The sequence below is a fragment of the Diabrotica undecimpunctata genome, chromosome 6 (genome assembly GCF_040954645.1).
Source record: "Diabrotica undecimpunctata isolate CICGRU chromosome 6, icDiaUnde3, whole genome shotgun sequence".
Lineage (NCBI taxonomy): Eukaryota > Metazoa > Arthropoda > Insecta > Coleoptera > Chrysomelidae > Diabrotica > Diabrotica undecimpunctata.
Window position 1 is genome coordinate 99,926,062 of NC_092808.1, and position 288,358 is coordinate 100,214,419.

The 288,358-nt window shown below is 32.2% G+C and overlaps 8 protein-coding genes across 9 annotated transcripts; 4 read left to right on the forward strand and 4 right to left on the reverse strand.

Moving 5' to 3' along the window:
* The first annotated feature begins 7,035 nt into the window (after positions 1-7,035).
* On the forward strand, positions 7,036-27,452 carry LOC140442750 (gamma-interferon-inducible lysosomal thiol reductase-like). Its single transcript, XM_072533723.1, has 4 exons — positions 7,036-7,121; positions 13,493-13,630; positions 17,917-18,114; positions 27,112-27,452. Exons 1-4 carry the CDS (start codon positions 7,065-7,067, stop codon positions 27,154-27,156), a joined length of 438 nt encoding a protein of 145 aa, XP_072389824.1. The 5' UTR covers positions 7,036-7,064; the 3' UTR covers positions 27,157-27,452.
* A 17,705-nt stretch (positions 27,453-45,157) lies between these two features.
* On the forward strand, positions 45,158-77,855 carry LOC140443637 (hydroxylysine kinase). Its single transcript, XM_072534992.1, has 4 exons — positions 45,158-45,499; positions 59,747-59,946; positions 70,626-71,042; positions 76,322-77,855. Exons 1-4 carry the CDS (start codon positions 45,244-45,246, stop codon positions 76,508-76,510), a joined length of 1,062 nt encoding a protein of 353 aa, XP_072391093.1. The 5' UTR covers positions 45,158-45,243; the 3' UTR covers positions 76,511-77,855.
* Positions 77,856-79,184: 1,329 nt separating this feature from the next.
* LOC140442751 (uncharacterized) lies at positions 79,185-93,515 on the reverse strand. Its single transcript, XM_072533724.1, has 2 exons — positions 93,062-93,515; positions 79,185-79,485 (listed from the first exon to the last, which is right to left on the reverse strand). Exons 1-2 carry the CDS (start codon positions 93,340-93,342, stop codon positions 79,257-79,259), a joined length of 510 nt encoding a protein of 169 aa, XP_072389825.1. The 5' UTR covers positions 93,343-93,515; the 3' UTR covers positions 79,185-79,256.
* Positions 93,516-102,713: 9,198 nt separating this feature from the next.
* Positions 102,714-172,499, forward strand: Gnpat (dihydroxyacetone phosphate acyltransferase). Its single transcript, XM_072534993.1, has 11 exons — positions 102,714-103,143; positions 106,178-106,354; positions 137,507-137,636; positions 142,700-142,903; positions 145,975-146,126; positions 152,340-152,970; positions 157,564-157,643; positions 162,654-162,812; positions 163,921-164,090; positions 171,385-171,446; positions 172,334-172,499. The coding sequence occupies exons 1-11, from the start codon at positions 102,958-102,960 to the stop codon at positions 172,405-172,407; spliced, it is 2,025 nt and encodes a 674-aa protein (XP_072391094.1). The 5' UTR covers positions 102,714-102,957; the 3' UTR covers positions 172,408-172,499.
* LOC140443639 (uncharacterized) lies at positions 172,319-187,737 on the reverse strand. The gene is made up of 5 exons (XM_072534994.1): positions 187,527-187,737; positions 184,923-185,351; positions 182,537-182,868; positions 175,232-175,491; positions 172,319-172,608 (listed from the first exon to the last, which is right to left on the reverse strand). Exons 1-4 carry the CDS (start codon positions 187,710-187,712, stop codon positions 175,272-175,274), a joined length of 1,167 nt encoding a protein of 388 aa, XP_072391095.1. The 5' UTR covers positions 187,713-187,737; the 3' UTR covers positions 172,319-172,608; positions 175,232-175,271.
* A 304-nt stretch (positions 187,738-188,041) lies between these two features.
* Positions 188,042-203,319, forward strand: LOC140443640 (lactosylceramide 4-alpha-galactosyltransferase-like). 2 transcript variants are annotated; one of them, XM_072534995.1, is made up of 4 exons: positions 188,042-188,199; positions 188,284-188,865; positions 192,573-192,815; positions 200,623-203,319. In XM_072534995.1, the coding sequence occupies exons 2-4, from the start codon at positions 188,339-188,341 to the stop codon at positions 200,921-200,923; spliced, it is 1,071 nt and encodes a 356-aa protein (XP_072391096.1). In that variant the 5' UTR covers positions 188,042-188,199; positions 188,284-188,338; the 3' UTR covers positions 200,924-203,319. The 2 variants fall into 2 exon arrangements, with proteins under 2 accessions (XP_072391096.1, XP_072391097.1); XM_072534996.1 differs by lacking the exon at positions 188,042-188,199 and having other exon boundaries at positions 188,206-188,865.
* Positions 203,320-225,553: 22,234 nt separating this feature from the next.
* LOC140444539 (uncharacterized) lies at positions 225,554-228,331 on the reverse strand. The gene has a single exon (XM_072536300.1). It carries the CDS (start codon positions 228,329-228,331, stop codon positions 225,554-225,556), a length of 2,778 nt encoding a protein of 925 aa, XP_072392401.1.
* Positions 228,332-247,095: 18,764 nt separating this feature from the next.
* LOC140444541 (zinc finger BED domain-containing protein 5-like) lies at positions 247,096-250,394 on the reverse strand. Its single transcript, XM_072536301.1, has 2 exons — positions 250,178-250,394; positions 247,096-248,000 (listed from the first exon to the last, which is right to left on the reverse strand). Exons 1-2 carry the CDS (start codon positions 250,392-250,394, stop codon positions 247,096-247,098), a joined length of 1,122 nt encoding a protein of 373 aa, XP_072392402.1.
* Positions 250,395-288,358: the final 37,964 nt, after the last annotated feature.

Here is a 288,358-nt window from a genome sequence, read left to right on the forward strand (position 1 = left end):
TCCAAAAGGAATATGTAAATTTACCTTCAGTTATAGGAATTGATATCCTCGCAGAAACGGACATAGACGACATTATGTAAAACTTTGCTTTAGATATTTAATTTTTGTTTTCATTTCACATCAGTTAGCCATATATGTTTAATACCCAAACTTATTTATACAAGATTTATCTTATATAACGAACGAGTTTTTGTTTTTATCTTCTTCTTCCTAGCCTTCTCTGTCGTCCATGTTTGGACATATGCCTCTCCCAACTCCTTCCATCGGTCTCTATCCTGAGCAACATATTTCCAATTTGTTCCGGCAATTTTTTTAATGTCATCAACCCATCTCATCTGTGGTCTTCCTCTTGGTCGTTTACTTTCGTAAGGTCTCCAATGTTGTATTGTAGTATTCCAACGTTGGTCTTTTTGTCTAGCAGTGTGGCCCGCGAAGCTCTATTTAAGTTTGGCAATTTTTGTTGTTATGTCCTCGACTTTTGTTTTGGATCTTACCCAGTCGTTCCTCTTTTTTATCTGACAGTCGTATACCTAACATTGCTCTTTCCATTGTTCTTTCTGTTGTGGCTAGTTTATTCATGTTTGCCTTGGTTAGGGTCCTTTTGTTTTTATACTTTATTATAATATATTATTTTCTAAACGTTATTTTATTTCTGATAACCGTCACCCTAGATATAGGTAAGTGTCAAATTAGAACTAGAGTGCAATAATTATATTTAATAAGGTATTAGATGACTCGTAATATTGTGCCTTTGTCGTTACAATTACTTCTTTAGTGTATTGTATTTTAGTTATAATAATATTGTTTTCAATTAAACTTCTTTTAAAAATCTTAGTTTTTTTTTATTTTTTCCTTTATTTATTTAGTACAAGAGTAGGTAGGTACTTAATTTATTCATTGCCTAATTTTTATTACTTGTTAAAATACTTAAGTTGTTTTTCTCGAGGCATTTTAAAGAGTATTGCGTCATATATTTGTTCTGCCTAGTTTACCAATGCAGTTGAATTGTTTTTATGCATCTCATAATTTGGTAAGAGTGGTGGTTAATGCGTTTTTCCTTACCCAAATAAAGTGTCTGTGTGTACATTAAATTGTTTTGCCTTATTTTATATTTTGATCAAAATCATTAAACGGCACTTATTTTTATTTATATCTATCATTCTAGTTTCTAAACTGACCGTAGATAAAGAGTTTAAAAATTTTGACACACCGTTATTTTTAATATCGAGATAAGAGTAAAATTGAATTGTTAATGAATTTATTTTCGTGAAATTATAACTTTAATTGGCTCTCCTGTAAAGTTTAAAAAACGGCGCTTCAAGTGTTGTGCTTTTCCACCGTCGATATACATACATTTTAGATTTAAGGTGTAGTTATTAAATATGAATTTTAAAATATTTTAAATATTATCAAATGATGCTCAATTTATTTAAAAGTTCTGCATCAATCTAGCCTTTCTATTTTTTAATTTTAACGAATTCTTTATTTCACATTTCTCGGTAAATCCAATGTTGATATTGAGTATAGAACCATAGTTGGACAAAAAAAAAATTAAATCTGCTGTAATAAAAAAGTGTAAGTTTTCAAAAAAAGAGTTGTTTGTTAAATTTTTTAGTATCTGAATAAATATTATTTCATAAAAAAGACTGATTATATATTAGCTTATCTTCAATATCGGGTATCCAAATCTAAACGTAAGTAGTGCATGGAAATATTCTCTCGCGAAGAAGTTTCAGTGAATCGATTATAATATTATTGATAACTTATTTAAGAGAATAAGCTATCAATGCGATTATAATATTAATAAGAAAATGATTACCACTAAAAGTGGTTAAATATTATTAACTTGTAAATTTTCTGTAAAGATTTTATAAAACATTTGAAAACCAAGCATTATATTTTTCTCCCTTCGGCTATTACTCGGGACATTTATCAAAATGTTATAGGTAAAAATTCTATTTGTATTTTCATTTAAAAAACAAATTATTGTGTTAAATAATAAATTCAAAAATACTTAAGAAATATTAAATACAGTAAAGTATAATACCAATTTTTATAAAATGGGAGGTTTACTTTTGTGTGAATGTTATCGTATATTAAATAAATAGAGTTATTATTAGTATATATATATATATATATATATATATATATATATATATATATATATATATATATATATAGTAATTACTTAATAATTACCTTAGAATCGACATGTAATAAACTGCGTGGTTTGGCTGGATGGCTTCGTAATATCATGTAATATCATCCTATTGCTAGGAATTAAGATATTTTTAAGTTTGATTGTTGATTCAGGTTTGTTTTAATGTCAAATAGTAAAGAGAAAATTTTTAAACATCCTCACATAAAGATGTCTACGTTTATTCATTTTACCAATTAAATTTAAAGGTGAATCCTTACAATTAAGAAAATGTTTGCACTGCAGAACGTGTTTTAAGAACACCCAATACATCAGTCGTTAAGTATTACGTACTTGTTGTCCTTGTTAATACCTCGTCTGACCTGAGGAGAGACGACGTGAGAGAGATGGCAGCCTTGCTAAGACAGGGGGTTTAAAGTCGTTAATAGTTCGTAGGGAGTGGTTTTCCCAATGAATGTGTGGGAAGAAGAATGGGAATCGGGTGAGAGCAGGGCACCAGGATAAATGTAATGTCTTAACTGGCGGTTCCATTTGTTGAAGTCTGTAGTGACTGGAGAGGTTTTTAGTTGGATGTCGACCGTCCCAGAGTGGCGACAAGACGAAGCATCAAAGGTCTAACTCCCGTCGGGCATATTGTTCTGGCAGAACTTGGTTAGGGTAATAGAAACCCAACAATACCCACGGCACAGATGTCTATAGGCATACTTTTCTTCTTCTCTGTAAAAATATAAAGCAAATCATGCCAATCTAACAAGGTTCATTAATGTCATTTATTGAACCGGAACATATAGAACTTCTTCTTCTTACTTCGGAAGTGTCCAGGCCTCGACTCCGTATAATAACGTAGAAAATACATAGCATCTAATGAGAGAGATTTTGGTAGCAAGTGGTAAATCGTGACTTCTGAAAAGAGACTTCATCATTATGAACGCCGATCTCGCTTTTCCTATGCGTTGTTTTATTTCACTGGAGTGATCCCATTGGCTGTTAATGTTGGTACCAAGGTATGTGTAGCTGTCCACTCTGTCAATTGGATGTTGGTTAACCAAAAGCTGTGTATTTAATAATTCGCGCTTACTGACTACCATGTACTTTGTTTTCTTCGTATTAAGATCAAGTCCGTGTTCTCTACTTATATCTGATATACGCGACATTATTCTTTGCAAACCGTCCAGACTGTCTGCAAAAACTACTGCGTCGTCGGCATATCTAATGTTGTTTAGACGTATTCCGTTGACTAATACGCCTTCTTGTAGTTCGCCTAGCGCTTGCTACATATAGAACACTCGCACCAAAACAAAGACAGGAAAAATGTCAGAACCATAGTAGGTCTGCTAACAGAGTACTGTAAGCTCAATTGGCAGTTAAAGCTGATGATATTGGCAGTTGATGACCTATGCAGATTCTGTCACCTAGAAGAAGAAACAGCAGAGCACACTTTTTCAGTTTGACAGCCTGGAAATGTGCGGTTTTTTACATTGAACGAAGAAAAACCACCGGCAAAGAGATTTTCCACCTGGAAGATTTTCTATAAATTATTAAACCTTATAAAAAGAATTAGGCTAGATTATTATAATCTAGGACTGAAAGACCACAATAAATCTGAGAAGGTCGCAATAGAATAGACTTGCTTCGTACCTGATCTTCGTCAAACAAAACCATTAGAAATAAACTTATTGACGTAATAACCATCAAATAAGTACATTATATTCCAAATTTTTGAATTTGGATGTACAATATAAAGTGACACAAAATTAGAGTGAATATATAATAGTACCTACAAAAATTACTTCAGAGCAATAAAATCTCAGTCGTATTTATACTGTTCTTTGTAATTTGAAGTCTTAGTCTGTAATATAAAAATGAATCGCAAAATGTGTTGGTAAGCGCATATCTCAACAACGCATCTACCAATCTTAACAATTATTTTTTTAAAATGGTCCTTGAAGTCTATGGATGGTTTTTATGGCAAGAAAAATTCGAGTAATTTCCGGAAAAACTCTAAAACAGCCCTTTTCTTTTTCCCATACAAATATTTTCTAACTAAATTTAGAGTCAATTTGTTATTCAATAAAGTTTATATTAAATTACAAGTACTCACTTTTGTCTAAACAATGTAGGTGTGTTCCTTTTAATAAATTCCACAGGGGGTTGCAAAATATGACGAAAAAACAACTTTATTTTTACACTCCGTATATGGGTAAAACATTGACATTTACCAGAAAACATTAATACAGTTATTAGTTAAAAATAAATCTGCAATGATCTTTTTTCCATAAATAAATAAAATCTTTTATAAATAAATACTTAAATAAATAAAAATGAAATTTTTCCATAAATCTTTTTCCCATACAAAAATATTTTCTAACTAAATGTAGAGTCAATTTGAACTTTATTGCTATTCAATAAAGTTTATATTAAATTACTAGCGGACCCGACAGACTTCGTTCTGTCAAATAGATTTGGAATGTGGCAGTTTATTTCTTTAATTCTCCTTAACAGAACCGTCACCATGATGATAGGGTGGTGTGTGAGGGTCAGCTCGGGTGACCTAAGTATCTTCGCTTCTACGAATTTTGGCCACCCTTTTGGAAACACTGTCGACTCTTCGTCTTCTTTGATGGCTCTACCTCTCTTTGTGTGCCGTACATTTTCTTTCCAGGCAACTGAAGGCCTTCCCTTTCTTCTTCGTTGTTGTGGTATGTAATTTAAAGCTTTCTTTGGCCATCTGTCTTAATTTATATTCTTCAGGTGACCATACCACACTAGTTGTCTCGTTTCAATTCTGTCTACACTGGAATATACAGTATTTGTCCTCCTTCTAATATCTTCATTCCTGATATGATCTTCTTTAGATACACCACATGTTCTCCTTAGAAAATCCATTTCTACTACTTCTATTCTTTTTTTATCTTTTTTCGTGATCTGCCCCATAAGTCATAATAGGCTCTATAGGTTCGATAGATTGTCAATTTCGTTTCTTGTCTAATATCTTTAGACCATAGTAGAGAGTTTAGAATGTTTACGGCTTTTTTTTTCTCTGCTGCGTTCTGTTTTCGATATTATAGATCTGAGATATTTATATCGATTGCATGTTTTTGTGTTTTTAATTTCTAACTCTGGATCTTCTTCATCATCTTTTATTTCAAGATACTCTGTCTTTGACATATTCATATTGAGGCCCCATTTTCCATATTATTCTTTCTTTAGTTTTCTAATCATGTAGTCCATTTCTTCCTCATCCTTCGCTACAACTACCGGATCATCTGCGAAAAATAAAGTTGTTAGACATTTACTACCGCCTATGTCAATTCCCATTCCGGATACTTGTTTCCTCCACTGCTCTAGCGATGATTGAATATTTATTTTAAATAAGGTTGGAGATAGACAACATCCTTTTTTACGCCCCTTTGTTATTGGAAATGATTTAGATATAAAGTTTCCTTCTTTAACGACACTTCTTGCATTTTTGTATACATTTGCGATAGCATTCACATACTCTCTTCTGAGACCCACTTTCGTCAATGTTTAAAACAGTTTTTCCAAAGGTACCGTATCGTATGCCTTCTCTAAATCTACAAACAATAGGTGAGTAGATAGATTCCTTGCCTTCCGTTTTTCTATTACCTGCTGCAGAACGAATATACCATGAGTACACGATCTTCCTTCACCAAATCCATTTTGTTCTTCTATGTCTTCGTATTCTGATTCTATTCTTTTTTTATTATTTGACCCTACAACCTCCCCACTGAGCTGATAACAGTTATTTCCCTATAATTAAAGCATTTGCGTTTATTCCCTTGCTTGAATATTGAGCTGATGTATCCAACATTCCAATCATCAGGGATATTTTGTCCTTTTAAGCATTTTTTAAATAGTTGAACCAACATCTCATGTAATATTTTTGGTCCATACTTTACCAACTCAATTAGGATGTCTCCAAGTCCTGCTGCATTACAGTTTTTCGATCTTTTGGGGGCATCACTTAACTCTCCGGTTGTTATCTCAATTATTTGTGTATGTTCGGATATTTCTTTCATTTTGATCTCTTGGAATGTACATCTATCCTCTGTCAATAAGACCTCATAATGGTGTTTCCACTGTTTCAGATCTATTAACTGCAAGTTATATTTTTCCTTTCCTTCTCTCCGGAGAGACTTTATCACCTTCCACGCTTGGCCAACTCTTGTTCCACCCAAATACCTATCCACCTCTGCACATCTTCGATCCCACATCTCATTTTTACTTTTCACTACTTATCTTTTTACATCTCGATTTAATTTTTTATATATCTTGTAATCTTCCTCCTTTCTCGTTGACATTCATTTCTGATAAGCAGTTTTCTTCTTGTTTACTAACGTTTGCATATTCTCCGACCACCATTCTTAATTTTTTGTTTCATGTTTTTCTTTATAACCCAAAACTTCACTTGCAGCCTCATGAATGCATTTTTTAAGTTTCTAGTATAATTGTTGTATAAATGTTGATTTTTCAATTTTTCAAGATTTTCAATAATATTTTTTCATGTACGTAGCGAGTTTCTGATATTAATTAGTCATTTGTAGGATGCTTCTAATTAATTTATTTGCCTTAAGCTCATTTAGAAATTCCTTTGAAGCTTTCGAAAATAGTTTATCATATTCACCTATCTAATTCGTCTGCTATTTTCTATATTCTATTCGCTGATTACGCACTTAAAATAAATTTTAGAATTGCCTTCTTCAACATTTCTTTTTATAGCTATATTAAAGTACCCAAAAATGCAAATAGATTCCGAATAAGAAAAATAATTTATACTATGAATTGTTTATTATCTTAAATTAAATTTTCAGAGGTACTTCAATTTTATAATAGGAACAGTATAAAAGCTAATTTTTTTTTCAATGTTTACCATAACACTTTAAAAATGTTCTCAAAGATAATATTATTTGTAGCTTCTTTGTGCGTTTCGTGCAGTACGCAGGTAGGTTTTATTAATTTTTTGTAGTCTAAGATCTACATTTTATATACGTTTATTTTATTTTTAGAAATAATAACAAGTATAATAATTAAATCGTAATTTTAGGACAACACTAACAACACTAATTTTCCGTAGGTCTTCTTATTGTTATCCCAACGTTATTTAATTATGTTCTATTATCTAAAAATAATTTCAATAAATAATATTAAATATTTCCTTGTAAGTTATGATATTGTCCTAAAAATAAATAAGGCATTGGTAGTTTCGAAAAAACTTGTGCTATTCCAAGCTGTAGAGATAAAAATGAATGATGTTGAGCATTAATTAGTGAATTTTTGAAACCAGCACACCTTTAAGAAGTAACCTCCAAGTGCGCCCAACTCTAAACTGTTGATTATATTTTTTTATAATTAGCACTTTTAACGTACACGTTAATTAAAGCACATTTTTATTGTTTCAAATCAATATTTTGGGTCAAAATAAGTTCAATATTATAAAGTACATAAAAAATCGTTTCATTTAATAATTTATAAAATAACTTTTGTAAAATTTTTATGCAAAATAATTATATATGAAAAACCGCTATTTATAGTAAAAAAATTGGTAAATCTGAACGTTTTCTTCTCTTTTTGGCTCGTAGAGAAAAAAACTTAGTTCAACTTTGTAAGATATTTTGTCTTTTTTAGCAGCTCTTGATAAGAATTGTAAACACAATTGAAAGCTCGAGATATTAAATAGTTAACCAATAGCCCCTTTTATTGACTCCAACCCATCAAAAACATTTATATATTTTTTCCAAACGAGTCACAATACTTCTTTTTTCTTACTCATATATATATATATATATATATATATATATATATATATATATATATATATATATATATATATATATATATATATAAATATATATATATATATATATATATATATTATATATATATATATATATTATATATATATATATATTATATATATTATATATATATATATATATATATTATATATATATATATATATATATATATATATATATATATATAATGAATCAACAACAAGTGTGCAAAATAATTGTACATTGTTTAAATAAAATTAATAGTCAAAAACATGTACCTGTCATCGTGTTGTAAGAAAAATTATACATTGATATATTTCTTTTGCAAAATATTAAAAAATAATTTAAAATATTTTGAAGTTTATTGCACGTAAAATTTGTTAAATATAAACGATTAATTTAATAATAATAAACCTTGTGACTGCCACTAGATCCAGACATAGAAATAAAACGTAGAATAGTATTGACTAAAACTACTTTTATGAAAATGAAGTCTTTTTTTTTTGTTTTTTTTTGGCATTAGGCTCAAGACCTATTTAGCCAGACAATTGGTTTAATACGTAAAAACAATCTCCTACACTTCCTTTAAATTCATGACTATTTCCTAACCGTTAGTTCATTCACTCAATTTCCTAACCTTCCCGTTGAAAACACTATTGGGTGACTATACGAAAAGGATTGAACAGGAACACACGCTGCACGCTAAGGTGTCCTTCGTAGCGATTTTTTTTAACACAAACAATACAGGCAACGGTTAAAGGTAAAGACATAAAAGGAAAGACAATGGAAAATACAACAACTAAAAAGTACGTTTGAAAAATTCCCATAAAATCGATCTTATAGTTGAATTTCGACTACCTAAATAGAGAATAGAAGTAACTTTCTGCGGCAGTATGATTTTTTTTGGGAGATGGCTTAAAATAAAAATTTTATGGCTTCTTGATTATATCGACATTGAAAGATCCAGTGGTTAAGGTCGTCATAATTGCCATTACATTCCTTAATATCAGTTTCAGAAAGTTATATTTTATATAGGTAAGCGTTTACTGTAGCATGTCCAAAAAGGCATCTAACGTACATAGTATAAATTTTCCGAGAGATGGGGCGTCTGTCATTTGGGGGAGTAGATGGAAGAGTTGGATATATACTGTAGTATGTATTTTTGCTACTATTAGTAAAGGATTGCCACTCAATTTCCCAATTAAGTCTAACATATTTCTTCCTAGCTGAAACTATATCCCATTTTGGCAACTCGTTGTACTCTATAACCACTAAAGTAGCGTCTTTAGCCAAATGGTCTACTTTTTCATTGCCTGGAATATTGGAGTGACCTTTCACCCACACAAAGTTAACAATCCATTTTAAAGAAGTTAAGGTTCTTAGCTTTTCAAGCCCATCTACAATTAGTCTGTTGGTATATATATATATATATATATATATCTGTTTAGAGAAGTGTCTTAATGCGAGAAGGACGGAGTGTGAGTCAGATAAAATTATATATGGTTCGAAATATAAAGTGCTATTAATTATCTAATCCAACGCCTTGACAATGGCTACCAATTCAGCTGTGAATATCGAGCAATCTGATTTTAATTTGTACTGAAAATAATCTTGAATATTGTCTATGTAAATGGCACAGCCAACACCAGCAGGCGATTTTGAGCCATCGGTATAAATTTTACAAGAATGGTTACAGTCGGACAGTTAGAGTTGGAGAGTTTTTGTTAACCCACCATTTGTTTGTTAGATTTTCAACAAAAAGACAAGATATTTTTTGTAATAAGCTATTTTGATTATTAAACTAGCGTTTAAGAATAAATTTTTTTGTCAAAAATACACGTGTTAAATATAAAGGTGGCTCGTTACATTCTGCCAAAAGGGCTGGTGTGGGAGTAGAATTGAGAGCTCCTAGGACTAACCTTAAAGCTTTGTATTGTATTCGATCCAATTTAATCAAACGAGGTTTTATCGCTGATCAATAGAAAAAGCTTCCATAGTCCAAAATTGATCTGGTATATGCTCTGAAAAATAAGTTTATTTTCGGTTCTGCTCCCCAATCGTATCGATTAACGGCCTTAAAGATATTAAGGCTTTTTTCACATTTGGTAATGCAATTAATAATATGCTGGTTCCAGGTTAATTTTGAATCCAAGGTAACACCTAGGTATGTAAAACTGTTATATACAGGAATTTGCAGCTGGGAGAATTTTAACGTACTAACTTTTGGTAACCTGTGTCTAGAAAAAAATACTACACCTGATTTCTTAGGTGAGATGTCAAGCCCATGACTATCAAAATACTTTTTGCAATAAGACATATTTACTTTAAGGGCATTAACACATTGTTGAAAAGTTTTTTTCTCAACATAGAAACAGAAGTCATCAGCATATTGTAAAATGTTACTGCATTCCCATAGTATGTTAGTTTAATGAATACAAGTTAAATAATAAGGGACTAAAAACTGAGCCCTGAGGTAACCCTTTGTTAACTATCCTTTGACCAATCAGTGAATTATTTAAACGAATATGGACTTGTCTATGTGTAAATAGATTGACTATAAGCACATATACTAGGCACTCCTAATTTAACAAGTTGATCGAGCAGAAGGTCGAGAATAACGTTATCATATGCACCAGAAATGTCCACAAATAAAGCAGCTGTGTATTGGTTTTTAGAATAAGTTAATTGAACATCGGTTGCTAAGTGTGAAATGCAATCCATAGTTCCTTTTCCTCTACGAAACCCAAGCTGACCGTCTGAGTAAAGGTTGTTACTTTCCATCCACCATTCTAATCGATTTTTCATTATTCGTTCAAATGTTTTTAATATACATGACATAAGAGATATCGGTCTTAGGACATTAGGATCATTAGCTTTTGGGATAGGTATTGGAAGACACTGCTTCTAAGAATCACAGTTATCGCCTTTAATTAGAATATTGTTAAAAATATCACGGAGAAATTGAAGTGCTATTGTAGGCAAATTATATATCAAAAGATAATTAATACCATCAATCTCAGACGAGGATCTCTTAGAATTCTTGATATTAGCAGTTAGTTTATTGATACTAATAGGCTTAATTGATACTAAAAAATGTGATTTAAATGTATCTTCAGCGGGATATATTGAAGAACGAATATAGCGAGGAGCTATTTTATGAAACAAATTTTCAACGATATTTTCGTCGTGCACATAACAGATTTTTATTTATTTTTTTTTAATTTTCTTAATTCTATCCCATATTTCAGTTGGATGAGTTTGTCTGTTGAGATTGAGACAGAAGTTGGCCCAACTATTTTTACATTTCTGTTTAAAGGTTCGTTTACATTTAGCATTTATTTTTTGATATTCAACAAAGTTTGCCAGACACATATTTTGTTTGTACCTTTTGCATTCAATTTTTCTCTTATTCTATATCTCACGGCACTCCTCGTCCCACCATTTGGGTGATTTGAATGATATATTTGAGAATGGTCCTAGAATTTTGCACGCTTTGTTCGCAGCATTCGTGATCTGTTCCATTAAAAATATACCCATACGGTTGGTATCGATGCAGTTTGGTGGCGTGAAAAATGATTTCTCTATTTCAGCTGTAAAAAAGGTCCAATTTGTTTCATTCATAGACCATCTATATAATGGGGACGTGATTGCATCATTGTGATAATAGTTATTAAGCGTAATACTAATTGGGTAATGATCTGATCCCTATGTATCCTGATTAACAGACCAACCAAGCGTAGGACATTCCTTAGATGAAGCAATTGTGAGATCTACTGCAGATTTAGCCCGGCCAGGAGGGAAAATCTTTGTGGCAGATCCATCGTTTATAACAATCAAGTTTGTAAAATGATTTAAAGCATTCACCAAAACTCTGCCATCATGTGAGCATGCAGGTGATCCCCACATGCCGTGATGGGTATGAAAGTCGCCTACTATTATGCAGTCACATTTTATTTAAATAAATAAACTTATGTAGTCTATATATGTATATATATATATATACATATATATATATATATATATATATATATATATATATACATATATATATATATATATATATATATATATATATATGTATATATATATATATATATATATATATATATATATATATATATATATATATATATATATATATATATACTCTAAGGAACACTCGAAGAGTGGTGGGTTTTTCGGTCAAAGTGGAGAAGTAAAAGACAAAGAAGATGGCTACTTCATCTATTTATTGAAGACGTTTCGCTTCTTAATCAAAAAGCATCATCAGTTCATCTAAAAAGAACAATATGAAAAACCAAACATATATGGAAAAGTTATTATAAGCGGGTTACCTTAAAAAGATATGTAGCAGTCAAAGATATAAAATGTGTAAAGAAGCTTATGATAATGGACATTAAATATTATGTTGTACAGACAACTAAATTGAACTGAATACAATTTACAAATTAACTCAACTTAGCACAGCAAAAGACATGTGGTAATGGTACATGTATATAAAAAAATATGTGAAAAAACTTAATAGTAAAAAACATTAATTTATAGAGAACCAAAAAGATCATATGATGCACTTCCAACAGAATATAATTATTTAAATTTGATCTTAACTTTAGGTAACATTATTAAAATTGAATTATAGATATTTAAAAAAATATATAATGAAGTTACCACTCTTAAGCTTCTCAGTCGCTGTCGGTGAAATGCGACAGGAATTTAGGTACCACGCCGAACAAGAAAAGACAGTAACCTTGAGGTCAAAAATTTGACAGAACAGCAAGGCATTTTTTATTCTTATGGCAGAATAGCCAGCAACAGGTGAAGATTGATTCAACCTCCATCAGTCCAAGGTTAATACATTTGGAACTGAGAATAATATAGATTCTATGAATCTATTTTATTATAAAATTTTATTAAATTATTTGAGCAGAAACAATTATTTAAATATGTAAACGTAACATTGACAAAATAATCAATAAAATGTAAGTTGAATAAATCTAAGTAAAGTAAGAAATGATTTTATTTTATATGAAAATATGATAGAAACTACACCTTAGGGGACAATTCTTAAAGTAAACAACATATTAGGCCTAATTCTGCAATATTAATGCATAATAAATTTAGCTCAAGTTAATAATATCCGTTCTTTTATTGAGAGCGTTAGGATGTTTAAGTATTGAACACATTTCCAAAAACTGTCTTTTAAATATATTGCGTTTATTGCCAAGTATCTTAACTTCATTATTAAAGTCCACTTTGTGTTTAGTGTTAATAGCATGCTGTGCAAGAGCACAAGTATGCTTAGATAAGTTGATATCATCGCGGTGAGTCGTAAGACGCCCTCTCCGTGATCTCCCTGTCTGTCCGATGTAGCATGAGTCACACTCAGCACAAGGTGCTGACTGGGACTGAGCAAATATATATATATATATATATATATATATATATATATATATATATATATATATATATATATATATATATATATATATTTATATATTATCAACTGTGCAACATATATTTTGTTTTATTTTTTTTTTAGGATTCAGATTTAACGATGACTTTTATTTACGAAGGCTTGAGTCCATATGCAACTGATTTTGTTTTGGATCAACTATACCCTGGATCCCAACAATTGGGAGACAGCTTTAAATTGGATTTAATACCGTATGGATGGGAGGTGAGTTAAAATAGTGGGTGATACATTAAATCAAAAATCAATAAATGTATACCTCTGTTATAGACTTACAAAGCTTATTACCATATATTTACATAATAAAATAAAATAATCCAGCAACAATATATCTTCCGGAACTGTAAAAAGATTTTGTTATACTTTAATGGTGACACCGTCGCAGGTCATTCTTCTATCTGCGTCATTTGACATACATTCATTGAAACTCGGTGGGTTACTATCCACGTTTTAATATTACGTGGCTTCTGCTTCTTGTGTATCATTTGAACCAGCATTTGAGAAAAGACTATTTATGTGGACGACTTTTAGTGTGCGTCTAGGCAATTGCTTAGTTCGGTGTATCACACAGTTACTTTTTAAATTGGTATTAACCTTCCCATTATCTTTAGTTAATAGATAATTACATTAATCTTGTATTAGGTAATTAATAGTTATATTTCGATCTATCTTTCATTTCATCACTGTAAATCTGGATATGTTTTCTGGCAAGGTCATGTATTTTGTCACGTTCTCTTGTCGACGTATTCTTGACCTGCCAAGTTTTCTTTGGACAGTTGGTAAGCAGGCTAGAAGTCAATATTGTAAAAAAGTTTCCCTATTCTTAGTTATGTAACTAACGCAACATTTGTTACAGTTTACTTTTCAGTACAATTAACTGTAACTTAATTGTTATTTTTAAAACTTCTATACTGTTTTAAGGTTTAAAAGGAGTTAAAAAGTTTTAACAGCTATACTACATGTTCACCATTACGTTTTCAATCGAAAATATGTTTCTGATATAGATCATTTGCTTGGGAGGGCATTGGCATTTGCATTGGTTTTTCCTGGCATGTGCTCGATGTCATAATAATATTATTGTACATTCAAAATATCTAGTTGTTTGACCTCCTGGATTTCAAAATTGTAAAAGCCTCTTCAGTGCTGCGTAATCAGTTCGCAGATTCAAATTTTGGATAATACAGATATTTGTAAAAAAGTTAATAGGCATTCTTAGTATTTTGATACTATTTTGGATTTATTTTAAATGAGCTAAATGTTATTATTAAAGAACTTTGCTCAGATTCTTAAAATGGTTATCAAATATCTTTTAAACTACAATTATATCATTCAAATAAATCAAATATATGTGCCATGTTAGTCCCCTCAAAAATATCTCTTAAATTTCGCGGAAGCAATAGATAAAAGTAATAATTACTAAGTGCCAAAAGCCTGAACCTATCTTTTATGCGACTTTTTCTTGCTCAGCTGGCGTGATTCCTACTTGCTGATATAAGCTTTTTTAAGATCAAGTGTAGAGAATCAATCTGACCCAAAAAGATTATCCAATGTATCGTCTATTTTTGACAAGAAGTATCTATATTTTTTGTCTGTATTGAGCTACTAGTAGTCAAAATAAAAACATGCAATAAATTTTTATTATTTACCAGGACGTTAGGTGAGGTTGACAGACAATTGGATGGTTCAATGATCCCTTATTTGTCTATATCTCCAAAAAATTGTTTAGCTTCTTCCCGTTTCGCAAACGGCAGTTTTTGTATTATAGAGCATCTCAGTTATTAATTTTATTGGTTACTATGCTTGTTTTACCTTTATCCCTTTTATATGTGGCAATAACGTTTTGAAATTCTACCGACATAACTTCTTCTTTTTCTTCCTCTTTATAAGCAATTCTGCTTGTTCATTGGCGGATTAATGAACAATATGGAAGGTTGTCACTCCATCTTTTGCGAGGTCGTCCTATACTTCTTCTGCCGATTGGTGCCTTATCTCTTGCTATTTTGACGACACGGGTGTCCTACATTCTGCTTATATGGTTATTCCATTATTTTTTTTTTATTTTGTGTCCATTCATTTATACACTGTACGTTACATTTTCTTTTAATGTATTCACTTCTCTTTCGATCTCTAAGCGTATTTCCTGTAATTCCTTGCAGTACTCTCATCTCTGCCGTTTCCAGTAGCCTTTGCGTTGTGGCTGTGTCGGGTCTTGTTTCTGAGGCATATGTCATTATTGGTCTTACACTGGCTTTATAAATTCTTAATTTCATCTCAGTGTTAATGTGTCTGTTTCGCCATATAGTGTTATTAAGGCATCCTGCCAGTCTATTTGATTTTTGTACTTAGTCTATTACTTCTTTGTCCAGGTTTTTATAGCTAGACAGTGTAATTCCCAGGTATTTCATTTCCATTACTTGTTTAATACTGATGCTATCAATTTCTATTTTACATCTGGTTGGTTCTTTGCTGACTAGTATTGTTTCAGTTTTCTGAGATGAGATTGTCATATTAATTTTTTGCTTTTATTTTAAATCTGTGGATCAGTCTTTGCAGACTATCTTCATCTTGGGCTATCAATATTTCGTCGTCTGCGAAACAGTGTATTTTGATTTCTTGGTTTCCCATTCTGTATCCCTTTCCTTTGTTAACGCTTTTAATGATTTCATTTATGATCAAATTGTAAGTTATCCATCTATCCATCCATCTGTTCTGACTTCCATTTTGTTGTTTTGGTAGATGTTTTCGATAGTTTACATAATTTTTAGGGAAGCTTCTCTAGTATACAGAGGATGGATTACATCTTTAAGTCTTACTCTGTCAAACGCTTCCTTAAACTTAATCAGATACAGAAATGCTGGTCTATTATACTCTAGTGATTTCTCAGTAATTTGCTTTATAACGAATATTGCATCCGTACATGATCTTCCACTAAAAAAACCCTGTTGTTCATCGCGTTATTTCAGTTGTAAGTTTTAGGGTAGTATTTAACAAGTTTATACCTCTGTAGTTTTCTGGGTGTTTTTTATCTCCTTTTTTGAATATTAGAATTATGTCGCTCGTTCTTCATTCTTCCGGTATTTTATTGTGTTTTATAATTTTATTAATTATTGTTGTTAATTGTTTTGTCATTGCTGCTCCACAATATTTTAGTAACTCGTTTGGATCCCGTCTTTACCTACTGCTTTTCTGTTCTTCAGGTTTTCAAGTATTTTCCGAACTTCCTGTACATTTATATTAAGTTCTTCATTTGTGGTCATTTCTGGTGTTCCCGGTTCTAGCATAATTTGTTCTTCACCTGCATATAGCTTTTTTAGGTAGTCAATCCACGTATTCTTTTCTATGTGTTTTGGTTCCATTAGTTCCTTTACCTCCGTTCTTTGACCTCTTACGAAGCGCTATATTTCCTTTTGCAGACCGTAAAAATCATGTTCTATTACTTTCTAAAAGCGTTTCCAGTGATCATGTGCATGTGTTTTGTTTCTAATTATCTTGTAATTATGGTATGCCTTTGGTGTTTTGATTGAAATGTATTTCAGGTAAGCTTTTTTCTTTTCTTCATATTTTTCCTTCAGTTTTGTACAAACCATGGAGTTCTTCGCCTTGGGAACGATTTATTTTTATTTATATTTCTTTCACCAAGAACTTCCTTAACCGAGGCTAAGATATTAGGCTTAATTTTTGCCCAGCTTTCTTCGACTCCATCACCGACATAACATACATTTATTTTTGTGTTTCTACATTATCAAAATCTGGTCATATATGAACAACTATATCAAGTCTTTAAGGTTCTAAAAGTTTGTCAGTCTTAGTTAAAGAGCAAATCGTCGCTACAAGAACACACTAGTCTACCAAAGTTCTTTTACCTAATTTGACAGAAGTTTTCTTTATGTTCTTGACTCTTACAGGAACCAAGAGACTAGAACACTTACAAGAGCTTCTAACGTTTAAAATCACTTAATATTCACGTCTTTGATCATCTTTAGGCTTCCCTTTTTATAGTATCTGTTAAGTCTGGTAGTTAGAATTTTCTCAATATGATCGGGTATAGTAACATTAGAGAGTGTTGGTATCAGAAAAAATTGTTTTTTCCTTTTTTTTCATGACAAGAAATATTTGTACCTACTATGCTTTAGTTTTAGCTCTTACTGGTGTCTTAGTGGTGGAGTACCTACCTCCATTAAATATGTTGCTTTGACTTTGCTGCCCAGGAAAATTTGGAAATATTCAAGTTAAACCATTTTCGTAGGTTATGAAGCTAGGATATTCTACTTTATCCTAGACCTCCTTTTCCATGTACCTTAACTTGGAGTATAATCCGTATGAAGTACATCGTATCGTTGTTCATTACGCATTATATGGCCCCTATATTCCAGTTTGCGACGTTTTATGTTTATAATTTGTTAACGTCTTTTACCCATTATGTTAAGAACTTCTTCGTTTGTCCTACTATAACCAATTTTCTTTATATATAATATGTATATTTTCATTTGCAGAATTATGAAAAACTAGCCGATGGAACAATAAAATATACTTGTCAACATGGAGAGAACGAATGCTATATTAATAGAATACACGCTTGTGTTATTGACCAAAATCCAATTCAATCTGATCTTATAAGCTTTTTGCAGTGCCATTTATATCAGGCTACCGCATATAATATTTTAGAGGAGTTGTTGGATATGGCAAAGGATGTAAGTTTTTATCAACGTGATGTATTATTATCAAAAATATTTAGATTATTTTAATAGAGTACTTACTATTTAATTATAAAATATAAACATTAGTAATATATATATATATATATATATATATATATATATATATATATATATATAAATATATAACTGTTTTGGATGGGTTGGAGTCAATAATATATATATATATATATATATATATATATATATATATATATATATATATATATATATATAATATATATATATATATATATATATATATATATATATATGTAAATATATATATATATATATATATATATATATATATATATATATAATAATAAAACAAAATAAAAAAAAGAAATGTATACATAACCCAATTCGATTGGCAACAAAGAAAGAGCAAGAAATATACGAGGAAACGATGGAAAGAGAACTAAAAAAGATACAAATAGAAGAGCAAACTGAGAACAAATGGGAAAACATAAAGCAAATAATGAACAAAGCAGCAAAAGAATGTAATAAACAAGAGAATAAAAAGAGGAAAGACTGGTTCGACATAGAGTGCCAAAAAGAAATAGAACTAAGAAAATCATTAAGGATGGAAATGATCACGAAAGAAACAACAGAGATAAAGAATAGATATAGGGAGCAAAGACAAAAAGTAAAGAGGGTGCTGAGAGAAAAGAAGAGAAAACACATAGAAAATAAGCTAAAAGAAATAGAAGAGAATTACAGAAATAAAAAAATAAAAACCTATATCAAGGTGCTAGAAATGAAAAAAAAGGTTTCCAACAAAAACCCATATTCGTTAAAAACAAAACAGGAAATAATATAAGCGGGGAAGCAGAAATAGCCGAAAGATGGAAAGAGTATTTTGATGAATTACTAAATGGCAATAATAAGTCAAACCAAAGAGAATGTATGGAAGCAGAAGCAAGAATCGAACACTTAGAAGACATAGAAGATAATTCACCCAGCAAAGAACAAATCGAGGAAATCGTAAAAAATCTGAAAAACAACAAATCCCCTGGAAGCGATAACATAACAGCAGAGATGATGAAATATGGTGGAAAACTGCTAAATAATTGGATATACAAGATCATAAAGGAGATATGGATAAAAGAACGAATACCAGAAGATTGAAAGGAAGCCATTATTTTTGCCCATTACACAAAAAAGGAGATAAAACAGAATGCAGTAATTACAGAGGAGTAGCGTTACTAAATACCGTATATAAAATCCTATCAAAATCCATAAAAGATAAGCTAGAAAAAGAAGTTGAAAATATAATAGGCGAATATCAGTGCCGATTTAGACGAGGGAGAAGCACAACGGACCAAGTATTCATAATCAGAGAATTACAAGCAGAAAGCTATGAACACAACTTACCAACGATAGCGCTATTCATCGACTTCCAGCAAGCATACGATAGAATAAAAAGGAAGGAATTAAAAGAGACCCTTGAGGAACTGGGAGTTAGCAGAAAGTTGCGTAACATGATACATCTTACTTTTAGAGAACACAGAAAACAGAGTCAAAGTAAACAATCATGTATCGGACAAATTTATAGTAAACGAAGGATTAAGGCAGGGCGATCCTTTGTCATCATTACTCTTCAATTTATGCCTAGAAAAAATAATGCGAGAAGCGAAAATCAATAGAGAAGGACTCCTATATTATAAAAGACACCAAGTTTTGGCATTTGCGGATGATATAGTGTTGCTGGCAAGAGGAAAAAAAGAGCTACAGGAGATAGTACAGAGAATAGTAAAAGTAGAAAATGGGACTTTACATAAATGAAACTAAAACAAAATGTATGCAGTAGACAGATGATCAGTTCAGGGATGGACAAAAGTTTAAAGTAGAAGTAGAAGAAAGATTATCATACGAATTCGAAATGGTAGAAAGATTTACATACCTAGGTACAATAATATCACGTAAACCTAACATTAAAGAAGAAATACAAGCTAGAATAATGGCAGGTAATAGAAGTGTACACGCTCTTAGTGGAATGTTGAAAAGCAAGTTTTTATCAAGAAAGGCAAAGATACAGTTATACAAAACAACTATACAACCAATAGTAACGTACTGCAGTGAGACATGGACAATGACAAAAAATGAACAAAATTTACTGGAGAGATGGGAAAGGAAAATCCTGAGGAAGATATATGGAGGAATAATAAGGGACGATTTATGGATAAGAAGATCAAATAATGAGTTAAAGAAATTATATAATCAACCTAACATAATAGGAGTCATAAAGGCACAGAGACTAAGATGGCGAGGTCACCTATAAAGGATGCCGAACACGAGGACTCCAAAAAGGGTACTAAACTACACTATAACTTTAAAAAATAGAAAAGGAAGGCCAAAAAATAGATGGAATCAGGAGGTAGAAAAAGATATGAAAGAAATTGGACTAGAAGGCCAGAATAGAAAAATAAATAACAAGAAGGAATGGAGAAAAATCACATATCGAGCCAGAGAAGATCTCAGTACATAAAGGAAAGCGAAAATGAAGAAAGAACAAACTTTTTAAGCCATGGCCTCTAAGGCCTTTAGTGCTATTGTATATAATATATATATATATATATATATATATATATATATATATATATATATATATATACATTTATATATACAGTGCTAGTCAAAAGCCTGCCCCCCCCCCGTATATTTTGAACAGTTATACTTATAATAGTGAAATTTAAAGGGGGGTAATAAGCAGACGTAGGCTTCTTAACTAGTCATAACAAGTGATGTAATAGTGACAGATAATGTTACAGCTCCACTGTGACAGATAATTTTAAATAGGACCTTATGGTAAGTGATACCCCGTTTGCAAGCTATTAAAATACCTATTCAACCATACTAATTTTATTTGAGTTTAAGCTCATTTTGATAAATAAATTAAATAAATACTAAAATTGTAGTTTCGCATTTAATTAAAAAATATTAAAACCTCCGCCTCTGGTTACTTGTCAAAAAGTTGACGTTTTTCAATTCCCTAATTGTTTTTACATCAACTTTTTTGACAATTAACGAGGGGCAAACGTTAGAATATTTATTAATTAAATTCGAAACCACAATTATTTTAGTATACCTATTCAATCATAATAATTTTATTTGGATTTAAGATGATTTTGACGAATAAATTAAAAAAATACTAAAATTCTAGTTTAGCATTTAATTAATAAAATTTCTAATGTCCGCCTTTGGTTATTTGTCAAAAAGTTGACGTTTTTCAATTCTCTAGTTGTTTTTAGTTTTGCAAAAACGTTTGTAGCTCAATATTTAGTTTCTGTTTCTGCTAAGTTTAGTCAATTCTCTAGTTATTTTTAGTTTGAAAACGCGTTTATCCATCCATCCAATGGCGCTACAGCCCAAATCGGGCCTTGGCCTCCTTCAACAGGCTTCTCCAATCATCTCAATTTACCGCTGTTCTTTTCCATGAACGCGTTCCCAGGTAGTTCCTGGCATCCTCATCGACTTCGTCTTTCCATCTCTTTTTAGGTCTTTCAACAGGTCTTTTTCCCTGCATTCTTGCATTTAATAATTTTCTGGGGATTCTATTCTCATGCATGCGGACCACGTGCCCTGCCCACCGTAATCTCTGCAGTTTAGTATGTTGTGCTAGAGTTGGTTCGCTATCTTGCTCGTATATTTCTCTATTATGCCTAATTCGCCAGTTGTTGTTTTCACTTATTGGGCCCAGGATCCTACGTAATATTTTTCTTTCAAACACATCTAATGCATTGGCAGATTTCTGTGTCACCACCCATGTTTCACAACCATAACTTACTATGGGCCTGATTATTGTTTTATAGACCCGGAGTTTTATTGCTAGTCCTACTGCTTCTGCACTCTGTTTCAACTCAACGTAGGTTTCTTCCGCTGCATTCACTGTTCTGCTCATTATGTTTATATCATCTGCGTATGCTGCTTATTGGGTAGACTTGTTTGTAAGTATGTTATTTCCGCTCACCGTCAACCGTCTAATTACATATTCAAGAACAAGGTTAAAGAGCGTTGGAGCTAGTCCATCGCCTTGTTTCAGTCCTTGCGTTATCGTAAACGCATCAGTGATCTGTCCCTGAATACATACCTGTGCTTCTGTTTCGATCATTGTCATTTGCACTAGTCGTATTAATTTTGATGGTATGCCAAATTCTTCCAATATATTAGGTAGAATTGTTCTATCTATTGAATCATAGGCTTGTTTAAAATCTACAAAGAGATTGTAAACGGCCATGTCATATTCCCATGCTTTGGCTAGTATTTGTTTAACTGTAAATAGTTGGTCAATGGTAGATCTATTTTGCCTAAACCCTGCTTGATATTCCCCGATGGTTTTTTCCGTGAGAGGTTGTAGTCTTCGATTAATGATGTTTGTGAGTATTTTGTATCCCGAACAAAGTAAAGAGATGCCTCTATAATTCTGACACAACAGTTTGTCTCCTTTTTATGAATAGGGCAGATTATACTTTTCTTCCATTGTTGGGGAATTTCTTCTTCTATCCATATCTCTCGTATTAGCTGGTACATCTGTTGTGTCAAATTCCTTCCTCCTTGCTTGAGTAGTTCTGCCGGTATTTTATCTATTCCCGGTGCTTTATGGCTTATAGCGTTGGTGGTCTAGTTAATTCATTGTCTTCCCCATTTTTCTCCAGTTCTTGAAACTATAAATACAATACTTTTTTTAATCAAAATGTTATGAATTTATTTTTTTTAAACTTAAAGTCACTAATCACGAGTGTATGCAAACTTTGAACAACAATATCTTTGTAAACAACAATAAACCATTTTTTATCATACAGAAAACCGAAAAAAATGAATTGTTCAGAAAATAAAAACCTATATGTTTGTACTCTTTAAGATTTTTCGATGAATAAAATCGAGGCGTTTGTGATGTGGTTGTATCGAAGGATACTAAAAATTCCATGGAGTAGCAGAACCAGAAACGAAGAAGTTCTTTGAAGAATGGGACATCAACGAACCCTATTAAATATTATTAAGAGGCGTAAACTAGAATATCTTGGACATATAATCAGAGGACCAAGATATGAGTTCCTTCGGCTAATTCTCAACGGTAAAATCGAAGAAAAGAAATGGATAGGACGAAAGAAACTCTCTTGGTTGAGGAATTTGCGGCAGTGGACAGGTTTGACAGCGGACCAATTGCTACACGTAGCGCAAAACCGAGATCAGTATAACAATATTAAAAGCATGCTAGTCGCCGACGTTCCGTAGGGATATGGCACTCTAAGAAGAAGAAGATTTTTTGTATTACTAATTATTTTAAGTTATTTTTTATCTTTTCATAAACAAAGTAAATTAGAAATCGGTAACGCTTAATTTTATTTGGGGTGCTAATTAGGGGGAATTTTTTTACAATTACCAAAAAAAGGTCTTGCTTTATTTTATAAATTAAAACACTTTTAAAAAACTTTAAAGTTTCCTTTAAAATGTGTTTCATTTTTTTTGTTATTTTACGTTGAAATATTCGATTTGAAATTTGACAAATAAGAACCCACTTTTCATGAGCTAAAACTGTGCTTCGACTGAGTCTACAGACTTTATAAGTACACCATTCTTTTTGTTTTCTTATAGGCCATATTTTTGTTAATATTTTTTTTTTCGACAAATACTTCATTTTTAAGTTATTTGTAAAAAACCATCTGAAAACGTGGTTTTTATTTAAAAAATGAACATTTTCACTCGAAAATAACTCGATAACTTTACGAAGTAAAGAACGAAACTTTATAAAGTAAAAGTGGCTTAGAATTAGTCAATTAATCAATTTCCGGACTTATTTTTATCGTAAGTATATTTTTTTGTCACCGAGAAGGGGTAGCTTTCACAACCCAAGTAAAAGCAAATCTGGATTCAAGTCAGAAAGTAAAGTAGAGAGCAAGAAAAAACTAAATCCAAAACTTTTAAATTGAGGTAATTGATTTTGGTCGTCTGTCTTGTTTGGTCACTTAAAGTGAACATTTATATTGACCACACACCACGATTGACCATATTTTTTTTTAAATTATAATCTGGATTCTGTTGAGAATACTTTTATGTTTACGGATATTTGGGATTTAGTTATTATAATATATATATATATATATATATATATATATATATATATATATATATATATATATATATATATATATATATATATATATATTTATATATATATATATATTTATATATATATATATATATATATATATATATATATATATATATATATATATATATATATATATATATATATCTATATACGAGGCATGTTTTTTTTGCGATTCCGCTGCCGCAGCGCTACGGTCGGCGTTACGCGCATGAGCGCTGGTTACCTACATCTCTTGTCTACGCACTGACGCCATTACAGTCTGATTCTTCAGTGTATACTTGTTTACTCCAGTGTTTAAGATGCCTCCTGTTATACGATTTCTTAGTGCTAAAGGCGTAAAACCGATCGATATTCATCGTGAGATCGTTGAAGTTTACGGACAAAACATTATGAGTGATGGAATGGTAAGGAAATGGGTGAGAGCATTTAAAGATGGCCGCACAAATGTGCATGATAAAGAACGGAGTGGGCGTCCTTCGGTCGTTAATAAAAATTTGGTGCAGAAAGTTGACGAAAAGGTGAGAGAAAACAGACGCTTTACAATTTCATCATTGTCCGACTGCTTTCCTCAGTATTCTCGTAGTGTTTTGTATCGCATTGTTACCGAGAACTTGAATTACCGGAAATTGTGTTCACGTTGGGTTCCAAAAATGTTGACGGATTTGCACAAAACCCAACGTTTAGGCAGTGCATTGACTTTCCTTGAGCGGTACCACAGTGAAGGTGAAGATTTTTTAGACCAAATTGTGACCGGTGACGAAACGTGGGTAGCCTACGTCACACCAGTATCGAAACAACAATCCATGGAATGGCGACATTCATCATCACCACCAAAAGAGTGAAGTTTAGGCAAACAATTTCTGCCGGAAAATCATATGCACAGTTTTTTGGGACAGAAAAGGAGTATTGCTAGTGGAGTTTCTGCCTCGTAATGAGACAATCAATGCAGCGTCTTATTGTGAGACATTGAAAAATCTGCGTCGTGCAATCCAGAATAAAAGATGTGGCAAGTTGAGTAAGGGTATCGTTTTGTTGCATGACAATGCCCGTCCACATGTGGCTAATTAGACCAAAGATCTCATCAAATCATTTAAATGGGAAACTCTAGATCATCCTCCATACAGCCCTGATCTGGCGCCCAGCGACTACCATTTGTTCCAGCACTTGAAGAAACACCTCGGCGGTCAGCGCCTTCAAGACGATAACGAAGTCAAAACATTTGTGATGCAGTGGTTAACAAGTCAGGCGGCAGAATTTTATCAGGAGGGTATTCAAAAACTGGTGCCACGTTATGACAAGTGCCTTAATATTCACGGAAATTATGTAGAAAAGTAGATTAAGGTACAGGCTTTCATGTAAAAATAAAATTATTGCCATATCTTTGCACGTCTTTTTTTAATTCCAAAACGGTACTTACTTAAAAAACACGCCTCGTATATATATATATATATATATATATATATATATATATATATATATATATATATATATATATATATGTTGAAGTCTTTGTTAGCTGTGTTTTTTTTTTTTCGTATGGAACTGGGTTGGCGACATATTAACATGAAACTATAGGTTGGAATATGAAACAAGCTCAATTTTTTATTTAACTTCTGAAAGTCATTTTTATTAATTTTCCTTCTTATCTGCTCTTATAAAACAATTACTGTTTAGTTTTATCTAGATCATGTAATTTTAACCTCTTCAAAATTATTTTTATATTGTTGTTTTTGTAGTATAAAACCATAGTGATAATTACAATATTATATTTATTTTGTACCATATACGACTACATTTTTTTATTTTCGTACAAATTAACAATGTATGGTTCTCGTTTTTAATTTTTAATGATTTATTTATAAATTTCACATATTCTGTATGATACCCATTTTATTCCTAAAATCTAATGGGAATACACCATTATGACTACACTACAATATCGGCGATGATCTCTGAGTGTGTGGTCGTCTATAATCTGCACAATCAACCCGCAAGCGTCCACACAATCGTCCGTAATAGTACGTTAAATGCAAACATCAAGCTCGCTCTTACTTGTCTGTAATCGCCGATTATGAAGAGAGTTCATTATAGGCAAGGTTATGATGATTCCTCTGTTTGCGTTCTAACCCACCACAGAGACGCCTCAAATCTCTATTTAGTATCTAGATCTAGATACAAAATATAAATTTGATGGTAATATGATCTCCGCAGATAACATCGCCGTTGTTTTTAGATAACATGAATCATTTTTAAACAAAATTAAACAAAAATCAATAAAACGTGCTTGTTAATAAATTCACTGTATAAGTACCTACGATAATATTATATTTCGTACCATTCTGAAAATTTGTCGAGCATCGCTGATTGACACAGAGCAGTAAAATGTAATAAATATAAATGTATAAATATAGTTACTATTTTATTGTGAATAAGCCACAATTGATAGTTAAAATAAGTTTATTGACGTTTTAATCTCCACTTAGAAAATCGTTCTCAAAACACAAACATTAATAAATTAAACAATTTTTGTTTTTTATTACTTGTTTGTCACCAAAAAATAACAATTTTTTATATGAACATTTATTATATTCAGTTATTGAGTGATTTTTACTTGAGGCGCAGCAATGCTGGAACATGGAAAAAAATCACATTATTCGATATAATTCGATATTTTTTTATTTATATCATTTAAAATACTGTACTTTGACTAAAAAATAATTTCAAATACATCTAGATATTATGTAATGGTTTTGTAAAAATAAAAATAACTTGAAATTAAATGTTTGAGGTGATTAATTTAATATTGTACTTCCAATTAAGTACTGCACTTTTATTACGTTCTATCTATAATAATAATTTTTTTAATATCCATTTTTCAGTGCTCTGGAGGTACTATTTCTTTGATGAACTTCAAGTTTGTGTAGAAGGATCCCGTGCAGACGAACTTTTGCTATCCTACTCCGAGAGACAATCAAAATTGAATCCTCCACTATCATTCGTACCAGATATACGATTTAATGGTGTTTATGATGCGATTGCAAAATGATGCCACCGCCGATTTTGTTGCTACTATTTGCGAATTATTAAAAGATAATAAACCAATGTTTGTGAAGCTAAGAGTAGAAACTTCTAATCCAGAAATGATTATCCCCAAAACGTATTTCGTATAATTAAAAATCACATTTTATATAACAATGGTTTTAAATAAAATAATGTGTATATTTGATTAAATTAATAATGAATTTATTTAATATTAATATCCTATATTAAGGGGTAGAATGCGAATACATGGAGTTGATTTCAGCTTACTCCAACTAGCCTCTTTTACTCAAATCCGACTCTCACCTTCACGCTGGTGTTCCCTGTTAACCAAGCAACCCGGCTAGAGATCCGGTATCCAACCCGGGTGGAAAGTTGGGTCAAGATCGAGAACTGACGAGAGCGGGTGAAATGGCCCTCCAAAAAGAGGGTTTGGCGTTGGGTTGCCTACCCAACCCGGTAAAACTGGGTAAAAGTTTACCGGTATATGTCGGTAAAGTAGAATTTAACAGAATATCTAACACAGATATAAAATCATATTTTCAGCGAATAGACAAAGAAAGATAACAATCATATTTCCCCTTAGTCTCCCCAGTTTCCTCCACATTCCTCATGCACGCCCATTAGTGAACGTCAGACGATTATTTCCGTTCCAGCTTATACGTAAGAAACAGGGTTGCCTTATTACATATTTGAATTAAAACATCGAATTTATTCAATAAATTGGCAACCAGTGGCGCGGTTATATTGCCATTCAAAACAGAATAATGATATTAAAAATGAAACACTAACTGACACAAATACTGGTACAAAATTTCTTAAATCGGTAAGAAATTTACAGATTCGCATTTTTATCTGACGAAATTGTAACCTAATTTCCAATAAAACAAGATAATTTTGGCAACATCGCCATTCGTCCGTTCTCTTCAATGGTAAACTACATACGAGACAGACCAAACGCTATGCTATGTATTACTTTTTGGAGGTAACCGCGTAAGTGTGAAGATAAAAATTTGATATGCCGACTGTTTATACATCAGAAGGACAAGTACAAATAATAAAATGGTACTTTCGGGGCAATTCAGTACAAGAAACTATTAATTTATTTATTGTGGCTTTTAAAAATACGCCAATACCTATGAAACTGTACTGGCCATTATTCATCAATTTGAAAAGTTTGGCTCTACTAATAGCAGATCTAAAAAATGCTTCCCATTAGATCAGCCTCGCGAAAAGAAAATTTCTCAAGAATGAGAAATTAGAGAAATTTAAGTTTGTGAATTGACTAAAGCGACGCTATGTTCAAGTAAACAATTTGCCGATGAAGTTGATTTGAATGCAAAAACAGTGAGGAATATGTTTAAAAGAAACAACTACCATTGTTATAAAGTGCAGAAATATTTCCTGATGATCAATTTAAACGGATGCAATTTTGTGAAATTATGATGGAGAGATGCCAAGCAAATAATAATTATTTGAAAAATATTTTGTTTACACATGAGTCCTCGTTCACAATTCACAATAAGCATTATCCATCCGTTGTATATTATTGGTCTAAGGAGAATAAGCATTTGAGTGTATCTGTGCGTACACAGTATCCACAAAAGTTGAATGTTTGGACTGTAATTTTGAAAGACCATGTTATTGGTCCTTTTTTCATTGAAGACAATTTAAGCGCATTCAAATATCTCCAATTACTGCAAAATTAAATTATTCCTGCACTTAAACGTCTTTAAATTAACTTCAACGAAATTTGGTTTCAACAAGACGGCTGTCCTGCACATAATGCAAAAGCCGTTAGAGAATATTTAGCGTTAATTTTTGCTGAACGTGTCATTAGTACAGACGGTACAATAAAATGCCCCCCTCTGTCTTGGCTCATATAGATTTTTATTTCTGGGGGTTGATAAAAACGAAATTGTACAGGCATGAGTTCGATCCAGCCACAACTTGGAAGAAATGAAGGAAATGATAATCCAACTTAGCCAAAACATATCGTCAGATGAACTCAACGCCATGAGAAATGCGCTGTATAATATATTTGATTACTGTTCGGTACAATTTGGTGGTCTGTTTAAACATTTAATTACCTAAGAATTTTTTTTTGTTTAGAATTTCTAATTGTTTGGAATTATTTTTAATTTAAACAGTAGTGTTGGAATTATTTTTTATTTGATTTCATTTTTATAGAACAAATTTATACTTTTATACTAATTTTATCTTTTTTTGTTTCATTTTTATAGAACTAATTTTTATTTTCACACCTACTACCTCCAAAAAATTTTAACGACGAGAATATGGTTTCAAAGATATTATTTGTAAAATACCAAATATTATCTTATTTTTAATTATAACACGTAATTTCTCGTCCGGTTTAAATTAACATAATACACCTACTCCTTCCTAATGATTCACTAGTACTGTCTTTATTTATTATGCTTTACGAAATACCAACCCACGAACCCATGCCATACACATGAGCAGACCAACTAGTTTTGTTCTGCTCATTACCACAGTATCAAAATCAAGTGCTAGTTACTTTGACGACTCGACGTTGCCAAATATTTTGTATGAAGCTTTTTTATTGTGGCGGTATAATGCAGTTTATTATTTTTATTGGGAATAAGGCACAATGTGACCTTTAAAATAAGCTTATTTAGATGTTTAGATTTCCGATTCGGAAATCGTACTTAAATACAAAACATTAATAAATTAATTTTATTTAAATTAAACAATTTCCGAAGTGAAAATCAAAATGTTAAATTAAACTTATTGTAAAGTAAAATTGTGGCATATTCCAAATCAAAAACAGTAAGCTGACATTTAAATCAATTCGCCAAATTGATTATCTTTGAACATTGTTCAAATGTCAGAGACAACAGTTCAAATAAAACCAATAACTTTGACAACTTTGATCTTTCCCCCTTCTGTTAAATTTATTATTTCCACTAATGCATTTTCGACGATATATCTCTCTCTTTCTAAACAGGTGTTTCTCATTCCATCTCACGTAAGGTCCATACTGACGATAAATTATTACGCAGGCTGTATATATTGTAACAATGTGTATTTTGCTTATAGGGGGTTAAAAGGGAGGACTGAACAATCACTGGGCTTGCATATAGTGTAATCGAATAAATTGAAACCTTTGCGAACTGCTATTTTTGTTTTGGTTGGAGAGCTAGATCGTGGATAACAAATACTTTTTTTGGGAGAACTGGGAGAACTAACTACGAAAAAGAAATTAAAAAATACTTACAGACATATCCTGGGCAACACTATACAAGAAGATTCCTAAACTATTTAAAATTAGGACGCCGTTTAAAAAAATGCTCTTGTTGCTTAGTAAGAAAGGTTTTTCTGTCCAAGAAAATTTTAAGGGTGAATATCTTTTAAAAGAAATAATTTTAAACTTAAAGAAAAAAATTATATTTTTATTTTTATTTCACATAAACAGTTATTACAAAAAAATATATTTAAATCTATCAACAAACAATACATTTAGTTGGATATTCTTACAAAACAGAATTAAAACTATGGTTATATAGCAAATGGCAGAAAAGGATGTACTAACTGTCATAATATGTTGAAATGAAACTACACAACTTTCCTGAATTAATAATTAATTATCAAAGGTTAATTTTATTAATTTATTTATAAAGTTTTAAAATTGAAATAAGAGCAAATCTTACTGTATTAACGATGAATGTTTATTTAGAAAAATTTAACAAAACTTCTTGTTTCACTGGCTAATTATTCATTTTCAAATTATTAAAAAAAGTTTGTTACCTTAGATTTGGATACAAAAAAACTGTCTCACAAACTTTAAAACAATCTAGATCGGACCCATGGGAGGCAAAAAATTGAGGCTGGACAAATCCTGGGAGAAATCAAATCATACCAAAATTGTTATAGGAAACAGCTTAACACAAATGGCGATTGACTCACATTACAAAGATTGTCACATAGCATTTTGAGCTCAAATCAACTTCTAACCAAATCTCATGGATTTAAACGAAACTTCCCTTTTTTAAAACTCGAAGGATGTTTCTCCGTTCAGACCTTGAATTGTTCTCTTGACTGCTACACTATCGAATTTTCGATGACAAAATTTGGACGGGCTAAAACGACAATGCTACAATACCCCCCACGTAAGAGCGAAAACTGGACAAACAGGAACAGTTTTCATTTAGGGCAAACTTAATGTCTGTAAATAAATATTTTTATAATTATTGTACTATAACGGGAGAGATTTAATTTCGATTCAGAACCTTCACACCATCGTTGCAAAGACGACAACTAAACTAAAAATTTGTAAGACCAGTCTCTTTAAAGATAAGCACTTGCTGGTATTTTAACAATCGCATTAGTCATTTCAGAACTTAAAAAAACATTTGCATATTAGTATTTAAGCTTAAAAGTTTCGATGGTAGGTTGTATTTTGTGTAGTTTCGAGGTTGACCTCTTCCATTGATTTTGCAAGGACATTTTGATTTGGTACCTAAAAAGTGGTTTTAGATCTGATGCTAGTTGAACAGATTTGATGTCTGATTTAGTTGTAATTGCTTCCTTTGTAGCAGTATCAGCAGTCTCATTAGGCGCTATACCTAAACGACATCCAAAGTCAACACAACAACCAAAAAGTTCTGGTGTACATTCAACCACATACAGCAACTCAAGAAGTACCTCTCTGCCTATAAAGAGTGATTGTTTAATGATGACCGAAGTTTGTTCTAAGCCCTCGCCTAGAGTTAATTATTTTATTTTGTATCAGACATACTCTACGTCTAATCCAAATGGAGAGGATTTAACACAATTAATATCTGGCATCACTGCCACCCAATGACGTAGGATGGTGTGACCAGATGCTGTTAATTTATATTTAGCTTAGCCATTAGATTGCAAGCTATGGACATGATGTTTGTGTAGCGTCTTTGTAGGATGCAGTTTATCGTTGTTTTCGGCAATTATACCGCTAACAGTGATGTGCATTTTATTTATTTCAGTTGCTACTAGTTATATTTACAGTGTAGTTAAAGTACTCGACACAAACAAATACTAAAATAATGTTATCCCTGTCGTGTACCTCACACCCTATAACTTACAACCCTTATAATTTTATTTTTCCAGGATAATATATTATATACCCAAAGAGAAAGCGAGAAACCAACTAGTTCTATATTGACCATATATATTCATTCTCTCTTTTTGATGTCCTCGTATGTTATTCAGAGGTCATCGTATGTGCATAAAGCAACAGACACTGCTAAGCGGCAGTGTCTAAGTGAAAAAGAATTAGAAAATTTTTTTGACATACCTAATTGTCATAAGAAAAACTGTTTCTACTTGATATAATGATGGACATAAATAAAGTAAATCCACACAAGAAGAAATTTTAGGTACAAGGCGCTTTCTTATGAAATTCTAGACATTTTGCGACAGGGGTGTATTTTGTCTCCTATGCTGTTCAACCTCTATGTGGAGAATGTTTTTGCAGAGGCACTTGAAGGCACTGATTGTGGTATAAAGGTCAACGGGTACCCGATAAATAACATTCGTTACGCTGACGACACCGCAATAATCACAGATAACGAACATGATATGCAGTTGATACGAAATAAAATAAACACCACAGGAAAAACATATGGCCTGAAGATAAATGCTGGAAAAACAAAATGCATGACAATAAGAAAGGGCGCATTTTCAGAATACAACTGCACGTAGATAATGCTCCAATCGAGCAAGTGAAAACATTCAAATACTTGGGAATGATGGTGAATGACCAATGGGATCCTCAACAAGAAATAAAATGCCGTACCGAACAAGCAAGACAAGCTTTTCTTAAATTTAAACCGCTACTTTGTAACCGCAATCTTTCCTTCAATCTCCGTTACAGAATGGTTAAGTGCTATGTATGGTCCATATTGTTATACGGCATGAAGACATGGACGTTGAAAATATCTTCCATTAACAAGTTGGAAGCCTTCGAAATGTGGACCTTGCGAAGAATGTTCCGCATACCATAGACAGATAGGGTGAGAAACGAGGAAGTCCTAAGAAGAGCAAATACTGAGAGAGAATTGCTCAGCTTGATCAAGGCACGAAAGATTGGATACCTGGGCCACATCCTGAGAGGGAAAAAATTATCTCAACTAATTATCCAAGGAAAGATTGAGGGCAAGAGAAGAGTAGGTCGCAAACAAATGTCGTGGCTGCGAAATATAAAGAACTGGACAGGCGTAACTAACACTGGCGAACTTTTGCATGCCGCAAAAGACAGACGTCTGACCTTAAGATAATTCGCCAACGCACTATAGGTGCACGGCACCATAAGAAGAAGAAGAAGACATTTTGAACCAACAAGTAACCATATGTTACGTAAAGTTCCGAGAATACACCAAAGAATTCTCTACGGATACAGTTAACAATTTGAAAATGTGCTATCCGTATTTGTTTACTGATTTTCAACGACTGAAGAATTAATTACAGCTAATATACAACGACGACCAATATAGAGGAATGAAATCAAAACATCTTCTACAACCATGCGATGAAACTAGTTATATTTTCAAAGAACCTTATAAATCGATATTCTTGATTGTGACCATTCCATCGCAAGTGTCTCGATAGACAGGAGTTTATCGTTCTTCAAGAGAATAAAAATGTACCTGCGCAACACAATAGCCAAAGATAGACTTTCGAACTTATCAAAAGTTTCCATAGAAAAGGATCTAAAAAACGACCTAATAAATACATACCCCTTTTATGAAGATCATCGAATAAGTTGCAAGTCTAAAGGAAAATCGACCTCATATTTAAAAAGTAATCGGTTGGTAAATCAAGCTATTTTCGTAAAGCATGTATTCTGTATTTCGTGCTAATTTAATTTTAATATTTATTGTTTCAAAAAGGTTTCTTCCCTACTGACTTTTTTTGATTGCTTAAATATTAGAATTAGATGAGGGATTGTAGTTTGGTAAGTTAGAAACAGAATGGAAAATATGGGAAAGTGAGGTAGGAATTAATCATGTTAGCATAGCTTACATAAGGTTAGGTTATGTTATGTCAGGTTAGGTCAGATAGCATTTACTTCATATTTTTCGAGACTTGCGAGCCGCCACTGCCTCGTATGTAATGTATTTATGAATGATTTCGTAGTCACATTCTCGTCTGAATCAAATAGCTCGTGTTAATACTCTCAAGAAAAAGATAATTAATCGAGGTCAAAATATTTTGTCCAATAAATATTGGTAATTGTAATCTTTAAAACACAATAACTAAATAAATACTTTATCACAGGGTGAATATATTAATATGGCTGTTATCTTTAATAACTTAATTTTTTTTAAGTAAAAAAGTAGTAAAAGCACATATTTATATAGTCACCGGAACGCGCAAATAAACACAAACAGATTGTCAAGATTTAATATAAAGAGAGTAAAAAAAACAGAAAAAGAGGACAGCCTTAGATAAGTACTATTTATACTGCTAATGAATATAATAATATATATCACGAAAATAAACTTAATGTATACTTCATCTAATTTACATACCGTTGCACGTCATCCGCGTCATAGCCCCTGAGGTCACATGATACCAACACAAAATATTTAGGTGGTAGGTGTGTTCTTTTTTAGAATCACTTTGTCGAGTACACTGGCATTACAGCCACTAGACCTATTTTATTATATACGCGTAGAAATGATATTTAAAGATTTGTAATAATGTTAACTTAAAGAAGTACACAATAATATGTTTCATTTAATTTGTATAAATGCATTATAAAGCGTTTTTATGAAGAACATTTGTTCAGAACACACTGTAACTGTAATCGAATGAAGGTGATATTTTGGCATAAATGGGTAACACTTATTCGACAGTTGTTGTGTTGACACTTTAGTTTTGTTTTTATTATTTACTACTAATTAAACTATGCTGTTTTTTAAACAAGGGGCTCAAATTGTTTTTAACAAGATTATTTTTTAACTCTTATTTTGTTTCTATTTATTTACATTAAATATTAATTTGTTCTATTATATAATCCACTTTTGCAATAATTATGTGACCTATTTGATTTAAAATGGATTCACGATTTTTTTATACTTTGGCAACTATGTCAACTTTGATCTCTGTCAATGATAATGACGTGCAACGGTAAGTATATTAGATGGACTGTATCTACATACTACAATGAGTAATAAGAGGAAACTTGTTGCCAGTGAGATTGGAGAAATTATTTTAAGCAGGTAATTTAGTATTAATAGATAATAAAAACAAATTTTAAGACTTAAAAGGTAGGTACCTATAGGGGAGAGGTATATAAGAGAAGACATTGTCGACGTTCGGATATTTAGGAATAATTAAAACAAAGATGAAGCGATAGATGTACGGTCCACGCCCCACTCTACCCATCGAACAAGATAGACTACACGTAGCATTTTTAAAAAATCTGAGCACAGTTTTTGTGAGGCTGAGGTCGCTTAGTAAAATCTCAAGAAAAGATTCTTTTGCCATTTATATTTTTGTTCCTATTTCTAGGTGTAGGTCTAGGTCTATTAAAAAAAATGGAGAAAAATTTTTTTTCTTTAAAAAGAGAAATATTTAAAAATAATTTGAATATCGTCAAATATAATTTACATAAAAAAGATGTTACTGATGCAAAGATTTATGGAAAAAAAATCGTTGATGGCCATCAGTAGTTAACTATAAATACTAGCTTAATTTTCTGTAAATGGAACAAAAAGTCTAATATAATTTTATTTATTTATTTGTTTGTATTTTGAGAACGATCTCCGAAGTGGTAATTGAAGCGTCAACAAACGTACTTTAACCTTTAATTGTGGCTTATTCCCATTTAAATAGTAATTACTTTTAAATGCCACAAGAAAATAGCTTCAGAACAATTTATTTATTTATTTATTTATTTATTTATTTATTTATTTATTTATTTATTTATTTATTTATTTATTTATTTATTTATTTATTTATTTATTTATTTATTTATTTATTTATTTATTTATTTATTTATTTATTTATTTATTTATTTATTTATTTATTTATTTATTTATTTATTTATTTATTTATTTATTTATTAATTAATTAATTAATTAATTAATTTATTTATTTATTTATTTGTTTATTTATTTATTTATTTATTTATTTATTTATTTATTTATTTATTTATTTATTTATTTATTTATTTATTTATTTAATTATTTATTTATTTATTTATTTATTTATTTATTTATTTATTTATTTATTTATTTATTTATTTATTTATTTATTTATTTCACAACAAACACATTTTACAGAAAAAAATGTTATTACAAGTATAAATTTTACATGCACACATATAGAAATGTATAAACAAACACATATATATTTGAAGTACATATAGATAAAGACATTCATATCTCGGTGTATCTATGCCAGATATACCCACTAAGATATTGTGGTTGAAGTAGATAGAAAGCTAAATTTAGATTTATATTGCTCTGCCTCATCATGCTGTTTATGGGCGAGCAATCTATATCACAAATACAAAACAGCCCTCTAAGACTTAACCTTAAGTTAATCTCACAAAGAGCTTTATGTAGTTGATGAAGAATAAATCTTTATATCTTAAGTTATTTACAACATATACAAACAGGATTGCTTGCATTCTCCGTCTCTGTTCCAACGTTAAAAATGTAAAAGTTTCAAGCATACTTCTGTAAGACACCAAGTAAGGATAAGAGTTATATTTTCTAACATTAGGTATCTTAAAAAATTTTTTTTTTACCTTTTCAACTAAATCTATATTTACTTCTGCATGAGGTGCAAAAACTATAGAAGCTTACTCGTGGTGTGGTCTAACCAAGAAGTTGTATAATTTGATTATGCTATCTGTTATCTTAAAATGTTTTATTTTTCTAATTACAAATCCTAATATCCTAAAAGCCTTCTTAGTAGTGATGTGATAATGTTCATTGAAGTGCAAGTTTTGTTGAAAATTTTTACCAAGATCTTTACAAAGTGATTTTCTCGGCAATTCTCTATGATTTATATCGTAAGTCATTCTTATAAAGTTTTTGTTAAGTGTGAAGGTCATCACTGAACACTTGTCAACATTTAGATCCATTCCATTTATCTGAAACCAATTAGATACTGCATTTAAGTGTAATTGTAATAAATCACATTGATTTTCTACAACTCTAAACATCTTAAAATCATCTACAATCTACAATCTCAAAACATTAAGCAAGACGAAAATTTGAGACATCTAGAAATATCCTTTATAAAGCAAGCAAATAAGAGTAGTCCTAGGTTGTTGCCCTGAGGAACTTCTGACGTTACCAAATTTTCCTCTGAGAAAGAATTACCAACTCTAACTTGTTGGCTTCTATCTGTTAAACATGTATTCAGAAACATTACTGCATTATTTGAAAGGCCGAATAAGCCCAGTTTTTCTAATATCAAACCATGATCAACCCTATTAAATGCTTTTCCAAAATCAGTGAAGATTACATCCATTTGCCTTTTAGTGTTTATAGCATCTGCAGCAGATTTTGTGAATATACATAAGTTTATAATTGTTGATCTATATGGAGGACATCCATATTAATATTGAATAAAAGAATTGATAAAATGTAATAAGTTGTTATATACGATAGATTTAAATATTTTTCCAAAAGAATTTAAAATACTAATAGGTCTGTAATTTTTTACATCATTTACATTACCCGATTTAAAAATAGGAACTGTAATGTTAATGTATGTTAAATATTAAAAAGATATATTGCATCACCATTAGACTAAAATTAGCCGTACTGATTTTTAAATTCCAAAAAATATTTAAAGGGTGACCTATTCTTAATACTAATTTTTGTCACTAATTCTTCTTTAAATGTCTTACCAAATCCTCTCACGTTGGCGAATAAAATGACAAAATCGACTTTGTCCTAAGCTAATCTAAACAGTTGTAAAATCGTAGACTAATTTTCGAAACCAAATTCAGAATTTCGCTTTAATCTGTGCCTTCTAAGAAATTCAAGGCAAAACAGACGTTTATAAGGATGTTATGAGAGATATGGGGAATCTAAAAATTGCATTCCACAACATATCTCCTCAACTAAGCAAAATTCCTAGCGAATTAGTTTCTAGTACTCGTACAGAGTATATCGAAATAAAAAGGAAAAGACAGTTAAGATTTGATTTCACGTACAGGGCGCTTGCTCATCCGCTTATACGTATTTCCGCCTAATAGGCCTCAGAACGGCTTTATTTAAGATTTATTTCACGTTCAGAGCGATTGCGAAAGCCGTTCTGATGAGGCCTATTAGGCCGAAATACGTATAAGCGGATGCGCAAGCGCCCTGTACGTGAAATAAAATCTTAATTGTCTTTTCATTTCTAAACAGCTGTGTTGCTCTCCTTATCCATCATCCTCCGTCCATCATCTAATATTTTTAACCGAGAAGCTTGTTTTCTTCCAAGCAGGATTGCTCTCTACCACTTCTCCATTGTCCGTCGATTTTGTCCAAGATATGCTACTTTTCTACACTTGACGTCATCAGCCAACTCACCAGCTGCGTTGTCATCAGTCAACTACATCCCAAAAGCAGCTAAGCGATAAATACCGGATATTTTCTGAATATTAACTGGATAAAATTATCGTTACAGAAACGTAAAGTACATCATTTTTAAACTTTTTGCATTCGACTCCGGAAAGTGTTAGGAAAGTTTATGAACAAAGTTCATCGTGGTAAAATGAAAATTGCATTTTGTGCATAAGGAAAATGTATTTCCAAATTGCATAGAAAATGAAAAAATTGCAGCTAAGAAAATAGACAAGAATGAGTTTAATTTTGTTACTCGGGGTTTTCGAGGTCTCTGAATACGAATATGGTAATGACAATGGTCCTCGAGCAACCTAGTGCTCAAAGTGGACCTTGTCTTCTGGAGTATGGTAATTTTATTCTTAATCAGTCGACAATTATTACTTGTAGATTTTAGAGTTCGCTCAATACAAATAGGATAAAAATGATTGTCATCGACTCACCTGTGCCCCAAGTGGACCTCATCTCCTGGAGTTTTATGTTATTTTTATTCGAAACCAATCAAAAGTCATTACTCGGGAGTTTTTGAGGTCAATGAACACAAATATTATGACAGCGATGATCCTTGAGCTACCTGGTGCCCAGGGTGAACCTCGTCTTCTAAAGTTTTATGTTATTTCTATTCGAAGTTAGTCAAAAGTCATTACTTGGGTGGTTTTTGGGGTTGCTAAACACGAATAATATAACGGCGATTATCTCCAAGGTATCTGGTGCGTAGCCTGGACCTCGTCCCCTGAAGTTTTTTGTTAGTTTCTTATTTAGGATTTTTATGAAAGTGTGATATAAAATAAGAGTTAAAATATGATTTGTTGAATATAAATACAAACATTTTTTACTAGGTAAGTAAAAAATGATGATTAACAAATAATCGTATCATTCAAATGTATTTCTTTCTCATCTTCTTCTGTCATCTATCAAATAAATAATTTTTACACAATTTTTACGTGTCAAATTAAAAACCAAGTCATTCTTTTTACATCCACATTTTTATATATAAAAAGTGATTTTTATAACAGTTTGAAATATAGCGGGAAGAAAAAACACTTGGAGGTTATATCTGTATAGTAGCTACCAGCTGCTTAAAAGCGCCAAATTTATAAAATAATGTTTTGGAGGAAGTTTTATATAAAGTTGCATGAGTTATTCTGAGGTCATTTATAAACGAAATATTTGTATTCAGCGACCTCAAAAACCTCGGGTAATGACTTCGGCTGATTAGCATTAAATTAGTATCAAACTCCGGGAGACGACGTCACCCTGAACACCAGATTCCTTGGAAACTATCGATGTCGTAATATTCGTGTTTGACAACCACAAAAACTTCGAATAATGACTTTTGACTCATTTATAATGAAAATAACATGAAACTCCAGGAAACAACAATAGGAAACAGCCACCTCAACAATACATTCATTGGACTTTCCGAGTTTGAATTTGTATCAGCCCGAGTGTTTGATAAAGCAGGGACGCTGAAATAAGTCATAACACTCTATTGAGTGTTTTTGCTAAAAGATTTAATCTTTTACACATTTCGTATAACTCAGAAAACAGAAAACTTCATTATTATATCTTTTTCGTTTATGGCCTCCAAAGTAAATGGCACATCTATTTAGGAGACATTCGTTGGACTTTCGGAGTTTGAATTTGTATCAACCGAGTATCTGATGAGGCAGTGATGTTAAAATGAGTCATAACACTCTATTGACACCGATTCGAGCACGGGAAGTTTAACGAATGTGTCCTCCTGGGCCATATATTTGGCCATTTAATTCAACTTAAAGATTTAATCCAGCTAAAAGATATATAATACCTGCAACTGTGTATAAAAGTACGATGAATTTTCTCTTTTTTAAAAGCTTCCATAACTTTTAAAGAACTATCTATCTATCTATATTTTGTTTTATAGAAGTTAATATTTAATCCAACTGTCTCTACAGCGTTTAAGAGACCTTGCAATACATTTAAGTTTTAAATCAATAGAACTGTATCATTTGCATTTCTGATTGTATTTATGTTTTCCAATCATTTTTACGCCATATTCCAAGTTATGTAGAGCTTGTTTAAAGATTCTACCAGATTATAGAAAAAGGAACCATGGAGATAGTAGACAACCCCACTTCAGGATGATGGTATTACCATCCGAAGCTTGAGTTAGTGACTCGTGACACTCCATTACTAACCCTGATGTGACACGTGGTCTATTCAAGGTTAGTAGCGCTTGTCTGCTATCTGTACAGATCATTATAGTTTTCCCTGCTATACCTTTTTGGGTTATCTCTTTTGCGGCTATGGAGATATCAGCCAGTTCTGTCTGAACTACGCTGGCATTCTTGCCCATAGCCCACTTTATTCTTAAGTTCAGTGATCTAGAGTATATCCCTCATCCTGAACCTGCTTTTATTTTGAAGCCATCGGTGTATATGCAATAGGCATTTGCCACGTTTGTTTCCCTACACTGTTTCGATTTTGTAGGGTTTGTTAAAGACAAACTTTGGTTCAATTGAGTCGCAGCCTGCCTGTAGCAGTGGTAGCGCTTCCAGCTCTCCCCGTCAGAAACTAGTTCTCAATTGTCCCATTCCCACATCAAGGTTTGCACCAGCTGAGCAAGGGGTGAAGTACAATATGGCCCATTTTACCTTTTTCTCATTAATCATTGTTCTGGCGAGGTGTCAGTCGTTTGTTGAGGGTATGATTACTTATTCCATCCAGTTTGGTGCTGTTGAGACACTAGAACCAGGAAAGTGTGTTTTCATCAGGACCTCAACACTTTCGCAAAGGTTGAAGTTTTTTTTCCATCTTCCTTCGTTAATATGCCGACATGCCGATGTGGGTCCTTTGAGAGCGCTTTTTGTAGCCTGGAAGCCTGCGGGAAATCTTCGATTTCCTCACAGAAGGTTCTCCAAGCAGCTCTTTGTCTTTGTCTGCAGACTTTTTAAACTCTCTGAGATTTGATTGATAAGAATCCCAATCCTCTTTAAGTTTGGTGCGTTTTGCTTCATTAAAAGCTGGTCTTGCTATCTTCCTAAGGTGTTCCAATTCAGTGCACCACCAAGAGTTGATTTTGCGACTTTCCTGGACCATATTTATTGGACATGATTTTTTATAAGCATAAATTTTTTTGGATAGATACCGTATACCTCTCCAATTCTGTATTAGTTCCTGAAGTTAAAGACTTTTCATTCTGCAGAGCATCTTCTAAAAGGTGGGTTAAAAGACACAATAGGAATAAAGGCAACCGCATTGCTGACCAATTGACAAGGAAGGCGGCAGGCTTAAGACTCTTAGGACCTGGGGATCTTTTTGGTTGGTCAACTACAACAATCGCGGAAATTGTGAAATGTCACTCCCATACGCAAACCGTAAAAAGATGGAAAGAAGGACAAGGATGTAAACTTGCCAGGGTAACACTAAGTAACCTTGAAGAGTCAGCATCAAAGAAGTACTTGGGAATGACCAGGAAAAACCTACGTTTGACAGTTGGTTTTTTAACTGGTCATTGTCAACCAAGCAAACACCTCCACACACTGGGGCTAGCAGACATACCTCTATGTAGGTGAACGAGAAGACGAAACTGTAGAGCGTGTCCTATGTAAATGCCCGGAGTTATCGTTAATACAAGATTATGCGTTCGGGGAGTCCTGACCCACACCTGCCCACATAAAAGAGATGTCGCCTGGTGACTTGTCCACCTTCCTAGAAATGGCAGGTTGGACAATGAGCTAAAGGCGACAGCTCCCTGGGAGGATGCACAATGGGTCAATTGTGACCTAAGTGCTGTGAAACTTAACTCGCCCTCCCTACTCTGCAGATACAGATACAGATAGTAGACAACCATGTCTAACTACCTTTGTATACATTTCTCTATCAATATTTAGTGCAAATAGTGCTTCTTGAGTTTTCCGTTTATGAAATTACACTGTTTTTTATCTTAAACTGTAGAATATAAGTAGAAATATCTGCAAGGTGTGTCTCGTAAGACCTTTTATACTGCAGTCGCTACAGTGTTTCGGGCGTTGGGATTTTTTCATAAAAATATGAATTCAGATTTTAATTAATAATAATTAAATTAATGATTGAAAAGCATAACCAATATTTCAATGGTTTTTTTGTTTAGATGTACATATATTAAATATTATCATAGCCAACAGCTTTCTTGTCATTTGCCAATTTTGTACCGTGTAATCGAATACCTAAGCTATGACGTCACAATGGGCGGGGATTTTAAAAATCTTTCCAAACATTTCTAATTTGTGTGTATTTGTCTCCTAAAAAGTTAGAAATGTTGATTTTTTAAATTGTTTAAAGAATAAATAAGGACTTTTGATTATAAACATTCATTTTGTGAGATTGGTATTATTTTTGCGCGTGAATATTTGAGGTGAGAATATTAAAGTTTTAATATGTTTACTATTAATGTTCATGTTTTAAAGTTATCTTATTGTTTGCTTAAAACTTTTATTATTTTCTTATGTATTTTCAGGTATTTGTTGTTGTTTTTATCGGGGTTTATTGTTTTATTCTTTTTTAAGTGCTAGTGATTATATCCTCTAAAAGACTAAATATATTCGTTTCTTAGTAGTTTATATAGGTAATTATAGTTTTGTTTTCATTACTGAAAAATTCAGTAACACTGGATACCTTTCACACATGTTTAGTAGCCATTATAGGCAAAGATCTAAAAAATAATAAACTTAAAAACTATTACAACATTCAAAAACATTTTTCTAAAACTCATTATGGCATTTTAATGAAAAGGTTTCCACCGAATGTCAAATTAGAAATTAAACTACGAGAAAATGAATATCTTTAGTCTTTTACAGGATAAAATTCCTGACAATGAAAAAAGAATAAAACAATAATTTAAATATTTTTTAACTTCGTAAATAAATTCAATAATTTATTGATTTATTTTAAAATAACTCTGATAAAACAACTAAAAAAATATCTTAAAATACACTAAAAAAATAATTAAAGTTTTAATCATTCAATGACATGACCGTAAAACATGAACATTAAAAGTAAATATCTTAATAATTTGATATTCTTACCCACAAATTCACGAATAACAAAATACCAATCACACAGAATGAATGTACATTTTCAAAAGTCCCTATTTACTCTTGAAACAATTAAAAAACCAATATTTCTAACTTCTTGGAAACTTCATAAAACAAATACACACAAAATAGAATTATTTGGAAAGGTTTTCTAAGCACCGCCCATTGTGACGTCACACTTAAGTAGTCCATACTCTAACTTTAAGAATTCTGGTCCTTCGTCTTCATCTAATACTTATTGGACTTCTCGCTTATGATCTTTATATAGTTCATGTATGTACATGTACCAAATTATCCGAATTTCTTCTTCATCTATTATTATTTTCCCTGTCGAGCTAATTATTAGATGAGTAGTTTTCTTAAGATACAGGCCGTCTTTTTGTTTAGCTTTTTTAAACATATTAAACATATCCTGTTTGTCTTCTAGCTCTTCCATTTTAATGCATATATCCTGCATCCATTTTTCTTTGGCCGCTTTTATTTTTTGTTTTGTTGATTTCTATTTCTTTCTGTATTCTTTCCTGTTGTTTTTTAATTATGTTCCATACTGCATAAATTCTAGGATTTCGTCATTCAGGTTTTTTAAAATATGTTTGTACATTATTTTTGAAACAATATGTTTAAAGAGTGTTCCAGATTTATACGCCACTGTTTTCATTTATTATTTTTATCACTTACTACATTAAGGAACCGATTTAGTTTGTGTTACCTTATCAAGTTCTAAGAGATTTCCGTTGATTATAATTTTTTAAGTAATAATGAACACCTGTATTCTTTTGATTATATAATAGACTGGTCAAGCACTGGTCTAGCAGTCTGTTTAAATAAAGTTTTCTTAGGGTTTTCCTGTTCCTATTGTCTTCCTGGATTTTTCTTTCAGTAGGTAATTTGTTTTCTAATTACTTTCTGTTTTCTGGGTGTTCACTTAATCTCTAGTTATTTCCTTAGTGTTACCTTAGTTTCTTTATTAATTTATTAAACTGCACTATCTATAAAAATATATTCAAGCACTATCTACAAAAATATCAGACATTTACTTAACAATCACATTGTTCTTAACGTTTTCTAAATTATCAGTTTGAATAATGATGTTACCTAAGATTTTGGATAAAATAATAAAAGTTAAAATGATATAATGTTAATAGTTAAATTACATATGTACTCTCTTATCTACAAGATAATTTTTTTACTTCAATTGTTTAAAAAATAAACATCTATTCTTTAAACTGATTTTAAAAAGGAATTCACCTTGTACAGCATCTTGTTATTACTGTATACAATGATAAAAAGATTTGTTTGTACTTTTATTGAGTGAGAAATGGAACAACTATCGGGTATTCAACAGCCTGGCTTGCCAATTAGAGTCAATTTAAATTTTGAAGATATTAAGAAAATTGTATTGGAATTATACAGCTTAAATATAACATCAGCTAAAGAATTAAATGGCTATGACGATAAAAACTACCATTTAATAGACAATCGTGGTGAAGAAATTATTTTAAAAATTATAAATTCCTTCGATTCTCAAAAGCCAGAAATTTTTGAAGCACAATCACTTCTTTTAGAACATTTAGGTAAGTTAAATATTATACGAGTATATTAACTAACAGTTCTGTGTTTCCCTGTATTAACTGACATCCCTTATCTTCTTTTTCCTTTTCATCCTACGTTCGTCCACTACTAGACACACTTCTATTTGTTTTCATTGATATCTACTCTTAGCGATTCCCATCCATTGCTTTTCTACAATATATTCGATATCATCTGTACGCCTTTTTTGCGATCTGCCTACTCCTATCCTGTTCTCTCTTGGCCTTCAGTTTGTAATTTTCTACGTCTATTTTTCAGAGTTATCTCTAGCAACATTCTTCTTCTTGTAGTGACTATCCGTTTTGGATGTTGGCGACCATCATGGTAATCTGTATTTTGCAAACTGCTGCTCTGTCAAGATTTGTGGTTGCTGTGTTGAACCATGTACGTAGATTTTTATGCCAGAATATCCTTCGCCTTTCTGGTCCTAGTTTTCCTTCTACTTTTCCTAGGTAGAATTAATTACAGCAACCCATATCTTTCGCTGTTCATCATAATGTGACCGAGGTATTCGATTTTGTCTGTTTTTATTGTGGTTAACAGCTCTTTTCCTTTTTGAATTTTTATTAAAACGTCCTGATTAGTAACGTGATTGGTATAGGATATCTTTAGGATTCGACGATAAAGCCACATTTCAAAAACCTTAATTTTCTTGCAGGTAGCGTCTTTGAGAGTCCACGACTCAACTCCGTACAACAGTATAGGAAGAATGTGATATCGTAGTAATCTGATTTTTATGGGTACTTATAAATCACGGTATTTGAATAGATTGGCCATTTTTTGAAATACAAATCTTGCTTTCTCTATCCAACATTTTATTTTTAGGAAATGATCCCAATTTTCATTGATGTTCGTACCAAGGTAGGTATATGTTTTTACTCTTTCTGTTGGTTGTCCATTCACACCAATTCTTCCAATTTGCTGTTCTTTTTTAAAGATCAGCATATATTTTGTGGTCTTAATGTTTAGCGGAAGTCCATATATCTATATATTGTTCTGAAGCTATTTTCTTGTGACATGTTAGAGTAATTACTATTTAAATGAGAATAAGCCACAATTAAAGGTTAAAGTACGTGTATTGACATGGTGAAAAATTCTTCCAATAATTTAATTTTATCTGGCTCATTTATATTGATAATTTAGACATACATTATACATTTTAAAATAGACGACTTCAAAATGATATTGTCAATATTGTTGAGTTGCGTTCCTGGGACGACTTTACTTGTAAGATAGTTCATTCGATTACATGTAATTAACTTTAACTTGAGAATATCCGTCAGAAAAAATCATAGCGTGTAATTAGTCTTTAAAAAGACAAACACATGCCATGATGATAGTAAAAAATCTCCTGTTAGTGATTTCATAGTAAATTATGAGGGAAAAACCAGGAAAAAAACCTTATAATACTATCCCGACACGGTAAGTATTTGGTAGTGCATTTAGTTTATTTTCAATAAACACCAAATTCTGATTTTATAAGTTTGTTATTTAAAAAACATAAATGATGTATCCTCTATATGTTACCGACTTACTAATACTGGTATTTTCCTTTTAATAACTTCCTCTTTTAATATGGGTAACCAGATCCTACTACATTCTACCGAGGAATTTGCGACACAATTGGTCTCATTTAGCATAATTAGAGCCGCTTCTTTGATTTTTCTCTTTTTACCATCCGTTTCTTTTAGGACTATATTTGAATCATTCCATTGTTCCTTATGTTCATTATCCCATGCGTGTTTACATATTTGGGATCTATCAAATTCTTTATTTTTAATATAAGATTTATGTTCACTTATTCTAACATTTAATGGTCTTGATGTTGCACCTAAATAAAACTGATCGCATTCACAAGGTGTTTTAAAAATACAATTCTTTGTCCTCATTGTTAGGTTTGGTTCTAGGCAAAATAGATCTCAATGTGTTTGTTGTTTTGAATGTTGTTAAAATGTTGAATTTAGTTAAATAAATTTAATTTTAATTTCATAATAAATTTCAAATCAAATCACAATATTAATATTAAAAATGGAATGATTAAATCCTTAAATGATAGAGCCAAAGTTACTTGTTCTAACGAAAATTCTTTCTTGGAGGAAAAAGATTTCTTAACATCTGTTTTATTAAAAAATGATTATCCTTTATCGTTTATAAATAAGGCATTTTCAACAATCGACCGAATAGAACAGAACAACTTAGAAAGAGATCCTACAGCATACACAAGGAATAATACGAGGAAAATAACAATATCATACATAAAAGGATTATCAGAAAAACTTGAAAGGATAGGAAACAAATTCAACATTTCAACAACATTCAAAACAACAAACACATTGAGATCTATTTTATCTAAAACCAAACCTAACAGTGAACAAGAAAGGACAAATAATTGCATTTATAAAATACCTTGTGAATGCTATCAGTTTTATTTAGGTGAAACATCAAGACCATTAAATGTTAGAATAAGTGAACATTAATCTTATATTAAACATAGAGAATTTGATAGATCTCAAATATGTAAATACACATGGGATAATGAACATAGGGTTCAATGGAATGATTCAAATATAGTCCTAAAAGAAACGGATGGTAAAAAGAGAAAAATCAAAGAAGCGGCTCTACTTATGCTAAATGAGACCAATTGTATCGCAAATTCCTCGGCAGAATGTAGTAGGATCTGGTTACTTATTATAAAAGAGGAAGTTATTAAAATGAAAATGCCAGTATTAGTAAGTCGGTAGCATATAGAGAATACATCATTTATGTTTTTTAAATAACAAACATATAAAATCAGAATTTGGAGTTTATTGAAAGTAAACTAAACTTACTATGTTGGGATAGTATTATGAAGTTTTTTTTCCTGGTTTTTCCCTCATAATTTACTATGGAATCACTAACAGGAGATTTTCTACTGTCATCATGGCATGTGTTTGTCTTTTTAAAGACGAATAAATGCTATGATTTTTTCTGACGGATATTCTCAAGTTAATGTTGATTTCATGTAATCGAATGAACTATCTTACAAGTAAAGTCGTTCCAGGAACGCTACTCAACAATATTGGCAATATCATTTTAAAGTCGTCTACTTTAAAATGTATAATGTATGTCTGAATTGTCAATATAAATGAGTCAGATAAAATTAAATTATTAGAAGAATTTTTCACCAAGTAACAAAAAAAAACAAAATTTGTTTAATTTACTAATGTTTGTATTTTGAGAACGATTTCCGAAGTGAAAATGGAAACGTCAATAAATTCACGTTCACCTTTAATTGTGGTTTATTTCCATTTAAATAGTAGTTACTTCATATATCTGACTTAGTTCTGTGAGTCTATTCATTTACTTCTGAAGGGCTTCATAACTGTCAGCGAATACGGTGTCATCCGCGTATCTTATGTTATTGATACATTCTCCGTTAATTTGAATTCTGGCTTTAACATCCTCAGAGTATGTGTTGAATAGCAGGGGTGATAGTATACATCCCTATCCAACTCCACGTTTGATATTGATATTATTGGATGCTCCTGTCTCTGTACGGATAGACGATATTTAGTTCCAGTAATGATTGCTAATAATTATTAGATCACAGGTGTTTATTCCAATATTTCTTAATATATCCATCAGCTTGTCGTATTTCACTGTATCAAACACTTTATGATAATCAATAAAGCATGCATAAATATAGCAATTCACATCTCTACGTCGTTGAAATAGCACTTGTATGCTAAAGAGTATCTCTCTCGTAACCACTGTGTTCCCAAAACCGAACTGTGTACAGCTGACTTTTCTTCGCATAGTCTTTATAACTTTTGATGTATGATTTTTAGAAATAACTTTAAAATGTTCCTCATTAACACGTTCAGCTCCGTCTCTTTTTTTAAGGGAAAACAGTGGGCCACTGAGATGTATTTGTGTAAACTAATTAATTTTTAAGGTACACTTTAAAAAGTCATTTATAATAAATATGGGTACAAAAAAAATTAATTTGGTCACAAAAAAAAACTCACCGCGTGAGTCGCGTTAGTGGCCACAGGGCAGAAAATGTGTCGGTTGAACTTAAAAAAATAATAATAATCTGATTGAGAAAAGATATAATTATGAACCTAGATAACTAACATAAATAATTATTAAATGGCAACAACATCAAGAAAACAAATTAATTATCTAATTTTCAATTTCTTCATGAAAACCTCTAAAACAATTTTCTAAGCACAATGCCGGATGTTCAGGGCACTCCTCACAATGAAAGAATGAGTCCTTTCTTTCTTTTTTAGTTTGCCAGCAATATTTACACCGTCGTCGTTTTGTAATACCATTAGCTGATTTAGGGCAATGGGATGGCAAATGAAACGTCAAATTTTTCTTGACTTGAGGGATTTTTGGGTTTGGTCCCAAAGACTATCAATCACCGACAATCGAAAGTCATGCAATGACATTTTTGTATTAGAATTATTATAGAAATAGTATGCGTTGATTAGCATAATTTGAAAAATATGTATGCCTATTTTTTTGTACCACCTCATAGTTTTGTGTTCGCAACTATAATAATTTAACATCTGGTCGCCTAAGTCAATACCACCTTTAGTTTTGTTATATTCAGCGACTAAACGGGGCTTTTCTTTATCAATTTCTTTCCTAGATATTGTTGGAATAATTTCATGACCAAATTCGGAAGAGATCATTAAAATATCTCGCTGATCTTTCCATTTACACACACATATCCCTTTATTATTGTAAGCACTCACCAGTTCATTTTGTTTTAATTTTTGAGAAACAACTTCGTGTGGATTATCCGCTCTTCCTGTTCTTAATGTTCCTGTAAGATAAGTTTTAACCGAAAGTAGTTTTTTACACAATGGAACACTATTATAAAAATTATCCGTATATAAGGAGTGACCAACATTTAGTTTCGAATCCATCAAATTTAGCACTACTGTTTCCGTATGATTACGTCCTCCAACTACAGGGTCACTAGCTCCACTATAAACTAATATGCGTTGAATCATCCCGGTACATTCTGCCAAAGTATACAGTTTGACACCATATTTGTGTCGTTTGCCCTTGAGAAATTGACGAAAACTAAGTCTTCCTCTCCATAAAATCATAGATTCATCCAGGGCTAATTTTCTTTCTGGATAATAAAGATTCTCCATTTTAATATTAAAAAAATCTAATAATGGAGATATCTTGGCAAGTCTGGACTGGTTATTGTCACTATTATTGTTAAAATGTAAGGCACGCAAAATCAACATAAAACGATTTCGGCTCATGTATTGTCTAAACACTGGAATACTAAATAAATGATTTTTCTTCCAATAATCATTCATACGATTAATTTTTATGGTTCCCATGTGAAACAACAAACCAAGAAAAATTTTAAATTCCTCTACAGTTATATCCTTCCAAGCTGCAATTCTACTTTTCTCAGATTTACTTAGAGAAAGAATATCAACGGCATATAAATTGCTATTTTGAATAATCAGGTCATAGAATAATTCACATGCCAATAAATTGAAGTAATTAATAGGATTGCTGCCACCCACATTAATTTTTAATCCTGGTATTGCTGTAAATGGTAGCACTGTAGGATGTTGAACCTCTGAAGACCATTCAATAATATTTTGAGACTCATCATCAACATCATGATCTTCGGATTCTTCTTGTAAATTAGGATCGTCTGTCCGATCATCTTGATCACAATATAAATCTTCATCACTTGCGTCACTAGCGTCATGTGAATCTTCTAATATGTGTAATAATTCATCATCTGAGATTGGCTAAGAAGTTTCCCACCTACCTCGTTTAGAAGTCGAAGGTTGGCAATATTCATCACTCATTTTAAAAATAATTTAAAATTGAAGTATTTAGCAAAACACGTGCAATGACTAACAATAAAACCAAAAAACATCTAACACCGAAGGCGTAGAAAATATTACTGAATGCATAGCAAAATAAACCGACGGGATTAGATTATGATAATACAACAAATTATTGCAAATGCAATATAATCTAAATAGATCTGGTGATTGTTTCAAAGCTTACCGATGCTTTTAATTTTATTACTTTACAACCTTTTATTACAGCTAATTTTGTCTTTTCGAGCACGTCTAGCTTGAATATTTAAAAAGTATGCAATGAAACTGAGGGTTTCATATTTTATCATCCAATTTATCAATGGGACAGAAGATATTTGTTATAATTTTTGAAAAATCCGCCTAGATAGCATTCATACATTGTCATATACTCAGAATAAAGTTTAACATCAGAATTCGAAAACCAAACACAAACTCCAGTATATGCCAGTGTTTCGAAGGGGCCAGCAGATATTTGTTGTAATTCGTGAAAAATCCGTTGATATAACGTTCATATATTGTCATATAGTCAAAGACCGCGCGACTCGCGTTGCTGGCCTCTGAGGCTATATTCACTGAACGCGACAGTCGCGTTGTCGGACTTGAACGTGTTCCGCTGATGATCCGGAAATCATTGCAGGATACGAATTTTGTTTTCTTGGATAGAGCAATAAACGTTGACTTCAGACATGATCTTGGTATTACTCCGTTTAATTGTATGCCATTATTTTTGTTAGTCTTTAACTACCGTCGGTGTTAAATGGCTTTATGAGTTCAGCATATGCATTGTTAAATCCAGGAGCTTTGCCGTCTTTTATTTGTGATATTGCTTTTCCCACTTCATCTGACATGATTAAATTTGCAGTTTGGTAGCTGTGTTGAACTTTTGAAGACCAGCTGGTTGTTTTATCTTTTTATGCATAATAAATGTATTGTATTTTTGTTGCAATACCTCTATCTCTTCACATCGTATTTTTAACCAACTTTCTTTGACCTTTCATATTTCGGTTCTTATTTATCTCGGAATATTTGTGTACGATATTTTTTTTTCTTTGATTTTAGTCTTCCTTCCATGAGTTGCAGTATATTGTCATTTATTTAACTTTTCCTCTTCTCTTTCTTTCCTATTAAATGTTTTTCTCTGATCTTGTTAAAGGTTTCACATTTATTCTGGAGTGATTCTTCTGGATTATATGTTTGCTCCATGTTAGTTTTCATTGGTACCTTCAATTGGTGTTATAAGTTTTAGAACAGTTTGAGTTTGAATTAATAAAGTTCTCTCAGTTGTATCATCCCTGCCTGCATACACAAACGCGTTATATAAATAGAAAGTTCTGGAATCGCACAAGCACAATATTTTTAAACCGTAATTTGCAGGCCTATTAGGCATTTAGATTCGAAACCTGCATTTACTGCGAACAGAAACCAACATCTCTTCTATGTTAAGATTAACATCGGATGTGTAATAATACTTTTATACGTTGGATATAAAAAGATTTAATATCTCCCTCACGGCAGCTAAACGGTCGTTGGATTTTCTAGATTCTCTGGCAGTAATACAATCACACCTTAAAGAAGACAATATAAACATAAATCAACGAGCACTCATAGTGGCACGAAAAATGTCACAACCTGTGCCATCCTCAGCAGAAAGTCCCAAAATATTTTCGTGTTTGGACTTTATTACACCATATAAATACAGTAATCCAACAAAAGCTCTTAATTCGATCATATTCAGGGATTTGGTAAACGTTGATTGAGGAGAATAATACTAAAGTCTTCAAAGATCTATTTTATTGTTGGTATGCATCAAATATATTTGTAAAAATTCGTTTGTGAGAAATAACTACCATAATGAGAGTACATGGATCAATAGTTTTTGCCTCATTTTTGTACCAGGTAATAACATAACTATATTATTTTACTTTAGATGATTATTTTGACCACATACATAATACATAACAGTTTTTGTTACTAAAATAATATTTATGAGCTGAATACATATCTACACTCCTGTTCATCATCATTTTTTGTCGGTCTATCTTCAGCTTCATATTTTGAATTATTACTTTCCAGCGAAGCTGCCGACGAAGTGTCGTGGTCTACGCACGAGTTATAAAATTCTGGATCTTCTACTATAGCGCGCAACTCATCATCATCTTTATTGCCTTCGATAAAGCCATCCTCAAATAAATGTCCTAACCTAAAATGCACGATTCAACTATTATTTGCTTATTCAAAATAATTAGTCATAAACTTATTAAAAAAAAAACATAAAATTTAAGTGGATATAATACTTCATTAACGGTATAGTGGGGTCTTGTATGATTTTTCGGTACTGTTTCTCTAAATTAGAGTTTATTTTAACACGTGTTGCATAATAAACCACAGAAATACTAGTCATGAAAGATTACATAAAGTCACAATGCCATTTTTTAATTAGTAGCAAAACTACAAAGCATATTCTTTGTCCTGAGGTCCACTGGGACCCTGCAGTACCAATTAAGGGTTAAATGTTGGTAACAATAAATACAAATAAATAAAGTGTTTACAAGTTTTTTGCTTCTTCTTGGCAGCGTGGCCATAAATACTAATAATGTATTGTGCTACTGTTTGCATTTGTTTGGTTTAAATCATCAATTCATTTTAGAATAGCGTACCTATAAGATCAAAATTATATAAAAAATAAAAACAAATATTTTTATTTGATTATATTCTGGGTACAAATTAATATTATTCTAAAACATTTTTATTCGTACATAAGAAAGTTCTCACTTGCAATAAAAATTCAACCTAATAAAAGTAATATTTTTGAAAGAAGCATTCAAAAAGTTGTTTGTATAATATAATGAATAAGAGGAAAACATTGCTATCGATAACGCACTGACATGGAAAAGAAGGAAAACTAAAAGTAATAAATGTATCAAATCTTATAAATAACCATATCAGGTATCATTGAACTTGTTTATTTTTGTTAGTTAAGATAAACTCAACTGTAGTTTTCAATTCATATCAGTTTGAATAACTGTCAGATACTTCATCAAGCTAAAAAAATATAACTTAATTTTTTAGTTAATTTAAGTACTGAATACTGCTCTCTCGGAACTAAAAATCTGGCGAAAAATCGAAAATATTTTTTCTCAAATTGATTTTTGAAACTCATCAGGTGTGGAAACGATAATCACCATACGATTAAATATATTTCAGACTTTAAATGATATTACAATGCCAAAAGAAATGGCAAAACCTTTTTATTTATTAAATTATCAATTTTGATTTATATTGCTTAGCAAAGTGGTTTACGTCACAGGGTCAAATTTAAGGTTCAACTTAAGGTCCTGATTTCAGTTTTTAAAAAAAGTTAGTTGAATAATATTTGGCGAAATATTCGGAAAAAAGAAGATTCTAACAAGATTTTCGTCTTTTAAATCATCCTAAGTCCTGTTCTAAGAGTCCAAAATGGTTCATTCGGAGTCCACTGTGAGCTAATTATACAGTTTCACGAAGAACATGATAATATGAACAATGCTATGATAATATGATAATACTTAACTGGAATAAAAAAGTAAATTACGTAGACGATATATGTTAAGCCACTTAGTCGTAAATTAAGAAATATATTAATAAAACTCGGTGGTACTCCACTTCCTGTATCCTCTGTTAAACCTGAACCGGTTAAAAAATTAAGATACCACCTTTGTCCATGACAAGCTGGCAAAAAACCTAAACAAGTGTGTAAAAATTAATTTGAACTTCCCGCCAACCCTCCTTAAAAAAAACAGAAATCTATTTTTGTAAAAAATTAAGCGAGTTATGGTCAAAAAGCAATTTTTGACGTTTCATGGAATTTTGAGGATATGTGTCAATATTTTGTGTTAAAATTTGGTGAATATTAATCTTTTCTGATGCCGAACAATACCCCAAAATTTGAGGTGAAGTTTTCCCTGGGACAATTTCGACATTCTTATCCGGCTATGCCATTTAAGTGTAATAAACTTATAATAAACTTAATACATATAAAAACCGTCAAAATGGCGGTTTTTAAATGTTTTTATCCTTAATTGTTGCTTAAAAAGTTGCAAAACAAGTTAGGAATGTCAGTTTTTTATAAATATTATTAATAACTTTCATATTACAGAAAATGTTGGGTCTTCTAGTGTTTAAAATAAGATCAACATTTCAAAGCGATGGATCAAATTTTTTAAAAGTTATTATTTGTTCATCCCACTATTATTATTTTTTTTGCAACAATAGAAGTCAGAAAATGAAGAATTAAAATAATTTTTTACTACTGCCTGCACAAATATTAATTTTTCATGTTTTTATGCTGCTGTCAATTTGGGACAAAATTGACAGCAGTTAGATTTCGACGTTCCTTATTTTAATTTTTATTTATGTATTTGCGTAAATTACTAATATCTATTATTTAAATAAATAAATTGTTAAATAAACCTTCTAATTTGTTTAAACAATTTTTATTAAATTTTTTATTTTTTTTTAATAATATTTGAAGTAATTTTTAACTTTGAAACGATGCCAGCGTGCGTAGCGGCGAAATATGACACAATTGGACCTACCCTTTTTACTCATAAATTTTATCAATAATGTGTGCAAATACATATTGCGTGTGTAATTGTGCTAATAATAGCAAAAATAGTAAGTGTAGTTTTAACAGGTTCCCAAAGATTACATATAAATTAGAGAAAAGAAAAAGATGGATCCGTGCTATTAATATGAAAAAGTAAATATCACATAACTTCATTTTTATGCAATTGAAATAGGAAAATTTAAATAATTTACCTTAAATGATATTTTATAAGGCTTCAAGGCTGCAGAGTGCCTGATGACTTTAGCTTTTATATCGTAACTTTTACTATTACTGTTTTTAAATATATGCTCTTTCACGTGAAAAACTTGATTTGCCAGTACTAGATTTTTCCCTTTCTTTTCCGTTTGTGGTCGAAAATATATATTATGATGAATTTTGAGAAACCCAGTTTTTAATACTACATTTATTTTGTAAATAAACTGAAAAAGTATAATTAAAAAGTTAATTATTAATAATTATCAATTTCGCATGAATTTAACAATGTCAAAATTGGTAGGTCCAAAACTGTCAGATGAAGCGAATATACTTCTTTAATAAATGTCGTAAATAAATTGTTATTGATTTATTTTAATAGATTAAAAAAACACAAAAATTATCCTATTTAATGATTTCTACGTATTGCTTTAGAAATAAAAAATCTTAAATAAAAATTTGAGTGTTTTTTAATGGAAAAACTTTCTCAGTGGACAATTTTCGGTGGCAACCTATTTATTTATTCATTTAATTATTATTTATTATTATTTGTCTATTTACCAATTTTTAAACAAATTATATAAAAAAAAATTTTTGCTAAAAAATTATTGAAATAATTTGAGTTATTCTAAGACGAAAGTTACTCCTGTGTTTTTTTTTTATAAAATATTTACTTTGAAAATAATAACTACTTAATTAAAATGCTGAAAAAAGCCGATTTTAACCTTTTTAAAGGCCATTTTTCAATAGGTTGGACATTGAATTTAAAAAACAGAAAATATGAGGTGAAGTCCAAAATGCGCAAGTCCATTTTGATTTTTTATGGCATAAGTCAGTTTAAAATATCCATAAACGTAATATATGAACTTCATAAACAAAATATATGAACTTGACGAAACGTCTAAACGTTTACGTTTGAAGTACATTTTTTATTTTTACTCACAAGCTGAATCTTACTTTAATCGAAAGAATATGATGCTACATTATAGTAAAAATTGTACCCAAAGTTTACCATGGGAATCTGTTTATTTGTAACAAGTTTTCATCAAATAATTTTTTTTAAATAACCAAGTTATTCTTTCGTTTATAATAATCAGGATCCCGAGGTGAACTTTGGATAAAATTTTTACTGAAATATTTCAGAATCATATATTCTTTCGATTAAAACAAGATTCAGCTTGTGGGTAAAAAATAAACAACGTGTTTTGAACGTTAGTTTGGACGTTCGTCAAGTCTATAATATAATCTAAGTTGATTTTAGAAAAAAAGTTCTTTTGCTTTAATTTGTTATTAACCAATGAAGTCCAAAAATCGACTAAAATAAACATATAAGTCCTTAGGGTATTGCCTCTTCAAGAAAGGGGTACTCCTTTTTTTTTCTTTTTTTCTTAACAAGGGGGGTGTGGTAAACGTAATGACGAATACTTGTGTAGATGTAGAGATGGATTTTTTTTTAATTTTTGTAGAGGTGGATTTTAAAAGGTTTTTATAAAGGTTTTGTAGGTGTGCAATAATGTTTTAGATGGCGTCCTGCCCATTTTATCGGACAGCGCTGCCAGAAGTTTAAACCTCTTTCTTACCCTGTCTAGGGTATCTTGTATGTCGGTTTTCCAGTTGAGAGTCCTGCTAAAATGAACTCCTAAATAGAAAACCAAATTTCTGAGAATAAGTTTTTTTTCCTAACAAGGTTATCCGGCCATGAACATCACGACAATTGGAAGATTTAAATTATATAAGTTGTGTTTTGGAGGTGTTTATAGTCAATTTCCATTTATTGCACCATCCAATGACTCGATCTAGATAGTTTTGTCTTTCGAATACAGACATTTGTCCACGCTCTCTATGTGGCCCTTACCTGAGGAGAGCAGTGTCATCCGCATACAGAAGAAGGGTTTTCGATCTACACTGAGAGCGGGGATATCACTATTGTAGACTGTGTATAATATTGGAGCAAGAATGAGCACTGGGGTACTCCAGCTTGTGGAGTAAAAGGTGTGGATAAGATGTCGTCAACTTTGATTCTAAACGTCCGATTGGAGAGATAGGAATTTATTAGTTTAACGAAAGGAGTGGGCAGTCCAGCAAGGTGGAGTTTTTTTACCAAGCCTGTGTGCCAGACCTGATCGAATACCTTCTGAACGTCCAGGAATATTCCTATGACGTGTTTCCTTTCGTTAATTGATTGTAAAATAAAAGTGGTTGCTTCAACCAAAGCATTTTGCTTGAAATGTTCAGCCCTGAATCCGAATTGGCAATTAGGAATGGCAAAGTGAGCGTCTAGGAATTCTACGAGTCTTTTCTTAAGGATCCTCTCGTAGACTTTACCTAGGGTGCTCAGTAGAGAAATGGGTCTATACGATTCAGAGTTGGTTAGAGGTTTCTCTTGTTTGGGAATCATAACTGTGCTGGCAACTTTCCATGGAATTGGAAAATAGCTCAGCCTAAGACATGCATTAATTATGATGGTGAGCAACGGAACTATATTCTCTGGAAGATTTTTGAGGCATCTTCTGTGAATGTCATCTGGGCCAGGAGATGTGTATTTACCAATGTTACACATCTGCCTGATGGTGTCCTCAGTCACAGGGGCCATCATCGGTTGAGGATGAGGCCCTATATAATATAATATATCTTCCACTCTTCGTTCGGCCTCCCTTTTGGATCTTTCGTTGAAATTGGGATTATTTAGGGAAACGAGTGCGGCTTGAAGTGTATTTCTGCAAGCTTGGGCCTTGTCTTGTACATTACTAAGAATGACGTTATTGAATGTGAGATGTGAACGTGGTTGAACGTTTTTAGCTTCATTAGCACTTTGAATTGGTTCCAGAATTTAGCACCCTCTTGGTAGTTCAGGTTGGCCGTAACTCGCATCCACTGTATTTGTTTCAGTCTGTTTATTTCCAACCTTATCGACGCCGAGAGCCTGTTATACTCTGCTTTGGTGAGGGGGTCTCGGAAAATTTTATACTCCCAGATCATTTTACGTTTTGTTTTGACTTGTGCGATGATTTTGGGTGGGAAAGCTGGAGTATATAGACTAGAGAGTTATTGAAATAACAAGGGATGAGGCTTATTGAAGAAGCTTTTTAATTTTGAAAATCACCATACAACTCAAAACAACTGTCGTTGGACTGGCCGGTTCAGTGCCACAACAGGGTACTGTTTTGCTTATTTGCCTGGCCTATATTATTTATTAAAGAGTCTGTTCCTAATTTGACAATCTTCTTTGAAAATGATACTGCATAAATAGTGGAATATATTAAAACTTCTACTTTCAGGTCAAATGCCTCTTAAACACATTTATTTAATTCGTTGTAATATTTTGAGCAGGATTTGGTGAAGTGTTAAAAACATGCTTATATTCCGCTTCCTTTTTTTTATAAAAACTTAACTTTGTATGAGATATTGTTAAATATTTTTTTTATATATAACCTCCATGAAAATATTCAAACCTACTCTAGGTTGATTTTATATGCTCCGCTACCTGAACTAAAATTAAATGGGGGTAATACATTTATAACTTTATTTTATAGCTTTAAGTTTTTCAAACGCAATTTTAGATATTTACTGTTTTATAGGTAAAAATGGTATTAAATGTTCTTTGCCCATTAAAACCAAGGACAACCAATACTTTGTATTACACAACTTTGGAAGTGGAAGTCACATAGTAAGAGCACTAAAATTTATAAAAGGAACAGTAATAGCAAAAGTACCATGGACATCAGAATTATTTTATGAAGTCGGACAAAGTGCTGCACAAATGGATATGGCTTTGAAGGTACTAATCTTCTAAATTAAAATCACACGTTATAAACATTATTCCATGACCATATTTAAATCGCTTATTTGAAAAATTCTCATCATCATCATCATTCTGGCTTTACAATCCTGCCTGGGTCCTAGACTTCTCAAGAATTTCTCTCCAGTCATCCCTATTCATCGCCTTTCTCCGCCAAGCACGTATTCCCATATTCCTTATGTCTTCATCGATGTTATCAAGGAACCTTTTTCTAGGTCTTTCTCTTCTTCTCTGACTAATGGGTCTATTAAAGAGCGTTTTTCTAGCTGGATTATTTTGTTTCATCCGCATTACATGTACTATCCACCTCAGACGTCCTATCTTAATATGTTTTACGATATCAGGTTCCTGGTATATTCTATAAAGTTCGAAGTTGTATCATCTCCACACTCCATTATCATTCACTGCTCCATAGATTTGCATTAGTACTTTTCTTTCGAAACATCCTAACATGTTTTCATTACTTTATATTAGAGTCCAGGTCTCTGAACCATATGTTAGGACTGGGCGTATTATTGTTTTGTAGAGTTTCATTTTTGTATTTCTCGATATAATTGTGGATTTAAGGAGGAGATTGAGCCCAAAATAGCATCTGTTGGCCGTGAAAATTCTGTGGTTTATCTCTGCGGTAGTATTATTTTCAGTGTAAAGGAGTGCTCCCAGGTATACAAATTTGTTCGCTGCTTCGAATACGTCGTTTTCTATAACGAGTGGTCGTAGGATTTGTGGTTGCGTGCCTATTTTTATTCACTTTGTTTTGTTGGTATTTATTAATAAACAACTCATTTCTGTAGCTGATTCTTATAATACTATATACGCCTCTCGTACAACGTTTTTCGTTTTCCCAACAATATTGGTATCATTAGCATAGGCCAGGATTTGCACTGATTTATTATATATTGAACCAGTAGTTGTGATTTGTGACATACGTATTACTTTTTCCAGAGACAGATTAAACAGTATACAGGAGAGAGGGTCTCCCTGGCGCAGCCCATTATTTGTTTTAAAACGTTCAGACAGTTCCCCTGAATTCGTACTCTACATTCAACTTTTTTAAGAGTTAGTTTTGTTAAATCTACCAACTGATTTGGTATTCCTAGCTCTTTTATTGCTTTGAACATTTCTCTTCTATTCACAGAGTCGTAGGCTCCTTTTTAGTCTATAAATATGTAATGAGTATCAATGCCATATCCCAGTGTTTTTTCCAAAATTTGTTTTAGGGTTGCAATCAGCTGATGAATTATAGATTTACCACCTCTGAAACCAGCCTGGTATTTTCCTACTATCCGTTCTGCATATGATGCCATACAGTGACATAGTACTGTGGAAAATATTTTCTACGCTGCATTTAAAAGCGTAATTCATCTGTGGTTAAAGCATTCAATGATATCTCCTTTTTTGTGTATGGTGCAAAGTATTTCAATATTCCAATCGTTGGAGAGGGATTTCTGTGTCCATATTCCTTTTATAAGCTGCTGTAATGCCATAATGGTATCATGGCCATCTCCTTTATATAGCTCAGCTGGGAGATTATCTATTCAGGGTGATTTGTTTCTGGCTAGTTTTTTAACTGCATCTTTAACTTCACGAATCGTTGGTGGTTCATCTTCCCCCTCGTCTGCTCCCCTTACCTCATCTCTTTCGTCTTTAAGGTTTTCTTCTTCTTTCTCCATATTAAGTGCCTGGTTAAAGTATTCCACCCATCTACTCAATACATCTTTTCTTGTTGTTAATATGTCGCAAATCTGACTTCTGCATTGTCTTTTGGTTGCCTTAAATTCTTTTCTGTTGATGTTAACTTTCTTATAGAATGCTCATGAATTATTTCTCTCTGTTAAGGTTTTCTATATATCTAAGTTCCGTATCTAGGTGGTTTCATTTTTTTTGTATCCTCTTTTTTCTCTTCTCTTTGTCTGGTAATTCTCTACAGTTGTTCTAGTTTGTCGGGAAAGCATCTTCGGTTTACAAGATATCCCACACGATCTATGTGTTGGCTTTGGTTGCAGATATAATATATGGAATGGGTTCTTTTGTCGAGAGTGCCAGTTCCCGCCCAACCCCCAACCTGCTGGGCCAGGGACTCTTCTGTTAGGGTTAACATATCTTAGTCTGTTTTGGATTGTGGTTGGTATTTTTATTTCCCAACTACCCACTGGTCCTATGACCGGTTAGGGCGTTCCCCTGTCCACCACCTGGGGACACGTCCGATGGGAGATAGACAACTCCCCACGGATTAAGAAATTCTACATGTCCATAAATATGGCACTTCGAATCTTTTAACTTAACAATATATAGATGCATAGTTTAAAGAGAAATAAAAAATGTCCAACCCATATAACACTTTTAACGCTAGTGTAAAATATATATTTATTTAAGAAACCCCACGAGTCCTGGACATGTGGTGTTTCTCGATTATACGGCTTTTAACTTCTACGTGACAAGTGACATGTGTTGCATAAGTGTTGCCACTGGTAACGACTTACCGCAAAAATAGTGGCTTTTTATGTGCTTTGCGACGTAGCAGCGATTTACAAAAAAAAAAGCCATTTCGTAGTGACTTTCTCGAGCATAAAATAAAATATATCATATTTATTTTAAAAAATACAATACACTACAAAAAGCAATTATTGTATTTTTCGAAAAATCCAATTATTTAAAGCGGCCACTATACTACTCGCGAAGTTGATTGAAGTTAAGCGAGTACGAGAGTGTTCAGCGAGTACGAGTACTTCCGTTCTGTGTCGGTTTTTCGCGTTTGAGTCAAAGGGCCCGAAGTTCGAATACGAAGTGTCACACTACATTACTCGACTTCACGAGTATGTAGAGAGTTGCCCCGCATTGATTAACTTCACTTCGGCACTTCGTCCAAAGAACTTCGATTGAGAGTGTAGACGGAGTTTAAGAACATGGTGCTACTGATTATCAGTTGCTTTGTAATCTGACAGTTGTTTTGCGCTTCTCTTTATTCGGGACTTCCCCGGAATACATCGTTTTCACATGCACGCAACTTTCGCTCTCGTGCCGGCAGGGTATTTCGTTTCTCTTCTCGCTGGTTCTTGGTCTGTTGGGATATATGGATTATTTATTTGTGACGCAATAATCGCTTGGTATTTGTTTATTGTTTCATCATACAATGATTGATAATACCATAAAGAAATACTTTGAAGCGTCAACTTCAACAGCAAAAAGAGATAAGTCTATATTAAATTATTCAATACGGTAACAACATATTGCTTTATTGTCAAGTGAATTAGAATTGCATTAGAATCAGATAATAGTGACTCTGAGGAAACTCATGACACTGGAAATCAAGAGCTGGATAAGAAAAGGACAAAGACATCAGAAAAGGGCAAATCACGAAAACAGATTTTTTCTATCAAGTGGTTAGAAGATTAATTCTTCAATTCTTCAATTCTTCAACTCGTTATGCAGGGTAAAGTATTTGGCAGGAGAGGACCGGGACGCCGTCGTATCTCGTGGTTATAAAACCTCTGACAATGGTTTGGAATGACCTCCACGGAGCTGTTTCGCAGAGTAGACAACAAAACGATGATAACCTTGATGATGGCCAACATCCGGACCGGGGTTAGAAGATCCTCTTTTCTCTGGATGGTTATTTCAAACTACAGACGGTAGAGCTAAGTGCATTTGCTGTAATATTAATTTGTCAACCGAAAAGGTCCGATTTACTAAAAACATGCCAAAACAATAAAGTATAAATTAAACCCTGATAAGGTTTCCAATACCAAAACAATAAATATTTTATTTGAACAGAAAAAAGTTACTAAAGGCGTGATGATTGCTGATCTATGATATTCCTTATTGGTTTTTCACATAATTATAGTGTTAATTCTATAAAACATATTGTGGACATCTCAAAATTGATCTTTATTGGTTCTTAATTATGTGAAAAAATTAAGTAAAATAAGTAGAACGAAATGTAGTTTAATTGTAAAAAATGTTCTTTCGCCTGTAATTTGCGAGAATTTAAAATGCCAGCTAAAAAATATTTTTTTTCTGTTCTGGTTGATAAAAGTACAGACATTTTAAATAAGATAGTAATATGCATTTTATTAAGATTTGTAGACTTTAAAAAAATTAACAACGATTTTTAGCAGATACCTAACTCATTTTTTTTAAACAAAGGCACCAAAACCGTTTTCTTTTAAACAATTTTAACGAGTTTTGGGTAAAAATTGGGCGTAGCACCCTCAAAATTTTCCGCCTTCCACGGTTGGGCCTCCGGCGGACTACCCCCTCCCCTTAAATTGGCTTTTCAGCAATGATAGAGATAGTGCAAGCACTCCTGACCACGGCGCAGTAGACGAAATTTGGTTTAGTCCCCACTTCCATGCGAAACGCATTGTACTATGCACTGTATAATTCCACTTACAATAGAACCTTTCTGCCTTTACGTGAATTTAACTCCGCCTTCGCGCAGCTCCATGGTCAGGAGTGTTTGAACTATCTCTACGTAGCGACAATATAGCGACTTTTTTACCGTCATATTATGGGGATTTTCATTCTTCTCTAGGCACCAAAGTAAATTAACGAACAATGGGTGAACCATGGTGGTAAGATAAATAATTTTGTTTTGTCGATCAAAATGTCACTTAGCTTTTTTACTTTTAGTTGTAGGTCACGCTGTTTTCTTGAATTGATAAATTTTTATCCTATATAACACAATGAAGAAGATTGATAGGTATATAATATTATGCAAGCCAATTGAGTGTTCCGAAATTACAAGGAAACAACCTAGAGTAGATAAAAATAATTCAAACTCAAAAAGCAAATCATATAAATACTCTGTGTCCTCTAGGCCAGGAAATGCTAAACTTGGAGGTCTGGTCACTCAAGTTTCATTCATTCAAGGGCTGGTCATTTTTTATGAAAAAATCCCGAATCATCTGTGAAGTACAGCTTTTTCCCCAAGATATTAAAGAAGCGTTTTAGCTTGTCTTTTGGTAGACCACAGGTCGAGACCGGCTGCACCTGTAAGGAACTTTCAAACAAAATTAAGTCCAAGGCCAAGACTCCGTTCCTAAATTTGTAGCTAGGGCGGGGATAATTGTTTACCAAAGAAGATACCAAAAAATGTTATAGCCAGATGAATTCGATTTATGAGTTAAGCCAAACAGATGCTACTGTAGAAGCAATTTGGGTAGACTACATTCAAAATCTTGCCCTTCCTCTAATTTCGGTTTAAGACAAATTTTACCTTCATCTACTAACTGCAAATATTTTTAATATTCACGACCTAAAAACTAGGAAAACCATGTTTTATGTATATCATGAAGGTATAAACAAAAAATACCAAATGAGCTCCTTTATTAATGAATTTATAAACAGAGAGATTCCACCAAACGAAACATTTCCATTTAATTTATAATAACTTTAGTTACTAATAACACCATATTGTGAAATTAATCCTAACTTAAATATTGTACTACAATACTACCAACTTAATTGTAATGTACAACTGTACAAATCCTGACTGTTTGTAATTTAATTAATTGTATATTATGTTCTCCCGCTAATAACTCCAAGTAGATGATGTGGTTAATAAAGAAAAAAAAAACATTTCCATATTTTTCTGATAGATGTGGTAGTCAGAATAAGAAATATAGAGTTCTTAGAGTGTGTGCTTAGCCCTTACAGACCTCGGAGGATTTCAAAGTGTGAACCAGTATTTTTCCATAAGGGGACATTCCTACATGCCATGTAACAGGAATTTTGCTACGGTGAAGACAAAACTTATGGGTTACTGGCTATTTCCAGTAAAAGATTATGTTTCGTTGATTGTTAGTTCAAGCACAAAAAAAATTTTTCGCATACGTAATAGATGAATAGAACCCATTGATAAAAGATTATAAAAAATGGTGGCCTGTTTACTACAAAAAAATTCTTTGTCTACAGAAAGGTGTTAGAAAGGAAGATAAAGTTTCTTTTCTAATTTCTAATTTTATACACTTTAGCTACAGCAAGGAGGACAAAGGTGTTGCAACTGCTCGCGACTTAATTGATCGCCTAATAAAGCATGAATGTAGGTTAGAAACATCCTTTCCCAAAGTAATTGCGTACCTTAATGCAAAAGTCCCAATAAGTGCAAGAAAGATGTTGAGTATCAAAAAGTTCTAGAGATTTATCGTAGAAAAAGATGAAAACATTGAAAAATTTTATCGGCAAATATTTGAATGGCCAACTGTTGATAGCGGCGAAGACGATGTTAATAAAGATTGAGCGGATTAGTTTTTAATGTATTTCATCTTATTTTAATCTAATAAATATTTTTAAAAACAGTTTTGTCTTTATTCTAGAAACTCCACATATAAAGAAAAAACGCCATTTTATTCTTTTTCTCTCACAAGATCATAAGATTTTTTTTGTTTGGCTAAAAACGGTACAGAAAGTTCTCATACTTTATATTGGAATACTTGCTTTTATGAATTTTTAAACTATTTTTAAATACAGTTTTTTTTTAATTTTTCATGAAATGATAATTTTTGAACATGTGGGTTTTCTCAAATAAGTTGATATCAATATCAAATGTTATCGTTTCAATAACATTCTTGTTTTATCCATTTCTTTATCCTTTAATTCTTTTATCAAGAGTTTCTCAATCACATTCACAAAAGAAATAAAAATAGTTTCGTGATAACTTCCATAATGATAGTTTACTTATCCTTCTTCTCAAATAGGTCGGGAATATTAATAACAACATAAAAAATAATTTAAAAATTATTAAAAACATCGTTTTTAAAGCGATGCTTCTATACTGGCGTTGTATTACTTTTTTTCTCTACAGTAAAATGTTAAGGCGAGCGTGACTGAACTAGAATTACAAGATGGCGTCGTCAAGGGTAATTGAACTAGCGCCACAAGATGGCGACCTCACAGATAGCGTCACAAAATAGCGATTCATTACATCGATTTATTTTCTCTAAGCGGCTTTCAATTTAACACAGCATAAAAAATAACTAATTATATATAGACATTAAATGAGAAGTAAAAAATTATAAGAATATCTGTGACTAAAAGATTCGATTCGTAACGACTGTTTTCGGAATTTTTAAATCGAACAAAGTAATTTTATTATTTATTTTTTATATTTTAAACACATTCATTATAATATTATGTTTGGTCCAAATGCCACCTGTTAACGTATTAACAAACCATACGTTGTTTACTGCTGACATACCTGTTAAGTTCAGACTAAATACTAAATTAATTATAAAATATAAATAAATATTATTTGATAGTAAGTTTATTTATTATATAAACTAAATAGTATAAATAAAAATAATAATTGTATTTATATGAAATTATTCTAAAACAAGAAATATAAAAATTTTAACAGATGATTCAATGTTGTTATTAATCGGATGACATGTATTTATTATTTTTTTATAACACCTGTACGGTGTTTGTATATTGCTATCTGGTCACAAGTTTTATTATCTATTAACTAATGCACTACAACTAACATGCACTAACATCACATCACTATACTCTGCTTGTTACACTAAACTTTTACACATTTACACTAACTCAAATGGTTTTATCCTTATGAGTCTTCTCTTTAGTTCAGCGACATTCACATATGACTATGCAGCCTCTGCTCGTAACTTGCTGCTTCTCTTGATTACTTCGGTCACAGTTTCCATACCCGAGTCCTGATGGAGGTTGCTGTTACTGACATACTAAGGAGCATCAACAATGTTCCTCAGTACTTTGTTTTGAAATCTCTGGATAATATGTAGATTACTAACTTTGGTACAGCCCTAGAATTGGCACCCATGTGCCCATACTAACCTCAGTACTTGCTTGTAAATGGATAACTTATTATGAATGGATAATGTTGAATTTTTTCCGATCAGCCAATATAATTTCTTATATCTAATATCAAGCTCCCCTCTTTTCTTTTTGACATGGACACTCCAGCGCAGCCTCGCGTCTAGGGCGATGCCCAAGTATTTTGCTGATGTGGCATAAGGAACTTGGGTATCATTTATTCTAACTGGGAAATTTTCTATTTTTTTTTTTTATTTGTAAAGTTAATGTGTGCAGATTTAGTCTTATTTAATTTTATTCGCAATTTTCTGGTCTAGGTATGTATTTTATTTACTGATAATTGCAACTTATCAGTACACATTCAGTCGACATTCTAGCTCTGGAATGTCACACGAATACAATGTGTACAGGTACAGGACTGGACCTAATACACTCCCTTATGGCACGTCAGCTGTGATCTCCCTTAAGTCGGTGTACACTTCTTGTTTTACTCTGAAATATCTATTCGCAATGTATGATTCTAAGATTTCTGAATACTGGTTAGGCATGACCATTCTTGGTTTATAGTTTAAACCCTCATGCCAGACTTTATCGAACGCCTGTGTTACGTCCAAGAAGATGGTAGAGCAGGCTTTTTTTTTCTTTTCTTCTAATGTTTTTTTTATTATATTTGTTATTCTGTGAACTTGATCTATAGTGGAATGTTTATTTCTGAAGCCAAATTGAGGATTTGGTATAAGATTTTTTCTAAGTTTTTCAAATAGTTTTGACATCACCGGAAGGAGTGATACTGGTCGATAGGATATCACTTCATTAGGAGGTGTACCTGGTTTGGCGATCATAATGACTTTGGCTACATTCTTTCCTCGGTTTGGAATGGTTTTTACCATCTCAATTCTTCACCATCATTGTCGTTGGGTTTGAACGTGCTTTCTAAATGATCTGCAAATCGTTCTGCTTTCTGTTCGTTACTTCTAGCCCAGTTGCCGTTTTTCAACTTGATAGGAGGAGAATGAATATTGGTCTCTTCATTCGTTTTGTTGCCTTCCATAACGAATAATCTGTGTTCTAGTCAGCTGTTAAATTACCTAAAAAAGAATTAATTATTGAATTTTTTATATTCTCTATCTCCCTTTTTGGTTTTTGTGTAGCATTATTTAGACTAGTTTTGTCTCGTGGAGCTCTCTAAATAGTTGTTTCCTTTTGTTCTAGAAGTTGTTGTGTGAGTATTTTCCCAACCTACCTGTTGGATATTTTTTATAAAAACTTCTAATTCGTCATCAAGTTTCCTCGTGTTTCTCAATGGCACAGCAAGATTAATTTTGTCTTCAAGGTTTATTTTAAGCTCTCCCAGTCCGTTTTTTTATTAATCAATATTGTATTGAACTTTTTTTTGATCACTGTATCACTCATAGTAAAAATTATTGGTGAGTGATCAGACCTCATGTTCAAATCCTGATAGTTAGCTGAGATATTTTTGTAAATAAAGAAATCTCTCAGGTCTGGAATTTTGTTCCTATCGGTAGGCCAGTATATTGGTCTACCAGTAGATATTATTTCATCCTTTTGTTCTTTAACAGCTGACAATAGTTCTTTTCCTTTGGTTGTAGTTAGCCTAGAGCCCCAGCGGGTATTCTTTGCATTAAAGTTGCCACCGGTATCGTTTTCCTAAAGTGTTCATAAACTCTTTATATTGTTCTCTTTTAATATGTCTAGTGTCTAGGAGGACAATATAATATACTTATATTTACGGTATGTGTTTTCATCTTCACACATACTGTAGCTTGTGTGTGATCAGTTGCATATTTTAATTCCTTATGATGCAAGATGTTATCTTAAATTATAATAGCCCATCCACCTTTAGCTGCATTATCTGGATGTACAGTAGAATATACTCTATACCCTCTAAATTTTACATATGACTGTTTAGTGAAGTGTGTTTCAGAAACGAAACACAGATCAATTTTCTCAATGTCTAATACTGCTTGCAACTAGATTTGATAATATAACAGTCCATTTGCGTTCCACGCCATTATTAGGAGGTCTTTAGCCATTTCTGATTTTCGGAATAGCTCCCTTAGCGCTATGCTCTGGTCGGGTAACTCTGATATCGATTTGAGTTATTTTGTCATCAATCTTGGTGAGCTTTTCCAATATCATTTTTAATGTAATATCAGTTTCTTTTTCTTGTTGCGATGATGCATGTCTCCTTACATTCTTTGTTACATCGCTGTAACTTCTATTTTCACTGACCTCTACCGTTTTAGTTTTTTGCTTTCAATAACTCTCTGGGGCACTGTTATAACATTATCTTGGTTATCTCGTTTCTCATTGTTTATAATTTTTTAGGTACATAACATCCGCGGTAGTCTGCAGGGTGGTTTTCTCCACAATTTGATGATATTTATGACTTTTAAATTATGACAATTTACGAATCGAATGATTTAGTGACAGATATTCTTTTAATTTTTTAATTCTCATTTAATGTCTATATTTTATTAGATATTTTTCATGCAGTTTTTGATTTAAACGTACTTAGAGTAAATATATGATGACGCGAATTGATCGAGAGTAGTAATTCGATGTAAAGAACCGCTATTGATTTAATAGCAAATTGAAAATGGAAAGACAGAAAATATAAATATTTTCTGTTTAGACAGTTTAGACTAGTAGTATTTTGCGTTTCGAAGTTTATAGTTGTCGGTCTGTTAAAGTATTGTAAACAAGTTTGTATTCAATAAAGTTAATTTTCAAGAAGTGTTAACAATATTGCTTCTTTATCGTTTAAATTGTATTAATAATAAAATATGTAAATTTCCAGTCAATATTTTTGTTATTTCTAATTTTAAATGTCATATTTGTTTCAGACTTTTACTCATGTCGCTTACAAAAATTATAAATCACTTTGGCTACTTGAGTCAGTACCACAAATACTAAATTTCTTACACGCAGTTTCCGATGTAGAACGACGGGAACTAGTTAAAATAATTGTTAAGAAGTTTGAGGACAAAGTACTACCATTTTCCAAATCGTTTAGTAGAGGACTGATTCATGGAGATTTTAATGAACACAATATTATAGTCGATAAGAACGATAAAGGTTTATACGAAATTACGGCAATTATTGATTATGGTGATTGTCATATCGGATGTTATTTATACGAAATATCAATAACCATGACGTATATGATGTTGTTGGCGAAGAATATTGAAGTTGGAGGAGCTGTTCTCGCAGGTTACTCTTCAATTATGCCACTAAGTAATGAAGAATATCGGCTTATAAAGGTAGGATCATTTAATTTTATTAAGTAAATATAGAACAAAAATTGCTTGTAATGCATACAAATTTTCAATTGTCTTTTTTTCCACTTTCAATGTATATTTAGAGCATGTCTTGTCTTCAAAGTTTTTCACTGTTTTAAGATCTTTTAATACTTCTTCCGCCGTATGGTTTGTAGTATAAAACTGTTCTTGTTTATTATTTTGAGTAATTAACATTCTCTAGATGAAATTTCGATTTACATCTACGAGTTCTTACATTTTATTTCATACATTTATTTATAATTTCTTCATTTCTCAATTTGTCAAGTTTTTCGCAATCTTTAACTCTTCTTTTAAAGTTCAGCAGTATAACTGTAAAAACTAGCACTATGGAAATGTTATTTCACGTATCGTTGACAGTAACGAGAATCTACAACCATGACGATGATTGTAAAGTTTTTATTTCCCCAGATCACTTATACTGTCCACTATAGTCCCTGCTCAATTCATTAGACTCACCATAAAAATATCAGTTTTTTTATTTCAATAGCACTGAAAGTATGTGCACTTGAATACTAAGGCATTGAATGGATTGCATAACTATTGGGTACACAGTTACGTAGAAAAGGGTATGTTTCTTAGAATTGTCAAAAATTTACAGATGAGAGTAGAAGGTGCTCAAAGTGAAGAGTAACTCATTGTTTTATATATTGAGTTTTTTTTTTACTTAAAACATAGATTTGTAGTCAGTTTATTTAAAATTTCCACTAGTAAGTCTTGACATTATTACGTAATAGTGTTACTTTTGATTCTGGTTAATTCTTAATCATCAAACAAGAAGATTAATCTTGGATTGGAATCTTTACATGGGTAAATCCAAAGATCTTTGTGTTGAGAAAATCTCGTCCACTACTGCTTTATTAGAGAATACAGCACTTCGTCAGAAAGAGGTAGCACGAAATTGTGGTGTATCCCAGTAATCAGTAAGAATATTAAGTCAAAAACTTAAAGAGAACAGACCTGTAAGGTCAGTTCGAAAGGGCCGGTGTGGCAAAATAACCTTCATCCACTCCCAGAGCGCAACAAATTTTTAGAAATTTGGCTGTAGCATACAGAAGGGCCACCCATAGGGATTAAAAAAATAAGTTGAAAGCTCAGTTATGGTGGCCACCGTACGCCAAATTTGTATGGCATGGGCTTCGCAGGCATGTTAATAAGGCAAAACTAACACCACACATGTTTAAAAAACGGTTAGTCTGGGCCAAGATCCATAAAGACTGGTCTGTTGACGATTGGCGTAAGGTAGATTGTTACAAATCATTTTATTTTCGCACTTCATAATTGTTATTCACATTCACAGGTTTGCTTCAGCGAAGAAGCCAAATTTAAAATTATGGATGACAAGGCCCAGTTTGGCCGAAGACGTCCAGGGGAAAATATGAAAAAATGTATAAATAATACAAATAAACATCCAACCTCAGTAATGATATGGTCGGTGATTAGTGGCAAAGGTATGGGACGCTTATATGTGGTAGAAGAAACCATGCTACAAGACCAATATAAAAGGGTTGTGCAGACAAGATTCGTTCCCCAAGTGAACGAATGATTTAGTAACAGCCATGAGATATTTACGCAGGATAGAGCACGTTGCTATATGGCTAAAAGTGTTAAAAAAATCTTGTTAGAGCAAAACATTCCGCTCTTACCATGGCCCGGCAACTCACCAGACATGAACCCTATTGAAAATGTCTGGGAGTGTCTAAAAAGAGAGTTAGCTAAGGAAAAAATTATCAAGGTTCAGTTGATAGAAAGAATTATTTTCCATTGGAATCACACCTAATATTTAAAAGAAATAGCAGGAAAATGCATAAATAGTATACCTAGTAAAGTGGCTTCACTGCTTAAAGTCAAGGGTGGCTAAACAAAACATTAATGTTAAAGAAAAATATTGTAATAATTTAAGTTATTGTTGTTCAATAAATATGCAAAAAGGTTACTACTATCATTTGTGTTATGTTTCTTACTTATAGCTTACTTACTTATAGTTATAATAATTATAATAATTGATTATAAAACACAAAAAACTAGAATTTGCTAAGTGAGTCTAATTAATTGAGCTGGGAGTATATAATTTCACTATGACAGAAAAATCTAGACAATTGGCCCTTAGTCCCGGAGCAGGTGTTAAATCACCAGAGGGTGCTAAAAATCTTCCGGCTTGACACAGTGAAATTAATGAATAGGATATTGGCATGGAATGTAAGAACGTTATTTGCTGGAAGAAATTAGCTCGTTATCACAGGAGTGGACCTAGGTGGCCTAATAACGGAGTATGTCAGTACGATGAATGCAATTTCTACTATTCTAGAACTGACACACATCCTTAACCTAGACATGGAGTAGATATCATCTTAAAGAATTCTCTAACGAAATACCTCAAAATCGTGGTGTCTATAATAATATATACTTTAAATATTCGCTCCTACAGCCAGCAAACCAAACACAGAAGCTGAACAGTAGAGCTCATCGAAACAGGCGAAAAAAATTGTTTTTGCGATGGAAAAGTAATACCTCACAAAAGTTGCCCAATCCACTGTTAAGTAAGTATTTTGGTAAAATCTGGTCCAAATTGGAAAATATCTTCTGCCCCCTGCCTCCAGGACAATTAAAAATTTAAAAAATATATATGTACAGACAAAAAAAAATTATTTTTAAATGAAAATGTAATACCTCAGAAAAGTTGCATAACAGACTATTTAGTATTTGAGTAAAATTTGGTTAAAATAAAAAAAATATATTTTCTGCACCCTCACGGCAACTAACCATTAAAAAAAATATTAAGAACCAAATTTTTTTGTAACGGGAATGTAGTACATCATAAAAGTTAAATAAATAAATTCGGTTTAAACTGGAAAACATTTTCTACTTCCGGAAATGTAAATTTTAATAATAGTCTCCCGTTTTATACCGCGTCGCGGCTTTGGGAGTATAGCAGGGTAGTGTGCTATATCTAGGGCCTACGGTATACAAGGAAGGTAACATGGCCAGTGCTACGCTTCAACCGCCTATTATTACCCCTGGTTTTACCCAAGGTACTCATTTTATTCAGGCTGAGTCGACCTGGGGCCTATAGACATTCTTAAAAATGTCTAGTTGTTCGTGCCGGCGGTAGGATTCGAACTCCGGACCACCGGCGTGCGAGGCAAGAATCCTACCGCTTGCGCTACGCAGGCCCATAAATGTAAATTTTACTCATGTAAAATGAAAAAACATGCTCCATTATTTTTGTTTATAACGAAATAGCCTAACTTATCTTTCTGACTCCCTAAGGTCACCAAAGTATTTTTAATACTAAAATAAAAATAAAACAAAATAAAAAAAATAATATAATTTTAAAATGGTGTATTATAGAAATATTACAAAAAATATTGTAAAAACATTCTATTTGAAGATGTATTCTGATTTAGTATTAAAATGAGACATTGTTTTTCCATCCTTTTATAAATCCATCGCTCGAATCGGCTCCACAAACTGCTAGAGAAGCTTCTGTCGCAAGCTTGACACATCGTTCTACACATTGTATGTGGCAGTGGTATATCTAAATCTCAATGTTAAAAGAGTCCAGGTTAAGATTTTTAATAAAATCTCGTATATTGCTATTCGAAACTCTAGAGAAGATAGATGGTTCTGTAAGGTTACATTCTTACTCTCAGAGTAATCGTTTGCATCATTTAGAGGAGGAATTTTAAAGTTTTTTGAATCTAACGTTTTTTGATTTTGTCACTGGCAATATTGTTGCTTTTAAGATGCGGTGCAATCCAAGTTGCCGAATATGGAATCGTTCATGCGATATCATGCTTAAAAGTATATTTTCACAATGAGCGAAATATGCATTTATTTAAATTACAGCGTCGACTGCAGCTCTTAATTCCCTATTTAAGTACCGAGATAATTAAATGGTTTTAAAAAAATGTTTTGCACCGTATTTACATGTCGGTTGAGATTTGATGATAAACCACATTGGAGCGTATTCTGTGCGATTGGCAGTTGCTATCCACCTTGAATGTGCCAGGGTTCCGGGTTTTCGATCTGTTACACTGGTAGTACACTGGCCACTGGATACTATGCGGCACATTTCAAACAGATACATACTTTTGATCTGTACTAAGCTCCTTCAAAATATTTTCGGGAATCGTGGGTGAATTGCCTTTAATTGGTTTGAAGGCAACGATTGGTAGTTGGTCGCATTGTAATAACTGCTTAACAATAGGACCTGAAAATCCTCTAGGTCCAGAAGTATCTTCATCAAGAAAGTGAAAAAGATGTTCAAGAGGTAGCTCATTTAAATGTAATAGACATGCAAACCACTGAAGCGATTTTTTTAATATGTTCTTTTATAAGTGGTATTATACCACCTTTAACGCCAGTATTTACGACTATTATGTCACATCTCGTAGCTTCAATTTCTTGTAATTCAATTGAACTTTCTATTAGGAATTGAATAATGCTAGAGTTGATACTTTCTGATGTACTGGACAGCGAAAAATGTTATACCCTGGCCCTTGCACAAGTTTTATGTGTTCTTCTACGATTGTTTGACGATAAACCTCTGTACCTTATTTTACTTGAGCTAAAGTTTTGTCTTTGAGTCAATCAAAGTAGAGCCCATGTAGGTCAATAGTCGAAAGTTCTTGTAGCCTCTGGATATATGAACGAGATTTAAGCCTTACTCTTTTAATTCTATTTTTGTCGATAACGTTAGAAGCGTCCGCTGATATTGTTATTCCCATGTCGGTTAAAATAGCAGATGCAAAATCAGCTGTAGACCTATCAGAAATGCCGTATCTGTCACATGTTTTTGCAAAATTTTTCAACTAAATTGGTTTTTTCTAACTGATCTGATAACTAATACGATTTTTCTTAAAAGCTTTAGAGGTTGAAGGTACAAAAACGTTTTCTTGAAACGTAACATTATCAACATCAACATCACAAACAAAATTATTTTATTCTGAACTTAAAAAGGAATCGCATCCAGGTATTTTATACTGGATTAATAACGCTGTCAATTACTACGGTACCTTTCTTCTTTTGCCGTTTGTACTACTACTTTGTACAATTTAAAATAGTAATACATTAATATTGTAATTAAGGTTGAGATTAAGATAATTATTTGTTATACTAATTATGCAATCGCAATACACTGCAACCTTTTACAACATGTTTTATTATAATATATGATTATAAAATAAATTTATCATATAATTACCTATAACTTTTTCTTATAATGAATTTTGTTATTTCAGCTTTGCGTAGCAGCTCGTTTATGCCAGTCTTTAGTTTTGGGTGCCTACGCTAACCAACAAGATCCATCAAACACTTACGTTTTAGTAACTGCTGCGTACGGATGGCAATTATTGCAAGAACTTTGGAATGAAGATGATGATCTACTTCTCGAGAAATGGGATAATTATGTTGTAAATAATAATTTATAATAATAATCATTAAAATAATTAATAATAGGTATATTATGATTCATGATCTGATATATGAAGTAATCTCCATAATATTGTAAGTTAAGAACTAATACGAACAACATTCTAAGAAAATATATGTGAGTTTTCAGAAAACTTTGCTCAATGATCTAGACAAATATAAAAATCTAGGTACTACGTAGCATGTTTTCAAGGCCATGTCGTTTTTGATCATGTTATTGTTGGTTTATGTAGAAAGTTTGAAGCCAAAAGTACCTGCCTGTTGTTAGTTATCAGTTGCTAAGTGATAAGCAATTCACTTGCTACCATGTTAAAACTTGAAGTTTTTTACAAATTTTCTCCATCCATATACATCCAGTTCAAGATTTTATTTACTTGGTACCATTTTAAAACTTGAAGTTTTTTACGAATTTTCCTCTTCTATATACATTATATATCTCGCGTTAGCGGTGACGGTCGTAAAAATCTGTCGCGAGTTCAATGTTTTTCCCCATCCAAAAGTACATAAGGCCGCTAAAGAAGTTTTCACTTAAAAAAATCAGTTTACTTAAAATTATAATTAGTGAGGTTATGTAGGACTTCTTCATCAGCAGAATGTTCCATTCTCAAAAAAACTGTAATACTTACATCCCTAGTGCCCCATGTTTTCTATGTGTTTGGAAGCCCATTTTTGTATCTAACCTAATTCCCTAAAAATTGTCACTTACACCCCTTTTGCCCTAGAAGCCTCAATTGGACTAAAAACCATAAAATAATAATTATATCCCCAGAAAAATCGAACAAAGACATAAGATACGTACGCTTGCTGGTCTTAACCTGTCAGGATATGTTATACCTGTTGTTAGTGAGTATAAAAAGATGTAAGAAAGGTATCAATCTCCTTCAACGTGTCTCTTGCAGAAGATGACGTGCTGATCCCAAAGTTACATTGATATTTTACAGGACCTACGTGGATCAATTTTGGATTACGGATGTATGTTATATGGATCAACAAGCAATACACATTTATTAAAATAGATTGTATTCAGTTTAAAAGTTTGAGATTAATTCTGGGTGCTATGAAATCAACGCCATACCCACTGTTACTTGCTAAAAGTAATGAAATGCCATTAGAAATTTCTAGAAATGTATTGGCAACAAAATGTGTAATAAAATTTAGAGTCAGAATAAGTGGCTTACTGAGTATGCTGTATGAATTCTCGGGTCTGCGTATTACAGCACATAAGTCAAAATAGGGTACTTTTCAGGATACACAAAAAAGTAATTTGTAATTTTTTAGCAATTAGATAATTTTTTATGTTGTAAGATACTTTCTTGACTTCAAACTATTACTACAATAAAACATAATACAAAACATTTAGTTTTTTATTTGACTTATGTTCATTGGTTCAAAATAACAGAATGAAGTTTATTACAGAATTATACATAATTTATAACACAGTTACTTCAAAATTGGGGTTCTTGATCATCCTCCACAATATCTGGATCTGTGTTACGCAAATTTTCTGTTGAATATAAACCTTTATAAAATTGGTGAAAAATATCTGGTATCAAGGTAAGCAGTGACAACAAGTTGTTTCGTTTCTCATTAGAAATTGGCAATGGCTGATTAGAAATTAGAGTTATTGTATAAGGGATCGCAGCAGATCCCCTGCGTTTCAGATTTAAGAATTTAAACGGCACATCTGTATGTAAGTAATCTTTGAATAAGATAACAGCAAAATCTTTTTCGTACCTTAACCACTTTGTCTGTGGCCATTTAAACTGTTCATTATTTACATCATTATGTCATACCTTTAAGAAGAGAGGAAAAATCTAAAAAGTCTGTCATCTTCATTTAAATTACTTCAAATTTGGAAATGACAGATTTTTTTAGCTGCATCCAGTCATGTAGATGGTCTTGCTGTAATTTTATCTTGAATTCCCATTGGTGATCCCATAAATTCTGCACGTTTGGAATACGATCCCAGTTTCCAGTACTCTGTAATGTAGCTTCCCGTATCTCACCTGATAATCGTTCTTTCCATTTCATTCGACATATTGTTAATTCTTTAGCTTGTCTCTCAGGTATTACTTTCCCTTTGAACTTTTTATATTCCAGACCTAAGTTACGTTTAATTTTTTTATCTTTTTTTAATAAATGTGATTGTGTAGGCCTAGTGCTAAGTGGTGGTAGGTGCAACGGCTGTTTTACAGTTTCTTCATCTGAAGACATTGAATCATCGGCCGACGGTTGATACTGAGGATCTTTTATCGGATCATCACTAGAATAGTCAGTTTCTTCAACACATTTGGTAAAAATACCTGCTGAGGCAAATGATTCTTGACCCATTGACATTTATAAAATACTTACGTTTTTCGGTAGTGGTTGGTTCTTGTCTTACTGGAATTACATTTGTAGAGACATTTTACAATAATTGTACAATAATTAATTATTGATGGTTATATATTTTTTTGAAAACTGTCCAATTGTGGCTTAATCCCATATAAACATAATATTTATAGAGCAAAATTACAGCAACATTGCATAATAAAAAGATTGAAACGTATTAGATAATATGACGAGATAAGAGAAGAATGGTACTGGAATAAAAAATGCCTAATTACATAAAAGACAAATACTAGAGATATAAACAAATTATAGTTAAAAAACATAATTAAAAACTCCCGAAGAATTCATTACTTTTTAATTTTGCTAAGCCAAATATTATTAACAATACGGTACAGAAATTTTATAGCAACTTTATTAATGACAGGATGCTTCTTCAGGAATTTTACGAAACTGATCGATAAGGACTTGCCAAGATTCTGTCACTTCTTCATGATAATCTACATTGTCGGAAAATTTCTTAATTTTGGCGGATATTTGTTCTACGTGAACCGATTCTTTCTTATGCAAATTATAGCATGCTTCGTATAAATCTTGACGTTTTAGCAATTCTTCTTCTAGATTATTTAACTTTTGTTCCAGAGTCCTAAAAAAGTCACAACATTATTTAGAGCATGTTTTTAAAAACAATAATTTATATTCTGTTGGTATTAGGTATGTAAATTAATTACAAAAAGAAGTCTCACATCTATACAAATGTTCACTAGCATTCGTAAGCATCTTATTAGTAGAACATGAAAATTAAAATTGTATTACTTTAACCCTTTCGCTAATTCATTTTTGTCTTTTAATTCCCTGTTATCCCTTTTAAGGGATGTGAATTTTACATTGTGGGCAAACGGAATATTATACCGTTAACGGTATATTTTAGAACAGGTCAATAGATTTAAGTACCTGGGATGTTGGATCGATAGCAGCCTAAATCCTGATCTAGAAATAAGATCGAGAATAGAATAGGCCAGAAAATCTTTCGAAAAAATAAAAAAAACTGCTTTGTGATTCTCGAATAAAACTCGAGTCTGGTCGACTCTTCTATATGTAGTTGAAACGTGGACCCTTAAAACATCAACCGTAAATAAATTGGAGGCCTTTGAAATGTGGATCTACCGGAGAATACTCAAAATTTCATGGACATCGCATACCTCAAACGAAGAAGTGCTGCATAGAATAGGCAAGGAAAGAGAACTTTTTAACACAGTAAAAGTTAGAAAAACATCATACCTAGGCCACATACTGAGAAATAATAAGTACCAATATGCCCAACTTATAGTGAAAGGAAAAATCGAGGGAAAGAGCGGCCTAGGAAGGAAAAGACTATCGTGGCTCAGAAACATCCGACAATGGACAGGTCTAAATTTTGAACAGCTAATAAAACAGCTGAAGATAGAGAAGAGTTTAAAATTGTAGTAGCCAACCTCCATTGAGGAGAGGGCACTTTAAGAAAAAGAAGGTATATTATACGGCCTGTACAATATATATTACACATTGTGAGTAAATTGTAGTGGCTCTTGTGACTGACTTTGTAAAATAAAATACAATTAAAAATCATATATCTGCAACTAATTATTTATTTTTATAATATAACATAAACAATTTGGTTTTTTTAAAATTCATAAGTGTATACTGCATTTTTTACAGATGAAATTGTTTCTAGAACCACATTTAGGAAATTTGCACCTATTAGAAAAGAATTTGTCATCTATAATTGGCAAATATCCAGCTTTACTTCTGCTGCTGGTCTAGATTATGTTTTTTGTTTCTTCTGTGATGGAGATGACGTCGATTCTCTTGTATCCAAAAGACGTCCCCGTTTTCTGGAGGATACTGTGTCTGATTTTATTAAAACTTTAGCGACGAATGCCCTGAAATATACCAAATCGAATATTTTTTTCCGGAATACCTAAAGTAATCGCCTTTTGCCTGTATTCCAGCCAGGCATTAGAACGAGCGATATCTATACTATGTGTAATCAAAAAGTCGCATTTATTAACGCCGCCCATATGTTGGTTATATTTTCTAATTAGTTTAGATCGTTTCACATTAATATTATTGTTCCTTATTTTTGTCCCACCGTTTACATCCATCTTCTTTTACTATACCCATGAAATTAGATGCCATGAGAACATTTATATTGTCAAACCACTGAGTGAGGACAAATTCTCATTATATATTGTTCAGCGAATCTACGACCTTTCTTTGAAATCTCATTTTCAAGCAGCAAAGTCGGTTTGCTAAATATATATATATATATATATATATTTGATGTGCTTCTTCTTCTTAAAGTGCCTATCCGTTGATGGCATATTTTACTTCTTCGACTGTAAATGGTGGTCCAGATTCGCAATTGGTGTTTGTTGTAATACCAGTGTTACTTCGTATATCTTCAAAAGTTTTTTCCACGTATTTGATCCAAATATCTCTTTAATGCTCTATTTCCAGTACTATGTTTCCCTGATTATCTGTCAGGAATCCAGTGTTCTTGTGTTTATATAAGCCTGCCGCTTCTTTAATCTTTTTATGGAGGTTAAATGAATCATGTTTTTGTTGTAATGACTCTATCTCTGTACACTTCGAGCTAAACCAATTTTCTTTTGCTATTTTAATAGCCCTTTTTATTTCGTTATTTATGTTGTTGTAGTAATTCTTATTATCTTTAGCGTTTATTCTGTCTTCCATCATACATAGAATCTCCTCCGTCATCCATTCCTTTTTATTTGTTCTTTCAGGTTTTAAGTATTTTTCTGTTATTTCATTTTATTTATTTATTTTATTTTTATGTTATTTTATTATTATTATTATTTTATTTTGATGTGCAAGTAACATAAATATTTTTATGTAGCAACAATTGCAATAAATTATAATTGGAAGAGTAGTTATCGAAAAAAAGTTGAACATTTGGTACTGCAATACTTTCAGATAATTTCAAATTTACTGACGCTGCTAATCCAACAACTTTTAATTGATTTTTGTCCAGTTTCGTTGTAGTCTCTTGATAAATAAGAAAAGGTTAAATTAAACCACTGGAACCACACAAGGTCAAAATTTTAATACCTCAACGTTTTGACTTTTTGCCACATACTGCTTAATATTCAAATGTCCTTTGAAGGATACCATTTGCTCGTATATGCATAGTTCAGTTTCTATTTGGATCTAATTATGTCATACAAAGATTGTACCTTCCAAAAGCGATCCTGATCAGTTTCACCAACATTTATTCTTTGGGTATCTACAAAATGTAAATAAGTCCTTAGCGAATAAAACCGATTTATTGGCATACTTTCAGAAATTTGTGGCACTTGTAATTGTGAGCTCCAATAAAATTTTATACGTGGATAATGTAAATTCCCCATCAGTATGTGAATTCCAATAAATTTTTTTGGTCCGCCCACATTTGTTGGAGCATACTTTCTCATATTTTGAACTGCAAACAAGTTTGTATTTTCTGCCATTATTTCAAATATAGCATCTGTGAAATATTGTCTAAAATAAAAATATGGACTTTCAAGCTCTACGATATCATCTTGCTGTTAAGTATGCCAATTGTACTTTGGGGTCTTATAGTGGTCAATTTTGCGCCAAATAATATCTTTATTTTTACTCAAATCATTGTTTTCCAAGAATATACCAATAATTGTCTTTTTTAATTCTACTCTTCCTTTACTTTCTGATGTAGTTGCTCCAGCATCTTCAAGATGAGGTGATCTTTTCTGATTTTTAACTAATTCGCCTAAAAAGTATATCAATTTATTTTTATTTCACACCAGTTATAAATCATAAATACCTTCTGTATGCTCTAAACTTCTTCCAATGGAGAGCCCTTGTCATCAACAGCAGAACGAATAACTTCTCTGTTGTCTGTACTGCTTTCCTTCAACGCATTATTATCATCACTGCAAACTTCTTCCTCCCTATCCCCCAAGTATAATTGTCATTATCGACGTCACTAAGCCTGTCAATGTCTGATACGCCCGCCTCAATTAGCTCTGTTATTTGTTTTTCATTTAACGGTTTTCTTTTACTTATTTTTATATTTAATAATGCAAAATAAAAGAAGTGTAAACAACTGTAAATAACGTGTGGTTTTGTACCATACCTGTAAACCTCCATATTTTCACACTGTACAATATACTGTCCACTAATGTTTACTCAAATTTAGAAAAAACAAACTAACTGGACGGAAACTATTAAACGCCATCTTACGTCGAGACACTGATTTAACCATTACAACAACCTAGTTCCTTGAATTTAATTGTTTTACTTAAAACTAATTAACCCAAGATGAAAGCAATTGTTTGAAATTAAAACTAATATGTGTAGGTAAACTATAATGTACATTGTGAATAAAGCGGATAGAAACATCTGGCCACGTCGTTTCGATATCAGTAAGTAAAGTGATGTACAATATTGTATTGCACACCGTGAACGAAAGGGATAATAAAAGAATTATTTTTGTTTTAACTCACGTACAGTTTACTTTACCTTTTTTTTTATTTTATTAGAGCACTACAAGAAATAAAGAAAAAGTAAGACGATGATATCTAGAGAAGTGAAAGCAATATGAGGGACTGAGTGACAGGAATAAGTTAACTAATGAGATTATTTAATGAAATTATGGAAGTGGGACAAATTCCAGATGTATAAAGAAGCAGTATTTTAGTACCAGTGTATGCAACTAAAGGCAGTTTTCAACCAAGTACAAATTAAAAAGTCATAAAAACATAATTACAGCATGATAATATGGAAGGGATGATAATCTACATGAGAAAACTGAAATACACGATTATCAGTTTGGATTTATGCTAGCGTTTCTCAATTGGTGGGGCGCACCCGCCTAGGGGGACTGCATTCTGCCGAGGAATTTCCGACGCAATTTCATTTAACATAATAAGAGCCGATTTTTTTTATTTTACTCTTTTCGGCGTCTTTTTCTTTCATAACTATACTTGAATCTTTTCACTGAACTCTATGTTCGTTTTCCAATGCGTGTTGATTTATTTGATAATTTACCCACATACCTAATCGAATGAATTATCTTCCAATAAAGTCGTCCCAGAAAGCAACTCAAAAATATTGTTAATATCATTTTAAAGTCATCTACTTTAAAATGTGTAATATATGTCTGAATTGACAATATAAATGAATCAGATAAAATTAAATTATTAGAAGATTTTTTTAATAAGTAACAAAACAAAATTTGTTTAATTTATATTGTTTTGTATTTTGAGAACGATTTCCGAAGTGGAAATCGAAACGTCAAATAAACTTACATATTTTAAAGTCCATCCATCCAATGGCGCTACAGCCCAAATCGGGCCTTGGCCTCCTTCAACAGGCTTCTCCAACCATCTCTATTTACCGCTGTTCTTTTCCATGAACGCGTTCCCAGGCAGTTCCTGGCATCCTCATCGACTTCATCTTCCCATCTCTTTTTAGGTCTTCCAACAGGTCTTTTTCCCTGCATTCTTGCATTTAATAATTTTCTGGGGATTCTATTCTCATGCATGCGGACCACGTGCCCTGCCCATCGTAATCTCTGCAGTTTAGTATGTTGTGCTAGAGGTGGTTCGCTATATTGCTCGTATATTTCTCTATTGTACCTAATTCGCCAGTTGTTGTTTTCACTTATTGGGCCCAGGATCCTACGTAATATTTTTCTTTCAAACACATCTAATGCATTGGCAGATTTCTGTGTCACCACCCATGTTTCGCAACCATAACTTACTATGGGCCTGATTATTGTTTTATAGACCCGGAGTTTTGTTTTCCGGTGTACGTCTCGCGATTTGAATATGTGGCCCATCGCGAAATAGGCTTTATTTGCCAGCACAAGCCTTCTATTTATTTCCGGTTCTTCTTCATTATTCATATTCATTATGCATATTTTAAAGTGCTTCACCTTTAAATAGCCATTTCAGATATTCTGTTTTTGTCCTGCTTTTAATAAACCTTTTTCTTCGAAAGCTTGTCTTCACTGTTTTTGTTTTGGTACTAAATCTCTTTCAGTGTTTCCTACCAATGTACCTAACACTGTACCTACCTAAATTAAGCTTCAGGTAAAGTTACACTGTATTATCCCTGTTACCTGATTCTGATAAACAGTAATCATCATTTTATTTGCCTTTATCCCTATTCGGGTCGACCTCCCTAATTATGTATTGTATATATTCTTTTCTTGCTTCAGGTAAAGTTACACTGTATTATCCCTGTTACCTGATTCTGATGAACAGTAATCATCATTTTATTTGCCTTTATCCCTATTCGGGTCGACCTCCCTAATTATGTATTGTATATATTCTTTTCTTGTTATAAAATAATCTATTTGAGACTGATTTTGTCCCCTTTTGTATGTGTTAAGTTTTCATTTCGAAAGAATGTGTTAACAGTGGCCATATAAAATAATAATTTAATTTCTAATTTCATCATTTCTCGTTTCGAAGCATAGTCCTTCATGTATTACTTCATATCACATTAAAATCACCTCCTATATTGACTTAATCCTCCAATGGAATATATCTAGGTATGTCTCCTAATCGATCATATAACATTTTTCTTTCATTCTTTTAGATCAACTTGTGGAGCATACACACATACAACATGCAACACTTCTTTATTAAATACAAATTTCACTAATATTATTTTATTAGTCGTTCTTACGATTGCTACTAGGTTATTTTTTATTTCCCTCTCAGCAATTATACCAACTTTCTTCCTAGTGTTACTTTACCTTACATATCAAAATTTATATCCTTCCCCTAGTTCTTTCGCCTTTTCTCCTTTCATCTCGTCTCTTAAATGCAAACAATTTGTAGTCTCCTTCTTTTATGGGAATCTACTAACTCCATACACTTACCTGTAATTTACAAAATTCTAAGAGCCTTCCTGATGTTTCTAAACTGTAATGGTATTCCCCCTAAAATAGTCCTCACCCTGAAGTCAGAACGGAGGCTCTGTTTGCTTCCGGAACATTTTAGCTTAGGAGTTGCCATCACTTCTATATATTTTTTGTTATATTGGAGAAGGTCTATTCATTATTATTACCGGAAAAGGTTTTCGGATATTTAATAACTGAATACCTTTTCTATCAGTATCATGTCCTGCACGATTTAGCCAACCACCTTCAATGCAACCAAAGTTCAGTATTAGCTTATTACTCAGTAAAGCACACATCTGCTTACATTTTTCTGTACAGGCCTAGGAGGCTGGTACTTTATCTAGGATACAACATAACATACTTTGTATGGGATACAACATATTATCTATTCAGTATTAATCAGAATAAATAAGGACCACGCATTAAGCTCTGATGCAATCCTACTTTTAAATAAAATTTATCAATTTCTCCCATACCTGTGGTTATTAATCACTGACACATATCTCTTACAATTTTTACAATATTTACTGGAGATTGCACATTTCGAGGAGCTCTATGTTAAACTTTAAACATTTCTTCTATGTTAAACTTTTTTTTACATATTGTGGTTTCTTCGCATCCGTCGATCAATTACTTTTTCCCATATTTTCATGGTTTGAATAAGTACGGGCATGTATTTTGTGCCTTGTTGAATATCTCCTTTTTTAAATAGGCACTAACGTACTGCTTCTCCAATTGTCTGTTCATTTGTACTGGTCAGTATAACAAACCTGGTAGCCAACTTGGTTTCGTCTCTCCTAAGATGCACTAACCCAGAGATGCCATCTAGACCAACTTCTTTGCATTTACAGAGACAGTTAAGATTTAATTTCACTATAGTGCTTCCACTATTCTATTATACATATTTCATCCTCTCAGGATTCTTCAGAGCGACTGTGCAGAAGCCCTAAACGTGAAATCAAACCCATTCCGTCAAAAGAAGTAATGATAAAATAACTTCATACAGACGCTACGGCGCCATCTATTTACTATTTTTGAAACCAGTTCACTAAAGGTTCTTGCCTAGATAAATTTATATGTAATGGAATGCAAATTTAGATTCCCTATGTCACTTCATTCATCGCCTGTTTTGCTTTAAAAATTGTAGAAGGTGGAGATTTAGGCAATAATCTGAATTTTGGGTTTCGAAAACTAAGAAATCTTCTGATTTCGACTTTTTGTTTTTATTCTTTGCATTTCTTAATTTTTAAAGTGCCTATGTAATTAACTCGTTTGTTATTTTGGTGACCATTGTTATTGCTATGTCTGTTAGTTCAACTGGTTTTCTGTCGAATTATTCATTTATTAAACTATCAAAAGTATTTTTTTTCCATCGCTTTTTGGCATCTTTTTTATTTTTATCTAAACTATTATTGTAATATTTTCGGCTTCGACACATCTAACCTGATTAAATTTTTTGGTTTCTTTGCTTGATGTTAGCCTGGTATCATGTTGGTTATACATATCTTTATACACTTCTGCTTTAGCTTTTGCTACTTCTACTTTCGTTTCTTTTGTAGCGATCTTATAATTTTAAAGCTCTGTGTCCGACCAATTTTTTACATAGTTTTATCCTTCATTTTTTCTTAAACTTTACTTTCAAACCTGTTATCTGAGGTTTGTCAAGTATTTCAATTGCAGTATCTAGAATAATTGCAGCCGTTTTCAAAATTATATTAGGAAATCATTTCATGTTCTAGTTTATTTTTCTATTATTTTTACCCGTATACTATTTGCACCCGCTTACATTTTTCAGTACAGTACATAATTTCTACCGTAAGGTCTGTATCGTTACCCATATCCCGCCATTGGAAGGCACAGATATTGTCAGATTTGTAAAGTCACAAAGACTAAACTGGCTTGGTCTAAACAGAACAAGAGGAAGGCCCCGTAAAAGATGGATAGACGACGTAGAGAGGGATCTTAAAACCATGAACATCAGGCAGTGGCGAAGGAAAGTATCCGACAGGGCAGAATGGAAGAACATTGTTAAGCAGGTCAAGACTCACAAAGGGTTGTAGCGCCATTAGAAGAAGAAGAAGACCTGAAAATTTACAAAGGGGAAGGTATTATAAAATGACATAGCATGTGAAATGACATGTACGGTTTTATGTGACAAAGAACAACCGAATTATATGTTGGCACTCCATTTGGTTTGTAACTATGATACATCAAAGTTAACCTTAAAAAATTATTTTTACTGGTGTAAGAGTTTTAATATATCCTACAGTAAGTTACTTTTTACTGGATCATACTATGTATTTTAAAGTAAACCCAACGCTAAGAAATAAGTGTAAGTATATACTACAGATACACATACTCGGAGTTGTTGTTGAATGTCAGATAAAATAATTCGGTAAGAATAAAGAACCACGTGGTGTTGCTGATAAAACGACATAGTTATTCATGAGGGAAAAGTGACTATGTCATTTTACAAACAAACCTAAAATGAATTTTTAATTAAAAACTATCATTTTTGTTTTTTTTTTTAGTTACATTATGGTGGGTAAACGCAGAAGAATATCAACCAGACAATCGTGGGATGAAGCAGGGCAATGCAGAACGATATTAAGGCTGTAAAATTTGGTCGAATGGGATGATTACAAGCAAGCAAACTCTTTAATGTCCTCCAAGCAACGTTAAGACGAAGAGCAAATGACGTAAACCAAAGAGCTAAAGGGTGCGCAAAAATGTTGGGACGTTTTTCAACCACGTTTAGTGACGATGAAGAAAAAAAATTTGTTGAGCACATACTGTTAGTAGATTCTAGAGTCTAGATTGTGATAGTGGCTGAGAGGATTTATTCGACATCCTGAAATATCTTTAAGGCAACCTGAAGCTGTGTCTGAAGCTAGAGCTATGGCATTTAATAGACCTAACTACAAAATTTTTTTAATATGTTGAAAATGACTCTGGAAAAAGAGAAAGTTGAAGTTCATCGCATTTATAATATGGAAGAAAGTGGTTTGTCTACAGTAAAGGGGCTTTCAAATATTGTTGCAAAAACTGGATGAAAACAAGTTGGATCGTTGACCTGCGCCGAAATAGGTCAGCATGTAACATGTGTCTGTTGCATGAATAATATAGGTAATTTCGTGCCACCAGCTTTGAGTTTCTCTAGGAAAAATAGAAAAGAGGAATTTCTAGATGCTTTACCTCATGGGTATTTGGGATTATTTCCGAAACTGAATTTGGTTAAGGTATCTCTCGAATCAAAAGTTTTATTGCTTCTGGATGGAATGAAATCATTGATATTTGCCAAAAAAATGAAATAATTATTTTATGAATGGTGAAAAGGTTGCTGGTTTTTATATACATTAGGTACATTATATGTTTTTATTAAAATGGGTAAAAGAGAATCGGCTACCGGTTTCGCTGCTTACAAACTTTTACGGCATCTTCAGGCCCTTAGGAAACTAAGGCCAAAATACATGGTGTATATAAACAAATGTGTATATGACAAAACAAAAAAATTATTATTATTTGAGTAGTACAGAGAACTTAATCAATAGTCAGTCAATTGTGACAAACAGATAGAATAAAGAAAGAATGAAGAATGGGAAAGAATCTGCTTAAATATTGAAACATATATAGGAGGTACAAGAACTTCGGAGTCATGGAAAGTACTGAGAGGATTGAAACAAAACTCAAAAGAAAAAATTAAATTGGGAAATATACAGGACAAAGAATGGAAGGGCTACTACAAGGAACTATTAACAGAACAAACACCACAATTCATTGGAAAAGAAAACAGGCGAAGACGAAGCAGGTTCCCACAACAAGAAATAGAAATAACAGATAGGGAAATGAGAACGGCCATAAAAGCAATCAAAAATAAGAAAGCACCGGGACCTGGAGGCATCTCACCTGATCTTATAAAATACGGATCAAAAAAATTACACCGGATGATACAATGGATATTTCAGAAAGCCATAAATGGAGAACAGCTTTCAAAGGAATGGACGGCGGCATATATGACATCTATATTTAAGAAAGGAGATAGAAAACGATGCGAAAACTACAAAGGAATAAGCGTAATATCATCAATAGGAAGATTATATGGGAAGATACTGCGAGAAAAGATAGAGCAAGCGATAAAAGGCAAAATCGGAGAGGATCAGGCAGGCTTCACGGCAGGAAGATCATGCATAGACCACATATACACACTGGAACAACTGTTGGAAAAGAAAAAAGCAAAAAATAGAGATCTACACTTGGCATTTGTGGACCTGAGAAAGGCGTATGACTCTGTACCAAGGTCAGAACTATGGGAGGCAATGTACAAATTAGAAATACAGACGGAACTTATAGAAGCTACAAAAGCTCTGTATAAAAAAAATAAAGTGTCCATTAAAATGGGAACAATAATCATAGGAGACTTCACCACAACAAAAGGGCTCCTGCTGGGTTGTTCCACATCTCCAACCCTATTCAAAATATACTTAGAGAAAGCCTTGACTACATGGAAAAGAAAATGCGAAGGCATGGGAGTACCGGTACGGAACAAATACCTATATACATTAAGTTTTGCAGACGATCAAGTAGTGATTGCACAAGACCAAGACGACCTCAGCTACATAATGAAGAAACTACAAGAAGAATATACCAAGGCTGGCCTAGATATTAACCTCGCGAAAACAGAGTACCTATCTACAAGTGAAGAAGACATAGAAGATCTACAGATTGATGACAACGTAACAATCAAAGAAAAGGATAAATTCAAATACCTGGGGTTTATAATCACGAAAAAGGCAACAACAGAGGAAGAAATTACACAAAGATTAGGACAAACAAGAACAATAATCCGACAACTTAACTCAGTATGGTGGGATAGACACCTAAATATGAAGACAAAAACGCAGATTTATAAAACATTAGTGCGAAGTATTATGACATATGGGGCTGAAAATTGGATCATAAACAAGAAAAACAGCAGTAAGATAGTAGCAACAGAGATGGAATGCCTGCGAAGATGCTGCAGAGTAACAAGAATGGATAGGAGAAGTAATGACGAAATAAAGCAAAGAACATCAGTAGAAACAGACATACTAACATATATAGAACAAAAAAGACTAAAGTGGTATGGACATGTAAGAAGAACTAGTGACAGCAGATGGATAAAGAGAATAATCGAATGGAGCCCCATAGGAAGGAGGAAAAGAGGACGACCCCGGAAATCCTGGAGGAACGAAGTAGACGACGCCATGAGTAAGAGAGGACTAAACGATGGAGAATGGAACAACAGAGAGAGATGGAAACGGTTGAGCGAGGGAAGGCAGTGAATACTGTAGAATCCCTAAATATATATATATAGATAGAATAAAATAGAATAGAAATATGTATGTGGGCTTTAAATTTAAATTAGATATTAAGATTTTATAGACCAGTTTATTTGTTTTGTCATATACACATTTGTTTATATACACCATGTAAGTATTTTAGCCTTCGTTCTTGTGGGCCTGAAGATATTGTAAAAGTTTGTAAACATCGAAACCGGTAGCCCATTCTCTTTTACCAGCTTTAATAAAAAAAACTATAACGAATTGTGAGTAAAAGTCATTTTTCTAATATTTATGAATTATTTTATGCTTCTCTGCTCACTGCACAAGTCGTATCTAGCCGCCTGACGTTTCTTTCTTTGGTCCCCTGAAAGCATTTTATAACCACGAATGTGCACTATGGTTAAAACATCATCCAGGATGGGGTATCACACAGGAGCAAATCGGCAAACTTTTCAATTCTGCTTACGAAAAAGCAGCAACAATAAAAATACTACAAGCGGCTGTTTAACAACCTGCATTTTTCCATTTAACCCATGGATTTTCTCAGTCGAGTTTTTTGAATCAGCCGAGACCACAAATAGAATATTATAAATAAGCAGTACAGAAGAAAATACGTCTAATCTGCCAGAAAAGTTGTTGAGAAAATAAATATAAGAAAGTATATAAATATACTTAATTATAAATAAAGAAAATAAAAATATATAAATAAAGAAAATGAGACCAGAGGTGATCAGAAAGATAACACAACGAAAGAAAATATACCTTCAAAAAAAAATAAGTACACTGCACGACATTTTACCAGTGCCTGTAGGAAGTGAAACTAGAATAAGAAAGTCTAGACAAACAATCTCCGGAATTTTAACAACTACTCCTAATTTGGAAGAACTCAAGCAGAAGGAACAGAAGAAAAGACATGAGAATGTTCAATGATTTAAAAGGAACATTAAGCCAAGTTCTACTGCACAAACAGAAAGAGAAGAAGATATGTTTGCAGCCGAAGATAATCATAATGATGTGGCTTGTCTTTACTGCAATGACTTATTTGGAAATTATCGGTCCATGGAGTGTTGGATTAGTTGCACAAAATGCAATAATTGGGCATATTGTAAATGTGCCGGGGTGTGTTCATGTTGTTATCATTTGTTGTGAGCATATATGTCATTTTACACCCACATGACTGTGTTGTTTTACATGATAGATGTTTTATAAAATGACAGTGGAAGGTTTTTAAAAAAATACTTTTTCACAAGTTTTTTATAGAGATGAGATATTTTGGTTTAAGTATATGAATAAAATGTATTTAAAGAAATGTATTACATTTTTTTCAGATCAATATTTGGAATGGTATCTTCAAAAAAATGTCTAAAATAAAAAGTATGTCATTTTAGGACACCTTCCCCTAGATAATTAAAATATACAAGGAACCATTTTTAAATATTGTATGTAGTTACGGCTTTTGTGGTGCGGCTTAAGTGCAAATGTATCACCAAATACGAAGAATTGTGGAGTGTCATGTTACTGTAAAGAGTAGAAGGGAAAAACCAACTAAGACGTGGTAAGATATGGTTAAATACAAAACATATGTGTGAACAGAATTATCATTGGAATAACACACAAGATAAGAAGTTAAAGAAAAAATTAGTTACGAAACCTGGTTCCGCATAAGAGTATTTGCAAAAGTGATATTTTCACCTTATGCAAAATCCATTATAGAGATTTATTAAATGGAATGAAAGATCATTAATTTCTTATTGGTATAGTCTACCGTTTGGCATGAAGTGGGAGCAAACAGTATTATTCAAGGCGGGCTGATGATGGGTATATTATTGATCCAAGAGCTTATGTTTTAAAGAAAATAGTTTCATCCTTAATATTAGATTAAATAAAAAATATCGTACATATCATACTATAAATGAAAATAAAAATTTGTAAATATATTTTTATGCTACTATAAGCCTAGAACAATTTACCTTCGTTCTTGAAAATTGTGTGCTAGTTCACGTTCTATATTTAAAAACAACATATTAGTAGTCCTAGAAATTTTCTCAAATTCCTCGTCTTCCATTTCTACATTAATTGGCAAAACTTGACAATTTTTATAATCGTAATCTCCCATGCCACATGCCTCTGCTTTTTGCAGTTTTTGCTCCTCTTTATGTATTGATGAATCTTCCAAGTTATTATTTTTGCGTTTTTCTGCACTTATTAAAGGTTTAATGTAGTCGGACATTACGCCTTGTATATATTTCATTTGACTGATTTTATGGTTTAAAAAAAATGTAAATACACAGTTATTATTGATTTGTCACATTGACAATGTGGATAAATATAAATTAACTATAATCGAAATTAAAAATATACCATTTTTCAAAGTAACAACGTTGCACCTCACAATTTATATAAAGTGACTCAATTACTGTGGTCAATTATGTTTAAAATTTCCAGAACGTCAACCTTAGAGTTCAAATTTTCCTAATACAGCTAATAATACGAAACACATACGGAACTGCTCGATCTTTCATAGGCGTCAACATGGTATAATAATTAGAAAAATGTAATCGTCATTAGATTGAGAATTTTAGAATTATATTGATTAAATACCCAAAAAAATTTGTTATTATTAATAATATAAATTTCATGAAATAACTCTTTAACTCTAATATTCCACAAGATAATAATTTTAATTAAATAGATTAGACCATGGACGTATAAACATATTTTCAGCGATACGTGAATAAGATATTTTAATAAAAAATGTGACAACATTTGAAGGTGCTGAGAATGTGACCTAGTCAAATAATTTTTGGCTTCACATTTTTATGTAAATAACTGAGTCCATCTGTGTTTATACGTCCATGGATTAGACAATGGTACGCAACTGATATGGGAATACTTCAAATTTTAATGACAGTTCAGCGTGTGGCAAAATTGTTTAAATTGTTGCCGCTTTTTTATAGTAAGAATTTTGTTTATGTTTTGATTTCTTACAAAATTTGTTCATAATATATTATATATTAATAAATTATATTTATAAATACATATTAAATTTAGATTAATAGCTTTAAAAACTAATCATTGTTGTGTGTTGTGATTGTGCCATGCCAAAATAACTAAATAGTCTGTAGAAAGCTGATAAGCTTTCATATAAGATAGATTATTGTGAACAAGAAATAATGGAGGGACGTTTTTACTATTAATGCTCTAAAAGGTAAGTTTAAAATTTAGAATAGGTACATAATGTTGTAATAAAATGTTTTCTTATGTATTTTAGTGTGTTGCAGTAGTCTTAAAACTAAGCGTATTTACTGTTAATATAACAGTTTGATAAATAGTTGACATTTTAAAAATTCCTCACTTTTTAACTATTCTGATGTTTTGGCAACGCTGTGGGGTTCTGACGTCGTAAATCTTTAATGACGTGCTGTAGCTCCTTTAATGGCAGATTAGAGGTTACACAAAGAACGGTACTAGGCTCGGGCTTCAGTCTGGTAGAGGTCTCTTGGTCGGGGCTCTTATTACAGCAAATATAAAGAATCGGCTAGAGAAGTAGTGAAGATACAGGGACGAGAAGTTAGAAGATAAAGAGAAGAGATGTTAGAAGATGAGAGAAGGGAAATATTTGGGCCCCACCCTATTTTAGAGGAACAGGGAAACCTTAAGACATATAGAATAAAGTAACAAGAAAGGTAAGGTGTAGTTAAGATAATCACGCGAGAATAAAATAAACCATGAGAGAAAAGGTATTATGATTGTGCGGTACACACTTAATATTTCGATACATATACACTGTTTATATGATAAAACAAATAATAATATAAATCAATAATAATGCCTGAAAGAGATACACCAGTCACAAAAATATAAATTTATATCATAACAAAAAAATAAAAGGTAAATAGTTCGTCAACAAAGTTATATTGAGGTATAGTAAAGTAAATGCACTATAACAATTTTTACTGAACAGTTAGCACGAGGTAAGTTATTGCACAATTTATTATTGAATACAACAAAAAATATCTTTCTTGAAAAATAATTATGAATAATTTAGTATTCTCAAGAATAGAAAAAAAAACAAGGAATATTATAATTGTCAATATTCGTCAAATAAGTTATTATTATGCCTTGAGAATACGTAAACATTTACTAAATTTTGATCATGATCACCTCAAATCTATGCATAACATTTATCATAAATATAACGTACATTAATATAAATCAAATTTTTCGTAATTTATACGTATATATTATATCGTAAGTTTATACTCGTAATAGTTTATTCGGTTAGAGTTAACCATAAATAGCAAAGTCACTAAACTGAAGTCGTAAATCAACTTCTTACGATTTAGGTAGCGAAGATGAGCTTTAGTCAACAAAAATATAGGTACTCACAATACAACAGGCAACAGGTAGGCACAGGTAGTGACGTTCGTGTATAGAACGCTCTCAATAAAAGCACTTGACACGTTGTCCTCGCAACAGGTACTTGGGACTGCAGGCACGGTCACGAATTACGATCTTCAACCCGCAATCTCTCAAATTGATTTAGGCAGACGAAACGGAAGAAAGAAAAACAGCAGGTAATACAAGTACAGGTAGTAGTAGATAGTAGAAATAAATGAAGAGACGAATGAAGAGACGAATGAACGGCAAACAGAAGTGACTTCGTTTCTTCGAATTGGAAGACGTCTGTTTGACAAAAGAGAAAATAGTTAATATAGAAATCACTGTGTGAAGATATATAGATAAGGGTAAATTGAAAATACACTTACCGCCGTTAGATGAAGACAAACCGCTTGCCACAGGAACCAACTCGAAAATGAATTCGAATTCTGATCTTAGATAAGCTACGGATAAAAAAAGAGTGGAAGTATTGGCCGAAGAGTACCACGCGAAAATAATATTTAAATGGCAAGGCTAGTGTGGTCATTTTTGTAACCTAACCACTCTCTCCCGACTGGAATTATAATTAATTAATATTTAAATGGGAATAAGCCACAATTAAAGGTTAAAATACATTTATTGACGTTTCAATTTCCACTTCGGAAATCGTTCTCATAAAATTTCGAGAACGATTTCCGAAGTGGAAATTGAAACGTCAATAAATGTATTTTAACCTTTAATTGTGGCTTATTCCCATTTAAATATTAATTAATTTAAAATGCCACAAGAAAATAGCTTCAGAACAATGGAATTATAATTTCACCGAAAACCAACATGTCCGTTTTTTTAGAAGGTAGGCAGGGTATTTGACAATAGAAGCTGATCTCTTTGTTACTAGGAAGGGTTTCTATTTAGCAAATGATAGATAAAAAGAGCAAAGAACATTTGGCGAAATATTTCATTGTTAAAAAAAGCGTGACAAATCGCTCCTTGCTTTTGGTTATTTTTAAGGCTTTTAACATAATATATAGACATAGGCGGCATGAAAGTAATTTTCTAAGGAGAATAATTTAAAGAAATTTTAAACATGCTTCACTGCAATCATTTTTATATGAAAAATTCTATATATGTTATTTGTGACGTCTATACTTTCAACTGGCAATTAATGATTCTGAGATTGTAAAATATCACAAGAAAGTAATTTCAAAACCATAAATAGTTAATATTTGAAAGTTTATGGTCACACCCATATTACCAACCTCTGCCCTATCAACTCCGGAGTCCCGCAGGGTAGTGTTCTAGGGCCGCTGCTTTTCTCACTCTACGCAGTCGATATACCAGAGACTAATAATACTACAATCACTTCCTTTGCTGACGACGTAGCAATACTAGCTGTAAATAAAGATCCCATACAAGCCTCATAAAACCTGCAACATCATCTGAACATACTCAGTGATTGGTATACGAAATGGAGAACAAAAGTAAATAAAACAAAATCAGCTCAAATAACATTTACCAACCGTCACAATATATGCCCACCTGTAAAGATGGAAAATGTGAGAATACCAACAGTAACGCTAGATACCTTGGTAAGATACCATATCCAGACTAAAAGAAGGCAGCTCGACTTAAAATTTCGGCAAATGTATTGGCTTCTTGGACGTAAATCAAATCTTAACATCCAAAACAAAATTCTTCTATACAAAGCCATACTCAAACCTATCTGGTTCTACGGACTACACCTATGGGGCTGTGCAAAACCAACGTCGCTGAATATTATCCAAAGATTCCAGTCTAAAGTGCTTAGATCGATAGAGGATGCACTATGGTACATAAGTAATCAAACACTTCACTACGACTTAAAGATTCCTTTCATCAGAGAAGAAATCCATCGAGCCACGGAGTCACAAAATGAACGTACCATTCACCATAAAAACGAGCTAGTTAGTTAACTATTCAACAATGGTCCAGCCATAAGAAGACTAGATAGAACCTGGCCCCAAGATCTACTTCAAAACTAAACCAAAATAGAATAAGGTGAGACATCATTGGAAGTCTCTCCTTCACGCGCAAAACCTGTAACACATTTACTTAATACTCTGTAATGATGTAGATTGTAAATAAACATAATATAATAATAATAAAAAACACCCATATTAAATTATAGAATTTTTTTTTCTTAAATCTAACATTTAACCTGAAAATTGGTAAGATAATAAATATAAAGAAGATATTTCTATTGAAATGTTTAAGTTGAAAACTTAAAAACACCTGTCGTAGCTTGTCACAAATTTCTCGATTCGAGTCTATGTTTCCGTCTAGAACATGGCGTTCGCGTGCTGACAAACTTCAAAGGCGGCATCTGAGAGTGGGCATTCTGATTGTTATTTTTTCTGTGGTATTGTGTTCATCCCTGAAACGCAAAAACAGGAGATGACTTTAAAATACGCGCAATATACCGATTTTAAATATTTTACATAATACCGAATTTTTATGTTGAAAATTTTTTTATATAATAAAGCTGCAAGCCACATTTTTTAAGGTATTATTTAGGTTTTTTGCGACCATTTTTTTTTCAGGCAACCTTATATTATCTTATTAAAAAATAGCTTTAGTTTAATTAAAAAAAAAACATGCATATACGTCATGAGTAGAGTATTTTATTTTTAAAATAAATAACCGAAATAAACGTTTTATTCAAAAATTAATTATCTACCAATAATTTGATTAAAACCATTTGCGGCCACTTTTTGACTGGCCTGGAATGGTACAAAATGTGTGTAAAAATGTGATTTTGATTAACTACATTACGAACGTAGTGATCTTGCAGTGAGATCTTAGACTATAATATCAAAACGCCCAACTTCCTCTACATGTTTTTCTTCTCTTTTTAGCTTAGTCACAGAATAAACAATCAGAATGCCCACTCTGCTTGTCAAGATAAGTAGAGTAAAGTGCCCTAATATCGGATACTTTTTTTTAACAATAATATTAGTTTTAATACGTCAATTAATTTATGAATATTTTAGAGCAAAACAAGTAATATACTATAGAGAATCATTTATTGAACAAAAATAAATAATTTCTAAGAAGTAAAAAATAAAATTTAAATTTTTATAAAAAACGGTAAATCTAGACTGACAAAAAAAATGTTCCTAATGCCGGATATTAGGATAACGGGATAAAATTAGCCATCGAGGCAGAAATCACAAATATATGTATCTTTTTTGTCTACATTGGTGCAGTCGGTGTGAGCCCACTTAAAACACTTTGAGCACTGAATCCATTGTTAGCCCGAGGTATCTTCAGAGAAGAGTCCAGTACAAAACATACATTCTGCTTCCTCAACCCCAATGTCACACTCCATGTCAGAATCATCATCTAAAATGAATTCTTCATCTTCTTCAGATGAACTAAAAGCTTCCTCTTTCTTAGCACTTTTCTTTTTAACCTTGTTTGTCATTGTTTTCTTAGCAATAGATTTTCCTTTATTTTTGTTTGTTTTCTTAAAAGGCTCACATTTGTCTGTTTCTAATTTCGGAATTCCCTTTGATATACTTTAATACTTTTATTTCTCTTCTGTTCTGACAAACTACTTTCTAAGGCATCTTTGTATGGTTTACCGGTAATCAAGGCAGCAGATCCTTTTCTGGACTTCCTTTCTTTAATACTAGACTTGTAAAATGAAGTGGTGAGTAAAGGGCTAATATCTTGTGGCCGCACTGTTGAATCTCTATTATTAGAAATGTTCTTACATGATAAATCTTCCACACATTTGGTCGCATCAATACTTCTTGGAGGAGTTACATGCTTTATAAGAGTTACTTGGTTTTCTTGTTTAGCCTCTGGTAGATTTGGAACTGGAACTCGGTCACCTTCCGCTTGATGGTGAATGGCAAAATCGTGTTCTCGAAAAATGTGTTTATTAAATGGGCAGGTACCGCCCTTTCGAAAACCATTTATAGCGATTTCAGCTGTAGCACATCTTACATAAGCTGTTCCAAGCAATTCGCAAACTTGATAGCAGGTGACTACTCTTCCAGGGTTGTTTCTTAGCCAATTTTCAATTTCCTGCAAGTAGTAGGTTGTAAGAGGATCCATAAAAGCAAGGTCCAGCGATTGCATTTTGTGAGTAAAATGCGGCGGCAGACTAAGAATAACCACATGGTTTTGGCGCGCCAAATTTATCAAGTAAATGTTCCGCGTATGTGAGTAGTGACCATCCAATATTAATACAACTGGATCAGCTTCACTTGGTTTAATTTGGCTAATAAAATGTTGTAACCAATTGGTGAAAATGTGACTCTGAATCCAGCCAGACACATGGCAGGCAGCTATTGTCCCTGGTGGAGCGCCGTTGAGCAATTCTGCCTTCATATTTTTTCGGGGAAATATATATACCATAGGGGGCAAAAAATCACCAGCCGCATTCATACAGGTAGCCACAGTCACTAGTCACTCTTTCTACAGAAGTAACGACCCCTACTTGCTATTTACCTTTTAAGGTGATTATTTTGGTATGCTTTTGATTGTACAGACGTTATACCTGTCCCATCTATATTATAGATTCGTCAGGGATTAAATTTCACGTTCTCCATCGCAAGTAGGGGTAGTTGTATATAGTAGTAGGTAGGTGTATATTCTGGCAGTTGATAAACCCTGTGGTCCCCTAAACGTTAGTTCTGGGTGCCTCTTTAAATATGAACGCAACCATTTGTAACCTCCTTTTTTCTGATTAGTTGAAAACGGATGTTTTAAATTGTTCCGAATAACTAATTGAAAAGCAATAATCGACCAAATCCGCTTCAATTTCTTTGGAAAACCCTGGTGGACGTCCCATATTGGTTTGAATAAGTTCTTCAGGTGACTTTATTTTATTTTTTACGTAGTCTTCCAACGTGCTGTTGGGTACTTTAAAAGTTTTTAAAGCTCGTAAGTACCCCATTTCTTGGATTTTAACTACAGTAACAGCTGCATGCATGGATTTACTATCATATTTCTTTCGTTTTTGTTTGGATTTCGATGACATTTTATTTCTGAAATTAAAAAAAAAGCGTAAGAAATGAGATAAAATAAGCAGATATAGTGCAAAAATTATAGCATAATTCTTTCTTTTTGTCGACGAAAACATTAAAATGTAATTGTTAACACCACCTTAACTACGTAGAAATGATATTAGATATTCTATATAAAAACAATTAAGAAATATTTTGTCCTAATATCGGATATCTGATATTAAGACAGTGCGACCATCTGATATTAGGCAAATTATCACCTGTTGTGAAGGTTATGTTTATGGATTAAAAAAACCTTAGTAATCCACTATCCACATGCACTTAATTAAAGTAGACATATTATAGAGTTAAACTACATAGTCAAATTTAAAAACTTACCTGAATGTGTAAAAATTGCGTTTACGACTAGCGCGTGTAAAAACTCGTAATGCAAATATTCGGATAACTTACTCTAGTGTCCTCTATGTTTTACTCATCGAGCAAAAAGACAGAAGAGGGAATGTAAAGGTAGTGGGGGCAAAAATATTGTTAGACGGAAAGGGCTATTTTGAGAGGCCGCATTAAACAAGGAAAGAGAGTCACTTTCCTTGTTTGAGAAATCAAATTTAGTTGGGTTATGTTATTGTTTGTCCCATCGAACAAAAAGACAAAAGAGGGAATGTAAAGGTAGTGGGGGCAAAAATATTGTTAGACAGGAAGTGCTATCTTGAGAGGCCACATTAAACAAGGAAAGAGAGACTCTTTCCTTGTTTAAGAAATCAAATTTAGTTGGGTTATGTTATTGCTGAGGTTATTGTTTGTCCCAACTGTCACATGAAAGATATTATTTGTATTTTCTATTGAAGTTTTTTTACAATTGTTTCAAGTTTTAGACTATTATTGTTATTATTTAATTAAAACTTTATTGTGTTCTAGTGTTAAAAAAGTATTGTAAGTGTATTATGTATTAATATTATGTAATATTAATATTATGTAATATAACAAATAAATAGATAAATTAGAACCCCTACACCACCGTATGATTATTGTGAAGTGTCATGAAATTTAAATTTGGCGCATTCGCATTTCCGGATATGTCCGCCATCAGAGGCCACTTTTTTGGTCTCCTTTTCATAACGATTAGATTCCCTCTTTTGTCTTTTTGCTCGATGGTTTGTCCCAACTGCTACTATTATCGTTATTATTGAATTAAAACTTTCTCGTCTTAGACTCATTCTGAAAAATATTTTATATCTACTTTAAATTTGGCGCTTTTGCATTCCCGGATATGTCCTCCATATTAAGAAGTCACTTTTATGAATTTTTGTCTCCTTTTCATAACGATTAGATTCCCTCTTTTGTCTTTTTGCTCGATGGTTTTAATAGAGACAATATTATTCGGCGACTTGGGTTTAGCTCCATGCTAAACTGGACATAGGTTTCTAGTTAATCAGATTACAGGTTTCTTTAAAACAGTACTATCTTATAATTGGCAACTATCCGATATTATGGCACTTTACTTTACGAGCATCTGGTTCACGCAGACGGAGTCAGCCATGTTTTAAACGGAACCAGTGCTGTTCAGTGAAATTTTATCTGGTGTGCACAGAAAAATTAACCCGGTTTAATTGATTTACGGCAACCATAGACATAATATGCAATATTCTATGTCGTACTTTTGGCTGAAGATTATATTAAATTATTTCAAATTTACTAAATTATTAATCAATAAAAATTTAAATTATGGTTCTGTCCTAACTTGTCACAAATTTCTCAATCCGAGTCTGTGTTTCCGTTTAAAATATGGCGATCGCGTGCTGATACACTTCAAAGGCGGCATCTGAGAGTGGGCAATGTGAGAATGTCAAGTTTTCACCTATTGAGTGTTTGTTTTTAAAATAGCTTTGGGCTCTTTATCTTTTTTTGTTTTTGGGCTCTTCTAAAAAAGATTTTATATTGTAGCGAGTAGGTACTTCTGGTAGGTAACCTTTTTTGTTGTGAAAACAGTTCATATGCTTTTCTTACGGTTTTCTTATGTTGTATGTGATGATTTACTTTTAAAATATATTCAGTTTACATTTATTTTAATAATTCCTTCATTCATATTCTTAGCTGTGTTCTTAGGTTGTGTAAAATACATATATAAAGCCCGCCGTCTATGAATCACATCGGGTAAGTTCGGAAATAAATATCAATGAAGATGCAGCGTGTTAATGTCAAATATTGTTGCGTTGCAACCTTCATATTATTGATATAGGTATATTTTTGACAGTTATTTTGCAACACATTACTCATACTTTTTTATCAACAATTAAATGCTATCTCCATCACCGATTCTTTTCAAAAACCTTCAATACGATAATGGTGTTGTGCGGGAGGTTCTGACAATTCAAACTAGTTTATCTATCTCAGTGGCTTATAGAAATTCAAATGTGTATATATGTAAACATTGCTATTAACTTGTGAGTTTTAACTTATTATTTAAAGGTAAAATGAGTGTTCAAAGAAGGTATGAAAATTTTCTGGAATACAGACGGAAAGAAAAATTAAACTTTTTATGGATTTCAAAACGGTGGGATCCAGTAATTGCCTTTAAACAAGGTAACAGGAGACCCACTCCACATTCTCATAAAGTGGCAGTTTTACACAGTCCTAAAATTCAAGAATTATTAGATCAGGTAAATAATCTATTTTCTAATAAATACTTGTACTTTGTTTACTTAACTGGAGAACAAACCCTTTATAATATTAATTTTGTTTTTTAACTGCTATTAAATACCTAGTTTGAAGTACAAGTTACATTATTTCCACATGCATATGTTGACTAAGGATGTAAATGTATGCAGATATGTTTATAAAGCTACAACACCAATGATTCAATTTATTTACAAAACACATTGACTAATAAGGTTAAGACAATATATATTTCATGGATAATTTAGATACAAATAACTATTTTTACATTTTCCCTTTTGTTGCTCTGCTATACTTAAATGTGGGATCAAACTTAATACATGTTCTGGCACAATGAAATCTTTAGTCAGTCATATATTTTATAATAATAATTCAAAATAACAATAACACCCACAATGTAAAACTTTAAGCGAAGATCTCTAGAAAGAAATATTAGAAATTTTTTTATAAAAAATTTTGATTAAAGTAAATTGTTCATAAGAGACATTTTTGCAACCTTAGCAATTGAAGAAGATCAATATATGCACATCCAGATCCAGAGAGCCAAGCATATATGAATGCCTTTCTAAAAGGGCCTAAACTAAGTAGTGTGGGAATGCTGAGAACTCATAGTGACCCATTCATATTGGTTTTAAGTCACTAAGGAACACATGGCAATGAAAGAACTGATAAACTTGCTAAAAGAGCATAAGCTACAAAATACTTCTGTCCAGTACTGTCTGTGATAAGCCTGGATCCAAAAGCAACATAACTCACTTGAAAATATAGGTACCTGCTTAAAAATGTATATTGGAAGAACATTGCTAATAGGGATGAATTACTGTGGAAAACAAGCACATATCAGCTCAGTGTCATAACAGACTTCCTTACTGGTCAGCACCAGTCAAGGGACACCTGCATACAAGGGGACTGTTTCATGGAGACTTAAGCCACAGACCCTGTAGCAAAGAACCTGTAACAGTCAACAGTATCTTGCATGACTGTAAGCCATTAGGTTACAGCCAGCAAACACTTCAGGGATTAGTGACTCCAAAAATATGGCTCATATAGGAAATAAAAATTGTAGCTGAGGTAATTTTAAACAAAAATGTTTGTAAACATTTTTTGTGTAGAATGAACCGTTCTCTTAGAAACAGTGCTTGAAGAGACCGTCGATTTTACATATCAGTTAAGCACGCAAAATCAATGTTGAATAAAATTTGTATCAGCTCGACAATAAAAATTCGATATATTTAGATCCAAATGTCACGTCAACAAAAAACAAGATGCTTTTTAAAGGCAAAGAGTGCAGCTTTCGTATACGGTTTTTGTATTTAGCAGAGAATAAACTCAGTTTTTATAAAGATGTTAAATAAATTACAGTGGCGCGATTTTTGCTATTTTTTGCAATTCTCGTGAGCTTAATAAAATTGATCACTTTCATTGACCAGTTGTAGTAAAATTTCTATTTTTAGAGATCAATCTTTAAAACCTATGACATGAAATTTCAATTTTGAGTTGTGGTAACAAATATGCGGCATTTGAAATATGAATAAAAAACACAGCATTTAATGTTTTACATTACAAACGATCACACGTCACGGAAATGCATTTAACAAGACGGTTTTGGGTGTATTTTATTGCAGAAGTTTTGTTCTTTTGAAAAACGTACTGGTGTAATTGAAAAAAATGTTTTAAATGTTTTAGATTGTTTGTTGTGTGAAAGTTTAAATCCAGCGTGTTTTAAACATATTTCAAATGCCTCACGTTTGTTGCCAAAATTCAAAACTAAAATTTCATGCCATAGGTTTTAAAGGTTAGGCTCTAGTAATAAAAACTTCATAGTGGCCAGTCAATGAAAGGGATAGATTGTATTGATTTCGTGAAAATCATAAAAAATGGCAAAAATCGCACCACATTTATCTGTTAACACCTGTATAAAATCTGAGATTATTTGTGGAAAATGCGAAAATGGGAAATATGGGAAAATAATAAAACAGGAAGCAAGGTTTAGATATCTGGGAATAGATATAACTAGTTACGGAGATGTTGAAGGAGAAGTATGACAACAAAGCTTAAAATCAAGTAAAGCAGCGATATCTCTTAATAACACAATCTGGAAGAGCAAACATCTAACATAAGACACAAAAACAATATATAAAGCAGCAATTAGACCTTTATTAACATACACGACGGAGACAAGACCTGACACATCTAAAACGAGACGACTACTAAAAACAACAAAGATGAAAATACTCCGACAAATATCGAAATCGAGAGAAGCGAAAACATAAGAGGAGCATGAAATATAGAAGACATAAATGGATGGGTGACAAAACGGAAACAGGAGTGGAACAAACACATTAGTAGAATGACAGAGGATAGAATAGTACGAATAGCACAAGATAAGTCACCAAATGGACAAAGAAGTATTGGCAGACCAAGAAAAAGATGGTATGATAATTTAAACAGTTTAGGAGGCTAATATTGAAGAAGAAGCAGGCTTTAAAGCCTACATACAAGAAGGAAGAAGAAGAAGAAGATTTGAAAAATATCTTACTTAGAAATAAAATAATTTCTAATTTTTTATTTGTTGTAACATTAGTCAATATTTTGTGTCCGGCTACTTTTACGGGTCATGTATTTTGAAACATTTAAACAGACAGAACATTAAATCTTAACCGAAACAATTGACAATGGAAAATTTTATGCCGATTGGAAATTTTGATCCCTTCTAAGAAACTTAGAAGCTTCTTAATGGTAAAATTTTTTTAACTGAACTGATGATATAGGTACCCACATTATTGGTTTATTAAATATACGTCAACATTTGAGACAATCGAATTTCAATATTACTTATTTTTGCTCGTTTACAGATTTTATGCTTGGTATTCATACTTTATGGCTTGGAGCGATAGGTCCGACCACATTTCCTTCCTTTCGTAATAATATATTTTTGCTCTTAGCTATTCATGTTCGTTTGTTGTACAGATATTGTTTTATTTTATAAAAATTATTCTTTATATGTGTTTTTTTTAGATAAGTAGGGTCGACAATATCCCAAAACCTACATTAGAAGCACAAGTTCGTGACATCTTGGATGAAATAGGCTATGATAGAAACTTAAAAATTGTCAGATGGCTGGGTTTAGTATTAACAAAGATATGTTTAAAGGTCCTTTCAGGAATATATGTAAATATTGATCAAGTTGAGAAGGTATGTATATTTTTCTTACATTTTATCTGATTTATATGTTTATTCTTGTTTGTGTACTGTTACTAAACTTAATAAAACAATTGTCTTTAAGTAATCTCAAGTGTTGTTGTAATTGATAACAACTGAACTTTGTTTTTACCATAGAAGATAACTCAGAATGAAGTGGTTTTGTACACAATGCACTGGGTACTATAGCCCAGTATAATTTGATAATACTCTTAAAAAATTCTTTGAAAGCATTTACACAGGTAGTCCGAAATAAAGAAGATCGATCTAAATACTGCTATAAATTTTATATATGGACAAAATGGCATAGAGCATTTTTCCTGGATGACTTGAAAAAACATGTTTTTGTCAAATTTGTATCTTAACAAATTCCCAAAAAAAGTTACTTGCATATTATTACATTAAAAAATGCGTAGATGCATGCTTTCTATCTATCCATCTAATCAGCCAATAACATCCATCTTTGGACATATGTATGCCTCCCCCTAATTTTTCATATTGTTTTGTCATCTCACCACCTAAGTTGAGGTCTTCCTTTTAGATGTTTATGATTTCATGCTCTCAAATGTATAATTATCATCATTCTCAAAAATATTTGAAAAAGCATTTCAGACTACAAAACTTTGTTACTACAAACAACATATTTAGTAGTTCACGGCATGGTTTTCTTGCAGGGAGATCTGTTGAGACAGCACCTATGATTTTATATCAAAAATTTTAGAAAAACCTAGACGCAAAGATGAAAACACTAGGTGTTTTTTTGGACCTATCTAAAGCTTTCGATAGCCTAAATCATGTTCTTTTATTACAAAAATTACATCTTTATGGAATGCAGGGACCAGCATTAAAATGGATAAAATCATTTCTTACAGATAGGTCGCAAAAGGTATGCCTGGAGAAAAGGGGATATAAGGTTTACTCTGAACTGATCAATTTAAAATTAGGCATACCACAGGGGAGTGTCTTGGGGCCTTTTCTCTTTTTGGTCTACATAAATGACCTTCCAAATGTGATGGTTAGTAGTTCCTCGAACCTTGTAAATTTCGCTGATGACTCAAATGTGATTTTCTGGGAAAAAACATTAGAAACACTCCTCATAGTGGCAGAGCAAATTCTAAGCAAGGCTGAACAGTGGTTCAGTGGAAATCGGTTGTTGCTTAATACTGATAAGACAGTTTTTGTTTACGTTAGAACCAGCCAGTCACGAGAACAGTTTCCAGATACAATCAATTTTCTATCACAAAACATGGAACCTGCTAGATCAGTTAAATTTCTTGGTCTTCATATTGACCAGAATCTGAATTGGGGGGAACAAATACAAAATACAACAAAAAAACTGAATAGAGCCTGCTACTCATTACGAGTGTTAAAGAGCTATATAGACCAGGGGATTTTACTATCAGTATATTATGCAAACTTTTATTCTGTTATGTAATATGGAGTAATCTTCTGGGGTACTGCAGTAGACAGCTCAACTGTCTTTATAGTCCCAAAAAAGACAGTCCGGGTGATCTTAGGACTAAAGGCAGGAGAATCCTGTAGAAGCTGATTCAAATCACTCAATATACTCACTTTCTCAGCCATCTAAGTATATATTTGAATGTATTATGTTCCTTTTAAAAAATTTTACTTTGTTTTATCACCTGCTTCCCAATCATGAATATAATACAAGAAGCCTTAATTTGAATTTGCCACTTCACAGATTGTCTATAACAGAGAGAAGTCCTTTGTATGCATGTTTTAAATTTTATAATATTCTACCATGTGACATTCAACGGGAAACACACTACAGAGCTTTTAAAAGGAAGGTTTTTTAACGCCTAGTTAACATTGAGCCCTATATTGTGGCAGGCCTGGCCTGTGCCTGGCCTATCCTTCTCCCTGATCAGCATATTTAATTTGTAATGTTAAGTAATATATTTTAATCTGTGATGTCAATATATATATATATATATATATATATATATATATATATATATATATATATATATATATATATATATCTATATATATATATATATATATATATATATATATATATATATATATATATATATATATATATATATATATATATATATATATCAACAATCACTCGAAGAGTGGTGGGTTTTTCAGTTAAAAGGTGGAGAATAAGACAAAGAAGGTGACTACTTCATATAAGAGTAACTCTTATAGTTGTAAGTATTGAAATATTCACTTTGTTTACATATAATAATTATTCTAATAAATTTACAGTTTTCTCCTGAAGAAGTCACAAAATCGTAACGAAATATATAATAATAAGTAATAATAAGTACTTCTTTTTTCTTATATGTATATATATATATATATATATATATATATATATATATATATATATATATATATATATATTGTTGACATGTAATCAATCTCGTTTTCTGGTATTATCATGGGGACTTATCCATGTTCATTTTCATTGAGGTTTCTTGCCGAAAAATGAATTCATCCCAAAAGAATCGTTTTTTATCTGCAATAAATATTTTGAAAGGGTTAACTGTTGTCGGGGATTGTGAAACTGATACCTTGAAAACACCCAATGGTACTATAGTTTTTCCTTGTTTCCTTCGCAATTCTTTCTAACGGCCCTCTTAATATATTTTATTTATATAATTATATATACATATATAGTAATACAAGAATTCATATTAAACTCACCAGGCTTCTGGGATGAACCGCGTCGACTATTGCTGCGCCGAGCTTTCGATATCCCCTCTGATATCTCCTTTAGGGCTTAAGAGGTCTCAGTCTCCCGAGCCGCCAGGCACTACTACACTTATCACTAATCACTTCACTACTGCTGGAAACAGCGGACGGTTCATTTATACCGTCGATGGTGGCGTGGATTGCCGTGGGAGTTGGCACGAACATTTCTTTCCCACTGCCAGAAATGTTTACGCCAACTCGGCGCGTAGTGTCTAGGGAAGACCCCGGAAGCCGTAAAGAAGACATCAAAGAGGAAGTCGAAAGCTCGGCGCAGTAATAATGAATTCTTGTAATAGGATTAATCTTCGCCTTATTAGGATTTCTAAACCCTTTTCTACCCTTGCGCAACATGCCGTTTCAACCAATCACCAAATCGACATCACAAACAACAAAATACAAAAAAATAAATAAGAGATCCCTCCTTGAAATTTGCCAAATTCTAAAATATCCAACAGCCCTGAATAAAGAACTGATATTGATAATTTGAGCCAGATATATCACTTTCTCACCATACTCAGCAAATAAGAACCACTTCATATTCCTTCTTAAACAAATAGTCAAAAATTGTCTCACGAAACCTTTCATATCGAACAATTTATTCCATGAATCCCATATAGTGTATCTGTATTGCCCTTCTACAACCGTTCCATCTCACAGACCGCCCACGTAGCAACGAATTTGACATGCGCATTCAAACTTACTGTTGCAGACTTCTTTAATTAAAAAAGAAGATTAATTATGAATAATGAACGTGTAAGTATATTCATTAATTTTAATTAGAAACTTTCTATTTGTAGATGCTAATCTATAAATGACTAAAAACATTTTAACAATTCAAAAATAAACATTTAAACCTTTGTTTTAATTGTATTGATAAACTGCATGAGGCTATTTGTTTATCTAAGTTTCAATTAATATTGCATGAGCACGTGTGCTTGGTTGTATACATAGTAATTTTCAGCCAGTTCCAGTCGAAGTTATAATTTGTCCAACATAGTAAAACATTTATTACTAAATTTACTAGATAGTTGGGATTGAGATCAGTGAACCAAGTGTACAAACTATTCTTATATACTATACAATATCTAACAAATGGTAAACTAGTACAAAAAGGATTGGACATCTTATTGATCATCCTAACAAAGATTTTTAGGTGAAGAATAGGACTAGGTTATATACCAAAGACTTGGACAACTGTAAGGATGGAGTACATACACAATATATGAAGGCAAGACAACGCCCTGCCTAAATTCTGCAGGCAGATCAGTCTTACACCATTTCTGTTGAAGGCAATAGAAAAAATTCTTGATAGACTTATTAGGGAGGGGCCATAGAGAGATCATCCTCTCAGTGGCAAATAGCATGCATATCAAGAAGGAAAATCAACAGAAACAGTACTGGACGAAGTAGTTCAGAAAATCAGTCATTCCATTAATAATGGAGAGATTGCATTAACCGCCTTTCTAGACATAGAACAGCGCATTTAATAATGCACTACAAAATTCTCTTTATCATGCAGCGGCATCAAAAGGGATATCCGCTATCAAAGTAATTTTGTAAAATAGGATGATTCTAACAGATCTGCAATGACAGGAAATTTTGGTCAAAACAGCTAAGCGGTGCCCACAGGGGAAGTGCTTTCTCACCTCCCCTGTGGTTACTCCTGGTGGATGAGTTGATCTCGCTACTTGACGCACAGGTGGTAGAAGTGCAGGCCTATGCGGATAATCTAGTAATTATGGTAAGAGGAAAATATGTTAATGTTCTATCTAGCACACTCCAAAGAACATTAAATATCGTTACTGCGTTGTACGCCAGGAAGAAACTCTCTATCAATTCTAGTAAAACATGAGTCAGTTTCACAAAAAGGCGGAACTTAGATAATATCTGGATGCCTGCTCTGTATGGAGAAACTGTCAAACAGACGAATGAAGTCAAATATCTAGGAGTAATACAAGATAATCGGCTGACATGGAACGCCCATTTGTAAAGAATAACCAACAAAGCAAAGCTTTCCCTTTGGACATACAATATTTTGTATTTGGAGAACTATTTCCGAAGTGAAAATCGAAACGTCAAAAATAAGCTTATTTTAAACTTAAATTTTGGCTTATTCCCAATAAAAATAGTACTTGCATTAAAATGCCACAGGAAAATAGCTTCAGAACAATATTAAACATAATGTAGCAAAATACTGGGGTGTGTAGGAGGAGAGAGGTATAAGAAGAGTGGTCTATATATAGGGGATAAAATAGATAACAATTAAGTAAAGAAGTATGAAAGAAAAAAAATATTGAACGGAATGTGGCTAGGCTAGCAATGTAGGCAGGAGAATGACCACTAGAAACTCAAGGATGGATACGGCCAATTTGCATGCCTTTTAAAGACAGTAAATCAGGAAAATATGTATGATAGATAGAAAAGAAGATAAGAAAAATGAATAGATATAATGAAAATTAACAAAGAAAACAAATTGAGGGCGCCAGAAGAGGGATACTACTCTAAAAAGAGTAACGGTCACTCTTCCAGGTATCGTATACTGCTAATATTAATTAAAGTTGATTTAATAAACAAAAATGCTGTAAATGTAAAAAGGTAAGGAAATATTAATAAAAAAAAATTATATGCAAAACAAATTCAAGTTTATTAAATATAACTTCTTAGATTCTGACAATCTCTAAGTTACCAAAAAATATATGAAAATTTCACAATATAATATTTTAAAAGAGAAATGTTGAAAACAACTATAATAAAAAGTTGAAAATTACACAGAATAACTCTGATATAGAGTGTACAACCTACATCTAGGTTAAAAAACAACCTTACAACAAAATAATGCTAACGTTGGAAGAACGTATAGCCAAGTAAATATATCAAACTTACCTACAATATGACCAACAATATTGTTAAACAACTCTAAATTCACATACAAACAAAATAATATATATATAAATGGGAACAAGCCAAGTTAAACAATTGAAACGGTCTATTATCCTGAAGGGATAATAACCGGAGTTAATAACACAAGATGAAATATAAAAAAAAATTAGTTAAGTAAACAAATAATGAAATAATTAAAGTTAATAATGAAATAAATGGTTAATACAAAAAAACAATGGAAGATAATCTCTGGGTAGAATTTGAGCTCAAACTTACCGATACCTTACACCAAGGGGAGTTATATTAATTAATATATATATATATGTTATAAAAAAAAAACCTATAACTGGTGAAACAAGATATATATATAGTTCTGAAGTAAAAACCAACTGTCCTCCTAGGTGAAACAGTTGTCTGGAAGGATACTCCCGAATAGCTTCGGTGTCCCAGCGAAGTCCTCCTTGAGGTCCGAAATTAGCACGGAGCTGGTGCTAATTGGCTCAGTTCCGATGATGACTGTCCTGCCCTACCTCTAGGTGCAGGCTGGAGAAAAAATGAGGGTGGAGTAGATAATACTCCCTGTGGCTTGTCCCAATGACCCTGATTCTAATAGAGTTGAAGTGGTACTCTCCCTCGGATGTTCTGAGGGAAATTTATAATTCCATGGTAGGTGGCTGAAAACAATTCCCCGTTACTTCTAATCTCAACATTCATAAAAAGAAATCAAAGAAGAAGTGAGGAAAGTTTCTTTCAGCATAAGAAACCGGAGCAAAAAGATAATTATGGTAGATAAAAAAAACCATCCAATCGGATGTAGCGTGACCTTGCTTCACATAGAGTAAAAATATAATGGCCTTGGACAAAATACTATATTAAAATATGAAATAATGAATCTGAATAATAGGATATAGATAAAATACTCTAATGTTTATAATATAAAAAATTATTATTTACCAGATAGCTAATCAATTCCGTGCTAGAAATCTCACTTCACCTCCCGAGTTTGCGAAAACACCGTCAATTAAATCGTTATGGTATACTTAGAATATTTAACTTCTTGAAGTGAAGGAAATTCTATGCATTAATTGGATTTTCTTTCGCTAACTGCCGCCTGTGTATGTACCACTTCAAACTCCCGATCAAAAGTGATTTTTAATTCACAGTTAATTAACCAAGAAGAGCCATTTTTCCACTTCCCCTAGTCTCCTGTCATTTCTCTTGTCCGCAATGGTACCAAATTAGATCAGAGTGACAACTTAAATTATTAACAATACACACTTAATGGGCAAATGAACACTTAAAGTTAGGCAGCCCATACTACATCTCTGAAATTATTTTTATATCAATACAGTATAAGTAACGACTGTTACATTCCCCTACTAGTCGGGAAAAAAAAATTTTAATCAAAATTTTTTTTCATAAAATTAAAGTATCAATAACTAAGTGTACTGGCCTAACATTCCACGTTGATCCGTAAGTTTACACAAAAAAAAATAACCACGAACTAAAGATCACGGGAAAAAAAGAATGGTCATGGCGCCAGACACCACAAACTCAGATAACTCGAAAGTCGAATCAAAATCTCAATCGACAATATGCTTAAAAGCCAAATATTAACTAAATATACCAACTAAATTCTTGCTGACAAATAAATGTCGAATTGGGCACTAAATCCAAAATTGAACTATCCATGGACATCAGATCTATAAGACTAAGTATATCCAAGGACGAACAACCAGGCAAATGTATGAGCCAATTCAAACAATATCTCACCCGGAGATATACTAAACTAAGATCAAAGAAATCATAAACTAAATAGGTTAAGAACTGAACACTTAATCCAAAATTGAACTAACAATGGACACCAGATTCATAGTAATATATCCAGAGAAGAACAATCAGGAAGATTTATGGAGCAATTCTCACCAAACCAAATAACACAAATAGTAATCTAAATCGTAAACATACCAAAGTATATCAAAGACGTACTAACCAATATAAATGTGAAATAGGACGCTTAATCCAAAGTCAGACTATCAATGGACACCAGATTCATAAAAACATATCCAAAGAAGAACGACCAGGAAGATTTATGGACCTATTCACACCAATACTAAATCTCAAAACTAAATGAGGTCTACGTACACCCACATCTGGTGATACGAACCTACATAACCAAATAAACCAAATAAGTGAGGAATCAGACACTGAATCCAAAATCGGACTATCGATGGACACCAGATTTATAAATAGAGCATATCCAAAGAAGAACGATCAGGAGAGGACCAATTCTCACTAATGCTAATAACTAAATTAGCTCTTACCCTCATCCGGTAATATGAGCCAATACCAACTAGGTAATTACAATAAAGCAAAATTTCCTAAAGTGTGAAGCAGCATCGTCACACTTATTCAGACTAAGTAATGTAATATGTAACTGAACTAAACCAAAGATAAAGATAAATACCTAAAGTCTAAAGTCTAAAATGGACTAAAGGAATTCAGAGGCTAAATAAATTTTGAGGGTGCTGGTATCCGCTAACTATAGCATGTGGCTACAACAGATGTATGAGAATAACCAGACACCGATAAAATCCCAATAGAAATCCTAAGAAAATATAAGTGGTGGACTTTCCTATAATACCATTACTAACGAAAGAAAAAAAAATATGTCGAGAACAAGCAACCAATTTTGAACAAAACTGTAGATTTATAACAAGTTCTCGCAGCATGGAATTATCCGGGAATAGTCCTAAATCTAAACAGCAATTTATGCCTAAGGAAAGAAGTGGGATTACACTAAGAGGACAACTCATTTGTCTAAACTCTTAAATAATGAAAATGACCAACTTGACATGTGTAGGGATAGTTAAAGAAAAAAACAACCTGAAGTAAGATAACTAATATGAACTAATTAAACTTCCCTATCAAGTTGTGAAAAGGTAACTGCAATATTTGGACCATCACACAAGAATGGTTAGGACATGTCGCGAGCATTTCCTGACCAGAAATATTATGAGGCATAAACATCTGCCTACTCTGCAATAAACACATATAGTACGAACCTAATTGAGCAGCAGTGATCAGTCGCTGAGCAACAATCTCGAACCCACGTATTCACTAAAGCTGAGTATTGACAGATTCATTGACAGAAAATTCAGAAGAATAAATAAGAAGAAATAAGAAGGACACCGGTCATCCTTACCTACTTCAAAATTCCAAACTAATTCCAGAACCATCCTGTATATGGAATCAGGACATAAATTATTGTAGAGTATTTAAGATTTTCGTGACAAGTGAAAATAAAGCAGACCAAAGATAAAAAAAAATCACAACATCTTTCCAAATTGGCAAATATTGAACAAATATATCAAAACAAATACTAAGGAATCAAATATCAAAGATTTAACACACAATATATGATCCAGTAGTGTAACAACATAGTTCCATAGTTCCTTATCAGTAATAGGATTAACTATAAGTATAAATCTAAATATGTAAATATATACTAAACAACCCTCGTATCATATGAGGTTAAAAGAAGTAATTCTCCTGGGAAGATTAGTACTTAAGAATATTAATTCATTATGAAGTGCATCATTTATAATACAAAAAAAAATGGATAAGTCATACATACTAATTATCTAATAAGTTATAGAAGTCATTAACCAATGCCAAAAGATACAAAAAAAATAGCGGTGTACCTACGTTATCTGGTGATTAAGAAAATCTTAGACTAAAATGCAAAATATAATCAAAATAAGCTAAAGACAAACAGAGAAAGAGATTAGCTTAAACGAAAGTGTTAAGTTAGTCTTCTTCTGAGGATGAAGAACTAACCTCGTCGATGGTGTTATCAGGCAGTAAATCCTTTACATGAAATTGACCAATTCGTTTGTTGGACGAATTGTCCCTTAATTCATATACCAAAGGAGATATTACCCTTACAACCGTACACGGAATGTATTTCTGGCAAAATTTTGCCGAAATAGCATCACCTTTACTTGATTTTACAAAGTTTCTCTTTAAAACTCTATCGCCAACAAAGAATCGCAAATCTAAAGTATTTGATTGGTTATAAATATTATATGGTACAACCATAGACATATCATCATCATCAACAAACCTAAAAGTTGATACTGATAATGGAACTATTTCACTACTGTAATCATTAGAATTGGGTTTAACGCTACTGGGTAAAGAAGAATTGGTAGTTGACCATCTGTGATCACTTAAAACAGGCGGATTCAACGTTTCATGATTAGTAGTTAATTTCGGGACTGATTTGTGAAAAAAAATGTGGCCAAGTTATTAGCAACACACCACCAAGATCAAAATAGCCAGCAAAAATAATATATATATAATCAAATAAATACCTTAGTTATCTTACTAAAATACTCAAAATAATTTCTAGTTATATGTAAATTATAACTATTCTAAACCAAATATTAATATATATGCAACAATTAATAGTACCTATAAGTATAATACTGTTGGCTGTAGGAATAAAAGTTTATATAATATACGATATAAGTATGTGTAGGTAAGTAAGTAAATATAAGTTCTCAATAAAAATACAAAATTCAACCTAGAATGTAAGCTGTACTACTATAACCCATCACTGAGGTCTCAAAATATTAATAACTAATAAATCTAATAAATAAACTAATAAATCAATACAGCAGCATAAGTATACCTGTTTAGTATTAATAAAAAATTTAAAGATAGAATAAATCAGCAATAATATGAGTAAAAAAAAAGAAAAAGCAAAAATACAAAAACTCAAGTAAGAAAAAAAAATCAGTTAAAAGCTACTGTCTTAAAACCAAAAACTTGGAAAAGGCCCCACGTTGGGCGCCAATGTAGCAAAATACTGGGGTGTGTAGGAGGAGAGAGGTATAAGAAGAGTGGTCTATATATAGGGGATAAAATAGATAACAATTAAGTAAAGAAGTATGAAAGAAAAAAAATATTGAACGGAATGTGGCTAGGCTAGCAATGTAGGCAGGAGAATGACCACTAGAAACTCAAGGATGGATACGGCCAATTTGCATGCCTTTTAAAGACAGTAAATCAGGAAAATATGTATGATAGATAGAAAAGAAGATAAGAAAAATGAATAGATATAATGAAAATTAACAAAGAAAACAAATTGAGGGTGCCAGAAGAGGGATACTACTCTAAAAAGAGTAACGGTCACTCTTCCAGGTATCGTATACTGCTAATATTAATTAAAGTTGATTTAATAAACAAAAATGCTGTAAATGTAAAAAGGTAAGGAAATATTAATAAAAAAAAATTATATGCAAAACAAATTCAAGTTTATTAAATATAACTTCTTAGATTCTGACAATCTCTAAGTTACCAAAAAATATATGAAAATTTCACAATATAATATTTTAAAAGAGAAATGTTGAAAACAACTATAATAAAAAGTTGAAAATTACACAGAATAACTCTGATATAGAGTGTACAACCTACATCTAGGTTAAAAAACAACCTTACAACAAAATAATGCTAACGTTGGAAGAACGTATAGCCAAGTAAATATATCAAACTTACCTACAATATGACCAACAATATTGTTAAACAACTCTAAATTCACATACAAACAAAATAATATATATATAAATGGGAACAAGCCAAGTTAAACAATTGAAACGGTCTATTATCCTGAAGGGATAATAACCGGAGTTAATAACACAAGATGAAATATAAAAAAAAATTAGTTAAGTAAACAAATAATGAAATAATTAAAGTTAATAATGAAATAAATGGTTAATACAAAAAAACAATGGAAGATAATCTCTGGGTAGAATTTGAGCTCAAACTTACCGATACCTTACACCAAGGGGAGTTATATTAATTAATATATATATATATGTTATAAAAAAAAACCTATAACTGGTGAAACAAGATATATATATAGTTCTGAAGTAAAAACCAACTGCCCTCCTAGGTGAAACAGTTGTCTGGAAGGATACTCCCGAATAGCTTCGGTGTCCCAGCGAAGTCCTCCTTGAGGTCCGAAATTAGCACGGAGCTGGTGCTAATTGGCTCAGTTCCGATGATGACTGTCCTGCCCTACCTCTAGGTGCAGGCTGGAGAAAAAATGAGGGTGGAGTAGATAATACTCCCTGTGGCTTGTCCCAATGACCCTGATTCTAATAGAGTTGAAGTGGTACTCTCCCTCGGATGTTCTGAGGGAAATTTATAATTCCATGGTAGGTGGCTGAAAACAATTCCCGGTTACTTCTAATCTCAACATTCATAAAAAGAAATCAAAGAAGAAGTGAGGAAAGTTTCTTTCAGCATAAGAAACCGGAGCAAAAAGATAATTATGGTAGATAAAAAAAAACATCCAATCGGATGTAGCGTGACCTTGCTTCACATAGAGTAAAAATATAATGGCCTTGGACAAAATACTATATTAAAATATGAAATAATGAATCTGAATAATAGGATATAGATAAAATACTCTAATGTTTATAATATAAAAAATTATTATTTACCAGATAGCTAATCAATTCCGTGCTAGAAATCTCACTTCACCTCCCGAGTTTGCGAAAACACCGTCAATTAAATCGTTATGGTATACTTAGAATATTTAACTTCTTGAAGTGAAGGAAATTCTATGCATTAATTGGATTTTCTTTCGCTAACTGCCGCCTGTGTATGTACCACTTCAAACTCCCGATCAAAAGTGATTTTTAATTCACAGTTAATTAACCAAGAAGAGCCATTTTTCCACTTCCCCTAGTCTCCTGTCATTTCTCTTGTCCGCAATGGTACCAAATTAGATCAGAGTGACAACTTAAATTATTAACAATACACACTTAATGGGCAAATGAACACTTAAAGTTAGGCAGCCCATACTACATCTCTGAAATTATTTTTATATCAATACAGTATAAGTAACGACTGTTACAATAATAGAATCTTAAATAGCTGAAGATTAAGTATAGCGGTGTCCATGTTTAAGAAAGGAGATAAGCAGAATTTTTACAATTATCATCATCATCATATAACGGGGGTCCTACGGCGATTGCCGCTTCCCGCATTTCAGCCTCCATCTTTTCCTATCTTTCCAATCTCCCTCTTCTAAGCCTCTAGATTGCGATGTCTTTGTAATTTCTCTTCTCCAGGAATTTGGTGGTCTTCCCCTTTTCTTTCTTTCTGGCGGAACATACATTAAGGCTTTCTTTGGCCACCGCTCCTCCTCCATTCTCATCACGTGACCATACCATTGTAATTGCCTTCCTTGTATTCTATCTGAAAGAGTATCGCTAATTCCTGTACGGTTTCGTATTTCCTCATTCCTGATTCTTTCCATTCTCGATACTCGACATGACCTTCTAAGATAATCCATTTCCACAACGTCTACTTTATCTCGTTCATTCTTTGTCATCGTCCAACATTCAGCACCATATGTGGTAATTTGTTCTACAATTGCTCTGTATACGCGAAGTTTGGTATGCATCTTTATTTTATTAGACCACAGTAATGAATTCAGTATTCGGATGCATTTTTTCCCTTGGGTTATTCGGTTTTATACATCTATCTTAACTCTGCCATCTGCTGATATGATGCTTCCTAGATATTTATACTGGTTGCAGCCTTTTATAACTGCGTTTTCAAGCCTCAGATCTGTGGTATTTCCTCCAATTTTTAAATATTCTGTTTTGCTTATGTTTACAGTAAGCCCTCATTTGGCATATTCCTCAAATAATTTTCAATTCATATAATTTATATCTTCCTCGTCGGTTGCAACCACCACACAGAGTCTCTTGTCCCACTTCGATGCCCATAAATCTACATTTATTTCTCCAATTCCTCAATGCTTCTTGGACGTATATTTTAAAGAGTGTCGGTGACAAACAGCATCCTTGCTTTAGACCTTTAGTGACTTTAAATTCATTTGAGGTTCTGGTTCCAATTTTTACACAACTAACTGCATTTTCGTACAATTTATATATCGCTCGGATATACGTCGAATCCAATCCGGACCTTTCGAGGACCTCAAACATTTTCTTTAACGGGACACTATCATATGCTTTCTCAAGGTCTATAAATACCAAATGGGTCTCTCTACTTCTTTCGACACGCTTTTCAATTATTTGTCGTGGGATAAATATATTATCAAGGAAGGATCTCCCGGTACGAAAGCACACTACAAGCACACACCACAGTACAAATTTCCCACTAAAATAATGGTTTGGGAGCAATATCTCAGCGTGGTGCTTCATTTCTCTGTATAGTTAATGGTACTGTTAATAGTGCGAAATATTGTGATATCCTGGATTTCTTCTTGAAACGGCTCATGTTTTATATCCAGAGGGGTGGCGTTTTCAGCAAGATAATGCAAGATGCCATACTTCTGCTTATACTCAAGCTTGCCTGCAAGAACACGAATTAGCAACAATTCCGTGGCCAGCAGCATCTCCAGATCTTAGCCCCATTGAAAACATATGGGGACTGATGAAGATTGAAGTAGAACGAGCAGCGCCACGAGAAAAAGAAGGTTTGATTCGGTCAGTTTTATAGGCCTGGAACATCATTACCGAAAATTATGGCCTTGACCTAGTTTCGGGTGTACCTGGATGTTTAGTTAAGTGTTTAGATTTAAATGGAGGTTATATAAGTAAATGAGATGAATTATTTTTTGAAATTTTATATTTCAAGTGATAGTAATAAATACCGTACAATTATAATTCTGCTTTTTTTTCCGGGTACTTTCTAGACGGACTATACATTTTGTATTCTTAATATTCAGTGAAAGTCCATATCTCTGACTCACTTCTGTGATTCTATTCATTAACTCCTGGAGGGTTTCATAACTGTCAGCGAATACCACCGTGTCATCCGCGTATCTGATGGTATTGATACATTCTCCGTTAATTCAAATTCCGGCTTCAACATCTTCTACTGATTCTTGAAAGATTTACTCAGAGTATATGTTAAACAGCAAGGGTGATAGTATACATCCCTGTCGGACCCCACATGTGATTTTGATATCGGATTCTCCTGCCTATGTACGGATAGACGATGTTTGATTCCAGTAAAGATTGCTAATAATTCTTAGATCACAGGTGTTTATTCCAGTATTTGTTAATATCTCCATCAGCTTGTCGTGTTTTACTGTATCAAATGCTTTATGGTACTCAATGAAGCTTGCATAAATATCGCAATTCATATCTCTACATCGCATCGTTAAAATAGCACTTGTATGCTATAGCCTCTCGTACCCATTGCATTCCGAAAACCAAACTGTGTACGGCTGATTTTTTCTTCGCATAGTGTATATATCCTTTGATGTATGATTTTTAGAAAAACTTTAAAATTAACCTCATTAAGCTGATGGTCCGGAAATCATTGCAGGATACGGATTTTGTTTTCTTTGGTAGAGCAATATACGTTGGCTTCAGCCATGATCTTGGTATTACGCCGTTTGAATATACGTCATTGAATATTTTTGTTAGTCGTTGAATACCGTCGGTGGTAAATAGTTTTATGAGTTTAGCATATGCATTGTCAGGTCCAGGAGCTTTGCTATCTTTTAGTTGTGATATTGCTTTTTCCACTTCATCTGATGTGATTGGTAGATGGTCATTACATATGTAGGACGCAGGTTGTTCGGACCTATTATCGTCAAAGAGTTCTTTTGGCCCATATGCATATTTCTTGATTTTTATCTGTGATGATATTCCTCTGTTGATCTTGCAGTTTGCTAGCTGTGTTGGATTTTTGAAGACGAGCTGCTTGTTTTACCATTTTATGCATATTAAATGTATCGTGATTTTAACAAATTTTCTTTGGTCTTTCGTATTTCGGTTCTTATTTGTCCCTGAATATTTTTGTACATTCTTTTGTTATTCTTTGATTTTCTTCTTTCTTCCATGAGTTGCAGTATATTGTCATTCATCCTCTTCTCTTTATTTTCTATTAGATGTTCTTCTCTGATCTTGTTAAAGGTTCCACATATATTCTGGAGTGATTCTTCTGGATCATATGTTTGTTCCATGTTACTTAGCTTTTCTGAAAAAATCCGTGCGACTGTCTCCTTTGTTTCCTTATCTTTTAGTCTTCTCATATCACATTTTTTGTTACTATTCTTTTTTGTAACCTTTTTAAATCTAAACCAGAGTCTCTAACATGACTTAACGACCACTTACGTAGTCAGGACCGACGGCTTTACGTGCCCTACGAAGCATGGTGGTGGCTCCGTTATAATTTTTTTTCAGAAGCCATTTGTAGTTATAACTGGTCGTACTGCAACCAATTGGGCTTATTGTACATCTTTCATTTGTGTAACCTTCTGGCTTAGATTTTAGTGTTAACGACTACTTACGTAGTTGTAAGTGTTCACATTCTAATGTCGGTTCTGGGAATCGAACCGTAGCCCTTCAGCGTGTAAGTTAGTAACATAGCCATTGAGCTATATTCATAGCTCAATATATCAATAACTTGATATTCACAGCTCAATAACTTGATATCATATATCAAGAAAACATGAAAAATAATGGAATCGTGTGAAATGAAGATGGTCAGAGATATCACATGACAGAAGGCTCAGTAAAAATGAGCGAAACAACCACATGAGTAGAGAGCGCTGATTAGTAAAAAATAGCACGAGATGAATCCAGATAACCAAAGAATTATAGAAAGTCCAAGAAAAAGATCTAGTGATAATCTCGACATACAATCAGAAGTCAACCATAGGTGGAACAGGCGTAAACCTATCAAGGAAGTAGGAAGAAAAAAAATAGAAGCGAAAAAAAAAGTATCTCTATATTTATACACAAACTATATTTCTTGGAATTATTTTATAGATGGACAATTTTTTAAAACTGTGTTAAACAAAAATTATTCAAGATAAAATACACCTCATAAAGTAATATATTACGATATAAACATAAATAAATACATTTAATAAACCAATATTTGGATTCATAAAATATTTAGTAATCAAATAGCATTTACAAATTGTTCTGAAGGTCAAAAATAAAGTGGTCAATTAAATATTTTAAGCATATTTAATATTTTACTTATTAATTAAATAATCATGATAAAATCAATAAACAACTGTACAATTTTAAAAATAATAAAGTATGGGAAATTTAGTACACTGTAAATGACTAATTAAATTCCATGTAGTCATATATTTTTTAATTGAAAGTGTAAATTTCGAAGCTATCTTCGAAATTATAAATTCTATGTACGATTAATTTGACATTACATCAAATGAATGTAAATAGTTATTGAAAAAGTTGATTTACATAAAATATTGATGAAAAATATTAAAAATTTTATTTAAAAAATCTTTTATAAAAGGAATAATAATATAAAACTTAGATGTGGTATCACTTTTTAGTAATGTATATTTAAAATTTTGTCCGAGATCTATAGACAAAAAATGGTCTGATGTTACCAAACATTGCAAAATTACTAAAGACAAATTCTTTGACATGGTTACTTTTTTGTTTGAGAACACATATTTCACTTTTGATAACAAAATATATAAACAAACATTTGGAACATCAATGGAGGCAAAAATAAGTCCTATCCTTGCCACATATGTCATGGATGATTTGTTAGATATAGTACTACCAACTCTATCTTTCAAAGTCCCTTTTATGAAAAAGTATGTAGATGATATCATATTGGCATTACCTAAAGATGGAGTTAATGAATTACTACTCACGTTTAACAGTTATAATCCTTACATAAAATTTACTGTTGAAATGGAAGATGATGAATATTATGTTCCCTTTTTGGATACACGCCTCATTCGTTCTACAGACAATAGAATAGTAGTTGATTGGTATAGGAAATCAATGAGCTCAGGAAGATACCTGAACTATATGCCATACCATAAACATTCCATAAAGGTGAATTTAGTAAAACAAATGAAGAACATAGTGAGTCAAATATCAGAAAAATCATTTCATCAAAAAAACCTTAACATTCTTTACAAAGTTTTTATTGATAATTCTTATCCACATGCATTGATTAAAAAAATTCTATTGAACACCACATCTATCGATCTATTAACAATTCAAAAAGACAATAACATAAATCAACACACTACATCCCAAGGACAGCAAAAATTTGCTTAATTACCGTATATTAAAGAAATCACTCCAGCTTTAACCAGAATATTTAAAAATGTTGCAGATGTAAAAATTTCAAATAAAACAGTTCCAACCATAAGTAAAATGTTCTCAAAATTGAAGGAGAAACATCCTAAAGAATTAACAACAAACATAATGTACAGTATCCCTTGTAATGATTGTAATAAAGAATATATATGACAAAATTCAAGATCCATAAAAGATCGGATTACCTCCCACAAAAGTGACTGTACATTATATCCAGAAAGATGCACTCTTGCCACACATGTACACTTCCCACCATATAAAACTGGTACACTTTTTTTTCCCAATGTAAACCTGTGTTAAGACTGGACACAATGGTTCATGAATCAATTCGTTGTTGCCATCACAGATAACGGAATTTCAGTAAATTTAAATAAAACGTAAAACGTAAAAAATAACGTTCAAAAATGTATAAAGTTTTTAGATAGGTATTATTTTTATTATTAACAACAAAAAACCGTATCTAATAAATTTAATAGGAGAGGATTGAGTTAATGTCCAAAATGTTGAACGATATTTAAACTTGGGGTATTGGCACAGGGAACATTGGAATGCATCTACTATAATTTTATACTTCAATTACTTACAGAACACAAACACAAAATTAATTTATTATTTATTACATAAACGATAAATGTGAAAAACTAACATTATACTTTATCCTACGTAGATTATAAACTATAAAATATCCGGGGCGAAAAATGCTTTTCAAAACGTGACACTATTACATTACAATCCAATAGCTCACTGTAATGTTCCTTATGGAGGTTGAATCTACACCCTAATTGTAATTCGTTTTTATCTATAAATAGACTATTACTTTTTTACATTATTATGTATAAAATGTAAACAAAAAACATTTACCTACCCATTGAGATGCATATTTTTTTCAAAATTAAATGATTTACGGTGTATAAATGATAATGAGAATAAAATTAAGCGGAGTAAGATATCATCGTCTGTCTTAAAAAATCCTCTTATAACTGAAAAATGTTGGTTTAGTATCTACATAGAACGATTAAACATAAAAATTAAACATACAAAATATTGCTTGCCATCAGTCAGATTTGACAAGTTTGTCAAAGTGAATTTTTAAAGATGCCACGTCAGTTAAGTCAGTTTGATAAAACGAGAATAATTTCAAAAATAGAAGATGGTTGGTCGATTCGACAACTGGCTAAAGAGTTAAATAGAAGCAAAACCACAATCCACAACATTAAAAAAAATGAGAAAACGAGCAGACTTTGGATAGAAGGAGTGGGAGTGGGAGACCAGTTATTACTACAGCCCAACAAGATGAAACATTAACTAATTATTTAAGAGCTTATCACTTCCATACGGCAAGGCAAGCAAAAGTTAATACAAACTTGAATGCTTCTATAACTACAGCATTAAGGAGAATTAGAAGAACAGATTTAAACAATTGTGCAGCTGCCCGAAAATACAAATTTAGCGAGGAACATAAACAAAGTAGACTCCTATTTGCTTTAAATTACGTTTTAAATGATCCAGTCAATTTTTGGGACCGTGTAATTTTTACTGATGAAAAAGTATTCCAGTCTCATTATGATGGCCATATTAGGGTTTATAGACCGCCTCGAAATAGGTTTAACGAAAACTATATTTTATCAAGTGATAAGTCCGGACGGTTCTCTGTAAATGTTTGGGCTTGGATGTATCGAGGAGGTTTAGGAATGTGTTGGAGAATTGAAGGACGATTCAATACTGAAACCTATTTACATATATTAGAAAATGTGATGTTGCCATCGGTTAGGAAAATTTTCTCCAACAATAATCTAATTTTCCAGCATGACAACTGTTCCATCCACACAGCCCACCGTGTACGGGATTACCTTATGGAAAATAACATTGAAGCTCCTCCATGGCCCTCTAAAAGTCCAGATATTAATTCAATAGAGAACGTTTGGGGACTTATGATCAACAAAATACAAAAATTAAATGTAGTTCCCCAAAACAGGGATCATTTATGGACCATCATTGAAGAAACCTGGGAAAGCTTGGCCGAAGATGAAAATTTGTCACTAAATTTAATAAACTCAGTTCCCAGAAGATTACAAGAAGTGATTAATAATAATGCAGCTATGACAAAATATTAACTTTTCAATTTGTAATACATATAGTTAAATTCCATACTTGTTTACTGCAAAAATTATTCATTTTTTATTAATTTCAAATTAAATTTTAAAATTTTCCAGTGGGTTTTATTTACTGTAGTATTCCACAACTCAATACAGTTTTGTGCTACACTTTACGAGAAACCAATCACACCTCTCGATTTGAAATTAAACAATAATTTAAAGTCATGTCTAGATTTATTATCTATCATTATTTTTGAATTGAAATATTTTCATAAATTATAATAAAACACGAATCAATGTATGGGTACTGAGATAATGGGAAATTTCAAAATTAATAGAATTTTTTAAGATGTATGTTTAAATAAATGTTTAAATATAAATGTGACTGACTGATCGAGAATGCTCGATATTGTTTTAGTTTTTAATATACTAAAACCTGCGACCTGTCGCACAGCCCTGCTTGTAGCTGGTTTGATATAATATTTTCGTTGAACTGGCAACGTTGCCTTCGAAATTAGAATGACATATGTGAAAAGCTCAACTTACACAACTTGAAAAACACGATTTTTGGTTAGAAGAGTTGTACCAGTTTTTTATGACGCGAACGGTACATGATAATAATAACACTATGGAGTATCTTCTTCTTCCTATGCCGTCCCCATTAACGGAGGTTGGCGACCACATTTTTAAAAGCTTCTCTGTCTTTTGCAACGTGGAATAATTCGTCTACAGTCTGTTTGTCCAGTCTCGAATATTTCGCAGCCATGACTTCCTCTTTCTACCTATTCCCTTTTTGCCATCGACTCTACTCTGCATGATGACCTGCAGAAGACTATATTTATTATTTCTTAGTATGTGTCCAAGGTATGCAGTCTTGCGTACTTTTATCGTTCTCAACAATTTTTTGGACTATGGAGTATAGTTCCTTTAAAATCTTAGGTGTTGAAAGTAACTATAGTAAGAGAATTTTTCTAGAGATGGATTTCATAGTAGAGTTTGATAAGTGATAATTGTATCAACAAAATATCAGATATTAAACATTTGAGTGAAATATACTCCTATTTACTAACCTTGGATAAGAATAGAAGAACCAAAGGTAACACGTTTGCCTAAGATCTGCCGCTTAATTTATTAATAATGTTCATTGCTCATGTCAGCAGCTGTTTACCCAATTATTTCCCTCCTTCGAAAAAAAATATATTTATATATACCTATATATGTACCTATCAGCCGCCACATGCCATTATGCCTCCACCACTAAACTGTACTTTAGGAGTGAAGCAACATTGGACATAGCATTCTCTAGGTCATCTCCACAGTCTTCGGCGATCATCAGCTGAATATCGCGTAAAACGAGACTCGTCTCTTAACAGAACGTTTCTCCAGTCTTCCATGTGCCAATCTGCATGAGCACGAGAGAATTTTAAGCGGTATCTTCGATGAGCTGCGTCCAATAAACGACCTGTATCAGGTACATAAAATGATAAATTTTGTTCGCTAATTTTATGCTTACGGTATCAGTTGAAACTATAGTGCCCTAAACATCTACCAGTCTCGTAGTAAAAACTGTAGCAGTAACTATCTGCTATCGACGCACTTGAAGTCTTGAAGAAACAAATCTTCGCGGCGTCTGTTGTCCAGGTCTTCTTGCGTAAGAAGTAGTTTCTCTTCTCGAATTTTTTGTAAAGCGTTGGATATGCAGCGCAACAGCTTGCGCTCCTTGATTTGGCCTCATTGTAAATTATCCTTTGTTATTAAAAACACTTTCTTTTCCGAAAAAGCAGCCAATAAGACACTAAAAAGGAATGCAATGAACTTAACCATTCTATAAGTAAATATTCGATTTATCAATAATTCTCTCCATATCCAAAAATTTTCTTTTCAGTCATAAAAAAATGACAAACATATAAAATATGTTTGTTTTTAATTAGTATAATATTCCATATAATAAAACGTAAGTTTTAAAAGGCACAATAAATGGGAAATATACAAAGGACTGATTTTTGCATCTGAGTATTGATAAATCATTATAACAATAATTTTGTTAATCATTATGTATTTATAAAAAAATTTTGGTGTATTGTCTCCCTCCACGTTATTGATACAATGAGCTATTTTTTTTTAAATCTGCATATCACTGTTTTAAATTATTTTTTAGATAATTTACTTGTATGGTTCATACTTTATCGTATGACAACAAGATATATTTAGAATTATTTAAAAATAAATCGATGTAAAAATTATATTTTTTAGATAATGGAACAAAGTGTCGTATATTTATTTATTATATATTTGTTTAACGTCCAGAAAAATTCATTTATGTAACTCTAATAAAGTTTAATATCACCTTGTGTAATCATTAGTGGGACACCAACTAGAAAATAAAATTAGCAGGTGTACCCTTCTTAATCTTTTTCTTTGCCTGAATTAACAAAAGATTAACAAATAAAATGTATTTCTTTCTTGCAAAAAAAAACAGGCGCGTTTAAGATCTAGATACAGTACGAATGACCATCTTCTAGTAACAAAAGTTCTGATTTAGAAATGGATTGGATATTAAAAAACCCCTTATACTTTCTCTTTGTGTTTTTGTAGACTTCTAAAAGTTATAGAACATCAAGGAATCAAGTACCTCTCCGAGGAGTGCTCTCTTACTATGGCATCCCACAGGGCAGTATTATAGATCCTTAGTTATTTGTTTTTTACGTTAATGATCTAGCTATGAACATTATACAAAATAGGGATTACACTTATCGTGTAAACTTCGCTATGGCACGAATATATTGATTTTAGGATCATCTTTGAACAACCTTCTGGATATTGCAAACGATACTTTGGGGGAGGATCAGATGTGCTACAATATGAACAGACTGAAAGTAAATCGGGATAAAATAAATTATATGATTTTTAAAATTAAGATGAACAACAGTAGAATACCAAAGAATGTTCAGATACAGGAGGAGGAAGTATTTTTAGCGGATAACACCAAATTTCTGGGTATACAAATCTACCAGAATTTAAACTTTGAACTACAGATGGGTAAATTATGCCTTAAGCTAGTTAAGTTTGTTACTCTTTTAGAGTAGTATCATCACATTTAGATGTCAGCTCAAAACTAACTGTCTATTTTGCAAACTTTCATTCACTTGGAATTTGGAAGAATTTTCTAGGGAGGAAGTACCTAAAGCTGAACAAGTTTTTATTTTCCAGGAAAATATATTTAGGATACCTACTGCTTATATTTATTAGTGCCTAGTATTTGTATTCAAAAATAATCATATACTTAAAATAAACATCAAAAAGCATAATTTTAGTACAATAAGTTGCAGTGACAACCACAATCTGCTTGTGCATATACTTTCTATTAAACAGAGTTTTCCGATATATGCGTGTGTAAAATTTTATAATAAATTACCAGATGTAATTAAGATGAAAAATATTCCTATCAAATTTAAGAAATCTGTAAGCGATTTTATAACGAAGCTTGAACATTAGGTTAGTAACTATTTTGCGAAATACACTTGCGAGCAAAAAACTCGACTCAAAAGTAAAATCGCAATTGCGCAATTGCGAAAGCCGTTCTTATGAGGCCTATTAGGCCGAAATAAGTATAAGCGGATGCGCAAGCGCCCTGTACGTGAAATTAAATCTTAACTGTCTTTTCCTTTTTATTTCGATATACTCTGTACGAATACTAGAAACCAATTCGCTAAGAATTTTGCTTAGTTGAGGAGATATGTTGTGGAATGCAATTTTTAGATTCCCCATGTCTCTCATAACATCTTTATTAACGTCTGTTTTGCCTTGCAATTCTTAGAAGGCACAGATTAAAGCGAAATTCTGAATTTGGTTTCGAAAATTAGTTTACGTTTTTAATGATGAAATATTTATAATGTGGATCTTAAAATTTTTTTATTCTGACCAAAAGTCTTAAATTGCAGTACTACATTTTTTTGGTTCTGCTAGGTTTTCATCTGGTTCAGAACATTAAATTTCAATTCCTCTATTGAAGAGTCACTAACATCACTACCATGAAAAATTGTTTTGAATTTATTGTTAATAGTTTTACATTCTCCAGATTTTTTTTTAAATGTTACTGCTAATTATTAAAGAATCCCATACAACAAAAAAAATATTACCCTTAGAATGTTTTTTGTCACTGAATTTTATGTTATGTTCTGGAATTTCATATTGAAATATTTTTCCTATTTTATGTCGTTTTTTATCATTCGTGGATGAAGTAGGTATCTTTAACTTCTGATTCTTGTCTTATCTCTTGTGATTAATAGTCAAAATCACCTCTAATAGTTTGTATGAAATCTATCAATATTCATATTAAAACTGCTGTATTTAGTAATCCGTATTTTTGTAAAAAAAGTCTTGTTTGAAGCATTTTTATTATCTTTAAAATATTTTCCCATGTAGTAAAAAATAGTGCATACTCAAATGTATTAGATTTTTTATGTAAACTGATAGCTTCGGACCTTATGAATAGTTTTTTATAATTCCTTTTTTTTTAATTTCTTCATAATTTTTCTTAAGGATTTCAACATCGGAACCAGCAAATCGTCTGGTGTCACAAATAGGTTGAATACTCAAGTATTTGTTCTTACAAAAATTTGGAAATGCAGTCCACTTATGTGTAGAACTTAAAAAATACATACAATTCGTAAACGATATTCAAAAAAGTGGTTATTTCCATGCCAATTTTGGCAACAGCGTTTCCAATTAAATGTAATGAATGCTTTGAGCATGGTATATAATAGGCAAATTTTTTTTTTTATTTGGATTGGAGTCCATTATATTTATGTGAGATATTAAACGCATTATCACAACACTGTCCTTGACACTTAATGATATCCAAATCTAAATTATTTAAAAAATCTAAAATAACGTTCTCCAAGTTTTCACCCGCATAAGTAGAAATCCCAAAAATCTTTCTTTTATGCCACTTTAAAGAACATAGCGAATAATGACGGTTAGCTGATCTACATAAGATTTATCAGGTGTTAAATCGATAATTAGAGAGTAAAATTTGGCTTCCTTTATTTCGTTCAGTATTGTGAGTTGTAAATCTTTCGATATAATAGAAATAAATTCATCACAAATTGTAGACCAGGGGCGGCCGGCCAGGTGAAGTAGGTGAAGGTGAGGTTCACCAAAAAAATATAATTAAATTGAGACAAATAAATAAAAAATGAAAGCAACATTATTATATCTAAATTCTGAAATCAATTATTTATTCTCTTTTAATTAATCTAAAAATTAAAAAGACAACTAGCTTTATTAGCGGTACGTACTTGACGGTCAAGTCCTGACCTGTGTCACTAGCCGTGTACTGAATCTTGTATTCAGGAATAGGTGAATATAATTTTTGAAATTCGGAATGCATCTGCATGAGCGTTCACGGTTGCCATGGCAACGTGACGTCAGCCTATCCTTAGTGATAGCTGAGAAAACTGGTGAGTGCAGTTCCGACTATAAATATATTATTCGTTTTCACCCACTGTTAGATGTGTATTTGGTATTCCTATTTTTCGGAAATTTCTCTTAGCGACAATATTTTGAAATTTAGTCTATTATATAGATATTTTTTATATAGTATAGTATTTATTAGTTTAGTTTAGTCACAGTATTAATTTTATTTGTTTAGTGCACTTTATTAATACATTTCTCTGTGGTTTGTTTCTGATTTCGGATATAAAGTGTTCTCGTGGATTTCGTTTGAACAAAAATAATTTTAGACAGACATAAATCCAATTAATGACTTCCTCTTCTTCTTCCTATGCCGTCTCCATTAACGGAGGTTGGCGACCACGTTTCTAAAAGTTTCTCTGTCTTTTGCAACGTGGAATAATTCGTCTACAGTCATGTTTGTCCAGTCTCGAATATTTCGCAGCCATGTTTTCCTCTTTCTACTTATTCCCTTTTTTTGTATTCCCTGTATTTTAAACAGCTGCGTCTGATCCAGAGTGGTCGGCTGCAATCAGCATCTGACTCAGAGTGGGCGGCTGAATCGAAACTCACCAACCCGTTTAAGCAGGCGTGGTGATTTAATCGCCAAAAAACCCTCAATGAAATGTCAAGGTTCAGAACTAAAATAACCCAGGCAAGCCGACCGAATCGTATCTAGTATAAGTGCCCTAAAAAACTGTTTTCAAGTTATTAGGGCCCTAAACTCTATACATTTTTTTAACAAATTTTTAATGAGTTTTGGGCGCGACGTAGGTACCAAACCTCCTTTTGGTCCGGCAAGCTTTCCTCATCTTCACCACTTTTTTAGGCCACGAGCCGCCGCTGTTGTAGACGACAAATAGTTTATAGTACCGATGCCGCAGTTTGCATATTTTTTACTTAATACCATTTTATTATATAATCACCATTATTTTCACTAAAAAACACTTAATTTTTACCACGAACCGCTAAAGAGTATAAAGAAATAAATTTTATTATCGCTACCACACGTTTAAGTACTTACTTGTCACCTGCCAATGCGTCCGGTAGTTTTAGATCGTGTAATAAAAATTACAATGGAGTTAATGTGCTCACTGGAGTTTTCGTGCGCTGACAATTTTTATGTCATCATCATCACCGTTGGCTCTACAACACTGTGTGGTTCTTGCTCTTTTAAGAATTAGTCTCCATTCTCCAGTATCTTTCGCCCTGGCTTTCCAATTTCTGACCCGTAGATTTCTCCTAGTCATCTTTGAGTTTTAAATCTAGATCTTGGCCTGCCTCTCTTCCTGGTTCCTACTGGCTCTTGATATAATATCTGTCTTTGGGGTTCTCCAGTGTCCATTCTTTCAAGGTGTCCTAGTCACCTTAGTCTATTAATTTTAATAGACCGGACGATGTTGCATTTTTCATAGCATTGATACAACTCAAAATTGTAGCACCTGCGCCATATCCTGCTTTCTTGTACTCCTCCGTATATGTGCCTAAATGGACACTCCTTTCAAAGCGGCCTAACAGTTCTTCGTCGCTTTTTACCATATTCCATGTCTCTGACGCGTATTTCAGGACAGGTTTAATAAGAGTTTCATATATTAGTGTCTTGGTTTTTCTGCTAATTATGTGTGATGTTAAGAGCTGCTTTAGTCCAAAGTAAGCTCTGTTCGCCAGGTATATTCTTCTCTTAATTTCTACGCTTACTAGTTTGCTGTTATTTAGTTGTGTACCAAGATATATAAACTCCGAGACCCCTTCGAATGTGTGTGCTTTTGTCACCAGATCTTGTGGTGATGGTATTTGTGTGCTCTTCGTGACCTTCATGTCTTTAGTTTTGGATACGTTGACCTGCAGTCCCATTGTCTTCGCGGCTTTTTCTAATGTTTCAAAAGCCTGTATTAGGTCTCTTTTTGTCCGTGTTACTATGTCAATGTCATCTGCCTAGGCCAATATCTGTACACTTCTATTGATGATCGTACCTCTGGTTGTTATGCCCGGTTTCTCTATGGCTCTTTCTAGCGCGATGTTAAACAATAGGCACGATAGACTGTCTCCCTGGCGTAATCCAGTATGACACTCTGTTTTGTACCTTGACTCTGCACTTAACTCTCGAAAGAGTTGACAATTTTTATGTACATATTTCTAATAATCCCTCCCTTTTGTAATTAGCGTTGTTTGCTTGGAAAATAATTTACAGACGTAACAGTACAATAGGTTTTTGGTTTCAGTATAAACCAACCAACCTATGTAACTCACTAGTAATTATTGCTCTGAGGAAGGAGATAATAGTTAATTTTATTGTGATTTGTTTTGATCCTTCATTGAATCGAATAGAAGATGATTACAAAGATCAATGTATTGATTTTAATGGATTTTTATATAATCAATGTCACGTTATTTTGTTAAAGAAAATTACAAATTAATTATAAAAATTATAGACCTAATTTTCGGGCCCCAAAAATTCCCTACACATTGAACACCCAAACTAGAATGAAGAAAGAACACGAAGAAGACCAAGTAGAAACTGAACAGAAAGAAGAAGAAATGAAATTCAACATAAATTTACTTCAAGAGGAATCCATAAGGGACCTATACCAGAGAAGACTGGACCAGAAGTTACAGGATTTCGATTTCAGAAACGTCAAGAAACGTACGAGCACGTCAAACACAGAATAAAAAAGGCGGCATTAGAGGCTTTGGGGAAACTTAAGAAAAGAAATACCCAACACAAAGTAAAAATAAACAAAGAAACCAAAAAATGTATTGAGGAGAAGAAAATTCTATATATGAAAAGTATGAGCACCCAATCCCCAGAAGACACACAGAAGTACAAAGAGAAAAACAGAGAAGTAAAACGAAGAAGGGCAAAAGGAAAAGAATGAAGAATGGGAAGAAACATGTGCACAAATTGAACAATACATAGGAGGAACAAGGAATTCGGAATCCTGGAAAATACTCAAATCTTTAAAGAAGAATAACAACGAAAAGGTCCAAATAGAAATCAGAAAAAGAGTGGGAAGACTACTATAAAGAACTACGCACAGAAAACCGCCCAGATTTCATAGAGACAGACACAGAACAGGAACAACAACAAAATCAGAATGAAGAACAGATTGAGATAACATTAATCGAAGTAAAGAATGCCATAAAGAACAAAAAATCAGGGGGACCAGGAGGAATCGTTAATGAACTAATTAAGTACGGAACGGACAAACTACACAGAATTATACACGAAATGTTCAGTAACGCTATAAACCTGAACGAAATACCAGAAGAATGGTCCAAAGCATATATAACCTCGATACATAAAAAGGGAGATAAGAAGAAATGCGGGAACTACAGAGGCATCAGTGTGATAGCATGTATGGGCAGGTTATATGGAAAAATACTGAAAGAAAAACTGGAAAAATCTATCTCAAATAAAATCGGAGAAGATCAGGCGGGGTTCACGGCAGGAAGATCTTGCATTGACCACATATATACACTCCAACAATTAATTGAAAAAAAAATGGCAAAAAATAGACCAGTACACATGGCATTCATAGATTTAAAAAAGGCATATGACACGATCCCCAGAAAACAACTATGGAACACGATGAAGGAAATCGGAATAACTCAGAGGTTAATAGATGCCGTAAAAAACCTTTACAACAACAACAAGGTAAGAGTTAAAACCGGCAATAAATACTCCAACGAATTTAAGACCACAAAAGGCTTATTGCAGGGATGCTCTACATCTCCGACACTGTTCAAGATATTCCTCGAACAAATATTAAAACCATGGAAAAGGAAATGTGAAGGGATGGGAATACCAATCCGGGACAACTTCTTGTACACATTAAGCTTTGCAGATGACCAAGTGGTAACGGCTCAAGATGAAGAAGATCTGTGCTATATGCTCCGAAAATTAGAAAAGGAATACACAAAAAATGGACTGGAAATAAACCTAGAAAAGACCGAATATTTAACAACAGAGCAAGAACCAGTGAGAAACTTGGAAATGAACGATAATAGCTAAATTAACGGCACTGACAAATTCAAATATTTAGGATTCATACTCTCAAAAAATGGAACCACCGAGCAAGAGATAACCAGCAGATTAGCACAGACAAGAACATGTATTAAACAAATGAACGGGGTACTGTGGGATAGACAGATACCAGACAGATATCAGATACCAGACAGATATCAGATACCAGACAGATACCAGAAATACAAAGAAGATAATTTATAACACCTTGGTACGCAGTATAATGACCTATGGAGCAGAGAATTGGGTAATAAATAAACGAAACAGGTCCAAAATCACAGCAACTGAAATGGAGTTCATGAGAAGAAGCTGCAGAGTGACAAAAATGGATCGCATCAGAAATGATGAGATGAAACGAAGAATCAGTAGAACAAGACATACTCAGCTACATCGAAGAAAAACGTTTAATTTGGTATGGACATGTGAGAAGAACAGATCATACAAGGTGGATAGCAAAGATTTCGGATTGGAGCCCAATAGGAAGGAGGAAAAGAGGTAGACCCCGAAGATCATGGAGGGATGAAGTGGACGAGGCCATGGAAAGACGAGACCTTAGAGATGGAGAATGGCAGAACAGAAAGGACTGGAGACGTTGGCTAAAAGAAGGAAGGCGGCGACAGCTGTAAAAATCCTTATATAGATAGATAAATAGAAAAATTACGGGCCCTTGGCACGTGACTAGGTTGTCTAGGCCTTAGTCCACCCCTTTTATTCTATTAACAGGCCGTTAAGGCCTAGGGCATTTTTTTAAAAACATAATCCTAATATTAACTAATTACAATTATTTTAAACAAAACTTTAACTTAAATATGTATATACAACATTCTTAACTACTCTGAAGGACCTGGTGGACAATATTTCTCCATTCGCTTCTATTTTGTGCTTTTCTTTTCCAGTCCCTCACCTTCACGTGTTTAAGGTCTTCCTCCACTTTACTAATCCACCTCGTTCTGGGTCTACCTTTTCTTTTGGGGCCGATTAGTTTTCTGGTTATTACTAGTTTAGGCATTCTGTTTGCTGCCATTCTTTACACATGTCCCAACCATCTGATTCTTTGTGACTTGACGAACTTAGTAATGGTAGGTTCTTTGTATAAAGCCATTAATTCATTGTTGGTTCTTCTTTCCCAACCATCTTCTGTCTTCCGTCCTCCCAATATGCGTCTCAATATTTTCCTTTCTCATCTTTCCAGAGTATCCTCTTCCTTCTTATTTAATGTCCATGTCTCACCGGCATATGTTACGTTGGGTCGAATTACTGTTTTATATATTGTGAGTTTACCTTGTCTAGAAACGTATTTTGAGTTCAGTAGGACTTAACTACCCAATTTTTTATTCCCTTTTGCTATTCTAGCTCCCATTTTTTTTTCCATTTTCATCGAAAACTACACCCGAGTATTCAAATTTGTCCACCCTTTTAAAACTATAGCTTTTACCACTTACAGACCTCACACTAAAGTCTTCTTTTTTTCCTTCTGTCCCTCTCATGATCATATATTTGGTTTTGTCTTCATTTAGTTCCAATCCAAAACTCTTTTTAATTCTTTCCCGGCACTGGTGCTCATTTTTCATGATCGTTTCTTCTACCTTCATGCTGCACTTTCTGATTACAGTTTCTAACACTCTTATGATAGTATGGGATTGGCCTTTAATCATCACATAATTCATCATAACCAATCATGACATTAAAATCGTTTTGAAACTCTATGGTAAAAGCAAAATCACTTTAAAAAAGCAGATTAGTTTTTATGAATAATAAACATCTTAAGAAAAACATTTAATAATAAAATACATTTTTTTCTATTTAGATAAAGAGTCGGATGGGAAATTGTCCAGTTATTTTTGTACCTACACATCGAAGCTATGGCGATTTTATGATGCTGTCATATGCAAATTTCAACTATGACATTGAAATACCTGCAATTACCGCTGGCATGGGTAAGTTTAAATGTATGAAATAAACAAACTTTTAGATTACAAATTGTATATATAAATAAATTGTCCAAATAAAGTAGATTAGAAATTGTCTTTACCTAGTAATGAGCATAGATACGAATAGAAATCAGGGTTAACAATAGAATACTGAAAATTAAATATGTGTAATACAATGAATAATAAATTACAAAAAAACGCGTTTAGACCTATTTTTACTTTTGTTTGCGAATGTTGAGGACTTATACTAAGTTTCTACACAATAAATCAGCTTCACTCTTTATCAAAAAATAGATTTAAGTTTGTACGGTAGCTTACCAAAGACTGAAAAGAAATACTTCCGTAGTTTATTAAACGAGGAATGAGGGAGAACATCAGTAGACCCAGAGAAACCAATAACAGCAGTGGTGCCTAAAATAACAAGCGGGGTAGTTACGAACTCGCTACAAAATATAAACAAAAGATAAAGCAGTTGAACCATATGATATACCTGGAGTGTGTCCAGTGGAGAGACAGGAACGTTTGTTTAATAAAATTATGCAAGTGGGACAAATGAAGTTGAATCGTCAGTTGAATGAAGCAGTATCTTAGTATATGTGGTCAAAAACAAAGTAGATATTTAACAATGTATAAACGATGGACCACAAAAGTAATTCGTCATACCATAAACATATGGGCGAGAATAATAAATTGATCATCCGTAGGTCGCTGGTTCAAATCCCGCTCGAAGGACCAATTTACAAATGCGATTTAAATATCGGGATCGAATTGTTTTCTAATGCCCCTTTGTCCGATTCTTCTCGATCGACGATGGTAAATAAATGGTTGAAGTGTGGAGTAAAAATTATAGTTTTATGGGCTACTGACTATTACACTCTAGTTGTTGGTAGTTGTTGGTTAGGTAACTTTCTATAATAGACTGCGATCAAATGTGCTCAAATCTCCAATTTATAATTTTACAAATAATGTATAATGTTACTCAGCACAGAGGTTAATGCTTCTATCATACTAACAAACTTTGAACTATGCAATTGAATCTAGGCCGTTATTGCAAGACTTAAGAAGTTCAATTAGACAATATATTATTTGGCAATTTATTAGGTGCAGGATTGCAAGTTGAATGGACTCTAATTATTAAAATATTACTTGATTAGTTTCACAATGTTTCAATTATACACGGTGAAACTATAAAAGGTTAAGAATTTAAGAATAATGTGAGATTACAAATTAAGGGATTAATGTGTGATCGAACAAGACGGATACGTGAAAAAACTGAAATATTTGAAAATTGGTTTGATTTATGCAAGACAACTCAACAACAGATGCAGTTTTCAATTTTCATTTTTAGCTATCTAATTAAACAATTTAGCACAGCACATTTAAACAAGCGTTTACATGGTATTCATTGATCTTGAGAAAAGAGCTGATAGAGTCCCTAGATAGATTTTGCGGGGGCATTGTATAAAAAAGAGTTACAGGTGAGCATGTGAAGATTGTGGCAGATATTATAACAAATAAGAAGCGTGTTTTGGCAATAATTGTGACTAGTTACGAGGTAGGCACCACCATAAGAGAGACTAGTATGCTCGGCTTAAAACAAAAAGAAAAACTGGAATATGGAACAAGATGCATAGCAAAAAAAAAGCAAAATTAGACAAGCATAAACTCAAAAAGTCAAAGAATCAAGACACTTACTGAAGTAAATGAGTTTTATTGATATAAAACATTAAAAGTTACTGAAAAATAAAAGTTAAGGATGCTAATAAAACAATATTATATTTACAACCCAATTTAATAATCCTTGACAAAAACTAGTGAACAATGAATTACTAACCATAATAAAATAAATTCCACCGTTCACAAAATTCTTTGACAATTTCTGGTTTTTCGTATGGTTCTTTTTTCTTCAAGTTCCGTTCCTATCGGAGATTGGAAATCATTCTGGCAATTATAATTCTGTTTGTTACTCATCTGAATAGTTCAATTGAAGTCAAACCAATCACGAACATCGCATAGCCACAAGATTTTACGTCTTCCTACTTTCCGTCTATCTTTTATTTTGCAATATAATAATATTTTTTGAGATTTCTTATTTTTCACCTCTCATAATGTGCCCCAAGTATTCTAACTCTCTGGTTTTTATTGAGTTTAAAACTTCACATTGTTTTTTTAGTTATTCCAGAACTTGTGCGTTTATTTTACGATCCGTCCATATCTTCAGTCGGTAACACTACATTTCGAATTCTTCTAGGTTTTTAATGCGCGATTGTCTTACTAAGTCTTAACTCCATATAAAAGGGTGGAGTAAATATTTAACAACGTAGCATTCTTATTTGGTCCTCAACATATCTTATGTTATTGAGTTGCTCACCATTTGTTATAAGGCGTTCTTTGACTTCAGCCAGCGCTAATTCATATGATTGCTTCACTATATAAATTAAATAACAATGGTGATAGAATACACGCTTCTACACGGCGAATCTGGATGTCCTCAGTTAGTTCATCTTCAACTTTCACTTTTGCTGTTTAATTCTAGTATAGACTACTTATAATCCTAATGTCTCTGCTGTATATGGTTTGTTAACAAAATTTCTTTAAGACGGTTATGACAGAAGACAAAAGCTTTCAATGAAACAGGTATACATAACTTAGTTAATCAAACTTTTACATATATTTAGAATCAGGAGACAAATACTAGCCAAAGCATGGGAATATGACATGGACGTTTACAATCTCTTTGTAGATTTTAAACAAGCCTATGATTCAATAGATAGAACAATTCTACCTAATATACTGAAAGAATTTGGCATACCATCAAAATTAATACGACTAGTGCAAATGACAATGACAGAAACAGAAGCACAGGTATGTATTCAGGGACAGATCACTGATGCGTTTACGATAACGCAAGGACTGAAACAAGGCGACGGACTAGCTCCAACGCTCTTTAATCTTGTTCTGGAATATGTAATTAGACGGTTGACGGTGAGCGGAAATAACATACTTACAAACAAGTCTACCCAATTAGCAGCATACGCAGATGACATAAACATAATGAGCAGAACAATGAATGCAGCGGAAGAAACCTACGTTGAGTTGAAACAGAGTGCAGAAGCAGTAGGGCTAGCAATAAATACAAATAAAACAAAACTACTCATACAAACCAGATCAAATAGACCGGTGCAACAACACTTTATTGGCGATATAGAACATGTAAATAGATTCACATACCTAGGAATGGATCTGGTCGCAAGCAATGAAGAAGAACCGGAAATAAATAGAAGGCTTGTGCTGGCAAATAAAGCCTATTTCGCGATGGGCCACATATTCAAATCGCGAGACGTACACCGGAAAACAAAACTCCGGGTCTATAAAACAATAATCAGGCCCATAGTAAGTTATGGTTGCGAAACATGGGTGGTGACACAGAAATCTGCCAATGCATTAGATGTGTTTGAAAGAAAAATATTACGTAGGATCCTGGGCCCAATAAGTGAAAACAACAACTGGCGAATTAGGTACAATAGAGAAATATACGAGCAATATAGCGAACCCCCTATAGCACAACATACTAAACTGCAGAGATTACGATGGGCAGGGCACGTGGTCCGCATGCATGAGAATAGAATCCCCAGAAAATTATTAAATGCAAGAATGCAGGGAAAAAGACCTGTTGGAAGACCTAAAAAGAGATGGGAAGATGAAGTCGATGAGGATGCCAGGAACTGCCTGGGAACGCGTTCATGGAAAAGAACAGCGGTAAATAGAGATGGTTGGAGAAGCCTGTTGAAGGAGGCCAAGGCCCGATTTGGGCTGTAGCGCCATTGGATGGATGGATGGATAGAATCAGGAGAATATTATTATATTAGGAGAATATTATAATAATAGGTTACCAGTCAAAAAGTGGCCGCAAATATTTTTCCACCTACCTCTATCCAAAGTATACATTTCCTATCCTCATTGTAGGGAGCAAAGTCATACTTTTTATACTATTATCGAATCGAATCGATTGTCGAATCAAATCTAATCGATTATCGAATTGAATCGATTATAGATTTGGATCGAATCGAATCATTTATTGAATCTAATGAGATTGAATCGTTTATCTTATCGAATCGATTATCAAATCGAATCGAGTAAAATATTGAATCTAATCGAATCGATTATCTTATCGAATCTAATCGATTATCAAATCAACTCAAATGATTTTCAAATCTAATATCGAATCGATTATCGAATCGAATTGAATCGATTGTCGAATAGAATCGATCATCGAATCAGAATCGAATCAAATATCCAATAAAATCATATATCAAATCGAATCGAATCAATTATCAAATCGATAATCGAATCGATTATCGAATCAAATATTGAATTGAGTCGATTATTGAATCGAATCGAATTGATTATCGCGGATATAAATAAAATATAATAAAATAAAATGAATTAAACTAAGTTAAAGCCATAAAGGCCCGACGATAAGAAAGCTTTCTCTTCTTGGCCACTCCCGTAGTGCCACATCCGGTTTTTTCTTTTATCTTATGAAATTACTTATTGATAAGTAATAAGTTAATTTTTTTAGAATATGTGTTAACAAATTTTTCTCGTCTGTAATTTAGGTAATGTAATGGTAATTCAGATTATCTATTAGTGTGTATTGGATTTGATATTGACATTAAAATAAAAATATTGAAAATTCAAACGTTGTTAATATCAAAATTCATTGTGACCGAACGCAACCCGTTATACACATTCTACACTGCTTACTTTTATAAGTAATGCATTCTATTTTTCAAAATTTTGGAAGGTATGTAATTCGTAGAACAATTTTAACATTTGTTTTTAATACAGATTTCAGTTCTCTAGAAATAATAACTCATGACTTTTGATTTAACATAATTAGGTCGTAGGAATTGAACCGTTTAGAATTTAAACCCGGTATACATTGTTTGTACACAAAATTTTTAATCTTAAGGTATTATTTTGGAGCTGATGTTCTAGCTACGTAATTATTGAAAAATAAATACATTACAACTAATGTTTCCTAATTTTTTTAAACATTTTTGTAGATTTTCACGGCATGTGGGGCGTAGGCAAGGTACTTAGAGATACCGGAGCATTTTTTATGAGAAGAACGTATACTAATGATAATTTATATTGGACCACTTTTAGGGAATATGTTTATCAGTTGGTTACCAAAGGAGATCTGCCAATGGAATTTTTCATAGAGGGAACCAGAAGTAGAAGCAATAAGTCCTTACCACCAAAATATGGTAATTTTTTTATTATGTCATACATCGTGGGGGTGTTGTGCTTACAATTCATATACTTATATATTATTAGATTGATCTATTGTTTGATATCATGCTTGTTACACAGCCAGTTATGGCCACATCGGAACATAAGTCTGCCTCGATTGTTTTCATTGATCTGTAGCTTATTTTGTGTCAATTTTATCGATTGCAATCCTCGTAAAGTCCGTAATATACCTTGCTCTATTTCTTTCACATGTGCAATCCAACATTCATCATCATTCAATCTTCGCTTATCCACTGCTGGACATAGATCCCCCTCATAATTTTCCATCTATTTCGATCTTGTGCCTCTTGCATCCAATTCCTATGACAACGTCTTAGATCGTCAGTCCAACGTGTTGGTGGACGACCTCTGCTTCGGTAGGCATCATCTCTTGGTCTCCATTCCAGTATCCGCTTTGTCCATCTATTATCTGTCATTCGAGCCACGTGACCTGCCCAGTTCCATTTTAGTGTTGCTACTCTCTCTACTGCATCAGCCACTCCTGTTCTTTGTCGTAGCTGGCGATTTGGGATCTTGTCTCGTAGTGAAACGCCCAACATAGCACGCTCCATCGCCCTTTGACACACACGGATCTTTTGAACTGTTCTCCTTGTCATGGTCAACGTTTCCGCACCGTAAGTTAACACTGGCAAAACACACTGATTAAACGTTTTTCTTTTAAGGCATATTGGTATATTAGACGATTTGAAAATATGGTTCAGCTTGCCGAAGGCTGCCCAAGTCAGTCTTATACGACGGAGAAGCTCAACGGTTTGGTTATCTTTTCCTATGCGAATCTCATGACCTAGGTATTTATAGGCCATTACCTGGTCTATGGATCTTGTTCCTACGCATATATCTTCGCTGACTACAAGATTTGTCATCATCTGGGTTTTAGATATATTTATTTTCAATCCCCCTTCTAGCGAGGAAAGGTAGAGCTGATTTAAAAGTTCTTTGGCCTCATCTATTCTATAAGCTATTAGTACAATATCATCTGCAAACCTTAGATGGCTAAGCTTTTCTCCGTTTATGTTTATGCCCTTGTCGGTCAGTTTTGCCCTTTTACATATATATTCCAAAAGCGTAGTGAACAGTTTCGGCGATATGGTGTCCCCCTGGCGTACTCCACGTTGTATCGGGAATTTCTGGGTTTGACGATCACCCACTCTAACACTGGCTGTTGCGTTTTGGTATATGTGTTTAATTATATTTATATACCGATAGTCAATTCGGCATTCTGTCAAGGCTTCCAACATTTTTTGTTGATTTACGGTGTCGAATGCCTTTTCATAGTCGACAAATATTAAAGCTAGTGGTTTATTATATTCAGTGCATTTTTCTATAAGATTTTTTATTACCAGTAGGTGATCGTTTGTTCCATAGCCTTTTCTAAAACCCGCCTGTTCTATGGGCTGATAAAATTCCAATTTATTTTCTAGTCGTTTCGTAATTATTTTTGTAAATAGTTTATAAATATGTGAAAGTAGACTTATGGGCCTGTAATTCCTGAGGTCGGTAGCATCCCCTTTTTTATGAAGTATGATAATTTCTGCGTTATACCACTGGGTTGGTGTTATTGCTTCCTGCAAACATCTAGTGAATAGTTTGGCAAGGACCTGCCATAATCTTTTTCCAGCCACTTTTAAGGCATCTGCCACTATTTCATCGCCTCCGGGGGTCTAATCCAACATTAGTTTATAGCAAATAGGAGTCTATTTGGAGTCTTAACAACAGTTTACATCTAAACCAATTGATTCATGGTTCGATATAGAGAGCCATCGAAAAAATCGTAATTACGACAGGCTTTGGAATAAGCTTTTCTTCTTTTGGATGGTTAGTCGCTCCAAACCAGAAATACAAAATATAACTTAATTTGTTTACAATTTTTTATTTAAAACACTATTTAAAAAAAAAGTAAGAATCATCTAAAACATCGAAAAAATGCAGACAATTATGAAAAAATGCAAAAGGAAGTTGCAAGAGAGACCTGGCACACCAATTATCAAAGGGTAGCATTTTGTCTATTATACATGAACATTTGGGTATGAAAATGCTGTTTTTAAATGGGTCCCGTGTTTTCTCACACCAGAGCCAAAACAACAACGAATTGATGAATTTCGGCGCTGTTTGGATATGTTTAACCGAAATGTCGGAGTTTTTGGATGAGTATGTCACAATGAATAAAACACGGATCCATAACTTCATTCCGGAATCAAATCGGTAATCATCTGAGTGGACTGCATCCGGAAAAAGCCGTTCAAAGCGACCAAAGACGGAACAAACCGTGGAAAGGTTATGGGCTCTATATTTTGGGAGCAACATGAAATTATTTTCACTGAATATTTGAAACATGAGAACAAATCAACAGCGACTACTATATTGGTTTATTGGAGCATTTGAAGACTTAAATCGTAAAGAAATATCCTAAAGAAAAAAACCTCATTTGTCCAAGAAAAAATTTTTGTTTCACCAAGACAATGCACCGTTTCACAAATCGGTTAAAACGAAGCAAAAATGCACAATTGGATTTGAATTGCTTTCGCATCCATCGTGTAGTCCAGATCTGGCTCCCAGCGGATACCACGTTGTTTACGATCTAAAAAATGCTCCGTGGCAGGAGATATCGCTCCGATTAGGAAGTAATCGCTGAAACTGAAGCCTATTTTGACGGCAAATATAAATTGTTTTACAAGGGCTGTATAGAAAAATTAGAAAAGCGTTGGAATGATTGTATCGCCGCTAAAGGACATTATTTTAATGAATAAAGCATAATTTTTGCAATAAACTGTTGTTGTATTAGTTATGCCCGGGACTTATTGACCGACGGGTTAGAATAATATTCATTCATAATTGCTGTGTTGAATACCATTTTTACTTCGTTTCCCCAAAAATATGTGTTAAAAATATAGGTATAACCAATCTTTATGGCCTTGCTAAATTACGATTTTTATCGATTGCTCTATACTATTATGATTAAAATTGTTGCACTAACCCTCCAGGATTCTCTATTTTTGGCTTTTAATTTGAAATTTTGTTCTTTTAGGTGTATTGTCCATGGCTCTTAAAGCCTTTTTTTTCTCTCAAGTACCTGATATACTTTTTGTGCCAATTGGTATTAGTTATGATAGAATTTTAGAAGAAAGTCTTTTTGCATTTGAATTGTTGGGAGTGCCAAAGCCAAAAGAAAGTACTTCTGTAAGTATAATCGTGAATTAATATTAATTATTTCTTGTTATTTAAATTTGATTTATTTTTATTTAATTTAAATTTTCTTTAGTTAGTTAAAGAAAATGTCATTTTAGTAAATTTTTGATTGTTTAAACGCCTTCTGACGCGACACTTCTTAACACCGCGGAAATAAGAAAATGCGCCGCAAGGTAATCTTTTGTTTTGTCGTAAGGTCGTAACATCCACATCCTCCATCCTCTACCTCGTGGTTACTTGTGTGTGCTTGTACCGCCCTTCACGTGAAGCTCACCGCTGGCTCTGTAGTCCCCAAAGGACCACCAACAATTCAGAATACTTTAAAAGTTCGATGGTTCTTTCTTGACAGTGGATTTATCTTACATTATTGAATATGAATATTCTAATTGCTGTGTACGCCCCAGATTTCAGAGGTGCTGGTCCTTCACGTTTCGACGTGTGGTGGAGCACACACCCCACGAGGTGTATAGGAACACCGTCGGTATGTGTGGCGACTTCGACGTTGGTGCTACGCCTCCCAAGTTACCTCCTGCGGAAACAATCTTATGTCTTGTAAAGACGTTGATTATTTCCTTCGAGAAGGTTTCTAATGGCGAAGCGCGACTTCAGATCGGCGACCGAGTGAGGAGAAATTCTAAGTCCACCTGGGACTTTTATTCACACCTAACCGTCGGTGGTCCAGTGGGACACTGTGCCAGTTCGGGACGATCTGAAATAGGTATAAGGCACACAGTCTTTCTATCTCAAAGATAGATGCCTACCCAGGCAGGGAATATTCACTCCGAGCTGATAGTTTCTTTCGTGAGGTGACAAGTTTACTACTAAACTTTTCTTCACCTCGACGAAAGAATGACCAACAGTCGCTACTCCGGTTCCTATATCTTCCTGTGAATAATTCGTAGCCGATAAGACTTCGTATGTATTCACTTCGAAAGCGTTCGGACTCTTTTTCAGACGAGGTCTTCTTACAAGGCACTTTGTGTTTGCAATTCACCAGCGATCTTCCGCGGGGAGGCCAATAAAAACGCAGTTAATAAAACTGTTTGTAATTAGCTGGCCAGAGTGACAATCTACATCGTGATTGGTCACTTCTGGCGATAGTTTCTTGTTAATTGTTATTTTAATTAATTATTAAAAATACAAACAACGAAATTGCAATGAATGATTGTAAATATTAGTTTCGGGTTCAGATTAAAGATATATAATCATTTTTTGAGATTTATTTAAAAATTGAATCTACAATGAGTCTATAAAATATGCACAAAGATGCGTTTACCAACTGCCATCAATAAAATTAGTATAGCCACCGCAAAATAATCGGGCATGGCATTCATAGAAGTAGATAAAGGTACAGTTTTGCATAAGAAACATATGCTTATAATATGCGATATTGATGTGTACTCATCATTCTATAATCGAGGTGCTATGTATAGTGCTGTACAGTGTGGAGACCTGATATACGAAGGTATGAGATGGACGGACACGGAAAAACGTAGGTTTATCACCTTATACAATCTCATAGACAGGTAGATCTAATATATGTAACATTACCGTTGGGCGTCAATAGTAACATGTGCTCCGCCTAGCAAATCGCAATAAGTCAAATAAAAGTACTTAATGAAAACATTACATTCAAAATGAATAAAGTACTCAAGATACTCTCCTCTTAATTGAATACATTTATTAGAAAGTTTCATTTATTCATTTATTTATTTATTAACTACAACGGATTTAAACCTTTAAATATTTGTATCTTGCTCTACAAACTAGTCATCCACAGCTTCTGTCGCTTGTTCGTTGGAAGAAAATTTACAATATTTTAGAGTTTTTTCAGTTGAGGAAAATCGTGATAGTCGGACGGAGACAAATCTGATTGAATAAGCGGGACATTTAAGTAATTAGAACCTTAATTTACGAATTGTTTACATGAAAACACATCATTGGTGCAAGGGGACATTATTCTGTAAAAATAAAATGCATATGGGCAACTTTCTCGGAAAACAATTTCTGGCATCTTAACTCAATTGGCTGGCTTCTGCAGGCTAAAGCTCATGTGATTGCTGTTTTGAGTAGGGACATATTGTTTCCGAGCAATTAAATCGTTTATCATTGACATTATGTCGTTTGTTTAATATTAAGTTATATTAAATTTAAACCCATCATCTGCTTGGTGATGAGGTTATATAGCAATTACTAAGCAAAGTTGACTGAAGTTGGTCTGATTCGTGAAAACATTCGTTCTGAATAAAATCAACTATTGTAATCCATTTGGATTTTTTAATTTAATTTTTATTTAAATATATACCTATTACAACCGAAGTTTTTCCTTCAAAATGTAAAAGTTCTTTAGGATTTGATTATATAGTAGTTCCTTAGATTTCTATCTAAAGAGCCAATACGTTTCTTTGAGTATGGGGTCAAGTTCTTTCCTTTTCTTTGTAATATATTCCTTTCATTTTAAAATAAGTTCCAAATTCATGACCAGGGACTTAATTGAGTTGTGGCATGGGACCATTTTATTGTTCATTACTATATCTATTATACTCAAAAAGTATAGCCGACTATACTCAAAAGTACTACGAAACCTGATAGAAAATGATATCAAAGACAAACAACCCGAAGAACAAGCGGGATTTAGGGCCGGACGCTCCACTATGGATAATATCTTCACATTAAAAATTGCAATGGAAAAACGAGTGCAGAGAAATAGAGAAACTCATATAACTTTAATAGATTTGGAAAAAGCATATGACAGTGTACCGATCTCCCAACTATGGATAGAAATGGGTAACTTGAAAATAAACCCAATTCTTATTAACGCCACTCAAAAATATTACGAACAAAACTTTACAAGAATTAAAATGGGACAAGAAATCGCCTCTCCTTTTCAAACAACAAAAGGACTAAGACAAGGCTGCTGTCTGTCACCCACCTTATTTAAAATCTATTTGGACAGATCCTTAGTGAAATGGGTAAAAAAATGTAGAAACATGGGAATAACGGTGGAAGAAAACAAGCTATATACACTTTTCTTTGCGGATGACCAGGTAGTAATTGCCGAAGACAGCTACGATCTTAGCTATATGGTAAGAAAACTGCAAGAAGAATATGAGGTGGCAGGTCTAAACATGAATATGACAAAATGTGAATATCTCTCAGTGGGAACAGATGAAATATGTGACCTAGTCTTGGAAGACGACAAAATCAAAGGCGTGCAATCCTGCAAATATTTGGGGGTCATTTTCAACAAGAAGGGAAATAGCGCAGACGAAATCAGGGAAAGAATAAACAAGGGCAGAGCAGCGACCCGTGCCTTAAACTCTCTTCTCTGGCAAAAAACAATTCGACGAGAAACCAAAAAACACATTTACGGTAGTATAGTCCAAAGTATTACACTTTACGGTTCGGAAGTATGGGACGTCACCAAAGCTAATAGAAACAAACTTTTGACGACAGAAATGGATTATCTGAGACGAAGCTGAGGTAGATCGAAACTGGAGAGAGTTAGAAACGAACAAATAAGAAACGAAATGAAAATGGAGAGAAATATCAATGATGACATAGAAAGAAAACAATTAATCTGGTTCGGACATGTTAAAAGAATGCCAGAGTACAGATGGCCTAGGAGAGTACTGGAATGGATCCCTCCTGAAAGAAGAAAGAGAGGACGACCACGGAGAAGTTGGCGCAACGATATTGATGAAGCAATGGCGGCAAGAGACTTAGAAGAGGCAACTGCATATGACAGAAAAAGATGGAAATTGGGGGCGGAGAAGCGGCGACAGCCGTAATAAATCTGTTATTATATATATACTATATCTATTATATTATATATTTAGTACTATATCTAATATATTATATATTTATTACTGTGTCTAGCGGTAATCAGATTTCCAAATAGGTAAAATCAACATGAAATGATTTGCCTTCATTGATTTTTATTTTTCACTCTCCAACCCATTGGTTTTTCTTGTTGTGTAACTGTTGTTCTTTATTATTATTTTTGCCGACTGCCAGTATAGCTGCGTTGTCAACATATTTTAATATGTTGCTTTTGATGTATATCATGTGTATACAAAAAGTAATGATACACTACCCTGAGAAACACTTGCTTTAATTTCTTTTATTCCACAGTACCGCTTTTCTGGCTTAACCCTTAACATTGTATAATATTCACATATTGTATCGAGAGCATTTCTCATATATAGGTTCTCCCATTCTTAGGTTTTCTTAGACATGTTTTTCTCAGTGATATCTTCGCAATAGAGGAAATCTAAATACTAGTTTCGATAAATCAAATACCTAAGGAGATATTTAAGATAAAAAATCAAAGTAACAATATATAAGACACATCCTATCAGTGCTGCCATATATCTCGAAAACCTGGATAATTTCTAACATAGATACAAGTCATCTACTCATCTTCATACACAAGGTATTAAGAAGAATATTTGGTTCCATCTGTGAAAGTAGCATTTGGTGACGCGGTATCTTTGAAATGTATGTAAAAGATATATCCGTACCATTTACTATTTCTTTATACTTCTTGTACAACTTGAAATTATATCGCCTTATCCAAATACAATTCTCACATATTGCACCCATTATTGAAGTTATACTTTTATACGCGCGTTCGACGTTGATTTCTTACGGGAGTGAATCGGCAAAATCATTACATATGTAAAATATAGGTAAGAGAGAGACAAGATATATTTTCTCTCTCGAGAATGTATGACCGAGAACTGTCAATTTTGAAATATATTACTGTTATGTCTAATTGGCAAAATTTTTGCGTGTTTTATTCATACGCTTTTATATGTGAGTTCGAATCACAATACGAATTTCCTTTTTTATTTTTGAAATATTTAAAAACTCCATGTTAATCTTATTAAATATATGTAATATACGCAAAATGCGAAATTTTAAAATGAAATAAAAATTTACAACATAATCCGAGTTATTGGTTTTTTATTTTTATCTTCCACAAACATTTTTTGAAGTTATACTTCTAGTCCCAGTGGACTACCACACCCGTTTTTTTTTCTTAGTATCTTCCTTTCGAAGATGAACGCTATATTGACGACAAGACACGCCAGCTCGTCTCCCTGCCGCAACCCCGCATATGTTTCAAAGGTTTGTGACGTATCGTCTTATATGTGAACTCTGCAAATCACTTTATTCATAGTTCTCAAGTGACACACTTGGCATATCTACTACCACCAAGACCCATCCACTTATTATTCACCCTTCTCCTTTCTCAACCGGACTTGGGACCGGCTACGGCGAAGTATTATTATATAAAGTATAATATTTAATATTATACTTGATAAAAATAGGAAGCATAAGATGAACAGAGCACCTGTCAAGGGCGAATTAATACTTTTCTTCCAGGCGAGCCCTGTTATTGCTAGATGTGGAATAGAGGAGTAAGATGGAAGGATGGTGTATACAAAGAATGCTAGGAAGATCGGCTCGGCAAGTTGGCAATGATTGGCTTGAGATATAGATGACTGGTCAAACAGAAATGACTAGGGAATGTCGGGACTTAACTAGGGCTATACTAAGATGAATATACTGAATATAGTCAAAAGCTTTGAGATTACCTCTAAGTGAAAACTAATTACTAACAGTTTAATACGTGAAATCTTTTTTTGCACTTAATGCCACATAAGTTAAAATAAAATTTATATATTGATGACCCTTAATTTCGAAGAAATTCTGTAAGAACTTTCTAAAGAAAAGTAGGTTTTAATATATGTAATACGCAATATGAAGCATGGTCCAGAAATATATTTTTGAGTATCTTGTAGAATCTTGTAAGGATAAAAGATTTGATGGATTTGATCACTGGCCAGTACATGATGATCAGAAAAATATTGTCACTTGTGTAGAATCCTGCCAAAGTCGATCAAGGATTCAGTGTATTCAGTGCAACCAAGTAAAAATCAAAATTGCTTTGAAAAGTTTCATATTAAGTAATTTTCTTACCTAATACGCGTCCCTAAAATCCCGTTTAACATCAATTTTTGTTTCTAAGAAAAATCAGGATTGCTAATAATGTATTAATAAGTACTAAGGTAAAATTTTATCTGCAAATTTAAAAAATGTAGGATTGGGAGCGTAAGGAATAAAATACGTTTTACAAATACAAATTTTCTGTTTATCACATATAGTAATTTATTAAATTAAATGTTTATCTTTTAGGGCCTCTTTAAATCGATGAAAATTCTCAAAGAAAATTTTGGTAATATATATCTTCATATGGATGAACCAATCTCGGCAAAAGAATATTTTGGTGACAAAATTGACAGAAGTATTCATAGTATAGGTCCATTACATAAACAAGAAGTCACTGCCGAAGAAAAAAAGAACTTACCACCTCTTGCACATGAAATTTTAAAACGACAACAAAATGCCACAGTGCTAACAGTATTCAACCTTATGGCCACTATTCTAAACAATAATTTAGCTTATCAAACAGACCGCTTGACTATTAAGGAATTAGTATGGGAACTAACATGGATAAGGAATGTTGTAGATAAGCTGGGGGCTTTTACCCATATTGAAAATACAGAAAAAGGGGTTAGAGAGGCTTTAGTTACACACAAAAACTTAATAAGACTAGATAAAAGAAAGACGTTGAGACTGATAAAAAATAAAGTGAGCCAACAAGTTGTAAACCCGAAAAAGTTAAAAGGCCATGCACTCAGTGATACCACAATGACTGAATCGGTTCCATTTGTTATGTTACAGATATATACCAACCCAGTTCTTCAGTTTTTGATCGATATAGATATAATTTTAGTAATATTAAAGTACAAAACAATGGAAATAGGTAAGTAACAAGTGATTTTAAATAATCCAAATGCTATGATTGTCCAAACAATTGGCAATTGTTAAAAATGGTTTATTTTGCATATTTCTATATTTTATAATTAGTTATTGTTAATAAGGTAATAAACATTTCAAATACGCTACATTAGTATTGTCTTCACGATTTATTTCTTTGTTGGGCTCTTGGTAATGAACAACTAATATTCCCACTATTATTTTTATGAACGCTGTATGTACTATTTTTGAAAATTTAATTTGGAATAATATCCAAGAGCTTAAGAAAATTATTCTGAAAGAATAAATGCTCTCGAAGTACAATTAAGTTTTTTCATTTATTTAAAAACAAAATACTCGTTCTGCGAGATACCTTTCTACAGTTATTGTGACCAGATCTACGCCAGTTATTGTGAAGCTTCCCCGTGTAGATTTTAAACACCTAATTTTAACGGCATTGAGTAATTCGTTTCAATGAAAAAGTGGCGGGCATATGTCCGTCTAAATACGGATCATTTCAAATTCATCGTGACACTCTTTGATATAGGTATCTATAATGATATTTGAGCATCTGCTGCAATCGCCCTTATGTTTTTAAAACTTTTTGGATAAAAAATAATAAGTATTTTTAAAGATTTCGAAAAGAAAACAATATACAGAGTGATTCATTTGGAATAACAAAAGTGGAAAGTCTTATCGGTATTACAAAACTCGTACAAAACAAAATTTATGTAAATTGTGCAGACTGTTTTTGAAATAATTGAGTTGTTTCATACTTAAAACTTACTCTGTATGATAAAGGTAAACTAATAACAAATTTAAATTTCCTTGAATCAAATGGACAGAAAAAAAAGACGTGATACTAATATAGCGTATTATAATATTACCCGAAACTTCTGACACTGACGTTATGACTTTTAACAAACCTGTTGTGTATTGCGATCTCTAAGTATAGAAGAACAATTTACAAAACATTTGTGTTTACAACTTTTAGTTACTTTCTCTTCATGTTGTTAATTTTTTTTTTCTGCATGAAGTGGAAGTAAATTTGAAATATCTAGCTAAAACAAGCTTTAAGTATTGTAATTTTTTCGCACTCTCAGAAAATTACATGTAATTGTAGTAAAGTTCATTCGAAAACGACGTAATCCAAATACGGATTCATTATCTGGATTAGAAGTTTCCTGATGCTCATTCGATGTGTATAACTTAAAAATGTACAAGATATAGAGATATAAGAGTTCTTATTCTCCAACCAAAAGAACCAGAGTATTCTGTTTCTTTAATTTTAAATATGAAAGATTTTGTCTTTAACCAAGCGAATTGCCTCTTAACATATCAGATGTTTTCAGGAAGATATTTACGTTTTGTTTTCTAACGTAGACCATAATGTTCTTTGTAGCTACAACGGCCTATCAAAGTTAACAAGGTAGTGGAACAATGAATTTATATCGAATTCTAATACAACTATCTCTATCTTCTATTTCTGTTTCTATTTTCAGCTGAAACACCACATCATGAATTAATTTCTTACTGGCATGGAGAATTCAAACGTTTTCTTCTTCTCCTTTTTGTGTAGACATGCTCTGTCTGGTTTTCATTGTGTCTCCAGTAATATACAGTAGCGCACCTAGAATTTGCCTCTGGGGGGGGTTTTGGTTGGTCACCAAAATTTTTTTTATGATGTTACCTCCATTTTGAGTCCTTAAAATGTGTAAGTAACAGTGTCGGAATAGGGTCCTGGGGGGGGGGGGGGGTTTAACCCCCAAAACCCCCCCCTCGGTGCGCCACTGGTAATATATCGTTTTCATGGTCTTCCCAATGATCGTATTCTTATTGGGAAACCATTCTCGCCATTTACTACTATATTTGTAGTCATTTGACTTATATGATCGTTCCATTCTACTCTATTACTTACCCAGTTCTTGATGTTCTGCACCTTCCATCTACGTCGTATATCTGTACTTCTAGCTCTGTCCCATAGTGTCTTACCATCAATTTTTCCAAGTGGTTTCATTTCTGCTGTTTCTAACGTCCTTTTTGTCATCTCTGTCTCAAGTCGTGTTTCTGCCGCGTATGTCATTATTGGTCTGATGACTGTTTGTAAATTGTGCCTTTCATTTCTTTCCCGATATTTTTATTTCTACATATTGTTTTATTTAGGCAGCCTGCGGCTCTGTTTGCTCTATTCACTTGATTTTCCACTTCAAGTTCGAGCTTTTGGTAGCTAGATAATGTGATGCCTCGATATTTAAAGTCCATCACTTGTTCTATTATCTGACCTTCTAGCTTTAATTTACGTCTTAGTAAATATGCTGTTGTAACGATGCATTTTGTCTTTTTTGGGGAAATTAACATGTTAAATTTTCTGGTGGTTATATTAAATTGGTGTAGCATGCGTTGTAAATCGTCTTCACTTTGACAGATTATTTTTGCGTCGTCTACATAGCAGATTATTTTTAAAGTTATTTTTCTCCCATTTGGTATCATTTTTAGTTCTTACTTTTTTACTATTTCATCCATAGTCAGGTTAAACAATGGAGGACTCAAGAGATCTCCCTGTCTTATCCCATTACCAGCTTCAATTGGGTCGGTTAGTTCTTCTTCTACTTTTACTTTTATTGTGTTGTTTTGGTAGATATTTTCGATCGTTTTGATTATTCCTAGAGGTATCTCCCTTGCGTACAATATGTGGACAACGTCCTTTAATTTGACCCTGTCAAATACCTTCGTAAGATCCACGAAACATAAATATACCGGTTTGATATATTCTAATGATTTCTTTTGCACTTGCCTCACTATAAATATAGCGACGGTGCATGATCTTCCTAACCTAAATCTTTGTTGTTCTTCCGCTATTGTTATGATTTCATTCAGTTTATATGTTATGTTATTACTTTGTTGTTATTTGTAGCGCTGTGTTTAATAAATTAATTTCTCTGTAACTCTCCGGATCCAATTGGTCTCCTTTTTTGATTAGGAATTGGAATGTTTAGGATGCTTGATCTTCATTCTTGTATTGACTGGATGTCTTCTATTATTTTTTTAATTAGCTTTAATAGTTGTTTGGTCAGATCTGGTCCTCCGTACTTTTTTCTCTGAATTTTATTCGCTATTCTGTTCTCTCCTGGTGATTTTATATTTTTTAATTTGCTTAATGCTTCCTTTACATCTCCCTCCTCGATGTTTATTTCTTCGCTTGTCGTCACTTCTGATGGTGTTGGTTCATTATCGTCACCTTTAGCAAATAGGGATCGAAAGTATTGTTAACGAAACACATTAAGATATTCATCTGAATGTGTTTCGTTTTTATTAGTTCGTTCATCTCTTTTCTTTATCCTCTGATTATTCTCCATATTTCTTTTTCTATTCCCTAGAAGTCTTGTTCCATTTGTTTTGAGAAGCTCTGCCAGTGTTCCCTTTTTACTTGTCTGACCAAAATATTCGCTTCATTTCCGATGAGTCAAACGTAATTGGAAATGTAAATGAGAATTCAAACGTAAACAGAATAATCATAGCGGCGATCCAAGATGAGCACCAAAAATGGCATACGGCACGCCAATGCTCTACGCAAGCTTACCCTCTTTAAGATCAACATATGTCATATTTCGGAATTAAGACATCATTGGGGATTCTAAAGACCTCAATTCAAAAAAATTCGCAAGAAGAATTATGTGTAAAAACGGATTCCCGTTTATACTGCTTAATTGCTGTTCTTCTTGGTCCAGAAGAACATCAAGCAGCTATGTTGGATTGGTGTTAAAAAGCTCTAGATCGCTTCAAAGCAAGAAACTCAAAAAAAACATGTAAAACGTTACGTCTGGTGACGTAACGTTTTTGACGGTGAAATTTCACCATGAAGAAAAGCCGACAAATCTCATCCGTTCTCTAAATATCTCCAAAAAAATGATCGTGAGATTTCTCTCGAAATCTTGCACCATCTTTTTGGAGCTATTTCACGAAATTAAAGAAATATTTCTTTCTCACTAGTCATCGCTAAACCTTTTTATTCAATTTTTTACGAAACAAAACATCGAATTGTTAAACCATCTTTCCTAAAGTCCCGACGTATTCTCAACGATGTTTTTACTTTTCTGAAAATCTATAGCGGACTACGTATTCATAGGTTCCAGTCGTCAGAGAAATAAGTCTTCTTTTGACTATGCCTATGATCTCAGCTTTATCCCATCTCTATACCCAAAATATAAAAAAACAGTGCCCGTAATAGGATAGTTACGACTATTGGTTTTTTTCTACAGATTAGAATAGCACAACTGGTTAAAATATAATATTAAAATTAAGAATATTCCTTTCCCACATATACTCATTAAAAGCTCGAGGTATATGACGCTAGTGTCAGATGTTTCGCCTAAATGCTTTGTAAAATCTTGTGTACTATAAATGATACTTTCAAAATATATAAACAAAATATCTAACAATTTATAATGTATATTACAAATAAATGTATATGCAAATATCTAACATTGTAATGTATAGTAGAGGTAGATGTAATACATTGTGCATGTCAGCACGATATCGTATTGCAATAGCAAAACTAGTTTGGTTATGATGGTACTTACGGATGTATTCTTCTTTTTAGATGAACTATTTGACAACTATCAATTCTTAAGATCTATCTTTGCAAAAGAATTCGTAATTTTTTCCGCAGCAGATCGAAGGGTGTGTGTTACTTTTAATATATTTTTCTTTTGTACAAAATTACTAACATGCATGTTTATACTGGTAATGGATTAGTAAGTAAGGAATATATTCATAACTACACTGGCAGCTGTTACAAAGAAAAAATAACAAAGTGTCTATTATATATATATATATATATATATATATATATATACCATTGAAGTTTAAAAGATGTCGGTGTATTACGTTTCTAGAAGGCACGAGTGCTCTGGTTGATTGGTCTAAGAGTTGTGATCCGTTCACGCTATAGCTACTATGGTTTCGGCCAATTCGGTTCATGAGATAGAAACTCAAAGATAGAAAGACAGACACTCACCCATGTTTCCCAATACGGTGTGGAGACGATTACCTAGGCGACATCTACTGTAAATGGCAGAAAATAGAAATCACTATCTGCCTCTAAACTATGTCCCTATCCCTAATATTTTAAATCACTCTAATTTTTCGGAAACAAATCTCTGTAAGTTGTCAAATCTCTCTCTGTCACACTATGACACTTTTCCCCATGTTAGTCCAATCATATGGTGGTAGTTAGACGTGAGAAAGTATTCTCACCCATGTTTTCCACTGCTTAGTCGTCATGTACCTTTGATGGCAGAAAATAGAGACCTCTCTGACTCTGGACTATTAAAATCTGAAATATCTCATTGTTGGTTTGTAGATATTTTGCTGATTGTCAGTAGATCTTTTGCTGATTTGAATGAATTCTGCCCAGACACTCAGCGAGGTGCTATTGTTGGAAAGCGAACAATAGCACCGAGGTGTGAAATTCTATAAACAAGTGATTTACCTGTTTTATGAAATGATTCTTTGTTTTTGTAATTTCACACCTCTAACAATAGCACTCGTCTGAACTGAATATGAATGAGTTTCTTAGAAAGATGGTAGTACTATAAATGCATAATTATCCGAACCCTAAGTAATTACCTATCATTCAAGTTTCATTTATTCTATTTGGAGTTTGCATATCAACGAATTATTTGTCATATTATACACTTTCTCTTCTCAGGCGAAATTACTGGCTTAGTTTCTTCGACATTAAAATGTTTTATTTTATCTTCTTTTATTTAAAGATGAGACTGTTACGATTTTTGTTTTTACTAGCTGGTTTATTTCTCTTCCTATACTTTTACCCTTTTCTTTTCTTTTATTAGCTCTTTTTGAAGTGAACACTTCTTATCATGATATTTTTGCACGGGCCAAAAACAATATTTTGCGTGACTCGAAATATCGAGGTGCGTGCAGTAGCCTTGCGGTATAAATATTTGTATAAAATAAAATAACTTAGCATAAAATAAACTAATTTAAAATAAAATAAATTAAAATAAAATGAAATAAAATAAATGAAAATTAAATAAAATAAAATAAAATCGAATCGAATAAAATGAAATAATAGGAAATAAATAAATTAAGATATATTAAAAACCATGGCTCTATGCGTAGACTATAAGAAAACTAATGTTTACTATTCTCGGTCACTCCCGAGTGCCACATCCCGTTTTTTGTTTTTTTTTTTTTTTTATATTAACAATTCATTAATAGGCAGACATAAAATTTAATTAATCCACATATAGTAATATCGCCCTGTAAGAAGTATTCACTTATGTCGGAACTTCTTAAGGGCCTCGCGCCGTTTTTTATTACTTTACTGTTTTTGGGATTATATAGAAATTTTTGTTAATATAGTGACAGCAATTTTCGCCACAGTATTCCGATTGTGTTTGTGCGATTTAGTTTACATCTAGTTTAAATTTTGGTTATAACGCCAGTTGTATACCTTTGTTAATCTTTAATTCTGATTTATAATATTTTTCAATTTGGAGGTCTTGAAAGTATAAATAATTTTGCAAGCTGCCATCTGTTTTCTAAATATTTTTATTACTAATCCATTATTAGATTTTTATATGTTTAAAAAATAGAACAAACAATAGACCTTTAAGATTAAAAAAATGTGTCTAAAAAATATTGTAAAAGTTATCAAGCCAATGAAATTTTGAATTTTTTTTTCAATTGTGATGGAAATAAACATTTTATATTGATGGTATGTATATTGGTAAAGAGTAAAAACAAAACAAATGGGTATCGTATTTTTCTAGCCTTTCTTTTTGAGACAAAATCAAACTTTTTGTGCCAAATTTTCTGAAACTTCAAATAGTTTTTCAAATTTTTCATAAACAAATTTTCAAAACTGTAGATTTACAGCTTTTTTCTCGTTTACGCACTGGAAAATTTATTTTTACTTTCATTTTATGCTAGATATATTTTTCGAGATGTACAGAATAAAAAGTTTAGAAATAATTGAGATCTATAACGATTTTTCCATAAATTTCTCAACTGGGTCGTATCGAAATATTGTAGTAATAGACAACATCAAACTTTTTGTACCAAATTTTCAAAACTATAGATTAACAACTTTTATATCTCACTACAACCAATCCATGCTGATCCCACCTGTTGTAAATCTTTGGATACCGTATAAGTGCATTTGAACAAACGCAAATTTACGCTTGGACTTGGATAAATATGTTGAACTTGAACGAGAATGTTCCCTGATTTTTGCACAAGAGAGAATCATGAGTGGTTAGTGAGAAAAAACATATTCATATTACCATAGTAAATTAATGAATGGATTGAAGATATACACCCGGGATTTTCATATCACAGAACTAATGAAAAACCTTGTTTGAATCTTTTGTCACTCATAAGACCATTACTTAAAACGAAAAATACGCATATGGGGGAAGCCATAACCACTTTTTCTTCTTATTGCGCCGTCTCCTTTCGAAGGTTGGCGATCCAAATGGCAATTGTATCTTTCGAAACTGATGCACGAAATATTTCTGCGGATGAGCGGTCAAACCATTTCCTTAGGTTTTTCAGCCACGAGTTTTGGTATATTCCTACTCATCTTTTGCCCTGTACCTTACCTTCCAGTATGATTCGAAGTAATTCATATCTTTCTCCTTCAACACATAACCCAAGTATTGTATTTCTCTCCCTTATTATCATGCTAACCACTGCAAAGTATTAACTGCAAGCCATCATCATCATACTGGTTTTACAACTCTGTGTGAGTCCAAGCCTGCTCAAGAATTGCTCTCCACTCGTCCCTATCCAGGCACGTATTCCCATATTTCTCATGTCTTCACCGATGTTATCAAGGAACCTTCTGCGTCTTCTTTTTCTCTGGCCAATGGGTCTATCGACGAACGTTTTCTAGCTAGTTCATTTTTTTCCATCCCCATTACATGCCCTATCCAACCAGGACGTCTTATTTTAATATATTTTACAATATCTGGTTTCTGGTATATTCTATAAAGTTCAAAGTTGTATTTATAAAATTCACAGTGTATTCTCCACACTCCATTGTCATTTACCATAAATTCGTCTCAGTACTTTTCTTTTGAAACATCGTAACATGTTTTCATTACTTTTTTTATTAGAGTCCTGAACCATTAGGACTGGACGTATTATTGTTTTGTAGAGTTTAACCTTTGTAAGTCTCAATATAATTGAGGATTTAAGGAGATTGAGTCCAAAATAGCACCTGTCGGCCGTGCAAATTCTGCGGTTTATCACTGCAGTAGTGTTATTTTCAGTGTTGACGAGCGCTACCAGGTATACAAATTCGTTAACTGCTTCGATCACCTCGTTGTCTATAACAAGTGGCCACATGATTTGTTATATATTGAACCAATGGTTGTGATTGTAACATACGTATTACTTTTTTATTTCGTTTCGCAATACATACGTCATCAGACCAATAATGACATACGCGGCAGAAACAAGACCTGATACAGAGACAAAGCTAAAAGTACAGATATACGACATAGATTCAAGGTGGAGAGCATCAAGAACTGGGTAAGAAATAGAAGAGTAGAATAGAACGATCATATAAGCCGAATGACAACAAATAGAGTAGTAAAGACGGCAAGAGACGGTTCCCCAATAGGAAGACGATCATTAGGAAGACCACGAAAACGATGGAACGACAACTTACTGGAGGCACATTGAAAAACAGACTCATGTCATGTCTATAAAAAGAAGAAGAGGAAGAAGTATTACTTTTTCCAGAGCCAGATTAAACAATATACAGGCGAGAAGGTCTCCCTGGCGCATCCCGTTATTTGTTTTAAAAGGTTCATACAGTTCTCCTGGATTCGTACCCTACATTTAACTTTTTCAAGAGTTAGTTTTGTTAAATTTACCTACTGATTTGGTACTCCAAGCTCTTTCATTGGTCTGAACATTTTTCTTCTACTGACAGAGTCATAGTCTGCCTTGTAGTCTATGAATACGTGATTTGTATCTATGCCATATATCAGTGTTTTTTCTAAAATTTGTCTCAATGTTTCTATCTGATGAATTTTAGATTTACCACCTCTGAATCCAGTCTGGTATTTTCCTATTATTTGTTCTGCATATGGTGCCATGCGATGCAATAGTATAGTAGAGAATATTTTATTTGCTGTATTTAGAAGTATTATTCCTTTGTGGTTAGAGCATTTAAAGATATCTCAATTTTTGTTTATGGTGCAGAGTATTTCAATGTAACAGTCACTGGGGTGGGATTTCTGTGTCCTAATTTTTTTATGATCTTTAGTACCATTATGGTATCGTGACCACCTTCTTTATTTATATGACTGCAAGTTAAGACTTACGTTTATTTGTACAAAACCCATACATGATTTGGAGTCAATTTAAAATGATTTTTACAATGAACCTGTCACTTAGTTTAAAAATGCTGCATATCCGCTATTCTTGCAATCTATGAACAGTATTAATTTAACTTTTATGGTTCAGAAAATAAATGGAAAGGAGACTTTACGACGCTCGGTATATACCTTTTGTATATTTAATATCTTTTTGTGAGATTAATCTTAAAATTAGTACGTTCTATTTTTTGTTGCTTGGTTCTTTTACAATATTTTTTTTTGATATTTGAAATGCAATTTCAGAAAAATTTTAGTTTTATAAACAATATTTTAGGTATTCGATTTAGCTGTCAACCAAGCTCTAGCTTTAGAACTTATACAGGTTTCAGATGAATTTTACCAATTAGGAACAAATAAGAAACTTCAAGAACTTGTTATTAATGTCTTTACAACATTCTATGTTTCTTACGATGTGGTTTTTGTAGTTTTGGAGGTAAGTTGTATTCTTCGCTGCTTGTGGGAAAGGGAGGGTGAGAATTAAAGCTTATAAAGGATATTGACAAAAATGGCATCTGAAGAGGTTACAATCTAAAATACTAGATGAGATATTTAAGTTTCGAAGCATATATCTATATCATTCTGAAAATTTGCAATCTTATACGCTGTTTATAGAAAAACAACCAATAATAATTTAGCTTTGAAAGCTATAATATCACAATTCTTTTTTTTTCTCTTTTAATTTTTCTCTCTAACTTTTTGTTTTGATTAGCTCCGTTAATCCATTTCCACAGCGCAAATATGCAAAGATTTCTATTGACGAAACCAAAATTAAGACTTTTGCTCTAATCTGTACCTTTTTTGGGGGAAAATATTTGATTTCACTTTTAGAGCTTCTGTACCAGTCTCTCTGATGAATCCTGGTAGCATCAAATACGTATAAGCGAATATAAAGAGGCACCATACGTGAAATCAAATATTAACTGTCTTTTCTTTTATTCAGGTTTACTCTTTATGCGTAAAAGAAACCAATTAGTTAAGGATTTTTGCTTAGATGAGGAGATATGTTGTGGAATGCAACTTTTAAATTCCCCATACCTCTCTTACACCTTTAGCATCGTCTGGTTTGCCCTGCAATTTATAGAAGGCACAGATTAAAGCCAAAATCTGAATTTTGGTTTCGGCAATAGAAATCTGCGTATGTCTACTTTGGTGATTTAAAATGTTAAAGCTTATAACCTATTCTTCTGATGCCATACATTATATAGCATGGAGGCGTTCATGCTAGTTGTAGGATGAAAAGTTTCTTATATTCGCACCAGTTTCTTATGTTTGTGAGCTATGAGTGTTGTTTGCCACGTGCTCCGTTCGATCTTCCATTTTGTCCATTAAGATGATATTAAATAGACAGTTTTCAGAAGATTATGTTTGTAGCCTCGTCGAATATTGCCCTTTCCTAAGTCTATGAACCTTTTAGTAATTTAACGATGTTTAGTAGCTGTCTTTGGTATTATTTTGGCAGCTGTATTTGGTACTATAGTCTATTTGTATGTTTAAATGTAAGCAGCAAATAATATACTTTTACAAATTGTTTTCTTTTTTAGAAACTGTCTGCTGAAACTGATGAAAAATCAATATTGGTAAATGCACAAAAGTGGTTAGAAAATGCGATCAGCGAAAAACAAAATGTACATCCATATTCATTAAACTTAGATACTCTAGTCAATTGTATTAGTATTTTATGTGATCTTCAGGTTTTAAAGAAAGATAGAAGGTAAGTGTTTATTTACTCAGTCGAACCCGCTTATTAGAATAAAAATAAAATAAAGTTTTGGTTTTGATTTCGTTACAGCGTACCAACATTCGCATATTTCAGCCTATTGACTTCTTCAGAGCGAACTCTGAATTTCTGAATCTGAAGTGCATTTGTCGTCTGCTTGATTTGCAACGTTTAGAAAGCACAAATTTAGACTCAATCCTCAATTCGATTTCCGATTTATATTCCTGCTTATTAGAATTCCCGTTATAAGAATATACCGGTATAAGAAATAGAAATGTGAAGTTCCGAAACGTTTTCGTTTACTCCTTAATAAATTAATACGTTTTAATAAAATAATACGGCTTATCTGTCTGTCAGATAATAAATACAGTCTGTCCCAAACCCTTCTTTCAGTGCGTCACTAATTTTGACGTCATATAGGATTTTAAGAATGTCGAGAATTATTGCATGATATTTTAGTTAAATCTGACAGTTGAAGGATCGTAATCGGCTAAATGTGAAAAGGTTATTTTTTGAAAATGTGGAGTAAAAACTTTAAGAATTCAAATTCTTTTTTAATTTACATATTAAAGGTCCCGTCCTGTATAAAAATTTTTATTGTGCATTATATTGGAACGACAGTTTGTCATAATTCCTATTCTATACACTCCAAGGAAAGTGTTTAATTAGCTAACATTTATTTATGTATTTATTATTATTTATTACAAACACTCTGGCTAAAATGTATAGTATTTAAACTACTAATATGAATATTTTTTAGAATAATTTAAAACTTACTTCACGAACGGCAGAAACTGGTAATAAATATGTCCCAGCCTCTTTTTCTAATTGAAAATAATTTAATAATTTTAATATTAGTCTTTGTTCATTCTCTGTATATCTCGGCATATTTAAAATATTTTTATGACAATAAATACAAAATTAAATTTTCACTGTAAAATGTCTAAAAATACTATCCTCGAATAAAAACTATCATTTTATCAGTTGACATTGTCAAAGTACTGTCACTATCGAGACCATCTGCGTCAAATTATATTTATGCGCATCATTGATTGGATATCTATTTAGCGTATTCTAAACTCCGACCAATTATATATCCGCAAGTAGAATTCGCTTTAATATGCAAATACCCGTGAACGAAATATAATTTTCTAAGTTCTATGTATAATAATCACAGACTCACGTTTTTTTCTGTCACTTCTAGCTTAATGCGTTAGAGAGAATTCGATAAACTGTGACGCACTGAAAGAAGGGTTTGGGATGAACTATACTTTATTACTTTGTTATGAGCACCAATTCAATGGACTGCCGGAGTGATGACGTAGATTTTATTGACATCTGTCAGTTTCACTTTCCAAACAAACCTTGCTTAGTGTGGATAATTTGTATTTTTCGTTGTTTTTCCATTTTTTTACAGAATCTTTCCGCTTTTTGCAATATCTAAGTATTCTAATAGTTACTACAACAATTTTACAAGGTTGTGTAAATAATAAAGCATGTTGCTTTATAAAAATAGCAATACATTGTATGTATCAATAAAGTAAGGTTAGAATTTCTTTAATTTTGACTTTTAAACTATATTTCATAGAAATAGAACACTGAATTATGATGCGTGCATGAGGTATTATCGTATAAAACACTATACTTAAAAGAAAAAGCAGCAGAGGAAGCAAAATGTTAACTTTATAGAAATTAAAAAGTCTTGAGATTGGGCATTTCAACTTTTGTTTGTAAAGTAATAATAACAATAATGGCCGCCGTGACGTCACACTTTGGCTGTCCATGTCCATACTTCCCCGAAACATCTGCAGGTCATAAAGCACATTTTCATTTCTCTAAAAATTTCTATTGTCCACCCACTTCTTGTCTGTTAGTATGTACATTTTTAAAAACAGTTAATTTAGAATTCACCCAGAGGCCTACCTGTTTGCAAGTGAATCATGACATTGTTAAATTTGAAGAGAAAGGATTTAACGTTAAAAGAAAAAGTTAATAATTGAATACGCGAAATAATCCAAGTGTAGGCAAACCGAAATTGCTAGAAAGTTTGGAATTTCACAAACTTTGAAAAAATCAACACAGTTTCATCAACGCATGACGAGCTAATTCAAAATTGGACCAAAAACGAAAACGCAGTGGAAATGATTTGGACGTAGAACAGACAATAAATGTAATTACTATTTAAATGGGAATTAGCCACAATTAAAGGTTAAAGTACGTTTATTGACGTTTCAATTTCCACGTCAATAAACGTCCTTTAACCTTTAATTGTGGCTTATTCCCATTTAAATAGTAATTACTTTAACACGCCACAAGAAAACAGCTTCAGAACAATATTAAGAGACAACAAACGAGTGGTTTACTGAGAAGAGGACCCGAAATGTTCCTATGAGAGGTCCAGTTTTAAAAGAAAAAGCTGAAGAAATAGCCGATGGGTAATGCGAACTCAAAGCGACAAATGGATGTTTCTGCATATGGAAAAATCGTTCATAAGTTTCCTTTAAAAAAATTGTTGAATAAGTAAAAAATAACAATGTATCTGCTGCAAATACATGGATAACGGATGTGTTAACTTCCTAACATCCAATTGCAGTAATCCAGTCTTGCATCAAAATCTCTCTCATGTAAAGCTTGGTGGAGAACTACATGATAAGGATGCAGTCTAAAAAACGGAACAACAAATATTGGTGAAAAAGAAACCACTATATTTACTAAAACTCAAAAATCTTGAAAAATCGACAATTGTTTCACAAGATAAATCGTGCATAAGTATTTTTAAGAAACGGATAAAAGGATAAAATCGCCGTGTTGCCGTTTTTATCGGAATATTAAAATAACGGTTGAATCTAAAGTTTAAAGGGAATTCCAAGTTTCTGACCTAAACGTTCACTTTATAATATGAAAAACCAACCTGTTATAAATTAAAATATTTTAAAAAAATATTTTAAAATAGTTTTGGGTATGTTTAATTCTATAGAGATTTGCCGAATACTTATATGTGGATTCGGTTGAATTAAAGCAAGAACATTGATTGAATTTTCTTCGGTCATACCTCTACTACGTCGTTTAAAACAAGGACGATAAAAACTACCAGTTTCTCTTAATCTTCTTGCCTTTCTTTCAAATACTTCTTTGCCATAATGTCTCCTTAATTACTATTTAACTGGGAATAAGCCACAATTAAAGGTTAAAATACGTTTATTGACGTTTCAATTTCCACTTCGGAAAAAAATTTTTCCGAAGTGGAAATTGAAACGTCAATAAACGTATTTTAACCTTTAATTGTGGCTTATTCCCAGTTAAATAGTAATTAATTTAAAATGCCACAAGAAAATAGCTTCAGAACAATATAATGTCTCCTGTCAGGATATCTTACAGAATATATACGTGAGGCAATAGCGGCATTTTGGTGACATTCGAAATAAACTCCAATCATATCATACATTTCTGCATTTGATATACTCATCACGAATTATTAGTACTGATAAAATTAATTACTAATATTACCAATATTAATATCTATTGAAAAAAGTGCAATCTTCAATTCGAATTATAATATAACACTTCTTAACAATGTTTTGACTGCTGTCAATAAATAAACAATATGAACTGCCCATCAAATTCATTGTCGTAGCCTACTTAGTTTCGAAAAAACTATCTTTAATCATATGAAATAACAATGGTCAAAATAGGTATCAACATTAAGATTCTTCTGCTATAAAAAAATTTCTCAATCTCAAAATACAAACACTAATGTTTGTATTTTGGGAACGATTTCCGAAGTGGAAATTGAAACGTCAATAAACGTACTTTAACCTTTAATTGTGGCTTATTCCCATTTAAATAGTAAATAGATAACAGTAGACAAAAAACATATGGGTTCAAATAAACTTGTACTTAACGGTGTACTCGTTAAACAGGTAGAACATAAAAATACCTTGTGAGCTGGCTCAACAGTACAAATGACTGACGAGGAAATTCTTTCCAGAATTGAGATATCTCACAAATATGTGAGATACTTGAGGCCCTGGAAAATGATATTATACAACAGAATTATCTCTATGCACAGTCTCAAAAGAAGGCTTCAATCTTATATTTGGTTAGTCGTGTTATACTGAACATGTACTTTAAAAATAATAACAATGAAGAGGTTGGAAACATTTGAGCTGTCGATTTGAACTATCGTCGACTTCTGAACACATTTTGGACGACACAATATTAACGAAGAGCTAATTTTAATGAGTACAGAGGAGCTACTTAATACAAATAATTAAAAAAAGAGAATACTGTGGTCATATCGTCAGAGGATCTAAATACCAACTACTACCACTCATTAGTCGTGAAAACGCGATGTACAACGATGCATTAGACGTAGAAAGCTATCATAGTGGTTCCGTAACATAAAACTCGACGGGTCTTCAGGTGGAAGGTATGTTTCGAGCGACTGGTGATAGAGAAAGGTTTTATGATGTTGATATTCTTGTTTTTCCTCTTTATAAGCAATTCTGCTTATTCATTGGTAGATTAATATCTCTATGGAAGGTTGTCACTCCATCTTGAAATCAAGCAAAAAGTTATTTTGATGACTATTACGTTAATAAGTATTACGCTGCACAAGATTTTCGGCCACACTAACGGTAGGGTAAAATTTATCGCAAAAAATCGTGCCCTCATCATAAGAAGGGGTGATTGGGATGTTTATTACAACTTCTGCGTATCCCATTCCATTACTTACATCTGATTTGTGCCGCCTATTTTTTTTGTATTGCCAAGGTCTACCTACCCAGTTTACAGTAATACTGGGAACTTTTTTGTACTCGATCTACGATGGGTCGTAACTTATTCGCCCTGTTAAGGATGCGTGGCGGTGCGTGGTGAGTTGTCTATGTCCTACATTAAAGCTTACAGAATGCAACAACAGTATTAAAATTCTCTGACGTGCGTAAAATTCATTCGCTTCAGTATGCCATAAGTTGATTATAAAATGAATATAATATATATAAATGTTGATTATAAAATTATAAATTGAAGGAAAACGATAAAAGATAATATTATTTGACATTTTACAGATTTTTAAATGTAAAGCTAAAACAACATAATTTTTTTTTTGCTTTAGCTTTTAGTTTTTAATACAAATAAAAATAACGTACTGGGGCCTGATGATGGGGCAAATATTGTAAGCCTTGAAACTGGTAGCCCAAAATTTACCAACTTTTTTAATAAAAACTACCTAAGATTGTGAGTATTGACTCATTTCCCATATATTAGTATTATGAACTCACATTGGCAATCTTTTCATCATTTATTTCTTCAAACATCCATTTTTTTTTCATCCAATTTCCATCTTTTTCTGTCATATGCAGTTGCCTCTTCTAAGTCTTTTGCCGCCTACGATATTGCTTCATCAATATCGTTGCGCCAACTTCTCCGTGGTCGTCCTCTCTTTCTTCTTTCAGGAGGGATCCATTCCAGTACTCTTCTAGGCCATCTGTACTCTGGCATTCTTTTAACATGTCCGAACCAGATTAATTGTTTTCTTTCTATGTCATCATTGATATTTCGCTCCATTTTCATTTCGTTTCTTATTTGTTCGTTTCTAACTCTCTCCAGCTTCGATCTACCGCAGCCTCGTCTCAGATAATCCATTTCTGTCGTCATAAGTTTGTTTCTATTAGCTTTGGTGGCGTCCCATACTTCCGAACCGTAAAGTGTAATACTTTGGACTATACTACCGTAAATGTGTTTTTTGGTTTCCCGTCGGATTGTTTTTTGCCAGAAAAGAGAGTTTAAGGCACGGGGCGCTGCTCTGCCCTTGTTTATTCTTTCCCTGATTTCATCTGCGCTATTTCCCTTATTGTTGAAAATGACCCCCAAATATTTGCAGGATTGCACGCCTTTGATTTTGTCGTCTTCCAAGACTAGATCACATATTTCATCTGTTCCCACTGAGAGATATTCACATTTTGTCATATTCGTGTTTAGACCTGCCACCTCATATTCTTCTTGCAGTTTTCTTTCCATATAGCTAAGATCGTAGCTGTCTTCGGCAATTACTACCTGGTCATCCGCAAAGAAAAGTGTATATAGCTTGTTTTCTTCCACCGTTATTCCCATGTTTCTAAATTTTTTTACCCATTTCACTAAGGATCTGTCCAAATAGATTTTAAATAAGGTGGGTGACAGACAGCAGCCTTGTCTTAGTCCCTTTGTTATTTGAAAAGGAGAGGTGATTTCTTGTCCCATTTTAATTCTTGCAAAGTTTTGTTCGTAATAATTTTGAGTGGCGTTAATAAGAATTGGGTTTATTTTCAAGTTACCCATTTCTATCCATAGTTGGGAGATCGGTACACTGTCATATGCTTTTTCCAAATTTATTAAAGCTATATGGGTTTCTCTATTTCTCTGCACTCGTTTTTCCATTGCAATTTTTAATGTGAAAATATTATCCATAGTGGAGCGTCCGACCCTAAATCCCGCTTGTTTTTCGGGTTGTTTGTCTTTAATATCATTTTCTATCAGGTTTCGTAGTACTTTTGAGTATAGTCGGCCTCTACTAGCAATCACTGCGATCCCTATATAGTTTTTAGGATGCATCTTTGTGCCTTTCTTGTGTATTGGAGAGATATACGATTGTCTCCATTCCTCTGGAACTTCTTCTCCGTTTAAACATCTTTCGAATAATTTTCGGATCATTTCAAACAGTTTTGATGATCCATACCTAATTAACTCTGGATGTATTCCGCCTGGGCCTGGAGATTTTTTTAATTTCATTCCTTTAACTGCTTCTTTCACTTGTTCTATTGATACTTCGATTCTTCCTTCTACTTCCACTTGTTCATTTGTCTGTTTAAACCTTTCTCTTCTCTCTGTTAATAAGTTCTCAAAATGCTCTAGCCATGTGTTTTCTGGTATTCTATTTATTATGACTTGGTTTTTTTTTTAAATATTTATTACTTTTTAAATAAGGATTCCAAAAATAATAAAACTTACTGACCCACTGAGTAAACATTAATACCTGTTTTTCTAGCGAAACCAAAGTGGGTCGAATACTAGAAATAACATTTTATGACCAGGTGTAAAAGCTTTCAAAAACGGAAATTTTCCATTGGTTTTAATTTGAGACGAGGTATATCGGACGCAAACGTGATATCTTTTCGTATTTTTAGTTATTAATTGTAACAAAGAATAAAAAAAATTTGATGGAAGTTAAGAATTTAACCGTGTATATAGTGACTACATCATTTATTAATATACGGGAAATACATCTGATATTTACATTTTTTTTAAGGGACAACAAGAATATTTATGAAATCAACAAAGCGAAGCTAAGCGTACTTAAAAATAATTTTGGTATGTATATTTCTATAATTATAAATTTAGCTTATTTAGTTTTTTCGATTGATCATCTTTTTTTTTAACAATCTGAAAGTAAATTTTTAGAAAAATTGGCGCACAGTATTCACCTGCAACTTAATTTTTTTTTTACCGTTATATTTTTTTTCAACTAATTGGAAATACGATATTTGTTTTAAGTTTGAAAACTCGGAAGACAAAATGGTCACAATTTGTCTTCGTGATATTAAATTTTATGATGAGTTACGTGGCTAATAAGAATATTTTACTGTGCATATTTTGAAGTGGCCGAAAAATAAACAACCTACATTTGGCAGATGACACAGCCCTTCTTGCAAATAGTCAAGAAAAATTAAATAATCTTATATGACTCGTTGAAAACAAAAGTCAAATATTTGGTCTGCAGGTAAGCATATCAAAGACAAAGATCATTATAGTGGTTAGATTACATATCAATCATCCACACATAGCCACGATTGGCCGGTTTTAGGTTGTGAGCTCATACATATCTGACTCAGAAAATGGAGATGATGTATTTGATGACATTTTATGTAGAACATGACATCAAACACTGCTGGACATAGGCCTCCGCAGAACTGGTACTACTATACACAGGCCTCCAATGAAAAATATTTATAATAACAGGTAATGAAAGCAAAAATCTAAAGAGATGAGTGGTTTGGGAACGCGAGTAAACGACCGTCATTGTTTTATCCGAGTTGCCACATACCGTGATTTTAGTTATTTCTGTTATATAGTAACAATGTTACTCTGCCACATATTTTGTTAGACATTTCGCGTCATGAGTTGTATTGATATTGATAGACATATAATTTTATTGAAAGTTGTGCATGTAATAAATAATTAACTTTTTTTTATTTCAGAAAAATTTATTCCCCAGAATATCTTAAACAGAAGTTATACAGTAGTTCGAGATCAATTACAAAATAAGTTGTAATTTATTATTTTAATAAATACTGCCAAATTAGGTATTTGTATATTTTGTATGTGCAATAAATGCTCTAAAAATAATAAACAAATTTTCTTCTATTTGTCTATGTTCCAATCCTTTAAAGTTGTACATCCTTGTTCCTTGTCTTCAACTTGCTTTTTATTTAATAGGAAACTTTACTCAATATGCCGATCTTCGAAAATTGGCCTAAAACAAAAACATGAATAAAAATTGTAACAACAATAAAATGAATGGAAAGATAAAGTGTATACGGACTAAAACTACTAGTTTACCTTATTCCGAAATAGATAAGGTTATATAAAAATGGTTTCGCTAATCTAGTTCACCTAAGGCAAGTTTGCGAAGTAAAAAAACCTACCAATCTCCGCCGTAGCCGGGCGCAAACACCGTTGAGAAAGCAATGGGTTAGGTCGTCGGGTTAGCCCCCCGGTACTAACAAAAATATAAGCTAACAATCACAATATCGGGACGGAAACGAATTCAGCAGCGAAAACGGACAATAAATTTAGGATGTTGGAATGTACAGAATATAAACAACAAATACCAATAAACATTTAAGTACGGAATCTTACTGAATTAAAGAAAAAGGGTCAAGGAAATGAAATAATAAAAGAATATGTCCATTACTACAGCGGAGTAAATAAAGACCAAAGAGCAAAAGGGGTGTGTAGTGTAACAGTTCAAAAAAAATCTATGAAATTTTAATTCACGTAGTTCAAATTCATTTTAATTCAGAAAGCAATAACTTTTATTCGACCCTGTATAAGGTTGGAGCTGGAAAAAAAAGGTCAAATTCAAATTCATACCTTTGCCTTTGTCGTTTTTGTACCTCATAAAAGGAGTGTAGTTTATTTGAGCATTTTTTTGATGAACAAAAATATCTTTGTGTTAGTGACAGTATGGTTTTAGTTGCAGCCAACAAAACTGATTCCCCCAGTGCGACAGAGAAAACTAACGTAAAGCAGTCCCTGCATCTCCCTCTAATTTACCAGGTTTATCGATCACGTCACCTAAATAACTAATGAGAAGGTCACGTGATCGATAAATCCGGCTCATTAGACAGAGATGCAGGGACTGCTTTGCTTAGTTTTCTCCGTTGCACTGGGGGAACGGGCTGGTATTGCAACGATTAGTCTATCTTGTATTATATATTTTTAAAAATAATTATCTAAGCCAGGTACTTCCCTGACATACAAAATGCCTTACGTATGACTTGCTCAGGTTGTAAAAACCCTTCGTTGAATCTTAATGCATTGTTAAAATAACCTTCATTATTGAAACGGGTAAGAAAGGTAAAACACAACAACAATACACCATGCTTTTTGCAACATTTATTATGCCTTATTAAGTATGTACATCAACTTCAGAAAACAGTCATTGTTGTTCAAAATGAGAATCACCATTCCTAATGCACGTATTTGTCCTGCATCGTATTTCTGATGTGGTTACTTTTAACCTCAGTTCTGCCCTTATAATGTCAGCTGCTTCGATAATCCTTTCTATTAAATGAGCTCTAGTTCGGATTGGAACTTGATAAATAAGTTCTTTGAATCTGCCCGAGATGTGGTAACACACGGTGTTAAATCGGGCGATCTAGCAGGCCACAAAATCGGTCCAATTCGTCCAATCCATTTATTGGGATAGTGATTGTTGAACCAAGCCGTAACAGTACATGCACAATGTGCAGGGCATCCATCATGTTGGTACAGCATTCTTCGTCTGAGAAAAGATGTTTCTTTCGGTAGATGGGGATTGTCATGTACCTAGTAATGCAGGTCGTGAAAATTTGTTATTCCTTCTCTATTAAAACTGGATTCATCAGTCTATAAAAATACTTTTAAGAAAATTACCATCGTTGATGTCTGCATCTAACAAAAAGCGGCAAAAATTTATCCTTCTAATTGGATCATCGTCTTGAAGACCTTGTATTGGCGTATAATGATAAGGGTAGCGTCCATCGTTGTGCACTACCGACCAGACCTTCCATTGCGAGACATTTAACTGTCGAGCAACCTTTCTGACGCTTATAGTAGGATCATTCGTAACAGCTTGCAAAATTTGGGCGTCTACACCAGGACCGTAACGTCCAGAATTAATACCGGAAACAGGATTGTTAACACTAATTTCAATAATTCGTCGATATGTGTTAATAAAGACACTTACATAGGGAAGTCGCCAGTTAGGGTAACGGCGTTGATATTTTCGACGTGCTGCAGATGCATTTCCATCACTCCAGCCATAGAGAAACAGAATGTCTGCGTACTTTGCATTCGAAAACGAAGCCATCACAACTAATCCATAAATCACGTTATGCAGATACACAGTCTGGTTGTTCACTCAAACAAAGTTCAAAATCGTAATGCACAAAAAACTCACAAGAAACTCCAAACACAATTCGGATGTCAAAACAGTAAAACGCACCTTTCATACGCATAAAATAACCATGTTTATAAACCAAAATAAACCACTTCATAGCAGGTAGATTGTTTGTTAGCATAGCAGGTAGATTGTTTTTTGTTTGTTATGCGTTCGGAGAATGACGATAGCTGATGAAAATTTTATGCGAAGAGTCAGTGTTGTAGGTTTACATTTTTATTCCATTCGTAAAACAGGGAGGTAGTACGCCTATATCATTATTAAACGTGAAATAGACGGTTGTCGAATATTGACAAATTTAACTTTATTTCGGAAACCTTAACAATTTGAGCGATACATTACCAAAAAATTTTGCAAATGGCGTCCCCTATTATTCCTTAAAAAATTTCCATCGACCTACCAAACACCCTGAATGTCTATGATTTTAACTTACCAGTCTAACTAATAAAACTCAAAACATCAATGTTTGTATTCTACGTCCTATGAGTCTTAAAATGTCTAACCAAATGTGCTTTCTGCGAGAATCGTTTATTACAAACGTCACACAGGAAAGCTTTTTCACCCGTGTGCACTAGCATGTGTTGGTAGAGTTGTCCTTTTGTAGAAAATGCTTTCGCACATTGATCACAGTGATAATTCTTTTCGCCAGTATGAATTTTTGTGTGGGTATTAAGATTACTTGAACTGGCAAACCTGCAACAAAAAAAAAACATGTATTATAATAAAAATTGTTGTAAGTTAAAATATTCACATTATTATTAGATTATAAACTACAATATCGAAACATAGCAGAACGAAGTAGCAAATACGACGGAATAGTAAATACATACAAGAGACTCGTATGTTTTAGATCAGGAGTGGCCAACCTTTCTTGAGAGTGTGCCACTATCTGTTTATGTAAATTTATTTGTGCTACCAAAAATTTTCTAGCAAAAACTTCAATAGGTGGAATATGTACGAAATAACACAAAATATATGCAGATACAAATTTGGGGTTTATTACTTCCTTAGATTATACTTCCTTGGGCTTCCTTGGAATCTGTTTTGTTGTAGTGGGAACACTCTGCTGGGCATGGTCTTCTAGAGATAATCAACGTTCCTGTGGCTAACTCCGGCCCGATGCTTAATCTTGAAATCGTATTCTTGGAGTCGTTTAATCTATCTGGCTATCTTTGACCATCTAGATTCTTAAACCGCTGGTGTGTTTCTTGATTTGTGTTGTACCTATGAACTTCGCACGTGTCCCATTTCGCCACAATTTCAGCACATTATGGTTTTCGTTTTCTTGTATGCAATGCCTTTCATCTGATTAACAAGGATCATATTTGTCTTCATCTTCTTTCTCTTTTACAGTTGTAACTTTACTGTACCCACCAGAGGCCTGCGTAGCTGATTCATATTCAAGGGTGGCGGACAAGAGATCGACCAGCGACTTGTTACGAGCTAATCGCAGTGTACTAACTTGGCAATATCTACGTCATATTTATGAAAAACGTCATCTAGCTTTTGTCTTCGATTTGTGAACCGTCACTGGTAACGTGCTTCAAGTGTTCGTGACCATACCGCATCTTTCTCCTCTACAGCTACGGTCTAAAGCACATCCAAGACATCTCCTTGCTGTTAGTGATCGTATCCTCCTGTCTGCTGCCCCTGTTTCCTCCATCTTTTTTTCAATCTCTTTTTTTTTTTCAAAAGACGAAATATCGGCTGCAACTGTTTTACAACGAAGATATGTGATCGCCAAAAGAAGAAATCTCATAAATGACTTTACTTTTTAAAGAAACAATGTTCGTAGAAACTTTAGAAATATCACAAGAAACTTTGCTTTCCAATGATGTGATATCACCAGAAACTTTTGAAATCGACGCAATAACTTGCAGTATACTTGTCTTCAAATACATACGTTTCTGTATTAAAATCCTCTTCCTCCAGGACATTCTTCAGCCGTTATAGTAATTCAGCCTTTTTCCCGACAGAATTTAATTCTTTATCTTCCAGTTCCCATCGTAAATCTGTTACTTTTAAATCACGTCTCGCTTAAATGTATTTTTTTTAATGGAACACTCTGATTTTTTTCAAGGTTGGTAGTGTTATACGGGGTAGTTTAAAAGATAATTACGTTTTTTTATTAATTTCATAGGAAAATTAACACCCTGTAGAACTGTAGAGATGTGATATCAAAAAATATATTTACTTATGTTCAAAAGATTTTTAATATAATATACTATTGTCTAAAATATGTCGTCTGGCGTTTTTGTTTAATATGTCGATTGAACAGGAATATTTTCCAGATATTTTAAAAGTGGCAACAATTTCTCCAATACATAAAAAAGATAAAAAAAATGACATTCAAAACTACAGGCCTATCAGCCTGTTAAATAGTATTGCTAAGATTTTTGAAAGTATTCTTTATGATAATATATATGAGCATGTTAAGAGTAAAATCAGCAAATTCCAGCATGGTTTTGTAAGAGACAAATCAACAGTAACCAATCTCTGTGTTCTCTCTGAACATATTGCTAAGGCTATTGAAGCAGAGGAACAGTTGGACGTTCTGTATACTGATTGCGAAAAAGCATTCGATAAGGTAAATCACTGTTATCTTTTAAATAAACTGGTACAGTTTGGTTTCTCAAGAAAAGCTTTTAATTTATTAAAATCTTACTTCTCAGATAGAAAGAATATAGTAAAAGTAGGTAATTGCTTTTCACACCAATATGTGTAATCCTCAGGAGCCCCACGGGGGAGCAAACTAGGACCATTGCTCTTTATTTTATTTATTAACGACTTGCCAGACTGTATTAAATCTTGTAACTTAATGTATGCCGGTTGATTTTAAACTTTTTAAAACAATCTCTAATAAGAAAGAAGCAGTCAAATTGCAAGATGATCTAAGATCAGTTATTCAATGGTTTAACGATTCAAAAATGACTCTTAATGTTAAAACGTGTGCAGTAGTTTCATATACGCGAAAACTCAATAGTGTTATTGAAGATTATTATATTAATGATGATCAAGTTGAGAGAGCGAGTGTTATGAAGGATCTTGGAGTTAAATTCCAAATCAACATTAAGTTCAATATACACTTTTATGAAATAACTAACAGAGCTTATCGTGCTTTGGGTTCTGTCAGTAGAAATAGCAAACATTTCAGAATAAGCACAATTATAAAACTCTATAGTGCCCTGATGAGACCACATATGGAATATGCTTCAATCAACTGGTCTCCTACTACATTTTCAAACTCAGAAATGATTGAAAAAGTGCAAAAACATTTTTTAAGATTTCTATACGTAAGGAAAAATTAGAAATTCCATATGTGTTCTCATACAGGGTACTGTTAGACTCATTTCAATTGCAGTCACTTGCCACTAGAAGAAACAGTCATTATGTTCATATACTTCAGTTTTAACAGTATAAGTACACAAACTGTGGTTTAATTGAGTTTATTTACTTTAGAGTACCCAAGAGTAGGTTAAGGATAAATAACCTAGATCTATTTTTTACAAATTACTATAGAAACATATCACCAATAAACAATATGTTAAAAATTTGTAATGAAGTATTTAATAGACTGACTCATGTGGATATATTTAATGTAAAAAGCTGTGAACTTAAGACATTGCTTGCTCATCAGCACTACGTTTAGTGGATTTATTGTATTTTTTTCTTATTGTATTATTAATGTTCGTTTTTTTAATTCATTTATTGTATTTTTTTTTGTCTTAAAGACTTTACATGTAATTACTATTAGTCTATAGTGTTTGTAAGGTGTCTATATAAATAAATAAATAAAATTATTAATATAGCGAAAATTTAATTTTTGTATAAAGGGTTGGTCAAAACTTGAAATGAATATTTTCTGAATTTTCTTAAATGGAACATCCTGTATTTTGATGAATATGATTTTTTTAAGGAGGGACGTATTGATATAGCTTTTGTGGCAGGAGAGTGTAACAAAAGTAACAACAAAAAGTATGCTACTAACAACAAAAATTTATCAAGCAACTCCCAGGTAGATGACAGCCAAGAAGAAAAGCTTTTCAAATAATTTAATCAAACAAAAGCTATTGTAAATGAAGAAAATGAATTAAATGCAATCCTCAATATCACTGAGAATCCGCATATTAGTACAAGGGAAATTGCACAAGCTTTTGAAATTAGTAGTCGTAGTGTACATTAAAGTACCACATTTGTAGCAAGTGACTCATGTTTTAATGATTTTTTATAGGCCAGTAAAATTGGTCGTTTACCCTTTAGAAAAATATATTTTTGTACAGATATTTTCCAACAAAAGGACAAAATTTAATTATTATTTAATAAACAAATTAGTGGTTTATTGCACAATTTGTTTATTCTCTTAAAAATTGACAAACACCTTCTTCTTTTGACCGTTCAAAGAATATACGTTCATATAGAAGAGATCTCATTTTATATGAAATACATTTCAATAATTTGATTGGTCTATTTTTAAACTGTTCAAATGTTTTGACAAAGATTTGGTTTCTAGGGAAAATCTAACGTTCTCAGCGTGTATGATTCAACTTAAAATTATGTGCAATGATGTAGTTTATATATTTCTCCAACGGTAGATAATGTCTGAGATGAACAACGTTGTTGCAAATTAAGGCGATGTAACTCGCAACAGCGCCGTTGTTCGGGTAGCTATTTTATTGTCTGTTATCTGTAAGTCAGTTTAATAAGCGAATTGACAGAGGTTTAATAAAGCAGAGAACAGAATTGTTTGTAGTATTATTAGTGGCAGGAGCTTTTACGTTTACTTTTTGTGAATTCTGAGTAATTTAGTTTAATTCAATTTAGTGACAAATAATAAATATGACTAACAGTAGTAATAGTGAACCGTACATCAAAAAGAAACGTCACAATTTATCACCGGAAGAAAAATCTGATCGAAAATGTGTTTGAAGGACTTATAGCCAGAGAACAAAATATGAATGTAAGCGATGTAGTTACACTATGTAGTATTTTGACAAAAGTTTCCGAAGCTAGTGTGTACAGAGTAATTAAAACAGTCGATAAAACAAGCGATAATAATAGTTTGAAGGTTAAGAAAAGAAGAAGGAAACAAATAAAATTGGATGATGCAACCTAACAGGACATTCGTCATGCAGTACATGAATTTTATTTCAAAAAGGAATAACCAACTCTAAAAAAATTGCTTCTTTTCTTCAATCTAATGAAAATATTCCAAAAATATCATGACGTGTTTTGTTACGCACTTTACGTGATAGGCACCTATTTAAACAGAAAGGGGAATAGTACCCTTATTGAAAAAGAAGAAATCATTTTATGGCACAGAAAGTATCTGAAACAAACAACAGAATTTCAAAGAGATTGAACAAAACATATACAGATGAAACATGCTTAAATGAAGGACATACTATGACAAAAATTTGGCAGGATTTAAATGTAAAAAATAAACGACAAGCGTTCCTAGATGGTTTGTCGACAGATTTAAAAGCCCCATCTGGAAAGGGAAAACACCTTATTATTAGCCATATTGGTAGCAACTCAGGATTTGTTGGAGGTTTAAATGCATTTGTTTTTAAAAAGACTGGAGATAACCATGAGGAAATGAATGCATCATGAAAAATGGTTTTCAGATATTTTGTTAAAAATCGAACCAGGATCTGTTATTGTTATGGATAACGCTCCATATCACTGCCAGCGTGTAGAACAGTTCTTCAAGTTCCGCTCCTATCGGAGATTGGAAATCATTAGATTTCCAATGGCAAAACAGTTACCAACCACTAAATGGAGAAAAGCTGAGATTGCGGATTAGCTTACTAAAAAAAATATATTAAATTCAATGAACCACTTTTGAAAATCCAGTTACTAAACGTAGCACGGTGTTATAAAGATAAATATATTAAATATGTAGTAATGAAATGACGCGAGAACGACGAGTAATTGTAGTTCGATTGCCGCCATATTGCCGAGCTAAACCCGATAGAACTTATGTGTGCTCAAATAATAATGAAGTAGCAAGGAACAATGATATTTTCAAATTTAATGACGTTAAAAATCTGCTTAATTGGGCCGTTAGCAATGTGACCTCACAGTCGTGGATAAAAAGTATCGAAAGAAGAGCAGAATATGTGGAACTTTGATAACTTCATTGAAATTACCATGGAACCAGTAGTTGTGGATCTAGGCGAAGATTATATTATATATAATTAGTTTTTATTTGAACATTATTTTATATTTTATGAAAATAAATATTCAGTTAAGATGAACCATTTAAAACTAGTACTGTTTCGCACCAAGAATTGTTTAAGTAATTCAGTTTTACCTGTGCTAAAAGTTACTAGACGTTACCCTTTTTCCAATCACATGTCATTAAATCTCATTTGACATAGGAATTAGACTTAATCCTTGAATCAGTCATAAGTTTGTTAATTTAAACGGATAAAGGGTTTTTCCAAAAAAATATATTTAACAAGGATTAGTTTTATTCATCTAAGGCATCTATAAAATAAGGAAATAATTTTTTTGACGATCAATTCGTTCTAAAGTCCTGATTATTTTTTTAATAATAACTGCACGTCTATGACTCGTCGATTTCCTTTCCCTTCAAACCCGCAAAGGTCTACATTGAAAATATGAGTCACTTGCTACAATTGTGGTACTATGGTATAGGAAGAATTAAAAAAAGAACAACTGTAGTTTAGAATTAAAAAGAGAATAACTGTAATAATAGTAGAATTTTGTCAGTGGACGCAGGAACAATTTATTTCAAAATTATGCATATTTCTTGGAATACGTTTTATTTGGAGACGAAGCTACTTTCCCCAAGAATTCGATATCAAAAGTTACCAAGTTTTTACCGTCGAGTTCATTTAAATTTTATTTTAAAAAATTAGTTCGCGCGCGTAACTGACATTTAAAGATGAAGGTCGCTTCAAGTGTTGTTTCTGAGTCTTTCTCAATTTGATGTTCCAAAGTTGACATCAGCTAAATTCAGCTTGTTCGTATGATCTTTAGAGAACAAATCTCTGACGAGTGGACTAATAAAATATATCTACAATGTTTATGTGGAGCTCAAAGGAGTAAGCTTAAGAACATGAGAAAATATAGTGTTAACACTAACAATGGCGTCATACTACAAAAACCTCCACTGCTTTTCAAGAGAAGTGATTTGATACAGGCTGTTAAGCGCACTGCTTCTATCAAGAGTACTGCCGAAAAGAAAATTGCAAAAACGAGCAAACCTGCAACTTCCCCACCAATTCCCCAGATTTTTGTGTAATGGGGATGATAACAGTGATTCCCAAGAACTACCCGGAAAAAATTATATACAAGAATAAAATAGGGCCCATAATTATTGCCTTAATAAAACTGATCCATGAATCTCCATGTGCTCTACGATATGAAGGATATCGACTGAGTAGTAGTGCTGACCAAGATTTCTTTAACATCACAAAAGGCTGTCTTGAAAAAGAAAACAGAGTAGAAAGACGGGAAATTCTTTGAATCAATTCATGTCATTTTCTAAACCCATAAAATATACATCGGTCCTATTTATACCAAGATCCAGAAATATGTTATATTAAAATCAATATAATAAAAATACATAAGTGAATGCTAAAGTACCGTAATGGTTGAAATCAGTGTGCTATGTGCTACGTTATGGTAATAATGATAAATATGCAGTTCAAATTGGAAACCAAAAAAAAAACTATTAATACACAGTTACCAAATAGACATATATATATACCTCTTAGGACAATATGTGCATCCATATGGCCTCTCTGATGTATGAATGGCTATTGTATGTTTTGTTAATTGCTGGGCAGTAGCAAATGCTTTATTGCAGGCAGCACATATATGATTCTTTTCTCCTGTATGCGTTCTCATATGCGTGTGAAGATGACCCCCATTAATAAACCTCTTTTCACAAATGTGACAAACATATGGTCTTTCACCAGTGTGTATACGGATATGGTGCACCAATCCAGGTTTCGTTCTAAAAACTTTACCACATGTGTTGCATTGATGTTGCTTTGGTTTTTTAACTTTTTTAGTATTAACTGAAATAATATCCTCTAGCTGCAACACAGTAAAAATTGAAATTATTAAAGATTTTAAAAACACAAGCAAGTAAATTACTTATTTTTGTGCCTAACACGTTCATACCAATTTAACAATATCCAATATTTAATGAAAAACAAATTATGTCTTTAACTATACTGACAGGTAAAAATATTGCATACTTTATCATCATCACTATTTTTTCTTTATTTTTTGTCTTTGAAATGTTATGTATTTTTTTATTCCTGAATGTATTATGATAAAATGTTTTGTGTATATTAAAATTTATTATAGATAAAAGATTGCTTAGACATAGTCTTAATAACCGAAGAACTAATAATGTCACAAACTAACAAGCCTTGCGTGGTATGCAAAGTGTGCTTTGACAACTTAATTATTCTTCTTTTGTTTCTTGGTATTGAAACGTCAATTAAAATATGTCAGCTGAAGAGTTTTACTTTTTGATTCTGCAGTTATCTTGCTGATATGCCACATTTAAACCAGTTAGTGTGTGTTAAAATTATGACTTTAACCAATAAGGGTTACAGACAAGAAGATATTGCGGGGAGACTGCGTATCCATCAATTGACTATTTCGCATATAGTAAAGCGATACAATGAAACTGGAGAATACAAACGGTGACCTGGTCAAGGTAGAAAAATATATACAACTCCAAGAGATGACCAATATTTGAGAGTTCAATCACTGAGAAATCACATACTTACAGCTCCCAATCTCAAAAATGAATTACTGATCACAAGAAAAGTTAATCTAAGTGTCAAAACAGTGAAGAGGAGACTTGAAAGATTGGTTTAAATCCAAAATGGTCTGCCAGTGTTCCACATCACAAAACCCAACAGTTGCAATTTGCAAGAGCCCATGTTAACTGGAACGAATATCAATGGGAAATAGTTCTTTTCACAAATGAAACAAGGATACAATAATTATGGAAGCCAGGTGGATGTGGTCGAGTATACAAAAGGGCTAAGGAACATTTCGCAGAATGTAATCTTTTACACAATATTAGCTTTGGTGGCGGTTCCATTATGCTATGGGGTGGCATTATTTGGAAGAGTCGTACTAAGCATATTGAGGTGAATATTTAAACGAATGCTGACTGGTACATACGAAAAATCCTCGAAGAGCATGTTTTTCCTTCAGTGGGTATGTGGGTGTGTGTGGGTGTGTTTTTCAACTGCTGCACCTTCATCCAACTGAGGACCTGTACTGTTTAAGAAGAATACTCAACATTGAATCAGTGTATACTATGCAAGTTTGTGTTTTGATATATAAATATAAGCTTTATCAAAAAGTACATACAAATATTACTTAACACTGACGGAAGATGAACAAGAACAACCATACCAGGCAAAGTGGTATTTTTCATGCAGGAAGAATGTTTACTTCAAGTGCACAAAAAAACATATACTCAGATGGCCAACCAACCAACCAAATTTATTTCTGTCACACTGAACGAGATAAAAGACATAACAGCATGTGTACAATTTCAATTACCTTCGGAAGGTAAAAGCCTCATCAGCTGGTGCAAAAAAACACAAATTATGGGATGTAAATTCCCATAAGTATGGGGCAGCACAGAGACAACCAAATGAGGTGAGCACCTATTAGAATATTTGTCTTCTTGTAACATAGTATGCCTTCATGCAATTATTTTGAAAGTTACACAAGTATATATATTTTTTTTAATAATGATTAAGATCGTTTAATAAATATATATGTTGTAAATTATTAACGAGTGACAACAAAGCTACCACTGACTCCTTCTGTTCTTTAAATTTAATAATATATTCTGATTTATTGTTATTAAAAAAACTCTATTCTAATATTTAGGAAGATATCTAGAAAAATAGCTGATTTATGAACGAAGTTAAATTTTAATTTTACAAATTTAACACTCTGTAGCTCAGAAACAGACAATCATAAACATTGATTGTTAAGTAAAATATTATTTTTGGCATCTAAACATATAGGTGCACTTTGGCTTATTCTTTACTACTCCTCTTCCATACTAGAATGTAATAATAGAATAAAAAAACATTTCAAAAACCTACCTTGATATCCTCTTGTTTGATTTCATTAAAATCAGGTTTCAGCTCCAATAAATTAGTTTTATGGATATCATACATTGATGTATCAACTTCTGTACCTATCTCTACTGTTTGTAATATTTGTGTATCTGAGGATTCAATCAATGTATTATGTATTTCCCCCACATAAAGATTATTTTGTGTTTCAATATGAGTTATATTATTTGTTCCTCCATCATTGTTTTCTCTAAAGGTGTCTCCAGTGTGATTATCTTTTTTCATTTCTATAAAACCAGTAAAATCTGGAGTTGGGGGAAGATTGTGAAAATGTTCAAAACACTGCCGTAATTTTGCATCAGATGATTCACATTGTTTTTTAAACTGGAATGCTATGTTAAGCTTTGACAAACACTTCTGGCATATGTAAGGGGGTAATCCATCACCTTGTAAAACCTAAAAAAATAATTTAACTCTTAAAATCTAAAATCTTATCCAGGATATTAAAAAATTATAAAATAAACAACTCAAACAAATATGAGGAAAACATGTCACTGTAGTATAACATCTGTGTGTAAAAATTAGGGTAAAATCTATAACAACTTTTTTAATTGTTTTAAGTATGTATAAAACAAGTTTTCATCAAAGTTCATAACTAAATTTAAAGCTAATCCTGTGAAACCTGGTACATTAATAGTTTTATTCTGCATATGGTATAAATTAAAATAACAGAACTGCTAATGCTTTTACCAGGAATATTCTGTTGCAAAATAGTTTAAATATAAAGTGTATATCATTATACTCTCCTTAAGTGTTGATTCTAATAAAAATGTTCTTTGTATACATGTTTGATAAATTCGCAAACACCCAATATAATATGTGATAATAACACTAGTTGCCTTTACTCAATAATTAACTGGTTTATGCAGATTCAGGTTTCACTGTCAGTAATTAGCTTTGATTTATGGTGTCAAATAGTGTTTGAGCCTTTGATTTCAATTAGCTTCAAAAATACTTTAATTTTTATTTTAACATATGAGTGGAATACTATATAGAGTTCCACGTTAAGAAAATAACATTGCGGCGATAGGGCCATGTATTTCTTATGGACGATAGAAGCGCAGCGATGCCACGATGAACATAAGCACGATTCAGGGTTGTATAATTTGTATTTTCGTTTTCACAGACATAATTTAAATAATTGTCTTTTAATGTAATTGACCAAAAGTGTCCATTCGAAACAAGAGATGAAAAGTAGGGAAAACGATTTTAATTAAATAAATAGTATTTACAAAAGATAATTTTATTTTATCTTATTTTAATTATAGTAACGACAGTTTATTTGTTTTCCGGTAAGAATATCATATACCATGAATCATAGAAATCAGTAGAAAATATTGCTTAGTTAAATCATGCACTTTGCCGGCTATTAAAGATTTAAAAGCAAATAAACGGACCGCTTGGAATGCATATATCTAATTACTAATTACAACTTAAAATAATACGGTGTGCGTATGTCAGCGATTTTATGTTGTTCTCTGAGACTACATAATGATAATAAGGCTTTGTGGTTCTTCAGTTGTTATTCTGACTTTACAGTTAAATGTTAATTGAAAATGGAAATTCGAAAAATATATCGACAATCTAGTAAACCACATGCCTGAGAGTTTTGGCAACACTGATCTCCATAAGCCTAATGTTATTTTCTTAATGTGAAACGCTATATAGAATACAATCAGTTATTTAAAATTAAAAGCTGGTACATTGGAAGTATTTTCTGTATTTTTTTAAACAGGCTGACTTAAACAGGCAAACTTAAATTGATTGATACATTTATTTGATTTTGCAAAGAATGTTTGTATCATTCTGTTATTTAAGAAACTTTTCATTCTCCATGCATTTTTAATGTAATCATATCTGTACTTGTATTTATTATCAATGTATTTGCTAAGGTACAAATGAAACATTGGCAGATTACTTCTGTGGATTTTATTAATTCAGAAATGTATTCAAACAAACTTTATGATGTATTAATTAGAGAAATAAACACCTTAAGACAAGATGCAAATATGTATCTATAAAATAACAAATGAACCAATCTTTATTAAGTATACCTATGGCTTAGATAAGACCCAATACATCCTAAAGTTAAAAGAATAACCACTAGCAGACAGAATTATGTGAAGAATAATAGGAAAAGACTAATGGTTTGAGAGAGCATAAAAAATGTAAGACTGAATGACAAAATAAAATACAAATGCAATTTGGAAAAAGAGAAATATTTTCAGACCTTAAAAATAGAATAGGTATGCCAACTTATACAATATAACAATACCTAATGATAATAATAGAAATCTAACTTTAAAGAAACAGACTTAGATTAGTAAACTCTTCAAGAGAAAAGAAGACAGCAGGAAGATCATTTTTAAATAACTTTTGGTCCCTTTAAATTTAGACTAAATAAATAACATTGATTGTAGTACCTAATCTTAATTGAAAACTTGACAAAAGAGAAATAATAATTTTGGTTTAATACATGGAGTAAAATAATAGGTTTATGTAGATTTTATTAAACAAGATGTTCACATTTCACAATAATAGATCATAGATCTAAGAGTTGTATGGCATTACCTGAACTGCAGCACAAGCCATAATTAAGATTGAAAAATGCGCTGGTTTTACAGGATCAAAAATTGGCATAAGTTTCGGACCTTTTTCCAGGCATATCCTACATATGTTATTAATATTCATTGACAAATAATAATTTAAAAGATCATTTGAATGTTGGATATTTTTGTTATTATTGAAAGCCGCCATGTTTTGTTTACTATTTGGATAACATTGTCACCGAACAACATTGTGCATTAATTTGACATCTTTGACTTTGACATTAACTAAATGAGTAACTGTTATGTTACAAAATCACAAGTTATAGAACAATCCCTAGATAATATTGTCAATTGTACTTCTCAATAAAAATTGTAAAATTAATTTATGAATAAAATATGTGCATAAACTAAATTGTTGTTTACAATTATATTAAAAAAATGAACAATTACAATGTTCAAAAGTTCAAATGTTAATGTAGAACAGTAGTGTAGAGGTGGGTCATTATAGCACACAACCGGGCTGTCGAATACTCTAATAATATATCTATTTTTAATTTAACAAGTTGACATTTATGTTAATTCGGTTCGGTATTCTATTCAAATAATATTACATTTTAGATTTTTACCTATTTACTAAAAAATGAGACAAATTTAATTATGTAAAATAGTTTCAAAATAAGGCTTATCGCCAGTATGTAAGTAAATAATTATGTCATTACTGCATTAAAAATTATAATTTATAGTAAATTGGGAAATCCAAAGGTTATTTTAAAAACCAGTTTTAGGTTTAAAAATTTAAATCATGCGAATAGAGACTGCATCTATCACCTAAAGATGAATGTTTTTTATATGCAAAGATGTTTCAAAGTTTTACTATGTGTGGCAGTAGCAACAATTGTGATAATTTTCCTCCAAAGCCAGTACATACCAATCAAGGTTTACAGGCTTTTTTACCCAAAAGATGGTATAAATTGTTATAGGATACAAATGCCCTCTCTTCCCGAAATAACTGAAATATCCCCTAGAAAAGGAAAATCAATTTTCTTCCATGAAACATCATGTAGATCATTTTTCAATGATAAGATTTCAATCACTGCACGTCAAGCCTGTGCTGTAGAAAGTGCAGCAAGAATAAATCCAAATTTTGATGTATATTTACTGTTTACTTCACCAGGAGTGTTAAAATATGAAGGAGATGAGTCTGATCGAATTTTAATGGCATTGCTGAGATATAACAATCTCAAATTGTTACATTTAGACTATGACAAATATACCAAAGGTACCCCTCTTGAAGAATTATACAGTTCTGGAAAAGTGGACAATTCCTATTATGCACAGTCTCATGCTAGTGATGTACTAAGGTAAGTTAATTCTTCACTTTTTTTATGAATATAGTCTAGTTTTTAAATTGTTAATTTAAAAAATATGTGAGATATGCCTTAATTATCTGATAAAGTAGTTATGGATGGGAGCCCATTATAGTAGACGCATTAACTTAAAATAAAATTAAAGTTAAAATTTTCAGAAAAGCCCCCATAAAGAATAATATTATAAATCTTCTATTCCTCCTGTTTTATAATCATTCCATTTATAAGATTTATTTTTCGGAAAAATCATTTTATGAGTAAGAAAATTTTTAAAAATATGTAAAAGGTACTTACTACTTTAAAAATGTATCTGTAAATATAATGCACCATAATATATAATTCTAATTAATTAATGCACCTACTAGTAATTGGAATTACTTTTTCTTGAAACTTTTTTCTGTGAACTTGTCTGATACTTTAGGATGTATCTGTAAATATAATGCACCATAATATATAATTCTAATTAATTAATGCACCTACTAGTAATTGGAATTACTTTTTCTTGAAACTTTTTTCTGTGAACTTGTCTGATACTTTAGGATAGTAGCAAGTTATCTTACTTTTTGTAAATACAGTGTAAAGGAGATATGCAAATGCATTAATATAGAATTCCAGTCAAAACCTCTACAAAACATACTGCTAATTTAATATAATATGTTTACACATCGTCAGGCTAGTACTTATTTGTTCCATATGCCAAATTCTCATTTTGGGATATTTATATTTAAATATTTTGGTAATATTTACTCATTTATTTTAAAACTCATGAAAATGATGTTAATTCTAAAAAAAAATATTTAAAATGGTGTGCTGGATTATGACTTCAAATTTTTACTGACTCTTTAAAAATTTGAAAAAAAAACCTTTGCTTACAAAACAAAAAGTAAAATTAGTACAGGAATTTGCACGTTTGTACAATTGAACAAATTTTGTTCCATATGCAATGAAGTACAAAACTGAATTATTTTATAACATTTTAAGTAAAATATTTTAGTTTGCGTTTCTATATATCTTATGTATCATTCTACAGTTAGATCACAGTTTTTTTACATTATTTCTATTCTTATATTACTGCACCTTTAAAAAAATACAAGGGTACATTAAAAAGAAAACTGCATTTTGTTTTCAAAATTTATTATGTCCGGGCTCTGAAAATTTTTGTTCAACTGTATTAACGCGAATATTGATATGTAAGAAATACTTTATAGATAAGGCCATGTGTGAATTGCGGTTTTGGAGGACACAAGAATATGACCATAATATAAACTTATTTACATTAGGATTTGTTTCTGAAATTTTGTTTAATAGTTTTATAAGAGCACTTGCAATGTGATTACCATTACGGCCTGAAATGGCTTCATGCCATATCACAGTAGGTAATTTTATCTGTGGAGCAGTGAACAGTTAAATTATATACTGAAAACTTTTTTTATAAAAAAAATTTTTTGACACCCCAGCTTTTGGTAGAGCAAAAACATTTTGCATATCAAAGCATAAAACAGCAGTAGACTTGTCAAATTTGTAGCGTTTCTATCAAAGTCTCTTTCTATTTTTCCTTCGATTTTATTTTTTATGTAAAAATCATGTTTTTTATTTTCTTCAGTTTTATTTTCAATTATATGGAGGCGATTTGGAGTTCGTTTGGTCTAGTGATGCGTAACTAAAATATCACTTTTAGTGAATGATTAGTAGACCACAAGCTATTTTTTGTTTTTGGGTATGACAATAAAAGTCGTTGTTTTGTTTTGACTAGTATTAAAATCGGTTTTCATAAAAATACTCAGTGGTTTATCATTCCTTATTTCAATTTGTCTTGTTTTAAGCCAGCTTACCTTACTATTTTCTACGTCTGGCTTACGGATTGTAATCATAGTTTCCAGCTGCTTTGTTTCAACGAATTCTCATTTTTTGATTTTGTGAATTTGTAATGCGTTCTTTTTGCGGGACTTCTTCATTACGTTTAGATAATCATCAACCATATATAAAAATTGTTTAAATTTTAGGGCACTTTTAATATCTCTAAAATCATTATCATTGGATAAAAAGATATGACCAAGAAAGAGATAACGTAATGTAATTCTTTCAATGGTGGGATGAGTTTCTAAAATCGTTTTCAGAAATAAAACCAATTTGGTGTTGCGGTTTTGGCCGCCACAAGAGTCTGGCCAGAAAATTATATGTTTTGCAGAAGTAACATTTTCTTCAATATGTTTCTTAAGACAACTGCCAACTTCCTGGGCTTCCCGACCAGCTTCCCCTTCTGTCCAAACATAACAACGACCTTTGTTATCCTTGCCACTATGGATACCAAGGATGTAAATACATAATTGACGCTTATAATATACGATATTTGCTGGGATTCTTGAAAGGGGAAGAGTTTTTTCTAAATCAAAACAAAAGGTTTCCACTTCTGATTTAACGTTGCTCATCTTCATGTCTAGCTTTCTTCTAGATTGTGTATTTTCCGCTTCTTCTAGATGCACACTTTTTTCTGCCTTTAAAATGCTTAATTTTTCGTTATCTGAGCAAGTTTTAATTTCTAATTCTAAACAATCACAACTATTACAGGTATCTTTTTTCAACTTTTTTCTTTGAAGATTAAATCGTGGTGAAAATATTTTTTTGTAAAATGGAAATTTGACAGGATCATTGTGTGCTTCTTCAATATACAACTCACACATTTTACTTACTGTTGTGTCTTCTGTTAGGTATTCTCTTTCTGTGTTAGCTCTTCTGTAATGTGATTTGTACTTGGGGAATTTCATTATGTGCTCAATTACTTGTTGCATATTTTCGTTAAATTTATTATGACCTCCACTGTGACCACGACAATCTCGAACACCCATTGGATGTTCCATAGCTTTCAATGCTGCCTTGTATATATATATATATATATATATATATATATATATAACACTGCTATTGATACATGAAATAATATAAAATATGCGAAGGAATACTTTGAGCAGATGGCTCATTAAGCTGCCATGGTAATGCCATAGCATAGTTCACCTCAGCTTGAATAATGGGTGGACCAGATCCGTTTTTCGTGGCGAATATAGTACTAATTGGAAGATTCAGCCTATTATCCTTGAAGAGGGACAAAGCATTGGCTGGCCAGATTTTAGCTATTTCTTCCTGGGTATGAAAGTAGTCTCCTTGATTATTCTTCAAGCGGGTGTTATAGTGTTTTCTCTATAAACCTGAAATTTCTTTAACATTTTTATGTAGCCTAAAGCTGTCTGCATTATCTGGTAATGATGCTAATTATTCTTTACAATATTCATTGATCTAGTTTTTCTTTGAGGGCTCCGTGGGATTCATAGCACCCTCGGACCATCTAAGGTCTGCCCAAATTGGGGGCTGTTGTCCGACATATATTAGATAATTATCCCAGGGGAAAAGTGGAGAAGTGCTGTAGTATCCCGTTACTTTCAACACCATATGAGCACATTTCCTTATTCCTCGTTGGAACGCTTATACCGGCATGGCTCACTGTTATAAGCGTATAACTTCCAACAGTAGGTTATAAATTTACAAATAAATAATTTAAAAAATAGGAAAAACTAATTGTCTACAGGAATAATTGTCCTATTTGTTTAGATTATTTTTTCCAATCTGTAATTGATTTGAAAAGTTTTGTAAATTGTAATGTACAACTTTATATATAATGTATAATAAGTTCCTAAATGTATTTTTAGGTATTTAACATTATGGAAATATGGTGGAATATATTTAGATTTAGATGTAATAGTTACTCAGAGTTTAGAAGATATTCCACCCAATTACGCAGGAATTGAATCTGATAAAAATGTAGCCGCTGGAGTGTTAAGTTTTGATGCTACAGGAAAGGGCCATACAATGGCCGAAAGCTGTGTAAATGACTTAAAACATAATTTTAATGGCCAAGATTGGGGAAATAATGGCCCTGGAGTGATAACTAGGTAACTATATGATCAATGAAAATGCTACAATTATTATAATATGTTTTTAAAATTTTAAAATTAGAAATATGTACTTCATTATTGTTTTATGATAATTTGTCCAATATTTAATTCTTCATGTTATAAGTAAGCATGTATATAATAAATAATAGGCGAGTTTTCTATAGCTGGCACCTTTTCTCGCATCGCAATTTCCAGCATTTTCTGTCGAAGCAATCTTCAATTTTTAAATCTCTAGCTTTCATTACATCTTCTACATCTTTTCCCCAGGATCGTCTTGATCTACCTCGTTATCGTCTAGTGGGGTTTTCTGTCCCTCAAAACCTAATGAACATTGAACGTTGATAACCTTTCAATTAATTAATGTTTGTTTTGTAACATTTTAGCATTGCATTTAAATTAATAATACCATAATATTTCATTTTGTTGTAATTATTTAACTAACATTATTAACTCCCTAAATTCATTAACCCCCAACATATCCACCTTTTCTTTTAATATAGGTAATAGTGGCGTGAAATCTGGAGATCGAGGAGGCCAAAAAATTTCAGAAAACCGATGTATAACTCTTTCATTAAAACGAGTTCCAAGGTAGTGCCTTACATCTAATCTACTCTTAAAGCCATATTTTTTAACGTTGAAGGAGGGAAACGTTATCAAGACAATCGTCTAAATACAGAAAATAACTGTCCGCATTTAAAAAGTCATGAAAAAAGGTCCAATTATTTTATTTCCGTAAATTTTACACCACACATGTGTTTTAAATGCATATCGGTCTTGAGTTTTTATGGTAAAATTTGTCTTAAGACTGTCTAAAAGACTATGACTGGGTATAAATGGGTTGTCTTCTAAGATTCCTGGGATATTACAACATAAATCAAGTCGTCTATCAATTATATTATATCAATTGTCTTACCGTATGAATACATCGGAGCTTGTATGGATACAACTTGTTCTTTTTAAAAAATTTTAAAACTGTATCTTTGTTAAAAAGGATTTTGCATTAAAGTTGCCGTTTTTGGCAAGGATTTTTTAGGATGTTCGATTATTAAAATCATTATTAGCCCAGGATTTGGGGGAAAAATGGATGATTTTATACTGTAATCCAGGAATGTATGTAATGTGGCCTAGGTTATAAAGGGCAACCTCAGGAGCAATCCCCCAGTTCATTCAACAAAAAATTTTTGGTTATTGTTTATTAATGAGCGTTTATACAATATCTTCAATTTGAGCCAGTATACGTTCATTTTAATTTATTTGTTATTGCAAAAATGACGAATGAAGGTAAAAATTAAAAAAACGTAATATTTATCGCAAAATTGCTATTTTATTTATTTTAAATATATGACATTCAAACCTATAAAATTACGAATCGAATGAGCCGTAGTAGGCCTATATCGCTTAATTTGTTGCTGAGATACGTTAATTAGTTCATCCCACGACCTTCAATTTTGAATGCTCATAGGATTGAATTATAGAATTATTTATGAAGTTGTAAAATTGCAGTTATAAACATTTAGAGCTGCAGCGCCCCCTATATACCCTACAAATTTCTAATTTGCACATTATTGTAGCTGGCTTCGAGACGAAGTTTAAAAAAAAATTTTTCTACGACCAATAAGAGCCGAGTTAGCATATTTTTCTTAAAAAATCACAGAGGCTTTATTAATAGCAATTAAGAAACGAATCTGGAGACGCTCGGAAAAATTTGCAATATCTCGGTGAAAAATGAACCGATTTCGATGATTTAGTTTCGATGATGATTTAATCTGGGGTAGCTCGTCGAAATAATAGGGAGTTTTTGTAACTACCTAACGTAACGTATCCCCCTATTAGTAAAGAACTAACGTATCGAACATACTTTACATACCTGGGAGTAGAAATATATGCCGATGGAGCAGAGGATGGAGAAATACGAAAAAGGATAACGCAGGCAAACAAAGCTTATTTTGCCCTCTCCCATATATTTCGGTCTAAAAGTGTCCACCGAAATACAAAGATGAGAATCTATAAAACTTTAATTCGGCCAATAGCATGTTATGGCAGCGAAGCATGGGTCCTGAAAGAAACATCCAAAAACAAACTCGACACATTCGAAAGAAAAGTACTGAGGAGAATACTAGGACCTGTGAGGGAAAACGGAATCTTCAGAATTCGATATAACAACGAGCTCTATCAACTGTATAAGGAAACACCCCTGTCAGACTTCATTAGAATACAAAGATTGCAATGAGCCGGACATGTGATACGAATGGGAGAGGATAGGCTACCAAAACGAGCACTGAACGCCAGAATGCAGGGAAAGAGACCAGTTGGAAAGCCAAGAAAGCGCTGGGAAGACACAGTAAGCAGCGACGCACAAGCACTTTTAGGAGTCCGTGTATGGAGAAGAGCAGCCACAGACAGACAAGGGTGGAGGCAAAAAATAAAGGAGGCCAAGGCTCATTTTGGGCTGTAGTGCCGTAGAAGAAGAAGAACGTATCGAAGAAGATGAACTTTTGATTGAGAGTTTTTGTTCTGCACGTAACGTAACGATGGTGTTGCCCTCACCGAATTAGTGATTAACTAATAAATTGTCAGTGCCAGTCTTGTCTTTGTCATTTAACCCTATTTTTGATATTAAAAATAAATAACAAATATTTTTTTGAACAATTTTTAATTTTTGACATGGACGCGATATTAAATGTAGATGCCTTTATTGATGATGAAGAAGACGAAGACATAGAAGATGCCCTTCTTCTCCACATCTTGCACGTCTATACGGCCGCCTTAATTTTGATACCATTAAAAATATTTTTCGCTTTTGAATTAAATTCCACCTTTCTGGATGGTCGTAAGGGTTCTTGCCTACAACTTCCTTCAACAAGAACAAATCATCTTCATTGCTGAAGTGAAGTCGTTTTCTACTGCTTTCCATTATTTATAAAAATCAAAACAAATATACGTAACCACATATGTAAAAATACACGTACCACGTGTGCTTATGAAATGTGGATGTTGAATGTTGATATTTTGGTAATCGGGTAAGATCCCCTTGTGCATTCGGTTACCTTCGGCTCGATAGGGATGCGTATGAACGCAACGTACCAGCCCGTTACGTTAGGTAATACGTATCTAGATACGTTAGTCCAATCATTAATGCGCATGCTTATATGTCAAAAAGATACGTTACGTATACGTATTTGCTTGCACAAAAACTCTCTATTAACATCTGGAATACTTTCACCCTTAAAAAACCACCCCCAACCCCCTAAATGTTTTTTTAATATTCAATTTTTTTTCTATTCTTTTACTTTTACAATACTATTAAACGTAATCTACTCATCATCATCATCATCTTTGGCTCGACAATCCTCTGTGGATCTTGGCCTGCTCTAAGATTCATCGCCATTCTGTTCGGTTTCTGGCAACATGTTGCCATCTTCTGATTTTTAATATCCGTAAGTCGGTTTCAACTCCATCTTACCACCTACTACCAAACGTAATCTACTACCAAATTATTATTGAGAACATCCCCATGAAACATCCCCATTTCTAAAAAAAATTTAATATTCGAAATTATAGACTACTATTATTTCAGTATTTATCTTTTCTGTTAAATACCTACTCTGCCTCGCTGTGTAATCTTTTATCCGTGAAAAATTATGTTAAAGTAAAGTTCAAATGATTAAAATTTCTATTTAAAACAATCTATTTTCCAAAAAAAAACTCTAAAAAAAATTGATTTTAAAAACTTTTGGTCAAACTAGATTTTTAGTACAATTTCATGAGAAATTAAATAATTGGTTTAATAGATTAAAATAAACATCATGTATACGTATATCTTAAATTGCAAATTACTTTGATAGAAGGAATAAATTAGTAAAACAAAGATATAAACAGTAAAATAATTGTAATTTATTTATATGATTTTAAAATGAGATTCAATATTTATAAAATCCGAAATATGCTTAGTTTTTATTTATTTTTCTTTTTTTAGTGGTTGTACAATTTCCTCGGAATCATATAACAATTCATCCAAAACATCCATCTCACTCTCACATTCTTTTTCTGCGTCATCTAGTTCATATTCAGCAGTATGACAATTTTCGCAACTCTCTCCGTTACAATTTTTGCACATTCTCATACATTTTAGGCTGTGCTTACGGCACCCGCGATGTTTGCCACATACGGTTTCGGTGCTACATTGAAAAAAGGTAAATTTTATTCGTCATTTTTAACAATAAATAATTTTTTTTTATTTTAATTTAAGGAGAATACAAATACTTGAAAATATAGGTTTTTAAGTAGTAAATGACGCCAGATTCGTTTCTTAATTGTTAATAATAAAGCCTCTGTGATTTTTAAAAAAAGTTGTGCTAACTAGGCTCCTATTGGTCGTAGAAAACTTTTTTTTTAATCTTCGTCTCGAAGCCAGCTACAATAATCTGCAAATTAGAAATTTATAGGGTACATAGGGGGCGCTGCAGCTCTAAATGTTTATAACTGCAATTTTACAACTTCATAAATAGATATTTTTAACGGATTAAATTTTTTTTCATTATTTTCCAGTGGATTATGAAAATTTACGGCTTTAGGAAGAGAATGAAACAAGAATTAGCTCTCTACCATTTTTTTTGGCAATCCTATGAGCATTCAAAGTTGAAAGTCGTGGGATAAACTAATTAATGTATCTCAGCAACAAATTAAGTGATTTAGGCCTACTACGGCTCATTCGATTCGTAATTTTATAGGCTTGAATGTCATACATTTGAAATAAATAAAAAAGCAATTTTGCAATAAATATTACGTTTTTTAATTTTCACTTAATTCGTCATTTTTGCAATAACAAATAAATTAAACTGAACGTATACCGGCTCAAATTGAAGGTCTTTTAGAGTACTTTCATAATCTATACAGAAATTACCCATTACAACACTTACTTTAGACAAAAAATGAAAAAAACTCAAAAAATACGTATTTTGCACCTATAAATGCTCATAAATAAACAATAACCAAAAATTTTTTGTTGAATGATTTGGGGGATTGCTCCTGAGTTTGCCCCTTATAACCTAGGCCACATTACATAAATTCCTGGATTAGAGAGTACTTTTTCCCCCACAACCTGGGCTATATTTCAAATTCTATGCCGTCATTGGCAGCCCGTTGTTGCCGTTTGTTCCTAAATTTGTTACATCTACAGAAGTCTAAAATTTTTTGTAATAATTTCCTTATTGTGCCACAGTTAAGATTTTTCTCTGGGTATCGGTTATTAAAGATGTCTGCCGCTTCACGATAAGTTTTATAATATTCACCCACAATTAACACAATTTTTTTTTGTCAATACTTAATGTTGCTGGCATTTCTACAATTTTTTTAATTAAGTTTCGCTAAATATAACTCAACTTTTGAATGTCACTCTCAAACATTTCTTATCAGAGCATCCTATTACATGCACACTATTTGCAGTTCAATTTTCGTTGTTATTGTAGAGATATTTCGAGAAATAATAAAAATACCATAAATTAGTGCAACTGCATTTTTGAACGTCATAAGTTACGAAACTTGTTTTCGTAAAATAATAATAAAAAAGTTTCCCATATATTGCCAATTTAAGTAGACAAGCTGTAAAAAGACTATATGAGTTGAAAGGTTGTGGGCTAATATTTTCTCAATAACCTGCTTTAGAGACAATATCTGTCATCTCTTTTTTGCTTTTATTTTTTTTTCCATCGATTCTCGAGAGTTAATTTATAACCCTTATAACCTCTAGTTTGTACAATTTTTCCTATCGCCTCTTTTGTAGAAATTGATAGTGTGTTTTTGTCAACTTTGGTGGTAAGTGATATCCTCTATAGAATAAGTGAAAACATATGCTAGTAATTCCTGTAATACAAGTACGATGTGTTTTCGTTCTGTATTCTGGATCTGTTAGTTTTACAGACCAGCTGCAATAAAAAACAAGCAAGAAATGCCCACCTAAGTAATACATATAACTAGAACATCTAATCGAAACGGTTTTTAAACCGAGACTACTCTTCCATATATAAACGGTTTATCCGAACAACTAGCAAATCTTTTAGCTGAACAGAATATAACAGTGGATAATAAAGGTAATAATTTTTTAAATAAATATTTCACCAAACTAAAAACAAAAACTCCAAAATTTAAAAAATCACATGTTGTTTACGAGATACCATGTACTAACTGTGAAGGTGTCTATATTGGACAAACTAGTCAACTGCTTCAATCCAGAATTCTTTCCCACAAATACGACAAGAACAACATCACTGCGCTCACAAAGCATGAGAATGAGGGGAAGCATAAATTTGACTTCGAAAACATCAAAATTTTAAAAGTTTTTTTAATTAATTTTAAAAGAACCTAAATAAAATATATTTCAATCTGATTTAAATAATAACAATATTAAAGTTGTAACATATCTTCACTTTTCCTTTTTCGACAACAATACCAATGATACGCCCATGTAAACAGAATTATATATTAATGATAGTAAGCAATGATACATCAGGTATGAGTTTTATCCTGTGTTCGTTCATTAATTTAGTGTCCCATTTTACGTGTTGGTAAGTTATTACATATTTTACAGTAACATCTTATTCTCAATTTTTGGAAATTTTAGAATCTTGACAAAGGCAAGGATTACCTGCCGAAACGTTGATTGTAATGTAATAATAAAATCTAGTTCCAAATTTATCAGTAATTATTGAACCTAAACCCAATATATACTGATAAATATGAATCAATTAGTTGAATAGCATCACTATGAAAATTATAATAAGGAAGTTTTCTCAGCAGAATACTATGTGTGACACAATCGAAAGCCTTAGTAAGATATAAAAACGATGCAAGAGTGTCAAAGTATTTTTCAAACCCTTCCAAAATATTGCTAGTGAAAAGATCAATAGCTAAAGTTGTTGTTTTATTTTTTCGGAATCAGTACTGGTTTTTGGCAAACAGTTTATTAGATTCAAAATGTAGATTGATTTCATTTTTTAAAATTCGTTCATAAACTTTTGATAAGATGGGCAACAAAGAAATGGGTCGATAATTGTTGTAATCATCATTAGAGCCTTTAGTCTTAAACAGAGGTATTACCTTTGCAGTTTTGAAAACTTGAGGATAAGTATTACAAGATATTGATTGGTTTATTAAATTTGTTAGAGGTTGAACAATTATATCTTTAATCGTTTTAATAATTTTTGTGTTAAATCCATCAGGATCTTTGCTGTTACTATTTTTTATTTCTGAAATAGCTAAGCCAACTTCACTAAAGTTGCCTTTTTATATGCATTATTTACCATTGGCAAAACATTCACTGGCGCTGAAAACTGAAACACGGGATATTTTCCTATGGTATACACTTCAAATAGTCATCAGGAGTTAGCTGAGAAACCTCAAGTTCATTTATTACTCTCTCAGCAGTTGAGCAGAAGTGGTTATTAAAACTATCTGCCTTGAGTTTAGAATTATCAGTGACAACATTTTCATGTTTGTTACCCTTTTTTATAAACCTATCATTTGCATTAATTTTTGCAAGCCTGTTGGCTTCCCTGTACTATATAATATATATATATATATATATATATATATATATATATATATATATATATATATATGGTTATTTTTTGGATGGCATAAAATATTCAAATTCGCATAAAAAAAAAAAATTCAGTAGTTAGTTTTTGCGCTTCACAGCACAGTTTTGGGGTAGATTTGCAGTGTGGTGAGTTTCTCGGTTGTAATTTCGTTTGAACATGCTTTGAATCGCTCATTTTGGTATACCTATTAACGCTTATACTTTTAGGTTACTTAAGTCTCTTTGTGGAGTGAAACTTGCAAAAGAAATGGTAAATAAAGATTGTGGGGGTTTCAAAGCCTACCCACCAAACTCATTTTATCCCGTGCCTTGGCAGAATTGGAAAATGTACTTCGATGAAAATTCAACAGAGGCTGTGGTTAATTTAGCTAAAGATAGCATTGCTATTCACGTTTGGAATAAACATAGTGAGCAAACTAAATTGCCATTATCTTCAGATGCACCCTATATACATTTTGCGAAGAAATACTGTCCTAAAGTTATTGCCGCAATCGACGAATATTTTTAAACACACGAGTTTATAGTTATTGTTTTGGAGGTATATCATATTTTAGTTTTTATATTATTTTATAAGGAATATTTATTTATATAGTGTTTGTGCTTGGTTTCACAAAGTTCCCTTGATTCAACAATTTACTTTGATGGCTACTCGATTATTATTGGCTATAATTTATAGTAAAATTCCCAAACAAATCAATTCTCACAGCCGAAAGCGGGTTTTTAACAATAATTCATCCACTAATAGGGTCCTGGACGATGTTGGTTCCTGTTGCCGGGTATTGGCTTCTCTAATAGGTTGTGGACAATGTTTTTACCTCAGGTTCCTGGATGTTTGGCTGATACTGGGCTCGAAATTTGGAATTTTCCGTAAATCGGTAAAACAAAAAACTGTACGCGAATTCTGGCAAGGTTAAGTCGAACACACTGTACCATTTCTGAAAATGCTACTGACTGCTCCAATTACAATTCTCACGGCCGAAAGCGGGGTTTTAAAAAGAATTATAATAAAATTTATTTGGGATATGTTTATTACGAGCAAAGTAACCACTACCAACTGAGAAAGCATTAATTTAAAATAATTAAACATCGGTATATATACTCTTTTTAATTCTTAGTAAGCATTTTGGATATACCAGTGTCGTAAGTACGTAACCATAATTCGCGTAGGCTGTAATATAAGTATTATTAAAATCAGTATAATAAAAATAATGCAGTGGCCATTCTACTTGAGTTCCGAATTAACATAGATTTGTAAAACCGGACATATCTATATCAACTAGAAATCTGGATGCTTTTTAAAATCGTTCTCATATCATTTTTTATCTATTATATTATTTTTTTACTATTATATTTTTTAATTATTCATTATCATATTCAAAAGTCTCGGTGGAAGTGATTGTTTTTAATTAAAGATGCACACGCTACATGTTTAAAATTGGTCTTGCTGGTACATCACACTGACACCAGTATGATCATACTGGTCTCAGTGTTGGCGTGTAGATCAAGAATTTGTTATCTATAAAGATCTTTGAATTCTTCACAAGCATCCAATTAAATGTTTTGTAGCTGAATTTAAATTTTCGTTGAAGTGTCTCATCAAGATACCTATCTAAGATTCAGTTTTATTTTCTATATCTTTTCGCCTATTTTTCAATTTGATCCACTGAAGATTGTAGGTTTCTTGCAGTTTCTTCGTGGTTATTCTCCACTTTCTGAACATCTGTCTTGTCCGCAAGAATACAATTCCATTAATGGCGATTAATAACTCAGTAAGCCTTTGTTTAATTAATGAGAATCCGAATTTGCACATGAATATGAATGTAATCTTAATTGATCTTGATTAATTTTTCCAAAAGTTCTAAAATTGTATTTTTGATCGATATCGCTATTTGACTTATGGACATGTTTTTATTGTGTAAAGATCTTCTGGTAGACCATTACAATTCATTTGTAATCATTCCTAAATAGGCGCTGAGCTGATTATGAGTTATGATCAACCTCCTACTACGTTTGTGATTTTCATTTATCATCGTGTTCGTTTTGATTATCAACAACAAAATCGAGAAGATCAGTAGGAATTAAACTTTTTAATAAAGCAGGCTTTGAAATTTTGTCAAAACTTTGAAAACCAAATCTTGTCTGAAGAAGTAAACTGTAGATTTTCAAATATCTTATAATTGTTTAATATCTTCACAATACTATTGTTTTGTTCTGACACCTACATACAAATTTAATGTTGTATATAAAATGGTTATTAAAACATGCAAAAAATACTTTAACGGATATACCCTTTCAAAAAAACATTAACACTGCACTGCACTGGGTACATATAGAAGAAAATTTAAAAAAGTGACAGATAATATATTCTTTTTCATCGGTCTCCCATCAGAAAATATTCAGCATCGTAATTGATAAAAACAAAGACAAAAACTTACTGTGCTTTCACCACCATTAAAGATCTAATCTGATGAACTAACTGACTTTATCTTGCTGGTTTGCTAAATACTTCACTTTACTTCATATTATTTTATTGACTGCTATTATCAACAACTGCTGCCAGGGATTACTTGATCGCCAAACATTGCCCATATCGGCGAAAAGCGGGTACCTATCAGATCTTAAGCGGGTATCTGTTCATTTCTCACGCATGGATGATTTTTCGCTGGTAAAAACTCCGATATTAGTTTGTTTAAATAAACAATTGGGTGTTTATTCTATTCCCAGAGAAGTAAAGTGTTTTTTTCGGAGATTTTTAAAACGCAAATTAAAATCTTATATAGAATGGAATTTTAGACATGTGAATTAAAACTTTATAAGATTTTTGGATCGTTACAGTATTACACCTCGCGATTTCGGAGCGCGCAGTTAAGTGTATGTGTGTCACGTTCATTCCACAAATCTGCAGTCAATGACAGTTGTAGCCTCTGTGTCATATTCTCAGTTGTTCCACGGGTGTTTATTTGGTTATATCTTATTCACGCATGTCCTAGGTTCTATGTACTCATAGGACATTGTCTATTAGTTATTGGAACGTGCCGTGTAGGGAATGACAACTTTTCCCTATGTTGTTTTCAAACAGTACTTATAATATCTAAAAGAAACATGGTACAATGAGCCGTTCACTGTACAAATTGATTAACTCCATAAAATAAAAATAGGAGACATGTGATGATATATTGTACACAAGACATAACATACAATGTTCAAAATTTGTCATTTTGTGTACTTTATTTACTGACGTTTCTACTATAAAAAACATATTTTCTTCATATTCTTATGCCATATCCTCATTGGATGTTGGCGATCATTCTGGCCCACATAAGTTTGTTTGCAGCGGTTCTATACAATTCTAAGGATTTTGTACCAGTCCAGTGCCTCAGATTATTCAGCCAAGAGATCCGTCGTCTATCCGGCACTCTGCTTCCTTTTAATGTACCTTGCATGATAATTTGTAGAATATATTTATCATTTCTTATCATATGACCAAAATATGAGAGTTTTCTATCTTTTACTGTACATATCTTGGCCTACTCTTTGTAAAATATTTTCGTTGGTAACTTGATGCGTCCACGAAATACACATCATTTTTTGGTTACACTACATTTCGAATGCTGTTATTGTAACATAACCTACAATATTATGAACTTAAATCATTTTTTGTTTCTCACAATTTTCCAACGAATACTATAGTAACTGCACAATACCACTTTCTTCCCGGAAAAGGGGATTAAGATACCATATTTACATTAATGCACTTATAATGTGTTTATGGTAATAACTCAAAAATGAAAAAAAAAGTTACGACAGTTTTTGTTGGCAGGATCAATATAATATATTTAACTGAACTTTAATGATTAACTTGTAAATTAATAAAATAATATAAGTTTGTCCGGAATTTTAGTTGATACCACATTGAATTTGCGAAAAAAGAAGCAATTAATGCACATTTGGCGGTTATTTCTTACGTGCTTTCTAACAATTATCTTAGTTTTACACTCACTAATAAGAATTTCATAAATAGTTTTAAATATATTCATAAAAACTAGTTTTTGTATTGATATTTTTATAAATGCAATGTAATTACACTGATAAGAATCTCATGTATTTCTTTTTAACTCATTGTAAAAAACAAGTATTTTTATTGATATTTACATACATACAATCTATATTCTTCGTGCAAAAGACATTGAATTAAAAAAACTTGAGAATATTTTTACTTAAATTATAAATATCGTATTATTTTTTGTTATTAACTTTTTGTAATATTTTGTTGATTATGCAAAAATAATTATAAGATTGTTTATTAATCAAATTATATTTTATTCCGAACCTTTCTCCTTAGACATTTATTTTTGTGTTAGACTAAACACTTCTAGGCAATGAAAATAAGTATCAAAAGTATTTAACACTTGGAAATCTCCTGATAGTGAAACGATTAACCAAATAGATTATATAATCATCCATGCAAGACACTGCTCTAACTTATTAGATGTTAGGTCTTTTAGAGGAGCAAACATAGATAGTGATCACTATTTAGTTAAAGCACGACTTAAACAGAGAATATCCAATTTAAAAAAGGAGATCGGAAAAAGGAGATACAAAGTCGACATTAATAAACTAAAAGATCCCGACATTGCAAATGTATACAGACAGCAAATAAAGACAGAAAACTTAGAAGAAGACAGTAACCAACTATGGGCAAATATACGAGATATTGTGTTACAGAAATCGGTTGAAATATTGGGCAAAACCAAGTCAGAAAAAAGAAATCACTGGTTTTATCATTAATGCGAAATGGCCACAAATAGAAAGAACGCATCATATTAAAAAACCAGCGACGCAGGTTGTACTTACACGGAGAAAAAAAAGAAGAGTATAGACGTCTTAGTATAGACGAACTTTGAAGAGCAAGAAATATACGAGGAAACAATGGAAAGAGAACTAAAAAAGATACAAATAGAAGAGCAAACTGAGAACAAATGGGAAAACATAAAGCAAATAATGAACAAAGCAGCAAAAGAATGTAATAAAAAACAGAATAAAAAGAGGAAAGACTGGTTCGACATAGAGTGCCAAAAAGAAATAGAACTAAGAAAATCATTAAGGATGGAAATGATCACGAAAGAAACAACAGAGACAAATAATAGATATAGGGAGCAAAGACAAAAAGTAAAGAGGGTGTTGAGAGAAAAGAAGAGAAAACGCATAGAAAATAGGATAAAAGAAATAGAAGAGAATTACAGAAAAAAAAAATAAAAACCCTATATCAAGGTGCTAGAATTGAAAAAAAAAAGGTTTCCAACAAAAACCCATATTCGTTAAAAACAAAGCAGGAAATAATATAAGCGGGGAAGCAGAAATAGCCGAAAGATGGAAAGAGTATTTTGATGAATTACTAAATGGCAATAATAAGTCAAACCAAAGAGAATGTATGGAAGCAGAAGCAAGAATCGAACACTTAGAAGACATAGAAGATAATTCACCCAGCAAAGAACAAATCGAGGAAATCATAAAAAATCTGAAAAACAACAAATCCCCTGGAAGCGATAACATAACAGCAGAGATGATGAAATATGGTGGAAAAATGCTAAATAATTGGATATACAAGATCATAAAGGAGATATGGATAAAAGAACGAATACCAGAAGATTGGAAGGAAGCCATTATTTGCCCATTACACAAAAAAGGAGACAAAACAGAATGCAGTAATTACAGAGAAGTAGCGTTACTAAATACCGTATATAAAATTCTATCAAAATCCATAAAAGATAAGCTAGAAAAAGAAGTTGAAAATATAATAGGCGAATATCAGTGCGGATTTAGACGAGGGAGAAGCACAACGGACCAAGTATTCATAATCAGAGAATTACAAGCAGAAAGCTATGAACACAACTTACCAACGATAGCGCTATTCATCGACTTCCAGCAAGCATACGATAGAATAAAAAGGAAGGAATTAAAAGAGACCCTTGAGGAACTGGAAGTTAGCAGAAAGTTGCGTAACATGATACATCTTACTTTAGAGAATACAGAAAACAGAGTCAAAGTAAACAATCATGTATCGGACAAATTTATAGTAAACGAAGGATTAAGGCAGGGCAATCCTTTGTCATCATTACTCTTCAATTTATGCCTAGAAAAAATAATGCGAGAAGCAATAATAAATAGAGAAGAACTCCTATATCATAAAAGACACCAAGTTTTGGCATTTGCGGATGATATAGTGTTGCTGGCAAGAGGAAAAAAAGAGCTACAGGAGATAGTACAGAGAATAGTAAAAGCAGCAAAGAAAATGGGACTTTACATAATTGAAACTAAAACAAAATGTATGCAGTGGACAGATGATCAGTTCAGGGATGGACAAAAGTTTAAAGTAGAAGTAGAAGAAAGATTATCATACGAATTCGAAATGGTAGAAAGATTTACATACCTAGGTACAATAATATCACGCAAACCTAACATTAAAGAAGCATACAAGCTAGAATAATGGCAGGCAATAGAAGTGTACATGCTCTTAGTGGAATGTTGAAAAGCAAGTTTTTATCAAGAAAGGCAAAAATACAGTTATACAAAACAACTATACAACCAATAGTAACGTACTGCAGTGAGTCATGGACAATGACAAAAAATGAACAAAATTTACTGGAGATATGGGAAAGGAAAATCCTGAGGAAGATATATGGAGGAATAATAAGGGACGGTTTATGGATAAGAAGATCAAATGATGAGTTAAAGAAATTATATAATCAACCTAACATAATAGGAGTCATAAAGGCACAGAGACTAAGATGGTGAGGTCACCTAGAAAGGATGCCGAACACGAGGACTCCAAAAAGGGTACCGAACTACACTATAACTTTAAAAAAGAGAAAAGGAAGGCCAAAAATAGATGGAATCAGGAGGTAGAAAAAGATATGGAAGAAATTGGACTAGAAGGCCAGAAAAGAAAAATGAATAACAAGAAGGAATGGAGAAAAATCACATATCGAGCCACATAAAGGAAAGCGAAAATGAAGAAAGAACAAACTTTTTTAAGCCATGGGCCTCTAAGGCCTTTAGTGCTATTGTATAAATATATATATATATATATATATATATATATATATATATATATATATATATATATATATATATATATTGTGACAATTAGGGTTTATAGAAAATAGTTTGTAGCTTGTATACTGCATAGTATTAGATATTTGGTTGTTTTAAATAAGTTATGTACTAGAGAATTTAATAAAAATATATTTATGTGAGGGTATTTTTAATAAATTAGCATATAATAAGTGTAAAAAGTTGTATTTTAGTAATTTTAATGTTGTAAATAGATTTAAGTGAGCCATGTGCATAGGCAACCAAAAATACTCTCGAAGTGATTGACAGATAAAAATTAATCATAATTGGGAATATAAAGTGGGGTTATAATAATATATTGTTTGGATTGTGTATTTTATTAAATTAGAGTGTTAGTTACTAATTTAATTATATATTCTGATCTGAAAAGCCTAAATGTAAACAAAATTATTAATAGAAAAGAATGGAATTCTCTGGATCTCCGGAGATGGCCATGTTTGCGAAATGGTTTGTTCCAGAAAATTCAGACAAGTATTTAATAGAACAAATTGGAACATGATCTCTTACCAGATGGTTCTGGAATATCCAAAGGATATAAATACCCGTGATTTGGATTCAAGATGGCAGTTTTTGAGTTTTTAGTCTGAAGTCAAGCAGTCAGGAAGTTTTTAGTCAGAAGTCAGGCCAGTTTATTATGAAAGTTAGTTGGAGATAGTCCAATTGTTTAATATAGTGAGTTAAATGAAGATTAAAAATTATGCATATATTTAATGCACATTTATAATTATACACAAATAATTATTGAAGATTATAAAAGTATATTAGAAGAATATTGGATGGACATTGGAAGGAATTAAAATTATATTATGATTGGAGATTAGTATAGATCAACTTATAATAATTGGATATTGGTATATTGAAAAGAAGAATAAATATAAATGGTGTTTGCTGGTTTGCTTGGTGATATATAAATGCTGGTGAAGAAAACTATATCTTAAATTGGTAGAAGCTGATAATTGGAAAAAGTAATTTCACAAAAAACAAGGATAACTGAAGTACGAAGACATTCAGTGGTGATTAGAATCTATATAGTAGAAAACAGTTCATTTAGGCCTTCAGTGAAAGAAAGGTACAAAATTTTGTTAATATAATTTAGTTAGTGTCATAACAATTTTAATTTTGAAGATAGTTTGTTTAAATTTAACATTGTCTATAGAATTTAATTAGTTTTATAAGAACATCAATTTAAAGATAGTTTATTTTAAATTTACATTGGCTAGGTTAAATATATATGTGTGTTTCATAATAGTTATAATAAAGATAATTTAAAAAGTACTTACAAGCTAATTCTTTGAGAACCGCGATAAAACCCTATATATTATATTATTAAAAATACTCATTGCTCATCATTCAAACAAAAAACACATCATAACAATTTGGCACCCAACGCGGTGGCTCTCTATTTAAAAGAATTAGTTTGGGAAGATAAGTGCTCTCATATAATTAAATTAATTATCAGTAGAAAGAAAAAGTATAGATTTTAATTTTAATTATATTTGAACAAGTAAAGTCTCAAAATGTCTCAAGGAAAGAAAGGTACAAGAAGCAAAAAGAATGAAGAAGATGTGGAAGTAGAAACACAACCTATACAAGAGGAGAGTTTAGTTCAAGTTCCACAAGATACTGCAGAAATGAATCCAGAAAGAGAGGAAAATGTCAATATGGCAGCTTTGATGTCATTAATGATGCAGATGAACAAGACAATGGAAGAGAATTCAAAAGAAATCAAAGAAGACATGAAAAAAATGGAACAGAAAATGGAAGAGAATACGAAAAAATTGGAAGAGAATTCAAAAGAAGTCAAAGAAGACATGAAAAAAATGGAACAGAAGTTGGAAGAGAATTATAGAAAATTAGAAAAGAAAATAGAAGATAATAATAATAAAATTGTAAAACAAATGGATAAAAAACTTGAAGCTGCAGAGAAAAAAGTAGCAAATGAAATAAAAAGTATACGGAATGACTACAAGAAAAGGATAGACAATGAGAGGACAGAAGTAAAGAGGATTATTCAAGATAATAAGATAGATATAGAACAGAAAATAGAGTTACAGAAATGTAACTTAGAAGTAAAAATTAACGAAGACAGGAGAAACACAGAAGAAAAATTAGACGATATACAACAAAATATCCAAATAAATTGTAATCAAATAAGAAATGTGGAACAGAGAATAGATGATATTTCACAAATGAGAGACATAGGGAGACCTTACTTAAATTTAACAAATGAGACTGGGATTAAATTCTCTGGTAATATAAAAAATTTGCATCCTAGAGTATACATAAATAGTTTAAAACATAAATTAAGATTTGTGAATAATATTAATGATATTAAAGATTATATTAGAATGACATTAAATGACAATGCAGCAACTTGGTTTGCTAGTATTGAAAATGATTTAGATAACTTTCAAACATTTGAAAATAAATTTTTAAATTATTATTGGGGTGAATTAGAGCAAGCAAAGTTTAGAGAAATTCTATATTTTGGAAAGTATAATCAAAATTTAAAATCAAATATGGTAGATTATGCATTGAAATTGATAACAGTTGCAAAATATTTAGAACCACCACTTAGAGAGGATGAAACAGTCTTAAATGTATCTAGACATTTTGATGCTGATGTGGTGCAAACAGTAACTGTACAAAATATTCAAACAATAGATAGTTTTATTAATTTTATTCAAAGAATACAAAGAGGCAATATGACAAGTAATAATAACAACAGAAAAAACAATAATAACTTTCAATATAATAAAAATGATAATCAACAATATAGACAATCATATAACAATAATACTAGGTATGGTAATAATTTACAAAATTTTAATAATAATAACAGTAATCAAATTAGACAAAATTGTAATAACAATACTAGTTATAATAGACAACATTTTAATAACAGTACTAATAATAATAGACAAGATTTTAACAATAGAAGAAATACAGAGCGACCTAACTATAACAGACAGGTAAATTGTGTACGAAGGAATAGAAGCTGCGAAGACAGGGAACGAAATAGTACAAGGCAAGAAAATGTGAGTAGAAGTCATAGTAGGGAAAGACATAGGACATCAGATCCAAGTGGTCAGATACAATCTGACAATTCTAATAATCAAAATTTTGTGCAGTAAACGTTCTGAATTACAAGTTAGGCCATTGCTATTATGAAAAACCTTCTGAATTTATTTCTTTAGATGAAGAGAAAATTATTGAATCTATTAATTTAATTTATATAAATGCTTTGGCCAAAAATAAAATGATTAAAATTATGATAGATACTGGTTCAGAAAGTACTTTAGTCTCGGAGAATTTTATTTTTAATACATTAAAATTATCAGATATAATAAAGATTCCAAAAATTAAAATTGTTGGTGCAAATAATAAGAAGTTGGGTGAAATTGATAAACTAGCCAATTTTAAAATTAATATTCTTAATAAAGAAATTAATATGCAAGGATTTATTGTCAAGGATTTATGTGTTGATATATTAATGGGAAATGATGAATTGGAAAAGAAGAAAGTAAAGATAGATTTTAAAAAAAAAATGGTAACTTTGGAAGGGCAAATAATTAAATTTATGCAGAAAGATGAGGTGGAAGAAGGAATAAGAGTTGATAGGATATTATTAAAAGAAAATAGTGATGTTTATGAAGAAGAAATGTATTTTGATGATAGGGATATGTCCCAAAAGAATGTAAAGAATAATTATTGTAGTGAATATTTAAGGAATGGAAATTTTAAGCAGATGGATGCCTACGAGGCGGAGTGCGTAAAATTGGAAGCAAGGAATAATGAGTACATAATGAAGAATAATTTTATTTGTAAAGAAGAAGATATGATAAAAGTTTTAAATTGCCCTGAAGAATATAAATCAATAGTCATTTCCATATTGCAGCAACACAAGGGACTTGTCAATAAAGAAAATAGAATTGCACAAAATTATATCCATAGTATAAAAGTTAAAGAAGAAAAAGATTTTAAAACAAAATCATACCAATACCATATAAATACAGAGAAGAAGTAAACAAAACAATTAATAATATGTTAGAAGATGGGATCATTGAGAAAGCAGACACACGTTTTATAAATCCCATAGTAGTAGTACGAAAAAGATCAGGTGAAATCAGGTTATGTTTGGATGCAAGGAATATTAACAAGATTACTGAAAAGCAATTTGAAGCACCAATGAGTATAGATGGAATATTAGGAAGAATTACAGGAATGTCATTTTTCACTAAAATCGATTTACAGCATAGTTTCTGGTTAATACCTCTAGAAAGAAAAAGTAGACAGTATACAGGATTTCAGATAGATGGAGTAGTATATCAATTCAAAGTAGTACCATTTGGACTTCAATCATCTTGCAGTGCTCTATGTAGATGTCTTCATGATATTCTGGATCAATATGAACATTTTATAATTCACTACATTGATGATATATTAATTTGTTCTAAAACGGCTGAAGATCATGAGAAACACCTAAAAATTATAATAAATAAATTAGACAAAGTTGGACTAAAAATAAATCAAGAAAAATGTACATTTTTTCAAAAAGAAGTCATATATCTAGGTTATAAACTTAACACTAAGGGAATCGAAATGGATCCAGAACGGACACAAGTCATTCAGGAATATAAAACACCACACAATTTAAGAACTTTAAGAGGATTTATTGGAATAATTAATTATTATAAAAGGATGATACCAGATCTAAGTATAAAAGAAATTCCATTACTTGAACTACTGAGAAAAGGTGTAAAATGGAGATGGGATCAGAGAAGAGAACTAGCATTCCAAGAGATTAAAAACATTTTTCTGTCAAATTTGAAAATATACTATCCTGACTACACACAGCCATTCATATTAAGAACAGATGCATCAATAGAGAGATTATCAGGGGTATTATTACAAATACATGATGGGGTCGAATACCCAATACAATTCATTTCAAGAATTACAAAGCCACATGAAAAGGGTTACTCAGTTTCAGAATTAGAACTAGCAAGTATAATACACTGTGTCACAAAATTAAGATTTTATTTGTTGGGTAATGAATTTACAATAGAAACAGATCACCAAGCTTTAACATCTATATTAAATAACAAATATGGAAACAGTAGAATACATCGGTGGAGTCTAATATTGAGTGAATACTGCTTTGAAATCAAATACATTTCTGGAAAATCCAATATAGTGGCAGATGCTTTATCAAGGTTAGAAAATACACCACAAAAAGGGCAGCGAATAATAAAAATTGGATTAAATCAATTAGTAGAAAGTACTGGATTATATTCTAAAGAAGAAATTATAAGAGATCAGATCAATTTGAGTGAAAAACAAAAAGTCCTTAGGAAAGATGGGGTATATTATAAAATAATAAATGGCATAGAAGTATATGTAATAACTAGAACTTTAGCAAAGAAAATATTGAAAAATTTACATAACAATTATATGCATATTGGTTCAAGAAAGCTATGGATGCTATTTAGGGACAATTATTTTGCAAAGAATGACATAAGTATAGCAAAAGAAATTACTACCCAATGCCCAATATGTCAACTAAACAAAGAAAAGAATTTCAAAAACCAGAACACATATAAATCTAATGTTGTATATGAAAAACTAAATACAGTTTCCATGGATTTTATTTCAAATTTAGTTCTCAGTCAAACAGGAAAAAAGCATATACTAGTGATAGTTGATTTATATACAAAATTTATTAAACTATATCCCTGCTCTAGAACAAATGTTAAAACATTAAAATTATATATTAATCAATTTTTCGAAGAAATAGGACCATTTAGAAATTGCATAATAGATAATGCTACATATTTTAACAACCAAAAATTTCGGACATTTTGTGAGAAAAAGGGAATCAACATTCATTTTACAAGTATCAGACATCCTCAGGCAAATCCTGCAGAAAGATATATTAAAGAAGTTATAAAATATTTAAGGATACTGTGCCAAAACCAACATGAAACTTGGCAGCAACATCTACCACAAGTAGAGTATTTTTTAAATAATACACATAATTTGAATACAGAGGAAGTACCAGAATATTTAATGTTTGGCCATATAGGAAACAGAAAGTGGATTAGTGAATATAATCAGGATATGTTAGAACAAGTAATGCAGAAAGTGAATAACCGAATTAGGAGGAAAGCTGAAAAATATATCAGAAGACAAAATCGAAATATAAAAAAACCAATCACATTTCAAAAAGGAGACCTAGTGTTAATTCGTTCACTTAGAAAAAGTAATGTTAAAGAAAACCGTTGTAAGAAATTACAACCAATGTTTGAAGGTCCATATACAATTGAAAATCAGAATGGACTAAATAGTTATGTGTTAATAGATGCAGAGAACAGACTAAGAGGCATATTTCATATCAACGACATTTTTCAATATCATGAAGAGATTGAATAATGATTTCTATACCTTTAACAAAAATATAATAACATTAATAACTTACTGATATATCCATTTTATACAATAGACTTGATTTGTTAAATGGTAGATGGTAGATTTCATTATTTTGAATCAATTTGACATCATACTTGTTGAATTTTGTATATATGGAAATTGATTTGTACCCTAAAAATCATAATTTGGGGTTAGACACAAAATTGATACTATAATTGCTATAAAAATGTCTTTCTAATATAATAAAGTAAAAAAAAAACAACTTACAAATTCATATGGATGAAAGCCTGTTGAATGGAAATAATTCCTAGATTTTGTCTATAAATAAACAGAACACAATATAGATTATATTTTTAATTAAGGTTATATTTTATTCTCTGGTATAATATCCATTGCTCCATTTGACATGACAGTTTGACCATAGAATAGCCGAACTGTGCTTCGTTGTTCTCTGTTTTGACATAGACAGCGAACAGGGATGTATTTAACACATTTAAAAAAAAAAAAAAAAAAAAAAAAAAAAAAAAAAAAAAAAAAAAAAAAAAAAAATTATTAAGAAAAAGATTTGAGAAAATTAATATTTAAAAAAATAATAAGTAAATTATTTATTTTAAATATTATTTTTGGGGTATTGTGACAATTAGGGTTTATAGAAAATAGTTTGTAGCTTGTATACTGCATAGTATTAGATATTTGGTTGTTTTAAATAAGTTATGTACTAGAGAATTTAATAAAAATATATTTATGTGAGGGTATTTTTAATAAATTAGCATATAATAAGTGTAAAAAGTTGTATTTTAGTAATTTTAATGTTGTAAATAGATTTAAGTGAGCCATGTGCATAGGCAACCAAAAATACTCTCGAAGTGATTGACAGATAAAAATTAATCATAATTGGGAATATAAAGTGGGGTTATAATAATATATTGTTTGGATTGTGTATTTTATTAAATTAGAGTGTTAGTTACTAATTTAATTATATATTCTGATCTGAAAAGCCTAAATGTAAACAAAATTATTAATAGAAAAGAATGGAATTCTCTGGATCTCCGGAGATGGCCATGTTTGCGAAATGGTTTGTTCCAGAAAATTCAGACAAGTATTTAATAGAACAAATTGGAACATGATCTCTTACCAGATGGTTCTGGAATATCCAAAGGATATAAATACCCGTGATTTGGATTCAAGATGGCAGTTTTTGAGTTTTTAGTCTGAAGTCAAGCAGTCAGGAAGTTTTTAGTCAGAAGTCAGGCCAGTTTATTATGAAAGTTAGTTGGAGATAGTCCAATTGTTTAATATAGTGAGTTAAATGAAGATTAAAAATTATGCATATATTTAATGCACATTTATAATTATACACAAATAATTATTGAAGATTATAAAAGTATATTAGAAGAATATTGGATGGACATTGGAAGGAATTAAAATTATATTATGATTGGAGATTAGTATAGATCAACTTATAATAATTGGATATTGGTATATTGAAAAGAAGAATAAATATAAATGGTGTTTGCTGGTTTGCTTGGTGATATATAAATGCTGGTGAAGAAAACTATATCTTAAATTGGTAGAAGCTGATAATTGGAAAAAGTAATTTCACAAAAAACAAGGATAACTGAAGTACGAAGACATTCAGTGGTGATTAGAATCTATATAGTAGAAAACAGTTCATTTAGGCCTTCAGTGAAAGAAAGGTACAAAATTTTGTTAATATAATTTAGTTAGTGTCATAACAATTTTAATTTTGAAGATAGTTTGTTTAAATTTAACATTGTCTATAGAATTTAATTAGTTTTATAAGAACATCAATTTAAAGATAGTTTATTTTAAATTTACATTGGCTAGGTTAAATATATATGTGTGTTTCATAATAGTTATAATAAAGATAATTTAAAAAGTACTTACAAGCTAATTCTTTGAGAACCGCGATAAAAACCCTATATATTATATTATTAAAAATACTCATTGCTCATCATTCAAACAAAAAACACATCATAACAATATATATATATATATATATATATATATATATATATATATATATATATATATATATATATATATATATATATATATATATATATAGACGTCTTAGAAGAGTGGAAAAACGTCGTATCCATCGACGTAAGAAGAGGGAATACGAACAGAACTCTCTCGATGGGATTCAAAGTTTATTCGATAAAAATAAAACGAGGAAATACTACGAATCCTCAAATAATAGCCGTCGAGAATTTAAACTACGATTAAAAATTTTTAAAGACACTAACGGTGATATTCAACATGATGAAAACTCAGTTCTTAACAGATGGGAACAACATTTCAGCGAACATCTAAATATAAACGATATTGAAGGATGTTACAACATAGACAATCAACAAAATCTACAACGTCAACTACACAGTGAAGACCCAACAAGAGAAGAAGTGTCAAATGCCATAAAGACAATAAAGCCCTAGGAATCGATGAAATATGTTCGGAAATGTATAATAAAAGGTGGTGATCAACTTTTTGCAGCAATCCATAAACTAATCGTACTTATATGGCAGAATGAATTGGTACCAGAAGAGTGGCTAAAGGGAATAATATGTCCGTTGTATAAAAAGGGTGATCAACTGGAGTGTAAGAACTATAGAGGCATTACTCTGTTAACATCTGCGTATAAAATCTTCGGCAATGTATTGTTTGAAAGATTTTAACATTTTACAAAGGATATTGTTGGTCAATATCAATATAGATTTACTGCTGGAAAGCCAACTACACATCAAATTCAAGCACATAGGCAGATTCTAGAAAAGTCACTAGAATATAACATAGATACACCATCTCTTTGTCGACAAAGCAGCCTATGGCAGTGTGAAAAGAACTGCATTATATAATGCAATGATAGACTTTAGGATCCCACCTAAGTTAAGTTGAACCAACTAACAATGCAAAACGTAAGCTCATGCGAAGAAGAAAACTCTACGTTCTTTGACATTAATAACGTTCTAAGATAGGGGGACGCGCTGGCGTGTCTCATCTTTAATATTGCCTTGGAAAAGCCAATCAGACAAATAAATATTAGAATAATGGAACTATTTTTAATAGAGAGACATGGTGCGATGTTTTACAAGGCTTGCGGATGGAAAATGAATTAAGACTTGTAGTAAACGAGGAAAAAACCAAATATATGTTGGTTTCTAAAAACCCCCGAAATATCCAACAGAGAAAACAAAATAACAACCATACCTTTGAGCACGTCAAAGAATTCACATATCTTGGATCGCTAGTAAACGCATCAAACACGACAAGCGACGAAATAAAAAGACGTATAGCAATAGCAAACAGAACTGTTTACGGTCTCCAGAAACATTTAAAAAATAAAATACAAAATGTGCAGTAAAGCTCAATATATACAAGACCTTAATAAGACCGGTTTTGATATATGGGGCTGAAACGTGAACTTTATCTCAAAATGATGAAAGACTTCTTGGTATTTTTGAGAGAAAAAATCTTAGAAAGATTTTTTGTGCCGTAAATGAAAATGGGCTATGGCGTCGAAGATACAACTATATCAGTTATACACCGATCCAGATATTGTGAAATTCGTTGAAATTGCCCATTCGTGAAAGTGCAGAGACTTAGATGGGCTGGACACATTGCTAGGATGTCATATCCTAATTTTGTTCTAATGTCATTCCTAATTTTTATTAATGACCTACCAGATCACATAAGGGCACTTATAATATCAATGTTTGCTGATGATACCTCGTTAATAGTCTCTGCACGTACACTAGAGGAATTAAAAATGACAATGAAGACTGTTGTTGACTGCTTTATACGCTGGTGTAATACCAACAGACTAATATTAAACATTGACAAGACGCAAATTATTTATTTTCATTCATACAACTCATCTAAATATGACTATATCTTAACCATCCACGATAGAAACAATATGTTATCTTCCACTCACTCTACAAAGTTCTTGGGTGTATTCATTGATTGTAATCTCAAATGGTCAGAGCAAGTGAATTCAGTGAACATGAAATTGAATAAAGCTTTTTATGCTATATCCAGAATTAAAAACACACTACCCATCTCGGCATTAATGAACGTTTATTATAGCCTTGCTTACAGCCACATGTGCTACAATGTAATTTTGTGGGGGAACTCAGTAGATAGTAACAAAGTGTTCATTAACCAAAAAAAAATTATCCGTAAAATTTTTAATTTGGATTATCAACAGTCTTGTAAACCAGTTTTTATTAAACATCAAATTTTAACTTTCTACTGCCTATATATCTATAAATGTTTACTTTATGTCAAAGAGGAAATCAATACATTTCCAGTAAATTCAGACAATCACTACTACAATACAAGAAGTGCTGAATCTTTACGAGTTCCTAAACACAGAACATCCAAATTTCAAAATTGCTTCAGATATATGGGACTGACCTTATACAATCATTTGCCAAAAACTGTTAAAGAAATAATACTTATCTCTAAATTTAAAAAAATGTTAAAGATTTACTCTTAAGAAAAGCATATTATTCTATAAATGAATATCTTGAGGACAAACTGCAATAGCTTCATATTTTACTTGTAAAAATGTTATTTTATATATTTTATGTTTCGTCAATTTCTTTTACACTGTGAATATTGTATTATACACACTAATGTTTTTTTATACCAAATTCTGTAGTGACGTATCCTATACATTTATTTTGAATGTCTTAAAGGATCAATAAAGATGACTATGACTATCACGAATACACGAAGAGATTGACATTTTCAAAGCCAGAGGGCACAAGAAGTAGAAGACGACCACGAAGGAGATGGATTGATGATGTGGAAGAAGACCTACAGATTCTAAAGTCAGAAGATGGAGGGAAGTTGCCAGGAATCGACGGGAGTGTGAGCAGGCCAAGATCCACAACGGATTTTCGAGCCTCTTATGATCATGATTTAATATCCTGGGAAATAAAACAATGCTTCGAATAGGGGAGAAAATCTCTTGAAGAGAAAAACTTGAATCTTAGAGCAAACATAAAATGATTAGAATGTTCATTTTAAGATGGAGTTAATATTATGATGGTAGCTTTGGAAGGTGAAATTATTGGAAAGCCTAAAAGTTTAGGTTAGAATGAGTACCAGCAGAAAATAAAACTTTCACCAAATGAAAGATATGAACAAGATAATAAGGAAGAAGAATGGAACGTAATTAAAACTATAATCATGAATACGGCAAAGGAAACACTAGGCGAAAATACAAGAAAAAGAAAAGAAAGAGAGGTTTGACCAAGAATGCCATCAAGCAAAAGATAGCAAAAATACAGCTAGACAGCAATGTTTACAAAGGAACTCCGAGTAAGTAGGATAAAATATGAAGAAAAAAGAAGAGATGCGACCATATATAGAAGGAAAAAGGGAGAAATAAATAGAAAAATACAACAAATAACAGAAGAGCTCAAGTCCAGACAAAAAGCGAGAACAAGGATAAGAAATAATGCATTATACCGCAGAACAGCTAGCTGAATAACCAATATTTGAAGAAACTGTATAAAGAGTCTTAAAATAACAAAGCGCTTGACACAGACGGAATATCTGCAGAACAACTGAAAAAAATTGTGGACATACGTTACGGAAACGTATAAATAAACTAATCTGCCACATATGGACACTAGAAATCATCTCAAGGGACTGGAAATTAGAAATCATAGTTCCTGTGTACATGAAGGGAGATAGAAGACTGCGAAAATATAAAGGTATGTATAACACTTTTCAATGTAGTCTATAAGATATCAGGAATTATATACCGTCGACTAGAACTGTTTTCAGCGGAAATAATAGAAGAATACTAATGTGGTTTCACAGCAAAAAGATCGACTGTAGACCAAATACGTTAAGAGGTATTCATGAAAATTTTTTTCCATATTACATACCAATATATAACCTGTATATCGATTTCAAACAGGGATTGTATGGAGTAAAGAGGCAAAACATGCTAATGCGATTATCCATGCTAGCTATACCCAAAAAGTTAGTCAAACTTTTACAAGAAATGGAATTTCTTGTAAAGAAGGCATTTGGAAATGGAATTACGCAAGGCGATGCCTTATCAACTGTACTTTTTAATATAAAACTACAGTCTTGTAGTTACACCTCCTACTTAAGGAGGTGAAAAGGTAGTTCGCCTCCACGTGGTGCATCCTGGGTAACGCTAAATGAGCTAGCAGATATTGGCAGTCAGACAATCTTTGGATCTTCTGACAGTAAGACACATTCTACGAAACTTAAAGTAAACATGCTTCTACAGAGTATGAACATTCCTTCTTAGGGCCAGCTTAGAAGAAATCTCAGATCTGTAATCTCAATTTGTTGGAGATAAATATAAAAGAAGCCATAAAACTAGTAACAAAAGATGCTTGGTTAAACTGCAGAAGAAAACCAAAACTGATAAACAGTAAAATAAGAAAAAAGAGATTGAATTGATAAAGAAAATGGAAATGTGCGAGAATAAAAGAAAAACAAGACGGATAAAGAAAGGTAATACATAAATACACACGAGATAAACCAAACTTATTGGTGCATGAAATGTACGAACATTGTACGAAATGAGCACACTGGAACAAGCGTATCAAGAAATGAACAATGATAACATAGCAATTATGAGATTAAGAGAAACATGTTGAAATGGCAGCGGAGAAATCCGAGTAGGCGATCGACAGCAGGAAAACAACATCTGAAAGAGTTATATGGGTGAGATTCAGGGCAAAATACTACAACGTATCAGTAATTAACGTTTACGCTCCCACAAACGAAAGTAATGAGGAAGAGAAGGAATATTGCTATGAGCAACTCCAAGCAACATACGACAAAGATAGGAGGAAGAAACAGAAACCAAATCGACCATGTACTGATCCAGTTAAAATGGAAAAGCTGGCTATAAGGTGTTACTAGCATAGGAGCAGCAAATGTGGGATCAGATCATATTTAACCTTTATAAATAAATCGTTGAAAAAAATGTACACTACAGACACACACTAAGGGAAGACCAAAATAATATAACCAGACAGGCACTCGAATACATACCAGATGGAAAAAGAAGAGGAAGACCGAATAATAGCTGGATAAGAAGTGTAACAATGATCATGAAAGGTTAAACAGAGAACGAGAAATAGAGAGGAATGGAAAAGACTTATCTTATAATACTTATCAAAACTTTTAAAATAAATTTATTGTGAAACTGAGCAGCAACTTCAAAATAGGTGTAAAATGCCAGGCTACGAATTGTTAGGAGTTACGTATCACCATTATCACAGAACTTATGAAGTAGCAACATATGTTGCTAAAGCCTCCTTTATTTAACACTTAATGGTTAAAAAAGAGGTTTAATCTTTGTATGTAGGTATATTTAAAAACCCTTAAAAGGCTACATCAAAAATCACAAACGTTTTCGGAATAATAATTCCATCATCAGGTTAAAAAGCCTAAAATAAGTATAAACCATTTAATTAAAACAAACGTGATTGAAATGTTGACTAAGGGTTAAAAAAGCAAAATGGTTATACTTACAGGTTAACATGCCTGAGCCACCAAAATATTAGGGTACAACCCTTTACAAAAAATTGAAATTGGCAAAAAATGTACATGTTGTTGTTTAAAAGTGAGTGATGTTTAATACTTTATCAGATTTAACTTCAGGCAACACATAACGGAGGCATAAGTCCATAAATTTTAAAAACTCGACGCGATGTTCAAAAACTAACTCCCCTGTTTACAACAAAATTTCTCTTTAAATATAAAATCCTGTTATTCGAGAATGCGGCGATCCCCCATCGTACAGCCGAGAAAGTCACCCATGCTGGTTTTATTCGGCCTGCCTCTGGTAATTTCGAATCGTGGGTGACTCATCATAATTCAGGTAAACCGGTCTTTCAACTGAGCGCCGAAATAACTAGAATAGAAAAGATATTAGTAATAAATATGTTTACAGTTTTGAGTCATATGGCAAGTCATTATTTATCGTAACAATATCATCATTTGGAATAAAACAAACAATCCATGACTATACTAGAATGACTGATACATCTGCCACTTGTATAGACAATATTATGAAGGGTATCTTAAAAATGCGGAACTATTTATCCGTGTTAGACTGGAACATTTTTAACGATAATCTGGATGTAAATTACCTAGCAACGTTTCTAATAGATCATTATAATCTTGCAGTATCGCAATATTTTCCACTAAAAAAACTGGTTATCAAAGACACAAGATGTCCGGTAAACTGGTTCAATGACAACTTAAAAAATATGAGAAATCATTTGCAAACAAAAAAAAATACGTGCTGATTCTACTAAAAACTCAGTACATTACAGCGGATTTAAAAGATATAAACATCATTACAATGCTGATATTAACTTCAAATAGTAGATCCAAGACGTATTGGAAGGTAATTAACTATGGGCGAAATAAAACAATTGCTATACATAATTCAACAACCAACATATCTTGTGACTTTTTCAATAACTTTTTTGTTGAAATTGCTGAGAATATTATAAAATCTCTTCCAAATACACCAAACGACAAAATTTTTAACTATCAAAAATTTCCAGCTCCATCGAATTCATTTTTTCTGTCTCCAACCAATCAACAAGAAGTATCCACAGTTATAAAAACATTAAAAAATTCAAATTGTGTGGATACAAATGAGCTAAACGCATCTTTTATCAAAAGCACTAGTGAAATAATTACTAAACCGGGGATCCTCACTAGGATTTCTTTGAGAGCCTAATAGTTTGAATGAAATTTTCCTCAGGGCCGCAAGTACAAGTGGTGGTATGAAATAACTTTAAAACTATATGACTATAACATAAGTTTATTACAAGTTACGTAAAAACAATATAATTATAAATTATATGGACTGTTTTGCATCTAAAAAGTAGAAAAATGTCTTACTTGACTCCAGGAATGTCAAGTCCTGAATTTGTTAATTCTTTGAAGTCGACGGGCGAAATCTTTCATAGCTCTCTAGAATAGCATCTATGTTAGCAGGTTGGGAAGAAACTGAAATTCTCAAAATGTTTTCAACGTTCTCACTAGTTAGCCTAGATCTGTACTTGTCTTTTATGAACTTCAGCTTACTGAATGTAGATTCACAGACATATGTAGATGCAAAAATACACAAAATTTTCTGAGCACAGTCAATTAAGTTAGGAAATTTGTCATTTTCAACTGCTTCCCAAAACTTATAGTGAGCTTTTTCCTTCTTTTTTTCTTCAAAAATACTTTTGAGCTCTGTCTTATTCTGAAGATCATTTAACTCATTTTTCAAATCCCTAGCTTCGTATCCAAAAATAGAAAGATGAGCTACATTTGCTGTTGTTATTGCCCATGGATTTTCTACCAATCGAAAGGGTCGAGCGAAGATGCAGGTGTGTTTGTCCTTACACCTTGTCCTGATGCCTTTGTTTCGCGCACCAGTCATAGGTCGCTGGTTTTTTCCCTTGGGGAACAAGTTTTGTCCTTAGGGAAATAGGTTCACTTTATATACTTCTTTGAAGGACCACCCAGAAAACTGGGACAAATGAGAGTTTCGAAAAGAACGTTTTAACAAATATATTTAAACTATTACTACAACGTATTTTGGACGCCGATAACTTGCTTTCGATAGCTGATTTATGAAACTAAACTTTATGAAACTATAAAATTAGATCAATTGTCGGTGATACAATATTGCCACGAACTGGGTAACTTAATATCCCGACTGTGTTAAACCTTCTGAAGTGAGGTTGGCGCGGGTATGAGCCTAGAGCTCATCCAATGCTGGATTCGAACTGATGCAAACTGACTTTTCACTCGGCTTGTAACCGTTTCTTCACATTAAGAAATCTCCCCCTGGCCCCCTCGACGTATCTAACGGATATGTCTCCAATCAATACCTTCGACTTTCATTTTATTGTTAAAATTACCTGAGAAGGGTAACTTTCGTTAATGTTGGGAAATTTCAAATGACTCAAACCGATAATTTGGAATTACTAATCCTTTCATTGTTATGATTCTTTGATGATTTTAAAAGCTTATGTCTAGAAAGTTATTTGAATGCAAGTTATCGACGCCATACAGATTATTGGATGGTACAGAGAATTTTATAAATCTTAAACTAATATACAGTGTGATATAAAATAATGTGACACAAAATAAGATAAAAATATTAAATATTGTTGTTACGCAACAAGGGTTCTTGGAACTTCCTGAAGTCACTAAACCTCACAGACATTTCATCCTTTAGGTCTTCTAACAGCTCAGTAGGTCAGGAAATGTTTCGATTACTCTTGCCAGTGGCCATTTTAGATAAGGAGCGTTGTCATAGATTAGGAGTACAAGATCTTTGACTTGATTTGACATAATGTTTTCATTATTTTTAAGGTTGTAAATATACCTATTGCAATATGCAATTACTCTTTGCAACCAAGTGAAAAATGAGAATTTACAAAAAGTTGTATATAGAATAGGTTTCGAATTATTTACAGCCTTTTATTTCAAGGACATCTGTTAAATCAATATTTGGAACAAATTCATTAATTTTAGTGGTTGCGTTCATTAGAAAATAGGACTCATGCCACCATAATGTATTGTCTACCAGCAGGGCCGTTGTGGTACCGCGAGACAGAATATCTGCTGGGTTATCTTTAGAACCTACGTGATTCCATAAATAAGTTCGCGTTAACTCCTGTATTTGAGTTATACGGTTTGCTACGAAAATTGACCAACGAGAAGGATGAGAATTTATCCACGCGAGTACAATTTGGAAGTCTGTCCACAGCCTAACCGAAGCTATGGAAGAAACCTTGGGTGAAATAATAAGAACGATATTTGAAATCAGGGTAGAAAGCAAGACAGCCCCTAATAATTCAAGCCTGGGTAGGGAAATGGTTTTTAGCGGAGCTACACGGCTCTTTGAAGTGATTAAGTTGCACGAAACGGTTCCATTTTCATGTAAAACCCGTAAATAAATACAAGCACCATATGCCTTCATGCTTGCATCATAGAAACCATGGATTTCAATTCGAGAAATATTGAGCGGATTGAGCAGAGGTCTTGAGATTGTAAGTTTTGCGAGATCAGGAATGTGACCTAGAAAATTCAACCATTCTGATGAAATTTCTCCTGTGATTTTGTCATCCCAATTTAAGTTGCATATCCAAATCTTTTGCATTAACAACTTTGCAGATACAGTAATCGGATTTATTAAACCAAGAGGATCAAAAATAGACGCGATAATTGATAGAACTTCTCTTTTTGTGTATTTTGGTTCACTAGAAATGTCAGGAAGAGAGATAGAGAACATGTCAGAATGAGAATTCCAACATATTCCAAGAACTTTATTTGACGAATTACCGGGTTTTACTACATAATTAGATTTTTGGGATTCAGAGGAAATAGAATCGAGAAACTCGGAAGAATTAGAACTCCATTTATGGAGTGATATTCCAGCGGAATTTAGACTCGTAGAAAGTTGCTTATAAGTCTTGTACAAATTTGCACCATGTAAAATATCATCTACATAACAAGAATTTTCTAGAGCTTAAGCAGCTAATGGGTATTTTTCTTGATTGCGAACTGCCAACTCTTTAAGGCGCCTGGTACTTAAAAAACTAGCTGAATTTGTGCCGTAGGTCACGGTCTGAAGTTCTAGACATTTTAACTCTTCTTGCGGGGAATTGCGCCACAGAATGTTTAATAGAAATGTTTGTTTCGGGTTAATTCTTATTTGCCTAAACATTTTTTCGATGTCTGCGATGAGAGTATATTTGTAGAGTCTAAAGCGAATTAGAATTTCGAACAAATCAGGTTGTACAGTATAACCTTTGAGCATAATATCGTTGAGAGACACATTTGAGGTTGATTTCATTGATCCATCAAATACAACCCTGAGTCGAGTAGTTAAGCTATCATGCTTGAAAACACAATGATGTGGGAGAAAAAACTTATGTTCGGACGATTCATTAATCTTAGAAAGAGGAACGTATTTACAATGACCTAAAGAGACATATTCTGATATGAATTCAGTGTACTGATACCGCAATTCGTCTGATTTGTTGAGCCTTTTTTCAAGATTGAAAAAACGTCTTTTTGCCAAATGAAATGATTCACCCAATTTCTTATATTCATTAGGAGTCTTTAGAGGTAGGTCTACTTGAAATCTGCCACTAGGAAGAATTGTTAGCGAAGATTTGAATATGTCCTCAGCTGTCTGTTCTGAGGGAGTTAATGTTTTTGATTGAATAGAAGAGAGTGGTTTAGTCTCTTCTATTTCCCAAAATTTCTTTAAAAGAGAATCAAGATCAGCTGTTTGTGCGTGTAATGAAATATTTGAATAATGTGAGTGTGCATTATTCGTTGAAGGAGTCGCGTTTGATTCTAACATTGCATAACGAGCGTATAGGATATTTCCACCTACAATATAACCCAAATGAGTGTTTTGAAGAATAGGAAGGTTTGGGCCTAATTTTATTAAGCCATAAGTAACTAGGTCGAAATAAATATCAGCTCCTAAAAGGATGTCTACTTCCGACGGGGTACAGAAATGTGGATCTGCAAGTTTTACATTTTTTGGTATTTTTAATAAATTTAAATCCAGAGCGACTTGTGGATGCTGGCACGTAATGCTTTCGAGCACAGCACAGGACAGATTAAAGTTTTTACCAGGAGATGTGTTCGAATAGATTTTAAGATCTACCATCTTGTTTGAAACAGAAGAAGTTTGAGCTATACCTGATATTTGAAGATTTCTGGTATAGGGTGAACAACAAATTCTTTTGGCTAACCTGTCTGTTATGAACGAAACTTGGCTACCGGAGTCTGTTAAACAACGAACGGAGATGGGATTATTTTGAACATCGTAAACAGTTACCAAAGCAGTTGCGAGTAAAATTTGCAGATTGTTTGAATATACAGAGTGGGACGAAATATTGCTCGGACCTGGAAGATTTTGCGTATCTGGTAAACATTGCGGAATTGTATTTGGAACAGAGTTATTCTGCGAATTTGCTTGAATATTCTCCGAAGTGGATTGAGACGAATGCTGATTTGGACGTTGATGACGTGAATTACGAACAAATTTATTTTGGGCGGGTTGACTTTCAGAATTCGACCTATACGAACTTTGCCGTGAAGTATTTTCCGACGGATGCGAAATGTGAAGCAAAGAGTGATGTCTTTTATTGCAGGTTTTGCAATTCGAAGATGAGGAACAAGAATTATATATATGACCACTAGCAAGGCAATCAAGACAAAAACCTTTGTTTTTTACTTTTTGTATGCGCTCTTGAGCGGACAAATTTAAAAATTGTTGGCAAGAGTATACTTTGTGTGAGTTAGAATTGCATACGAAACATTTAAAATGCGTATCTCTATTATTTACAGAAGTATGAAGAGACGGTTTTGATTTATAAACTGTTTTTTCTTCAAAGATCAAATTTTCCAATATCTTACATTTCTTTTCAATGAAATTTAAAAACTCATCTATTGTAGGAAGTTCGTTGAAATCTCTTTCGGATTCAAAGGATCGTTTCATATTAAAATCTAATTTTTGCGTGAATATGTGAATTAAAATTAAATCTGCAAGATTGTTGGAGATATTTAAATTATTTAGCGCACTTAAATTCTTTTTTATGTGAGTTAAGAATTCTCGCAAGTTTTGAGCAGTATTTTTTGCTAATGAAGGAACATTCAAAAGTTGTTTTAAATAAGTGTTAATTATTAAACATTTGTTTTCAAATCTATTCTTAAGTGTATCGAGAGCAACGGAAAAATTTGAGCCTACAACTTCCAAATTTTCAATTAGTTGTAGAGGCTCGTTCTTGAGAATTGATTTTAAGTAAATTAGTTTTTCAATATCTGAAAGATTTGAATCATTTACGATAAGTTTTGTAAACATCTCGATGAAACTAGGCCAGTTTGCTATATTTCCATCGAAATGTGGAATTTTTATTTCCGGTAGGCGGATATGATGGTTAATTGAATGATTTTGTTGAGCTGAGGTGCTCACAACAGAGTTTACTGAAATTTTATCAATTTTATCCTTTAGAGCTGATTCTAAGGTTAAAAATCTGTCTTCTGTATCTGCCATGTCAACAGCAAATGCATCATCTATTGTTTCTAATTCATTTTGAACCTCGAGATATTTGTCAAAAACTTTTGATAAATAGTCTTTTCTAGAAATCAGTTCATTTTTTGAAATATTAATTTTTTTATTTTCTTTAAACCAATTCTCCAATCTAGTTATCGAAGCTTTACTTCGACCTCTTGCCTTAACAAGGTCATCTTTTACTTTAACAAGATCATCAAGCGTTTTATTCATGATTAGCTGAGTGAATTAGATAAAAATTTGATGAGCAACAAATATGTGAAACAATTTGATCTTTAAATTAAAAAAAAACAGAAGAATAGTAATAAACACAGAGAGATAGCGAAAATATGAGAATTCGCACTAAAAATCGAAAATATGATAATGTCCAATAATTATAAAAATAATAGCGAAATAACGAAAAGAGTTCATAGTATGCACTTCACAAATGTTACTAAAATTAAAAAACTTACAGTTTGTTGTGAGTGTGATGCTAAGCGTGAAATCAGATACCAGGATTAAGGAGTCTGGAGGCGTCCTACTGGAACCCTGAAGATGCTGCGTTGATGTCTAACTTGAAGATGAGACATGCGAAGATCTCTGATTCGAAGTTGAAATGTGAAGATACCCGGTTCGAAGGAACATGAGCGAAGATGCAGGTGTGTTTGTCCTTACACCTTGTCCTGATGCCTTTGTTTCGCGCACCAGTCATAGGTCGCTGGTTTTTTCCCTTGGGGAACAAGTTTTGTCCTTAGGGAAATAGGTTCACTTTATATACTTCTTTGAAGGACCACCCAGAAAACTGGGACAAATGAAAGTTTCGAAAAGAACGTTTTAACAAATCTATTTAAACTATTACTACAACGTATTTTGGACGCCGATAACTTGCTTTCGATAGCTGATTTATGAAACTAAACTTTATGAAACTATAAAATTAGATCAATTGTCGGTGATACAATATTGCCACGAACTGAGTAACTTAATATCCCGACTGTGTTAAACCTTCTGAAGTGAGGTTGGAGAGGGTATGAGCCTAGAGCTCATCCAATGCTGGATTCGAACTGATGCAAACTGACTTTTCACTCGGCTTGTAACCGTTTCTTCACATTAAGAAATCTCCCCCTGGCCCCCTCGACGTATCTAACGGATATGTCTCCAATCAATACCTTCGACTTTCATTTTATTGTTAAAATTACCTGAGAAGGGTAACTTTCGTTAATGTTGGGAAATTTCAAATGACTCAAACCGATAATTTGGAATTACTAATCCTTTCATTGTTATGATTCTTTGATGATTTTAAAAGCTTATGTCTAGAAAGTTATTTGAATGCAAGTTATCGACGCCATACAGATTATTGGATGGTACAGAGAATTTTATAAATCTTAAACTAGTATACAGTGTGATATAAAATAATGTGACACAAAATAAGATAAAAATATTAAATATTGTTGTTACGCAACAAGGGTTCTTGGAACTTCCTGAAGTCACTAAACCTCACAGACATTTCATTCTTTAGGTCTGCTAACAGCTCAGTAGGTCAGAAATCTCGTAACTTTCTTCTGGATTTTCATCAAACAGTGCTTTAACGGAAGGAAAGCTGGAATAATCTTCATTTGACATTCTTTAATATACATATTCAGCTTCTGCTCCAGTGAAAACACAATACTCATAATTTTCATTACAATGTTATTGTAGTCTCCTTGCAATTTGGTCAATGTTTCATTCATAATGCTCATTGTATCAGTGAGAAACGCTACTTTAAGTCACCAACTAAAATTATGAATATCAGGAAACTTTTTATTCTTTGTAGCCAAAAAAAGAGTAATCTCATGTCGAATGCTGAAGAAACGTTCCAAAACTTTACCCTTACTCAGCCATCTCACTTCTGTGTGGTAAAGAATGTCCCCATATTGCGACATAAGTTCTTTCAAAAATTCTTGAAACTCTCTGTGGTTTAGTTCATTTGATCTTATAACATTCACAATCTTTACAAGTGTTTTCATAACACAGCTGAAATTTTTACCAAATTTAGCAGCTAAGCTTTCTTGATGAATGATACAATGGAAACTCAATAAATTATCATTTCCCAAGTGTTTTTTCAACAGCTGAACAAACCCTATATTTCGCCCCAACATTGATGGGCAACCATCAGTACACACAAAAACCTTCCACAAGGTTTTGAAACATCTTTACTGGCCGGCCAGTGCCACTGTGGTGGGGGTAAAGATGACTAATGCGAAATGCGGTACAATGCATGGCGCCGCTCTTCACTACTGTAATTTGATTAAATACATAAATAGAAACATAATTATATATTATAACTGGCAAATTTTGTTTTACTGCCTAGCAGTCTGAGGGCCGCGAAAAATCGCTCCGAAAAATCGTTTCGATATTCAGTAAAATAATCAAAAAAATTCTGAAGAAACGTCTTATATCGTACTTCGAAACAAATAACTTTTTTTTTACTAGTTCACAATGTGGGTTTAGAAAGGATCGTTCCACAACACATGCACTTTTAGTTCCTATTTATTTTGATAGATTGTTCCTATTTTTAAAAAGGGCGATAGTGACCTTGTAGACAATAATAGACCAATTTCCATCGTTTCGATATTCAGTAAAATAATCGAAAAAATTCTGAAGAAACGTCTTATATTGTACTTCGAAACAAATAACTTTTTTTTTACTAGTTCACAATGTGGGTTTAGAAAGGATCGTTCCACAACACATGCACTTTTAGATGTGATGAATGCCATAGTTGATGGCCTTGAGAAGCATAATCACTCTGCCATAACGCTGTGTGATCTTTCAAAGGCCTTTGACTGTGTTTCTCATGATATTTTGCTAAAAAAACTACATTTTTACGGTATAAGATGTACTCCTTTGGAACTAATTTCATCGTATCTAAAGGATATATACCAAGCAGTCAAGTACGGAAATTGTCTCTCTGAATTAAAGCAAATAAAGCATGGAGTTCCACAAGGATCAGTTCTGGGCCCGCTATTATTTATTATATATGTTAATGACTTGCCCAATTTCATGGCTCCATTTAAAATAGTTTTATTTGCAGATGACACCACTTTTGTTTTTTCTGATAAAAATCGTTCAGTTTTAGAAACCACGTCTGAGTATGTAAATTCCAATGCTCAATCATGGTTCTTAGCAAATAAATTTAAACTAAATGATAACAAAACTCAAAATTTAATTTGTTCGTCTACCTTCGATGTGAGTGTTGAAAAAAATAATGTCAAATTGTTGGGCATAACAGTTGACAACACATTTACTTGATATAATCATATTGACCATCTCAAAGTAAACTTTCTAGTACCTTGTTTTTACTTAGACAATTAAAATTTGTTACAAGTGTTGATATCTTGAAAATAACGTAGGTACTTTTCTCTTTTCAATTCACTTTTAAGCTATGGTGTTATTCTGTGGGGAAACTCTTGCAATGTCGTAACAATATTTAAATTGCAAAAAAGTCAATAAGAATAATTGCACAAGTTAGCTACTCGGAATCTTGCAAACATTTGTTTATTAAATATAAGATAATGCCCTTGCCAACATTATGGATACACAGCGTTAATGTTGAAATACATAAAAACGCTGATACTTTAATTAAACACTCTGACTTACATAACTATAGCACAAGAGGTGCAAATAATATCAGAACAGTTAAGTATCGTTTGAGTAAATCACAAAAAAACTCAATTGACTATAATATATACAATGTCCTACCTAAGGATTTAAAACAACTTTCGATGAATAAATTTAAAGTTAGTCTGAAAAGATACCTTTTGAGATTTGCTTTTTACTCTGTTAGTGAATATTTTGATCACTTCAAGGCAGGAACATGATCATGGATGTACTCACTATGTTGGTATATGTCTTATTTTGTATATTTTATGTTATGCGCATTAATGTATTTTCATCATAGTGAAAGCGATACATTGATATCGGGTAGACGTGTTTATCGATAAAGTCATTAAGCTCCCAGTTTTTGTGACAATTAGAATATTTAAATTTCGTGGTGTTTAAAAATATTTACATATTATTGTAAAATAGTGATAAAAAGTGAAAATATTCTCCCCTGATGGGGGAGAATACCAATAAGACGCCAATGCGCGATCTAAATACTGCTAAAGTTGTTAGTGAACAAGATATGGATACAGGAATTAATACCACCGTTTCTCCTGCTACGAGGGAAGTAAAACTTTTTAATATTAATTCTAATAATTACGACTTTCAAAATTGTTGTGTATATGTTGAAAAGACCAATGATCAGAATATAGGCCGATTGCACCCTATGGTTGTGGGTGATATTTTACATCAAAAATTAAAAATCAACAATATTAAAGAAATTAAAAGTATAGGAAGAAACCGTGTTAAAGTAATCCTCAAATCTATTTTGGATGCAAATAAATTAGTCAGTAATAGTCATTTAAAAGATGATAATTTAAAGGCGTACATTCCCAATCACCTCTTAGAAATCAAAGGGCTGATACGTGATGTCGATACCAAATACAACATTGAATATTTGAAAAAATATATGACCTCTAGTTCACAAATTATTGATATTAAAAGAATGCACAGGAAAATAGAAAAAGATGGAAATACAGAATATGTACCTAGACGTAATGTTATAATTACATTTGAAGGCAATTGTTTACCAAACTATGTTGTAATTAATTATGTATATTTTCAAGTTGAAAAATTGTTAGGTAAAGTTACACAATGTTATAAATGCCTTAAATTTGGACACATTTCTAGACAATGTAAAGGTACACAGGAATACTGCATACGATGTGGAGAAATAAAAACTGATACACATACATGTGACGAAAAAAAAATGTATTGCATACATTGTAAAAGTGATAAGCATATATCGATCTCTAAAAACTGTCCTTTTTTCGAACATCAAAAAAAAATAAAAAATATCATGATTGAACATAAAATTTCATATTTGGAGGCCAAAAATTTAAACGATTCTTCTTTTTCTGGTCTTATTTGTAATAACAGATTTGAAATATTGTCAAATTCAGATAGAGAGTTTCCAAAATTAACTAACACATCTGAAGTTAATAAACCTGCTCATTCCAACCTATTGAGGCCTAATTTACAGAAAACCAAAAATATTAGTCAACCAAGTTGTAGTAAATCAAGCACTGATTATAGAGAAAATAAAAAAAGAAAAGTATCATCTCCAACTTCCGAATATCCTACATCTCCTCACATCCCTTTCAGATTTGGACCATCTCAACCTTTACCACCCTTAAACAAGGAAAGTTTTTCAACTGTAGACAATGATAAAAATAAATTAGTAGATTCTTTAGTAATTCTTTTCTCAGATTTTATTCAAAATATTAATTGTTTAGAACAGGCAAAATCACTTGATATCAATATGTTAGCCAAAGGTATTAATAATGTTTTAGATAATATTTTTAAAAAATAACTAATATAATTACTTTCAAAGCTAAACTCAAAATAATACAATGGAATGCTCGATCAGCTGTTGCTAACAAAAACAGCCTTCTCAACTTTTTAATAACCACAAACAAACAGATATTGATATAGCTTTAATAAGTGAAACTTGGTTTAAACGGGATGTTGTTTATAGTTATAGAGGTTATAATGTAATACGCGAAGATCGGGATGACGGCTATTCCGGAGTTGCTATTTTAATTAAAACTGGTATTCCCTTTGAAAACATAAAAATTAAAAAAAATTATAATAAAGAATTGCTTGCTTGTGGTATTAAAATCAACTATAACAAAAGTCATTTAACTTTACTCTCTGTATATAGGTGTCCGAAAGCTAAAACTAACACCGAAGATTGGGATAAGTTATTTTCTCAATTAAAACACCCTTGTATCATTGGAGGAGATATGAACGCACATAATTCTCTGTGGGGCTCATCTAAAAATGATAAAACAGGCCATCAAATTGTGGAGACAATTCAGAATCTAGATTATGTGGTAATGAATAATGGACAACCAACTTGCCAAACGAGACCAGGAAACACAGATTCCATGATTGATGTCACATTTAGCTCACCTTCTCTCTTTGATAAAATTTCGTGGTCTGTAGATACTGATACTTTGGGATCAAATCACTTCGTTATAAGGATTGTAATCGATATCTTGGGAACTGATGTGAATATCATTTATCCCAGCAGTAAGTGGAACATTAAAAAAGCCAATTGGTCATTATACTCTCAGTTTATTGAAACCTTATTAACTAACAACCCTCACGCCTACTCAGACACGCAAGAAAAATATAATTTCCTTATTGACTGTATTAATAAAGCTTCTATACAATCAATTTGTCAATATAAATCATTTAAATGTAAACGTACTCCCGCTCCGTGGTGGGATTCGGAATGTGATGAATCCGTTGCGGAAAGAAAGAAAGCATTAGTAAACTACAAAAAAAATCCTTCTCTTGAAAATTTTTGTAAATGCAAAGAAGTGAATGCTCGTGTCAAAAAATTCCTGAAATTAAAGGCCAAACAAAGTTGGGTTGAATGGTGTTCAAAATTAAATAAACAAACTCCATCTAGTCTTATTTGGAACCAAGCAAGGAAAATGAACAGGAAAAAAGTTAACTTTCCACTGCCTCTAAGTAACACATGGGTAGACGACTTTTTTGATAAAATAGCTCCACCTTACGTAAATAATCAGATAGATGTAATACCATCTGAAACTCTCTCATCTGATCAGAATCATTTTGTCTTAACACCTTTTTCAAGAGCTGAATTAGAGTTTGCCCTTGATAATCGCGTTAGTACCTCACCAGGATATGATGCAGTCAAATATCCTATGATACAAAATTTGCCAGATAACGCAAAAGAATTACTTTTAAATATATTTAACCAGATAATTTTTGAGGGTAAAGGCATAATCGATTTTAAGCGTATTATAGTTGTCCCTATTCCCAAACCGGGAAAAAACCCTAAATTAGCTGAAGCTTACCGACCTATATCATTATTATCATGTATATTGAAGACTCTTGAACGGATGATTAAAATTAGGTTAGATTGGTGGCTAAGGGATCAAAGTCTCTTACCCGCTAACCAACATGGCTTTAAGAAAGGTTATGGAACCTTAGATTCCTTAACAACACTTGTTGTAGACATTCAGAATAGTTTTTCCAGGAACAGTTATGTACCTGCTTTATTTTTAGACATCGAAGGTGCTTACGACTCGGTATCTCTTACAATTCTCCAAGAAAAAATGATTAAATTTTTTCATATTCCAGCGCAGTTTGCTTCTAACGTTGTGAACTTGTACACAAATAGGATAATTTATTTAAAAGACAATCATACTCTTATAGGACCTAGACTTAATAACAAAGGATTACCTCAGGGCTCCGTTTTGAGTCCTATTTTGTTTAACATTTACACAGCAGATCTACACAACATCACTATTACTAATATTGCATTTAATATTGTACAATATGCTGACGATTTCTGTTTGTATACAGAACACAAAAAATATCAGCAATCTATTGAAAACCTGAATGAAGTGTACGGATTCCATAAAAAATGGTTTATAGAAAATGGTTTCGAATTATCCTGCAGTAAATCACAAGTTTGTTTATTTACCAGACATAACTTTCCTAATGCTAGTACAATCAATTTAGGTGGGCACCAATTTTCCCTTAAAAACACAATTAAATATCTGGGAATGATACTCGACCAGAAATTGACCTGGAAGTTACATATTAATGACATGTTGAACAGATGCAATAAGGGATTAAACTTTCTTAAATCAATTAATAAAACTTGGTGGGGATCGGATGTTGAAGTAAGTTTATTATTTTACAAAGCTTACATACGATCTATTTTGGATTACGGAAGTGTTTTGTATGGATCAGCAAGTAACGTACTACTAAATAAAATCAACGTTTTACAGAACTCAGCCTTACGAATATGTTTAGGAGCCATGAGATCCACTCCAGTACAAGCTTTATATTTGGAAGCCTTAGAACCTCCTTTAAATATAAGACGAAGGTTTTTGTCCAAAAAATATTTAATGAAAGTATACATACTGAACTCATCTCTATACGAAAAGATAGTCACTTTGAATTGCCATGACCTGACAAATAAATATTGGCAAAAAAAGAAATCTCCCTTACTTTGCGAAGCGTATAATCAAAATATAGCACTTTTAAAAAATATAGATAGAACGAACTACATATTCAAAAATTACTCTTCTTTCTTTTTACATACAGATATTATTGTACCAAATTATAGTGAAAATATATATTTAAATAAAAATATTGTTCTATCTATAACAAGCAAATACAAAGAGGCAATAGCTCTATATACAGATGCGTCTAAATCTCCAGATGGAACCGGATGCGCTTTTTTTATACCATCGGAACATATAGAAAAGAAATTCAAACTGAACCCGGAAACTTCGATTTATACAGTAGAGGCTATTGCAATATATGAAGCTTTATTATATGTAGCTGAAGTTGAGTTTGCCCATATTCTAATTTTGTCGGACTCCTTAGCAGTGTTAAAATCCATTGGTAAATACGGACCACCTAACTTACAAGACTGCCCATACATTTATAGAATTAAACATATTATTCAAACTCTTTTAACTAAAGGAATCAATGTACATTTTCTCTGGATTAAAGCACATGCAGGATTTGAACATAATGAATATGTCGACTTATTAGCCAAAGAAAGCATTTTAACCGATACTGGTATTCTACATAAAGTAACGCTTTCTGACAGTATTGTTTCTTGCAAGTTAACATTACTTCGAGAGTGGAGCTACCAGTGGAAGGAATACTCTTTTGTGAACCAAAATAGATACTCGATAATTCAGCCAGATATTCCCAAATTTCCTTGGTACAAGTCTTTTAGAGCTTCCAGGAGGCACATAACCTCCATTATTAGAATACGTTTCGGACACGCATGTTATCCAAAGCACTTATTTAAAATAAAGGTTTTGGATGATGACAAATGTGAGCATTGTGGAGAGGAAAGTGATTTAGATCATATATTTTTTGGTTGTTCTAAAAACAGAGTCTTCTCATCCAAACTTATAAATGATTTATTAAAATATAAAATAGCAGCTCCTTGGAATATACTATATTTATTATCACTTGGCTCTGTAGATATTTACAACTCCTTAATTAAATTTTTAAAAGACAGCAAATTATCATTATAATTCTCTAAAAATTATTTAGTTAATCTTGTTACCTTTGTCTTTAACCATTTGTATAACTTCCTCCTCCCCGTGACCTAGTGTTGTTGTGTCTTATATAAATAAATGCCTTGATAGGTCCCTAGGCGAGAAGAGTGTGTCCCTGTTCTCCTAATATCGATGTAATAATCTTTTATTTTGATAGGGCATTTAGGTAAAAATTATAATGATGACTGTCTTAGTCCTTTTGTGTCTGGCTGTATGACGATAAGTCTAAGCCAAAAAAAAAAAAAAAAAAAAAATGTATTTTCATCTCCTATTGTATTTTGTGTATGTTATATATTATATTTTTTACTTATACATATAATTGACTTGCTACAAACAAATGTAGTTAAATAAATTTTGAATCTTAAAAATGCCTCCTTCATTGATGACGAAATACCTAGCTTCATAGTAAAAATTGGAAACATCATGGTTGGAAATCACGCACTATCAAGTTCTTCGATATGTGATTTGCAATGAGGCGATCTGGCGTATGTATTCATTCTCTATTCATGAATGTCATCCCGCTGTTGTACATTTGGTAGTGCATCTGGAGAACAGCCAATGAGTTTATTTCACTCTATCGAATGTTGCCCAACGTGCTAAAACACCTTCACCACAACATTTATCCGTTTCTTTTGCATTTACCAAAGACGTCCATTGTATGGATGTTGCTCTACTCTGAGATGTCACGTTATTACACTTAAAACGCTTCATCGAATAATTTTCAAAGTAGGAAGCAAGGCGAAGCGATTACTGATCATCCGGATGTGCGTTCGACTGATGCTTTTGATCGCATCTACGCAGTTCATCTGAGGGTGATGAATGCTTCAAGTTACGGTTATTGCTGGTGAATTTTATTGGGCTGACATAATTAGAATCACTTTTAATTGTCAACGGTCTAGTGTGCCCAGCATTTGGTGTTGCATGTCAACAGCTCAATTTGCTTGAAAACGATAATCAGTGGGACATAACAGTCAGTGGAATAATTATATCTGCATCTCCAAATCAGATACGCTTAGTATTCTCGATCATTATTTCGGCATAGTTCCCATCGAATCCATGTGAACTGTGGAACAAATACAAGGATGATATGTCAGATGACATTTTTCATCGAATTTGTGTCAGTTCAAGCAATCCCAGTCTAGAGGTGAATGGGGAGATACATAACCAGACTTTGTTTTTGATCGAAGATATGTAGGCACGGTCTCATGTGCGGCAGTTTGTTGGTCACGTTAGGAATGCCATCCTGAATTGAACAACGCTTTCAATCGAAAATTTGAGCATGAAAGTAAATATGATCGAGATACATTTAATCAATTAGTTCGAACGACCAATGTTAAACCCACAAGCGAAGGAATTGATAAGTATGCTAAGTTAATGACGACTGACGGAACACAAATCACAAGGCAAATCCTTGAGTGTTTGTGGACTGAATATAGAAAATAGTTGTTTCTCTCATGGTCGATCGTACGTAGCATGTTCACGTGTAGACAACTCATGCTATGCAAGACATAGGTCGTAACATGCTATGACTGCGCATTATAATGAAGAATGGTGTCGATGCAGATCATGTGGCATATGGTTTCAGGCTGATTGTACCACTGTAGATAATGCAGAAGACTTTATATCATGTAATTATTGCGAGTAAAGGTTTAGTTTTTCATTCATTCATCCATGTTTTAAATTCATTGATTCATTAATTTTTTTAAATTTTGGTCGATATTTCCCTACTCGTGGTCGATATTTCCCATTAGTGGTCGGGTAATATCGACCCAAAAACTTTTTGTATTTTTGTATTTTTTTTCTAAATAAATTTTTAAATTTCTTTTAGTTCAGTTGTGCTTACTTCCCTTCTTTGAATATCAGTCAATGTATACACATTAATATATGTGTCTTTTGTTGTTACGTATTCATTTTAAGATGTATTTAGGTATGTTAGGTGGTCAATATTAGAACAGCTTCCCCCATCCTCCAATAAAGTTATTTAAGGAACGAACCTGCCCAAAATACTGATAATGTTATTTTAAAGTCTTATACGTTAAAAAACGTATAATATTTAAGCTTTAACTTTAAAATATTTATAATATTTCTTTATTGTATATTTTTATATTAAATATAAAAATATACATACAAATTTTATAAATTTTATAAAATACAGAACATTTAACAGAGATACAGTTTTCTGGAAGATAATTTCTGTCATCTTCGAAGTTTAGAACTCTGCGAGAGTAACCAAAACTTCGATAGGATAGTGCTAGATGTCACTGCATAGGTTAATTCCGAGTCAGAACTGTCCAGTTTTAGTATAAGTTGACCGACTGGAAGTGACTGAAAATTATTATACAACCAAGAACACGTAACAAATTAAAGGAGTACCATTTTATTATATTTAGTTTTTTAGGATAATATACACTATACCGGTGGTATTAAAAATAATAGACTGATTATTTATCTTTCTCTTTATAATATCTCTATAATTGTATATGTATATATATATATATATATATATCCATTGTTTTGGCTTTTCAAGAAAACCAGCATTTTACAACGCGGAGTCAAACCCGGAAAAATAGTGACAGCACATATAGCTCCCGCGGAAACCTGAAAACAAACATATATATATATATATATATATATATATATATATATATATATATATATATATATATATATATATATATATATATATATATATATATATATATATATATATGTATATGTCAACGACGCATTAATTGCAGCAAGAAGTCTAAGTCTCAACCTAGCAAGAAAATATTTACAAAACAAAACAGACTTGCATGCGTGATCGTTGAGTGTGTCTTATTGCCATCCTCATCTGCGATTTAAAATGGGTTAGAAGTGGTTCGAGGGGTATCAAGTATTGCTATTTTATCAGAATCGAACCGAATTACTGGTTGTTACAACAATAATAAATTTATTTAGTGTTAGTGTTCATTTCATTTTCTTATTGATAGTGTTAATTTAAACAAACTGTGTGGATAATATTATTAATAATGGTAATTTAGACTTAAAAACTCGGTTATTGTACTTTGTTCATTCTGTTATCTGTTTAATTTTGTAGATAAATATAGGTAACCATCAAACAACCCATTAAAAACAGTGGGTGCCAATGGGTAACAATATAACTACCTCCGAAAGTTGGGAGACAATATAGAACAATAAAGCTCACAACTTTCTTTGGGAGCCAATTGTTAGGCCTCATCTAGCTCAGTCTCTCAGGTGTAATTCATGTATAACAAAATATATCTGAATGAGGCGCTTTCAGTGTGGAGAAGAACTGCAATATGGGCATTCCAATCGAAGACGAGAGATTGTACACGGTACAGTTTGCTTACGACCAAGACATTCTAGCTGAAGACGACAGTGATATAGACTATATGCTTAGAAAACTGGAGGAGTAGACCAAGTGGGGCCTTACAATTAACATACAAAAAACCGAGTATTTAGTTACAGGAGAAAAATCAGAAAGCCTACAAATTAAAATGGGAACTATACAATCAACTTAAACCTTCAAATACTTGGGAGTCCCAATAATATCAAAAGCAGGTAGTAACGAAGAAATACATTCTAGGATTGGCCAAACAAGATCAGCCACTAGACAGCTACATGGACTATTGTGGAATAATAATTTAAAAAAAGAAAATAAAAGAAGAATTTATAAAACAATAGTAGAAAGTATTGGGTTGTACTTGAACTTTGGGAAATCAATCAAAAAACCAATCAAAAATTAAGGCCATAGAAATAGACTATTGGAGAAGATGTTGCCGACACACTAGACTTAAAAGGGTGGGGATCGTAGACATTAGGAGAGAGATAGAAATTGATCTAGACATATAAAATTGAAGCCAAAAGAAAAGACTAAACTGGTATAAACATCTGCAAAGAATGCCCGAAAATAGATGGCCAAGAACATAGAAAAATTGACTCCGTTCACTAGAAGGAAACACGATAGACCAAGACAGTCATGGAGAGAAGATGTCGAAGATGCAAGTACCGCCCGAGATTTAAAAACTGAAGATTGCTTAGAAAAAAACGCTGGAAATTAGGATGCTGTAAAAGACTAGCCTATAAATATATATATATATATATATATATATATATATATATATATATATATATATATATATATATATATATATATATATATATATATATATATATATATATATATATATATATATATATATATATATATATATATATATATATATATATATATATATATATATATATATATATATATATATATATATATATATATATATATATATATATATATATATATATATATATATATATATATATATATATATATATATATATATATATATATATATATATATATATATATATATATATATATATATATATATATATATATATATATATATATATATATATATATATATATATATATATATATATATATATATATATATATATATATATATATATATATATATATATATATATATATATATATATATATATATATATATATATATATATATATATATATATATATATATATATATATATATATATATATATATATATATATATATATATATATATATATAGTAAACTCTTAAATATTGGGGAAATCTGCAAGAAATACTCTAATGTGTATCAATTGTTTCGCCGAACGTTTTCGCCAAAGAGAATTAATTTGGCTTCTTCAGGGCTGAAAGAGAATAAATTATAATTAGCTACCATATATTATCTATTAAAACATTATTGATCTTACCGTAACTTAGAATTGTAGAGTTAGAATATTAAAAAACTTTGCTAGTAACATAGTGGTGTTTTTTTGTTACTATGTGCAAAAAAAGTTTTTTATAAGGATTGAAATGTATGGTAGCTTCGAACTTGACACGTAAAGGCTTACCCAAGGTTAATCGAAAAACCCAATGCAACTACATTTAAAAGGAGGTAATTCTTTGAAATGTCGGCAATAACTAAATTTTTGATTTTTAGATAGTTAAAAGTGAGGTTCTGTTTAAGCCAGAACGCAAGCGCTGACAACTTCATTATTAGTTGGTATGAATCTTTATGTCGTTAAGGTTCATTGGTAAAAAACGAATGAATTTAAATCCCAGTAAAGGGAAATATTATTTTGATTTTCTTTATTTAATTATATTATATTGTTCATGTATTATTGAATCTTATTGAGACGTATCTAAGAAAAGCAAGGGAATGTTATATATTTTTTGTTAATGAAAATTAATTATAAAGGTATGTTAGTTGTTAATGGATATATCAGTCAAGTTAGTAATCTGTGATATAGTATTGTTCTTGGTATCTGATTTAAGTAACAGGTGGTATATATCGCTTAGATTCTTGATGTCACTCTTAACATTAATGGAGAAATCGTTAAGGAAAATATAAGACATTTGAATGAACTCTCTTTTAGATTTATTGTTCTCACGGTGGAGAATTGTGGTGTTAGTATATATATATATATATATATATATATATATATATGTATATATATATATAATTAAGTATTAACTAGTATTAACCTTCATAGAGTTCGATTCTATATATCCCACGGCAGTAATAAAAGCTTTGAGCAACCAAGGCATTGATAAACCATATATAGATCCTTGAGAAACTATGAAAACACTTCAGAATTTCCCACTACCAGAGGCGTCCGACAAGGAAACTTTATCACCAAAGCTCTTCACTGTAATGCTAGAAAATATATTCAGCAAAATGAACTAGCAGAAAACAGGAATATCCATTGATGGAGAATACCTCAGCTATCTAAGATTTGCAGACGACATCGTTCTAATTGCTAATAATCCTGTAGAACTACAAGAACTTATAAGCGACCTAAATGCAGCTAGCATTGAAGTTGGCCTAAAAATGAAATTGACAAAAACGAAAACCATATACAACGAGCTAGTGAATGTCCAAGATGTAATAATAAACAACACTGCACTTGAGACAGTAGACGAGTATGTATACCTAGGACAATTAATAGATAAATCTGGCTCCTTACTTCCAGAAATCGACAGAAGAATGAAACTAGCTTGGACATCTTTCGGTATAAATTCACATATTCAAATCGAAGATGCCAATCCACCTGAAGAAAAAAGCATTCGATTATATCCCTCAGATCTTTTTTCTTGTTTCATGTTCTTGAATTTCATCATGAAATAGTTCTCGTATTTTCTGACTTTTTATCATTAGTATATGCAATATCTTTAAGTTTTTATACTTCTTTTTATCATATTGTCAAAATTATCTCTACAACAGTTTGTATGAAATCTATCAATGAATCATTTTTATTAAAACTGCTGTATTTAGGGAATCGTCTTTTTGTTGAAAAGTCTTTGTAAACCGGTAGCTTCGGACCTTTTAATGGTTTTTCATCTTTGTTTAAGGAAAAATGACGTAAAATTTACGTAGAAATTTCTTCATATTTTTTCTTTAAGGATTTCACAGCATCGGCATCGGAACGAGCAGACCACCTAGTGTCACAAGTGTTTGGTCTTACAAAATTATTGTAATAGATTCCACCTATGTGTAGAAATTGAAAAAAAAATACGTACAATTCCTAAACAATATTGAAAAAAGTGATAATTTTCATGCAAATTTCGGCAGCAGTGTTTCCAATTAAATTTAATGAATGATTTGCGCATGGTATACAATGGACAGAAAAATATGTTGTTTTATTCTGGATTGGAGTCCTTTATATTTACCTAACATATTAAATGCATTATTATCACTTTCTCCAAGTTTTCACCAGTATGAGAAAATATAGGTAAAAATCTCAAAAATCGTTCTTTTACACCACTTGGAAGAACATAGCGAATAATGACGGTTAGCTGATCTATGCAAAATATATTAAGTGTTGAATTAATAATTACTTAGAGTAGCGGTTCTCAATCTTTTTTGGTGACGGAACCTTTTTGGAAAGCGAAATACTTGACGGAAACCTACAATAAAACAGTAGTTTTTAAAAGTGTATTCTTAGTACAATGTAACAGTTACTTATTATTTACTTACATAACAAGTATAATAATAGAAGATATTAAATAAGAAAACTCCAACTAATGGGAGGTATGAAACTGTTTTTTATTTTTCATCAATTGGTTGATATCAGGTTTGATAGAGGACATTTGAAGTCTCATCAGGTTCGGCATCTAGTCTATTGCGGTATTTTGTTTTCGTGGTGCATATGCTGAGAATTCTAATAACATTGGGGGGGTTAGATGTGATAATTTAGGCTTGAAGCTGTAGATGAATCGACTAAACCCCTCTAATGAATTGTCTCCACTCTGATAAAGGCTGTCACCATTGTAGAAGACGTCTGTCTCAATGTCCTTATCAATGCCTCTACAATTTTTAGGAGATACTTATCCCTGCGAGCAGGGCAAGGCTTACTGGTTCCACTAGTCTGGACTGACTGGTTCCGCCATCGCGGATTTACAAGAGGGTAGGGAAATCTTTCTGGAAAGGAAGGGAATTAAGGACTTCTCGGTCTCAGGTCCTGCAAAGAGTGAGAGGCTATGGGCTTACGTTAGAAGCCGGAGCACTTCATAAGCGAAATGTGTATCTCTTCTAGTCTCGACCTGTAACGGCTAGGAATAACAAAAACAAATTTCGAGTTTACGATGTATTAACTATACTGTACACTACAAAATATCAGTTAGGATCAAAAATGTTCGATCAGGCGCGAAGGGAGACGAGAAGAGACAAGCAAGGAATTAAAGGTCGGACAATTCCGCGGAAGTCACGGAAATGGATGCCATCAGAAGATCGATGAGAATATCAAGAGCCGACAGAATACGGAATGAAGTGATAAAACAACAAATGGGTATAGAGGGTACTATAGTTGAGGATATTGAGAGAAAACAGCTCATATGGTATGGGCATGTGAGCCGATTGGGGGACGAAAGATTGCCTAAAAAAACGATGATGTGGCAACCCCCAGAGAAGAGGAAACGAGGAAGACCACCACAGAGCTGGAACCTGGGAGTTAGGAAAGCGATTAGCGCTCGAAATCTGGACGAAAACCTAACTCAAGACAGAATACAGTGGCGTTTGGGAGTCGGACAACGTCGTAAGACGTTATAAAAAAAAAACCGAATATATATATATATATATATATATATATATATATATATATATATATATATACAATTCCGTATTATTAGATATACCTTGGGTTAGTATATAGATCTTAGTTACCTTCGCTTATCTAGGCTCTAGCTAGGGAATACGCCTCCAGTCTACAGGGATTTGAGATTGCGAACCTTCGAATCTCCAGTTGCCGACACTTATACGTCACACTATCCCGTCGAGTTAAATAACGCGTCCACTGCCTGCGTATCGTCTGATCTCCACACTATGGCGTGGAGCGTCTGGCGTGACCACTTCCCACTAGCACCCCTGGCGTGGGGCCACTCTCCGGGCGCCGCGCTCTTACTGAACGTTTGACCAACTTCTGCTTGTTTTTTATGTATCGCCAACTCGTACCTTAGATTCTTTTTGTCACGTCCATGTGTTAAACTGGATCACGCTACGTAAAACTTCTTAGTCAGCTCAATTCTTCTCACTTGTTTAACAATTCGTACCTTGTATTAATTTCCAACAAGGTCTAAGTGTCGTAATTTTTTAAACATTCAGGCTTGTGTTAAACTGGGTCAATTGTTTTGTTTTTAATTTGAAATTAGAAATTGACGTTAAACTGTGTCGAATTTATTCTTTATTAATTTGGAATATATAATAATTACTTAAATAATTATTACTCTTTACTAGGCTAATTGTCCCTTAATTTTTCCTTCTTTATTTCCTTGCTGTTTACATTACAGAATCCTGTTTCGCACAAATATGTTGTTGAGCACGGAAGAAGAATTTTCAGAGCCATTTTGGCAAGCATTGGATATTCATCACGGATTCTGCACCAAAAATCGTTAAGAGACGTCGTTTTAAACAGTGACTCCATACATGTGTCTGATGACATTTCTAAAAGAGATTCGTATATCTCGTTTGACATACATTCGGGCTTTTGTAAGTTGGGTAAAAGAGGATTATGAATCCATGAATTCAGTTTCATTTTTGTGTTTTGTTCTTCGGGAAAATACTTCTCAAAAGATGCACGCATCGATGTGAGATATTTGACCAATTCTTCAAATACATCATCTTGGAACATTTCGTCGTTATCGCTAACAAACTCACTGAGTGACATAAAGCTTTCTATTTCTCTCTTTCCGACGCAAATAATCCAAAAATCTAATTTTCTTTTGAAGGCAGTTATTTTGTTACAGACCTGAAACACTGTTGTCTCTTTACTTTGCAATGATAAATTGAAATCGTTCAGTTTTTGAAAGATATCTGCCATAAAAGAGAGTCGGAACAACCAAGTTTTATCATACAAACGGTCTTTCAAATTAAAAGAAGTATACGAAAATGGTTGCGTTTCGATTTAATTTGAGTCTCTTACCACTCCATAACACCTGTTTCTGGGTCTACCCGTCATCAGAGAGAGTTTGTAAGAAGACTCAAAACAAATCAAAATGCACCGACTAAAAGAAGTATCTGAAAGAAACATTTGTAACTCGGCTCCAAGTTCAAATAGCCTTATTAAAGTTTTACCCCGAGACAGCCATCGCACTTCTGTATGGAGCAGCAGTGTTTTATGTTTGCTGCCATAATCTTCACACAATAATGAGAACAATCGAGATTGTAGTGGTCGTGATTTGATAAAATTAATTATTTTTACCGATTCATCCATAACTAATTTTAGATTTGACGGCATTTGTTTCATCGCTTGTCATCGCAAGTGCTTGTCATCGCAAGTGCTTGTCTATGCAGGATACAATGGCTCGAACTACAATTAGGAGCTTTATTTTTTATTCGTGACACTAGTCCTGCTATATTACCTGTCATCGCCTTGGCCACATCTGTACAAATGTCAATGCAATCGTTCCAACTCAGATTATTTTCCTCAAAAAATGTATTTATTTTATTAAAAATTTCTTTTTCGGTTGTGTTTGTGGCCAGCGGTGAACACATAAGCATGTCTTCTTCAAAAGAACTTTCATATGGATATCTCACGATAACCAGCAAGATAGCTAGACCAGCGACATCAGTAGACTCATCTATTTGCAAGGCGAATCGTGTTTTTTGTAGACGTGTAACTAGTTCTTGTTTGGTGTAGCTTGTCAGATCATGAATTCGCCGTGAAACAGTATCGTTCGATAGCGGCACAGTAGAAAGATGCTTTGCAGATTTTTTATTGAGCATATATTTTGTTATGTCTAACACACATGGTTTTATTAAATTCTCAGCGATAGTGTGCGCTTCACCTTCTTGTGCAATGTGATAGCTAACTAAATATGATGCCACTGTGGCCTTTTCATTGATAGTTTGAGTTACATGCATCATGGTTTTTTGACTTTCTTCTGACTGTTCTTTTTTACGTAGAAAAAATTCTTTATTCTTACCTTTAGACTCGGGGTGTACAGTTTCTAAATGTCGGCGCAACTTGGCAGGTGCCATGGAACTATTAGGAATCAGTTTACTACAAAGGATGCAGAGAGGTGACCCGTTGGAATCAAAAGATCCGAAACTATTATATGATTCATCATACTTCCTTTTTTTCGCCTTTGAAATCGTGGAACTTGACGTCGTTGTATAATCGTCTTGATCGGTAATTGCTGTTGTTTCTATAAATATTTTTGGCAGGCATAGTAAAATTGTACGAGGCAACTAAGTTCGACTGCGCCTCGTGAATCGTGCTACGCCGCATCAGAACAGTCGACCACAGAGACGTGTTTTGAATTTTTTTATAAATTCTCGAGGAACCCCTACAGCGGTATCGCGGAACCCTAGGGTTCCGCGGAATACACTTTGAGTATCTCTGACTTAGAGAGTAAAATTTGGCTTCCTTTATTTCGTTCACTATTGTGAGTTGTAAATCTTTCGATATAATAGAAATAAATTCATCGCATATTGTAGACAATAAATAGTCTATAGTACTGGTGCTGCAGTTTGCATATATTTTCATGTGTATGAAGAAATAAATTAAAAAACACAGATATAATTCTGAATGACCAACTTGAGACAAGTTCTCCCCTCCTCAACCTATATCATTAGAGACTATAAAGTGTAAACGCATGCCAAAAATAGATCACTTGAGAAAGGCAATCAGCCGAAACAGCTGTAGTGATAAGAGTTTAAAATAAATTTTCTGGAAGTTTTGAAAACTAAGTTTTCAGTGTTTTATTCGTACATAAAATGAAATTTCCATCAAGTAACGGTCGAATCCATCAATTATATATTATATTATTTGTTAGGCTCGATCGAATTTACACACATCTTCACTCGGTGGTATGGATTCCTGGAGCGTTCGTCCTCACTTGTCGATTTTATCAATCAACGATTCAGCATAATTTGGATTTATGTTTCAGCAATAATTGTGACTATGGTATTTTCTGTTAAAAAAAAATTAAAAAATGAAAAACCTAATTTTCGTGCCATAAATATTACGGGCCCTAGACACGTGCCTAGGTTGCCTGGGCCTTAGTCCACCCCTGCTCGAACAATAGCAATGACACCGAAACTCTTATCTTCATTTTGTTTTGTTTATTTAGAAAAACATTATATCAACTTTTATTAAATAATATATAAATAACTATTCAAATTTTTTAATTTTTTTTTGTCAGAACTCGCTCAGTTAATAAAGTTCATTTTTCTTAACTGGAGGCGATTGTTCTTCGTTTATACCTGATGCCTACTAATTTGAGCTATATGATTACATTCCTTTGGCGATCGCTTACGGAAAAGTTCTATTCAAGAGAAATTTACGCATAAATATAAATTTGGGTTCGTATAGCTATAATCAAATTTGTATGGACTGATGATAATAATCAAGTAACAGATTTCCCATTCAAATAAGTTAATTCTTAGTCTCGATAGGAATTTTGCAACAAAAACGTATATTAAATATATTAGTGGTTTAATACCCGCCTAAAGAAATATGACAAAAATCATCTGAAACCAATGTTTGAAAAATTATTTCTGTGATTTTAGTACTATGTATAAGTTCCTGGTAAACCGACTTAGGAGAAGTAAATTGTTTGTCATGTTTCAAGTTGATGATTATATGTGTATTTTGTGTGTTTTTTTTATTTATAAAGATTCTTGAACATGAAAAATATGAATAAAAACGAGTATACTTAAATATATATTTATTGCGTATAATATATATATTGCGTAAATCTTACACAAAAATAGGATTACATTTTAAAGAACCATATGAAGTTTAAGAATTGGCTAAACAATTTTTTTAATTTAGTCAACATATCTATTTCTAATTTCTGTTCATTGCAATAAAGTTTCCCATCATTTTAAAATTGGTTCTTGTGGTAAGGACACCCCTGATCTTCTGAAAAGTTTGTCACTGGGACCATTGGACATGATGTTGAAGTTTATTTCTTTTCGTTAGTTCTTTCTGTTAGAAGTTATTATACGTAGTTATCTAGAAAAAATAATAACTTTTCAATTTTTTAATGTATGCATTTACGATGTCTTCATACAAAACGTTCACAAAAATTACTAACTGTACTATTCAAAACTTACTTCAATACACATAAAGTGCCGTCCATGAAGTAACGCATAAATTCATTATTATTAGCTAAATTATCAAAATTATTTGAAATTCCCGAAACAGGTCGATTTTTGATATTAATTTACTATTTTTTCAAATTAAAATTTAATATATAGGGTGAACCACCTGGCCACTTCAGTACTTTAATTTTCTTTTTTTCCAGGTACGATGTTACTGTTTTTGTCTTATGGCACGGTGCTGAATCGTTCATAAAGGTTAAATCCTCCGATTTACCAAACCAGTCTTTGATTTGTGGCATGAGCTTCCTTTCCAGAACTTTAATATACTGATGTTGATTCATCATTCCATTCACAATGTACAGCCTCCCTGTTCCCTTACTGCTAATCACACACCATACCATGATCTTAAGAGGATGCTTTACTCGCTCCACTATGCAATCCTTGTGATATTTTTCACCGACTCGCCTTCGGACGAAGGCCGACTTATCCATGAGTATCTACACTGTAGACTCATCGGAGAAGAAATAAACCTGTGAATAAAAAAAACTCTAAGATATTTTGTTTAGGATAAAAACAGTGGTTATAGAGATTTAAACTTTAGTAATGACATAATTTACCTTATTCCAATCCGCAATTGTCCAATTTTGGTGTTCTTTGGCCCATTCCAGTCTCTTTTTCATTACTGCGATGGTCAATTTTGGTTTTTTGGCAGGGCGACATGATTTGAAACCTTGCTCAGCAAGCCTTCTGCGGACTGTCATGTCAGAAACTGGCATCCCAGCTTCACGAATAAGTTCCGTGAGTCTTCTTCTTGGCTTCTTTCTATTGTTTACGAAGATATCCCTCATTTTTCTTTTGTCTCTGGGTGTAGTGACACGCTTTCGACCACATTTTTGGGCACGCTGGTGAGTCAGGGGTTTGTTGGTATCAATTTTTTTCTTCATATTGCTCACTGTTGCTTGCGCTACTTGGCATTTTTGAGCTATATGACGTTGGGAAAGCTTTGTATTTAATAAAAGTGTCTTTATCTCCACCATTTTACAGATAGGGACGTCTTTAGCCTTACCCATTATGATTTTCTTCTCAAAAATCGAAATGTTTTGAAAATGTCTTTAAAATTAAAAGTGATAGTTTTTCTTCACTCACAATCATCACTAATACATTAATAAAAGATACTACAAAGATAAAACGATACTAATCTTTCAAAAACAATACAAAAAGATATAAATTCGGTTGTAAACTCCAAGCGCAAATTCACCACAATGTGTATGTTGTCATGTAATTTGACACAAATGACAGTTCTAGAGCTGTAAACGTTAATAAAGTAAGGTTATTAGTGACAAAATATATTGGCATACCTTAATCGTATAGCAGCATATCATTTTATTATAAAATTTTTGAACAAATTTGAAAAACTTAAACTTTTGTGACTGATCATAATAATTTGAATCACCCACTGTATATATATATATATATAAATATATATATATAAATATATATATATATATATATATATATAATATATATATATATATATAATATATATATATATATATATATATATATATATATATATAATATATATATATATAATATATATATATATATATATATATATATTATATATATATATATATATATATATATATATATATATATATATATATATATATATAAGAAATACTGGATATTAGTGACTGTCGATATAAACAAACAACACAGTTTATTACGATTGCAGTCAGAAAATTGGCCTGTGTGTCAGAGTTAAAACACACCAGTAAAAGATGCCATGAACTAAGTTTTACTATCTTTACTTAAACTTTAAAAATTTTAGAATGTATTTTGTCCATTATTTTATATTTTATATGTGTGTTATTAATGTTGAGTGTCAATGCTTTTATAAATAATCTCAACGACTAGTAAGTTGCACTGAAGAATTGTGATATTTTATAAATATTTACATATTTTTCTTATTACAGTGTCTTGAAAAAGGAATAAAACCATTCCGAAAGCTAGACAAAAAGTCAAAAGAGTGTTTCATTAACATCCCGGCCAATTTTCTGACTGCAACCCTAATAAACTGTGTGGTTTGTATATATATATATATATATATATATATATATATATATAAAGATTAAATCTTTTAGCAAAAGCTGCTATCGTTTTGTTGAATTAAGTGGCCAAATATATGGCCCAGGAGGACAAATTCGTTAAACTTCCCGTGCTCGAATCGGTGTCAATAAAGTATTATGAATCATTTCAGCATATCCCTGCCTTATCAAGCACTTGGGCTGATACAAGTTCAAACTCGGAAAGTCCAGCGAATGTCTCCTAAAATTTGACCACTGCAGAGGTTAGCGTACAGAGGTGCCACCTGCTTTGTCGGCCATGAACGAAACCGATTTAATAATATCGTTTTCTGTCCTCTGGGCTATACAAAATGTGTAAAAGATTAAATCTTTTAGCAAAAGCTGCTATCGCTTAAAATTAAAATAATAAATTCCTATTTAAAAGCTAATTTCTTGCAGAAATAAAAATGTAATATTTAACTGAGACCCACCGAATTGAGATTTTAATGATGATCGGTAACGGGGAGAATTGTAGAAGTCAAGTTGAAGTAGCAAACTTATTTAATCAGAGGTATCCTCAGTTGCATAATATTGCACAAGGTACTGTGTCTAAAATATATGCACAATTCAGAGAACTTGGACATGTCAAACCATTAAAAAGAAAACCGAACTTTGAAAGTGAGGTGAAAGTGGATATTTTGTTAAGTGTCGCTGAGAATCCAACGTCAAGTTCACGTCAAAATAATGTGAGTCACACAACTGTCCTAAGGTGTTCCATGAAGAAAAACTTCATCCATATAAATTGACTTTTGTGCAGGAGCTAACAGAAGACAATCCAGATCGAGAAAATTAACACAAATGAAATAGCTCTTAACACAATTTTTTTTTCTGATGAATCAACATTTACATTGAACGGAGAGGTAAACCGACAAAACTGTAGATATTGGTCAGCGGAGAATCCTCATTGGATGCGTGAGACACACACTCAGTATCCTTAAAAGTTGAATGTTTGGGCAGGTATTAGAGGAGATCATATATCACACAACCAACCAGCATTGAAGTCCTCAAAGCAAGGATAACTACAGAAATACGGAATATTTCACCTCAAACTTTAAACAAAGTTCAAGACGAGTTTTATAGGAGACTGTGTTATTGCCACCAACAAGGTGGAGAACATTTCGAGTATTTATTTTAATGTAATCCAATCAGTTACCTCGGGTATTCTATAAATTAATTGTCTTTACGAAAATTATACTTAATTTCAAAATTTCACTTTGTATTATTTATAATAGACCCTACATGATATAGTTCGTTGAGATAAGGTTGTTAAGGAGCTTTTAAAAACATAAAAATATACAGGGTGTTTAATTTAAAATACAGATTATGGACTATGCCAGACTTGCGTGGATCACCCTGAACATTCAAATTTATGTTTAAAAAGCGAACATTTAAATTTAAAAGTTAAGGTATCTCAACGTTTTTTATTATTTACTGAAATAAGGACACAAACAATTTTATTCCATAAGTGGTTTATATATATATATATATATATATATATATATATATATATATATATATATATATATATATATATTATTGTGATATTTACAGTCTTGGTGCGCCAAGCAATAATTAGCTAATTAATTTTTTTTTGATTAATTAAAATTATTTAAATGATATGATTATGACTCTATCACAATTTTTAATTCTTTTATCTCAGGGTTAAATTCGTGCTTCAATATCTATGCTATTACATGTGAAAGGTAAGGTCCAGAGAATACCGGAATAATAAAAAAACACATATGATCTAACACTATATATTGAAATAAAAATAATGAAATAATTCACACTCAAAAGTTTTCAATAAACAAATCTCATATAAGGATTCTCAAAATTTTGTTCTCCGTACGTGAACAATCAAAATTTATAGTACAAACAATATTAATTGAAATCTCAAAATTCCGAACTATTCTAACTCTCCTAATCAAAATATTTATATCCTTTCTAAATTAAGTGTAAAAAATTGTGTTATCAATAAAAGAAAAAAAAACTGCAGAAAACAAAATATCTCTCTCTGATGATGAGTGGTCCAAATCCTTGTTCCTTGTAGACTATATTATCTCCTCTCAACCGCTCCCTATGTAATCAGCATCTTACACAGATTGTTGCAAGTATATCGTCCTTAATGATCTCCTTCAAAAGCACAAATCATTCAAATTATGATAGCCTTTCTCCTCTCGATAAACTGAATCTCTCGTTGGCCCGAGTGAAAAATGACTCTTGGAATATCTTCTCTTTACGATAAACTGAATCTCTCGTTGGCCTGAACAGTGACTCTTGGAATATAAGTAGAGAAATATGACTTACAATATTTTGCTGCTTCAGCTTCTGTCAGATACACTAACTCCACAAAAAACTCACTAACATTCAACACTACTGCTTGCTACATTTCAGGAACCGCCAGAGAAACAATCCCCGTTCCTCTTACAGACTTGGAAACCAACTGATCTTTTTCTCTCTCCTCCTCAATCTCGCTAAACTTTTTCGTACATACCTATCCCACCTTTTTCAATCTCCGCCAATCAAAACTCGTCACAATTCCCCCATTTTTTCATTTCGATAACAAACAAATTTTTACCTATAATTATAAAATTTCCTAAAACTTATTTACAAATAATATTTTCTATAATTCTTAAAAACTAACAAAAACCTCTATCTAAAATCTCTTCTATTTGTCCCTAATCACTGCATTAATGTATTTTGGAAAACCCCGTTCAATTGTCTTTTTGTTTTCACTTAAAACTATGCGGGTCACTCAAGTATAACAAAGAAATAATTTATGCAAAGCTTACTTTTTGTTTGGTACAGGTAATTCAAGAAATTAATAATTCTCCTTCTTCGAAATGTTTGTTGGATATTATTCTACTTATCTGAATTATTTTAATGTTATTGAATTTTGAAATATTTTTAAACAAACCAATATTTTTCTCGATTTTACATATCATAACAATATATATATATATATATATATATATATATATATATATATATATATATATATATATATATATATATATATATATATATATATATATATATATATATATTATATATAGCATTAACCCAATATAGCTTTTTCTTTTTCTGAAGCATATATTTTAAACAACTGTTTTCGATGAATAAAAAATCACCTGCTCCTTCGTCCATTTTATATCAGACTGCCGCACAAGCACAGCAGTGTTTTATATATAATTTTAGTTCTTCTTTGGATGTTTCTCGAGTGGAATCGTTTTTAGAGTCTATAGTCTGATCTATTTGTATGGTTTAATCGTTTTTTAATATCTGCGCTTGTTTTGTTGGTAGCAGTCACTAGCAAGCCAAGGTATGTGAAGCTGTCAACACGTTCAAAGATATGACTTCCAAAGACTGTTTCTCGTTCCTCATTTGCTATAGGATCCTTCGTAACCAGATAATAATAAGAGTGAGTGCTAAATTAGTATACCATTTTATAACAATTGAGTAATTATTAATAAGAAAAATAGTTATTCAAACATTGCCTAGGCATAATGATTTTTCCAACAATAAGATGGAAACAGTGGAAACGCTGCGGCTCCAAGATATTCACAATTATACCCAAATCGAAGGCAACCCCATTACAAACAGTTTCTAAATCTTTACAACCGCGTAGGTGAGACAGGATTTCTACGTCCTAAAAGTCTACACGAAGCTACAAAAACTCTTACTGTTGATCAAGAAGGTGAAATTTGAACTCGTGTCGGTGAAAATACAGAAATCAATACTCGCTGATTAAGTCTGGCAACAGGGATAAGCCAATCGTCTGTTTTTAAAATATTGAAGAGAGAAAAACTGCATCCATATCATTACACACCCGTTCAGAATTTACTAGCTCAAGATATACTTGTCTTGTGCGTCTACAATTTGATCAACTTTTACAAGATAAACAAAATATTAAAAAAGATTTTCTGAATATAATTCTTTTTAATGATGAGGCAACATTTACCAGATGAGGATTTTGGAAAAATAATCATTTGTGGTATTCTGAAAATCCTTACGCCAGGAGAGGATCCCATTTTCAGCACGGTTAACATTTGGTGTGGTGTAATATGTGGTGTACTCTTTAATAGGTTCTTTTCAACTGCCAACCAATTTAAATGAACCTCTGTATTTAGATTTTCTTCAAGAACATTTATACCACCACATTATTCTTTAGAAGTTCATCAGTATTTAATTCAACAGTTTTCGGATTGAAGGCATTAGTTTACAAAAAATAATTAATTTTTTTTAGAATGTGATTAAAACTAATAGACAAGGGTTATTTGATATTAAGGTATCCTTGCGAAACCGGATCATAAAGTGTATTGAAGTAAATGGATGATATTTTGAACATTTAAAAGTTTTTTTTACTTTAATTACTTTAATTTGTTATTGTTATACATTTACAGAATAAAAATTTTTATTGTAAAATTAAAATTCATTTGATTTTTTAGAAACAAATTACTTAATAATCGATCAAATTAGATGAATCAAACTATAGTAACTTTTTTTGTATAATTTAACACTTCTTCATATTTTTTTATCATTTTTTCATAGTTGACCCGAAAAAAAAATGCATTGATTTACTAAACACAACTAAGTGTAATTAGCGCCCTCTATTAACAATGTTAAATTCGAATATAAATTAGCAATCTTTATGTCAAAAAAACGTAATATTCTCAATTTTTAAATAGAATTAATCTTCAATTGTGAAAACATCATTAGCAGAATCACCTAATCTACAACTCGAGATTGGACATTCTTAATGAGTCATCCTGTATATTTTAATAATAAAAATACATTGGAAAATTTTATAAAACAAAAAATTTTTACAGTTAACAATTTGAATGGTGAAGAATTCTTAGAAAAAAGAACATGTTTTTAATTTACCCTTTATGTGCCAATTTATGTGTTTACTCAAACTGAAAGACACTCCATCTCGCCATTATAATTTGTTTTCTCGCCCTATCGGTTTGAACACACATCCCTTGGGTAAGATATTTTCAATTATTACTTTCATGTGAGAATTGAAAGAGAATATAGACCTAACTCATTGGCCTTGGCCTGCTATTGGTGCATACAAGCTGCGACCAAGTTGCAAAAGGGAAAAAGTACAATGACATGTAGGGGCGGCGGGCGCTTCTTTCTAAAGGCTACACCCGTTATGGCAAATTAAATTATATTGCCTCCTATTCATTCTTACCCTTATATGTTTCGTTCTTTGGACTAGAAAGAAATAGGGTCACCAAATCAAAGTCATTAACAAATGTAGAATTTACATTTAAAATTTGAAAGTTTAAAAGTTTTTTCGGTTGACATTTATTTTAAAAAGTAAAATATAAAAAATTATGGTATGTATGAGAAATGGTTCTTCAGTGTTTTTGATTTATTTATTTACCTAAAAGGAGATGTGTAAATTCTGACATTATTAAGCTAAAACTAAACTAAACTAAAGTATCCAGAACGATAGGTCTAAAAATCAACTATAATTAAATATCCTAGTCTATCTGGAAAAAAAATCTTCGACTTCACCCAAAAATCACTAAAAAAATACAGGTTTTTGAAGGTTCTTAAAAGTATATGAGAGATAGTTGACGATAAAGCTCTAAAAAGGTGCCTACAGCTCGGTCTTCCTTTGTTTTTTTTTAATAATCATAAAAAGTGAAAAATCATGTTTTGTCTATAAAACTTTTCTTATACATTTTAGAGAAAAATGATTCAAATAAAAATTGTAGATCTCAAAAAGTTCTTTAATTTGCGAGACTTTAAATTAAAATACACTCACGATTGACCACGATTGCAAAAACCCTTATTTTTTCAGTAGTTTATTAATGTTAATAATTTTGTTTTTTGAAAAATGGCATGTAATATAACTTTGCATGACTTTAGAGGCATTTAGCAGATTTAAGATATATTAAAAAATTTTAATATTTTATGAAAATTGTTATTAATAAAACCGTTTGAAGAAGGGACTGACTTTTTAGCTTATAAACATTTATAATAACTTTTTATTTCACGCATTTGTAAGTGGGCTCCCTCGAAAGATGGTGAAAAAACACAATCTTAATTTTTTTCTATAAAAGGTTATTGAATTTTACTATTATTTACGTAAGAAATATTTAAATTTTAATAATTAATGTATATTATTTATATAAACATATAATATTAACTATAAATTAATACTCCAAAAAATACTTCCTCGGTCGTAAACCTGCGAAACCCTTGTAATAAGAAAAAGACAACCATAAAAATTGCTACATGGAATGTAAGGAGCTTATTCTCTTCGGGAAAATTACATAACGCCGTGTTGGAAATGAATCGTTTGGGTATAGACATATTAGGCATGAGTGATACACAATGGCCAGGAAATGGCAAATGTCCCACAAATAATCATGGAATGTTTTACTATGCCGGAAGTGATACCACAACCCATCGATACGGAGTTGTAGTCATCATCTCAAAAAAATGGAAAGATGCTGTAGTAAACTTTACTCCATTCTCTTAGCATGTAATGCTAATACAATTGAAAGATAAGAAAAACATAATAAACATTATACAAGTGTACTCTCCTACAGCAGACAAAGACGAAGAGGAAATAGAACAATTCTATAATACTTTAAACGAGGCGATGAGAACAACAAAGAGACAACACATTAACATAGTAATGGGCGATCTGAACGCCAAAATAGGTCAGGGTAAAGTTGGAGAAAATGTCGGTGAATATGGCTTAGGTAACAGTAATGAAAGGGGTGACCGTTTAGTTCAGTTTTGTCAAAGTGAAGATTGAATAATAACTAATACATTCTTTAAATTACCCCCAAGGCGACTGTATACGTGGACGTCACCTCAACACACTCGAGAAAAAATAATCAGAAACCAAATAGATTACATAATGGTGACACAAAGATACCGTAATGCCGTGAAATCTACTAAAACTTATCCTGGAGCTGATATCGGTTCGGATCATAATCCAGTAGTATCTGTGATAGAAGCTAGACCAAAGAAAATAAGAAAAACCATTATCTCAGCGTTAGACTTAAGCCAGCTAAAAAGTGAACACCTACGACAAACAGTACAAGAAAAAATAAACACCATTTTCAGAATAGCAGAAAGTCAAATCCGCAGAACAGACAACATAGATGAAAAACTTAAGTATATAAACACTACAATAAGAACTACGGGAAAGAAACACCTAATCAGATCTGCAAAGAAACACAAGGTATGGATGACATCAGACATACTAGAACTAATGGATGAAAGACGTAAAATGAAGAATAATGCACAAAAATACAGAGAGGTTGATAAGAACATAAAGCAAAGAATAAAGGCCAAAGAATTATGGATTGAAGAACAGTGTGTAGAAATAGCATACTATGAAAGAAAATATGACACATTAAATGTACATAAAAAAGCATAAAAAAGTAAAAGAAATTGCAGAAACTCAAAGAAGACATCAAATAAGTTTGCTTAAGAACAAAGACGGAAAGATTATTATAGATTTAACAGAAAAAATTAAGAGATAGAGTGAATACATAAGAAAGTTGTTTGAAGACAACAGAAATAACATTGTTCAGGTAAATGGTGAAACGGGACCTGAAATCCTAAAATGTGAAGTAGAAGCGGCACTTAGAAATTCCAAAACGAAAGGCAAATGGACCTGATGAGGTTCCTACTGAATTGCTAAAGCTCTTGAATGATGAGTCTATAGGTATAATATTGCACTTATTTAACACAATATACAAAACTGGTATTATACCTCAAGAGTGGCTGTTGTCTACATTCGTTACACTGCCAAAGAAATCCAATGCCAAGGAATGTTCAGAACATCGAACAATATCTTTAATTAGCAATCTGCTACTTAAGATATTTCTAAAAGTCATCCACAACCGAGTTTATCAAAAGTTGGATTCAGATATTAGTGATACACAGATGGGTTTCAGAAAGGGATTAGGTACTCAAGCAGCTCTCTTCGGTTTGAATGTTCTTACACAAAGATGCCTAGACGTTAATCAAGAAGTACATACATGTTTTATCGATTTTGAATAAGCTTTTGACAAAGTACGCCATGATAAGCTAAGAGACATTCTTCAAAGAAAGGACATAGATAATAAGATCTGGGAATAATTCTTAATCTTTATTGGAATCAGAAAGCTATCATCAAAATAGAAAATGAGATATGACAAGCAATAAAAATACGTAGAAGAGTAGGACAGGGATACATTTTGTCATCGCTCTATTTAATGTTTATAGTGAAAGCATCTGTCAGAAAACCCTTTTGCAAGCAAAAGAAGGAATCGTAATCAATGGAGAGGTTGTAAATAATATTCGATACGCAGACAACACTGTACTAGTCGCAAGAACAGTAGAAGAATTAAACGATTACTTACAAATATAAATTGCAACAATTATGGTAGCATCAGTATCAATATAAAAAAATCCAAGTATATGATCTTCAGTAAGAACATGACACAACCAGCACATATTAGTATAAACGGCATTCAAATTAAAAAAGTATCAAGCTACAAATACTTGGGTACTTCAATAAACGAAACTGCAGACCAAAACAATGAAATAAAAAGACGTATCGAAATTGCCAGGGCCACTTTCATAAAGATGAGGAAATTCTTCTGCAACAGAGATATAAGCATCCCTCTCCGATTAAGAATGCTAAGAGGCTATAAGCTGTAGAACAATATAAAAAATATTGAAAGTTTCGAGATGTGGTGCTACCGTCGAATGCTGAAGATAAGTTGGGTTGAAAGAGTTACAAACTTTGAAGTAATGCGAAGGATAGGAAAAGACCCAAAAATTTTGTCAACGATCAAACGAAGAAAACTCGAATATTTGGGTCACCTGATGAGAGGACATAGATACGCATTACTTCAAAATATAATGCAAGGAAAAATAGAAGGAAAACGGAATCCAGGCCGTAGAAGAATGTCATGGTTGCGTAATTTGAGAGAGTGGTTTGGCTGTACCACTAATGAACTCTTTAGGTCAGCTGTAAACAAGTTCAGGATAGCCTTGATGATTTCCAATCTCCGACAGGAGTAACACAAGAAGAAGAAAAATACTCCAAAAAGATTTATTTAAATTAAAATATTAAACGACTTATTTTTTAAGATGTTTTTACCCTCTCTGAATAACTGGTTTAAAATAAATTTTAAAACGAATCTTTTTGTACTTTACAAGAAGAATTAATAATAATTATCATATATTTGTATTAATAATGTACATTAATTAATAAAATTTAAGCATTTCTTGCAAAATAATAGTAAATTAAACTTTTTTAACGGAAAATTTAATTAATTGATTTTTCCGGGATTTTCCGATTTTTTCTGTAGGTTAAAATAGTACTATTCTTACTATTTTCTCGACATAGAAACTGCTTATTTCTGCATGGCATAGAAACCGAGATATTGCGCTCCAATTTTAAGCTCCACACTAAAAAAACAAAGCTCAGGCAGTCGGTATCTTACGAGTATCATTACTTTAATTGGTTATACCTTTTTACTTCTCGGTATCTGTCATTTATAAAATGGAACACAAAATTTATATCTTAGTTTATAATCTGGTAAATTTTCAGCTTTTGATATTAATAAACAATGAAAAATAATTTTAAGAAAAAAATTGCCTTCTTCGTTCCTCTTTACTACAACTACTACTTCTACAACTTTTATTGGAACCATTTTTCTCTAAAATGTATAATAAACGTTTTATATGCCAAGACTTGTTTTTTCACTTTTTATGATTATTAAAAAAAAACAAAGTAAAATCAGCTGAATGTCTTCAAGAATTTGCCATCAGTTATCACTGATCTGTTTTTAGAAGCTTCACAGATTTTTTTAGCTGTTTTTTTTTCTTTAATGAGTTAAAATAACAATATTAAGCCAAGAACAGACAAATATAACAATACAAACTTATATAACAAAAACGTCTAGCACTAGCCATACTTAGGTCATGTCATTAAATCAAAAAACCAAATCAGAATGTTGAAATAACAAAATCACAATTATTATGGGCCGCTTTTAGTAAATTGGCACACATTCTGAATAACAGCTTTATTTCAAATAGAATTCAAGAGTAAAGTGTAGAACACTTGTATACTACTGGTGTGTACGTATAGATAAGATTTATTATAAAAATTATCCAAAAGGATTAATATTTTTTTCAAAACGTTAAATTACGTCAACATATTAATTTTTAAAAATGTGGTGACACGAAGTTAATGTTATACATGTATTATAGATCCTCTCCCAAAAAAATGAGATTAGAGTGTTAGTGTTAGAGTGGCTGATCGTCAATCTCAAAAATTCCCGATACAACATGGAGTACATTAGGGGAGACCATATCAACGAAACTGTTCACTACACTTTTGGAATATATATGTAAACGAGCAAATCTGACCGATAAGTGCATAAGTATTTTTTTTTTTTTTCCTAAGTTAATGGCACTGGCAAAGCCAAAAGGCCAGTCAAGTTTTCTCACAGTTTTATCATCCATTTCCATTGTTTACATTATATACATATTAATATTTTATACATGTTTAATTGGGATACCATATTTTTAGTGTGTTAGTAAATGCCTAAATATTTTGGTTACTTATTTTCATTTTTAATGTTTTTTTTTTGATATCAGTTGTAACGTTGTAACTATTCTTTTATTTTTATTTTTAATTTCTTTTTATTAGTATTTTTTTATTGTTTAATATTATTCATTTATCGGTTTGATTTTTTTTTTGTTTTTTTTATATTGTTTTTTTTTTGTTTTTGTATATATTGTTTTTTTTTTGTTTTATTATTTTTTTTAATATTTTTTTGTTTTTTTTTTGTTTGTTTTTTTTTTTCGTTTTAGGCTTACAAATTTATTCATATGTCGCAATACTGCTTACAAAGTAATATTAGTAGATTTTACATACTGATATATGATGTTGTAGATACTATTATCCTCTAATGTCAATAGAGTGCATAAGTATAAACAAAGAAAAGCTTAGTAACCTAAGATTAGCAGATGATATTGTGTTAATAGCTAATAAGACAGACGAGGTCACGGAACTTCTAAATCAGCTCTATATTTTTTCTTTAGAAAAGCTATTAAAAATTAATATATCTAAAACCCAGATTATGTGAAATCTTGTAGTCAGTGAAAGTAAATGCGTAGAAACAAGATCCATAAAACAGGTAATTACCTATAAACAGCTAAGTCACGATTATACTAGCATAGCAAAACAAATTAGACCGTTAAGCTTCTTTGTAGTATAAGACTGACTTAGTAGCATATTGAAAATTAAACCATGTTTTTAAATCGTCCGACTTACCAATATGTCTTAAAAGAAAAACCTTTAATCAAGCCAGTGTGGATTCACTAAGCGGAAACGTTGATCATGACAAGGAGAACAGTGCAAGAGATCCATGTGGCTCAAAGGGTCATCGAGTTAGAATCTATGGAGAAGCTATGAGCATATTAACGTGTGTATTAAAAACGGCGTCAGTAGGTGTGGCTAATCATCATACCAATATGGCGGTAGGATCAGGGCCTGACTCAATAATATTAAAACTACTATACAAATATGACTAGTTATTCAGAAGATTTAATCATAATCTAAAAAAGTGCAATACATTTTTAATAAACTATGATTTATTTATACCGCGGTAAACACTAAAAACACGACATATTATACGTACCTAAAGATAAATTAATACAGTCAAATAACAAGTTATATCTGAAAGAGATAATAATATAAATAATATTTTAAAGGGTAAAATGAATATACGGTATGAAATAAAAGAAATACGTTCGTTTTACAACTTATATAATTTGATAACTACAAATTAACTGACACTTAAAAATTTAATTCAATTAACAAAGTTAGAAAAGTTATTATTAAAAAAAAAACAAAATTGAATATCTGCCGAATATCACAATGGACATACTATGTAGAAATAAAAATAATTATGTTGCAGTAGTTAATAAAAATTTTTAAGATATTTAGGATGAAGATATTTGAGTATTCTCAAGAATAGCATCATCTACCTTACTTATAAGTTTTTTTATGAATACTATTAATTTATTTTCTGAAGTACGGGCCATTAGTTCATTTACATATTTGTATACTAACCTGTGGAACGTTATTCCTAAAGATTTTTTATTAACATTGCTTCTGCTACTGCAACTACGTTGAGAACAAGAAACCATTATTATGCACTATCACAATATAATATTACAGTTTTTATAAAAGTATTATAAAACTAAAAATATTCGAAAAACAACAAACGTAAACAATCATACACGATCTGTCAAAACGATCATAACAATATGGCCGAAGTGAGGTCGTTTTTAGTCACGTGATGCCCTCTCCATAGATTCTAACTCGATGGTCAAACTAAACTAAATGTCATTTGTAGTACCGATACAAATCTTTTGATGTCGCTTTACTCTGTCTATAGTCTATACTCTGCAGTTTAGGTTTAGAACCAAACTAAAAATTATAATTGTCAATCGCCAATTGTCACTAATTGATTAGCGTCTTTATAATCAGATTTCAGATGGTTATTATTCGTCTAAATTGTTTGATTTGATGGTTATTATTGCAAAGAAATCAAACTAAACTTGGTTTAATATCTCTGGGTTATTGTTAGCATTAACCTCAAATTAGTTTGTAAATTTCAAATCACCTATCTCAGTGGTCTGTGTTTTAAATGTTCCTGGCATTCAAATAGTATTTTGCAGATTAATAATAATTAGTTAAATATGGTTTTTCACAATAAATGTTGTATCCTACAATATACCAATTCGTCAACAATTAGATATGCCTTTCCAAATCCTGATAAAGACATTATATATTTAGGAAGTGGCTTAGTGTTATAAAAAATCCTAATTTAGATATGATAAATTCCACAATTCCACTACAGTTTTTAAAACAAAACGAATATGCCACAGGCACTTTGAAGATAAGTTTGTTTCTACAAGTCATAGCTTGTACTAAATTGGAATTCCCAAGAACAAATAATAATAATAATAATAATAATAAATGTCTTTATTAACAACAGATTAAATTTTCTTTACAATGAAATATAATATCAGTAGGGCGAGATTCAGTTTGTGCACCACTGTGCAACAGCGGCACACAACTGCTCTTCCACCTAACCCCCCGAAAATAGGATAGATAGACTATCTAAATAACGAAATTGTATTTACAATAAAACATAAAAATATTAAGTACATATTAAATTTATAAATTATAAACTATTTATTTTTTTAAATTCTTAAATTTTTAAATTACTGTTCAGCTAACAACTGCTCATAAATTAATCTCTTGAACTTGACTCTAGACAGATTTTTAATATTGTAGGACAAACTGTTAATATTGCAAGCAATTGAATATGAAAATGAACGTTTAAAAAAGGATGTTGTATGTTTAGGTAAAGTGAGGGTATTCTTGTGTCTAAGATTAAGATTATGAACGTCCGTCCTATAAGTTATTCGATTGTACAGGTATGGTGGAACTCTCTCTTGAATGATTTTATGGTAAAAAGATAAAGCATGGAGTTTCCGACGATTTTTCATATTTAGCCACTTGACTACAGTGAAAACATGACTTATACTTTGAAATTTCCTGATGCCAAAAATCAAACGCAAACAAGAATTTTGCAATTTCTGTATTCTCCATGAATCAAATTCAGTGAGACACGCATTGTAAAGCACGTCACAATAATTTAATTTTGATAATACCAGAGCATTACATAATAATGACTTTGTGGCCCTACTTAATAAATTGCGGCTTTGATACAGTAATTTTAAAACGGCGTAAGCTCGTTATAAACAAATACTTACATGATGTATAAACCTTAATTCTTCGTCGAACCAAACCCCAAGGCTTTTACTCTTTTTGCTAAAAATTAAATTGTCATTTCCTAAGATAATTCGATTGGCATAATTCTGTAAAAATATTTTTCTATGGAGATTCCTCCCAAAAATGATACCCTGAGTTTTTGATGTATTCAATTTTAAACAATGATTTTGAGAAAAAATCTGCAGCTGAAGAAGGTAATGATTTATTGCATTTACCGCTTGATCACACTCATTTGGATAAAATGACATATAGAGTTGGGTATCGTCTGCATAATAATGTTGTGAACAGGACAAAAACACAGAGGGAAAATTAGATGTGTATATAGAGAATAAAATTGGACCTAATATAGATCCTTGAGGCACACCAGTATTTAGATCTAGAAATGAAGAAATATTTTGATTAAGTTTTACTGCTTGACATCTATTAGAAAGATAGGATTTCATTAGATCAACTGCTTTCGCTTCTAGACCAATATATTCTAAAATAGAAAATAACAAATTATGGTTAATTGTATCAAAAGCTTTTGAGTAGTCTAGAAGAATTAGAATTGATATTTTGTTTTGGTCATAGGCTCTAAAAATATCATCTGTAATATTTAATAAAGCAGAAAGACAGCTATAGCTGGACCTTAAACCGGACTGCATCATAGGGATTATGTTGTTATTTTTTAAATGCTTTTGTAACTGAATATCAATCACCTTTTCCAAAATTTTAGATAATGTAGGCAGTACACTTACTGGTCTTAATTCATTCATGCTTTCTGTATTTTTAGTCTTCGGTAGCGGAATAACATGTGCCCGTTTCCATTTAGTGAGAAAAATTGAATTTGTTAAGCAAAAGTTAATGATATGTGTGATATACGGTAGAAGAAAGGGAATACACAGTTGAAGCGTTAATATGTTAATACCATCATCGCCAATAGCTTTACTTTTAATATTATTAATAATATGTAAAATATTAATTTCAGATACTGTTTTAAAGGTAAGAGAAGAACTGAGGGAATACTTAAAGTTATTTTCATAGAATATTTGTGTATCAATGTCTACTTTCATGTTTGGTATGACTTCAATAAAGTGTTTATTTATCTCATTTGCATTCCACACGTTTTTAATTTCAAAGTTATTTTTGGTTTTGCAATTATTTACCAAATATTTTAAATTATTCCACATATCTTTAGAAGATTGATCATGTATGTTTTTAAAATATGATTTTTTCTCCCTTATAGTCATGGCTGTTACTAAGTTACGCAATACTTTGTAGTCATTCCATCGATTTATATTTTTAGTTAACTTGTAAGCAGTAAGTGTTTTATCCCTATCTAACATTAATTGCCTGATGGTATTAGTTAACCATATTTCTTTGAGATTCTAAAAGTCTGATATTGAACATGTATGTCAAGTAAAGTAATGATATTATTAGAAAGAAAATCGACTTTACTGTCTATATCTGGCAATTCATATATTATTCTCCATGGTATAGATTCCAGATCTGATTTAAATTGACTGTAATTTAAATTTTTGAAATTCCGAGTAGTAATAAATTTATTTGTATTAGATTTGACATCACAACCAAATTTTAAAACAACCAATTCATGATCGCTTATTTCTGGGATATGTTTTACTTCAATAGACAAGATTTTATCCTCAGTAGATGTGATTACATAATCAAGCAGAGTCGATGTGAACTGGGTGATTCTAGTTGCTTGATTTACCATCTGCTTTAGTCCAAGACCATGTAATACATCTGTAATGTACTGTGTGGAATAATTATTGGTATTTAACAGATCAACATTAAAATCGCCTAAACAGAGTAAATGATCTACACTTGGCAGTACTGATGATAAAGTTGTTTCCAAAACTCCAAAAAAAGTTTAATAAAATGCTCCATAAGGAATATATAAAACACCAAAAGCTAATGTTTCATAACGAAGAGAGAGCTTTAACCACATCTGTTCAATTTCATTTGATGACTCAATCAGCACATAATTTTTATTACATTTTATGTAAATACCTACACCTCCACCTGTGTCATTTTTATTCCTGTCGACTCGCTCAAAGTTATAGCCAGGTATATTAATGTTCTTACTGGATATTGATTCCTTTAACCATGTTTCACTTATACCCAAAATATCTAAATCATTTTTCAAAATAAGTTCTTTTACATCAATAAAATGCGCAACTAGCGATCTAGAGTTTATACGAGCACACTTTAAACTACTCATGTTAAGCTTAGATTAGATCCTTACTAAATTGGTACAAACGATTATGTAAACAATTAAAGCAAAATTTGTAGATGATTATTATTTGCATAAACAGTAATTCACATGGTGATGTATTAACAGTGTAAAAAAAAAATAAATATATATTACTCTTTAATTCAAAACACGGTATAAACTAAGGATTTTTTACTAAATAACTCAAGATGTACAGTTAAATTTTAATTGAAGCGTAAAGAAAATAATCTAACAGTAAATAAATTTAATTCGCCTAAGTTCAGATAATTAAAGCAATAATTAAAAAAGAAACAAAAATAAAATGTTCAAAGAAAAATGAAAATAAAGTAAGTATCTATATGCCAAAATATATCCCCGAGATATACCAATATAACTAATAATAATATTAACTCTAATTGCAAACCAACATATATGAAAATAAATTTAAATTATAATAAAGCAAGGTCGTTTTCAGATAATATAAGCTTCTTTGACCCATTTTGCGATACATATATTTTACCTTGGTGTGTCCAGCAGTTTTTGGTACCCACAGATGTCCTCACTTTTTTTAATAATTCCTGACAATCAGGAGAAAGCATTTCACTTATCACGACACTGCAACCTTTAAGATTTTTCTTCTGATTAAACACTTTTGTTTTCAACCATCTGTTTACAAACACAACGGCTACCGGTCTTGGCCTCTTATCATAATTTCGTTTTTTACCTAGTCGATAGCAATCAACTAAATTGGTTGACAAGATAGGTATATTAAGTTTATTGTTGATTATATTTGTAATAACATCAGGTAGGTCTTCTTTCTCTTTCTCATCGACACCATTGATAATAAGGCATTTAAGCCGTTTGTCTTGTTTTAGATATTCAATGCTATTTTGGTTTTGAATTACAAGTTTTTGCACTTTATTTAATTCTTCTTTGACGGAATTAATTAATTCTAACATATGTTTCTCAAAATTATTTATAAAATCTAATTGGGTACCTGAGATATTACTGGTTACTTGAGATCTTAGATCCTTCATACCTTGTTGTAAAGCTTCTTCAAGTTTCTCAACACGTGCTACAACATTTTTATTGTTTGTTTCAGGAGTATTTCTTGTTGATGGCATTTTCTTTAAACTTGTAATAACTATACGTAACACTACACTAATTAGTACTGAAAAACTATTAAAATGAATGCAATTTACCGTAAATAACTTAGGTTTTCTCGGAGCTAGACTTAAACACACACTCTTACTCGTTCAGCGCCATCTATCCTTCTCTAAATAGCTGATTGATTTTAGATTCCTCTTCTAATCTACATCCCAGAAGTATTTCATTGTTATGTGCGAAAGCAAATGTAACAGAAAGTAAGTAACCCTGATATGTAATTAATAAAAATTATTTTATTGGTGTGTGAAGTGAATCATGGTATAAATTATTATATCAACTTTTTGTTTTAGTTGAAAGTTCTTTAACAAGTAGAGATGCAACATCTACACACATGTTTCAATCATTTAAGATACTTTATGAAACTTTTTAGTTGCAGAACACAATTATGCATAGTTACCAAACTAAGAGATTTTCATTGTACAAACTGATGAGAGTAAAAATTTAAAAGGTAGTTGTAGTTAAAATTTTATATTTTCTATTATCATCAGTAGATTTGTAAACATTCTCTAATATGATTAATTATAAAATTAACAGTTTGCTTAACTTTTGGATAGTGATACTAGAGTTTTTTATAAGTTTAGTTGCCTCCGTGTCATAGATCAGCTGGGGCTAAAAACTAGAAATAGGAGCTTGCCTGTGTTCATAATCTCCTATTGCTAAAATCTAACAAAGATATATGAAGGTACTAAAACATTTTAGTACTTACAATAAATGCTCTCACGCAGTAATGCCACTACACGAAGGTTAATATATTGAATAGATTTTGCCTTGTAAGTATTGAATAAAGAAATTGACATCGCATTTACTTTTAGGCGTTTCCCTTAAGCATATCACACCGCTAAAAATATTGCAGCAGTGTAAGATATCAAGAAGTACAATTACCCCTAAAAAGAAAATATTATATGAAGCATTAAAACAACTACACCATAAATATTCTTTGGAAAGAAATAGTAAAAAGTCTTTTCAACGCAGACTGTTTGAAGCTAAAGAGTCTATTAAAGAAAATAAATTTGTTGTTCTTCAGAACATTAATAGAATGGCAGCTACGCTAATTCAAATTCAGTACAGAGAGAGCTGTAAAGCAAAAAAGCTAAGACAATTTACTCTTAATGAGAAATGTTAACTTAACTTTGTCTTTATAAAAACAAAGTGCTCGTTCATACAGTATTCTTTCCAATCTATTTATCTTACCCACTAAGTCATCATTAAACAAACTTCTGGCTCAAACTATTGAGGGCCCAGGAATAAATAAGGTAATATTTGAGTCACTAATATCAAAAATTGAAGGAATTGATAAGCATTTAGCTATAATATTTGATGAAATGGCGATTATGCCAAGTCTTCGTTACAATGAGCATAGTAGGTGTATAGATGATTTGAAGACCTGGGAGATAACAGAGATTCATATATAGCAGATCATGTTCTAGTTTTTATAGTAAGAGGTCTAAGAAAATAGTGGAAATCATCTATTGCATACCAATTTTATAGCAGAGGTGGTGCAACAACCCCTCAAATTAAAAACGTGTTGGTGGAAGTCATTTCTAATTTCTTAGAAGCCTCAGCCTGCTATGCAATGAGATCTGTTTCGAAGGAAATCAATTTAGCATCTTCCAAAATAACACATTTTTCTTTGTTCAAGTCTGATCTTTGATATGGTCCCCTTTTTTGGGGTTCTAGAACAGCTGCCCCAATCTGATGTTGTTTTTAAATTTTAAAAAAGAGCAATAGGTATAGTATCTTTTTGGCCGCAGTAGAATCACATATTTAAGAAGCTACTCAAAAATCACGGGATTTTAACTCTTCCCTCTTAATATATTTTAGAAAGTGTTGGTTTAATTCGTAAACACCTACATGTTTTTCCAGCAAGACCTAATCATGACTACTCCACCAGAAATTCAACCTTTGATTTGTATTTACTAAATCCGTCCACTAAGTTAGTAAAGAAATCTATATTATATTCAGCAAAAAAATTGTACAACCATCTCCCTTTGCAACTTAAATCTTCAACTTCTTTCCTTAAGTTCCGTAAAAGGACAAAAACCTATCTATTTGAAAGACCATGTTATTCAGTAGAAGAGTTTCTGAATGAATAGCTTTATGTACAAGTAACTAAAGTATTTGTATAAATATATATTTCAGTATCAAATGCAGCAACTTAAACCGTGCAATTTGCAATTTATTTAAATTTTGTAATATATTTTGTACAATTACAATTTTTAGTGGTAATAAAGCATATTTCTATTGTATTATTAATTTATATACCTACAAAGTTGTTTTACATGTATTAAATAAATAAATAAACTATATTGTGTCTTATTTTTTCGTAAATGGTATTGTGTATATTTGAATTCAAAAATAATTTGCACATTTTAAAATTTCAAATGCAATTTTTTTTCAAATTATACCAAATTATATTTAAATATTTTAAGCTTTATTTAAATTTTCCCACCAAAATTAAATTTTGAAATTCTCTCGTCATTTCTCGCTTGAATTAGTTCCGTTACAAATCTCTTGGAGCGCTGAATTTCATATCTAACCAAAGTATTGTCGTGAAGCATTTAGAGGTAGGTGATTTATGTACCTGATCCCTTCAAAACAAAAGTAGTGAGAGTGAAAGTTGGAAACAACATAATTTTAAATTCATGCATTCCAAAACTGTGTCCATTTAAAATCATTGTTAAAAAGTGTTTTTTGGGAACTTTAGAACAAAATCTTACGAGGTTAACTTAATTAGTTAAATAAAACAAATTAAAAGCGCTATTTCTAAATAGCGAGAATTTTAAAAATAATACGCTCAAAATATCCTTCATAATATCCCTTTCAGTCATAATTAACGCTTAAGTCATAACACGCTGTACGCGCATGACACATAAAGAAGAAAAAGATCCCTTTCAAATGAGTTGTTTATGACTAAATGTCATTTTAAATAATATTTTTATTAATTTAATGTAATTCAGAATCTTTAAAATCCATTTCCTTAAAGAAGCGTTTTTGGAATAAAAAATGTATGTCAAATCTCCAGATTATGCCATTTTCTAAGACGAAAAGATATAAAAATTATATAGAAAAAGGTCAGTGAATAAAAAAGTAAATAAATAAAAAAAATTATGCTGCAATTTATTTAAATTCATAAGGAAGTTGAAAATATTCTGTTAATTACTATTCGGGATATATGTGTCGGCTTACAAATTACAAAAGTCCGAAGCTATAAAACGAAAACACCTCTCTAGGCGCGTTTAACAGCATCGTACCTTTTGAAAATTGATAAACACTCATCTAATTTACTGTCATTTATTAATTTTAACGCATTTATATAAACAGGTAATATATTATGCAGAGAGCTAAGTGTATCAACAATGGTGAAAGAGCTCGCCGTAAAAAGTAAATTAACAGGATAGGATTGCTCTAAAAAGTTTCATTTTATATTGAAATTCTATATCTGTTACTTTAAATATCACGCATTATTATGCATTATTAGACGGAAAATATGAAATGTAGAATTTAGAAAATATTTACATATTTAGGCCTATAAAAATAATAATTATCATCCAGCCTCAAAAGTCCACTGCTGAACATAGGCTTCTTCCTCCACTCTCATTCAGTTTTTAGTTTGTCTTCTTAAATCGTCAGTTCATGGTGTAGGTGGTCAACCGACGCTTCTCTTGTCTTTCCTTGGTCTTCATTCCAATATCCTCTTTTTCCATCGCTCATCCGTTATTATAGTCTATGTGTCTATTTTGTATTGCAGAGTGATTCCTAACATGGATCTCTCCATTTTTCTCTGTGACTCTCAGTTTGGTAGCCGAGGCTTTTGTTAAGGTACGTGTTTCTGATCCGTATATCAACACTTTGAGGATGCATTGATCAAATACTTTTCTCTTTAAGCATGTGGGCAGCTCACTGATACTGATGTTTTGGTTGGGTACCAAATTTGTCATTATTTTTGTTTTCGAGATTTTCATATTATTTAAACCTACATTTTCTGTAGCCACAATGAGTTCCTATACCATCTCTCTTGCCATTTCTAGAGCCTTAGCTATTATGACTATATCATCGACGAAACGTAAGTATCGCTTATTAAAAAAATAATCCTTAATACCGTAATACCGTATTGAAAAGTTTAGGTGACATTAGGTCTCCTTGTCTAACCACTCGCTCTATTTTTATGCGATTAAAGGCTTTTTGAAAATCGATAAATATTAGCACTAGAGGTTTATTCTATTCCACTACTTTTTATATTAGGGTTTGCGTATACAACTTTTTTGTTAAAGTAATAGATCTCCTACAATTTTAAGTGCTTCTGACACTGTTCCATCTTCACCTGGGGTTCGACTATTTTTTATTTTCTTCAGGGCTTCTTTGATTTCTGATTTTGTTATATCTGGCATTAATCCTTGGTTTAGTAGCCCAGTTTTTACTGTATATGGAGGTTGCGTATTGCCATATTTTTCTCTTGATCTATATAGTGTAGAAGTCTTCCACTGTGGTGAATATTTCATCTCTGTTCGTAGTTTTTTGTCCAGCTCTGTTTCTTAGTTTGTTAATTTCTATTTTTTCGTTTTGCACGCTCCTTCTCAAAACTTTAATGTGCTTATTTTGCTCTATTGCTTGTTTAGTGTTTTCTAGTCTATGGTCTCTTATGTCTTTTTTTATTGCCTTTGTGATGGTCCTATATATTTTATTTATCGTTTTCTTGTTTATACTGGGTTTATAAGCCTTTGTTCTAGGGGATTTCGTAAGTTGACTCAGTTTTTCATCCTTTTTGTTTGTTGGACAATATTTAGTTTTAGCCTGCATTGTGTTGACTATTTGTTTGTTTAATATATTGATGACTGCTCTTGTGTCTTTGAATGAATTATCAATATATTTTTCGAATTCTTGAATATTAGTTGGTTTTGTCGATTTCTTCGGTTATTTCTTATATATCATTTTGAGTCATTCTTTTTCGGACGAAATCGTTATTTTTGATTTTAATAACCTATGATTACTGCTCGTACTAAACTAGTTAGGTAAACACATTTACGTCTTTAAATATAGTTTTTTGTTTGTTTCTTTGTGTTTTCATCAGGGCTTTCCCATGTTCAACTTCTGTGTTTTTTCTTTTTAAAAAAAGTTGTTTATTTGATAGAGATTGTTGTCGAAAAGGAAAGTTAAAACAATTGTTTGCCTCTATCATTTCTGCGTTCGCTTCCAAAATTTCCCAATATTACTTCAGAGGGTTCTTCCTTAGTGCCTGCCTATTTTAGCGTTGAAATCGCCACCTATTGTTAAGAAGTGGCCAGGATTTCTCTTGATTGCACAGGATATTTGATCGTAGAATATTTGGACTTTTTTGTCCGAATGTCCTGTAGTAGGCGCGTACACTTAATTGAGCTTGAGGGTATATCTTGCTTTTATTTCGAGGTTTAAGTAGACTACTCTTGTTGAGATTTTGTTAATTGACAAAATTCTATTGGAAATTTTTTCGTGAATAAAGAAACCGACGCCTCCATCTGTCGATTCTTCTTCTCCTTTGTATTACCATAAATGGCCTGATGGGAGTGTGATAAGACTCTCTTCCTTTTTTCTAACTTCACTAATACCCACAATATCCCAATTTACTTTTGAGAGTTCTTCCTTAATTTCTTCGAATATTTCCTCGGTAGAGAATGACCGAGCATTATAATAATACGTAGCGATGTATGTATGTAGTGAGGTATAACTGTTTTAAGCACTTTGAATAAGGTTTAGGCAGTTAAACACCGTGTTGGTCTTGCATATTGATGGGTATTCATATTTATTCCCACAAGTAGCTGGGGACCGTTGATCGATTTCTGTAAAGCCCCGCGTATAGAAATAAGGCTGATATTCAATGGGATTTTGCACAGTGTCCCAAGAGTATCGTAAGCGGCCGTGTGATGTGCGATTATTCAGTTTTTAGCACGATAACTTCCACCTTAACGATTTTTGCATTTGTTTTTCTTCATATTCTTGTTGGGTAGGATGTGAAGGGAAAAAAGGTGTAGATACAAATTTTATGGGCAGGGACATGGTTCCCCGGAAAGAAAGGTATTTAGGGGCAAAACCACGAGCTCGCGAGGGCAGGTTTGCTATTCCTGAAATAGATATGTCCCCTACCGGGATCGCAAAGGAGTATCTACCCGCTATCTTAAAACGTATAAGGCTATTAAAATTAGCTTAGTCACACCAGAAAATATGGGAGATTATTTTTTGCACTATTGGCTTCATAATTTTTTAAATTTTCACTCCGGTTTGGGTGATACAAATCTGGTGATAACGTATTTATTTCTGTTGCTTTTTTTTCTACTAAAAAGTTTTAAACTCTTAACAAAAATTAGTAAGTTTTATATAGGAATTTTAAAAATTTTTCCTGATTCAAGTTGTGTTGCTGGTGTATATCTGCCTCATCTTACTAAGTATTTCACATTCACAAAGGACATGTTTTTTTTGTATTTTCTGCACTCACACTATCTATTTGTAGAGGTATTTCCCCTACAAATAATCCTCCTATCAATTTTATTTTTGAATTTGTTCATAAAAGTTTGCCTAACAGATCTTAAAAAATATCGTCCGATCAGTGTTCAGTGTTTACAAAGATACTAATAAAATGATTAACTACCAAATTAGATTCCTATTAATCTAAAAAGCAAGCAGGTTTAAGATCCTGCAGGCAAGCAGGTTATGGTACAAAAGTTCACCAACGTTATGAAAACACTTCAGGAAAACACGTTCAACGTACAAAAAATAGTAGAATATAACAAACCATTGATCTTAATATTTGCATAGCGATTTACTTGGTGAACCAAACCGAATTATTTGGTGCCTTAATTAACATCAATTAAAAATATACAAGCTGTTGCACGACGAGCTTACACTATCTTCTTCTTCTTCAGGTTCCTTCTCCTATCGGAGGTTGGAAATCATCATCGCTATTTTAATTTTATTGGTCGCGCTTCTGAATAATTCTAATGAGCTGTAACCGAACCACTCTCTCAAATTTCTTAGCCAGGATATTTTGCGTCGTCCTGGGTTTCTCTTCCCTTGCATCTTCCCTTGCATAATTAATCTAAGTAATACGTACTTCTTGCCCCTCATTATATGACCCAGATATTGAATCTTTCTAATTTTAAGAGTTTTTATGACTTCACATTTTTTCTTCATTCTTTGTAACACCTCTATATTAGTTACTTTTTCAGTCCACGATATTCTGTGGATTCTCCTGTAGCACCACATCTCAAAGGAGTTTAATTTTTTGATTTCAGACTGTTTTATTGTCCACGCTTCCATGCCGTATAGTAAAGTAGAAAAAAAGTAACAACGTAGCATTCTTGTGCGGATCTCTAGATTAAGGTTACGGTTGCAAAGTAAGTTCTTCAATTTTATGAACGTGTTTCTTGCCATTTCTATTCTAGATCTGATTTCTTTTGTTTGATCTCCATCTTCGGTTAGCCACGTTCCTAAATATTTATATGTTGTTACTCTTTCGATCGTTGTATTATTGATGACCAGGTTATCTACATTTTGTGGTTTTTTTGAGAATATCATTGATTTCGTTTTCTTGAGATTCATTTGCAGTCCGTACCTTTCACATGCATTGTATACATGTTGTATTATGTACTGTAGATGTTCCATGTCACTTGCAAATATGACCGTATCGTCCGCATATCTAATATTGTTAATGCTATTTCCGTTGACCAAAATATCTTCCACAATATCCAATAAAGCTTCTTGAAATATCACTTCACTGTAGACGTTGAATAAGAGTGGTGAAAGTATGCACCCTTGTCGAACTCCTCTAAGTATACTTACTTCCTCTGTCAGTTCTTCTTCGACCCTTATTCTTTCTTTCTGATTTTGATACAGATTCGATATAATTTGTAGATTTCTACTATCTATGTTTTTGGTCTTAAGAATACTTTTTTCAGCTTTTCATATTGAACTCTGTCAAAAGCTTTTTAAAGTCTATGGAGTAAGCATATATGTCCTGATTCATATCCAGACATCGTTGTGTCAGAACATTGACTCCGAATAATGCTTCTCTAGTTCCTAGACCCTTTCTAAAACCCATCTGTGAATCACTTATTTCTTGTTCTTATTTCATGTGGATTCTGTTATGTATGATTTTAAAGAAGGTTTTCAATGTGTGGCTCATTAATGCAATTTTCCGATAGTCATTGCAAACTTTAGCATTTGTGATTTTTGCAATCGTTACAAAAGTTGAGAGAAGCCATTCTTTGGGTATGTGTCCCGTCTTGTATATGGAGTTAAAAAGGTCTACCAAGACATCAATATTATCTTCATCAATTATCTTCAATAGTTCAATTGGTATATTATCCGGTCCTGGAGCTTTTCTATCTTTTGTGTGTTTTATGGTATAAATAACTTCCTCTTTCATTATTTCTGGTCCCGTGATTTCTCCGTCAACTTCTAATTTTTCTACTTTTTGGTCATAAAATAGGTGTTCAATGTATTCTTTTCATCTACGTAATTTGTCTTGCGTTTCAGTTATAGTGGTACCATCTGCATTTGTTAATATCCCGATTGGTTTGTTACGATTTCCCGAAATCATTTCTTTAACCTTCTTATGGGTGTTGAAAGTGTCATACCTTGCCTCACATTCCTCAATTTCTTTACATTTAATGGACATCCATGTTTCCTTAGCTTGTTTTATTTTCTGTTTTATTTGTTTATTAATTTCTTGATATTTAATTTTATTTTTGTTTTTATGTATTCTTCTTTCGTCCATCTTTTCGAGAATTTCTTGTGTCATCCATTCTTGTTTGACAGCTTTTGTAAATGTTAATGTTTTCCGTCCCACAGTCTCTATTGTGTTCTTTATATTCTTCCATTTTGTTTCAATATCTGTAGTGTTCTTATTTTGTTGTTTTATTTCTTGGATACTCTGATTTATTTTATTTCGAGTTTCTTGGTATGTATTTGGTTCTCTTAGTTTATCAATATATATTTGTGGTCTAGATCCTTTCATTAATGGTTTTCTCAATCTTACATTCATATTTGCTACTACTGGGTTGTGGTCCGAGTTTACATCTGCTCCAGGGTAAGTCTTTACTACTATAATAGAGTTCTTGTACCTGTTCCTTATCAAGATGTAATCTATCTGATTTCTTATTATTCTACCATTATTGTCTCCAGGAGCTTTCCACGTGTAGAGCCGGCGATTTGGTAATTTAAACATTGTATTCATAACTACCAGTTCTTCTGTTTTACACTATCTATATATTGGAAACTATTTACAAGATACTTATGAAAATTACAACGTATGACGAACTTACTTTGACAGATATGCCGTTTCCGCTTGTACCGAAAGTGAATACAACTTTGTTATTTTAGACAAAATTTGTATAAGGTACTCTCGTTCAAAACTTTATATTTTTGATCAATTCGTCTTTTTTAAACAATTTTGAAACAGAGACAAAGTTTTTAAAGTCAATAACCCATCCATTTAATCCATAATGTCTTAAGAATCTCTCCACACAAAGAGTAAGTAAGTAACTTTCTTTTAGGAACTTATATCTAAATCAAATTTTTAAATACATGGTATTCATAAACGATACTCCATTTCTTTAAACTTCAAACTAGAGTAAGTCAATAATTTGAAATAAAACACCCTGTATTTTATAATTTTAATGATAAAACAAATAAATTCTCTTCACAATAGTTTTAGAGTTCTCTACACCTAAAGGTAATACTTTTGAAGATAATTTTGGTTTAATTTTAATTATCCAGTCGTCAGAGAATTGACCCCTAAAAATGATAAGAACAAGCTGAATTTTGCAGATAGTATTAATTTTGGGACCTCAAAAAAATGCAAAAAAGTTTACCACTTTTACCACTGGGCTTCCCCCTAAAACCTCCCTCGCGGAGGGGTAAAAACACAAAAAAATTTATTTACCAAGAACCTGTACACCGTAGAAAAAAATGAATGTTTCAAATAAAAAATGTAGCTAAGATAATTTTTAACAAATTTTTTTGTGTAGAATGAACCGTTCTCCTAGAAACAACGCTTAAAGCGACCGTCGATGTTGCATGTCAGTTACGCGCGTGAAATCAATGTTCAATAAAATTTGTCAAAAATTAACGTGCCGCGATTTTTGCCATTTTTTACGATTCTCGTGAGATCAATAAAATTGATCACTTTTATTGACCAGTTGTAGAAAGATCAATCTTTAAAACTTTTAGTATAAAATTTCAATTTTGACAAATATGAGGCAATTGAAATATGAATAAAAAACGCAGAATTTAATGTTTTACATTAAAAGCGATCGCACGTCACGAAAAATGTCTCCAAGAAGACGGTTTTGGGTGTAGTTTATTACAGAAGTTTTGTTTTTTTTAACGTACTAGTGTAATTGAAAAAAAAATTTTAATGTTTTAGATCGTTTGTTGTGTGAAAGTTTAAATCCAGCGTTTTTTAAGCATATTTCAAATGCCTCACATTTGTTACCAAAACTCAAAACTAAACTTTCAAGCTATAGGTTTTAAAGGTTAGGCTCTAGTAATCGAAATTTCATAGTGACCAGTCAATGAAAGTGATAGATTGTATTGATCTCGTGAGAATAATAAAAAATGATAAAAATCGCGCAACGTTTATTTATTTAACACCTGTATAAAATCTGAGATTATTTGCGTACAAAATACAAAAACTGCGTAAGAAAGCTGAACTCTCTACCTTTAAAACGCATCTTGATTTTTGTCGAAAGGTCACTTGAATCAAAAGATATCGAATTTTTACCGTCGAGCTGATACAAATTTTGTTGAACATTGATTTCGCGCGCGTAACTAACATGCAAAATCGACGATAGCTTCATTCGGTTCATTTATCACAAAAAATACTAATAAACTTTTTGTTTAAAATTATCTCAGCTACATTTTTTATTTGAAACATTTTTTTCTACGGTGTACAGATTCTTGGTAAATTGAGTTTTTTGAGTTTTTACCCCCCTTCGAGGGGGGTTTTAGGGAGAAGCCCGGGGGTAGAGGTGGTAAACTTTTTTGTATATTTTTTGGGGTCCCAAAATTAATATGCTCGGCAAAATTCAGCTTGTTTATATGATTTTTAGAGGTTCAGTGTGTAACGAATTATTTTGCCTACCACGTAGGGTATTGCTATAAAGGGTTGAAAATTGGGAAAGACGTACTGGGGGTGGAGATAGGGCAAGCAAAATAAACGATACTTATGCGAACGGCACTCACGGTTTATTTGAAGAGCTGGGGTCGAGCATAAGTTGAATGGCAAGGGGTCGAATTGGGGCAACTACAACAATGAAACACAAAAAGGGGTATTTACATGAATGTCCTAGACAAATGGGTAACACAAAACAAACAAGACGGACTTCTAGCTATTTAAAATGGACGCCGCTTCGAGGGTACCTCCTGCTGGATGAAAGAAAAGGGCTCTTCTTTCCTAAAAAACACACAAGAGAGGTTAGGAGACTTTTCTAAAATAAATATGATTTAGAGAAATAAATTAAACATTTATTGTTGTCTCAACACAAAAAGTTACAAATTATAAATGAAACAAAAATACTATATTAATAGTTACCAAGATTTATACCAAAATAACAAAGAGAAACTTACATGTCCTATTTATTTACAAACTCTGTTTACAAGTGGGAGATGCTACAAAACATACAAAAAATTGTTACTGGGCTATAAACTGTAGCAGAAATAAATTATTAAAAATAAAGAAATATCTCTTAAATGAGACTATTCATAAAGGTTAACCTTTCCCAACAAACTAGTGTAAAAAAATAAAACTAAGCTAGCTGTCATATGTCAGTATTGAATTTTAAAACTGAGAATAATTATGACAGCTATCTTCTTCTTCTTCAAGTGCCATCTCCGCGGCGGAGGTCGGCAATCGTCATAGCTATTCGGACTTTTGAGACGGCTGCTCTGAAAAGTTCATTTGATGTACATCCGTACCACTCTCTCAGGTTGCGCAGCCATGACATTCTACGCCTCCCTATGCTTCTCTTTCCTTGGATCTTTCCCTGCATAATCAGTTGGAGCAAGGTGTATTTCTCTCCACGTGTAATATGTCCGAGATATTCTAATTTTCTTGTTTTTATTGAATTTAAAATTTCCATTTCTTTGTTCATCCTTCCCAGAACCTCTTTGTTTGTGACGTGTTCTGTCCATGATATTTTCAGAATTCTTCTGTACACCCACAGCTCAAATGATTCCAGTTTTTTCATTGATGTCGCATTCAAGGTCCAAGATTCCATTCCATAAAATAAAGTCGAAAAAACATAGCACCTCGCCCGCCTAACTCTTAGTTCCAGTTTTAATTCCCTGGTACATAGAACTCTTCTCATTTTGTTGAAATTTGCTCTAGCCTTTTCTATTCTTATTTTTATCTCCTGATTGTAATCATTTGTGGAGTTAATCATTGTTCCCAGGTATGCATATTTGTCCACTAGTTCGACATTGGTTTCGTTTATTAGAAGATTCTCGTTATTTCTTTGAGTTTTCGATATTCTCATAAATTTCGTCTTCTTGACATTCATTGTTAGACCATACTCTTTTCCATACTCTGCTATTCTGGTCACCAGTCTCTGAAGATCTTCAATGTTTTCGGCTAAGATCACAGTATCGTCCGCATATCTAATGTTGTTAATGGGAACTCCATTTACCTTTATTCCAGCTGTTTCACCCTCAAGAGCTTTTTTTAGGACCTCTTCGGAGTATGCATTGAAAAGAATTGGCGACAATACGCATCCCTGTCTTACTCCACATCTAATTTCAATTTCTTCTGACAGCTGTTCGTTAACACGTACTTTTGCTCGCTGTTTATAGTATAAATTTGATATGATGCTGAGGTCGTTGTAGTCAATCTTCTTTGATTTCAGGACATTCATTAAATGTTTATGTCGTACTTTATCGAATGCTTTATTATAGTCAATAAAACATGCGTATATATCTTGATTGACGTCCAGGCATCTTTGTATTAGTATACTCTTTGTATTATTATATATGACAGCTATGGCCACGCCCTAACACATATAATTCTAATTATTACAATTTAAATTGTTATGAAAGAAAATTATTATTAAAAAATGTATATTTTTACTTTGAAAGTTTAAAACAAAAAAGTTACCTTGATTTCACTAAAATGCACTAAAACTTCTGGGGGTGGAAACTGGACTTGGAATCTCTGACACACGAACAAAAAAACTGCATCTATAGTCTGGAACGACGACCAGGGACAAACAAAAGTGAGGTTGAAATGGCACTAAACACAACCCTTGGACTTGGCTTCTAAAAAAAACACGTGGGTATTTTCCAAATTTGTTGTAATCGCCGTATTACAAATCTCTCATATGAGATACGGCATAAAAACAATAAAACAGTGATTACTCGTTCAGAGCTGACACATCACATTGAGTAAAAAATCACTTTTCTTCACAAATTTGCCGGTTCCCTCCAACTAAATTAAACACGACTGCTTCAATCGCCCAACTTTTCAAACCCCACTGTAACTACATATGAACTTTAAACTGCTACACATTTTCTTTGAAAAGGAACAAAAAAACGAGAAAACATTACAAATTTGACGTGAAATTTGGACAAACGCTGCAGTTAACCGCTCTTGACCACGCCTCAGCGAGAGTGTCCAATTTTATCTTTCCGACAAAACCTCCTCAGCGATCTAAATGGATGTTTGTTTGAACCGCAATATCCAGCAGCTTAAATCAAAGAAAAATATCAAAGAATATGCGTCTGTGATATAAACAAACCGTTATTTTTTAAACCTTTATCTTTTAAAGGGTTGTAGTTGAAAGGGCTTGAACGAGTCACTAATCCCAAGTATATGCAAACTTTAAACAGCCTTATTTTAACCAGTTTTTATCTTACAGAAAAACCAAAAACTGAAACGTTCGTAAAAGCAAAACCTATATTTTTTTACTCTTCAAGATTTTGTATTTCACTAATACTTTTTAAGTTAATTTGAAAAAAGGTTATTTTTTTTTAATCTCAAAATTTGTTTTTTATTTTAAAACTAAATTTTTTCAAAAATAAGCACTTTGAACCGGCCAAACTTACAAATCATATAAATAATACATAAATATCGTAAATTGTAAAGCAATAACGATTAATTTTATTTATGGTGCTAATTAGGTTCCCAGTCTTTACCAAAACAAACTGACCAACTTTATTTTGAGCGTAACTCGCTTAGTTTTATGCTAGAAACAAAAAAAAACCAAAATAAAGATTTTTTAAACACTTTCAAAATAAATTGCGTTAGGCTTTCACGGCCATCGTCTAACTTATTAAACTGTTTATTCGGGCTGTTGGGCCGTTGTCTTCTGTTGAGATTTGTTCTCGACGTTTCGCCAACACTAGGGGTTGGCATCTTCTGGAGATGTTGATGCTTCGCTTGTAAGCAGAAACTGACGACGCGTTGTACTACGGAGGCAATATTTATAATTCCCACTCGCCTCCCCTCCACTGGTTTCGGCTTGAGGGGGCGTGTCGTTGTTTATAGTAGCTTTTCTATCTCCGTGTTTGGCGGGAAGGGCGTTTGTGGATTTTAATACTGGTATCCATGTTTTGTTGATTTTTAGTCCTTCTTCCACGATGGAAACAGAAAAAGCTCAACAACTAGCGTTCCTGGATGTATTAGTAAATCGAAAGGAAGGTCACTTAGGACATAAAGTGTATCGAAAACCTACACACACAGACAGATACCTAAACAGGAACTCAAATCATCATCCTAGCCAAAAACAAGGTATCATCAAAACTTTGGCAGAGAGGGCGAAGAGAATTTGTGAACCACAACATCTCCAAAGTGAACTTCTTTATATTGAAAAAGCGCTCACCTCTAATGGGTACACCAGAAGAGAAATACACAAGGCGATGAACAACGTATCTAGAAGAAGGGACGAAGAAACAGAATGTAAAGGGAAAGCGTTCTTGCCCTATATATCGGGGGTAACGGACAGAATTGGGCGAATACTCAAGAAAGCCAACATAAAGACCATCTTCAGACCTACAAAGAAGATCAAGGATTGTTTAAGATCGGTAAAAGACAAACGCGACCCATTAGCAACGGCCGGAGTATACCGAATACCATGCACATGTGGAATGGTATATGTGGGAACCACAAAAAGACACACCAACACCAGGATAAATGAACATAAAAGCCATTGTCGTTTAGGACATATCGACAAATCTGCCGTTGCCGAACACGCTTTGGGAAGCGGAGAACATCGAATACTATTTGAAGAAACACAGATGCTGGACAAAACTTCACAGTACTACCCACGGTTATATCGGGAAGCGGTGGAAATATACAAGCACCCAAACAATTTCAATAGGATAGAAGAAGGACTAAAAATCAACAAAACATGGATACCAGTATTAAAATCCACAAACGCCCTTCCCGCCAAACACGGAGATAGAAAAGCTACTATAAACAACGACACGCCCCCTCAAGCCGAAACCAGTGGAGGGGAGGCGAGTGGGAATTATAAATATTGCCTCCGTAGTACAACGCGTCGTCAGTTTCTGCTTACAAGCGAAGCATCAACATCTCCAGAAGATGCCAACCCCTAGTGTTGGCGAAACGTCGAGAACAAATCTCAACAGAAGACAACGGCCCAACAGCCCGAATAAACAGTTTAATAACTTTCAAAATATTTTGATGAGTTTTCCCTTAGAAGTGCTTCATTTCTTTGGGTATTGAAATATTCGATTTGGAAATTGACAAATAAGAACCTAATTTTCATAAGCTACAACTCTGCTTCTACGGAGTCTACAGACCTCATAAGTACACTATTTTTTTGTTTCTTTGTAAGCTACATTTTTGTTAAAAATATTTTATTGATAAATACTTACTTATTGGGTTATTTATAAAAAACCGTCTGATTGTATTTTGAAAAATGAACATTTTCATTCGCAATTCACTCAAAAGTACTGACTTCGTGAAAAAGAGTCGCTTAGAATTAGTCAATTTGGGTGGCTTTCACACCTGAAGCAAAAGCAATCTTAAGTAGAGGATAATAGGAACCTAAATCCAAATTTTCAAGCAAATTAGTCGTAACTAGAAAAATTATGCTCCAAAATGGTCAAAACAAATAAAAAAAAATGTTATTAAAAATACTCACCAGTTGTATGACAGTTAATCTTGCACCCTTTCGTCAAACAAATCCACAAAAGACAATTTGATTTTAGAGTCTTTCGCAATTTAAATTGGAAATTATTGATCAGTTTTCATCCTCCTGGGCTGCGGACGTAGTCAATGCTCAGTTTACTGCCGGAACCAGCCAACAGAATACCAGCTAACCCTTGCATTTAATACATCCGGATTTAGATTATTCGTGCAGATTAAAAAAACATAAGCGATTTACAAGCATTTTTTGGTCTTTACTTGCCACGCAGCGCAGTCCAGTCATCAGTTTCCAAATCTTTCCAGGTCTATTTTAAAATCCTACTTTTATTGCGGTGGTGAGATTTTACTAACTACGAGTACATTTCTGGTAATTGGTTATGAGTTTTCGTGTACCCAATAGATGCGTGAGATTAAGAGCCTCTCCAATACCTTTTGCACTTGAAACATCATAAAACGTCCTTTACTATACTGGGAGACGTATAAATGATATATTATACCGAGCCTTGTTCTACTGATAACGATAATTACTGCATATTTCAGTCTTTAGGTTAGACTAATTATGTGTTGGTAATTTTATGACATATAAAACATTGTTTATAAAGGTTCTGAAGCTGTTTTCTTGTAGCATTTCTAAGTTCAATATTATGTTTATATTGGATTAAGCCACAGTTGACTGTAATGATAAAACATTTTTAACTATGTTTGACGTTTCGATTTCCAATCCGGGTTTTGAGAATGACTTTCCGAATGGAAATCGAAACGTCAAATATAGTTAAAGACGTAATTATCATTACAATTAACTGTGGCTTAATGCCATATAGACGTATTATTTAATTTAAAACATTATTTTGTGATTAATGACCTAATACTGCTAATACCTACATTGGTTTAATTATTTATTATACATAAAAGTACAAAATATATTTGTGAAAATGTTTATTTAAAATACGTCTCTGGTTTACCAAACGGACGAATCTCAAAACATTACTTAAAAATTTGTTTAATTCCTCATAATATTAATTGGTTCAATTTATCAAGCAGTCAGAAATCGTATTTTGATGCAGGTAGAGGAAGATTAGTGTTTTCTGACCTGTGTGACCACTTTCATATAGGAAAAAAATACGAACTTAAACATATGATGAATTTATGAGACAGGTTGAAAAGTGGGAGTTGTCTAATTTGCTCAGTGGCGTTTTTAATAAGGGTGTGTTTGTAAATGAGAATTTTTATGATATTCAATTTTCTTTCCGTTAAGAATCATTAAAAAAATGATTTAAACGCAGAAAATATGCAGTATGCAGAAAGAATAGACGTTTATCATAATAATATTATCCAAGCCATATTTTTACTAACTCCTTTTATAATTATTCTAGTGCCTGTTACTGATAGTAAATAATTTTAGGGTGCCTATTATGCACATAACATTGTAATAATCGTCTTCCAGTAAAGAATCTCGTTTCAACTAAAAAGTTACTAATGTGTAAAAAGTAATTTAACTATAACTTTTTCTTGTAGTGCCTATCCGTTTCGGATGTTAGCATTATGGCAATCTGCATATTGCACAGTCTGCTCTGAAAAGATCTGAGGTTGTTGTGTTAAACCACGTACCTAGATTTTTCAGCCAGGAAATCCTTTACCTTCCTGGTCTTCGTTTTCCTTCGACTTTTCCCTGTACAATTAATCACAGCAACCCATATCTTTCGCTATTCCTCATGATGTGACCGATGTATTCGATTTTGGTTGTTTTTGTTATGGTTAACAGTTCTTTTTTTTTGTGTATTCTGAATAAAACGTCCTGATTAGTAACGTCGGCGGTATAAGATATCTTTAGGATTCGACGAAAAAGCTACATTTCGAAAACCTCAGTTTTCTTGTAGATAGCGTCTGTGAGAGTCAATGACCCAACTTGATACAACAGTATAGGAAAAATATAACATCGTAGTAACCTGATTTTTATGAGTATTGGAATAGCTTAGCTATTTTTTTAAATACAGATCTTGCTTTCTCTATCCTACATTTGATTTCTAGGAAATGGCTCTAGTTTTCATTGACGTTGGTACCAAGGTAGGTGTATGTTTTTACTCCTTCTCTTAGTTGACCATTCACACTGATTCTTTCAATTTGCTGTTCCTTCTTAGAGATCGTCATATATTTTTTTTCTTAATGTTTATTGAAAGTTCATATCTCTAAATTACTTCTGTGATTCTATTTATTAACTCCTGGACAGCTTCATAACTGTCAGCAAATACCACCGACTCGTCTGCGTATCTAATGTTTGATACATTCTCCGTTAATTGGAATTCCGGCTTCAACATCCTCTACTGCTTTTTGAAAGATTTCTTTAGAGCAGGAGTGTCTGTACATCTCTGTCGGACCCCACGTTTAATTTTGATATAATCGGATTCTCCTGCCTCTGTACGGATAGACGATGTTTGATTACAGTATATATTGTTAATAATTCTTATATTACAGGTGTTTATTCCAATATTTGATAATATCTTCATCAGCTTGTCGTGGCTTACTGTATCGAACGATTTATGGTAATCAATGAAGCATGCATAAATATTGCAATTCATGTTCCGAAGACCAAACTGTGTACGCCTGATTTTTTCTTGGCATATTCTATATATCCCGTGATGTATGATTAAAAAAACTTTAAAATGTGGCTCATTAAGGTAATGGTTTGGAAATCATTACAGAATACGGATTTTGTGTTTTTCTTTATTAGAGAAATAAATGCCCAAAATTATAATAAAATTAAAATAAGAGAAAATAAAATAAAATAGAATCGAAATAATTGGAATCGAATGGAATCGATTAAAATCGAAATAATTCGAACCGAATCGATTGGAATCGAATCACATCGATCGGAATCGAATCAAATCGATTGGGATTCAATCGATCCGATTCCACAGTTAAGTACAAAAGACAGTTAATATTTAATTTTAATACAGAGCACCACCGTT

Coding starts and splice junctions, on each gene's coding strand:
- LOC140442750 (XM_072533723.1), top strand. CDS start 7,065: ATGTTCTCAAAGATAATATTATTTGTAGCTTCTTTGTGCGTTTCGTGC. Junction 7,122..13,492: donor GCGTTTCGTGCAGTACGCAG/GTAGGTTTTATT, acceptor TTTTTTTTTTAG/GATTCAGATTTAACGATGAC. Junction 18,115..27,111: donor TGTTGGATATGGCAAAGGAT/GTAAGTTTTTAT, acceptor TCCATTTTTCAG/TGCTCTGGAGGTACTATTTC.
- LOC140443637 (XM_072534992.1), top strand. CDS start 45,244: ATGGAACAACTATCGGGTATTCAACAGCCTGGCTTGCCAATTAGAGTC. Junction 45,500..59,746: donor ACTTCTTTTAGAACATTTAG/GTAAGTTAAATA, acceptor ACTGTTTTATAG/GTAAAAATGGTATTAAATGT. Junction 71,043..76,321: donor AAGAATATCGGCTTATAAAG/GTAGGATCATTT, acceptor TTGTTATTTCAG/CTTTGCGTAGCAGCTCGTTT.
- LOC140442751 (XM_072533724.1), bottom strand. CDS start 93,342: ATGAAATATATACAAGGCGTAATGTCCGACTACATTAAACCTTTAATA. Junction 79,486..93,061: donor CACAATTTTCAAGAACGAAG/GTAAATTGTTCT, acceptor TGACTTTTTTAG/GACTCTGGAACAAAAGTTAA.
- Gnpat (XM_072534993.1), top strand. CDS start 102,958: ATGAGTGTTCAAAGAAGGTATGAAAATTTTCTGGAATACAGACGGAAA. Junction 103,144..106,177: donor TTCAAGAATTATTAGATCAG/GTAAATAATCTA, acceptor TGTTTTTTTTAG/ATAAGTAGGGTCGACAATAT. Junction 152,971..157,563: donor GTACAAAACAATGGAAATAG/GTAAGTAACAAG, acceptor TCTTCTTTTTAG/ATGAACTATTTGACAACTAT.
- LOC140443639 (XM_072534994.1), bottom strand. CDS start 187,712: ATGGCGGCTTTCAATAATAACAAAAATATCCAACATTCAAATGATCTT. Junction 182,869..184,922: donor TCAAACAAGAGGATATCAAG/GTAGGTTTTTGA, acceptor ACTGTGTTGCAG/CTAGAGGATATTATTTCAGT. Junction 175,492..182,536: donor TGCACATATTGTCCTAAGAG/GTATATATATAT, acceptor TTTTTGTTGCAG/GTTTGCCAGTTCAAGTAATC.
- LOC140443640 (XM_072534995.1), top strand. CDS start 188,339: ATGAATGTTTTTTATATGCAAAGATGTTTCAAAGTTTTACTATGTGTG. Junction 188,866..192,572: donor CATGCTAGTGATGTACTAAG/GTAAGTTAATTC, acceptor ATGTATTTTTAG/GTATTTAACATTATGGAAAT. Junction 192,816..200,622: donor GGCCCTGGAGTGATAACTAG/GTAACTATATGA, acceptor TTATACTTTTAG/GTTACTTAAGTCTCTTTGTG.
- LOC140444539 (XM_072536300.1), bottom strand. CDS start 228,331: ATGAATAAAACGCTTGATGATCTTGTTAAAGTAAAAGATGACCTTGTT.
- LOC140444541 (XM_072536301.1), bottom strand. CDS start 250,394: ATGGATAAGTCGGCCTTCGTCCGAAGGCGAGTCGGTGAAAAATATCAC. Junction 248,001..250,177: donor ACAAATCAAAGACTGGTTTG/GTAAATCGGAGG, acceptor AAATATTTATAG/AAACAACAGCAATTACCGAT.